Consider the following 288,358-nt stretch of genomic DNA (forward strand, 5'->3'; position numbering starts at 1 on the left):
AGTGACGTTCTGTGGGGAACCTGTGGGGATGTAAATGCAGTGTTATTGTTTCTCCATGTGACATCTTGTGCATGGGTGTGTTGGCCTCTATGGTTGTGAGTGCCCTGTCAGCTTTGCCTTGTGTGAGTAGTTATTTTGTGGGCTGGGTGATTCTCTCTAGTGTACATGCTGTGGTGATGGGTGTCCATGCAGTGCTGTGAGTGTTTTCCATGCATTGGTGGTGCATGCAGTGCTGGATACTGGGATGGGTGGGTTGTGATGATGGGGTGTGTGGGAGGTGGTGGAGTGATGGGAGTGAGGGTAAGGGTGGGGGTATGTGATGACATGCTGGTAGGGGGGCGAAAATAGTAAAGATTTGACTTACCAAAGGCCAGTCCTCCTGCTACTTCTGCCAGGCCCTCAGGATGCAGTATTGCCAAGACTTGCTCTTCCCATGTTGTTAGTTGTGGGGGAGGAGGTGGGGGTCCACCGCCAGTCCTCTGTACAGCCATTTGGTGTCTTGCAAGCACAGAAAGCACCTTCCACTGTAGGTCGTACCACCTCTTCCTGATGTCATCGCTTGTTCTGGGGTGCTGTCCCACGGCTTCAACACTCTCCATGATTCTCCACCATAGCTCCATCTTCCTTGCAATGGATGTCTGCTGCACCTGTGATCCGAATAGTTGTGTCTCTACTCGAATGTTTTCCTCCACCATGACCTTTAGCTCCTCCGCTGAGAACCTGGGGTGTCTATGGTACCATGGGTGTGATGTGTGGTGTGTATGAGGGTGTGTGGGGTGATATGTTAGGGTGTGTGCTGTGAGGTGTGTGGATGGTATATGGGTGATGGTGTTCTGTGGCTCTGGTTCTGTGGGTGCTCTTGGCGTGTCTCTCTCTTAGTTGTCAATTTCTTTGAGTCGTAAAGGGATGTGGGTAGTGTGGGTGGGTGTTTTATAGTGGTGTGGGTGTGGTGTGTGTATGAGTGTCAGGTGTTTGTAGTTTGAATTGTCCAATGTGGTGTTGTTTTGTATGTGTATGTGTATTATGAGCGCAGCGGTATGTACCGCTAATGGTTTATTGCAGTTGAATGTCCTCTGCGGTGATTCGTGGGTCAGAATGCTGTGGGCGCAGTTCTGTTGGCGTAATGGTGTGGGTTTTGCTACTGCCATTTTATCACTGACCTTTGGGCTGGAGGACTTGTGTCCGTATATGGATGGATTGCTATGTGTGGGTCATAATATGGGTAGCGGTATACCGCCGTGGTCGCGGTATGTTGGCGGCAGTCGGCATAGCGGTAAGCTGGACTTACCACCATTGTCATAATGAGGGCCATAGTGTCCTTCCATGGACATTGGTGAACCACGCTTCCCCTGGGGTGGTTGGGTTTCTCACTGGTGTCAACAACCAGGGATGGTGTGGGTAGACAGTGTCCCCTATAAGGAATTGTGGCTTGTGCAAACATGAGTCCAGGGCATCATCACATTTGGCAACAGACATAGCAAACAAATATACATTTCATATATAATTTACCAACCAGCCAGGCCTTCTCTGGGTACTGGCCTGCCATCAGCTAGAGGATATTGCTGTTCCGCATAATGAAGGCATCATGGACTGAACCTGGGTACTGTGCACATACTTGGGAAATGTAGACATCTGCCAAACAAACTACTTGGACATTTATTGAGTGGAAGGTCATCCTGTTCGGATAGACCTGTCCATTGGCACATGAGAGAAACAAGGCTACATGGGTACCAACAATGATTCCCACTACATGTGGACAAAACCTTCATGTTGTGGAAATCCAATGTAGCTGTCAAGAATTTTCAACACTGCAGAGAGTACATTCTTCAAGACCAGTTTGCACATAGGCTGCAACATCCCATCAGTTATGGCCACTGTACTTTGGAATGAATCTGTGCCAGATCTGGCTTCAACCGAAGACAGAGATCTTTGATTGTCTGCCTATCCAGGCAATAAATTTGAATGACATGTCTATTCTCCATGGTCTGCAGGTCTTCTAGTGAACGGTACACTAGAGGTTGTCTGACCCTTCTCATTCCAGGGTAACTATTTGATCGAAAATAAGAAGGTATGTCTATCACTCATTGTGTTCATTGTAAGTGACATGACATATGTCACATAAAAACAGTGACATGCCATTTGATACAGTGGAAACCTGATACACAGCACATACAAATGGTAAAAGTGGCACATTAGTTACATGTCATCCCCTTGCCTCAATTAAGACATTTACATATAAAGTGATATGTCAGCGAGACTAAGTGATACTAACATGAAACAATGCCTGTGATTTAAAGATAAAAAAAGGCACATGGCTGAGAGGATGGTGACTGTCACCAAAGATTCTTGAAACTTAGCAGGACAACATGACAACATGAACCTTCATTCAGGATGTTGGAAAATGGGTTATTGGTAAGGGCAGGAAAGTACCTACACTTAGCAATAGGCCACTAACCTCCACTTAGGTCCAGTTAGGTCTCAGTAAATTAAACCTAGCTCAACCCTTGGTAGCTTGGCAACGAGCGACAAGGCTTAATTTAGGAGACAGAGTGCAAAGTATTCAAATATTACAAAACAGTAATTAAATAAAACACAGGAAACTGTGATGACCACTTCCTGGGAAGTGTGGCAAAAATCAATCCCAGGGAGCAACATTCCTCAAAAATCCATCATGGCTGAAAGTGATTTTTGGAGGTTACATCAGGCTGAGCCCCCCCACTGGTGTGGCTAAAAATCCTAAACACACCCCTCTCCTGCCCTCTCCTAATCTAATCAAGGGGGCACCTAATTATCTGGGTTTGCAGGATGTGGGGGTGTTGCTGGGTTGCTCCAAATGTCCTTCTCTGCCTTTGAAGAACAGTGTGGCTGCCCTCCCCCCTTCCTGCTTCACCATCTGCTGAGGAAGATCTCCTCCCCCAGGCACATCCTTTGTGTTGAGCGGCTGCTTAAAAAATTTAATAATATTAGGTCCCAGGTATCAGTAATGACTCCTTGGGGTCCCCGTGTTCCAATAATGATTCAGTGGGGGTCCCCGGGCTCCAGTACTGATAAAATGGGGGTCCACAGAAGTCAAGAGGTTGGGAACCACTGAGGTAGAGTTTTAAAACTATTTTCCTGAACTAGTTATATTAAATTCAACAATTGTACGCTTTGGTATTTATTATAACAATTAATTTGATACCAATCCCAAGGTATCTGACACTTAAGGGGACTTTATTAATTAAAATAAAGTATCCCCATTTTAGCCTATAGAGGCCATTCACTACAGTGAGGGAAAAGTGAAAATGGCCATTTTGTCTTATCAGGGTTTAAAAAAAAAAATTGTAGGGTCCCTGCTTATAGTTACATGGCACCCAACCATTGGGGTACATTGGCACACCTTAGGGGTGACGTATATGTAAAAATAAGGTAGTTTAAGACTTTGGAAGTACATTTAATTCCAAAGTCGAATTTGCATATAACCTTAGTTTAAAAACAGCCAGCAAGGCAGGCCTGCCTTTAAAATGGCACTGGGCACTTCAGGAGTGCATCTATGGATGCACTACAAATGCTGGGGTCCCTAAACCTACATGCCTTACTATACAATACGGACTTACAGGTAGGTTAAGACTGCTAATTATAACTAGCCTAATTTGTATATGCACTTTACACAGAGCACTGACCCTAGGACTGGTAAGCAGTACCAAGGGCACAGCCAAGATTCAGTAACCACCAGTATCTGTCCAAAATGTTGTGGGTGACCAGGGCAAAACTGAGTACTTTCCTGCACTGACACACCTTGTGATTGTTGCACGTGGTTAGATGAGGTGCCATGACAGCCATCACCAGGTAAATCCTATCATCAGATGTGCTTGATGTGTGGTCATATGTGGTAACATGATAGCAGGAGGTGTTGATGCATATTGTTTGTCGGTTTCTCAACATACGTCTGTCCTTTCTGTATATGCACATACATCTGTGGCCACATCTGGCATTGTTTTAGTGTTGTACTGAAGCCAGCTAATAACACTCTATGGCCCTCAGCTCAGCACAATGATAGCCATTGGCAATTGACTATGGGATACAGGAAGTACTGTGATGCATCTCACCTTTTGGGACATGGGATTAATGGTTTGATTTGTGTTGGTCTGCCTGCAGAGAAAATTGCCTTTCATTTGCCATGTTCTGCAAATATTGCCATCCGGACCGTTACTGAATAGCTTTTCATTACAACTCTGACCATTTGTGTTACATATTCTTGACAGGTTCCATGATCACACTGCCCTATTGGCTCCTTAATCGAGCTCTGATATGTACTGTTCATGCTTCTAATTTATTGGCCATTGAACTTCTGCAGACAGTGTGTTGTGCACTGTTGCTCCATGATATTTGAACCTGTGTTTTGGACATTATGTGGAACATGTCAGATACAAGGCCAGGTGACATAGCTTTGTGTGCACACATGTTTTGGAAGTATGTTTCACAATGTTTGGACTGATGCTGAGACCCACCACTTCCTGAAGTAGCATGTGGGTGTATGTGTATGTGTGTTGGCGCACACATGTAGAGGCTTGCATCTTTGTGTGCAGAACAGATGACTCCCTTGTAGGTTGTCCTTAAAATATGGGTCTGTCTGTAGTCTGGCTGTGACCTGTAGGGACCATATGCAGCTTGTGATCATCCAGGGTTGTGAATGTATGTGTGCAATGTTTGTTATTTAGTGTAGTTGTTATTTGGTGTAGCTTTCATTTTGCCATGTGAATTGCCCGTTTCAAGCTAAACACACTGCTCTACTAACTGGTCAGTGCAGGGGCTGAGCTGATGGTTGTGATGGGTAGCCTTGTGAAGAGTGTTAGAAGTAATGTCCTCATATCCAATGTCCGCAATGCGCCATAGGTGGACAGGATGGTCAAGACAGATTTTTATTGGCCTGTTGGACTGACTTGTAGTTAACTCTGCCTGATCTTGTGTTGGACTTGTGGATGTGTTTTTTTTGTCTTGTCTTTTGCATCCATCCAGGTCAACACCCATCAGAAGAAGGGGATTTAGAGTGCCATTGCCAAGAAGGTGCAAGCGCCCACTGTCAAAAGAGGTGGGAGAACCTGAAATGCTGGGCCTAGATGATCACAACGCCCCGGCTGGGGCTGTCCTCCTAATAAGGATGGGGTGCCTGTCAGTCTATAGCCCACCTAATGGCCTGCATTTTGGAGGTGGTGTACCCGAAGTTGGATGGGCACTTGAGTGAGGGACAGAATGCTGGCTCTGACAAAGTGGGAAGTGTCATGTTTCACAGATTTTCTGTGCTCACATTGGTGTACACAGGTCATGTATTGGCAACAGATGTGCATATTGGTTTTGGTTTGGTACATGTTAGTCACCTATGCAGACCCCTCAGTCCTATAGCACAGAGTGGAACACATATGACTGTGTTTTATGTTCCAATAATATGCTTTTACTACCCTGGTGGGTGTTAGTTCCCACTAACAGATCACTTCTTCCTAATGTCACAGAAGAAAGGTGGGTATGTTCTTGCTCTTTGTTCCCTGCTATGTATAAGAGGGTATGTCTATGTGTGATATTAATCCAGGCAGGGGCAAGTCATCTTCAGTGTTTGTTTGTTTCTGATATATCATATCATTATGTGATGCAGGGGTGTCCATCAAACATGTCAAGTGACTTGCATAGCTCACAACGTCATACTTGTTGCAAGGTAATTACACTTGGCAAGTGAGGAATGTATACTGACAAGTGTGATATCCCAGTAGAGTTGACAACATGCATGTTGGATACCAGTGTGCATGTGCTACGTTTCCACTGGGACACATATGTTGGTATCAGACGTAAGCATGTGATAGCCATGCTGATGTTCTGATAGCAGAAAGTTGTCACATTTTTGTCCATGGGATACTTTAGTAGGTATGAACCAATGGTTGTTCACTCACAGCTGTGGCTCAGACAGTACTGTGTCAACATCATGTCAATTCTGAAAACAAAATTCATGCCTCACTGTTGGAATTTATCATTTGTACCTGCTGCAGCTATGAAGGAGTTTGACACATGAGACCCGGGTGTTTGACAATAAAAGTATTTGGTCCAGTTGTGGTAGTTCATTTACAACTGTGTGTAGGTTGGTAAGTGTGACCTGACTGGTGGATTGCATCAAGATTGATGTACCAGTAACGTTAGCATCACTTATGCTTTGCCTCTGGGAATCCTCCACAGACAGATGCCATGCTTGTCATGTCTGATGTGTGGGTAGTGATGTTGCTTTTCATTCTGTAACAAATTAATTTACTCATGTTAGTGTTTGCTAGGCCTGCCTCCCTCCTTCCTGCACAGTAGTCTATTTGATACATACACAAAATAGTTTACTTTTAAATGTGTGTGGGACATTGGTGTGAGCTTACTTGGTCCTAACATGATTATTATTGATTGTCTCCTGGAGACATTTATGCTAGGTATTTTGGACTGAGTCAATTTTTACTCCATGATACATCACAATTGGGACATGTGTGTGTAACATGTGTATTACCTCCTCGACTAACATTTGGCAGGTGTTACATGTTGATCTGTCATATGATGGTATGTGTTCATAGTGATATGGTTGATTCTATGTCACTTAATGAAGGTATGGCTTGTATGTACCATGGTTGCCTGCCTTTACTTGGCAACATACGTTATTGCCTGGTACTTGACATCAGGTAAAGTGATTTGCGTAGTAAAGATTGGGGCCCTCATTATGATTTTTGTGGTCTTCGGGCAAGACCGCAATGGAAAATCCCGCCACCATCCTGCCAGTGTTGGCGGCACAGTGGTTGCCATTTTACGAGTTACAAGCACCACGCAGAGGAAACACAGCCAGAAATCGAACACAGCCAGTGCCACTGATGGCGAAAGAGCGTCTGTCCAGCTGCCAGGCCTTCCATGCCGACACCATACCGGCCGGCATTTTATGAGTCGGAATACAGCACAGCGGAACTTGCACTGCGGTAAACCTTTGGTGGTGTTCACGCAGCAGGTTAGAAAATCAACACCAATAGAAGGCAACACCAGGTTGAACAGTTTGAATACCTAACACCGGAAACACATACACACACTACACACACCTGTTCACTACACCATAAAAACTGTTGTGAATACTACTACGACCCAGAGATACACGACCCACGAACTACTACACATTGACCACTGAATACACACGGTGCATGCACCCCCCCAACATGTCACGCCACAAGCACCCACACTTCACCGACAATGAGTTGCCGGTCACGGTGGACAAGATTATCAGAGTCAAGCCACAACTGATTACAAGTCCAGCAAACATCAATGGCCAGGAAAACCTAGCTATGGCAGATGATCCTCAACAGGGTGAACGCAGTCGGCAGCTACCCACGCACCAGGAAGGACATCAGAAAGAGGTGGAACGACCTCAGGGGGAAGGTCCATTCCATGGCGTCCAGGCACAACATCGCCCTCAACAATGCTGGTGGTGGACCCCCACATCCTCCCCTTGACTTGACAACCTGGGAGGAGAAGGTCTTGGACATAATGCATCCTGCGGGCCTGACTGGAATCATTGGAGGGATTGATACTGGTAAGAAACCTACACTAAACCAGAGCACTAACCACTCTAGTACTGCATGCCTCCCAAGCACCTACCACTCCCCTTCATATCACAAATCACAAGATTGCACCCCCCCACTATCACCCCACCTTCAAACTCACCATTCCACACCACCCCTCTCCCACCATTCACACACCCACCCACACATTGCATGCTAACCTTCATTATCTCCTCAACTACCACTCCCACAATCCATCACTAGACATGCCGGATCTGAGTCACACTCACACCTCACAATGGTGCACCTGCATGGACATTCATCCCACAGCCCACCCAGACTGCTAACGAACACCACCTTACTACATATGCCAATTACAGCAATGTCAAACAGCAAACCCAGAACTACAATTGATATACAAACATGGCTCAAAGGACTTTCACCATGCAGTGTCAGCATTGCTGCAAATGTCATTGCCATCTCTTGATAATGATTCCACCCACTGCAAGTGGCACACCATGACACTACAATGAAATTTCCACGTACTAACTCTCACCCTTTCCATCCACAGCTAACCCTGCTACTGCTATCCAGCAGAGGCTGCCAGGGTCAGACAGCCCTCCCAGGATGAAGGCCCCAGTGGATATCTGGAGGACGACGAATTGCATGGGCCATCTCAGGCAACTAGCGTGCCACCGGCAGCAGCCCCAACCTAGACACCCCGGATTCACCCTCCTGTGTGACTACAACACCACAACTAGCCCCTCCTCACCAAACCTGTGCCTCAGACTGCTGAATTAGAGGTGTGCCTCACAGTACAGGGGCCTGAGTCAAGGGCCCCTGCACCAGACAATGAAGGCCTTGGTGCTACTGGGAGTGGGCACACTGTGGCAGGGGCACAGGCACAGGGGGCCAGGGCTAGTGGGAGGGGATCTGTGGTCCAAGGGCGGGGGCAGCAACTACATCATCCTGGCCAGGGGGCCCTCACCCATGTCCTGAGTGCATACCTCCAAACCCAGGACACCTTGACCCTGATCCTCACTACCCTGCAGGAGACCCAGAGGCTAAACCAGGAGAGCCATCATGAGGCTATGGAGCAGTGTCAGACCCATAATGCCACCATGGCCTCCATAGCAGGGATGCTGATGGAACTTACCTCCAACCTCCCACCAGCAGGCACCTAGCATTAGCCAGATCACATCTGAGCCCTCCACATCAGCCGCAACCAGTGGAAGTGAGGCCATGCCACAGGACACCAGCACCCCTTTCCCTGTAGCTGAGGAGCCCCCACTCAAGTGAGGACATCCAACCAGACATCCAGCCTCCAATGATGCCAAGACCAAGACCACCGCCAAGAAATGATCCACTTCTGAACATACCCCCTTGTGTGTCACAGCGACACCCAGTTGACTGTCCACTGTCATAACTCCGTTTTCACATGACCATCAAACTGGACTTCGACTCCCCACAGGTTGGCCCTTGCACTTGTATCATTAAAATAAACACCTTTATCTATCATGAGTACAAAGGGGTGTGGCCAAGATGGCGGCGAGTGCGGTCGCTTGAATCAGAGCTCCGCATGCGGCCTACAATTATCCTGTAATCCCTCTGTCCCCAGGCGTTAAAAACCCCTGGACCCGCATGATTTACGTTTAATAATATCCTGAGACCCCGGAAACCCGACCCGACCGACGCAGCGGCTCGCTCGGAGCCCGGACTGAGATGAGGACGCGGACCCGGCGCGGAGCCGAGCGGTCCGGCTGTCGCAGCAGCTGTGCCCTGCGCACAGGTACAGAGGGATACCAACGCGGCGGGCGGGGACGGCGGAGCGCTGCGGATGCACACTCGTAGGAGCTGACCCTCGTGAGAGCGCATGTTACAGGCGCCCAACCTGACAGGCAGCTTAAGACTCTGAGCGAACAACAGGGCCTGATCGCTGAGCACACGCATGGCGACGCGGCCCGATTGTGATCTAGCTACGGTTGAGGAAGGGGCCGCGACGCGGGACAGACGAAGACCGAACTTTTTGGGAACTGCTGCTCAATTACACCGAACGCCTGTGTGCCGAAGAGAGACCCTGCCGCTGGAGGGGGTGATTTGGCCGCCGGGCCCAAGGGGAGGTACGGGCCCAGCAAAAACGAGGAGCACTAGCCATTTCCTACATGAAACATACATCGGAGTTCAAATGGGAACTCAAACTACGCTGTGCCCTTTTGAAGGAGCGACTTGGGGGGCCCAGAAGTCAAGCACTATGTGAGTTGAACACCACACCCACCAATGAAATCGGATTCAGTGACATTTCCTAGCTTTGTGTACAGCCCGGGAGCAATGCCGTTTCTTCTATTTCTCTTTTCCTAACATAAAACGCACAGATACGTGCACTGCAGCGCGCAACTGCCAACTGTAAATATCCGACACATATCTCTTGCAGGGAGCAATGCCGATTTTCTTCTAACATAAAACGCACAGAAACGTGCGCTGCAGCGCGCAATCGTCAACTGCACATATCCGGCGCATATCTCTTGCAGAACGCATCAAGCTCCCACGCATCAACCGATGGGCACACAACAAGCCTGGCCTAGTCGTATATAAAGAACCTCGTAATCAAGGCAGAACACAAATGCCGTAACCGCATAAACTGGCCACCTCAACCACAACGTAATACGAAGAAAGCTCAGAGCAGGCGCCACAATGGTGAAACCGAAGCCGCCGAGGGGCCAATTAGAGACCAGACTTGGGGACCCGTCAACGATGGAGAGCTCAGATCCACTGCACAAAGTGACTGAAACGCTAGCTGCTCATTCGTTACAAATCGACAAGGTACTGCAGGCGATACTAGAAACTAAAACATCCCTGGAAGGAAAGATAGATGCAATGGCAGTGGAAGTCACTATACTACGCACTGAACACCGGAAGCTAGCGGACAGAGTAACCACCGTCGAATCAACTCTAGAAACATCTCAACCAAATATCGAGGACATGAAAACCCGAATACAACAACAGGAATCTGAGATAATACAGCTCCAAAGACGTGCGGAGGAAGCGGAAGGACGCTCACGCCGAAATAACATTAGATTCATGGGATTCCCGGAACGAATCGAACTCCCTAACGCAGAGTTATTTCTGGAGTGCTGGCTAAAAGATCACATACTGAAACAGGAGGCCTCCCCTTTTCTGATGGTGGAGCGGGCACACTGGATCCCGGGCGGTCCAACACGCCCAGGGGTCCCCCCTCACCCATTAATAGCCAGACTATTGAATTACCGTGACAGAGATCAAATCCTAAAGGGCTTTCGTGCGTTGGGACCCGTTGAAACTGAAAACGCAAAAGTTTGCGTTTACCCGGACTATACAGCGGAGGTCCTGCGCAAACGCGCCACTTTCACTAAAGCAAAACAGGTACTACGCGACAAGAACTTTTCATACTCCCTCATGTACCCTGCTAGATTACGCGTAGTGGATGGCGACAAAACTCACGTCTTCCCGTCCTCAGAAGATGTTTGAACTTGGATCTACGCCAAGGGCTTAGCAGACGCCACAGATGAACACACAGAGCAAAAGGAATGGCTAACTCAAAAAAAGCGTAAGAAAAGGAAATTGAAACCCAGAACCGGATCACGTCCTACTGAAAAACAAGCAACGGACTGGCAAGCTCAAGCACTAAAGGACGTCAATAGGTTCTCGAACATTCGAATACAGCACAACCGCGAATCTTGTAATACGGACTCGGATTCGATGGGGGCCCCGCAAAGCCTACCCGCATCCCCACTGATCTTGGGACCGGCAGTCACGCCGCGCACTGCAGACGACCTCTAAAAAGTAACACATAGATGCAGTGATCAACCTACTCCGTAAGACATAAACAATATGTGCCCGCGACCTGCGCGCTCTCTGGCCTACGCGTGCCTGAATGGGAGAAGACGACATCCGATTGGGCCGGTTCTCGCGGCCACCTTGGACCATATACTACAGCAGCCCCCCAACCCAGATGGGTTTCCGTATGGACACGAATCGACTCGAAGCCACTCTTGCACCTGTTGTGCCTGGTTATCCACACTTTTTCCTTTTTCTCTCTTTCTTCTATACTCCTCTCATTCCGAACTCCTCAAGGTATGTACTAGTCACTCTACATTCGAGGGTTGGTCCGAATCGGGGGCGGGAGGGTGATGGGTGAGGGGACGCAGTGAATTCAACTTAAAAACACACACCACTTGCGCTACGTACACAAAACGCTTCAATGACATACAACATTGTAACCTGGAACATAAGGGGCCTGGCTAATCCTACAAAAAGACGTAGAATGCATACCTATCTCAGACGCCACAAGGTGCATGCAGCTATACTACAGGAGACCCATGCCACCACACAAGAATTAAAGGAAATTAATAAGAGCTGGCCAGGCACTGTCTATGGAACTAAAATATCCAAATATGCAAAGGGAGTACTGATTTGGATCGCTTCAGGGGTCCCTTACACAGTCCAAAACACATATATAGACACAGATGGCAGATATGTCTGCCTCATTGGAGAGTTGGACGGTAGACAGTTAACCATAGCTGGCATATATGCCCCAAATTCGGGACAAGGGGAATTCCTGAGGGCCACATCTGCACAGATCTCACAAGACCCGTCTATACCAATTATCTGGGGAGGAGATTTTAACAGCGTAATGGACATCTCTACGGACAGATCACACCCGCCAATGATAGGCGCCCCTAGTAGGCGGATATCTGAGATGCTAAGGTCCTGGATAACAGAACGGAGGCTACATGATGCATGGAGAAGTCTTCATCCAATTGATAGAGAGTACTCCTTCTATTCACCGGTACACAACCTCCACACACGGATTGATTTACTATTATGCTTGGCCACGTTAACACACTCAATACATAGCGCCAAACCCTATCAGATCACTGCCCCCTAATTGTTACACTGAGATGGGGCACACAGCCATCACGAACACCTACTTGGCGCTTACAACCCACCTTGTTGTGCGACCCGCCATTCCGGGAAGAACTAGCTGACACCATAACGTCATACTTCACAATCAATAGCCACACAGCCACAACACGCGCAATCGAGTGGGACGGACACAAGGTGGTAGTTAGGGGCATGTGTATTGGGGCTGCAGGAGGTATTCGACGCACTCTAATCTCAGAGCTACATGACACTGAGGAGAAATTACGTAAGACGGAATGTGAAGCGGTCTTAAATAGTACTGCTAACAATAATACAATCACACTCAAAAAGCAATGGGGTGACATTGAAACCCGTTTACGAAAATTCGACTATCGACACTACACGGCGCGACTACATGCCGAGGGCGATCGATCAAGCCGCATGCTGGCCTGGTTAACGAAAGGGACTCAGCGACATACTCCTATAAACGCCATCCACCTAGATACTGGTGTGAGAGTAAATACACAATCAGAAATGAATGACGCATTTAAGCAGTATTATGCAAGGTTATATCAGGCAGAACCTCCTCCACTCGCAACACAATTAAAATACTTTTTCAGGACCTCCCACGTAAATCATCTAACGACTGCACAAGCACTAGAGCTAGATAAACCCATCCAAAGTGATGAAATAAAGCAAGCACTACAACAACTAGCCCACAATAAAGCCCCAGGGGAGACGGACTACCGATCGAGTACTACCAGACTTTCCCATCACAAACGCTCACTCCATATCTGACCATGGTACAGGAGGCATATGAAACAGGTCGTCTCTCAGATTCACAACGCGAAGCAACGATTGTAGTCCTTCATAAAAAGGGTCGTGACCCACTAGACGTACGCTCTTGCCAACCCCTGTCACTTTTAAACACGGACTGTAAAATATTAGGTAAGGTACTGTCAAACCGACTTCTCCCAATAATCTCCTCCCTGAAACACCCAGATCAATCCGGATTTATACCGGGATGCAGCACCTCTATCAACATCAGGAACCTATTGCGCTTGATAGCTGAAACTCCTGATACAGACTACTCCAGAGTGGTGGTCTCACTAGATGTCGAAAAAGCTTTCGACACACTAGGTTGGCCATACTTGATGGCAACTCTACAGTTAATGGGATTTGGTCAAGCGTTCACACGCTGGATATCCATCCTATATTCAGACCCCATAGCACGAGTCAAAACGGGCACCATCACCTCGGAAAAATTCAAGATCTGTAGAGGCACACGCCAGGGATGCCCCCTATCACCACTTCTGTTCGCACTAGCCATAGAACCCCTCGCGGCTAAATTGCGTAATGAAGCCACAAGATGGGGCATACCGGATGGCATGGAACACAGCATAGTCTCCCTATACGCAGACAATGCATTAATATACCTACTCCGAATCCCTGCCAAACCTGCTGCAATTATTGAATTCTTTTGGAGACATATCCGGCTTACGCGTAAATTGGGCTAAATCATGTCTATTCCCCATGCGCCGACTACCCGACACACAGACCCACATACTCACCGAGCATAAATTACAATGGACTTATAGCACTTTTAAATATCTAGGGGTGCACATATATCATGACGAATCTGACCTTAAGGAGGGCAACTTAGACCGGACGATTAGATCAATAAAAGGACTGTTGCCCTTCTGGTGTGCACTACCACTATCACCTATGGGTAGAGTGGCATTAATCAAAATGATTGTACTCCCTCGACTACTATATTTTTTCGCTGCCCTACCATTATGGCTCCCTAGCACTTTTTTTGCACAGTTGAACAAGCTGTTGATAGATTTGATATGGAGCACTGGACGTAGTTGTGTGGCCTTGGCTAAGATCTGTCTACCACTGGACAGAGGCGGGATAGGAGTACCACAATTTGTACTTTACTACGCAGCTGCTCAGCTGCACTGGATCCTAATTTGGCTACAAGACCCTACTCATTCTGAAAGCCACACTGTGAGCACACAACTGGGTGGCTTAAACACACTGGAATGGCTCATAGGGCGTGTGGCCCTCCGCGGCACAGTAATATCCTGTTAAAAGTGGCTGATAGGGTGTGGCGGCGCTACGTGAACAGGGGACCTGGAAAACCACCATACTCGCCCAAGACCCCATTACTCGCCATCCCAGGCATACATAAACTACATGGCCGGGTGTGTCTCACCGACTGGGCCACCAAAGGTCTCTGGTTAGTGGGAGAATTATTCGCAGAGGGCCAATTCATCTCCTATGAGGTACTTTCGACGACGTATACTCTGGGACAGGGCGGTTTTATTATGTACGGCGCACTACAATCTTTAATACGTAACGCATGGGGACACAGCATCAGGGAACACACAATCATCACCTATTCTACACGAACTGCTCTCAGACACCGGCACACCAGCACGAATCTCATGGATCCACAACGCACTGCGAGCCAACCCAGAAGAAGTACAATCACAAGCCAAGAACAAATGGGAAAAGCACTACGCACACAATTTACAGCACCAACATGGTCCATGGCCCTCACAACCACGCGCGAGATATCGCGCAATGCCCGTTTCAGATATACCCAGCTCAACTACCTACACCAGACATACCTGACTCCACACCGAATCCACCGTATGTACCCCCAAGCTAGTCCTGATTGCCCAAAATGTGGTAATACGGAAGCTGATTTCTTACACATGACCTGGAACTGCCCACCGCTACTCCGCGTATGGCACGACATCACACAACAAACCACAACATGGCTGGGAATACCCCTAGCACCTACCCCTGAGTCCTGCCTATTGGGTATCCGACACAGACGTAGCAAAGATAAACAAAAACATAGATGCGCAGACCAAGCATTTGGTATCCTCAAACGACTCATCGCCAAGCAGTGGAAGTCACCTAGTGCCCCAGACTCCCGCCACAGGATAACTGATGTACAGCGATGGGTCAATGCAGAAATACAGATATTGCATACATTACGCGACATAGGGGTGGTAATCAAGGGTGCCGACATATGGGACTCCTTCGCGGATCAACTACAGGAAAAAGACGATACACGACCCCCCTAGCCTGCTGGAACAATAATCACCCGAGAAATCACAACCGACATATTTTCCACGTGCAACTACTTAGATCTGAACCCTAATTTGAACACAGATGATAAGTATATAAACACATACCCTAGATATACCGCTGCAAAGCTATATCCACAGAGGTACACTCCTCCTATGACAAACATACCCTGCTCGAAATTAATACCTTACACCCTGTTCGCCTCTTATGCGTACCCCCCCCACGGTAGCCGTACCACCTATGTCGGACCACCAATCATCAGACCTGCGGCCATTTATCAAGCAAACTATTATCTTCATACCTCCCTCCTATCTATTCTCATTTCCCACTCTGCTCCTATCTCTTATAAGTATCTCAGTTGTATGCGTTTTTGTTTATGTCATAAATGCAATAAACAGATTAAAAAAATAAAACAAATGAGTACAAAATATACAACCATTACATATGTAATAGGAAGACCTTTGACCTAACAATGTACGGGACAGTGCCAGAAGGGGGAGGAATCATTTACACATTCTGTAATACGGTTAACAGCACCACACCTAAAGTAATGGGTTCACCCTAAACCCACATTGAGCATGCAACCCTGGTAGCAGCCCTGAAAGTGGCACACATTGCTACTGGTTACATATGGCTTTGACACTTACCTGTATGTTAGTGGAACTATTGTTGTATCAGCTCTGCTCTGGAATCAGCTGCATCCTCGTCATCCTCCTCCCCATCACTCCCCATGTCCCTTTCATCAGCCACTGCCACAGCTGCACCCTCCTCAGCATCCAGTAACGGGATGTGACGTTTGAGAGCCAAATTGTGTAACATTCAGCGCGCTACAATGATCTGGCACACTTTTGCTGGTTTGTACAGTAGGGCCCCTCCAGTAAGGTGCAGGCATCTTAATCCGGCTGTCAGCACTCCAAAGTTGCATTCTAATACCCATCAGGTCCTACCATGGGCCTCATTGAAATGGTTTTCTGCAGCTGTAGTCGGATGCCTGAGAGGTGTCAGTAGCAATGGCAGGTTGGGATAACCAGAGTCACATGTGTGCACAGAGGTATTAGGCATATTGAAAACTGTAGATAAATCTGGAAGGTGGTGTAGAGTGTGCAGTATACAGAGGCACACATATGACACAATGCATACCGATGAGCCAGACACATACCCTTTGCAGTGGTGCCATCAGTTGTGGGATGCTGCTATTCCACAGTATGTAGGTATCATGCACTGACCCTGGGAATCGGGCAGTAACATGAGTGATATAGAGGCATGCAAGACATACCACCTGAACATTGGTTGAGTAGAAGTTTTTACGGTTCCTAAACACATGTTCACTCCTCCTGGGTGGCACCAGGACAATGTCGGTCCCATCAATAGCCCCAATCACATGTGGCACATGTGCTAGAGCGTAGAAGACTGCTTTCACAGTGGGCAGATCGTCACATTGGGGGAACCTGATATAGCTGCCAATATGTTTGAGTAGGGCTCATAGGACGTTCTTCAAGATGTTACTGAACATGGGCTGGGACATTCTTTCAGCCCAGCCCACTGGTATTTGAAGGGACCCTGAGGCAAGGAAGTAGAGGACTGCCAACACCTGTACTGTGGGTGTGATGGCATTGGGATGACAAATACCAGGCCGCAGATCCGGCTCAAACAGCCTCACAATCTCCATGATGGTCTGACGGTTGACCCAATAGCACTGGATGACGTGCCCATCTTCAAGGGTGGCAAGATCGATCAGGGGCCTGTAGACAGTAGCATTCCTCACCTTCATTCTTCCACCGTACCTGGGAATAGGAGGGAGTGGCAATCATTATGTGCATAAAGGACTGTGTGGATGGAGTGGAGCTGTGCACAGGTCACTATTTAACATCCACGCAACACCTCATTAACCCCCTCTGTACACATTGAAGAAGTAAAATGGCAGTCGCCTGTCCTGCATGCACAGGACAGAGGGAAGTGAGGGAATCCCACTACCGTAAGACGTCATGGCGGTAGGCGGTCGCTACCACCATGCAACTTCTCATTGGTTAACATGGTTGCCTATGGGAGACATGAGCCAATGCCGATCACCGCCGGCAGTGACGGTGATGTCCACGGCGGCCGTGACTACCATTTCATGTGCTCATGTACTCTTGACTCCTGGCACTCGTGCTGAGAAGACCTTAACTGCGTGTGCTGCTGTGTTCTGCCACTGGTAACCAAGATGCCACAGCCTTTTCACAGGAAGAACTTGAGAAGCTTGTGGAGGGTGTCCTACCCCGATATGCCCAGTTGTATGGGGCACCAGGGCAGCAGGTGAGTGCACTATGATTGTACTGTCCGTGAGTGGTATGAATGTGGATGGTGGCCTTGGGATGAGGATAAATGACTTGTGGAAGGACCTGGCTGAGGGCTGTGAGGACAACTGGAAGGTTGAAATGTGCGTGTTTTCAGAGGATGGGTTGTGTCCAATGCAGTCCCTAAGATGCCACGCTACATGACTGTCTCCTTTTCTTCGTGTCATCCATGCAGGTGAGCGTCCATGAGAAGAAGGGGATCTGGTGTGCCATTGCCAAGCAAGTGCGAACCCTGCGGGTCTATGACCGGCGGAGCACCCACTGCAGGAAGTGGCAGGAGGACCTGAGTCGCTAGACGAGGAAGACCGGTGAGGCCCAGCTGGGGATGTCCTCCCAATGAGGGAGGGGTGCCTGTCAGACCCTGACCCCCCTTCTGTCCCACATTTTGGCAGTAGCCTACCTTAAGGTGGATGAGCGCCGCATGAGGGCAGCAAAGCAGCCACATGGGGGTGAGTTCACATTCATACTTAGGTTATGTGGTGAGTGATAGGTGCAGCTTGTGCAGTGTGTGAAGGCTGTGAAATGTGTGCTAGGTAGCTACTGTCAGACTAGGCTTGGGAAATAAAGAGGCCGGATGTGCTACATACAAGTGTTCATATGCTGTGCAGGATTTGAGTTGAGGTTGACTTCACTGCTAAGTGGCATCGATGACAGTGCAACTGTGTAGTACATGACCATGGTCTCATATGTGGACAGGGTGCCTGCTTCTGGAGTTCACACACACTGTACTCCCAACTATCCAATCAGTGTTGCTGGAGCTATATCCCTCTCTGCTGGCATGTGGTGTATGTGCAGTCTGCGAAGTCTGAGATTTCACATCATACAGCTATATGTGCTTGGGTTATGTGGCTGTGCAAGTATGCCTCCAAACGCCTGTAAAGTATTACATTTGGGTCTAGTGATCTTATAGAGCCATGAGCCAAAGGGGTGGGTCAGGCATGTGTTGAGGGTATGGCTTTCATCCTGTACAAGATACATTGGGGGTCATTCCGTATGACCGCCAGGGCCGGGGACCGCGGATGCACCGCCAACAGGCTGGCGGTGCATCCAGGCCAATTCTGACCGCGGCGGTAAAGCCGCGGTCAGAAAAGGGAAACCGGCGGCTTCCCTCCGGTTTTCCCCTGGACTGAGGAATCCTCCATGGCGGCGCTGCAAGCAGCGCCGCCATAGGGATTCCGACCCCCTTCCCGCCAGCCTGGTTCTGGCGGTTTTGACCGCCAGAACCTTGCTGGCGGGAACGGGTGTCGTGGGGCCCCTGGGGGCCCACAAAGATTTTCAGTGTCTGCTACGCAGACACTGAAAATCGCGATGGGTGCCACTGCACCCGTCGCACGCCTTCAACTCCGCCGGCTCCATTCGGAGCCGGCTTCCTCGTTGAAGGCGCTTTCCCGCTGGGCTGGCGGGCGGCCTTTTGGCGGTCGCCCGCCAGCCCAGCGGGAAAGCCAGAATGGCCGCCGCGGTCATTTGACCGCGGTGCGGTCATTCGGCGGCTCCCGCCGGGCGTGCGGTTACCGCCGCCGGCGGGAGTCGGAATGACCCCCATTGTGTGTCAGCATGAGTGAAACTCATGTGCATGACTGAGGTGGCACGCATGGGCTGTCATTGCAGTGGCATGTGTGTGTGAAGGCATGGCATGTAATGACATGGCACTAGAGTATGTTGTAGTGACTTGTGTGTGGTCCCTGTTTCTCTTTCTCCCCCGTCTCTCACTGTCCCACACTCCCTCCCTCTCCTCCTCTGTCTTTTTGTGCAACAGCATCATCTGGTGAAGGAGAATGGGCACCAGCGAGTAGGAAAGCCGCATCCCACATCTACACCATCATCTGATTCTTCCCAATGGTGACTCCCTGGTGGTAGCAGAACCTTCAGGCCCTATGCCTGCACCATCCTTTTTCGCCACCCCCATTACCAGCACTGCCCTCCCTGTAGGTTCCCACTCAGTTGCCCATGCCCACTCACCCAGGATGGTGGGCATCTCCTTCGTCCCAGGCACCCCTGCCCCTGCCCCAGTCACCCCTGCTGCCCTCAATGAGGAAGCTATTCACCTCCTTAGGCCCATCTCTGTTCGGCAGACAACCATCATGAATGCCATCCAGGGAATAGAATCCCAGATGCAACATTCCAATATGTTCCTGGAAGGCATTCACGGTGCCCTCTCTGCACTTCAGAGATCGTTTCAGACTCTGGCCTCCTCATTGACGGCAGCCAGTGTTCCTTCTTCTTCCATCCCACCTCCAACTACTTGTTCCCACTCGCACATCCCTCTCCCATTTCCCATCCAAAGCACATTTTTATGCCAACATGCATCCGCTCCAACAGACCCAGAGCGCAAGGACATTCACATGCACCACAAATGCTGCCACCGCCATGCACACATCCACCATTCAGACATACACATAACAATATCCACTCCCTACCCTGACTCCCCCACCTCCTCCCCCCTCACAGTCACATCACCACTCACACCTGCAGACACCACATCATCAGTCCCATGTCCAGGCACATGTGTTATCACTGCCACCATCACCTCAACAGCAGACTCCCATACAAGCACCCCATTCACCACAACAGTCAACACAACCACATTCAGCACAACCACCCTACCTGCACACACCACCCCACAATTCACTCACACAACCCCCTGCCATCTCCCTGTGTCTCCTCCACTCCTCTTGCCAGTACCCCTTAAGCCCACACTCATCCACCCAACACACACCCAGCACACACATATCATACACCCACGCACCAGCACCCAGACCACATCCACGTACACGACTGTCAACCATCCCCTCTCCCTCCACTCCCAAACACCTTACCCATGACCTACCCGCTGCACCTAAGAAAAGATTCCTGCATGAGTTTTCCCTGTTCCTGTCCCCTAGTCCAGTCCCTGTTCCCACCAAATGCCCTGCTAGCCTTCCCAGTGCCCTGACTTCCACCTCCCTGTCCTTCTCTCGGCTCAGCCATGCCCCGCAGTCAGCAGTCTGCAATGCTGCCACACCAGGCACACCTGCCCCTCACACCTCCATCCCTTTTAGCCCTCCATCTGGGTCCCCTGTTATGGTGGCCTCAACCGCCATGCCACCTAAGAAGGCGGGAAAGAGAAGCAAGGCTAAGGCATCCCCCGAAAGCAGGACAGTAAGGGGGGAAGCCTAATAAGAAGAGGAAGGAACCTCATACAAACCCTGATCACCCCTTCATCCCTGAGTAGCCTGCATGCCCCATTGATGCCCCTGCCCTGTGGAGGTCTGCAAATTGCAGTCAGGAGTCAAGTAAGGCAGTCCTCACATCCCCAGTGTGCCCAGGACATTTGGACACTGATGCAATGGCCCTTGTGTCATTTAGTATATAGTTATTGTCATAACATATTTGTTATTTTCAATAATATTTTTCTACAATGGTACAGTTGGTGGTGGTACTACATTGCTTGTCCTGGCTTTCCCTGCACATGTATGTATGGTGACTGTGCGTTTGTGCGTGTGTGTGTACTAATGTCCTTCCCTCCAGTGTGTGCTAGACTGGGGTACTTACGGCTGGTGTCTACGTTGGCGTCACTGGTCCTGGATGTCAATGGGCAGCAGGAGCATTGGAAATACTTGCAATTCACGTGCCATGCCGCCTACAGACTTGCATGTGTTCCAGAAGGTGGGTGCTTCCTTTTATGTTGTTCGTTTCTGCCATGGTTTTCACGGTGGTTGGATCATTCCGGAAGTCCTGGCTGTGTGTAGGTTAAGAGGCCTTCCACCAGCAACAGCGGTCCGTCCACAATGGTGGCCCTCACGGAAACTTGACTGTGTTCCTGGAGGGCATTCATGGTGCAATAGCTGGCCTACAGAGATGGCTTCAGGCTCTGGCCTCCACACTGATGGCAGCCAGTCACGCCTTGTCTACTGTCTCCCCTCCACCTTCCTCTTCCCAGTCCAAATCCTCCCTCCCCTGACCCAGCCAAAGCACACAGACTTGCATGAATTGACCTCACCAGACAAGGGAAGCGCACACAAACATAAGCACCACAAGACACACCGCTAATACGCACACAAACAACATCCATCTGCAGACACAGCAAGAGTGAAAACTTTCCAGACATCCCACCACCCCCAGCATCACTGACACAACACCTGGCATACCTGCGGACACTACACTAACATTCACTGATCCAGTAACCACACCTATCCCACTCACAGACAACACCCCAGCAGACCCACAGACATCTACCTCAGTCACCACACCTACAGACTTCACAACCACTGACATGCCTACATGCAGTACATCCACCATACTTGCAGTCACCACCCCAACACACAGCCATCCACCCACCACAGCATACCTCAGCACCTCCACCCCCTCAGCCCAAGACCCATAAACTCTCTCACACACCCACTCAACAGACATACATCCCACACACAACCAACCTCCTACAAACACACACCCAAGACAACCCCACTTACATGTCAGACAACCACTCCCTCACCCTCCAAACCCCCTTCTGATGATCGTCCCTGTGTGTCTAAAAAAGTTTTCCTTTCTAACCATGACCTTTTTACTACTCGTCCCGCGTGAAACCCCCAAAACAACCATTTCTTTCCCCAAGGCCATCCCTTCTACCTCCAAGTACTTCCCTACTACCTGCCAGCACCCATGCAGCTCCACCCAACAAGATGAGGTCCACCCCTCCCAAGAAGGTTCCCTCTCTCCCAAACCAAAGCCAAAACCTACCCGTCCCAAGCCCAAGCTCAACTCCCCCCTCCCCGACCACCCCCAATACTTGAGCTCTCTGCCCCCTTGATACCACCAACTGTGAAGGTTACATGGCAGTCAGGAGTCAAGTTAGGTCACCATATGGTGCCTTTGGTGCAAAAACGTAGACTTATGGACTGGCCAACGGCCTTGGACTTTCATATTTTTAGCACTTTTTGAATAATAAAGCCAACTAGTTATAGGTTGTATTGGTTACATCTTTGTCCTGCATTTCCTTTCATAGGATTCGGTTGTTCCTGGCTGACATTGGATATGTGCCAGTATTTTGGGGTGTGTGCTGCTTGCTGCTTCATGTTTTGTTTTAGCAGTCTGTGAGTTTGTGTGCAGTGCTCTTGTCCCCTGGGGTAGTGTGTGTGTTGTGTGATAGGTATGTGTATGTAGCTGAAATGTTGGTGTCACGGTATTGTGTTGTGTTTGTAGTGATATGTGTTTGTTGTAGTGATGTGCATTGTGGTTCTGTATGGTGTAAAGCTTGTCCCCTGATGTGGCTATTGTGTACATGTGGTATGTGTTCTGGAGTGTTGTCAGTGCAGCTATGGAGTGTGTTGAGTTGTGCAAGTTTGCTTTGCTTTTGCGTGCAGGTGACTATTTAGGTGTGTGTCCCTCAGAGCAGGCTGGTGTCTTGTATGGTGTTTGCCCTTCACCCATATGTGTGACTGTGCATTACATTACATTTGTTGTTGGTGTTGCTTGTCCATAAGATCTAAATGGGGCCTGTTCGTGTGGGCATGTTTTGGAAAGCCTTGTTCAACATGAGATATGCCCCATACGGCCTCCTTCCATGTATGGTTTTTCTGTTCCCATGTCTGCTCTGCTGTTCTTGTTGTGATGTGGCTCTTTATGTGTTTTGACTGTGTCTGCGTGTATTGTGCCTGGCATACTAGCTGTGTTGTAATGTGTGTGTGTGTGATGTGTGTGTTGATTGCTGAGTTGTTTGATGGTCGTGTTATGTTTATTCCATTACACTTGGATGTATATGTGTGTTGCATGTGTGTCCAGTCCCTGGCCAGTGTTGGGTGTGAGTGTGTGACATGTATGTGTATTTGTGCAGTTGTTGTATGGTTGTTACAAGTTTGTATGTTGTATGGAAATCTGTGAGCCAGGATCTGCGCTGTGTTTCCATGCGTATATGTGTGGTAATGACGTGTGGTGTGTGTGCTGGCTGAAGTGTGGGTGATGTGTATGTGTGGGTGTCCTTGATGCAGTATGTGAGTATGCTGTTATGTGTAAGTGTAGCCCTTCACACCCCCCTCACGATGGTATATTATGTAACTGTACAAATATATACATTTTACCAACGTAACAGGTGAGTGTTTGTACTTATGGTTGTTGTCGTCCTCGCTGGTGAAGATTAAATTGTCTTTCTGAAAGTAGGAGCAGTGGGAGGACGTCTAGTTGTGGTTCCATAGCGGCTCTGGACATATAGGGCTCCGTGGAGGTAAGTGTCTTCCTTTATTGTGCCTGTTTCCACCTCCTGATGCATGGTGGTTGGACTGCAGTGGTATCATTGGCGGTATGCAACCCCCTAATAGGCCTGGCGGAAACATGTTCTCCTCTGTTTGTACCTCCATTGAGGCTCCGTCTAAGTTGAATAGACCTTGAATGATGAATAAGGGTCTGTCTTGAGAACTCATTTGTGATAAGAGGTTTGAAACATCAATCTGCTCAAGAGTGGTATGAAAGCAAGTTTGAAAGAAAATTGAATGTTGCTGTGTGTGATTTGGTTAGAGTAACATTGCCTTATGTCAAGGATGGAGCTTGTTTCTCTACTCCTACGAGGGTAATTCAGGTGATGAAAAGTGTTGCGAGTTTGGAGGATTGTAAGTGTTGGAGCAAGACAAATATGTCTATGCAGAGGACCTGTGTGTCTCACGATGCAAGGGTCAAAGATGGTTCAAGTGGAATGACGCAAAGAAGATCTTCTATAAAGAATGTTTCAGGATTTTGTGATGTCTTGAATTCAGCTATAGGTATGTCGCAGTGCGAATAGGGTTTACAAGTTGCATGTGGATGATTAGTTTTATTGATCATTGTATTTTAGTTGCATCTATTTTTCTGACATTAGCGGGGAGATATTTGTTTTCGAATTAAAGGGGGAAGATGTGCTGCGATCTACACTAGATTACAACGTGATGTGTGATGTGATGTGTTCTTAGTCTGTGCAATTGGAATGAAACGTTTTAAGGCACTGGAAAGATTTGTGATTCTGACTACAGCAGCTAGTTGCATACATTAACTTGGTATCTCGCAACTTTACACTTTGGGTGTGGTAACACTGCAATTGTAATCCCGTTCTCATTACTGATACCAACAGTACAGCAATTCCATATTACAGCAGGACCACAATTCTACATACTTTTTACCAAGGGACAAAAGGGAATCAACACAGAATTCAGTATACGTAAATTGAATCACTCATTTTTCCTCCATTCCCACTCTTTTCCTCTCGCAGACTTCACCAGACTTTCCCTGGCAAAATATGTGTGTGGAAAACCAAATGAAGTGTTCCCTCACAGCTTATAGTTCCCATTTAGATGGAAACTCCTGTGTCTGTCTGAATCAAAATTATAAAGTACTGGGACCATCAATAATTTAACAATGTCGACGAATACGAGAGTTCTCCTTGCTCTTAACGTGTTCTCAAAAAACACACCTTGCAAAGCAACTTAAACATTGCAAGATTATTGGTGAGCGTCTTTCCCCTTCCAACAGAATACTCTTTAGATTAGTTCCACAAACATGAGCCGCAATATGTAATAATTTCTCTTCGGTCTCTAAAAAAAAGATGAGCTTAGCACTATTGTTTTATTTCACACTTTAAGACCAATAAGTGAAAAAACATTTGTTATTATGTCAAAAAAGCATTACAACTGCATTACTCACATACTTATACAAAGTAGAAAATGCCACACAATCTGCATGTTAGGAGGATTCTGCAAATTAATGCCAGTCTCTCTCTTTCTCCCACACTCTCTAGTTCTTTGTCGCTTACCATTTGTTTTTATTTTTTTCTCTACAATGTTCACTTATTAATGTGTATTAATATTAACACTGCAGTATATCCTCCAAATTCTTTTGCTGTTTTTTAAATTTTTTTTTTGAAATAGCATATGCTCCATCACAATAACATATAGAATTAAAGATAGGTAGCAGTGATTTATGGGGAGGCTTTTCACCCAGGGGGTTCTGAGTGACAACAAATAGACAACAAGAGTGAAGCTTTTGCTGTCTATGATGTCACTTAAAACCTCAAAGTGGAAAACCCCCACCTCTAGTATACTTTTTACCCATCTTTAATTTTATATTATATCTGGCCACTGAATCATCTACCTCTGCTTTCAGCTGCTTCGCCGGGGCACAGGGGTGATTCATACATGGCATAACCTCTTTTCTCAGACCCAAATGTAGAAAAATACTATGACTGTCATTCTTAACCAATACCCACCACCTTTCCCGCTATCCTTTTCTCTCCTAAAGGTGTGTGTTCTGCTTTCACTCAAAGCAGACAAGCTGCACTACACTGAGAGGCTCTCATAGAGCCCTGCCAGGCTGGCCTAGAAGGCGTATATGATGAAGCAACATGGGGGTTACCAGTTTAGTCATCAATTATTGCTACTTCACAGCAGTAAGTTAGGAAATCAATTTTGTTATCAACGGTTGCTACATAGCAATGAGTTGCTGGATTAATGGCTAACTTATAGGTTGTTTTAGCAAAACTTGTCAGTGTTGAACTCACAGGTTATTAAATGCTTTAAAGAGGCATACTCTCCTCTCAACAACATAATAGCAACATTAGTCCAATTATAGGCACAGAAGGCTTACTAAACAGAACAAAAGGATTTCAACTTGGAAGCTCATGGTAAGTTGTTATAAGATACAATATATGTGTATTTGATTAATGGTGGGTAAGGAGGTGGGCTAGGTTACATGGTATTAACAATGAGTGCTTATGGAAGGGTGTTGTGGAAATGGATTTTTACAACAACCTCAGCAGTCATAGGGTGACAACACAGAAAATAAATTTACTATATAAGAGACAAACAGGCTCAAACTAAGTGGTCAGATCTCACAAGCAATCGAGTTCTAAGCAAGGACCCCGGGTCCTATTAAATACTGTTTCTTGTTCTTTAGAGCAATATATTATACGGTTGGGTGTACCAAGTGGCATGAACTCAAAGAGCTATGCTGCGAGTAAAGGTAATCTTGCATGGAGAGAATGAGCTGTGATGATTCGGCAGATGAAACAAAGCAAATTTAGTACCATTATGAACATGGTAATGATAATGAAGAGCTCAATCATGGTAAATGGTTTTTAGAGATTCTTGACATTTCTACCTAAGACTATACTGACAGCATAGCAGGTGTATCCTTCTCTGTGGCTCAGTCTAAGGGATTAGCCTTGGCGCCATACCTGAAAATGGTTTTAAGAGTCAGCCTGTAGTGTGGATGGCAGTCACACAGCATTTGTTCCTGGATGGTCATGGTTGGAATGCCTCTCTGGCCCTTCGGGGTCAGTGCATTATTTATATAATAAGGATACACTGTGTTAGAAGCACAGTGTGCGAAAATCATCTATTTGGCTCTGAGCACCCCCATTTTCTGATTGATACTGGTGGTTACTGACTATGCAAACTAGGCCCAGGACAGGAGCTCTGTTTAGAAGGTATATGCAAATTAGGTGTAATTATAATTTGGCTCGGACAACCTACCGGTAAGTCTCTAATATATGGTATGGCATGTAGATTTAGGGACCCCAGTGGAGTTAGGGCCCCCAGTGGTACACTGATGTGGTGTCTGGTGTCATTTTTGCCTTGTTGGCTGCTTTTAAAATAAGATTAATCCCAAATTTGATTTTGGAATTAAAAATACTTCCAAAATCCTAAATTACATTATGTGTACATATAGTTCACATAACGTCTGCCCTAGGTACCCCAAGGGTTGGTTGCAGTGTAAATATACACATAGATGTTATAAAATATGTTTTATAAGCCCTGGTGAGGCAAAGGCTGCCAAATTTGTTTGTCCTCTTTTTAGAGCATTAGCTCCATAGGCTAACATTTGAAGGCTTTAGTTAAACATATTAAAGTCTTATTTTTTATAGGAAAGAGTTAAATATGTTATGTAAGATATCAAATAAATCATTAGTATAATTCAAACAACTTACCCATGTTAGATTTATTATAACTATTGCAGTGAAAGAGGTTTGTAACTCTTTCTAAAACTTACCCAAATAAGCTCTGTAGTAGCCTTTCTTGATTGGCCACCATCCAGCAGGCTGAGCCAAGCAGCCTTAATGAGGCCTTAATGAGGCACAAAGTGGCCTGGGCTGAAACAAAGGAAGCATCTGGTGAGTTGAGATCTGCAACAGCAGATGGCAGAGCAGGAAGGGGTGAGTGGGGGTTTACCAAACGTGTCAGCAAAGGAGGGGAAGACACTTGGGACAGAAACCATACCTCCCCTATTTCCTGCATCCCTAGCCAGATCTGAGCCCCTGTTTTTGAATTATCAGTGGGGCTGGAGTGGGTGTGTTAGGGAAACCTAGCCACATCAGTAGGTAGATATTGCCAGACCTGCACCTCCGGTAGCAATTTTCTCCATCTTTGATTTTTAAGGAACAGTGGTTTCTTGAATTTGTTTTTGCCACACTTTGCAGTACGTGGCCATCCCAGAGGGTAATTCCCTGAACCCCATTGGTCAGTATTGTCCATGCCAACCCAGAAGCATGGATAAATAAGGAAGAGCTGACCAGCAACTCAGATTGTTGCTGGAATAAAATCAGAAGAAGGACTGCCTTGCTGAACCCCTGGTCTACACCTGAGGACTGCACCCACAAGGAATACCCCAGCTGCATACCCTGGGATTCACCAAAACAAGGACTTTGCGTTCCTTCCAAAGATCCAGAAGTGGACTGTAAGAAACAGTTACAACAGAGATACTAAGAGTCCTTAGCATCAAGTCCTGCAAGAAGAGCCCAACTGACCAGCGTCCAGTAGCCTTTTGAGGATTCTGACCTGATCCACTCTGTAAATTGCAGTCCCAACTCCCAAGAAGCGACTCAGGGCTTCTGATAACTTGGACCAAGTTTGTGGACACTGCAAAACCCAAAAAAGGACTTCTGGAAGAAGATTTATAATTTTGGAGAAGTTTGGAGCAACTTTAGAAAAAAAGCTCCATCACCTGACCGACCAATCGATGAGGGTCAAGCCAGCGACGTCAAACACCGAACAGGCCTGAATTTCAGGTTTGTGCCTCTAAAGCTATGGAACCTTCCCCGTTGATGAGACTTAAAGGAGTTGACCGTGACCTCACACTGAGCCAAGCCACCAACATGGCATCGAAAGCCAGCCTGGAGAGGAGCCTCGTTCAACGACAAGGGAAAAAGCTTCAAACAAGAGACTAGGGATCTGATTTAGGTCTTGGCAGTGGGAAATACTCCATCACAAATGTGATGAATATCCTGTCATAGGACTCCAGGTATTGGTGCAGGATTCAAGGCAGCAGCACCACCTCTTGTGGGTGACTGAGTCAGTCCCACACCATCTAGGCAGCTATCAGCCCAGCCCTTTTGACTAGCTAGCAGCACTTCATCAAAACATAGAAATCAATCATATAAATTGCACTACTCACCCGTGAGGGTCTCAAGACGCTGACGGGGGTGCTGCTACTGATCAAACAGCCAGGTCTTGAGGAGTTTCCTGAAGGTAAGGAGGTCTTTGGTGTGATGCAGGTGGGTGGGAAGAGTGTTCCACATCTTGGCGGCGGTGTGCGAGAATGATATGCCGCCGGTTGTAGTTCTATGGATGTGTGGGACAGTTGCGAGGGCGAGGTCGGCGGAGCAGAGATGCCGGGTCAGGGTGTAGAAGGAGAGCCGTCTGTTGAGGTATTCTGGTCCGGTGTTGTGCAGTGCTTTGTGAGCATGGGTCAGGAGTTTGAAGGTGATTCTCTTGTTGACTGGAAGCCAGTGCAGGTCTTTCAGATGGCCTGTGATGTGCTGTGGCGAGGGATGTCCAGGATGAGATGAGCGGAGGCGTTCTGGATGCTTTGCAGCCTCTTCTGGAGTTTGGTTGTGGTTTCTACGTAGAGGGCACTGCTGTAGTCCAGTTTGCTGCTTACGAGGGCTTGGGTGACTGTTCTTCTGCTTTCAGTGAGGATCCATTTGTAGATCTTTCGAAGCATGTGGAGGGTGTTGAAGCAGGAGGATGAGATCGGGTTGACTTGCTGTGTCATGGATAATGAGGAATCTAAAATGAATCCTAGGTTGCGTGCGTGGTCAGTAGGAGTCGGAGTGGCACCGAGAGAGGCAGGCCACCAAAAGAGTCATCCCATGTGGAGCTGAAGATGAGGACTCCCATCTTGTCAGAACTGAGTTTAAGGCAGCTGTTTTTCATTCCTTCGGCGATGGCCTTCATTCCTTCAAGGAGGTTGGTCTTGGCAGAGTCCTTGGTGAGGGAGAGGATCAGCTGGGTGTCGTTGGCGTATAAGATTATGTTGAGGTTGTGGGATCAGGTGGTGTTAGCGAACGGGGCCATGTAGACGTTGAAGAGGGTCGGGCTGAGGGATGAACCCTGGGGTACGCTGCAGATGATTTCAGTGGCCTCCGAGCGGAATGGGGGGAGGCGGACTCTCTGGGTTCTGCCGGTGAGAAAGGAGGTGACCCAGTCCTGGGCTCTGTCACGCATTCCTGCATTGCTGAGGCATGAGCGTAGGGTGTGGTGGCAGACAGTGTTGAACGCAGCTGAGAGGTCCAGGAGAATGAGGGCCGCGGTTTCGCCGTTATCCAGTATGGTGCTGATGACACCTGTGGCAGATGAGGGCAGTTTTGTTACTGTGGATGCTGCGGAATCTAGATTGGGAAGGGTTCAGGGTGCAGTTCTCCTCAGGGAAGCGGGTTAGTTGTCTGTTGACGACCTTCTCAATTACTTTTTCTGGGAAGGGGAACAGAGAGATAGGCTGGAAGTTCTTGAGGTCCTTTGGGTCTTCCTTGGGTTTTTAGAGGAGGGCTTTGATCTAGGCATGTTTCCAGCTCTCCGGGAAGGTGGTGGACTCAAAGGAGCTGTTAACAATCTTCCGTAGTTGGTGTGCAATGACGGAGCTTGCTTTGTTGAAAGCAACACTGATTTATGGAAGTCTAACACATGATACACGGTGGCTTCTCAGGAAAGTTGTGGTCAACAAATCTTACCCCTTTTTCTCATTAGCAAAGGTCTCATATACACACTTAGGCCAAAGAAAAGATGCAGTATGGTTTTCAATACATTTATTAAAAAGACTGCAATCTATGATGAAATACATGAGCTGCAATTATTTGGGCAATGACACATAGCAAGATTAGAATTGTTACGACCAGTGAGAAGAAAATAAACAACCAAGCATATTGGAATAAAAATGCAGATAGGAATCCTTCCTAACCCCTAACTTCTAGTGGGAGAATAGTGGTGATAACCCAATCTGTCCATACTTAGTCCGTGAGAGGAACACCCAAGCCCCATTACCTAAGAACAGGGTTCTGCCTGCAGTGTCCTTGGCTGATTGTAGAGACAAGGCTGAGGTCAGCAGTGACATTTTATATAGCATGGATGGGTATCCTGGCTGGAATTACCTCCTTCCTTTTCCTTGGCCTGTACAATGTTTTTATAAGAAACATATTTCTATTCTGTGAAATAGGCCTGATGTGAGCATATGCCTAAGTGTCGTACTGGTTATGTACTCTTTTGGTGACAATACTAGATGGATCATCATGTAATGTTCTTGTCAGGCTTGGGAAGAAGTACATGGTGAAATGTTGTGCACAGAAATAATAACAACTCTTTCACAGAATTACAGCTGATTCGGAATAATAAAACATCCCAGCTAAAAAGCAGACTGAGGTAAAATGAATAACTGAAATTAGAGCATATATTGGGTGAAACGGCACACGCTGCAGGCCTAAGCCAAACTAAAATATATGTGCCTACGCAAGGTGCGAAAATGAACCCATGACAATCCCGCCTACTATATTACAGTCCCATCGTAGTACGATGGACAGGATATCAGTTAAATTTCTGATGGAGTATTTCCTCCACCAAGACCTAAATCAGGTCCTAAGTCTAAAGGTAAAATGTTGACCGCTCAAACTTTGACTTTGACCCAGTCAAGCGTGACCAGGTGTCCGCGGTTGGTGCTTTTTGCTTTTAGGCACTAAAAGGCATATGTTTACATTTAATCTTTAAAAAGTCATACCTCCGTTCCTTATTTTGGATTTTTGTCATTTTGGTGTTCTTTCAGGGATAAAAAATATTTCCTATTTTTATATATTGGAAATGGATTTTTATTCTGTGATGTGTTTTACTTATTTTCTGCTTTTTTGAAAATAAATGCCTTTCACTCCTGCCTCCTAAGTAAAGCCTAACTGCACATGGGCCAAGCAACCAGGAGTTGATCAAGAATGAATTTATTGAGACATTGAATGGATCGTATGTGAGTTTGTAGCCTATTACTGAGTGTATGTAGGTACCTACCTGCCCTTACCAATAATTAAGGCTTCCAGTTCTCAATTTTTACTGATTTGTACAGATTAAAAAAGACAGAAAACAATGTGTTTCCTGTTTCTATTTGTTTCTAAAAGCATATAAATGCAGAAAAATGTGCTTGTCGTGAGTGACTCTCCATGCTGTCCTTCAAGAATTTTGGGCCAACAGCTGAGCAGATATACAGCATGTGGAGTTAAAAAACAAGATGAGACTTCCATAAATGCAGGCATATCTTAAATATATCTGTATACAATGCAAATATTTACCTGTGGGTGTAGTATTGTTTTACATTTGGCTGCTTAATTTGCTAAAATGTGACTAGCATTAAAGTATGAGTGCATGTTAATTTGTTAAATATCAGTTCAATTAATGCAGAAGGGAACTGTTAAAAAAATAAATACCTTAAACGTGGGGGCCCTACTGATAATCCACTTTTCAACACACAGCTCTGATGCAATGGTATGGCTAGATATCAGAAGCTGTGTCCTGAAACGGCAACACAATCACTAGGATACTGTGTACTGTGTTCCTAGCCTTGAACAGAATGTACTGATTACATGACAAGAAAAGGCTAACTAAAACAAGCAACTCATATAATATATTCCTAGAATACTATCATACAAGAAAAGTGTGATATGTCAAGAGCTAAAGTGATGCAGCTAAAACATGGAAAATATGAAAAACAGAACAAAGCTAAACAACAGCGGAAATAATTCGGGTCCAAGTGGTCCTCACAACAGTGGCCACTCCTGATCACCAGTTCAAGAGAGTGTCCTCTATGTATGATGTGCCTTGTAGCAGCACCCTTCTCTCTGATGTACAAAGCACCTACTTAGTATTCAAAACAAGTGTGTTGCATTTCTCCCTCCAGTATTGCATCAAAGAGGTGCACAACCATAGCAAAATGATCAGATCACAGTTTGTGGCCCTATATTTCAAGCAAGGTTCATCCATGTTTGCCCTAAACATTTTGGCCGGCATCCAATACTAATGATGAAGAGTTTTGAAAAAGCTTGGATTCATGTTGTTGCATACCATGCCTTTGTAGTCATATTCACCTTTTGTGTATTCGAGCAAGATTTTTGCTTGCAAATTAATCCTCTGTAGTTTGGAAAATAGAATATGATGAAGTCTTGTGTCATGAAGTTAAGGGCCAGATGTAGCAAAGGTTTTTTCCCATTCTGTGTCAATGGGAAAATGTGTTCGTACATATGGCCCTAAATGTGTTGCAAAAGCCCAATACTACACCGCCATCTCTTCCCATTGTGTTAGGTACATTGGAATTGGGAAAGGCAAATGAGTTATCTGAGTCTACTTTCAAGACAATGGGATAACTATCAGAAACTCCAACATTGCCCAGGAGTTTCTCATAGCCTTAGTCTTGGCATGTCTTGGACAAGTCACAGAAATGTATCCCAAGGCTGTAGGAGGCTGGCCTGGCTTATAGTGGGTACCTGATGGTACTTGCACCTTGTGCCTGGTCCAGTTATCCCTTATTAGTAGATTAGTAGTGTTCTAGCAGCTTAGGCTGATAGAGGTAGCTATAGCAGAGCAGCTTAGGCTGAACTAGGAGACATTCAAAGCTACTACTATACCACTTATATCATATAGCACTATATCATAAGAATCACAATACTCAGAGTTACTAAAAATAAAGGTACTTTATTTTAGTGACAATGTGCCAAAAATATCTCAGAGGATATACTCCCTTAGGAGGTAAGTATAATACACAAAATATACACACAAACCAAAATCAGCTAAGTAAACAGTTAGAAAAGTATTGAAAACACTGTAGAACACAATAGGATGCAATAGGCCTAGGGACAACACAAACCATATACTAAGAAAGTGTAATGCGAACCACTTAGGGACCCCTGGCCTAGTGTAGTGTGTAGAGGGTCACTGGGAGTGTATGAAAGCACTAAGGGTGTCCAAGATACCCCACCCCAAGACCCTGAAAAGTAGGAGTAAAGTGACCCTACTTCCCCAGAAACACACTAAAGTCGCAATAGGAGATTCTGCAAAGAACACAACTGACTGCAAAGCACTGAAGACGGATTCCTGGGCCTGAGGACCTGTAAAGGAAGGGGACCAAGTACAAGAGTCACAAAAGTGTCCAGGGGGGGCAGGAGCCCACTAAAGCCCGGATAAAGGTGCAAAATGGCTGCCTCCGGGTAGAAGAAGCTGAAGATTCTGCAACAACGGAAAGTGCCAGGAACATCTTTGCACAAAGGATGTCAAATGGAATGTTGGAGGATGCAGAGTTGTTTCTTTGAAGAAAGACCGCAAACAAGCCTTGCTAGCTGCAAAGGTCGCGGTTGAGGAAAAAGGGTGCTGCCCGGGTCCAGGAAGAACCAGGGGATAGCCATGTGGTTGAGGAGGCAGAGGGGGCCCTCAGCAAGACAGAGAACCCACACACAAGAAGACAGCACCCACAGAAGTACTTGAACACAGGTTCAAGAACACTGAGCACAGTGGTCATCTCAACACTGCAAAAGAGGATCCCACGAAGCCGGTGGTCAACTCAGCGAGTTGAGCAATGCAGGACGGAGTGCTGGGGACCTCGACTGTGCTGTGCACGAAGGATTGCTTGTAAAAGTGCACAGAAGCCCTAGCAGCTGCAGTTCACGCAGTACACAGGATTACTGTCTGGTGAGGGGAGGCAAGGACTTACCTCTGCCAAATTTGGACAGATGGACCACTGGACTGTCAGGGACATTTGGATCCAGCACCTGTGTTCCAGGGACCAAGCTTGGCATGATGAGAGGAGAGTAAGAGGACCGGTGAAGCAGAAGTTTGATGCCTGCATTGTAGGAGGCTGGACTGGCTTGTAGTGAGTACCAAGGGGTACTTACACCTTGCACCAGGCCCAGTTATCCCTTATTAGTGTATAGGGTGTCTAGCAGCATAGGCTGATAGATAATGGTAGCTTAGCAGAGCAGCTTAGGCTGAACTAGGAGACGAGTGAAGCTCCTACAGTACCACTAGTGTCATATGCACAATATCATAAGAAAACACAATACACAGATATACTAAAAATAAAGGTACTTTATTTATATGACAATATGCCAAAAGTATCTCAGTGAGTACCCTCAGTATGAGGATAGCAAATATACACAAGATATATGTACACAATACCAAAATATGCAGTAATAGTATTAGAAAACAGTACAAACAATGTATAGTTACAATAGGATGCAATGGGGACACATAGGGATAGGGGCAACACAAACCATATACTCCAAAAGTGGAATGCGAACCACGAATGGACCCCAAACCTATGTGACCTTGTAGAGGGTCGCTGGGACTATTAGAAAATAGTAAGGGTTAGAAAAATAGCCCACCCCAAGACCCTGAAAAGTGAGTGCAAAGTGCACTAAAGTTCCCCAAAGGACATAGAAGTCGTGATATGGGAATTCTGCAGGAAAGACACAAACCAACAATGCAACAACGATGGATTTCCAGTCGAGGGTACCTGTGGAACAAGGGGACCAAGTCCAAAAGTCACAAGCAAGTCGGAGATGGGCAGATGCCCAGGAAATGGCAGCTGTGGGTGCAAAGATGCTGCTACTGGACAGTAGAAGCGTAGGTTTCTGCAAGAACGACAAGGGCTAGAGACTTTCCCTTTGGAGGACGGATCCCTCACGCCGTGGAGAGTCGTGCAAAAGTGTTTTCCCGCCAAAAGACCACCAACAAGCCTTTCTAGCTGCAAATCGTTTGGTTAGTGTTTTTGGATGCTGCTGTGGCCCAGGAGGGACCAGGATGTCGCCAATTGTGTCAGGGGACAGAGGGGGCGTCGAGCAAGACAAGGAGCCCTCTCAGCAGCAGACAGCACCCGCAGAAGTGCAAGAAACAGGCACTATGAGGATGCGTGAAACGGTGCTCACCCGAAGTCGCACAAAGGAGTCCCACGTCGCTGGAGAACAACTTAGGAGGTCGTGCAATGCAGGTTAGAGTGCCGTGGACCCAGGCTGGACTGTGCAGAAAGGATTTCTGCCGGAAGTGCACGGAGGCCGGAGTAGCTTCAAAAGTCGCAGTTCCCAGCAATGCAGTCTGGCGTGGGGAGGCAAGGACTTACCTCCACCAAACTTGGACTGAAGAGTCACTGGACTGTGGGAGTCACTTGGACAGAGTTGCTGGATTCAAGGGACCTCGCCCGTGGTGCTGAGAGGAGACCCAAGGTACCAGTGATGCAGTTCTTTGGTGCCTGCGGTTGCTGGGGGACGATTCCGTCGACCCACAGGAGATTTCTTCGGAGCTTCTAGTGCAGAGAGGAGGCAGACTACCCCCACAGCATGCACCACCAGGAAAACAGTCGAGAAGGCAGCAGGATCAGCGTTACAGAGTTGCAGTAGTCGTCTTCGCTACTATGTTGCAGTTTTGCAGGCTTCCAGCGCGGTCAACAGTCGATTCCTTGGCAGAAGGTGAAGAGAGAGATGCAGAGGAACTCGGATGAGCTCTTGCATTCGTTATTCAAAGAATCCCCAAAGACAGAGACCCTAAATAGCCAGAAAAGAGGGTTTGGCTACTTAGGAGAGAAGATAGGCTAGCAACACCTGAAGGAGCCTATCAGAAGGAGTCTCTGACGTCACCTGCTGGCACTGGCCACTCAGAGCAGTCCAGTGTGCCAGCAGCACCTCTGTTTCCAAGATGGCAGAGGTCTGGAGCACACTGGAGGAGCTCTGGGCACCTCCCAGTGGAGGTACAGGTCAGGGGAGTGGTCACTCCCCTTTCCTTTGTCCAGTTTCGCGCCAGAGCAGGGCTAAGGGGTCCCTGAACCGGTGTAGACTGGCTTATGCAGAAATGGGCACCATGTGTGCCCATGAAAGCATTTCCAGAGGCTGGGGGAGGCTACTCCTCCCCTGCCTTCACACCATTTTCCAAAGGGAAGTCCTTTGTTCTGCCATCCTGGGCCAGGCCTGGGTGGACCCCAGGAGGGCAGAAACCTGTCTGAGGGGTTGGCAGCAACAGCAGCTGCAGTGAAACCCCTGAAAAGGCAGTTTGGCAGTACCCAGGTCTGAGCTACAGACCTGTGGGATCATGGGATTGTGCCAACTATGCCAGGATAGCATAGAGGTGGCAATTCCATGATCATAGACATGTTACATGGCCATATTCGGAGTTACCATTGTGAAGCCACATATAGGTAGTGACCTATATGTAGTGCACACGTGTAATGGTGTCCCCGCACTCACAAAGTCTGGGGAATTGGCCCTGAACAATGTGGGGGGCACCTTGGCTAGTGCCAGGGTGCCCACACACTAAGTAACTTAGCACCCAACCTTTACCAGGTAAAGGTTAGACATATAGGTGACTTATAAGTTACTTAAGTGCAGTGTAAAATGGCTGTGAAATAACGTGGACGTTATTTCACTCAGGCTGCAGTGGCAGGCCTGTGTAAGAATTGTCAGAGCTCCCTATGGGTGGCAAAAGAAATGCTGCAGCCCATAGGGATCTCCTGGAACCCCAATACCCTGGGTACCTCAGTACCATATACTAGGGGATTATAAGGGTGTTCCAGTATGCCAATGTAAATTGGTAAAATTGGTCACTAGCCTGTTAGTGACAATTTGTAAAGAGAGAGCATAACCACTGAGGTTCTGGTTAGCAGAGCCTCAGTGAGACAGTTAGGCATCACACAGGGAACACATACATATAGGCCACAAACTTATGAGCATTGGGGTCCTGGCTAGCAGGGTCCCAGTGACACATAACAAACATACTGAAAACATAGGGTTTTCACTATGAGCACTGGGCCCTAGCTAGCAGGATCCCAGTGAGACAGTGAAAACACCCTGACATACACTCACAAACAGGCCAAAAGTGGGGGTAACAAGGCTAGAAAGAGGCTACTTTCTCACATGCATTAGCAGGGGGAAGATTCCGTCAACTCATGGGAGATTTCTTCTTGGCTTCCAGTGCAGGGTGAAAGCAGACAGCCCCCAGAGCATGCACCACCAGGAAACAGTTGAGAAAGCCGGCAGGATTAGGCACTACAATGTTGCTGGTATTCTTCTTGCTACTTTGTTGTAGTTTTGCAGGCTTCCTAGAGCAGTCAGCAGTAGATCTTTGGCAGAAGTCGAAGAGGAAGATGCAGAGGAACTCTGGTGAATTCTTGCATTTGTTATCTGAGGAAAAGCCCACAGGAGAGACCCTAAATAGCCCTCAGAGGAGGATTGGCCACCTAACCAGGTAAGCACCTATCAGGAGAGGTCTCTGACGTCACCTTCTGGCACTGTCCACTCAAAGTCCTCCATTGTGCCGTCACACCTCTTGATTCAAGACTGCAGAGGTCTGGGACACACTGGAGGAGCTCTGGGCACCACCCCTGGGATGGTGATGGACAGGGGAGTGGTCACTCCCCTTTCCTTTGTCCAGTTTTGCGCCAGAGCAGGGCTGGGGGTTCCCTGAACCGGTGTAGACAGGTTTATGCAAGTAGGGCACCATCTGTGCCCTTCAAAGCATTTTCAGAGGGCTGGAGAGGCTACTCCTCCCAGGCCCTCAACACCTATTTCTAAAGGGAGAGGGTGTAACACCCTCTCTCAGAGGGAATCCTTTGTTCTGCCTACCTGGGACTGGGCTGCCGAGACCCCAGGATGGCAGAAGCCTGTCTGTGGGTTGGCAGCAGCTGTAGCTGCAGTGAAAACCCCAGAGAGCTGGTTTGGCAGTATCGAGGCTCCATGCTGGCACCCCGGGGATGCATGGGATTGGCAACAAAATACCAGATTTGACATGGGGGGACGATTCCATGATCTTAGACATGTTACATGGTCATATTCGGAGTTACCATTGTGAAGCTACATATAGGTATTGACCTATATGTAGTGCACGTGTGTAATGGTGTCCCCACACTCACAACGTTCGGGGAAATTGCCCTGAACTATGTGGGGGCACCTTGGCTAGTGCCAGGGTGCCCTCACACTTAGTAACTTTGCACCTAACCTTCACCAAGTGAGGGTTAGACATACAGGTGACTTATAAGTTACTTAGGTGCAGTGTAAAATGGCTGTGAAATAACATGGATGTTATTTCACTCAGGCTGCAGTGACAGTTCTGTGTAAGAATTGTCTGAGCTCCCTATGGGTATCAAAAGAAATGCTGCAGCCCATAGGGATCTCCTGGAACCCCAATAGCTTGTGTACCTAGGTACCATATACTAAGGAATTATAAGGGTCTTCTAGTGTTCCAATTAGAATTGGTGAAAATGGTCACTAGCCTATAGTGACAATTTTAAAGGCAGAGAGAGCATAAGCACTGAGGTTCTGATTAGCAGAGCCTCAGTGACACAGTTAGTCACTACACAGGGGCACACATTCAGGCCACAAACTATGAGCACTGGGGTCCTGGCTAGCAGGGTCCCAGTGAGACAGGCAAAAACAAACTGACATACAAGTAAAAATGGGGGTAACATGCAAGGCAAGATGGTACTTTCCCACAAAGGCCAACTGGGTGCGGATGTGTGCATTATATTGGTGGGTCACAACAGTAATATGGCATGTTTTGGCAATTAAGGGCTAAATGATATAGGGTCAGATTTGAACTTTAGTGCTGGTATTTTAATTATTAGATTTGACTACAAGTTTTGTGCCCTCTCAGATAAAGGCTCTGATTTGCTGCTCAATTGCAGCAAATACTCTTATAGGAACATTTGGAGACTGCATGCCTATAAAGTAGTTATTTCCTGCAGCTGCTAGCATTCTGACAATTTAGAATATGCCTATTGGGCAAAATAATTTATTGCCTGTGTAAGGAAGCATTGCACGTTCTTTGTTTCCTTTTTTTCTAGGCCCCTACATTTAATACCCTGGTTTGATTGTACCCAATTGATGTCTGTGCCCTCAACTACAGCTCTGGTAGGTAGTACATTTAAGACAAAGGTAAGATTTCACTTTTGATCCAGTTACTCTTGTATCTCAAGAAAGCAAAAAATAGTTGGAGAGATCCATTTAACAGAGGAGTGATGTTCTGAGATTTATTGGGTCTTCTCTTGCCCTTTTCTCAAAAGTTAACACAGATCTGAGGCTCTGGTGCTATGGAAGCCCCTTAAGTTCTGTGGTAACGGGGTGGGAAACTTCTAAGGTGCCACCTGGGTGCATGCCAGCCTTCCCTCAACACCAGATTTGTGTCAGGGGAGAGAAGGCACATTGTTTGGGAAGAAATGGCATGTTGTTTGATACCAGATTTAACATATCTTGGAGGGTAACATAATTGTGCTAACAAGCCCAGTCTGCCTGGGTGCAAGTCCCATGTTATTCTGTGTTCGGCCTATCATTTATAATGTACTTTAATAGCAAATTCATTAGAGAGACATATTCGCTTGACCTCATAAATCTAAACTCTTCATATACTGCACCATGCCTCCTGGGCTTAGGAGGCCTTCTTTAGGGGTGACTGACATACTAAAAGCAGTGCACATGACTATGCCACACATTGTGAGTACACAGTGTTTGCAGTGCTCCTCCAGTCAGCAATAGTAGGTCAGCTGTCTATAGTTTGCTTAGGCCTTCTAGGGTGGCACAAAGTCATGGTGCAGCCCTGGGAACCCCTTTAGCCAACTATGCTCTGAGCATCCTTGGTACCATATGCTAGGAACTTATAAGCAGGCAAAGCTTTTGCCAACTGGGGTTATCAATTTACACTTAACAGTTTTGGTAAAAGAGCCCTGGCACAGGGACCTGGTTAGTAGGCTCCAGTGAACTCTCAGAGGCTCCAGGGAACTCTCAGATTTGAAATCCAAAATCAAGTAGTCCACAATGGGGGCAAAAAGTGGGGGGCATCTGCAAAGGGCCCAGTTTTCTACTTTTCACAATCAATTTGTGGGACAAGGTCAGTGTATAGACATTTCACCATGTTGATAATATTTTTGCCAATACATGCAAGTTCCAAAGTTTGAAGGAAAGGATCTCTATTTGACACTAAGGCCCTCATTATGACATTTGCGGTAAATGCCACTTACCACCATGCTGACTGCCGCCAACATACCGCCGCCCCGGCGGATATCCGTTCACCATATTATGACACACACACACAACTCCGCTACACCAAAGGCCAGTGATAAACTGGCGTTATCAAAACCCACATCGTTACGCCAACAGAACAATGCCCACCACATTATGACCCACAAATCACCACAGTGGAAATATAATGGCGGTAAACCATTGGCGGTATACACCGCCGCACTCAAAATACACACACACAAACACAACAACACTACATTGGAGAATTTGAATAACACACACCAGAAACCCATACACACACCACACCCACACACCCACTCCACTATAAAACAAACACCCACAGTACCCACAACCCTTTACGACTACAAACAATTGCCACAAGATAGACACCACGACCACAGAGAAGACCAGAGCCACACACCACCTACACCTATACACCACCCACGCACCTCACAACACACACCCCAACAATCACCCTACACACCCTCACCCACACTACTCACATACCACCCATGGCACCACAACAACACCCCAGATTCTCAGAGGAGGAGCTAAGGGTCATGGTGAAGGAAATCATCCAGGTAGAGCCATAGCTATTTGGAGCACAGGTGCAGCAGATATTCTTTGCAGGGAAGATGGAGCTATGGCGGAGGATCGTGGACAGGGTCAACGCAGTGGGACAGCACCCAAGAACAAGGGATAACATCAGGAAGAGGTGGAACGACCTACTGGGGATGGTACGTTCCATTGCATCAAGACACCAACTAGCTGTACAGAGGACTGGCGGTTTACCCCCACCTCATCGCCCACAACTGACAACGTGGGAGGAGCAAGTCTTGGCAATCGTGCATCCTGAGAGCCTGGCAGGAGTGGCAGGAGGACTGGACTCTGGTAAGTCAACTCTATACTACTACTACCCCCCTACCTGCATGCCATCACATACTCCCACCCTCACCCTCACTCCCATCACTCCACCACTTCCCACACACCCCACCATCACATCTCACTCATCCCAATGCCAAGCCCTGCATGGCGTACCAATGCATGGGCACCACTCACAGCCCTGCATGGATTCCTATCACTAAAGCATGCACACTGGAGAGAATCAGCTAGCCCACCACATACCAACTCACACAAGTGAAAGCTGTCAGGGCAAATACAAACAAAGAGGGCAACCCACCCATGCACAATATGTCACACACAGAAACAATAACACTACATTTACATCCCCACAGGTATCCCAGCCAATGTCACAGTAGAAGAGGTGCCAGCACTATCCAGTCCCCCCACAGAAGAGGCCCACAGTGATGACAGTGAGTCTGCTTGCCTGGATCTGGATGTCCAACCTGGCGCATCAGGGACCTCCGGACAGTCGGTTATCCAAGCCCAGTCGCACACAACCACAGAGCCTCTCCCATCAGGAAACACCACCACAGCCCCCACCCAGCATACCCATATCTCTGTCCCAAGGACACGTCAATCAGCAGTGTGTCCACCACTACAGGGACCCCAGGGCACACCTCATACCCAAGACAATCAGGGACCTGGGGTCAGTGGCAGTGGGCACACGGTTTTGGGAACAGAGGCACAGGACAACAGGGAAACTGGGAGGACTGCTGTGCACCAGGGGGAGGACAGGCCAGGGAACTGACTCTCCAGGAGGCACTTACTGAGATCCTGGGAGCATACCAGCATTCCCAGGATACGCTGGGCTAGATAATAGCAACGTGCAGGAGATTAGGCGGCTGCAGGAGGGACAGTACCAGGGGATCAGGGAGGACTTGAGGCCATTAACACCACCCTGGTCTCCATTGCAGGGGTGCTGGCAGACATGACAAAAATTATGAGGGAGGCAGTCTTACAACAGTGGGCCCCTGCCATGAGCCAGACATCTGAACAACCTTCCACCTCCGCTGCCACTATTGTACAGGAGGACCCGCCACAAGACTCACAGGCTACCAGCAGCCCTCCCCTACAGAAGGAGAACCACCCAGCAAACGTTCCCTGTGATCCAGGCAGAAGCCAGAGACTATTGCCAAGACCGCCGCCAGTAAATAAGATTCTCCTGATTGTCACCCTTGTGTCCCACTCTGTCACCCTGTTGACATTGAACTGCCATTGCTCCCCTTCCTATGCCCCCTTGGACAATGCACCTGTGCTACAAATAGACTGGAACAATACCCTGGACTTTCCTCCATCATCACCTCAGCCCATTGCACTTCCCCCTTTTATTCTTAGCACTGCAATAAATACAATTTGAAAAAATACATGCATAGAGTATGTCAAATGATTTGAGTATGTATTTATATAACAAGGTTCAAACATTGTAAACCAACTCTACAGTAATGTGCACATAGGATAGGCATGTAGTTGGCTGCAGTAAACACACCAGGAGCGATAGTGGGGCACCAACATCTGCAAAAAGAGTTGCCAAAGGGTACAGTGAGTGGGCATAGAAGTGGGGAATAACAGCCTGCCAGTTACAAAGTTAAACAAAAAAAATGACAATGAAATGTGAATCACCACTGTCCTACCTGTGTGTCATTGGAAATATTGTTGAATCACTGCAGTTCTGTTGTCCTCATCTTCATCCTCTGCCTCCTCATCTTCACTGTCCACAGGGTCCACTGCTGCAACACGGCCATCTCCAGCCTCCTCCTCCTGCAGAAAAAGCACATGGCATCTCAAGGCAAGGTTATGCAACATACAGCAGGCCACGATTATCTGGTAGACCTTCTTGGGTGAGTAGCACAGGGATCCACCAGTTAGATGGAGGCACCGAATCCTGGCCTTCAGAAAGCTAAAGGTACATTCAGTGATCCTTCTAGTTTGCCCATGTGCCCCATTGTAATGTTCCTCTGCCCTGGTCCTGATATTCCTCACAGGGGTCAGAAGCCATAATAGGTTGGGGTAACCAGAGTCACCTGCAAATATCGAGGGACAATATTTAGCCACACACTATCCTATATGGCCAACACCATACCCATACACCAACATCCACTGGGTGGGAACCAGAGCTCACCTATTAGCCACACCCTGTGCCTCTGTAGTTGGCCCATCACATTTGGGATGCTGCTATTCCCCAGGATAAAGGCATCATGCACCGAACCAGGATACTTCACATTGACATGGGAGAAGTACTGGTCCGCAAGGCACCCCATCTGGACATTCATTGAGTGAAAACTCTTTCGATTTCTGTACACCTGTTCATTTTGCCAGGGGGGGGGGACAAATGTAATATGTGTTCCATCAATCACCCCAATTATGTTGGGGATATGCCCCATTGTATAGAAGTCAGCCCTCACTGTGGCCAAATCTTCCACCTAGGGAAAAACAATGTAGCTGCACATGTGTTTTATCAGGGCAGCCAACACTATTGTCAGCTCTATTGAGAACATTGGCTGTGACATTCCTGCTGCTAAGCCCACTGTCACTTGGGAAGAACCAGTTGCTAAGAAATATAGCACTGACAGCACTTGCACAAGAGAGGGGATCCTGGTGGGGTGACAGATAGCAGATATCAAGTCAGGCTCCATGATTGTGGCCCTGTTAAATCTGTAGGTGAGTATTATATGCCTGTCCTCCATTGTTGCCAAATCCACCTGGGGTCTGTACCCGGGGGTATGTCTCCATCTTCTATTCATCTGCAGTGGTTGCAGTCTATGGGGCAAAAGAGTGAGGATCCGGTCATAAACTGTACATTGTAGCCACAACAGTACAATGCATGATGTTATTTTGAAATGTATATGTGGCATTTGCCCTGTATGTACAATTGTGAACTGTGACACAGTTATAATACAGGGCCTGCCCCACCACCTGACATGGCGTCTGCCTGTCCTATGTGAAGGGACAGGTGGAGGTGAGGTAATTCCGCTGACATTGGGCGCCATTGCGGGAGGCTGTTGGGAACTGCCGTGCAACGTCTCATTTGATAATATTGGGCCCTATGGGGTACAGTGTCCAGTGGTGATGTACGCCGGTGGAGACGGACTGCCGCGGACGTCACCGCCATTTTCTATCTGTTCACTCACTTGCTAGCTGACCTTCAACAGGAGAGGACCTACACTGTATGCGCTGCTGTGACCTGGGTCTAGAACCAACTATGGCTTGTGTGACTGGGCAAAGGGCCCCTGCCTTTACCTCGGCGGAGTTGGAGCGACTGGTGGATGGGGTCCTACCCCAGTACCGACTGCTGTATGGGCCTCCAGACCAACAGGTGAGTACACTGTGAGCACGATGCATGGGGCATGAATGCATGGAGTGGTGTGTGTGAAGGCCTTGTGTAGGGGGGGTGTCGATGTCCCCTGGGCGATGTGCATATTGTGTGCTGGACCAAGTCTGTGCAAATGGGGGTAGGGAGGGGTATGGGGGCCATGAGTGTAACAAGATGGTTTGAGTAATACCTTTCCCCATGGGTATTTCCCTGCAGGTCATCGCCCATCTAAAGAAGGGTATATGGCGTCGCCATCGCCAAGGACGTGTGGACCCTGGGGGTCTACGGCAGGCAGAGCACCCACTGTCGGAAACAGTGGGAGGACCTGAGACCTGGGCACGGAAGACGGCGGAGGCCCATCTGGGGATGGCCTCCCAATGAGGAAGGGGTGCCCATCGAACCCTGACCCCCCTGATGGCCAGTGTACTGGTGGTGGCCTATCCGGAGCTGGATGGGTGCGTGAGGGCATCACAGCAGCCACAAGGGGGTGAGCACATAGCCCATAATAACAGCTTATGCATGGTAGGGTGGTATCCGGGTGGGGGATGTGTGTCTGTGGGTGGCCCTATTACAGGCCTGATATCGCAGAGTAGGTCCCATGTTGGGCAGGGTTCTGATGTGATATTCCTCCTACCTAGCTAGTAGGTATCCACTACTGGGCAGGGCTGTGTGGGTCCCAGGTATGCTGCTGTTGGCGGTATGTGCCCCTCCCCATGCCCAGGTGACTAGCATTGTTACTGGTAGTGCACTGCATGGTGGGTAGGCCTGTTCCCTGTGTGTGAGTGTGCTGTGTATGCCAACGGTGGTGTTGATGCAGCCAAGTGTTTCCTTTGTCTCTCCCCCCCTCTTTGTTTTGTCATCCTGTCCTTATGTGCATTAGCATCATCTGGCGGAGGAGCAGAGGAACCAGCAACGGAGGGAGCAGCATCCCACAGGACCCAGGAGGCAGAGTCCACTGACGGTGAGGGCGCCAGTGGGACACAGGGCGAGGGGAACACCACTGCAGATACAGGAGGGGACAGTTCTGTCACAGATACCTCCTCTGATGGAAGCTCCCTGGTGGTGGTGGACACCTCTGTGCCCACCCCCGCTACAGGAAAAGCCACCACCCCACATATCAGCACAGCCCTCCCAGCAGCCCCTCAGCGAGTTGCCCATGCCCGCTCACCCATGAGGGTGGGCATCTCCTTCGCCCCAGGCACCTCAGGCCCTGCCCCAGTTAGCCCTGCTGCCCTGAGTGAGGAGGCTATTGACCTCCTGAGATCCATCACTGTTGGGCAGTCAACCATTGTGAATGCCATCTAGGGGATGGCAGCCCAAATGCAACAAACCCATGCATTTCTGGAGGGCATTCACACTAGCTTGGCAGCCCAACAGAGATCAATCCAGGCTCTGGCCTCCTCTTTGATGGCAGCCACTGTCCCTGTTTCCACCCTCCAACTACCTCTACCCAATCTCATTCCCCTCAACCCCAACCTATCCCAAGCACACAGGCAGACGATCATGCACATAAGACAACACACAAGAGTAGTTCAGGCAAACACAAGCACCACACTTCATCCCACAGGCACTCACACAAACGCCATCCAGATGCAGACATACCAACATCGACAATTTCCACTGTGTCCCCCTCCTCCTCCTCTACCTCCCTCCCATTTGCGTCTCCACTCACACCTGCATGCATTGCATTCTCATCCACTACCGCCATCACCAGCACGCCTATCAGAATACACACCTCACTGACAGACACCACCCCAACAGCCATGCACACGTTCCCTGTGTCCTCTCCCACTGTGTCTGTGCCCCCCCTCCCACGGTACACAAACGCAAGCACTCAGACACCCAACAGCCATCCATCTCACATCAGCATCCAGCCCTTGCACCTGCACCCAAAATCATCAGACAGACACCTCCTACAACCACTCCCAAACCTTCTCCTTCTTCCCGCCCCAATGTCCCTAAGCAGCTTTTCCTCTCCACCATTGACCTCTTACCTACACCTCCCTCCTGTCCTTCACGTCTGGCCAGGGTGGGTAAAACTCAGGCAAGCACCTCAGCCACCCAGTCCACGGGCCCAGAAGTGTCCACAGCAACTTGTGTTGTGAAAGAATCCAGGGCACCAAGTGCTGCCGATAAGGGCAAGGAGCCATTCCCAGCTGCTGCTCGGAAGGGGAAGGAGCTATCCCCAGCTGCTGGTAGGAAGGGCAAGGAGCCATCCCCAGCTGCTGCCAGGAAGGGCAAGGGGCCTGCACCAGCAGGCAGGAATGACAAGGGGCCTGGTGCAGGGACTTAGTCGGAGCCCCCACCAACAACCATGGTTGTGCAGCCATCTGAGGCTGCAGGGGATGGGCTGGAGCTTCCCCCCCACCACCAGCAGCAGCAGCACCACCACCACCAGTGGGCAGCCTTCCGAGGCTGCAGGGATGGGCTGGAGCTTCCCCCTACCACCACCACCAGCAGCACCACCACCACCAGTGGTCAGCCGTCTGAGGCTGCAGGGGATGGGCATGTCCTTCCCCCAACACCACCAGCAGCAGCACCGCCACCACCAGTGGTCAGCCATCCCAGGCTGCAGGGGCTGGGGAGGTGCTTCCCCCCACCACCACCAGCAGCAGCAGCACCACTGAGCAGCCGTCACCACCAGCGGACAGTCTGTAGTCCTGCCTCCATGGCCTGTTGTGTGGCCTGCACCCTGCAAATCCTGTGGGTATGACACCCAGCTGTGAGACTATGACCTTGCACTCCCCAAGATCTGCATCACGGGGCACAATGCCCCCTCCAGAACCAGTGGGTATGACACCCACTCACCCCATCCTCAGCAGGATCTGAAGCACAGGGCACAATGCCCCCTCCAGAACCAGTGAGTATGGCACTCACTTGAGAGACTGTGGCCTTGCACTCCCCAGGACCAAGCACAGGGCATGTTGCCCCCTCCAGGACTAGTGGGCAAGTGACCCACTTGAGAGACTGTGGCCTTGCACTCCCCAGGACCAAGCAGTGGGCAAGTGACCCACTTGAGAGACTGTGGCCTTGCACTCCCCAGGACCAAGCAGTGGGCAAGTCACCCACTTGAGAGGCTGTGGCCTTGCACTCCCCAGGGCCAGAACAGGGCATGTTGCTCTCTCTAGAGCATGTGGGCAAGTCACCCACTTGAGAGACTGTGGCCTTGCACTCCCCAGGACCAAGCACAGGGAATGTTGCCCCCTCCAGGACCAGTGGTTTTGTTCCATTTGCCGGCTTAGGTGCCCCCCATTCCCTGTCCCCCTGAGGTGCCTGCCTATTTTCCAACTGATGCCCCTGCACTGTTCTCTCCGTGTTGTTGCAGGCGACAAGTGGGGCCTTGGACGTTGTCATGTGGCCCTGTGGCAGACGCACATTGAGGACTCAGCAGTGTCCCTTGATTTGTACATATGTATATACTTTTAGATTGGATGTACATATTTTTGATGTATTTATATTGTTACACTCACTTTCATCTATTCCTGTAGTCCTTGAATTATTCCTGAGGGTTACGGGGTAAATATGTTTTCTTACTGTGTGTGTCACTCTCTTTTTTCTCCCCCCCTCCCCTGTGTGCTAGGTTGCTGTACTCACCGTGGTCGTCTTCGCCGTCGTTGGTGTTCGTGGTGGAGCAGGACGTGAAATATCATTGGGAAGATTTGCAGCTCGGCCTCCAGGGTGGCGTGGTTCTTCCCTGTGTCTCCAGAGGTGAGTCATTTCCTTTCTGTGCAGTGTTTCTGCCTGGCTTTTGATGTCATTGGTACCGCCCCGGAAAAGGTGGCGGATTGGATTGTCATTATATGGTGGGTGGGACATTGTCTTCCGCCTGGCAGTAGGCGTCTACCACCTTGGTGGCTGTTGTTTCCGCCCTTGCGGTCGGTGTGGTAAAGTCTATCTGAGCTCTTACCGCCATGGTCATAATTTGGCAGTATTTACCGCCAGCCTGTTGGCAGTATTACCGCCACTTTATCACCGACCACCAGGGTTGTAATGAAGGCCTTAACCTTTTCAGTATCTAAAGAGGCCAGTTCTTGGTCATCCTTAAACTGCCAGGCAGTGTTAGTTAGCAATCTCAGGTTGTTCCTAGAGAAACGCCCTGAAAATCAATCCTACTTGAGACTAGTGTATGATATTGGAAATTACCATGGGTAGACGACTGACAGAATCATTTTATTAATATTGATGAGAGAAATGGGCCTTTGCCTTCTGCATTGTAGGGGATCATTTCCAGATGTGGGAAGTAGAGGCAATATTGAGTAATCAATCTCATTGTCAAACTCTGAAGCATAGAAATCATTAATGACTTTTTCATCCTGTAACATTCCCCCAGGATACTATCATCTTCTTGGAATTTATTATGGTACTGGTTTGATAACACCTTTGTGGTCTCATCCTGTATAATCTGTCCAGAAGTTTCATGTTCTATCAGCTAACCCTGGCCAGAGTAGCTGTACCAGGCATCCCTCTTCAACTGCTCTTTTATCTCATTGGTCAGAAATCATAAAGACCATCAAAATAGAAAACAAATTCCAGCATATTGGAGACCGTAACAGGGTTGGAGTCTTTAACAGCTGAAATAGCACTCCAGGCCTCCCCTAGCTTCAAGTCTGCTGTCCACAGTGGCTCTTATACCTTATTCCAAATATCTTTGTTTCAGGTTGAAAAGGGAATACTCCCCTCTTGTAGTAGAACATACATTGAGATCATATTATTTCTCTCCAGACACCACAAAAGATTTAGGTTTGGTTTTATTGTGTGGAAATTACACTGTCTTGAAGATCCTGGTCTTTGTTTTGTTTTGTTTTGTACATCAGGCTAACCATTGAAGTAGGCTTTTCAGGAACATGGAGCATCTGAGCAGAGAAAACCAATGTATTTTATGACCCAAAAGCATTTAGGGATGGTTTCTTTGAACATGTTTTTTATTTTTTTATTTGACAACTTTCAGTATAACCACATTGTTGAACAAACAGTGGTACTGAGGGCACACACACAGAAGTCAGAGAACCATTGTACAAGACATATGTTAGAACTGGGTTTATAGTTGCCAGAGGTATACACTCTTATCCAAGGAGGGAGCACAAACCTAGACAGGGTAAGTTATGACATAACACAAATTATCCTGTGCTCACCTCAGGTAGCTTGGCACAGAGCAGGTTAGCCCTAACTTAGAAGGCAATGTGTAAAATATTTGTGCAATAACTTATACAGTAACACAGTAAAAATACCACAAAATACACAACACAAGTTTAGAAAAATAGATAACATGTATTTGAATAAAATAAGGTCAAAATAATGAAAATCGAATGTACACAAGCAAAGTTATGAATTTTTAAAGATTAAACCCCCTAAAATGCTTAGAAACACAATAGCTTTAACTGGGTCTATCACAGGGTCATTGATAGAGTAGTTCTTAATAATCTGACACCACAGGTGCCGGTCAGGGAGTCAAGTAGACCCCCATACACAGTGCCTTTGGAAACGAAGAAACAAAGATGTTGCACGGAGTCATGGAGGTGATGTGTTGATGGAGCTGGTGAGGTGTCAGTCCCTTTATCATCCGGGGAGGTGAGGTATTGATTCCGTACTGTGAGGCAGGGGGAGGTGAGGCGTCAGTTCCATGCGATTGCCAAGGGAGCTGGTGTGGCATTGGTGGTGGGGCATTGGTTCCTTATGACCTGGCAGGGTCAATGGACCCAGTCAGTCAATTTGTGATGTGTTGACTTCACAATGTTGCAATCGCACTGTGCAAGGTCAGCAGCATTGCGGAAATGTCAGACTTGCGTTGCAGGCTGTGGTCATTGTGTGCAGCGGGGATTATGGACCAGGCAGCGTTGTAGCATCGGGCAGCAGCGTCTGTGCTGGAGTTGCTTAAGTCAGTCCTGGAGTTGCTGAAGTCGGAAAACTAGTTAGAAGTAAGTAGGTAAAGTCTTTGTGGGCCCTGAGACTTCAGAACAGGAGGAAAACTTAATCCAAGCCCTTGGAGAGCACTTTTGGGGAAGGCAGAGTCCTTCCAGCAAACTCAGAATCCAGCGGCCAGCAGGGTAACAAGTAGGGCAGCAGTGTTTCTCAGCAAAGCAGTCCAGATGAGTCCTTTGGGCAGCCAGGGAGTTCCTTTGACAGAGTTCAGGTGTAGATCCAGAAGTGTCTGATTTGGTGTGGTGAGATACCCAGTTTATATACCTAAGTATACCTTTGTAGTGGGGATACTTCAAAGAGTGGTTTTGAAGTGCAAAAGTTGCCCTTTCAGCCCAGTCCTGTCTGCCAGGATCCCTGTGGAGGGTTATCATTCCTTTGTGTGAGGGCAGGCCACTGGTCTTGGAAATGTAAGAGAGAGCCCCTCCACCCTTCCTGTCCAGGGAGACCCATTCAGTATGGGGATGAATGCAGATGTGAATGAGTGTCCTGTGTTTATGGCTGTCTGGGTGGAATGCACAAGGGGAGTTGTCAACCAGCATAGACCAGACGTGGATGGGAGATGGAGCTGTGAGGCACCAATTTCAGTAAGGGCAGAGAAATGCCCACTTTTCTAAAAGTGGCATTTCTAAAATAGTAATATAAAATCCAACTTCACCAGTAAGCAGTACATTCTGGCAATACTAAACATGACAGGGCTACTCCTTCCAGATCATACTCTATCACTTAAAACTATATGAGGGCAGTTTCTAATGCTAGTCTATGAGGCTTCACAGTAGTGGAAGATGAATTTGTGAGTTATTTACTGCCAGGACATGTAAAACACATAGGTACATTTCCTTCCTTTTACTTACATAGCACCCTGCCCTATGGGTTACCTAGGGCCTACCTTAGGGGTGACAAGTAGTTTTAAATGCCAAGTCAAAGTGGCAGTGAAACTGGACACACAGGCCTTGCAATGTCAGGCCTGAGATATGGTTAAGGGGCTACTTTTTTGGGTGGCACAATCAGTGCTGCAGGCCCAGTAGTAGCATTTAATTTATAGGCCCTGGGCACCTCTAGTGCACTTTATTAGGGGCTTACAAGTAATATAAATATGCCAATAGGGTAGGAACCAATGTTACCATGTTTAATGGGAGCAGGGGGCACATGCACTTTAGCACTGGTAAGTTGCCCAGAGTCCTAATAGCAGCAAAAACAAGGTCAGAAAAATAGAGGGAGGCAGGCAATAAATTGGGGGATGACCACCCTAAGGCTGTTAGGTCTAACAACATACCTTAGTGATCAGCAGTATATATGAGTTTTAGCATTGCAGTATCTTTCCCACAAATGCCCCCCACCCCGGTTTCTTACTCCATTACTACCAATTGGGTGGACCCATAATCTCTGGGATTTTCTTATTATGGTGCATCTGGTGTGCCATTCCAACTACTATCTCCCAAATTGAGGCTGTAGAAGCTCATCCACATAGCCCATATCTGACGGAACTTCTGTGGGCATGCCCCATTTGCACATATTACCTTCTCCGCCACCATGTATAGGTCCATACCCCTTCTCCATTCTTGTATGGTCGGCATCTCTGCCACCCCTCATCTTTGTGCAATATCCTGTTTTGCAACCACCAGGCCTAGTGCACTGAAAGGAAGTTGTGAAATGTCTATATCATTTGGTATACACAGTATAACATATGCTTGTTCCGCTGTGAGTGCCATGTTCAGACCTCTGCCAAGCTCTGCAGGATCCCCTCTCAGAACCCTTAAAATAAGGGAACAGTGCCATAGCATGTGCAGAAAAACCTGTGTGGGAGATCCGCAGCAAAGACATGCTGGAGATACTGCTCACCCTACAGCATGGAGTTTCTCCTTGTCATAGTACACCCTGTGTAAGATTTTTTGTTGTACTAGGCATAGTCGAGATTTGATGGTCACTTTTCTGGGGTGCATAAGTGCCACCTCCCAAACAATGTCTTCCATTTCGCCTATTTCCCTCATCCAACGTTCCCTAAAGTTATGCAACGTGTCTGGCATATTGTTAGTAAGTGTGCAAAAAGTGAGAGATATGACCCTCTTGGTGAGCTCCTCTCCGCCAGTGGGTCATATTCTGGAATTTCACTGCCCTCTATCCCCTCTGAATTCCAAGCATGTTTTAGTTGTGCATGCTTAAAGAATTGGGACTTATGCCATTTATACTCAAAATTAACAGTAGTCAAGGATTTAACAACTCCATTTTCTAGGATATCCCCTATGGTAGAGATCCCGATCAAGTTCCATGCCCTGAAGCCTTGTAGTTGAATGATCTCTCTTAGCCATATCCCCTCTCAAAGCGATGTCACCTGTGTGACTCTCTGTATCCAACCTATCCTTTTCCTCGTCCTCTCCCACACTGTCAGTGTTACTTGCATCACTTGGAGTTTACTCTGTGCACCTTTGCTACCATATAGGTAGTGTAGGTATGATTTGGGTGCCAAAGTGCTTCTCTCTCATCTGTATGTATGGTGTGACTTTGGGGCATTTATCCAATCATTAATTGGGATCAGGTGTGCTGCCCAGTAGTGGGCCTCCGTATCGGGAATGGCTATCCCACCATTATTTAGGTTTCACTGCAAAGTGCCTAAAACAATCTGAAGGTGTTTACCCTGCCACATGAAGGATCTCATCACACCCTTTATATGTGAGAAAACATCCCTTGGGAGTGGGTAGAATGTCTTTTGTAGAGCGTATAACTGTTGCAGAAGGGTGATCATCTTATAAAGTACTGCGTGCCCTTATAGCCTGTGATGGGGAAATAGACCCCGTCATTGTGAATGAAGGATTGGGGCTGGCAGGATGGTGCCCCAGGAGAACTACAGAGAGGAATGCGTGTAGACGTAGGCACGAAGGCAAGGACACATGGGGGAAGTGGATGCAGATGAAGAAGAGAAGGAGGACGTCGTCAAGGAGCACGATAAGGACACTGGCAAGGAACGCAAGAAGGATGCCGACCAAGACGAGGAAGGAGGTGCCTTCGAGGAGGAGGGAAGTTCGACCCAAAGAATAGGAGGAGACCGGGGATGGGAGGGGGATGGAAATACTACCCAAGAAGAGGAGGAAAGAGCAGCTAGAGAGGAGAGAACCAGAGGGAACGCCGGAGGAACCAGCCCTATGGAGGAGCGAAGTAGTTCCCAGAACCCGGACCCAGAAGCCCGCCACGTCAAAGGAGGTATGTGGCTATCCCAGGTACGTGCCCGATTGCAGGGTTCGGCATCAGTAATATTCAGGAAGCGAAAACAGAAGTGGGGAGAGACAGAAAAGGAAAAGGGGAATTCCTACAGATGAAACAGGGAGGGGCAGGTATAAGCTCATGAATAGTCACTGGGATGCACAGTATCAATCACAACGTATGCAGAACGTTTTATGTCCTTGTGTCCTAAGTGTCCACCCTCCTCACTAGATATCCACCCACCCTCCCCAGTATAATTAAATTTCTATTATTAGTGTGGCTATATATATATATATATATATATTTAAGAAAACCCATCACTTCCAGATCAATAGACTTCCCTGCCATTGGTCTTTTCCCTTCTTGTGTTCCTTGCGACCGAGCACTGAGGACAGGAACCACCTGGATAAATAAAACGAACAAGAAGGAGATCAAACTAAGAGACTAAAACAATTTAAGAAGTGTGAATCAATAAGACTCAAGACAAGAAAACACTTCAATAAATATAATTTTCACAAACCCACGTTTGTCTCCTGGTGTATGCAATTCTAAAAACCTCCTGGTGTAAATAGGGATATCTCTGGGATATCCTCTTACATAGCCATAGTGGTAGATCTTTCCACCACTCCACATCTTTCTGGAAGTTGGATACTACCCTTCTGAGGTTGCAGCAATAGCAGGTTTCTCGGTTTGGAGTTATAAAAATGCCCAACTATTTGAAACCCTCTTGGACCACCTCCAGTCATGCCGGCGGGGGGAGGGGACAGTCCTGTATTGGCTCTGCATGTATATAGTGGATTTGTCCCAACTAATTTTGTACCCAGAATGCTTGCCGTATTCTTCCAGAATGCAAAATAGGGTAGGGATTGTAGTGTGGGGCTCAGTGGTATGCAGGAGCATATCATCAGCATATAGAGATATATTTTCTTCACTCTCGTCTGCTGGACATCTGGATTTATTCTAATCAGGCATGCCATAGGTTCTACTATGAGGCCGAACAGGAGAGGGGAGAAGGAACAGCCATGTGAGTTCCCACAGCCAATGGGAAATTCCGATGACAACACCCAATTAACCCTCACTTCAGCCTTCAGTTTTTGGAACAAAATCGATATCCAATATCTAAATTTGGGTCCAAACCTGAATTTAATAAGCTTGCAGTCCAGGAAGGGCCAATGTACCACATCAAATGCCTTTTTGTCATCTAGGGACAAAAACATGTGGGGAGGATAGTGCTTAACCTCAGATATCCAGTTATGGGTGTGTCAGAGATTCAGGTCAGTACAGCACCCTGGCATGAACCCCGACTGGTCTCTATGATTAAGAGATATTATAACCTCCAGCAGCTGTGTTACCAGTTCCGTTACTAGGATTTTGACCTCAATATTCAGGAGCGGTAATGGTTGATAGGAGGCACATCTATCGTGTGGTTTGCCCTCCTTGGGGATCACTGTGATAGTAGCAGTAGAGAGGTCTAGGGGAGGCAAGCCGGTCTGATATATTTCAGCAAAGAGGTTTATCAAGTGTGGACCCAGGATATCCGGGTATCGTTTACAAAACATGAGCAAGTAGTCCATTGCGCCCTGGGGTTTTTCCTGTTTTAAGTTTTGAGACCACTGCCTCCACCTTAGTAAGTGGTAGGTCATTCTCTAGGGCGTTGATTTTGGTGAGGTCCAATACTGGGGTCTGGACTTTAGTTAGATAACAAGTGATGATTGCTTGATCACCTAAGAGGAGGGCCTCAAAACAGGGACTATAATAAGTGGCAAAGGCCTGCGCAATCTGGGCATCTGTAGTATGGGAGGTGCCTCATTGTCTCCGATCTCCCTCAACCATCTAGCTTCCACTTCTTTTTTACTGAGCCATGCCAAGAGTTTCCCAACTTTGTCACCAACTTCATATAAGTGGTGTAGGGGCAGCAGTCTTTGTTATCCTTCTTTATCCTCTGCCCTGAAACTCATGATATCCCATACGTAGGACCCCTAGTTGTCGTGATGGGGAGACAGGAAACTAATCAACTTCTTCTTGAGTTGGAGGACCTGACGTTCTAGACACTCCAGCATTTCCACCTCTCGCCTCTTCCTGTGGTCAACTAGGTTCTGTGCCTTGTCCCTTAAGACAGTTTTGTGTGGACATAAAGTGACTTTCGAGTCAACCAAGACTATGTTTTCTTTGAAATAGTGATCAGTATCTGCCCAAAGGCCCTTGTCCACTTCTTTATTTTGGATTTCCCACACATTCAGCTTCCACCCCGTTCCTAGCCTTTTGGACTTGCTACCCAGTCGAGTCAGAAGCGAAGAGCGGTCTGAATCTTCAAACAGTTTTTTATCAGTTTTCTTTATCTATACATCAACTGTCCAGGAAGATATGTAACATGGGAGAAAACTGTGAGAGAAGCTGATACCAACGATTAGTCAATCCTGGTACATGTACATTGTACACATTAGACAGAAATTTAGTCTATGTCATGAGTTGTATGTGTTGCTATAGATCCATAGTTCATGGTCATCCCTCACAACGTACAAGAAGGCCCTGTAATTAATGCTGACTTTGTTACCTAGATTTGACAGATACTGGGGGTCATTCTGACCCTGGCGGTCCATGACCGCCATGGCGGAGGGCAGCGGAAGCACCGCCAACAGGCTGGCGGTGCTTCCTGGGCGATTCTGACCGCGGCGGTAAAGCCGCAGTCAGAAAAGGGGAACCGGCGGTTTCCTGCCGGTTTCCCGCTGGCCCAGGGAATCCGCCATGGCGGCGCTTCTTGCTGCACTGCCATGGGGATTCCGACCCCCTTCCCGCCAGCCTGAAACTCCGCCGGCTCCATTCCGAGCCGGCTTCATTGTTGAAGGGGCTTTCCCGCTGGGCCGGCCGGCGGTCTTCTGACGGTCCGCCACGGTCAGAATGACCACCACTGTACCAGACTATGCACTAGTTTTAAGTCACCCCATGACACAATTCATCTAGCAAAATTCAATAAGGATTATGGCTAGTTTAATAACGAAAGGTGTCTCTTGATTGCATTGAGTGCATAGATGGACTAAGGTTGATCGGAACTCACGGAGCTTCACTCTGCGGAATTCCGCAGAGTTACATGAAAACTCTGTGTGATTCCATGGAGTTGGGTGATAGGGTGAAAATAGGCACTTTGTGCTGCTCACACTAATTTTTGCACCATGCACTTGTTTCCTGATACAAAATCTGCACAGACAGCACCATGGGAGGCACCAGAAGCTGCTGCTACTCCAGGTAATTTTGCTGCTGCTGGAGTACATTTTCTACTCTAATGATAGCTTTCTGACCACTCACTGCTGTGACTGCCAGCGTTGGGGAAATCTCGCCAGGTGCCTTCCTAGCAACCGAAAATCGAGCTAGGAGATGCCAAATCTTGCTCGGGCCTGCCAAAAAACTGTTGGGGAGCTGCATATTAGTAAACACCATGCCACACGGCAGTTGGTGGAATTTGGTCAGCACTCCGCATTACAGGTGTAACCCTGAGTGACCAAAATATTGACAACTCCTCCAGTGGAGCGGAATTTATCCCAACCCTTAAGATCGACCCTACAACACGTTTATGTACAGAAGACCAGATTTATCAAACTTTCAGGCAACACAACACAGCAAGTCACCTTGCTGCTCTGCACTGTACTGCAAAGGTGCCTGCTTTACAGGCAGGATGGTTATTGTGTTGGAGCGGTCACTGTGTGATGCAGCAACACTGCTGAACCCTTATTTACTTCTTTCGTCTGTGAGAATTTATGAGATAAGACAGTTATCATTATTACCTTTTTAATTTCTATACTTTTCTTGATTTTCTTTTAATCTTTCTTTCCTTTGTGCCCTATATTGGGTTTATGTTGGAAATTACAGTATAATGGAGAGATATGATTTTACTTATTCTGTGATTTACTTGCAGGCCCTCTCACTCCTTGGGGCAGTGTTTAGGCATTGTCCACTGCTTATCTATGTAGACCACTTGGTCATTTATTTTCTATAAGGATATCTGCTGCATTTTGCATGTTTTTGATGGTTTTTGCACTATTCCAGTGGTGTAACTCTACCATGTCCCACAGAGGGGAATTTTATTTTACTTGGAACCCCATATTTTTTGTTGGACATTGTTAAAAAGTGGTTTATTAGTAAATTCAGGCAAGTACCTACTCTTATTAATAGGCCACAATCTCACTTAAGGTCCAATCAAGAACTCAATATATTAAGCCTTGCTCAACCTTTGGGAGCTTGGCCCAAGTGCACTGAGGTTTAACTTAGAAGCCAGGTGTGTAAAGCATTTAATATCAACAAAATAGTATATAAGAAAATCACAAAACGCAATGAAAATTCAACACCAATTTATAACAATAGGAACAAATGTTATCTTTAAAATGACACCAAAATGACGAACATCCAATACAGGGAATCACAGGTATGAATTTTTAAACATTAAATGTAAAGATCTGTTTTCTAGTGCCAAAAACCAAAAAGCACCAACTGCAGACCTTTAATCATGCTTGACCGGGCCAAGTCAAAGTTTGAGGCTGAGGGCGATGGAGTCCAAGTCAGATTCACTGAGAGTGAACCCTTTATCAAAATGCTAACTTTAGACTTATTCTTTTTATGGAGCTTTTCCTTTCGTCATTGAGCATGGCTCCTCTTTAGGCCGGCTTATGATGCGTGGTCATTGTCTTGGCTCAGCGTGAAGTCCTGGTCAACCTGTAGAAGTCTTGTTGATAGAGAAAAATCTCTGGAGCTTCAGCGGGATGAACCTCAAATTCAGTCCGGGTTGCGGTTTGATATTGCTGGCTTGACTCTTGTTGACAGGTCGGTCACCTTATGGAGCTTTTTTTTCTTTTTCTTTTTTTTTAACATGTTTTATTAACCCCTTCGCTGCCAGGCCTTTTCCCCCTCCTGTGCCAGGCCTTTTTTTGCCTATTTGGGGCAGTTCGCGCTAAGGCCCTCATAACTTTTTGTCCACATAAGCTAACCAAGCCAAATTTGCGTCCTTTATTTCCAACATCCTAGGGATTCTAAAGGTACCCAGACTTTGTGGGTTCCCCTGAAGGAGGCCAAGAAATTGGCCAAAATACAGTGAAAATTTCGTTTTTTTCAAAAAAATTGGAAAAAGGGGCTGCAGAAGAAGGCTTGTGGTTTTTCCCCTGAAAATGGCATCAACAAAGGGTTTGCGGTGCTAAACTCAGCAGCTTCCCAGCTTTCAGGAACAGGCAGACTTGAATCCGAAAACCCAATTTTTCAACACAATTTTGGCATTTTACTGGGGCATACCCCATTTGTGCAATTTTTTGTGCTTTCAGCCTCCTTCCAGTCAGTGACAGGAATGGTCATGAAACCAATGCTGGATCCCAGAAACCTAAACATTTCTGAAAAGTAGACAAAATTCTGAATTCAGCAAGGGGTCATTTGTGTAGATCCTACAAGGGTTTCCTACAGAAAATAACAGCTGAAAAAGAAAAATATTGAAATTGAGGTGAAAAAAACATCAATTTTTCTCTACTTTTTACTCTGTAACTTTTCCCTGCAATGTCAGTTTATCGATAGCAATATACCGTTACGTCTGCTGGACTCCTCTGGTTGCGGGGATATATAGGGTTTGTAGGTTCATCAAGAACCCGAGGAACCCAGAGCCAATAAATGAGCTGCACCCTGCAGTGCGTTTTCATTCTATACCGGGTATACAGTAATTCATTTGCTGAAATATAAGGAGTAAAAAATAGCTATCAAGAAAACCTTTGCATTTCCAAAAAGGGCACAAGATAAGGTGTTGAGGAGCAGTGGTTATTTGCACATCTCTGAATTCCGGGGTGACCATAGTAGCACGTGAATTACATGGAATTTCTCAAATAGATGTCTTTTTTACACACACCCCTATATTTGGAAGGAATAAATGTAGAGAAAGACAAGGGGCAATAACACTTGTTTTGCTATTCTATGTTCCCCCAAGTCTCCCGATAAAAATGATACCTCACTTGTTTGGGTAGGCCTAGCGCCCGCGACAGGATATGCCCCAAAACACACTGTGGACACATCACAGAAAACAGAGCTGTTTTTAGCAAAGTGACTACCTGTAGATTTTGGCCTCTAGCTCAGCCGCCACCTAGGGAAACCTACCAAACCTGTGCATTTCTGAAAACTAGAGACATAGGGGAATCCAAGGAGGGGTGACTTGTGTGGCTCGGACCAGGTTCTGTTACCCAGAATCCTTTGCAAACCTCAAAATTTGGCTAAAAAAACACATGTTCCTCACATTTCTGAGGCAGAAAGTTCTGGAATCTGAGAGGAGCGACAAATTTCCTTCCACCCAGCATTCCTCCACGTCTCCCGATAAAAATGATACCTCACTTGTGTGGGTAGGCCTAGCGCCCGAGACAGGATATGCCCCAAAACACAACCTGGACACATCACAGAAAACAGAGCTGTTTTTAGCAAAGTGACTACCTGTAGATTTTGGCCTCTAGCTCAGCCGCCACCTAGGGAAACCTACCAAACCTATGCATTTCTGAAAACTAGAGACCTAGGGGAATCCAAGGAGGGGTGACTTGTGTGGCTCGGACCAGGTTCTGTTACCCAGAATCCTTTGCAAACCTCAAAATTTGGCTAAAAAAACACATGTTCCTCACATTTCTGTGGCAGAAAGTTCTGGAATCTGAGAGGAGCCACAAATTTCCTTCCACCCAGCGTTCCCCCACATCTCCCGATAAAAATGATACCTCACTTGTGTGGGTAGGCCTAGCGCCCGCGACAGGATATGCCCCAAAACACAACCTGGACATATCACAGAAAACAGAGCTGTTTTTAGCAAAGTGACTACCTGTAGATTTTGGCCTCTAGCTCAGCCGCCACCTAGGGAAACCTACCAAACCTATGCATTTCTGAAAACTAGAGACCTAGGGGAATCCAAGGAGGGGTGACTTGTGTGGCTCGGACCAGGTTCTGTTACCCAGAATCCTTTGCAAACCTCAAAATTTGGCTAAAAAAACACATGTTCCTCACATTTCTGTGGCAGAAAGTTCTGGAATCTGAGAGGAGCCACAAATTTCCTTCCACCCGGCGTTCCCCCACGTCTCCCGATAAAAATGATACCTCACTTGTGTGGGTAGGCCTAGCGCCCGCGACAGGATATGCCCCAAAACACAACGTGGACATATCACAGAAAACAGAGCTGTTTTTAGCAAAGTGACTACCTGTAGATTTTGGCCTCTAGCTCAGCCGCCACCTAGGGAAACCTACCAAACCTGTGCATTTCTGAAAACTAGAGACCTAGGGCAATCCAAGGAGGGGTGACTTGTGTGGCTCGGACCAGGTTCTGTTACCCAGAATCCTTTGCAAACCTCAAAATTTGGCTAAAAAAACACATGTTCCTCACATTTCTGTGGCAGAAAGTTCTGGAATCTGAGAGGAGCCACAAATTTCCTTCCACCCAGCGTTCCCCCACGTCTCCCGATAAAAATGATACCTCACTTGTGTGGGTAGGCCTAGCGCCCGCGACAGGATATGCCCCAAAACACAACGTGGACATATCACAGAAAACAGAGCTGTTTTTAGCAAAGTTACTACCTGTAGATTTTGGCCTCTAGCTCAGCCGCCACCTAGGGAAACCTACCAAACCTATGCATTTCTGAAAACTAGAGACCTAGGGGAATCCAAGGAGGGGTGACTTGTGTGGCTCGGACCAGGTTCTGTTACCCAGAATCCTTTGCAAACCTCAAAATTTGGCTAAAAAAACACATGTTCCTCACATTTCTGTGGCAGAAAGTTCTGGAATCTGAGAGGAGTCACAAATTTCCTTCCACCCAGCGTTCCCCCACGTCTCCCGATAAAAATGATACCTCACTTGTGTGGGTAGGCCTAGCGCCCGCGACAGGATATGCCCCAAAACACAACGTGGACATATCACAGAAAACAGAGCTGTTTTTAGCAAAGTGACTACCTGTAGATTTTGGCCTCTAGCTCAGCCGCCACCTAGGGAAACCTACCAAACCTATGCATTTCTGAAAACTAGAGACCTAGGGGAATCCAAGGAGGGGTGACTTGCGGGGCTCGGACCAGGTTCTGTGACCCAGAATCCTTTGCAAACCTCAACATTTGGCTAAAAAAACACATTTCCCTCACATTTCTGTGGCAGAAAGTTCTGGAATCTGAGAGGAGCTACAAATTTCCTTCCACCCAGCGTTCCCCCAAGTCTCCCGATAAAAATGATACCTCACTTGCGTGGGTAGGCCTAGCGCCGGCGACAGGAAACACCCCAAAGCGCAACGTGGACACATCCTAAATTTTGGAAAAAAACAGAGGTGTTTTTTGCGAAGTGCCTACCTGTAGATTTTGGCCTCTAGCTCAGCCGGCACCTAGGGAAACCTACCAAACCTGTGCATTTCTGAAAACTAGAGACCTAGGGGAATCCAAGGAGGGGTGACTTGCGGGGCTCGGACCAGGTTCTGTTACCCAGAATCCTTTGCAAACCTCAAAATTTGGCTAAAAATACACATGTTACTCACATTTCTGTGGCAGAAAGTTCTGGAATCTGAGAGGAGCCACAAATTTCCTTCTACCCAGCGTTCCCCCAAGACTCCCGATAAAAATGATACCTCACTTGTGTGGGTAGGGCTAGCGCCCACGACAGGAAAGGGCCCAAAACACAACGTGAACACATCACATTTTTTTATAAAAAGCAGTGCCTACCTGTGGATTTTGGCCTGTAGCTCAGCCGACACCTGAGGAAACCTAGCAAACCAGTGCATTTTTGAAAACTAGAAACCCAGGGGAATCCAAGATGGGGTGACTTGCGGGGCTCTGACCAGGTTATGTTACCCAGAATCCTTTGCAAACATCAAAATTTGGCCCAAAAAACACTTTTTCCTCTCATTTCGGCGACAGAAAGTTCTGGAATCTGAGAGGAGCCACAAATTTCCTTCCACCCAGCGTTCCCCTAAGTCTCTCGATAAAAATGGTACATCACTTCTGTGGGTAGGCCTAGCGCGCACAAAAGGAAATGGCCCAAAACACAACGTGGACACAACATATTTTTTCACAGAAAACAGAGGTGTTTTTTGCAAGGTGCCTACCTGTGGTGTTTGGCCTGTAGCTCAGCCGGCCCCGGGGGGGGGGCAGAAATGCCCTAAAATAAATTTGCCCCCCCAACCCCCACCCTCCCCCGCCGGGAGCGACCCTTGCCTACGGGGTCTCTCCCCCTGCGTGACATTGGCACCAAAAAACAAATCCCCGGTGCCTAGTGGTTTCTGCCCCCTTGGGGGCAGGTTGACCTAAACTCAGCCAATCTGCCCCCAAGGGGGGCAGAAATGGCCTAAATACAATTTGTCCCCCAGGGGAGCGACTTTTGCCTGATGGGTCGCTCCCCATCTCTAAAAAAAAAACAAAGAAAAAAAAGAAAAATTCCCCTGCCGCCTAGAGGTTTCTGCCCCCCCCCCCGGGGGCAGATCGGCCTAATAATAGGCCGATCTGCCCCCCGGGGGGCAGAAATGGCCTAAAATAAATTTGCCCCCCCAACACCCACCCCCCCCCGGGAGCGACCCTTGCCTACGGGGTCGCTCCCCCTGCGTGACATTGGCGCCAAAAAACAAATCCCCGGTGCCTAGTGGTTTCTGCCCCCTTGGGGGCAGATTGACCTAAAATTGGCCAATCTGCCCCCAGGGGGGCAGAAATGGTCTAAATACAATTTGCCCCCCCAGGGGAGCGACCCTTGCCTGATGGGTCGCTCCCCATCTCTAAAAAAAGAAACAAAAAAAAAAAAAAACACAAAAAAAAAATTGCCCTGGCGCCTAGAGTGTTCTGCCCCCCCCCCGGGGGCAGTTCGGCCTAATAATAGGCCGATCTGCCCCCCGGGGGGGCAGAAATGGCCTAAAATAAATTTGCCCCCCCAACACCCACCCCCCCCGGGAGCAACCCTTGCCTACGGGGTCGCTCCCCCTGCGTGACATTGGCGCCAAAAAACAAATCCCCGGTGCCTAGTGGTTTCTGCCCCCTTGGGGGCAGATTGACCTAAAATTGGCCAATCTGCCCCCAGGGGGGCAGAAATGGTCTAAATACAATTTGCCCCCCCAGGGGAGCGACCCTTGCCTGATGGGTCGCTCCCCATCTCTAAAAAAAGAAACAACAAAAAAAAAAAACACAAAAAAAAAATTGCCCTGGCGCCTAGAGTGTTCTGCCCCCCCCCCGGGGGCAGTTCGGCCTAATAATAGGCCGATCTGTCCCCCGGGGGGGGCAGAAATGGCCTAAAATAAATTTGCCCCCCCAACCCCCACCCCCCCCCCCGGGAGCGACCCTTGCCTACGGGGTCGCTCCCCCTGTGTGACATTGGCGCCAAAAAACAAATCCCCGGTGCCTAGTGATTTCTACCCCCTTGGGGGCAGATTGACCTAAAATTGGCCAATCTGCCCCCAGGGGGGCAGAAATGGTCTAAATACAATTTGCCCCCCAGAGGAGCGACCCTTGCCTGATGGGTCGCTCCCCATCTCTAAAAAAAGAAACAACAAAAAAAAAAACACAAAAGAAAATTGCCCTGGCACCTAGAGTGTTCTGCCCCCCCCCGGGGGCAGTTCGGCCTAATAATAGGCCGATCTGTCCCCCGGGGGGGCAGAAATGGCCTAAAATAAATTTGCCCCCCCAACCCCCCCCCCCCCCCCCCCCCGGGAGCGACCCTTGCCTACGGGGTCGCTCCCCCTGCGTGACATTGGCGCCAAAAAACAAATCCCCAGTGTCTAGTGGTTTCTGCCCCCTTGGGGGCAGATTGACCTAAAATCGGCCAATCTTCCCCCAGGGGGGCAGAAATGGTCTAAATACAATTTGCCCCCCAGGGGAGAGACCCTTGCCTGATGGGTCGCTCCCCATCTCTAAAAAAAAAAAAAGAACAAAAAAAAAAACACAAAAAAAAATGTTGCCCTGGCGCCTAGAGGTTTCTTCCCCCCCTGGGGGCAGATCGGCCTAATAATAGGCCGATCTGCCCCCAGGGGGGGCAGAAATGGCCTAAAATAAATTCCCCTCCCCCCCCAGGGAGCGACCCTTGCCTAAGTGGTCGCTCCCTTTGCGTGAAATTCACGCAAAGAAAAAACTCCCTGGTATCTAGTGGTTTCTACCCCCCTTGGGGGCAGATTGGCCTCATCAAAATAGGCCAATCTGCCCCCAAGGGGGGCAGAAATGGGCAAAATATAATTTTCCCCCAAAGGGAGCGACCCTTGCCTAAGGGGTCGCTCCCCACCAAAAACAAAAAAAAGAAACAAAAAAAAAAAAAATGGTCCCTGGTGCCTAGAGGTTTCTGCCCCCCCTGGGGGCAGATCGGCCTAATAGTAGGCCGATCTGCCCCCAGGGGGGGCAGAAAAGGCCTTCCCGAAAATATGCCCCCCTGGGAGCGACCCTTGCCCAAGGGGTCGCTCCCTTTTGTCAATAACAATAAAAAAATAAAAAAATCCCTGGTGTCTAGTGGTTTCTACCCCCCTTGGGGGCAGATTGGCCTCATCAAAATAGGCCAATCTGCCCCCAAGGGGGGCAGAAATGGCCAAAATATAATTTTCCCCCAAGGGGAACGACCCTTGCCTAAGGGGTCGCTCCCCACCTCAATAAAAAAAAATGAAACAAAAAAAAAAAAATGGTCCCTGGTGCCTAGAGGTTTCTGCCCCCCCGAGGGGCAGAAAAGGCCTTTTCAAAAAAATGCCCCCCCTGGGAGTGACCCTTGCCCAAGGGGTCGCTCCCTTTTGTCAATTTCTAAGAAAAAAAAAAAAATCCCTCGTGTCTAGTGGGGTTTCAAAAGCCGGATTGCAAGCAATCCGGCTTTTGAAACCCTCGGAGGGACTTCAAAGGGAAGGAAATACTTTTCCTTCCCTTTGAAGCCCCTCCGGGCCTCCCAAGTGATTGAAAAAGAAATGCTTTTGCATTTCTTTTTCTCTGCTTCCAGCGCGACGAGGGAGGCCCCTGTGACACATCAGCGCGTGCGCGCGCGCTGACGTCACAGGGGGGGGTGGGGGGGTCAGGGGTGGAAGGGGAAGGTCTTCCCCTTCCATCCCCGATTTGGGGGGGGAAGGGGGGTGCACGGGGAACTGTAGCCTTGGACGAGATCATCTCGTCCAAGGCACAGAAGAGGTTAAATGGATGAATGAGAAGTAATTCATTACCAACTCAGGAAAGGAGATAAGCTCCCATCTGGTACCGCAGCTATACAGTAAATTCAAAATAAGGTGGTTTGTGCCATCGTGCCATAATACAAAAAGAGAAAAAACTAAATAAGAGAAAGATCAAATGCGTACAGTTTTACAAGTGACAATCACAAGTCTGTTATCTAGACCTAACCCAATCCCCGAAGCAGCCCCAGATTACCTGCCCCTTATGTCTTGCCTTCTTCCCCTTACATCGGTAAAGTGCTATCTCCAGATGATATGCGGATAGGAGTCGCCCCAGCATTTGCTGAAATGATGGAGGTTGTGGGTCTAGCCATGCAGATGCGACACAGATTCGATGGACCGCCATGACCATAAAGATGAAATATTTAGGTCCTGTCACTCCTCCCTCTTCTAGTACTCCAAAAACCAGAATCCAGCGTGATGTCCAACTCATTTCTTATCACCTCTTTTAAAAACCTTTTGACCTCCCCTTTTAAAGGTTCAAATTTTATACAGGTAGGAGACATTTGTATGAGATCTGCCACAAATGCTGAATACCTTGAACAACACGCCCTCGCCATCCTCCCCCATTAAACTATTTTAGATGGGGTAAAATATAAGTCATATAGGCCCTCATTCTGACCCTGGCGGTCGGCGGAGAGACGGCGGTCGGACCGCGAACAGACCGGCGGTATTAAAAATGGCATTCTGACCGCGGCGGTCCCCGCCGCGACCGACCGCCACTTCTCCACTCCGACCGCCACGGCGGTCATGACCGCGGGGCTGGAGTTTGCGCACTCCGGCCCGGCGGTCGTCCCAAGACCGCCAAGGGTATTATGACCCTGCCTACCGCCGCGGTTTCTTGCAGGCGGGAACCGCCGTGCGAACCATGGCGGTAAGCACTATCGGGGCCAGGGAATTCCTTCCCTGGCACTGATAGGGGTCTCCCCCACCCCCCACTACCCACCCGAGTCCTCCCCCCACACCCTCCACCCCCCTGCCACCCCCAGAGGTGGTACGAACCCCCTCCCCACCCCCACCCCGACATGCACATACATGCACCCCGACATGCACACACCCCCAACATGCACATATACACACATACACAACGGGGACACATACCCGCACACATACATGCAGACATGCGCACCTGCCGAACAGCACACATTACCCATAGACACAGCAGCACCCCCCGCCCGCATACACGCACTCACACACCCCCTCTACATACTCACACGCACACCCCCATGCACGCCCACATCACACAACACCCCCCCACCCCCTCCCCTCACGGACGGTCAACTTACCTTGTGCGTTGGTCCTCCGGGAGGCGACGGGAGCCATGGGGAGGTGACCGCCAACAGAAGACCGCCAACAGAAGACCGCCACACAGAAATGTGGGTCGTAATTCTGTGGGCGGTGTTCTGCTGGCGTGGCGGTGGAGGTTGACCAGTCTCCACTTTCCCGCCGACCGCCAGTGTGGCTGCTGGTGGTTTTCCGGCGGAACGCTCCCAGCGGTCAGAATGCGCACAGCGGCATACCGCCGCGGTCGGCGGTCTTCACCGCGGCGGTAACTCGGCGGTCTTGCGAAAAGACCGCCAAGGTCAGAATGAGGGCCATATTGTCTTATAATGGTATGCCTGTAATGTTGATGAGATTAAGGTTGTACACCCCAATACAAGGGATTCATAAAATATTGTGCCCCCACTAAGTAGCCTGCCTTCCCACTAGCCACGCCCCCTCACCTTTTGCCCCTGATGAAGAGTGACTGTTAGGCTGAGCAAAGGTCAGCCTGACAGACACTCTTCATTTTCAGATCAGGCAGCAAGGAGCTATACATGTGTGATTTGCGCAGCTCCTGGCTGCCAGACCTGAACTTTGCTGGGCAGATGAGGTCACAGCTCCTACTGGCGTGACCTCATCTGCTCAGCGAAGGTGCCTTGAGGCCCTCCCCCTTGGTGACGAGGGAAGTGTCACCCATTGATTCTAACCTGTGCGCTTCAGGTTTAAGCCCTGAAGCGCCTAGGGCGAGTGTCAATCAGTGATACCTTGTCACAGAGTGGGGTGGGGTCATCAGTCTCACTACCCCATCCCTCTCTGTGATGATGTTGGGACTGCTGCCTTCCCTCATTGGCTGACCTAAGGTCAGAGGCTGATCTGAACATAAGTGTATGTGTTTTTGAATGAGTGGTGTATGCATGTATATTTGAATGTTAGATAATGAGTGTTGTGAATGGATGTGCATGTGTATGTGTGTGTGAATGAATGAGTGTGAGTGTCTATGTGTGTCCCGCCCGCCCCCTCCCACCTGAAATTACTGGCCGCCACTGCTTCCCACTTCTTGCTATATTTCTCTAGGTCATCAAGCTGTTCTGATATGATTAGCGAAGACAGGGAACCCATTGACAGCTGGGCCTCACCTATTATCATCTCCATGAGTTGGTTTTTAGTAAACCCAACCAGCCCGCCAGGCTTCTTGCTTAAAAAATCCCCTATTTGCAGGTACTTGAAGAATTCCCGCTGCTCCATCCCATATCGTTCCCAGAAGTCCTCAAATGTTTCCCGGAGTTCCCTCATAAAAATCTTCTAACTTCTGCACCCCGCACAAGCTCCATTTTACAAAACAATTATCTTTAAAAATCTCTGGTAGGGATTGATTATTATGGGTTGGAATATACCGATTAAATCTACTGAGTCCAGCTTTCTCCTGCCAGGGGTTCCAGCATTTAAAGGCGGCTTCTAGCACCTCAAATTGTACTTTCTTATAGTAACTGGGATCTACCAAGGTCAACAATCCCCCATTAGCTATCCGCCCAATTAATAATTGATAAATATTCGGCCAATGTCCTTCCCCTGCCACATCTCCTTTGCTTGCCATTAGCGGGCACATATATTGGAAGGCAGCTGCCAATTGATATCATTTAAGATTTGGCAAGGCCCATCCCCACTTCTCTCTGTGTAGGGACATAAATCTGCTAGCTCTTCTGCTCTTTCCATACGCCCAAATAAATCTTGTTACTAGCTGATCCATTACTACAAACCATGATTTTTCAAAGTCCAGTTAAATTGTCCTAAACAGGTAGAGCACCTTGGGGAGAAAAATCATGTTAATCATATTACAACGCACCATTATAGACAAATGCAAGTTGTTCCATCTACTGAAGTCTTGCTTAGCTTTCCCTAAAATTGGCGTTAAGTTTAGATTGACTATTTCTCCGAACGTGGGGCTAATGTCTATGCCTAGATATACTGCATGGCCCACTCTACGGGTGTCAATGGTAGTTGTGTACTTATTAGCCAACAGCTGGGTCTTCTCTCTATTCAATAAATACCCAGAAATGTCACCAAAATTGCTTGCCACCTTCTCTATTTCCCTTAAAGCTTCGTCCTGGTTGGCTGTTATAACCACTTTATCATCTGCATATGAAAGTATCTTGGTGTCACGTCCATATATTTTAACTCCTAAAATGGCTGGGTTCTTTTCTAGCTGCCTGATCGAGGGATCGATGTACAGTGTAAACAACAGTGTGGAGCGCGGACACCCCTGTCTGGTACCCGACTCAATCAATGCAATGACTCTTCTAATGTGATCAGAGGTGTCCCTCCTGGGAACAAAACCGTGTTGGTTTGGTGTGACTAGTTTCCTAATAACATGAGATAAACGTGATGGGAAAATTTTAGAGTATATCTTAGTGTCACTGTTTATTAATGTGATGAGCTGTATGAGCTGGGATTTTATGGTATTTTTCACATTTTTCACATTTTCAGAAAAACTACTATTTTAGCAGTGCCCAGGAGAGATTAGCCTTTCTATCTTGTTGCACCTGAGTAAACAATTTGAGCATCACAGGCAGCAATATAATCTTAAAGTGCTTATAAAATTCTAGGGGGATTGCATCCGTCCCCACTGCCTTTCCAGTTGGAAGTACGCCTATTGCCTCCTCAAGTTCTTCCATCATGATCTTTTCCCCCAGTGCCTCCCGAACCTTGGTAATCCTGCCCCAACCGTGCTTAAAAACCTCTTACCTACTTCCACACCTACCCGGGGTGTGGCCTTATAAAGTTCGGCATAATACCTGTGGAAAGCTTCCCTTATATCTTCAGGATCGGAGACAAGCCTTTCCTGCACTGTGGATATTTAATTTCTTTCATAATACCAGCCGCTGCCCTTTGGCGAGCTCGTATCGCCAATAGGCAACCCATCTTCTCGCTGTATTCATATCATTCAGCCCGCTTTGAGAGATATTTTTCTGCCACTTTTTTCCTAAGATTTCATTAATTGCTGCTTTGGATATAGCAATTTTCTGTAATGTAACCTTCTCTTCCATGCCCCCATCAATAGCTAGGATGAATTCATTTTCTGCCACTTTAAGTTTGAAATGTGCTTCCTTGATCTGACTTTGGGCATACTTCTGCTTATTGATACTAAAGCTAAAAGTTTCTCCACGTATTCCTGCCTTCAAGGTGTTCCATACAATTTCCACCAGACCAGACCCCCTGTTAAATTCAAGATGTTCCCTCAGCCATATGTTCATATGGTGGAGGTACTCTGGATCATTCAAAAGCCCTCTCTCAAAGGTCCACTCCCTCCTATTGCATTTAGAACCCTTCATATGTATTTCAAATATTAATGGATTATGATCTGACATAAACTGTGGGTATGATTCCATACAAGCCCCTGTCAGCAGTTCGGGAGACATAAAAAAATAATCTAATCGGGCTAATTATATATGTGGGGCCGAATAGTACGTGTATCCTGGGTCTGGTGCAAACAATCTTGGTCAACCATCCACCAATACAATTTTTTTTGCAGACTACAGAGAGCTCTATACAGACTAGGTTTACGTCCTTGATATCAATTGGGTTTGATCTCAATTAGGTCTTTCAAGCCATCCCAAGAACTATTAAAATTCAGATTTCCACATACTATATATGGGGCCGGCCACTCCGCCAATTCTGCCGGTATAAGATGTAATACTGTTGGATCATCCATCTCTGAACTATAAAGGGAGCATAAGGTGAACCCTCCTTCACTATGTTGAGATTCTACCATGGCCCATCTTCCATACTTATCTGCCACTCGTCGTGTAGACTCATATTTACCACTGCCAGCTATTATTGTCACCCCTTTAGTCTTAACATTCTGTTCGGTGCATATCACAACACTCATCCCAAGGGAATCTAAAATAGATCTTTTACCATACTCTATATGTGTTTCCTGTAAACAGTATATATCCGCCCTTAATGTTTTCATATCTTTAGCAATTCTCTGCCTCTTCCTAGAATTATTTAGCCCACAAATATTTATAGAAGCAATTCACATTTTAGCCATTTGCCCACCATTTTTCATGAATTACCCATGGGCTTATACAGTTGTAGATAATCACATACATTTCACCCTTCCTAGCAACCAGTCTTTTGCACCGTATATCATACTTCAACATTCTTAGTGCATTATCCTTCTGGTCGGGCCTTTGCGAAGATAGCTTGTCTTAGCAAATAGTTGCCAAAGAAAAACAGTATGACTTTTGGGTGCTTAGATTCAGGGTTGTAATCTTTTTTTGCCTGACTTTCCACCTTCCAATCCCATTTTGTAAGTTCTGAAAAGGCTTTGCATAGGAGATTGACCATTAATGACCTAATATTGTTGTCCTCCACCCCTTCTTCTGTCCCCAAGAAGCACAAGTTGTTCCTCCTCTGTCGATTTTCGTAGTCTTGCAACTTCCACATGATATTGGTTAATTGCCCCCTGTGTGTTCCTGCCTGCTCTTTCAGTCCCTCGATTTCTGCCTCTATTATAGAAAGCTCTGTTCTCCATTGTGTTGAGTTTTTCCTAAATTTCCCTGCAGGTTTTCGCCACTTTCCGTACCGTAACCTGCAGTTGTTTGGTAGCCACTCATGCTCTCCGACTCTATACTCATGTTTCAGTTTGTAGTTCCTTTATTGTACCATATATCAATTGTCACATTGTTTTGTCTGTACAGCCTGTACTACTTATGGGATCCGCTGGACTATTTTCTCCTAAGGTGGTGAGGATGGTCTAAGGCCCCTCTTCTGGCTAGAAAAGCTGATCCCTGAATAGTCCCATTTAAGAGTTGTGGCGCACCGTTCTAAATTGCCAGTTCCAGTAGCTGACCCAGATCTCGGCTTTGTGCGTCTCTGCTGTCACTGTTGTTGTTTTACCATTGGGACTGTATCTGATGATAAACTCTCAGAGCCAGTTGAAATGCTTCCTTCATCGTTGCTTGGATTACAGCCACTACTGATGGCCTCTGAGTATTCAGTTAATGAGTAAAATTTCTCAGCACCATCTTTAGACCAATTCATACTCTCCCGCCCCATTCGGTCTTTCTTGTCCCGACTCCCTGGCCATCTGTGGCCTGGCGATCTTCCGGACTTAGGCCCTCATTACAACCTTGGCGGTCGGTGTTAAAGCGGCAGTAATACCGCCAACAGGCCGGTGGAAAAAAAATGGGATTACAACTGTGGCGAAAACCGCCACTATAGACAGCCACTTTAACACTCCGATCGCCACGGCGGTAGAAACAAACACTGCGGCGGTAACCGCCAACAGACAGGTGGAAGACAAAGTACCGCCTACTATATTATGACAGGCCTATCCACCACCTTTTCCGGGACGGAACCAACGCTATCAAAAGCACGGCGGGAACAGTACACAGAAGGGAAAACACTCACCTCTCGACACCCAACGAGGAACCAGGATGCCATGGAGCCCGAACTTCAGGTGTTACCTATGTTGGCTTACCTCCTCTTCTACCAGGAGTACAAACGGCGGCGGCGGCGACTACGGTGAGTACTGCACCTACAACACAGGGGAGAGGGGGAGGAAAGAGAGTGACACACACACGCAACATCCCCACCCTCACCCTCACACACAACATACACACAAATACATGCATCAACATTGCATATACACAGCCCCACCCCCTGGAAGAACGCAAGGACAAAAGGAAATTATTGTAACCAGTGTAATCATGAAAAATTCATTTATCAAAAGTCAAAATTCAGCATACACAAATATGTACACCAACTACACAAGTCTGGATAGTGTACCAATCATTGTCCGTGGACCACTAGGCCCAAAATGCATGGGTGAAGCCCACACATGATACCTGACTCAAAACGGAGAGAACACTGCTGGGGCATCAGATAGAAAATACATGGGCACCTCAGGGGGAGGGGAGGGGGGCACCTCAGCCTGATGAATGCACGACGCCACTGCTGCACGAGGGCGCTCCATGCCCACTGCTGTATCCTGAGGAGTGCAAAGCCACAGTCTCTCAAGTCTCTCCAGTGGGTGGTTTGCCCACTGCTTCATCCTGGGGAGTGCAAAGCCACAGTCTCTCAAGTCTCTCCAGTGGGTGGTTTGCCCACTACTCTATCCTGGGGAGTGCAAAGCCACAGTCTCTCAAGTCTCTCCAGTGGGTGGTTTGCCCACTGCTTCATTCTGGGGAGTGCAAAGCCACAGTCTCTCAAGTCTCACCAGTGGGTGGTTTGCCCACTGCTCTATCCTGAGGAGTGCAAAGCCACAGTCTCTCAAGTCTCTCCAGTTAGTGGGTTGCTCACTGCTCTATCCTGGGGAGTGCAAAGCCACAGTCTCTCAAGTCTCTCCTGTGGGTGGTTTGCCCACTGCTCTGTCCTGGGGAGTGCAAAGCCACAGTCTCTCAAAGCTCTCCAGTGGGTGGTTTCCCCACTGCTGCATCCTGGGGAGTGCAAAGCCACAGTCTCTTAAGTCTCTCCAGTGGGTGGTTTGCCCACTGCTTTTACCTGGGGAGTGCAACGCCATAGTCTCTCAAGTCTCTCCAGTGGGTGGTTTGCCCACTGCTCTATCCTGGGGAGTGCAAGGCCACAGTCTCTCTAGTGGATGTATCTCTCCACTGGTTCTGGAGGGGGCCTGGTGCCCAGAGTGCTTCATCCTGCCAAGGACTGAGGTAGTGGATGTGATACTCCACTGGTTCTTGAGTGGGCTTGGTGCCCAGAGTGCTTCAACCTGCCAAGGACTGAGGTAGTGGATGTGATACTCCACTGGTTCTGGAGGGGGCCTGGTGCCCAGAGTGCTTCATCCTGCCAAGGACTGAGGTTGTGGATGTATCTCTCCACTGGTTCTGGAGGGGTATGGTGCCCAGAGTGCTCCACGTGCAGTGTGGCCGGTACAATTCCCTCACCTGGGTGCGCATGCCACGAGATTGGCGAAGTTCAGGTAGCATGATACACCATGGAGGCAGCGACATACCCCACACTGCTGTGGCTTCACCTTCCACCTGCAGGTGTAAACACTGATAGAAGTCATGCCTCATGGAGGCTGCCCAGGGTCCAGGAACTCTCCTCCAGCCTCAGACGACTGACCACTGGGGATGGTAGCCATGTCAGCGGTGGTGCCAGTGTCTGAGGATGCCGAGGGGCCGGTGCCGGTGCTTGCGGCGGTGTCTGTGGCGGCGGTGCTTGAGGCAGTGTCTGTGGCGGCAGTGCTGGCGGCGGTGCATGTGTCAGCACCTGCTGAGGGACAAAGCAGGACGTCTCCTACAGCCTCGGACGGCTGCCCACTGGGAAAGAGGCTGGGGACTGTCGCTGAGGCTGTAGACGCGCCGGTGGCTGTGCAGGTGGCAGTGCAGTTGGCTGTGCAGGTGGCAGTGCAGGTGGCGGTGCAGGTGGCGGTTCTGGTGGCGGGGCAGCTTGCAGTGTTCGTCGCCTTACAGGTTGGTGTGGTCGTGGACAGAAGGTGTGACACTGGTCCCTCAGTCGGTGCCACTGTGCCCTCTCCTGACCTGCTCTTCTGCTTATGTCCCTTCTCCACCTTTGATGGTGCCGCAGTTGTCTTGCCACTATCCCCTTTTGTTTTTGCTGAGCCCTTGGTGGCTGGTAGTTTCAGCTCCTCCCTCCGGGATGTGGGCACCTTTTTCCCTTTGTCAGGTGGCGGAATGTCCTTGCCCTCGCTACGTGGCACACTGGCAGCCCTGATGGGTGGCTCACTCTATGACCCCGCAGTTGCTGGCATCACTGTGCCTGGGGATTTGGTGGCTGAGGTGCTAGGCTGGGACCTGGAAAGCCTGGTCCTAGGGGAAGGATGGGGGAGGTGAAGGGAAGAGGTTAAGGGTTGACAGGAAAAGTTTTTTAGACACACTGGGACGGGAAGATGGAGGGGGTTTGGGAGTGGAGGAAGAGGTAGTGGTTGTAGGAGGCGTACGTCTGCTCAATTTGGGTGAAGGTGCATGGGCCGAAGGCTGTTGTGAGGTGGATGGCTGTTGGGTGGGTGTGTGCCTGCGTTTGTGTACTTTGGGAGGAGGGCTCACAGACACACTGGGAGAGGACACAGGGGATGTGTGAATGGTAGTGGGGGTGGTGATTACATGTGGGCGGTGTGTGGTGATGGGCGTGCTGGTGATGGAGGTAGTGGCTGAGGATGTAGTGCTTGTAGGTGTGAGTGGAGACGAGACAGGGAGGGAGGAGGACAACGTGGAGGAGGGGGACACAGTGGAGGCAGTGGATGTTGCTGTGTCTGCATGGGAATGGTGCTTGTGTGAGTGCCTGTGAGATGTGTGGTGCTTATGTTTGCCATGTCCACTCTTGTGTGTTAATGAGTGTGCATGCTGGTCTGATGTTTTGCTTTGGATAGGCAGAGGTACAGAGGGTTGGGTCTGGGTGGGGGAAGCTGGAGGGGGAGGCTGGACACAGGGACAATGACTGCCATCAGTGCTGAGGCCAGAGCCTGAAATGCTCTCTGTTGGGCTGCCTGCCCAGAATAAATGCCCTCCAGGTATGCATTTGTTTGTTGCAAATGCCTCTCTACACCCTGGATGGCATTCACAATGGTAGATTGCCCAACAGTGAGGGATCCCAGGAGGTCAATAGCCTCCTCACTGAGGGCAGCAGGGCTGACTGGGGCAGGGGCTGATGTGCCTGGGGCGAAGGAGATGCTCACCCTCCAGGGTGAGCGGGCACGGGACACACGCTGAGGGGCTGCTGGGAGGTGCCCGCCACCGCAAGGGAGCTCCCATCAGAGGAGGAGTCGCTGTCACTGCTGTCTGCTCCTGTTCCCGCCGTGGAGCTCCCCGCGCCCTCCGTCCCACTGTTGGCTTCCAGGGCCAAGTGGGTTGCAGCTCCCGCCTGCTCCGGTGCCAAAGCTCCTCCGCCTGATGATGCTATTGAACACAAGAACAGGGAGACCACAACAAAAAGGGGGGGAAAGACAGAAGAAAGACATGTTCAGTGCATGCAACACCACTACCATTGGTGGACACAACACACATGGAGCAGCCCTCTGCACTACACCATGCACTGACAGTTCCTAGAAATTTCAGCTGACCATGGTGTACAAGGCCTAAGACCAATTGCTGCACACCTGGAAGTCACAGGAGCCTGACTAGGTGTAGATGGCTCTTACCACTGGTGGGGTAGGTGTGCCGCATAACCTGCCTCACAAGGGACCTTGCCTACCAAGTTCGCCTTGGCCTAGTGGAACCCACTGCCCACCTCCCCCACCCAGACACCTCGTAATGTGCGCAGAGTCAGCTGGATCAGAGTGTACTCACTCCCTTGTGGCTGCTGCGATGCCCTCAAGCGCCCATCCAACTCCGGATAGGCCACCGCCAGGATCAAGAACATCAGCGGGGTCATGGTGCGACGGGCACCCCTACCACATTGGGAGGCCATCCCCAGCTGGGCCTACGCCGTCTTCTTGAGCCAGCGGCCCAGGTCCTCCCACCTTTTATGGCAGTGGGTGCTCCGAATGTGGTAGACCCCCAGGTTCCGGACATCCTTGGCGATGGCACGCCAAATACCCTTCTTCTGGTGGGTGCTGACCGAGAGGAATGGTACAGGGGGAAAGGAAATTACTTACCCATCCGGACCGTCATACTCATTGCCCACCAGTTCCCACCCATGCCAATATGCACATACACTCACCATCTGCACATGCAGGCCTCAGCCCCCCCCCATATATCTTCCATCCACACCACTCAAGACAGGCATTGCCCATGCAACATGCTCACAGTGTACTCACCTATTTGTCTGGAGGACCGTACAGTTGCGTGTACTGGGGGAAGACCCGATCCACTAGTTTCTTCAACTCCTCCGAAGTGAAGGCAGGGGCCCTTTCCACAGACACTGTAGCCATTGTCGCTTCCAGACACAGGTCAAAGCAGCACTTGCAGTGTAGGTCCTCTCCTGTTGAAGGTCAGGTATGAAGTAAGGGAACAGACAGAAAATAGCAGTCATGTCCACGGCGGTGCATACCGTCACCGCCGGCGTACATCATCAGTGACTCCTGGGACCCATAGGGCCCAATGTTAACCAATGCAGAATTGTGACGCAGTCTTCGACCGCCCACCGTACAATGCCAGTGCAGTTACCTCATGTCCCCTTGTCCCACCTTACAGGTCAGGCAGCCGCCATTTCAGGAGGCCACATGGGATGGATGTTAACTGCGTCACAACTATCTAGGCCAAGAATATAGACAGATACCTGCACATTGCGGATTACTAACGTTTCTGCTAATAACATATTGTGATACCTAAGCGTTGGATGACTCTCTGATCACTGTTCTCCTCCATAGGGCACGTCCGCTGGGGCAGGTGATGAAATGGCGGCATCCTCTGGTGTACAGACCCCTGGTGGACCTGTCGACAATGGAAGAGAGACACATCCTACTCACATACAGACTTGATTGTGCAACAATCCAGGAACTGTGTGCCCAGTTGGAGCCAGACCTGATTTCACCTATCTGCCATCCCACAGGAATCCCCCCTCTAGTGCAGGTTCTGTCTGTACTCCATTTCCTGGCCAGTGGGTCTTTTCAAACAACAGTGGCCATGGCATCAGGGATGTCTCAGCCAATGTTCTCTAACGTGTAGTCCAGAGTGTTGTCTGCCCTGCTGAAACACATGCACAGCTACATTGTGTTCCCTCAGTTGGAGGGATTGGCCACAGTGAAAGGTGATTTCTATGCCCTGGGACATATCCCCAACATCATTGGTGCCATTGATGGGACACATGTGGCATTAGTATCCCCCCCCCACAGGAATGAACAGGTGTATAGAAACCGGAAGAGCTACCATTCGATGAATGTGCAGATGGTGTGTTTGTCAGACTAGTACATCTCCCATGTCAATGCCAAGTGTCCTGGCTCTGTGCATGACGCTTACATTTTGAGAAATAGCACCATCCCTTATGTGATAGGGCAACTCCAGAGACACTGTGTGTGGCTAATAGGTGAGGCCAAGGTGCCAATACAGTTGACATAGGTGTCTGGGTATGGGGCTGTCCCTGAGGGTTAGTGTGTGTCTAACAGTTGTCCCTCAACATTTGCAGGGGACTCTGCTTACCCCAACCTGTCATGGCTACTGACCGCAGTGAGGAATCCCAGGACAAGGGCAGAGGAATGCTACAATGAGGCACATGGAGAACTAGGAGGTTGATCGAACGCACCTTCGGCCTCCTGAAGGCCAGATTCCGGTGCCTCCACCTGACAGGTGGCTCCCTATACTACTCACAGAAGAAGGTGTGCCCGATAATCGTGACTTGCTGTATGCTGCACAACCAGGCTTGACGACGCCAGGTGCCTTTTCTGCAGGAGGATGGGCCAGATGGTGGTCTTGTGGCAGCTGTGGAGCCTGTGGACAGTGAAGAACAGGAGGCAGAAAAAGAGGATATCAACAACTGAAACAACATCATCATGCAATACTTCCAGTGAGACACAGGTAAGAAGATGTCACTGCTTCCCACATCTCATACTATTGTTTGTGCTAGCATAAGTCTGTCATTTTCATTCAGTGTATGGACCCTGACTTGTCACTTTGACTTTCCATTTCACAGATCTGGGTCCCACTTTGTGCCCTCTGCTATGTTTACTGCTGGCCTACAGCTGTGTTACATTGGTATGTGAACAAGTAAATCGACATTGCTACATTCCATAGTTATTGCAATTACACATTTGTGGAAGCACAGACTGACTCCAGATTGTTTTGTGATTGAAGTGTGTTTATTCCTGTGCAAATAAGTGGAGGGGGTTGTAAAATGGGCTGGGGTGATGGTGGAGGAATGTCCATAGCAAAGTCCAGTCTATTTGTTTCACAGATGCATTGTCCGAAGGGGCATAGGAAGTGGAGCAATGGCAGTTTCAGGTGGACATGGTGTCAAAGTGGAACAGAAGGGTGACATTCAGGGGGGTCTTATTTCCTGGTGGGGGTCTTGGCAATGTTCTGTGTCTTGTTCCTGGATCTCAGGGACCATTTGCGGGGTGGTTCTCCATCTGCAGGGGGTGGGGTGCTGGTGTCCCGTTGTTCCTGTGGCAGTGCCTCCTGTCCAGTAACGCCGGCAGAGGTGGAGGGCTGTTCATCGTCCAGGCTAGTGTCAGGGGCCTGTTGGTGTGCCACTGTGTCCCTCCTGGTGTTGAGAAGGTCTGTCAGCACCCCTGCAATTGTGACCAGGGTGTTGTTGATAGACTTCAAGTCCTCCCTGATCCCCAGATAGTGTTCCTCCTGCAGCCGCTGGGTCTCCTGAAACTTGGCCAGTACCATGCCTATGGTCTCCTGGGAATGGTGGTAAGCTCCCATGATGTTAGAGAGTGCTTCGTGGAGGGGGGGTTCCCTGGGCCTGTCCTCCCCCTGTTGCACAGCAGTCCTCCGAGCTTCCCTTTATCCTTTGTCTCTGTCCCCTGAACCGTGTGCCCACTGACACTGCCCCCAGGTCCCTGACAGTCCTGTGTCAGTGGGGTTGCCTGGGTTCCCTGTAGTGGTGGACACACTGCTGATTGAAGTGCCCTGGGGACAAAGGGATGGGCCCGCTGGGTGGGTGCTGTGGTGGTGTTTCCTGAGGGGGGAGGTTCAGTGATGGTTTGTGACTGTGTCAGGGGAACCAACTGTCCCGAGGTCCCTGATGGGCCAGGCTGGTCATCTTGATCCAGGCTTGCAGAGCTGCTGTCATCACTGTGGGTCTCTTCTGTGGGGGACTGGATATGTCTGGCACCTCCTATCCGCTGATGTTGGGTATGGGTCCTTTTGGGGTGTAAATGCATAGTTATTGTATCTGTGTGTGCCATCGTGTGCAATGGGTGAGTGACCCTATACTCCAGTGCTTGCATTATTGGCTTGGTCCTTGTGCGATTGGTGATTGTGGGGCATGTCTCTCTATTGGACATGCTTTGGTGATGGGTGTCCATGCATTGGTGTTACATGCAGGGCTTAGTTTTGGGATGTGTGGGTTTATGTTGGTGGGGTATCTGTGGATTGTTGGGGTGATGGATGTGAGGGTAAGGGTGGGGGTATTATGATGGCATGTAGGTGGGGGATACATGTTTGAATATGAGCTTTTTCATGATTACATTGGTTACAATCATTTCTTTTTGTCCTTGCGTTCTTCTAGGGGGTAAAGGGGTGTATATGTAATGTTGCTGCATGTATTTGTGTGTATGTTGCTGTGGGTGAGGGTGGGGATGGGGGTATTGGTGTTGCTTGCATGTGTCACTCTCTCCCCCCCTGTGTTGAAGGTGCAATACTCACCGTGGTTCTCGCCGCTGCCGTTCGTACTCCTGGTAGATGAGAAGATACACCAGCATGGGCAGGACATGTAGTTCCGGCTCCATGGCGTCCTGGTTCCTCGTTGGGTGTTGAGAGGTGAGTATTTTCCCTTCTGTGTACTGTTTCTGCCGTGCTTTTGATCGCGTTGGCTCCACCCCCGAAAAGGTGGCGGATAGGTGTCTTAAAAATACAGTGGGCGGTACTTTGTCTTCCGCCTGTCTGTTGGTGGAGACCGCCGGAGTGTTTGTTTCTAGCGCCGTGGCGGTCGGAGTGTTAAAGTGGCTGGTCGTGATTCCAGTTTTTTTTTCACCGGCCTGTTGGCGGTATTACCGCCGCTTTAACACCGACTGCCAGGGTTGTAATGAGGGCCTTAGTGTGCATCCGTTTAGTGGTTTCTGTCTCTGATGTACCTATGGAAAAATGAATGGGGCAAATATGTTTCAGGACCCTCTTTTTTTGGGGCACAAAACTTTTTATTCACAAACTTGTAAAAAGTCACAATTGTTCAGAAATATTTGTGGAGATTATTCAAACAGGGCCAAAGTTATTGCAACACAAAAAATACATTTCCTATGAAAACATGATCCTAAATGTAGAGGAAACAGCATTTACAATGTGTTCGGAACCATACAAGCTTAATATAAGTATTAGGGCAAGGGCATTTTAAGGTTTTTAGGGATTAGAGTGGGTGGGGGAATTTTTAGGGTTTCAGGGGGAATATGGATATTTGTGTGGAAAGGATATTTTTTGGGTTAAGGTGGATGAGGATATTTGGGTGGCAATGTGAATTTCAGGGTTTAGGGTAGGTGTGGGTTTTTTGGGGGAAAGAAGTATTTTAGGGATTAGGGTGGATAAGGTTATTTTAGTGGTAATTTTAGCTTAAGGAGGGTAAGGGTTTTTGGGTGCTAAGGATATTTTAAGGGTTTAGGGTGGGAAGGGGTTTCTGGGTGGCAAGGGTATTTTTAGGGTTTAGGGTGGGTATGGGCTCTAGGGCAGCAAGATAATGTTTAGGGGTTAGGGTGGAAGTGGTTTTTTTGGGTGGCAAGGGTATTTTTTAAGGTTTAGGGCGGGTATGAGTTTTGGATGGCAAGGGTAGTTTTAGGGTTTAGAGCATCCCTAGATATCTATATTTTGTAACCTTAGATAACCCCAAAACTCCTGAATTGATTTACACCAAACAATCTGTGAAAGAATCTAGCTTCCTTTCAAATTTGGTGTGAGTCCGTTTAGCGGTTTGGGATTTAGGCATATCTACGGAAAAATTAATAGGTAAAATGCATTTTAGGACCCCACCTTTTTCTCTGCCTCCACTTAATTGATCACCCTGAACCTTCAAAGACAACAGCTAAACCAACTAAAGTATAAGTTTTAAAAATGTCATGAGGATTTGTCAAGCGGCACCAAAGTTGTAAGAAGAACTAAATATAGCAATATACATTTATATGTATATATGATTATATATATAATCCCTCCCAACGAGGAGACCAAGGTTTTAACCAGTCAGCCAAGTGGGAAAGGTGCGGCAGCATTGTTGCTGCTGCACGCATGGTGCACTAGTACCTTTGAAATGCTCGCTGCACAGCACACAGTGCGCATTTCAAGTGTGCTGGGGAGGAGCACCTTTGCAATGCCCATGCCATACAGGAGCCCTCTTGAGGCCCTGTGCACTTGTTCTCCACCAGCCTTTTCAAGGCGGAGTCCAGCACTGCCCTGGCTGATTACAACTAGGACCGCCATCAGCCTGTCAGGATCTTGGATCATGATGGGGACGACGGTTGGTTGGTAGGTCTGCCCATCTACTTCTTAATGTGGCAGTCGGATTGCCACAACCATGACAGTCTGACCTCCACAGCGAGTCATAATCATCCCCTTAGTTTCCCGTCCTGAAGTTATACAGAAAAATAATATAAGGGGGAAGGGTAGGGATACCATGCTCCCTCTTACCCCCCCTGGGTCCTCCCCCAGAGGGACTCCCCTGGGGCCAAAATACAACAATAATCAGCAGTGTTAGCTGCAATCCCATGGGACTCCTGCTGCATTGAAAATAAGAAAAAACAAAATGGCGTAGGAGCCAGATTCTTCAATTAGTGGAGGGTGGCACATGGCCCCCCTTCCCCAAGCCATTATAAGCTCTAGGGATCCCATCTCCAGAGCTGAAAGTTTCATAGAATAGGACAGGGTGGCATGACCCCATCCATGACCATATCCACTCGGGCTTCTAAAGTTTTCAAATGGGAGAGGGGTCATGCAACCCATTTACGTGAGCCATCTAAGGTCCCCAGGGCTGGTTCACATGCTGTGACAAGGGTAGCCCAACCCTGGGACACAGCAATTTTCCTGCCCGCACCAGTACTGGCAGGGGAACTTGTGTTTGCAGTTATTATTTAATTCTAATCTATAATAGAAAAGTAAATAAAAGGTAGTTGGATATTTATTTATTTATCAAAAGTGATGGCTCTCGCAAGACTTTTGAGAAAGTCGGATGCACAGTCTCCTGCATGGACTCCGAGGGGGCTCTACTGTCTATTCGGCTCTTGTGAACTACTCTTTAGATCGTACATTTACAATTAAGTTCATTACAGTGTTTTACAGTAATTTTGAACAAAATAAAACATTAGACATGTTGTTTAAGGTAGAAAAATGAATAGTGTATTGCTCTATAGAAGATAAATAGAAGTATGTTTTTTACTCTCTCACCAAACATCCGTGAGACACTCACAAAAGGTCCATGAGGGGAAGCACATCCTAAGGAAGAATTCTGATTGGTTCTTATGGATGCCTTTATTTAGAAGACTATCCCATCCTTTTTGCTTTATTTCAGTATCAGACTTTGGTTAGAATATACATAGTTGGATTCCTCTCATATCCTGTTTCCCGTTCAGCAGAAAGATTCCTTCATCAGAATCAGATGAACCTATTTAGGTTTTGGGGTGGGGTTGGGGGGGTGGGGCGTTTTTGGTTTTGGGGAGGGGGGGCCAGGGGGTTTTAGGTTTTGGGGTGGGGCGTTTTTGGTTTTGGGAAGGGGGTGGGGGGTCAGGGGGTTTTAGGTTTTGGGGTGGGGTTGGGGGGGTGGGGCGTTTTTGGTTTTGGGGAGGGGGTGGGGGGTCAGGGGGTTTTAGGTTTTGGGGTGGGGTTGGGGGGTGGGGCGTTTTTGGTTTTGGGGAGGGGGTGGGTGGTCAGGGGGTTTTAGGTTTTGGGGTGGGGTTGGGGGGGTGGGGTGAGGGATGTAGGGTGAATGGTGCCTATTACTAATGCTTTTATCAGGAGTGCCTTTACAACGAAATATCGTTGTTAAGGCATTTGTGGTAAAATCATTAGTAGTAATAACGAGGTCGGTGTTCCGACCTCATTGTTAAGGCAGTAGTTGTTTTTAAAGTCGGTGTTCCATCGTACAATCGTGCAGAACTAGACAACTCTACAGGGGCTTCAACATCATTTGTTCCAAGAGATACTGTGCCTGTGCATGTTGTAAGTGCACAGGCAGACAAAAGTCCTGCACCTGAATAAAGCAATATACTGCTGCTTGTGTTAGCAGATCACTTTTTTCATCAGAGCAAGCAAGTCTGCAAAGGGTAAGCTTTTTCAAGACCACAAGTAACACCAAGGCAGTACTTTTTTAACAGTTTGTTGTAAATGTTTTTCCTTTTTCTTTTTAGGGAGATGTTGGTGTTTGTTTAATACCTCAAGTTGTATGTTTTTGTCCGTTTAACATTGTTTAAAATAACACAAATATAGTTAAAATGTTTGGAAACACAAACAGAATTATAGTTGTTGAAAACTGTTAACAAAAACAGCTCTCCTCAAGGTTACCCTCTACTTTTATGATCTATGTTGTTTGTGTTACGTTTTCCTTTTTTTCCTTCCTTACAATCTCTCACAAGACTCTTGTGAGAGCCAGAGAAGGCCACCATAATCTGCAGCTCTTGGAATCTCTAATCAGAGTTTATAAGAGCCAGGGAGGCAATGGCGTGTGTCCAGTCTGAAGGGCAGTGCTTCCTGGTTTTCTCTTGCAAGCCTCTTGCAAGATCCTACTTTTTATAACAGAGTTTGCATTTTCACTGAACATATCCTGATGTAAAATGCATAATTTTTGTATACCAGAATACTAACAATGTGGTTAGTTTAAATCACTTAGATTTATGAAAAAAAGCACTTGTGTTTTATGCATGAGACCAACATTGGTACATAGCACACATAGATATAGTCAATGTATTATTATTAGAAACAGAGTAATCATTATATAATCATTATCCTTGGTAGACCATATAACAACACTGAAAATTAACTTTTATGTTTTTGTGTCTATTTCTATCTACATACATGTTTCTAAATATTATTTCCTCTACAACTTTGGTTGCAGAAATATAAGATAGGAGTCTGGAAGTTTCCATGGTAATCTGTGCTTTACTGTAAAATAAGCATCATCACATTCAGTCAAGCCAGATGGATTTTAAGGTGAACTTTGTAGTGAACAGAGTTGATTGAGTGTTTTTATGAATTGATATCTGACTGGCTTTAAAGTTGGTGATGTCACTTTTGATGTTGGTACCATCAGCTCTGCATCTTTGTTGCGTGAGAACAAGATGTTTTGAAATGTGGCTTATGACCAATGTAGACAGCAGTTCTGATGTGCAGTCTGGACAGGAATTGTTCTTTACAGCTTTCACGATTAGTTTTTCAAATAACATTGACTTGCAATCTGGTACAGTAAGGTACACAAATTACTCTGATTGAATGTATTTTCTGCCAGAATAGTGACAATTTACACATTCATGGTTCCATGAATAGTTTGTTGTAAAGAAATCATTAATTGCAATGTCCTCATTTTTGTAACACATTTAGCACCACTATTACAGTGGGTAACGATATCATATACCATTAGGAGTCGGCGTCAGTGTAAAGGTTCTGTTTCCCACTAGGTCGGTGGGCAGAAGCTCTGTTTCTGCCCGCTGACCCAGCGAGAAAATCATAATAGAGCCAGTTGGGGCTTCACCCCACTGGCGGTGAAGTGGGGGAACCGCAGCCTGACGAACTCATAATGATCTCCTATATTCTTGAGATTTTTGAATTGTGCAGCATAGGGCACACTTAGAGGAAAGTGTTTCCTTTTCAAATTTAGATCTTTTACCAGGAGAAAGATGGCAGTGCACCTTCCTATTTATTTCCTTCCTCAATGTGATCTAATTTAATCAGAATATATTCACACTCATTTCTATTGGGGTATGTAATAAGGTCTATTACATTTCCCATCGCACCATTGACTAATCCCTCCTCGACTTTCAGATTTTGGTACAAAATTAATCCAATTTTTTACAGAGGTTTAGAATCGTCACTAAACTGGCAATGTGTAAAAATATTTTTCTAATGATTCCAGTTTCTTTACCACTGATTGACATAGTGGTAAGTTTAAACCTTGATGTTCCATTTTGTCTTTACCATTAAGATTCACTGTTTCCTGTTTTTCCAAATGAAGCATTTCTGAGTTAAATTGTGTGCAATGTTGGCATTAGGCATACAATCTGTTTATGAGTTTTCCTAATGGTTTGCATTATAGAAGCTGGTAACTTCCTGAGTGAGAATCAAGCTCTAACCAAGCAAGAAGCAACAGCTTTTTAGATTATTTGCTAATTATGTCTATTCTAATTTGTTTTATTATATTCCCATACTCTAGATCTTCTGCCTGCCTCATATTTTCTGTCAACTCAGCATTCTGGAAATGTAACCATGTTTTAACATTTCCAATACTCCCTAATGACTTTTTAGTTTTTTCATGCACAGGTTTTTTTTTTTAAACTGGTTGATTTTGACCAGAGTCAACTGTAGAAAGTCAGCAAAAACGATGACATGTTTACCTCCTAACAAAACATCATAGTCAGTTCTGAGGAGTTCTTGCATCCTCAGATGAATGAAAGGTAGCATAAGACTTGATACTGTGCTAGCGTCATCAAAATCACAAATTTAATTTTCTTGAGAACTCTGAACACCTCATGACATGCATCACCAGATAACTGTAGGTATTCTAGTTTGTTGCTATGTTCCACAGGCAACACAAGTAGTCTATGCAATGTGATTCCTTTCATTTTGTGAGCAGCTTGTCCAGTAGGAACAGTCACAACACATAATAGGTCACAGCTAGTTTTATCTGAACAAATCCAGGGACCACTTTAATCAGAATTCTTTTTAATGTTCTCTGACAGGTAATGTATTCCTCTACATCAATAGCTTTGTAAAATATATTTTCTATTTTAAGATATTGTAAAGCACTCTTAACCCTATCAATGCTGAGATGTTCCTGTCAATTTTTGTTCTCTTTGGTAGGTACCCCATTTACTAGAAACACTAGCCATTCTTCTTGTCCATGATCTATCTGTATAGTTTCAATATTCTCCCTCATATTCAAAGACAAATTCACAACTTTACCTTTCAAACCTTTTTAGTAATTCAGAAGGAGGACATTTCCTGTGTGACAATGGCCTGGAAGCGATGTACTGTTTGTATACAAATAGCCTCATACACATTCAGGTTTTGAAGCTGAGGAGGAATTGGAAAAACGTCTAATTTGTTATGAATTTCTCTAGCAGTCATTTCATTATCATCTAGTTTGTCAATAGAATACTATGCACAAGTCAAACTTATCTCTAGAGATCAAACAAAGAACAAGTTTAAACCACTTTACTAGATCACTGTATACTGTTTTTCACGAATATCAATTGTTTCGACTTGTGATTTGTAATGAGTTTGTCTGCAACAAACACACATCTATTCTGTAATTTCTGCAGTTGCTCTTTCGAATGCACCAATTTCCTTTTTAAAACTATCTAGCACTGTGCACGTAATACAGTTTTCTGTGTTCTACAGAACCATCTCAGTCTCTTCACTTGACCTTTCAAGCCCAAAGTATTGCATCTTGATGCCATATATTACAGAACTGACTTTAGAATGAGCACATCTTAATAGCATATCATTTGATTTTTGAAGCTAAAGAGCAGGACATTTTACAAAATACAATCTTTTTACAAAATTACTCATTTTATTGTGGGACACAGACAGCATTCGGAGATGGTGGAAAGTACTGTCACAGATCCGCTGTGATAAGCAAGTCAATGAATGTCCTTGAAGGTTTGTGAGTGTCATTACTCGTTAAAGATCAAGGCTTTGGAGTAGTTTAATTTTTTCCTGTATTTGTATAAGAACAATCTAAGTTTATCCATAGACTGGTGTCCTATGTTGCATACATATCTACATGTCCACTTAAAACTCGATTTTCAGGGTGTTAACCTAATACCTCATTATATACATCTTGTTCTACATTTCTAGGCACTAGTTTTCCTTTTTGCAATCAATGTACCTTCATTAACTTCATATCCACGACCATCTTTGTGAACTGCAATGAGTAACTTTTTTTTGTAAACAATTCACCTAATTAAAAATGCCTCAGTACTTGAAGTGTGTTTCCTCTCTCCCTGGAACATACTACAAATGTGTGCTTTACTCACTTGAACCTTCTGGGGACATTTTTTCTTCAGTGAATTAATCAGTTCGTGTAAATATCTCATTCTCTTTAAAATGAGAATAGCCTTTTTTTAAATAAAAAAGTCTTCTCAACAAGACACTCAACAACATTTTTCTGCTTTTTGCAAAGCTGTTTTGCTTTTTACTGTTTTATGCTTCTCGTACTACTCTTCTATGAAAGCACTTCTGATGAAGTTCTTTAGGCTTCTTTTTCTTATATATGTCTGGTTCGGCTCCTTTTTTGTGGCACAATCTTTTTTGGAGAATAATATGCTTTTTTGTTAGATGTAGACACATATTACTTTCTGCTCACTCCTGTCGAATTAAGTTTACATCGTTATTTAATTTTTTTTAAAAGCAAGTGAGTTCCCTTATTTGATTTGTATTGTCTTATACCATCATTAGACCTGATTCACAAAGGTAAACTTAGACTTTTGGTCTAAGTTTAGACGAGAAGTATAAGTTTATGACTTTTTGGTGTTCAGGAAGGAAAGTTGTGAGTAGTATCTTTACGTTTGCAAACAAGGTGGAATCTCCGCACTCATGGGGATCTCTGCTCAGAGTGCGGAGATTCCACCTTGCACCCAGAGTGTAATCTCCCCAGCCGAAGTGTACTGTCTGCACCCAGAGTGTACTCTCTGCACCTGGAGTGGAATCTTCACACTCGGGGTGGAGATTCCACCCAGAGTGTGGAGATTCCCCCCGAATGCGAATATAAAGATACTACTTATAACATACCTTTGTGAATACTAAAAAGTAATAAACTTTAACTTTTGATTGAAACTTAGAGCAAAAGTCTAAGTTTACCTTTGTGAATCAGGCCCATTCTCTTTATCTGGCTGTGTTTGATGTTTGGCAACTTCTTCGTAGTACTGTTGGTTTATCTTCCTTTTCTTCTGTTACTTTGTTGGCATCTTTAAATGTCTAGAAGTCATACAGAGAATATAAAATACACATAATATTTATTTCTGCTTCTTATAGACTTGTAACTAATAAAACACTGAGCGTAGAGGATTAAAAGAAAACCTAGGTTCTCTGTTACTACATTTCAAAATACTATACATTCTGCATGGTACACTTTCATCAAAAACTTATCCTACCTCATAGTACAATGTAACTGCAGTTTCTCTAAGTGACAGCTCAACAAAGACCAATTGCTTTGTGTTGAAGATTTTTGAGGGCTAGTACTTCCTGTGCTACACAGCTTTATAAAAACCAAGGTGTCTACTAATATCGATAAAGGGTGTGTGTCTAAAAGGCTTTACACAAACTGTAGACCTCGTGCTACTACATTTTACCAGAGGGAAGATAAGGGATTATAATGTTTATTTAAATCCAGAGGTTTGCAGTATAATTCTATACAATGTGATTAGTTCACCTGTATCAAAACCTTCCCACTCTACTAGTAGGTCTGTAGAGGTTGTAGGTTGTGACCCAATTCACAAAGGTAAAATTAGACCAAAAGTATAACTTTACAACTTTCAGTATTCACAAAGGGAATTACGGATCATATCTTTATGACTGTGTAGTCTCTGAACTTGGGGTGGTGTTTCCACAGTGTGGGTGGAATCCTCCCACTCGTGATGGAATCTCCCCAATCGGGGCAGTGATTCCGTACTCAGGGTGGAATACAAACAGGTCTATTTGAACATTCATAATAGCACAAAATACATCACTGAAAATATGAAATAGCTACATGTTGACCCTCTACACTTACATTTGTGTATGTGTAGGGTGTGTACTGCAGTGGTAAAGGTTCTGACAAAAATACTACTACAGGAGTGTTAAAAAAAATCACACATTCTAAAAAACATATCTTCTACAGTTGCACATTTAACTCTCAGTAATGGGTCATGTAATGTCTTCCACAGACAAATTGTGACTGCAATATATAACTCTAATCTGTAAACGAACACCAGATTCCTACGTTTCTCCCAAACACACCAGGCACTCCTCTGTCAGTGCTTTCCATTCTCCCACAGAGCTCCAGCTGAAAGTCGTTACCCAATCACTGCCTGGCTGCACACATAAATTCTGAGCTGCCACGTACAAACCCTTTCAGACCTTACAACATGTCACTGAATGTTTTTATTGGGTTGTCCCAAGTCATGCAACAGAATGATGTGAGGAGAAGGAGGAAGGAGAGGAGAGCAGAGAGGATCTTCAGACAAAAGATTAACCACTTTGGGATGTCCAGCAAAGATGTAATCTTCAGATTCCGTTTTCCCCATGATGTCATCTTGGAGATGGTTTGTGAGTGGGAGCAGGATCTTGACTTTGTGACCTTCTGCTCCTGCACCATCCCGGCCTACGTCAAGATCCTAGCAACTCTCCATTTCTTTGCTATTGGGTCATTCCAGAGGGTGTCCAGTGACACTGTAGGCATTTCTCAGGCAAGCCTGTCCAGATGCTTGCTCCAGGTTCTGAGCAGCATTAATAAGAGAGCGGATCTGTGCATACATATGCCTCATACACTGTCAGGAAGGCTAAGGGTTTCCAGGGATTTCAACACCTTTTTCTGCTTACCATGTGTGGCTGGTGCAATTATTTGACACTCCATTAACTTGCACAGTGTGTGTGATGCCAGTGGCTGCTTTATGGATGTGCATGAACTTTTCCTAGGTAGTACACAACAGCTACATCTTCCACAAGTCACATTTTGCCTGGCGGCTGGCAGCAGGAGAATTTGGCAACATGTGACTTCTGGATAAGTACTCAAACCACAAACAAGTTCATATATGTTTAAAATTGTTTACAAAGACATTCATCACAATTTAATATTTCTTGTGGTACATATGTGACGCCCACAGACACTGCATGTACAATTTCATATATTAGTAACTTTAGAAATTCAACAGACACATGCACCAAAATTTGTACATTTTCTTCCACAGGTGATGCTGCACACTCATTCTCCTTTGATCTCCTTACACCATCCAGACGTTCAATTTCTGCACCTCTGCGTAGGTACAAATGACCGCACATACTGATACAAGCATCATAGAACGTACTTTTGGACTACTAAAGTCACAATTCAGATATCTTGACCATACAGGAGTTGTGCTGCTGTACTCCTCTGCAGTTGTGTGCAAGATAATAGTAGCCTGTCATGTCTTACACAACATTGCAGTATGTCAGGGATTAGACATCCCTCTGAACCCTCAACTATGTCTGAATCCAGGGAACAGGGCATTGTACCACAAAGAGGGTAGATTATGCAGTTGCATGACCAGCTGGTTGACACTTTTTTCTCTTGAACCACTAGTTGTGTTACGGCCTTTAAGTGGTTATAGAGTCTGTTGTCAAAGATGATTGGTAAACATTTAACGCTCTGTCCATAAAATCCACCATGAGACTACTCTGGAAGCCATACATATAGTATGTCAACAACAGATGTTTTAAAGAGTCAAAAGTTAGGCCCTTCCACAGATTTTTTGCCCATGTCAGTGATTAGGGTTGACAAAGTCTCAAAGGACTCCATTGCCCTAGGGGAGAATATGTCACTGCATTTGTCAGATCTTCCAGGACAATTGACATCTGAAAACCAAGTGTCACAAGGATTGATGCCTATGCATAGCCATTGAGGTTTGTCACTGTATACCAGAATTAAGCCTACAGGCATATATGAAACAGAAGATGTTAAAATTAGCTGTGTACCTTAGATTTTTGAGATACCGATACCCCAAAAAAGCACACTTTCCCCATTGATTATATGAGGCTTGCTGTTTGGCAGACTGTACTTTGGACAATGACCCTCATACACATTTGACATGGCGGTGACTGGCAGTGTTGGAAACTTAATGATACACTCACTGGCCATTATATAAACCACACCATATTAAAATGTTCAATACTATGTACAGTTAAATAGAAAATTACAAAAGCAATCAGTGTTTGAGGCACCGTAGTTGTGGTGTTGACACAGGGCTTGATTTCCAAAAGTAAGCTTACACTTTTGTGTAACTCTATGATTGTTTTCAAGGAGAGCTGCAATTAGTATCTTTTTGATTGTGGAATATCCGCACATGAAAAGATTGGTCTCTTTCTGTGCAGAGGCTCTGCACTCACAAAGATACTAGTTGTACAGTATGTTGTGAATAGCAAACAAAGGTAACCTTACACAAAAGTGTAAGTTTACTTTTGCAAATTAGGCCATAGTAAGCTAGGGCTGTAAAAATCTTAGGTGGCTATGATAGACTGTTTTCTATGTTCTCTCATGATGGGTTACATGATGATATACTAAAATACTAGACACTTCTTCTGTCTCCATGCCTCTTGTGTGATGTACTCAGACAGTAGTGAATGCGAACCTGTGAGTGTCTGTGTAGAGTTGTATATAGGATTAGTTACATATTTTCATTCCACATTAGAAACATCTCTTGTAATTGTGTGTCTAAGGCAGCATAGTGATATGTCTTTCATATATACATCATGGTACAAAAGTACCTGTGTACTGTCCAGGATTTTCCAAGCTCAGAAACAGATTACTTCATGTGTCCAACCACAAATCAAGGTATATAGTATTGTATTTGTAATGCTGGATGTATCACACACACAGGTCTAATGGACATATAATATCATATGTTGCTGCATCCTGGATACTTTCAGGAAGCATGTCAGATATGTTCAAAAGGAGTTGCTGGCTATTTGTGAACATATTAATGAAATGATACAGCCTCCCTGTGCTTAAAACAAAGTCAGTTACACGCAAGGGGAGCGACCACTTAGGCAAGGGTTGCTCCCCTAGGGGGGCAAATTTATTTTAGGCCATTTCTGCCCCCCTTGGGGGCAGATCAGCCTATTTTAATTAGAGAGATCTAACCCCACGGGGGCAGAAACCACTAAGCATCAGGGATTTTTATTTTTGCAGTGATTTCTTTTTAAATATATTTATTGGTGTTTTATCAACAAACAATCATTTAATCAACTTACCCAGCAATTCCCTCCCCTGATCCCTTACCCCTATATCAGCTCCACTCCATGTGCACTGTCCCACTTGGATATTGTCATTCTGGGTCTCGGCTGCCAGGTACGTGACACAGCCCATTAGTTTTTTTTACAGATGGGGAGCGACCCCTTAGGCAAGGGTCTCTCTACTTGGGGACAATTTTATTTTAGGCCATTTCTGCCCCCCTTGTGGGCACATTGACCTATTTTTCTTAGGCCTATCAGCCCATAAGGGGGGCAGAAACCACTAAACACCAGGGATTTTCTTTTGCGCCAATTTCACGCAAGGGGAGTGACCCCTTAGGCAAGGGTCGCTCCCCTGGGAGGCAACTTTATTTTAGACCATTTCTACCCCCATTTCTGCCCCTCATTAGGCCAATCTGTCCCCTGGGGGCAGAAACCACTTAGTCACCAGAGATTGGTGTGTGTGTGTTTTATTTGGGGGGCATCCCCTACGGCAAGGGTCTATCCCCATGTGGGCACATTACAGTTGGCCATTTCTGCCCACCTTGGGGGCAGATCAGCCTATTTTTGTAAAGACTATCTGCCCTCAAGGGGGTCAGAAAGCCCAGCAGAGACCAGGGAAGGTTTGTTTCCAAAAAAAGAACGTGGGGGCATGGCCATACCTCCACCCCAAATAAATGGGGACAAAGTTGTTCTGCCCACCAGTGGGCAGATGGGGCAATTTCCCCCGATCCACTCCCCAGGGGGCACAGGAAGCCTACTAGATGCCAGGGAATAAAAAATAAAAAAAAGAGTGGGGTTTTGGCTACCAACCAGTATGGGCATGGTTATGCCTCCACCCCAACTGAAGGGGGTAACAGTCTTACAGCTCTCCACTCGCACACTAAAACATCATATTCCATGGCAAGCGAGAGAGGATTTAATTATTTGGGGTTTTGGTTTTACATTTTGGCCATGAGAGCTTGTTTAACTCTCAAAATTGTCCCACTTGGAATGGTGACAGGTGCACTTTTTGGGAATTGTAACGCTGCCATGTAGAAAAATCTACAAGACCTAGACACATCTGAAAACTAAACATCTGGGTGAATCCAGGGTGGTGTGCTTCACATGCACCCCACAACATTTTCCTACACACAATGCCCTGCAAAACCTCCAACTTTGCTTTAAATCACACATTTTCCACACATTTTTGTGATGGAACCTTCCAGAATCTGCAGGAATCCACAAAATTCATACCACCCAGCATTGTTGCATCTATAGTAATAACAATTCTGCCCCACTTGTCAGCCTAAAAACATTTTTTTTCAAACTGCTCTATTGTACCCGCTTTGGTTCCCCTGAATTTTGAAATGTTTTTGGCTCTTCCCTGTCACAGCCACTTTGCCCACCTACACAAGTGAGGTATCATTTTTATCGGGAGACTGAGAGGAACATTGGGTGAAAGGAAATTTGTGCTGGTGGGGTGATCCCACACAGAAATGTGGGAAAAAACGTGATTCTTTTTTTTGTTAGCTAAATTTGAGGTTTGCTGATTATTCTGGGCAAAAAAAAACACTGGGGGATCCATGCAAGTCACACCTCCCTGGACTCCCTCAGTTGTCTAGTTTTCAGAAATGTCTGGGTTTGGTAGATTTCCTTAGATGGCTGCTGAGCCCAGGACCAAAAACGCAGGTCCCCCCGCAAAAAAAGGTAGTTTTGTATTTGATAATTTTGGTTTGTCCACATAGTGTTTTGGGGCATTTCCTGTCACAAGCACTAGGCCTACCAACACAAGTGAGGTGCCATTTTTATCGGGAGTCTGTGGAAACACTGGGTAGATGGAATTTTGTGCCTCCCCTCAGATTCCAGAACTTTGCAGCACCGAAATGTGAGGAAAAAGGGTTTTTTCACCCCATCCTGGATACTCCTAGGTGTCTAGGTTTGAAAAATGCACAGGTTTGGTAAGCTTTCTTAGGTGCCAACTGAGCTACAGGCTAAAATCCAGAGCTAGGCACATTCCAAAAAAACACTTCAGATTTCAGTGTAAACATGTGATGTGTCCATGATGCGTTTCATGTCGCGGGCATTAGGCCTACCCACACAAGTGAGGTACCATTTTTATCTGGAGACTTGGGGGAACACAGAATAGCAGAACAAGTGTTATTGCCCTTTGTCTTTCTCCATATTTTCTTCCTTTCAAAAGTAGGACAGTGTGTAAAATATATGTCTATTTGAGCAATGCCCTGCAATTCACACGCTAGTATGGGGACCCCATAATTCAGAGATGTGAAAATAACCACTGTTTCTCAACACCTTATCTTGTGTCCATTTTGGAAATACAAAGGTTTCCTTGATACCTATTTTTCACTCTTTATATTTCACCAAATGAATTGCTGTATACCAGTATACAATGAAAACCCATGGCAGGGTGCAGCTCTTTATTGGCTCTGGCTAGCTAGGGTTCTTGATGAACCTACAAGCCCTATATATCCCTGCAACAAGAAGAGTCCAGCAGGCATAACAGTATATTGCTTTTGAAAATCTGACATCGCAGGGAAAAGCTACAGAGTAAAACATGGATAAAAATGACTGTTTTTTTCACCTCAATTTCAATATTGTTTCTGAATTCAGAATTTTGTCTTCTTTTTAGAAATGGTTAGCTGTCCAAGATCCAGCTTTGGTTTCACACTCATTTCCGTCACTAACTGGAAGGAGGCTAAAAGTACAAACAATAGTAAAAATGAGGTATGTCCCAGTAAAATGCCAACATTGTGGTGAAAAATATGGTTTTCTGATTCAAGTCCGTCTGTTCCTGAAAGCTGGGAAGATGATGAATTTAGCACCATAAACTCTTTCTTGATGCCATATTCAGGGAAAAAAACACAAGCTTTCTTCTGCAGCCCTTTTTTCCCATTTAAAAAACAAAAACAAAATGTTTTCTGTAATTTGGCTAATTTCTTGGTCTCCTCCAGGGGAACCCACAAACTTTGGGTACCTCTAGAATTCCTAGGACATTGGAAAAAAAGGACACAAATTTGGCGTGGATAGCTTATGTGGACAATGAGTTATGAGGGCCTAAGCACAAACTGCCCCAAATAACCAAAAAAAAGGCGTGGCACCTGAGGGGGAAAGGCCTAGTAGCAAAGGGGTTAATCCTGAAAAACATATGTGTTCCTGCTACTAGAAAATGGCCCCTGCACTGTAGTATGCTGAATTATCTTGGCAGATGATCTGAGTTGGAGGTGAGGATGGTTCAGAATGACCTTAAAATGGCTGCCACCAACTACAGGTAAGGAACTTCCTGCTTTTTATTTCTGGTTTTTCATTTTCTGTTTTTCATTTTCTGCAGAAAACTTTGTTTTCCAGCTAGACAGTGTAACTTCCTCCCAAAGTACACAGCCTCTGCCCTGGGTGTGGACTCTCTACCCCGAGCGTGTATACTCCTCACCCACGGTGGAGACTCCGCAGTTGGACCAGAATGCACAGATATTATACATATTATACATAAAATGACAAACAGGAAATAAACAGTAGGAAGTTCTTCAGAGGAAGTTGCTGGCAGTCATTTTATGTTTATTCTGAGTCATCCTCATCTCTAAGCAAGAATCTCTGCATTCATACTGCTCTGTGTACCTAACCTGCCCCCAACATGAATGAGGGACTCGAGGACAAGGCACCCCCCTTCCATGAAACTAAATTGAACATTCTAACAGAGGGGGTGTTTGGGGCACAGAGAAAGAGCTGAGTAGTGTAGCCCACAACACACTCTGGAAAGACATCACAGCGTGCTGCAGTGCAGATGGCATTTACCATAAGCAGGCCTGAATGTGTTGCAAGCATTAGGAGGACCTGTGATGCTGGACCCAAATTAAGGCCCTTTATGTATTTTGCCTGTCGTCCCAGCTCCACTTACCAAGACTTCGCTTTAGCCCATGCACAGGAGGGTCCCTAAAACAGCCTGGCTAACCCTTCATGCTCATCTGGAGGAGTTTGAGCAGCAGAGACCTGGTAAGTGCATGAACTGCATTATGTGTTTAGTAGCATGATGTGAGTGGTGAAAAACATCATGCTTTTTATCACCTTTCACCCCAGCTGCATAATGGCAGCAGTATTTATAAGGTCCATTTCACCTTGGGGCAATTGGAAGGCTGTTTTAAGAGGGCATTCTGGGACTTGTAGTGTACTAAACACACCTAGAATAATTTTACCTTACAGTTACATTTAATGAATAAATGGGCTTAAAAAATCATGACTATTCAGCTAAGGGCCTTATAACTGGTCCATTGATGAAGGCATAGCATGCACAATGTCTAGTATTGGTATGAGAGCGGTTTGGATGTTGGATGCTGTATCATGGATGCTTTTTGTTTGTGGTTTTTGTCACCTTTCACCTTCTCTGCACAATGGCTGCTGTACTTATAACTTATATGCCTCCTTGGAGCTTTTAGAATGCTGTTTAATGAAGGCATTCTTGGACGTGTAGTTTTCTAAACATAACTTTCTTTTACAGGTGCATTTTAATCGATAAATGCACTTGCAATATCAAGACTAGTCAACTAAGGGCCTTGTAACTGTTTTATCCTACGGTGAAGGCATGGCTTCCACAATGTCTACTATTGATATGAGAGGGTGCTGGGTGTTGGATGCTGCAGCATGCATATTTTTGTGTGTATTTATTTCTAGATTGATTTTCACATTTTTGTACCATGAAGTAAAGGCTGATTGCTGGAATGTGGATTATCAGTAAGGGCAGGTAGGTACCTATACTTAGTGACAGGCCACAGTCCCACACTAGGTCCAGTCAAGGTCTCAAAAAAATAATCCTTGCTCAACCCCTGGTAGCTCTGCCCACGACCAGTTAGGCTCACCTTAGGAGACGGGTGAGTAAAGCATTTAATATCAACAAAACAGCAAAGAACACACAATAAAACACCAACCCCACTTTATAAAAAATAGGAACAATTTTTGTCTTTAAAATGACACCAAAACAACAAGCATCCAATGTAGGGAACCAGAGATACACATGTTTTAAGATGAAATGTAAAAATGCTCTTTCTAATGCCTAAAAAGAAAAAGTGCCAAATGGGGACTTCTGGTTACGCTTGACCAGTCCTTTTTTTGGAGCGTGTTCTCTCATGGTTGGTCGAGACTCCTCTTCAGGACGACTTGCAATGCAATGTCATCAGCTTGGCTAAGAGCAAGCTCCGGGTCAACTCCTGGAAATTTTGTCAGCTCCGGGGCTTCAGCGGGATGAACCTGAAATTCAAACCGGGTTGTGGTTCGGCGTCCCCGGCTTGACTGCCGTCGAGGGGTCAGTGAACGTATGGAGCTTTTTCACAAAGTTGCTCCAAACTTCTTCAAACTTCTGGACCTTCTTTCAGAAGTCCTTTGTGGGTCCTTGAAGTTTTCACAAACTTGATCTAAGGTTCTAGAAGCTCTGAGTTGCTCATTGGAACTTGGGACTACAGTTCCCAGAATGCACCTGGTCCGAATCCTCAACTATTATGTTATGTTGTGTTATGTGATGTCAAGAATATTTGTAGAGCACTATTAATACATGAAGGTGGCTAGATGCTAGCTGAACAAACTCAGAAAAGTACTTCATAACAGAACACCTTGGGGCTTTCCTGAAGACTAGAAGAGTAGGAGTTGATTTAATTGAGATGGGCAGAACATTCCATGCCTTGGAAGCTCTTTTACTGCCTCAGGTCAGGCCTTTAAACCTGGGGAATGAAGAAAGCAGACAGGGTGTAGACCTAAGTGATCTACCTGGTTTGAACCATTCAATATTATCTTTAGAACAAAACAGGGCCTTGATTGTTCAATGTTTTGTAGACAATGCAAGGTGCTTTGAAGACAATTCTCTGCCTTACAGGAAGCCAGGGCAGGTTCTGAGACTGGAAGATATTTAGGGATGTTGAGAAGTGGGTGAAGGGCAATGTTTTGTAAAGTTTAAAGTTTGTTAAGAACCAGTTCGTTGGGCATAAAGTAAAAGAACATTACAATAGTCAAGCTTGGGAATGACCAAGGAGGTAATAGCCAGTTTCTGTAACTGACCAGGGATAAATTGGAAAATCTTTTTTAAATTTCTGAGCAAGATATAAGTGGAAGAGTTTACTAGTTTGATATGATCTGCAAAGGTTAATCTGTTATCCAGTATGATTCCCAGATTGTGAGTCTTGGAGACTGGGACTTGTAAACGGCCCAGTCCCTGAGGCCAGCAGGAGTCTATCCAGAAGGAGGGGTTTGAACCAAAAAGTAGCTCTTCCATTTTACTCAAGTTTTAACTCAGGCAGTTTTCTGACATCCATGTGCTAATGGCACTCTGCAGTTGCAGAATCTGGTCCCTGTAGTGGAATCAGTGCTTGCAAAAGAAATGACAATTTGGGTGTTGTCGGTGTGAGGGGTAAGCAAAAAGCCATGGGATCTAATTAGACTGGCTAGACACATGATATACACATTAAAAAGAGTGGCACTAAGCAAACAGCCCTGCAGAACCCTGCCGGGGATAGAGAAAGAGGGCAACATAAATTTGCCAAGCTGTTCCTCCTGGGAGTTATCAGGGAGGAAGTGGTGTAGCACGTTCCAGGCCGCCCCTGTGATCCCAATATCAGCAAGATGTTCCAGCAGCAGCCCGTGATTGGCCATGTCAAAGGCTGCTCACATATTAAACAGGATGAAGGCAGCCTGCCCTCCTCCATCAAGAGTCCATCTAATTTCCTCCATGGCCTTGATCAAGGTTGTTTCCTTACTATGGATACTATGTAACTCGAACTGGGTATTATCAAGGATATTATTGGAATTGATGTACTCTACCACTTGCCTATTCAAGATCTGTTCCACAATTTTAGCTGGAAATGGTACGCAGGATTTGGGATGGTAATTACTGGGTCAGTAGTGTCTAGGTTGGGTTTCTTTATCAAAGGATGCACAGATGCTTTCTTCCAGGGAGCCAGAAAGGACCCAAGTTCGAACATGGCCTGATATTTATTATGAAGGACAGAGGTGATGGACTCTACTACCAGCTTTGCAACTTTAGGGGGTCAGGGGTTGAGTGGAGACCCAGATTTGGTAGAGCAGAAAGATGCATTGCTTCCTCCTCGGAAGGAGGCACAAAGCCCACCCGATGGGGTCTGTCGGCTTGGAGAGAAAAGGAGACTGGAGAGAAGAAGGTTGTAGGGTTTACAGTGACAAAACCCCGAATACATCTTCTACTTTCTTCTGAAAGAAATTTACCAGCAAGTTACAGAAGGCTTGGCTAGAGCATGGCCACTGGATGCTGGTCAGCTGGGCCCTGGGCAGGATTTGATGCAGGGGACTTTGGTCAGCTCCTTTGTACCTGTACCTTACAAGGAGTGCACTTCTGGAGTTGCAGAAGCCAGCAAAAGTCCTTCTTGTACTGAAGCCCAGAGTGTGCAGCTGGTGCAGTCCTTGTGGGTGCAGTCTAGGAGTTCATCAGAGCTTTCCTTTCTTCCAGCAGGGACCTGAATTGCTGGGCAGCTCTGCCCTATTTATCCTTGCTCCTGGGTTGGCAAGTGGGCAGTACCCCTGACCAATGGGGTGCAGGGTGCCACCCTCTTCGTTGACCACTTCCTGTGAGGTGTGGCAAAATCCTACAAAGCAACATTGTTAGAAATTGGGTCTCTAGTTGGCAATCAGTCTGCTCTGTGTCCTACTAGAGCAGGGACCCTCACTCTAGTTAGTGTAAGGGAGATACACACCTAGGATAACCCCTGCTCACCCCCTTGGTAGCTTGACACAAGCAGTCAGGCTTATCTCAGAGGCAATGTTTAAAGTATTTGTACCAACACACATAGTAAAAAGATCACACACTAATTTTTTGGATGACTGTAAACGGTCACTGAGAGTTGGGTTAATAACCCATTACAGTCACTGTTAGACCTGACAGCCCCCTACATTTTTACCTGCCTCCCTCCACGTTTTGGAAACTGTTTTTGTTGGTTTTAGGACTCTGCACAATTTACCACTGCGAACCAGTGCTAAAGTGCATATGCTCTCTTCCTTAATACATGCTGACATTGGTTTATACCCAATTGGATTATTTAGTCTACTTGTAAAACCCCAGTAAAGTGCACTACATGTGCCCAGGGCCTGTAGGTTAAATGTTACTAGTGGAAATTTGACGCATGGCCAACTGGATCGACGGAAATCCGAGCCAGAATGACGCAGCTCGACTTCCTGAGAGGAATTGACGCAGCGCCTGCCGTGCGGCAGAAATTTCCACGCATCGCCCACCGGATCGACCCAACCCCAGTGACTTTGTCCTGGATGCCCAGGATTTCAACGCAGTGTCCCCGGGGCGTCTGAAAACCATGCAACCCGAAGAGGATCCCGGTCTACGTGCCGGAAATTGAAACAAAGCTTGCCCTGCGTGAAAACCCAATGACGCATCAATTGTGTGCGCCAGAAAAATCGACACACACATCCCCATTTTCCATGCAACATCTCCTCTATGGTCCTTTGCAGGGAATTTCAACGCAAAGCACGTACTTTGTGCTCACAAGAGACATTTGTTGCTTTTTCAGAACTAAAGACTCTTTATATCATTTTCTAAGTGATATTTCAACATGTACTTATTAAATCTTAATCGTTTTGACCTGCATCTTACCAGATAAATATTATCTATTTTTCTAAACACTGTGTGGTGTATTTTTGTGGTGTTCTACTGTGTTACTGCATGATTTACTGCACACATACTTTACACATTGCCTTCTGAGTTAAGCCTGACTGCTCAGTGCCAAGCTACCAGAGGGTGGGCACAGGATAATTTGGATTGTGTGCGACCTACCCTGACTGGAGTGAGGGTCCTTGCTTGGACAGGGGGTAACCTGACTGCCAACCGAAGAACCCATTTCTAACAGTCACTTTTTAAATTTGGTATAAAAAGAGTGTTCAGCTATGGCCTCGCCACTCAGATGGAGCTCTCCTGGACAAACGTAATCTTGCTTCAGCAGTAACCAATACGTATCGGGCAGCCACTCCAGCTAGCTATCTTTCTTGCTCCTATGGCATTTGTATGAAAGAGAAATGTATGGCCCTTAGGATGAGTGATTGTTTTTGAAGCACTTACTCAATTGGCTGACTCCCTTAGAGGGTGGTGTAATGTGTCTTTGGAACATGTGATGTGTCTGTGCCCAGTTTTACGGAAGGAGCGTAGATTCCTGTTGCGGAATATATGGAATGAATTGGTGGTCCGCTCCTGCCGGCAGGCCATTCTAACATCTTTGGGTCCTGAAAATATGATGTTGAATGTTTAAATTCATTAACGTTGCTCAGGTCAAGTTTATTAGGGGCACTGCGAGCAGTGATTGAGGGTGCACGCAAACTCTCCCTGCTCTTGCCTTCTCCCATTGTGTATCAATTTTGCACAGTTGTTGAGTTTTGAGGGTCCATATTTGTGGGAAAGTGATGGAGCGCGATGCTTTGCCAAAATTGGCAGAGATGCGCGCCATCATTTTCATAATGCAGGGATGCACTGTATTCAAGTGAATACGGTGCACCCCATGTGTTGCCTCCTGCGCTGGTGCTAAATTTAGCTGCCGGCATCAATGCAGGCATCCTTGCACAATACAATTTACAACCACATAGTAACACAGTGAAAACACTACAAAATTGACCAACACCAGTTTAGAAAAATAGCCATTTATTTAAATCAAACAAGAGCAAAACAACAAAAATCCAGCATACACAAGCAAAGCTATGAATGTTTAAATTAAAGTCTTAATTCGTAGAAATCAATGGATGCGTTGTTTTTACATAATGTACCTGGTTTGCATCAAAAATAAAGCCGTACGGACGAGGGTGCATTGGAAAAGTTAGCAATGTGTCAGTTCCTTACTCACAAGTGAGGCCATGTGTCAGTTCTTCTCCGGTCGGGTAGGAAATGCGTAATTTGCCTCTCCCACAGAAGAGTGATGTGTCTATTTCAGGACAGGAAGCCTTGGGTCTGGCAAGGTTCACTGTGGTTTTGACGCCCAGCAACAATGCGTACAAAATTCTGGTGCACAGTGGTGAAGAGCCACGCTACGTGGGTGATGCTTCGATTTTGGCAGCCTAACACAGGGGTTGTGTTGAATTCCCAGTAGTAATGCAGGTGGTGTGTTGATTATTCAGCTGAGAAGCAGGTGCTGTGCCGATTATTTTCAGGCACGGTTCCTGTGTGGGAATTTCATTCATGGTTCCACCAGCTTCTCCTTTCAAGGGGCCAAGGGCTGGATCAGACACCCTTTGGCAGGGTAGAAGTCTCAGCAAGAAAATCCAGATGCTGGCAGAGGAAGTCTTTGATGGCCCTGAGACTTCAGAATGGGGGGCAAGCTCACTCCAAGCCTTTGGAAGCACTTCACAAGCAGGAAAACACAGCAAAGTCCAGTCTTTGTTCTCTTTCAGGCAGAAGCAGAAATTGCAGGCCAACCCAGCAAAGCACACTCGCAGGCAAAGGGGCAGAGGTTCCTCTTGATCCAGAAGTAATCTAAAAGTAGGCAAACTTCAATGGAAAGCCTTTGTTGTTCAAAAGATCCTGTCTTGCCAAGACACCCACCAGGGGGTTGGAGACTGTATTGTGTGAGGACAGGCACACGCGTTTCAGGGGTGAATGTCAGCACTTCCCTCCTCATTCTAGCCCAGGAGACTCAAGAAATGAAGGCTACACCCCAACTCCCTTTGTATCACTGTCTAGAGGGAATTCACAAACAGCCCAACTGTCAGTCTGACCCAGACGTCGGTTCCATAAGGAGGCAGAGTCACAGAATGGTTAAGCAAACAAATGCCCACTTTCTAAAGTGGCATTTTCAATTTGACAATCTAAAAAGCATCTTTGTCAAAAGGTGTATTTTTTAAATTGTGAGCTCAAAGACTACAGATTACACTTCTCTATATGATCCCAATTGGAAACTGCACTCAAAAGATATTTAAAGGCAATCCTCATGTTAAACTATGAGAGAAATAGGCCTTGCAACGGTGAAAAACAAATTTGGCAATATTTCACTGTCAGCACATGTAAAACACATCAGTACATGTCCTACCATGGGGTCTACCTATGGCCTCTCTTAGGGGTGCCTTACATACTGTATACAGAAAGGGGAGGTTTGGGCCTGGCAAGTGGGTGCACACTGAGCCATGTTCACAGGGCTACTCATGTGGATGGCACAATCAGTGCTGCAGGCCCACTAGTTGCATTTGATTTACAAGCCTTGGGTATCTCCAGTGTACTACTAGGGGCTTACTAGTAAATGAAATATGCCAATCATGGTAAAAGGCACTTACACATACAATTCACACAGAGGTCACTGGCACTTTAGCACTGGTCATCAGTAGTAAAGTGCCCAGAGTACTAAAACCAGCAAAAACTGAGTCCAGCACATAGTCAAAAATACATGAAGCAGAAGCAAAAATACCTACCAGGTCTAACAAACATTCTTTACAAATCCAACATGGAGAAAATCTCTCCATTGACAAGTTCTTGGACTTATTCTAACTTTTAATTTGATATCAAACATGATATATGTAGTTCTTTTCAAGTAGAAATGAGTCTTTATTATTTTTCAATAAAGTCTCCTAATGTTAGCTTAGGAGCGAATGTACTACAATGAGGAAAATTAATTTGGCTGTTTTTTCCCTCACCAGGGCTTATAGAAATTATTTTATAATGTCTCTCCTTATATTTACACAGCACCCAACCCTTGGGGTACCTAGGGCAGACCTTAAACATATATGTAAATATAACGTAGTTTAAGACTTTGAAAGTACTTTTAATTCCAAAGGCAGATTTGGGATTAACTTTACTTTAAAAGCAGCCAACAAGGCAGGCCTGCTTTTACAATGACACCACAGGGGTGCACCCATGGGTACTCTAACTACATGAAGGTCCCTAACCCTACATGCCTACCATATACTAGGGACCATCTGTAGGTTGAATCTAATTTGCATAAGTCATTTCAATCAGAGCACAGGCCCTCGGTCAGGTTAGCAGGGCCCAGGGCACAATCAGAGACAGAAAACACCAGTGTCAGTTAACAATGGGGGCAAAAAAATGAGGGGGGTTCTGCAATCAGCCCAGTTTTCTCACTCTGACCTTGTGATACTTTTCTCACTTGCAAGCACATCCAAGAGGTATAACCTTGAAACATCTTCTCAGCAGAGTTGCATATGTCATTTCTAATATATAGGTAGCTGTGCTAATTATGCACATGTGGATACCAGTGTACAGCACAAACAGAGCAGTCTTGACATGCTAAATGTGGCACTTGCCATGTAGAGTATCTAATACTGTCAAGGGATATTCCATTATTTTAAATCATATTGTTAGAAATAGAGTCTTTGGTTGGCAGTCAGGTTACCCCCTGTCTAAGCAAGGACCCTCATTCTAGTCAGGGTAAAGGAGAATCATCCTCAGTTAACCCTGCTCACCCCCTAGGTAGCTTGGCACAAGCAGGCAGGCTTAACTTCAGAGTCTAGGTGTAAAGTATGTGTACCAACACACGCAGTAACTCAGTGAAAACACTACAAAAAGACATGACACAGGTTTAGAAAAATAGGTAATATTTATCTAAACAAAAGAAGACCTTAACGTCAAAAATTCACTATAAGCAAATAGAAAACAGTGCTAACACTGTTAGTGTGAAAAAGTACCTGGGTTGCGTCAAAATAACACCGCACAGGCGAGTGTGCATGGGAAAAGGCCAGTGGTGCGTCGATTTCTCACTCACAAGCGAGATCGTGCGTTGTTCCTCTTCCAGTTGGGTCGGAGTGCGTCATTTTTCCTCTCCACAGGAGAGCAATGCATCGATCCGGACAGGGACCATACATTGTTTTTCCGCACCCACAAATGTTGCGTCAAAAATACGGTTGCACGGTATTACAAAACCGCCCTGCGTGGGGTTTGTGTCATTATAAGCTTCCGTCAGCAGGTGTTGTGAGTCGTTTTTCCAGCTGCGTTGCATCAATCTTCCAGCTGCGATGCAAGTTGAGTGTAGATTTCAGCCACAAAGCCAGCGGCGTGTCATTTCTCAGCCGCGTCTCAGAAGGTGCGTCAAACATTTCCCTGCATGGCGGTCTGTGTGTGGATTTTCAGTCTTTGTCTGCCAGCTTCACCTTTCAAGAACCCAGGAACTGGATAGGGCACCACTTGGTAGGACAGGAGTCTCAGCAGAGAGTCCAGGTGCTGGCAGGGGAAGTTTTTGATGACCCTGAGACTTCAACAACAGGAGGCAAGCTCAGGTCAAGCCCTTTGAGATTTCTTCACAAGCAGGAATGCACAACAGAGTCCAGTCTTTGTCCTCTTTCACAGGCAGAAGCAGCAACTGGAGGAGCACTCCACAAAGCACAGTCGCAGGTAGGGCAGTACTTCTCCTCAGCTCTTCAGCTCTTCTCCTTGGCAGAGGTTCCTCTTGATTTCCAGAAGTGATCTAATTTTTCAGGGGTTGGGGTGCTCTCCTTATGCCCATTTTGGCCTTTGAAGTAGGCCCACTTCAAAGGAAAGTCTCTCTTGATTGTGAGATCTTGCCATGTTCAGGCCAGGCCTCAGACACACACCAGGGGGTTGGAGACTGCATTGTGTGAGGGCAGACACAGCCCTTTCAGATGTAAGTGACCACTACTCCCCTCCCTCCTAGCACTGATAGCTCAGGATATGCAGGCTACACCCCAGCTCCCTTGGTATCACTGTCAAGAGGGGAGGTGCAAATAGCCCAACTGTCAAACTGACCCAGACAGGAAATCCACAAACAGACAGAGTCACAGAATGGTTTAAGCAAGAAAATGCCTACTTTATAAAAGTGGCATTTTCAAAGACACAATCTCAAAACCAACTTTACTAAAAGATGTATTTTTAAATTGTGATTTTAGAGACCCCAAACTCCACATGTCCATCTGATCCCAAAGGGAATCTACACTTTAATCCTATGTAAAGGTAGCCCCCATGGTAACCTATGAGAGAGATAGGCCTTGCAACAGTGAAAAATGAATTTGGCAGTATTTCACTGTCAGGACATATAAAACACATTAGTATATGGACTACCTTAAACATACACTGCACCCTGCCCATGGGAGTACCTAGGGCCTACCTTAGGGGTGTCATACATATAAGAAAAGGGAAGGTTTAGGCCTGGCAAATGGGTACACTTGCCAAGTTGAATTGGTAGTTTAAAACTGCACACAGTGCAGTGGCAGGTCTGAGCCATGTTTACAGGGCTACTAACGTGGGTGGCACAACTAGTTCTCCAGGCCCATTAGTAGCATTTGATTTACAGGCCCTGGGCACCTCTAGTGCACTGTACCAGGGACTTACCAGTAAATCAAATATGGCAATCATGGAAATCCAATTACACATATATTTTACAAAAGAGCACCTGCACTTTAGCACTGGATAGCAGTGGTAAAGTGCCCAGAGTAACAAAAACAGCAAAAACAGAGTCCAGCACACATCAACAACCCTGGAAACAGAGGCAAAAAGTTAGGAGAGACCACGCCAAGGGTGCCAAGTATAACACATGTCCCCCCCAGCTGAAAGTGGGGAGCAACAACCCAACCTCATCGGAGTTCTCATCACTAAGGCGGAAGAATCTGGACAGACCATCAGCATTGCCATGTTCAGTGCCAGGGCGGTGTTCCACTGTAAAGACCATTCCCTGTAGGGAAATGGACTACCTCAACAGTTTTGGATTCTCACCCCTCATCTACATTAATCATCTGAGGGGCCTGTGGTTGGTCTGAACCCGGAAGTGAGTCCCAAACAAGTAGGGTCTTAGCATCTTCACCGCCCAGACCACAGCAAAAGCTTCACGCTCTATGGCACTTCATCTACGTTCGCTGGGAAGTAACCTCCTGCTAATGAAGGCTACAGGTTGATCTAGGCCCTAAGCTAGGTCATTAAGCTGTGAGAGTATTGCTCCTATATCATGCTCTGAGGCGTCTGTTTGCACAACAAACTCCTTGGAATAGTCAGGTGCCTTCAGCACAGGTGCTGTGCACATGGCAGCCTTCAGGGCATCGAAAGCAATCTGGCAAGCCTCCGTCCAGATCACCTTCTTTGGTTGCTTTTTGGAAGTCAACTCAGTCAAGGGGGGTAACAATGATGCCATACCCCTTGACAAACCTTTTGTAATAGCCAGTAAGGCCTAAAGAAGGATCTCACCTCAGGCTGGGTCTTGGGAAGTTCCCAAGCCAGAATGGTATCAATCTTGGCTGTAGGGAAGCCACCTGGCCGCTCCCCACCTGTTGTCCCAAATACACCACAGAAACCTGCCCTATATTTCACTTGCTTGCCTTAATAGTGAGGCCTGCTTTTGGCAAGGCCCCCAACACCTTGCAGAGGTGTTGCAAATGTTCTTCCCATGTGTAATAAAGACAGCAATGTCATACAGGTAGGTGGCACTGAACTCATCCAGCCCAGCCAACACCTAGTTGACCAACCTCTGAAAGGTGGCAGGGCATTTTTCATCCCAAATGGCATCACTTTAAACTGGAATGCCCATCTCGGGTGAAATGCAGATCTCCCCTTTTCCCCCTTAGTCAAGGCAATCTGCCAAAACCCAGACGTTAACTCAAACGTGCTGAGGTATTTGGCAGCTCCCAACCGATCAATGAGCTCATCAGCTCGAGGGATGGGTTGTGCGACAGTCTTACTGACCACATTGAGTCCCAAGTAGTCCACACAGAACCAGAGTTCTGGAGTGGCACCAGGTGCAGCAGCCTTTGGGACCAAAACCACAGGGCTGGCCCAAGGACTGCTGGAATGCTCAATAACCCCTAGGGTTAACATCTTGGATACCTCCTCCTTGATGCTAGCCCTGACCTTGTCAGTCATCCTGTAAACCTTCTGTTTAATTGGTGTACTTTCCCCAGTGTCTACATCATATGTGCACAAGCGTGTGACCCCTGGGATCAAGGAGAACGGTGAGGCGAACTGTCCCATCACCTGGAGACAGTCCCTCTGCTGCTCTGCAGTCAGGGAGGGGAGATGTTCACTCCCTCCACAGACCTATCTTTCTCTCCTGCAGACAGGAGGTCAGGAAGAGGCTCACTCTCCTCCTCCACCCCATCATCTCTCACTAGGAGCATGGACAATTCAGTCTGCTCAAAGTGTGGCTTGAGCCGGTTCACGTACGGGACCCTCAAAGTGTTCCTGGGAGTCTGCAAGTCCACCAGGAAGGTGACTTCACGATTGTGCTCCACCATCTCAAATGACCCAGTCCACTTTTCCTAGAGTGCTCTAGGCTCCACTGGTGCCATCACCCACACTTTCTGGCCAGGTTGAAACTCGACCAGAGTGGCATTCTGGTCATACCAGTGTTTCATATCCTCCTGGCTTGCTTCTAGGTTCTCCTGTGCGAGACCCCTGAAGCGGGCACTCTGGTTTCTCGAAGCCAGCATGCAACTGAATACATCCTGGTGGGGTTTACTAGGAACTTTTTCCAAAGTCCCCTTCACCAGATTTAGAGGTCCCCTCACAGGGTGGCTGTAGATAAGCTCAAAAGGACTAAAGCCAAGTCCCTTTTGAGGCACCTCCTTGTAAGCGAACAGAAGGCATGGCAAGAGGACTTCCCACTTCTACCTCAAGGGCTCTGACAGGCCCATTATCATGCCCTTTAAGGTGCAGTTGAATCTTTCAACCAGACCATTGCTTTGGGGGTGGTAAGGTGTGGTGAATGTATATGTTACCCCACACACCTTCCACAGAGACTTCATATAAGTAGATATGAAGTTGGTACCCCTATCAGATACCACTTTCTTGTGGAACCCCATGCACGACACTTGGATTTGCGGCATTGGAGGATTATGGAAGCTTGTAAATGACATACAAGTAATGTCCGCTGCACTCGACTAAGGATCTTTAATGTCAGTTTTGAACTAAGATTCATCGTTTGAATTTTGATATATCCTCTACAATACTGGCTTTGGGCTAAAGGATACTGGTTGTGCCCGGTTTTATCAAATCAAATAGGAGAGATGAAAGAAAATAGGGAAGTTGGCTACATAGATGGGATCTCCCTCGTTGTACATTTTAACAAGGTTTGAATAAAATACTGGGGCCCTGAGGAAGGTGTGTGACCTGGTGGTCACTATTCACCGAAACGTACGTCGGCATGGCATTGCAGTAGGAGACGCTGAACCTTGAAACATAAGAGGTCTACAAGCAATACAACAAAGGACCTTACCACAAGGGAAGAATATAAAGACATTATCAAAGATTGATTTGAATTGATGATCTTTCCAGTCATTGGTTTACATCTGGCTAGACCTGTTTGTTGGTGTAATTATAAAGGACTTGACGATCTTCAAGACCCTCTCTAGTGCTAAATTTCGATGATAGGAGCACTGATTTAGTAAATCTTATGTTTTTTAAAAATCTTTAAGTGATGCATGTGTGTAGTTCATTTGGGTATGTATGAGATGATGAGTGAGATTTCTCCATGTTATCTTTAAAGTAATACATGTATATGTCTATATCAGTTATTAATTTCATATAATAAAATCATTTTCATTTTGTAGAATATAGTATTGTCTTTATATGTTTAAATTTATGGTATGCTCAAAGTTTTTTCAGGATTTTTTTTTAAACCGTCTTAAGAGGTGGGTTTTCGTTCGTTAAGGCCCATTATCATGCCCTTCAAGGTGCGGTTGAATCTTTCAACCATACCATTGCTTTGGGGGTGGTGAACTTATACGTCACCCCACACACCTTCCACAGAGACTTCATATAAGTAGATATGAAGTTGGTACCCCTATCAGATACCACTTTGTTGGGGAACCCCATGCAGGTAAAAACCCCCATCAATGTACGACCCACCACAGGGAAAGTGATTGACCACAGAGGAATGGCTTCTGGGTATCGGGTTGCATGGTCCACCAAGACCAGGATGAACCTGTTGCCCATGGCTGTCTTGGGATCCAGAGGCCCCACAATGTCAATACCAACCCTTTCAAAGGGGGTACTAACAACAGGAAAAGGTTGGAGGGGAGCCTTACATTTACCCCACACTTGTCTGAAAAGTTTGGCAAGATCTACAATGAGCATCTGAGTGCCTGCACATTCGGGGCCAGTAGAAGTAGGTGACAAGCCGTTCAAAGGTCTTGTCCTTCCCCAAATGTCCTGCTAAAGGCACATCATGAGCCAACCCCAGTGTGAAGGCCCTGAAGCACTGGGGTACCACCAGCACACAGGCTGACTCAGGCTCAGGAACCTTAGGCTCACTATACAGGAGGCCGTCCTCCCAGTAGGTCAGGTGAGATCCTGGCTTCTTACCGGCCTCCTGGTCTGCAGCCTGCTGCAGGAAACCCTCTAGAGTAGGGCATGTCTTCTGTGCCTCACAGAATGCCTCCATGCTGGGACCCCTTTCCTGTTGCCACTGTGACAGCTCAGGGACCTCCCACAGTTCAGTCACCTGTTGCCCTGTAGGTTCTGGGTCATCACCCTCAGGCTCCGCCTCCTCCCGGACCGTGGGAACTTCTGGGGCCGTTTTCCCACACCCCCTTCCTCTTTTTGGCAGTCCCCTGGGACACTGTTTCAGGCTCCAGGGCCTATTGACTACCCTGATGGGCGGCCACTGACCTGGTGGATACGCATACCCACCCAGGCAGACCCAACATCTCCAAGTGTGACTTATGTTCTACCTCCTTCCAAGGGGAATTCTCCAGGTCATTGCCAAGCAAACAATCTATAGGCATGGTTGGACTCGCAGCTAGCTTCAAGGAACCTGAGACCCCACCCCCATTCAAAGGGAACCTGTGCCACTCTGTGCGGGCGCTCTGAGTTGTCCACTTCTACTACCTGGTGAAGTACCCGAGGATCTATCTGCTCTTCAGACACCAGGTGACTCCTCACTATAGTAACACTTGCTCCGGTGTCTCTCAGAGCCTCCACCCTCTGTACATTGATGGTCATCCATTGTCTGTACTTCTTAGTGTTCTCAGGCACTAGGGTTCTCTGGACCATCTCACTGTCTCATAGTGAGATGAGGGTCATCTCATCTGGCTCCCACCCACCTGGAACCAACTCCTCCCCAAGCGCTACACTAGCCAAACCCTGGGACTGTGCACCAGTGGCTACCTGTGTACTCTTGGGGCATTTGGGGTCCCCCCTCACATGACCCAACTGGTCACATGCATAACACTTATGTGGGGGACCCCCTTCCTTGGAGAACCATGGCTTCTTTTCACTGCGGTGTTGGGAATCCTTACCCTGGGAAATAGGTTGGGGCCCTTTAGAGAACTCCCCTGTTTACCCTCATCCCCCTCTTTCTTCTGAGAGGGACCCTTCCCACCTTTGGCCAGGTCTCCCCCATACCTCTTCTGGATCCTGGTGCTCTGTCAGTGGTCCGCTTCCTGCACAAGCTTCCTGGGGTCAGTCAGCTTGCTGTCAATTAAGTGCTGGCACAGCTCTGGAAAACATAAACTGTACAAGTGCTCCCAACCAATCATACTGTAAAGCCCCTTACACGTTGTCACCATACTGTCCTTCACCCAACCATCCAGTGACCTGCAGAATGAATCAACACATTCCAAGCATTTTGGAATTCCTTCCTATTATAGGACCTCAAAGTGTCCTTGTACTGCTCAGGGGTGAGACCATACCTTGTGAGTAGGGCTTACTTCATGATAGAGTAGGTGAGTCCCTGAGGAACCCCTAAGGGTGTCAGACTATCCCTCCCCTCTACCTCAAAGTGCTTCCACAGATCCAACTCCCAATGAGCTTCAGGGACCAGATTCATATGGAGAGCAGACTCATACCCCTTGAACCACAAGAATACGTAATCATCCCTTTTGAAATCCTTCATAAGATCTTTAGGAATGTGCAAACTTCTCTCAGGCTGCACTGTGATATTGTTACCACCATCCCTACTGGACTGGACCCTCTGATCTAGCTCCCTCAAGCTCATGAGCCAGCAGTATCTTCTTTTCCTCAATGGCCATCTTTCTCTCTTCCCTCTTCCTCTCTCTATCCATCTTGAGCTTGAGCTTCTTCAGCTCCAATTCGTATTCCCTCTCTGCCTGTCTGTCCTGTAACTCTTCAGCTGTCAGACCCTGGAGGACACCCTGCTACCTGCCCTGGAGACTCTCTCCCTGGACATAACAGGCCTACCCACTATACCATTGTGAATGGATTTCACCTCCTCCTCCTCTGTGTGCCCCTCAGCTTCCTTGGCTGTTACCCAGGCCCTCAGTGCCTTCTGCAGCTCCTCCTTCCTAGTGGAGCATTTAATGGGACAAGCAAGGTTTTTGCAGAACTGCTTAAACTGGGCAACTGTATACCTCTCCAGTTTCTCTAAATCAAAAGCAGCTCCAGCTGATGCATCTCCAGCCTGAGACATGATGAATAGTTAAGAATGCAAAGTTCCACAAGATGCAAAACAGGTTCCCAAATGAAGTTAAAAAAAAAGTCAATCAGTGGATCAGAAAAATATGGAAGTAGAACAAAAAGAGTCCCAAAAGAGAAAAAGCAAAAATCACAAGACAAATAATATGTGGTCGCATCGTGGTCTGCACTGAAACCAGTAGTGTACACTTAATCACTGTATGTCAAGTACAAATACAAGTCCAATCCCAACTGCTGATCACCAGTGTTAGAAATGGGGTCTTTGGTTGGCAGTCAGGTTACCCACTGTCCAAGCAAGGACCCTCACTCTAGTCTGGATAAAGGAGAATCACCCTCAGTTAACCCCCTCTCACCCTCTTGGTGGCTTGGCACAAGTAGGCAGGCTTAACTTCAGAGTCTAGGTGTAAAGTATTTGTACCAACACACACAGTAACTCAGTGAAAACAACACAAAATGACACAACACAAGTTTAGAAAATTAGGTACTATTTATCTAAACTAAACAAAACCAAAATGACAAAAATCCACCAAACACAAGTCAAGTTATGAATTAAAAAACAAAAAGAGTCTTAAATCCTTAGAAAACAGTGCTAACACTGTTAGCGTGAAAAAGTTCCTGGGTTGCGTCAAAATAACACTGCACAGGCGAGTGTGTATTGGAAAATGCCAGCGATGCGTCAATTTCTCACTCACAAGCGAGACCGTGCGTCGTTCCTCCTCTGGTCGGGTTGGTGTGTGTCGTTTTTCCTCTCCACAGGAGAGCGATGCGTTGATCCGGATAGGCACCCTCGGGTCAGGGCAGGTTTTGCATTGTTTTTCCGCACCCAGCGATGTTGCATCAAAAATCCGGTCTCACAGTATCACAAAACCACACTGCGTGGGTTTTGCATTGTTATCAGCTTCCGTCAGCTGTTGTTGTGCATCGTTTCTCCAGCCACGTTGAGTCGATCTTCTGGAGCATAAATTTCAGCCGTGAAGCAGGCGGCATGTTGTTTCTCAGCCGCGTTGGTAGGAGTCTGGCCTGTTTTGTAGTGGGTACCTTGGGTACTTACACCTTATACTAGGTCCAGTTATCCCTTATTAGTGAAATGTAGTATTGTTCTAGCAGCTTAGGCTGATAGAGGTAGCTATAGCAGAGCAGCTTAGGCTGAACTAGGAGACATGCAAAGCTCCTGCAATACCACTTATAGTTACATAGTACTTATAAACAAGTAAAGACAATACTCAGTGTTACCAAAAAAAAAAGTTGTTTATTTGGGTGACACAAGGCGAAAAATATCTTAGAGGCAATACTCCTCTTGGAGGTAAGTATTAATCACAATATATACACTAGACACCAAAATAAGGTAAGTAATTAGACATAGGATAATGCAAACAATATGAAATGCTGTAGAATGCAATGGGAGAAAATAGGTCTATGGGCAACAAAAACCATATACTAAGAAAGTGGAATTCAAACCACAAATTCCCCCTAGACAACTGTAGTGTGTAGAGAATTGCTGGGAGAGTAGGAATACAGTAAGTGTAAGTGAATTACCACACCCCGGAGCCCAGAAAAGCAGTAGTAAAGTACTGCAAGTTTCCTTAGGACCCACCACAAGTCGTGATTGGAGTTATTGCAAGAACCAAGCAAGACTGCAAACAACAAATGGTTGATTCCTGGACCTGAAGACATGCAAAGGAAGGAGACCATGTCCAGAAGTCGAAAGAAGTTCCAGGAAGGACAGGAGCCCCTGCCAACCCAGAAGAGGGTGCAAAAGAAGAGTCCCCGGTTGGACGAAGACTGCCGAAATGCACCCAAGAAAGATGTCAGCGGGTTCCTGCATGATGCACTGGGTGTCCTATTAAGAGAAGTTTGATGCAGGTGAGTTTTGGTGCTGGACCCAGGAGGGATCTGAGGGCCTCAACTCTATGTGAGGAGGAAGAGGGGATCTCAGCACTTTAGAGAACCCTCAGAACACCAGATAGCACCCACGGGAGTCCCAGGATATGGGGACAAAGGAGGTGCAATATGTGGTTGGTGCATCACTACAAAGGAAGGTCCCAAGCCGCTGGAGAACAAGTCAGTGAATTGAGCATCGCAGGATAGAGTGCTGGGGACCTGGGCCAGGCTGTCCACAAAGGAATTTTGCAAAGAGTGCACAGAGGCCACAGGAGGTGAAGAAGACGTGGTCCACAGGGGTACTGTCGTTCACGGGGAAGGCAAAGTCTTACCTCCTCCAAATTTGGACAGCAGGACCTCAGGACAGTCTGTGTCAATGGGGTCCACCTTCTGTGTTCCAAGGAGCACTCTCGTCACCAGGAGAGGAGTCCAAGAGAACCAGTCGTCACGTTGGAAGGTGCCTGTTTAAGCAGGGAAGTGACTCCGACACTCCACAGGAGATTTCTTCGGTCCTTCTGGTGCACGATGAAGACAGGGAGTCCTCAGAGCGTGCACACCATGGAAACTGTTGTAGTTGCTGGCTGGAGCTGAGGTTGCAGAGGAAAAGTAGCCCTTCTCAATACTTTGTTGCTGTTATAGTGGTTCCTGGAGCAGTCTGCTGTCCAAGGTCAGAGGATGAAGTAGTAGTTACAAAGGATTCCTGATGGAAACTTGCACGCAGAATCTGAAGAGAAACCCACAGGAGAGACCCTAAATAGCCTGAGAGGGGGATTGGCTATCTTATCAGGTATGGACCTATCAGGAGGGGCCTTTGACGTTACCTGCTAGCACTGGCCACTCAGAGGCCTCCAGAGTGTCCCCACACCTTGCAAAGCAAGATGGCTGAAGTCTGGGACACACTGGAGGAGCACTGGGCACCACTCCTGCAGTGGTGATGAACAGGGGAGTGGTCACTCCCCTTTCCTTTGTCCAGTTTCACGCCAGAGCAGGGACTGGGGGTTCCTGAACCAGTTTAGACTGGTGTATGCAAGGAGGGCACCATCTGTGCCCTTCAAAGCATTTCGAGAGGCTGGGGAGGCTACCCCTCCCCGGTCTGTAACACCTATTTCCAAAGGGAGAGGGTGTAACACCCTCCTCCCAAAGGAAATGCTTTGTTCTGCCTTTCTGGGACTGAGCTGCTCAGACCCCAGGAGGGCAGACCCTGTATATGAGGTGGCAGCAGCTGTAGCTGCATTGCAAGCCTCAGAGAGCTGCTTTGGCAGTACTGGAGGTCCATGCTGGAGCCCCCAGGATGCATGTAATTGGCTCACTAATACCAGATTTGGAATGGGGGGACAATTCCATGATCCTAGACACCTTACATGGCCATATTCGGAGTTACCATGGTGAAGCTACGTATAGGTATTGACCTATATGTAGTGCACACGTGTAATGGCATCCCTGCACTCACAAAGTCCCGGGAATTGGCCCTGAACTATGTGGGGGCACCTTTGCTAGTGCAAGGGTGCCCTCACACTTAGTAACTTTGCACCTAACCTTCAGCAAGTGAAGGTTAGACATAGAGGTGACTTATTAGTTACTTAAGTGCAGTGAAAATGGCTGTGAAATAGTGTGTGCACTATTTAACACAGGCTGCAATGTTAAGCCTGTGGAATGGTTTGTTTGCGCTCCTTATGGGTGGCAAAATAAATGCTGCAGCCCATAAGGATCTCCTGGAACCCCAATGCACTGGGTACCTAGGTACCATACACTAGGGACTTATAAGAGGGGTCCAGTGTGCCAATTGGAATTGGTAAATGAAGTCACTATCCTATAGTGACAAATGTAAAAGCAGAGAGAGCATAAGCATTGAGGTTCTGGTTAGCAGAGCCTCAGTGACACAGTCAAGCACTACTGACAACACACACATTAGGCCATAAACTATGAGCACTGGTGTCCTGGCTAGCAGGATCCCAATGAGACAGGCAAAACACACTGACATATAGGGTTTTCACTGTGAGCACTGGGGTCCTGGCTAGCAGAATCCCAGTGACACAGTAAAAACACACTGACACACACTCACAAACAGGCCAAATGTGGGGGCAACCATGCTAGAAAGAGGATACTTTCTCACAGCGTCTTAGAAGATGCTTTGAAAATTTCCCTTTGTGGCGGTGTGTGTGTGGATTTTCAGTCTTTGTCTCCCAGCTTCTCCTTTCAAGGACCCAGGAACTGTATAGGGCACCACTTGCCTGGGCAGGAGTCTCAGCAGAGAGTCCAGGCAGGGTAAGCCATTGATGGCCCTGAGACTTCAACAACAGGAAGCAAGCTCATGCCAAGTGTGAGAAAACAGGGCTGATTGCAGAGGCCCCATAACTTTTTGCCCCCATTTTCCACTTTTTGCTGGTGTTTTCCTGACTTTAAAGGTGCCCTGGGTACTGCTAACCAGTCCCAGGGCCTGTGCTCTGTGTAAAATGGATATGCAAATTAGGCTAATTATAATTGGCTAAGTTAACCTACCTATAAGTCCCTAGTATATGGTAGGGCATGTAGGTTTAGGGACCACAGCATAGGTGGTGCACACCTAGGTGCATTGCTGAGGTGCCCAGTGTCATTTTAAAAGCAAGCCTGCCTTGCTGGCTGCTTTTAAATTAAAGTTATATGCAAATTCGACTTTGGAATTAAAGGTACTTCCAAAGTCTTAAACTACCTTATTTTTACATATAAGTCACCCCTAAGGTGTGCCCTATGTGCCCCTAGGGCTGGGTGCCATGTAACTATAAGCAGGGACTTTATAAAAATAGATTTATAAGCCCTGGTGAGGTAAAAACAGCCAAATTCGTTTTTCCCTCATTGAAGTAAATGGCCTTCATAGGCTAGAATGGGCAGACTTTATTTTAAATTTTAAAGTCTCCTTAAATGTTACATACCAAGAATTTGGTATCAAATTGATTGTTGTAATAAATCCCACAACTTCCAGTTGTTGGATTTAATATAACTTGTCCAGGTAAAAAGTTTAGACTTTACCTAAAAAGTTGCCAATTTCAGCTCTGCATTGTTTTTGCTGCTGTGCTCTGATTGGCCAGCCTGCAGCAGCTTCTGCCAGGCTGCCTTGATTAGGTGTGAAGTGGCCTGGCTTCACACAAAGGAATGTGCTTGGGGGAGAGAATCACCCCTCAGCAGATGGTGAGGCAGGAAGGGGGAGGGCTGCCAAACTGGTCTTCAAAGGCAGAGAAGGACATTTGCAGCACCCAGCAACACCCCCACATCCTGCAACCCCAGACAATTAGGTGCCCCCTTGATTAGATTAGGAGAGGGCAGGAGAGGGGTGTGTTTATGATTTTTAGCCACACCAGTGGGTGGGCTCAGCCAGATGTAACCTCCAAAAATCAGATTCATCCATGTTGGATTTTTAGAGACTGTTGCCTTCTGGGATGGATTTTTGCCACACTTCCCAGGAAGTGGTCATCACAGGGGGACGACCCTGTCCCTGATTGGAGAACCAGGGCCCCCCTGCTTTTCACCCAGGAGCAAGGATAAAACTGGCAGACCTGCACCCACACCTCAGATCCCCTCCAGAATTCAACAAGAAAGGAACTAAAGAAGAAGAAGGACTGCCCTGCTGGACCCCTGGCCTGCACCTGGACCCTGCACTCAGAAGGACTGCACCAGCTGCACACTTGGGCTTCACCACAAGAAGGACTTTGCCTGGCTTCAACTGGTTCAAGGAGGGACTCCCTGTTTGCTACAGGTGAAAAATTGCTAAACCAGAGTCCCCTGCACCAACTCCTGAAGAAAGCGGCCAGCTGACCACTGTCCAGTGGCCAAAAAGGAGTTTGCACCAGGTGCATTCTGGGAGTTGAAGTCCGCACCCCCCAAGGACCATCACAGAACTTCTGGACCCTTGGGGTGAGCTGTGGACCCCAAAAGAACCTTAAAAGAACATCTGGGTGAAGCCCCAGAAGTTTGGAAAAGATTTGAGAATTTTTGGAAAAAAGCTCCAGAGAGGGACCGACCCGCCGCGGAAATTCTAGCCGGCTTGCCTCAACCGCGACCCGGCCTGACTTCGTGGTTCGTCCCGGTAAAGAAAAACATCCAAAAAAGAGACTAAGTCCGAATGTAAAAAGTTGACCGGGACCTCCCAGCCATCGTATCCGAGAAGGGCTCCATGGGCGTCGGATCAAGATCCAGGTTTACCCCGGTCGAAGGATTTTCATCTCGAAAAAACGACTAAGTCCGAAGGTAAAAGTCTCCACCGAGGAAACCCACATCGCGTATCCGGACAAGGGCTCCAGGAGGTCGGATTCAACTGGCAGGTTGTCCCGGTGAAGAAAAACTTCAAAATAAAGACTAAGTCAGAAGGTAACTTTTTAACCGAGGCCTCCCGCGACCTGTAGCCGAGCAGGGCTCCATTGCGGTCGGCCTGAAAGTTTGACTTTGCCCCGGTCGAGGTGCAACCAGATGACCCGATTGGCGCTTTTTGTTTCTAAGCGCTAGAAAAGTAATAATTCTTTAAAAATTCATATCTCCGGTTCCCCTGAACCGATTTTAATCGTTTTTGTGTCATTTTAAAGATAAAAATATAAACTATTTTTATAAATTGGTTTTGGATTTTTAAACTGTTTCCTGTGTTTTATTTAATTACTGTTTTGTGATATTTGAATGCTTTACACTTTGTCTCCTAAGTTAAGCCTTGACGCTCGTTGCCAAGCTACCAAGGGTTGAGCTGGGATTAATTTACTGAGACCTAACTGTACCTACGTGGAGGTTAGTGGCTTGTTGCTAGGTGTAGGTACCTACCTGCCCTACCAATAACCCATTTTCCAACATAATTGGAAGCAGCGACGGGATCCTGTACTTGTGTTCAATATCATGTTACAGTTTTAGGTAAAACAAATTAAAAATCCTTTAAATTGTCCTAGTGCAAAAATTGTTTTTAATTTTTAATTTGGATAAATTTCAATTATTGAATTTTTTTAATTTTTCTAAATTCTTGTTTCCAATTTTTGCAAAAAGTTTTTGTTGACACAAAACTAGGGAACCATGGAGCTTGATCTGGCTAGCCTACCCACACTGACAGTAGTCCAGCTTAGGGGGTTGTGTATTGAAAGAGGGTTGACTGCAACCACTGATCTCAGGAAGCAAATCCTGATCACATCCCTGACAGCATGGGCTGAGGCCCAGGACGTAGAGTCAGAAGAAGCTCCAGAGGAGGGAGAAAGAAGGGAGGATGCAAGCTCTAACCACTCAGGGGAGGGAAGGCATCTGAGCCCAAGTGAGGATGAGGAAGAACGGTCCTCAGTAAACACAGTCACTAGGGGCAGATCCAAAGCTAGTGGTGGGAAGGGGGTCCTTTCAGGAGAAGAGAACCCATCCATCAGAGAAAGAGAGCTGGAGGCCCAGCTAGCATACATAGCTTTGGAAGCAGAGAAGCTGGCCCTAGAAAAGAAAAAGTGGGCATACAAAGAGAAAAGAGATGGAAGCAGCGATAAAGAAGCTGAGGTGTCCATGGGTGGGGGAGTTTGCCCCAGATTACCCAAGGGGGTGGTTCCTGCTTATGTAGAGGGGGATGACATAGATAAGTGGCTGGGGGCCTTTGAGAGGGCACTCCAAATGAGAAGGGTTAGGCCTCAATACTGGGGTTCCCTTTTGTGGGAGTTGGTCCCCAACTCAGGGAGGGATAGGCTTCTGACCTTAAGGGGGGAGGAGGCAGATTCATACCCTAGTATGAAGAGGTGCTTAGCCAAGAAGTTTGGTCTGACCCCAGAGCAATATAGAATGAAGTTCAGGGACACCCAGAAGGTCAGTACCCAGTCTTGGGTTGACTTTGTAGACATTTCACTAAAGGCACTAGAGGGCTGGATTATTGGTAACAAAGTAGATACTTATGAGGGGTTATACAATCTGATCATGAGAGAGCACATCTTGACCAATTGTACCCAAGAAAGGTTACGCCAGCATCTAGTGGACTCTAAGCAGACCAACCCTAGAGAGCTAGGGGAGGCAGCTGATGAGTGGTTGAGAACCAGGTTGGTTGTCAAGTCCCAGGGGGGAGACTCCAAGAAGGGGGGGACAGGTCCCCAAAAACCTAAGGAGGGAGGTGGTAAGCCCACCACAGAGACTCCCTCTGTACCCCAGAACCCTAAGAAGGAGGAGAGTAAATCCCACTCCCACTCTGACAAGCAGAGACAGGGAGACCCAGGGTTAAAAAAACTCTTGGACAGTAGGGCTTGCTTTGACTGTCAGCAGACAGGTCACTTCAGAGGAGATGCAGCCTGTCCAAGGAAGGTGGTTAGCACTGGGCTGTCCAGTGTAGCCATAGAGGAGGATTCCTCAGATGATGAAGTCCTCCTAGCATTGTGTTGGGAGACAGGACCAGATGGTAGGCTGGTGATCCCTGAGGGTGGGAGTAGGCACTTCCACCACATTCAAGTGAATGGGATCCCTACCACTGGCCTGAGGGACACCTGTGCCAGTCACACTATAGTGAGTGACCGGTTAGTGACCCCAGACATGTATGTCCCAGGAAAGACAAAGAAAGTCAGGATAGCCACAGGGGAGGTCACCTCCAAACCTGTAGCCATAGTGCCCCTAGAGAGGGAGGGTATCCTTGACTGGATTAGGGTGGTAGTCAGTGCTGACCTTCCCCTAGATTGTATCCTGGGCAATGACCTCCCAGAGGTGAGTCTGGTCACAGATGGGGTGGTCGCCTAGGGCACCCCCCCCAACCCAAAGTCCTGGGGAGTCAGTCCCTACAGTTAGGAGACAGGGGTCCCCAAGAAAAGGAAAGAAGAAAAGGAAGGGTAGGCCACTCTTAAAGAGAGTTCCAGGGAGCCAAAGGCCTTCTGCCCCAGTAAGGGGGGAGCCCAGAGTTGGCACTGGTGAGGCCTCACCTGACCCCAAGGAAGTCCTGAGTAGTCAGGCAGCTGTCCAGATGCAAGGTGTTGCCCCTGCACTGACAGAAGGGAGAGTGGAAGGAGGGTGTCTGCCACAGGAGGTGGTAGCCCCCCACTCTAGACAGCAAGAGGGGTGCCAGGACCCCAAAGATGCCCCTAAAGCAGCTCAGCCACCTGTCAGTGGAGAGCTTAGGGTGTGGTTCTGGGTACTGACAGCTGTCAGTAGCCTCTGCTGGGTGCTAGCCTTCCTGGCAGCACTGTACTTGACCTGGGAGGCAGACCCCAGGGCCAATAGCAAAGTAGGCCCCCTGACCCTATTGGTCATGGTGGGGTTGCTCAAGTGTTGGGTGACCTCTTTGGGTAAGCTAGGTGTTGCCCTAGCAAAGTTTGGAGTAGGGGAGGTGGGCACCTCACTACCCAAGTTGGCAGAGAGAAAGGAGGAAGACCCCCCTAGAGGGAAGTTTCAGTTTGAGTTGGGTCCTTTTACTGTTGGGATGGCTTCCCTACCCAGAGGGAGTGACCCTGACAGGGGGATGTAAGGCAGAGTAGGCCCTGCAAAGGGACAGCCAGTTTTCTTCACTGTCTTCCTCGCCTAACAAGCCAGGAAGACTCTCCCAGGGTTGGGCTGAGTCTCCTGGGCGTGTGGGCTGGGGGGGGGTTGTGTGAGAAAACAGGGCTGATTGCAGAGGCCCCATAACTTTTTGCCCCCATTTTCCACTTTTTGCTGGTGTTTTCCTGACTTTAAAGGTGCCCTGGGTACTGCTAACCAGTCCCAGGGCCTGTGCTCTGTGTAAAATGGATATGCAAATTAGGCTAATTATAATTGGCTAAGTTAACCTACCTATAAGTCCCTAGTATATGGTAGGGCATGTAGGTTTAGGGACCACAGCATAGGTGGTGCACACCTAGGTGCATTGCTGAGGTGCCCAGTGTCATTTTAAAAGCAAGCCTGCCTTGCTGTCTGCTTTTAAATTAAAGTTATATGCAAATTCGACTTTGGAATTAAAGGTACTTCCAAAGTCTTAAACTACCTTATTTTTACATATAAGTCACCCCTAAGGTGTGCCCTATGTGCCCCTAGGGCTGGGTGCCATGTAACTATAAGCAGGGACTTTATAAAAATAGATTTATAAGCTGTGGTGAGGTAAAAACAGCCAAATTTGTTTTTCCCTCATTGAAGTAAATGGCCTTCATAGGCTAGAATGGGCAGACTTTATTTTAAATTTTAAAGTCTCCTTAAATGTTACATACCAAGAATTTGGTATCAAATTGATTGTTGTAATAAATCCCACAACTTCCAGTTGTTGGATTTAATATAACTTGTCCAGGTAAAAAGTTTAGACTTTACCTAAAAAGTTGCCAATTTCAGCTCTGCATTGTTTTTGCTGCTGTGCTCTGATTGGCCAGCCTGCAGCAGCTTCTGCCAGGCTGCCTTGATTAGGTGTGAAGTGGCCTGGCTTCACACAAAGGAATGTGCTATGGGAGAGAATCTCCCCTCAGCAGATGGTGAGGCAGGAAGGGGGAGGGCTGCCAAACTGGTCTTCAAAGGCAGAGAAGGACATTTGCAGCACCCAGCAACACCCCCACATCCTGCAACCCCAGACAATTAGGTGCCCCCTTGATTAGATTAGGAGAGGGCAGGAGAGGGGTGTGTTTATGATTTTTAGCCACACCAGTGGGTGGGCTCAGCCAGATGTAACCTCCAAAAATCAGATTCATCCATGTTGGATTTTTAGAGACTGTTTCCTTCTGGGATGGATTTTTGCCACACTTCCCAGGAAGTGGTCATCACAGGGGGACGACCCTGTCCCTGATTGGAGAACCAGGGCCCCCCTGCTTTTCACCCAGGAGCAAGGATAAAACTGGCAGACCTGCACCCACACATCAGATCCCCTCCAGAATTCAACAAGAAAGGAACTAAAGAAGAAGAAGGACTGCCCTGCTGGACCCCTGGCCTGCACCTGGACCCTGCACTCAGAAGGACTGCACCAGCTGCACACTTGGGCTTCACCACAAGAAGGACTTTGCCTGGCTTCAACTGGTTCAAGGAGGGACTCCCTGTTTGCTACAGGTGAAAAATTGCTAAACCAGAGTCCCCTGCACCAACTCCTGAAGAAAGCGACCAGCTGACCACTGTCCAGTGGCCAAAAAGGAGTTTGCACCAGGTGCATTCTGGGAGTTGAAGTCCGCACCCCCCCAAGGACCATCACAGAACTTCTGGACCCTTGGGGTGAGCTGTGGACCCCAAAAGAACCTTAAAAGAACATCTGGGTGAAGCCCCAGAAGTTTGGAAAAGATTTGAGAATTTTTGGAAAAAAACTCCAGAGAGGGACCGACCCGCCGCGGAAATTCTAGCCGGCTTGCCTCAACCGCGACCCGGCCTGACTTCGTGGTTCGTCCCGGTAAAGAAAAACATCCAAAAAAGAGACTAAGTCCGAATGTAAAAAGTTGACCGGGACCTCCCAGCCATCGTATCCGAGAAGGGCTCCATGGACGTCGGATCAAGATCCAGGTTTACCCCGGTCGAAGGATTTTCATCTCGAAAAAACGACTAAGTCCGAAGGTAAAAGTCTCCACTGAGGAAACCCACATCGCGTATCCGGACAAGGGCTCCAGGAGGTCGGATTCAACTGGCAGGTTGTCCCGGTGAAGAAAAACTTCAAAATAAAGACTAAGTCAGAAGGTAACTTTTTAACCGAGGCCTCCCGCGACCTGTAGCCGAGCAGGGCTCCATCGCGGTCGGCCTGAAAGTTTGACTTTGCCCCGGTCGAGGTGCAACCAGATGACCCGATTGGCGCTTTTTGTTTCTAAGCGCAAGAAAAGTAATAATTCTTTAAAAATTCATATCTCCGGTTCCCCTGAACCGATTTTAATCGTTTTTGTGTCATTTTAAAGATAAAAATATAAACTATTTTCATAAATTGGTTTTGGATTTTTAAACTGTTTCCTGTGTTTTATTTAATTACTGTTTTGTGATATTTGAATGCTTTACACTTTGTCTCCTAAGTTAAGCCTTGACGCTCGTTGCCAAGCTACCAAGGGTTGAGCTGGGATTAATTTACTGAGACCTAACTGTACCTACGTGGAGGTTAGTGGCTTGTTGCTAGGTGTAGGTACCTACCTGCCCTACCAATAACCCATTTTCCAACACCAAGCCCTTGGAGATTTCTTCACATGCAGGAATGCACAACAAATTCCAGTCTTCGTCCCCTTTCACGGGCAGAAGCAGTAGCTGCAGGAGAGCTCCACAAAGCACAGTCACATGCAGGGCAGTACTTTTCCTCAGCTCTTCAGCTCTTCAGCTCTTCTCCTTGCCAGAGGTTCCTCTTGATGTCCAGAAGTGTTTACATTTTTCAGGTGTTTGGGTGCTCTTCGTATACCAATTTGACCTTTAAAGTAGGTCTACTTCAAAGAAAAGTCTCTTTTGTTTGTGAGCTCCTGCCTTGCCCAGGCCAGGCCCCAGACACACACCAGGGGGTTGAAGACTGCATTGTGTGAGGGTAGGTACATCCCTTTCAGGTGTAAGTGACCACTCCTCCCCAACCTCCTAGCACAGATTACTCATCAGGCTATGCAGGCTACACCCCAGCTCCCTTTCTGTCACTGTCTAGAGAGAGGGGCAAACAGCCCAACTCTCAAACTGACCCAGACAGGGAATCCACAAACAGGCAGAGTCACAGAATGGTTTAAGCAAGAAAAGGCCTACTTTCTAAAAGTGGCATTTTCAAACACACAGGTGGTCATTATGAACATGCCGGTGGTGGCGGTAACTACTGCCAACAGGCTGGCGGTCCGGACTGCCAAATAATGAAGCATATGAAAAACAAGTAGCGGTCCATCCATACACCGCCATCTTTGTAGTCCCGATGAGGACAGAGGAGGCCGCCCACAGGCCGACATAAAGGTCCTACCCGTCCACCAAATAATGAAACACCAGACTGCCATCAGTTCCGGGGCGGGAACCACCGCCAGGCAAAGTGTGGCAGAAACAAACAATATAAAAGGAAACACTCACCAGAGGCACACAGAAAACGCCAACAGAGACTTGGAGCTAGAGTTGGAAATAATGCCAGTGTTGCTCCTTGCTATATTCCTCCAGGACCGTGACCAACGACGACAGTAAGTACTGCAGCCTAGTACATATGGGAACAAAGGGAACAGTTACACATCTGCCCCACCCAATCTGCAACGCACTCCCAACCCCTCCCACATCCCAAGCCACACATACCATAACAAAATGTACTTACCAGACACAAGCCAACAAAGACCTGCACCAAAGTACACACATGTGCACATCAGACCCCTACAGTGAAACGCTGAACAAAGTCACTATATTGTGCCAACAGCACTACTGGGCACTGAAATGTATTTACATGAAAAAAAGTAATGTCCAAATAAGGCCAATGGCCAGTCCATTAGAAAATCCCTGAAGGGCCAACTTAGGCCGAACTTGACTCCCACATGTGCAAAGGGTACTCCACTCCAAAGGGGCATCAGTGGTGCAGCCAGGCACCTCAGGGAACAGAGACAGGGGGTGGCGGGAGTGGGGACTTACATCTGGAAGGGGGGGCTTGGGCTTAGGTTTGGGAGGTGGAGGGGGTTTGGGCTCGCCCTTGGAAGGAGAAGGAGTGGGCTTGGACTGGGGGTGGCAGAGGGACCTGAGGCAACATGGGCCTCTTCCTGACTGGGGAAGAGGTACGGAAATGGGAAGGGTGGACTGGGGTGGACTTGGATGAGGACGGAGTGGACTGGGCAAGGACATGGGCACATTTAGGGACAAGATGGGGTGGGGGAGTGGGTTTAAACAGGTCAACACGGGATAGGAAAAGCTTATTAGGTGCAGTTGGAGGGGATTTGGAGGCAGTTCTGGGAGTGGAGTTTGAGGGAGTGCTCGTATCAGGTGTGGGTGTGCCGGACGTGGATGCAGGATCCTGTAAAGTATGCTTATGTGTGGTAGATGTGTGTTGTGTGGATGTGTGTGAATGTTTGGGTGTTTTGGGAGGAGGGGGGTTGACACAGTGGGACAAGACAGGCTGCCAGTGTACATGGATGTTGTCTGTGTGTCTGCAGGTCTGGTGAGTGTGCTGCAAGTGTCTGTAAATGTAGTCATGGTGAGTGCAGGTGTGGTGCCTGGGGTGCATGTCTGGATGTTAGATGTTGTGGTGACTGCTTGATTGGGGGGCAGCAGAAGTGACTGAGGGTGCAGTGCGTTTGGTTGTGCATGGTGAGGTGACAGCCAGGGTGGCAGGGGAGGTCGACACACTGGGGGAAGTGGATGTTGTTGTGTGTGCTTTTGTATGTTGGGTGTTTGCATGTCTGTTGTGGGAAGTGTGGTGCTTGTGTTTTTCAGTGTGCTTCTTGTGTGTTGATCTGTGTGCATGGCTGTCCGTATGTGTGCTTGGGATGGGTGAAGGAAGTGGGGTGCTGGAAGGGGTAGAGGTGGTAAGAGGGGGAACGGAAAGACCAGGGACACTGGCTGCCCTCAAAGAGGAGGCCAGAGCATGAAAATATCTCAGTAGGCCAGACATGGCACCGTGGATGCCTTCCAGGTATGCAGTACTTTTCTGCATCTGGAATGCTAGCCCCTGGATGGCATTCACGATGGTTGTCTGCCCTACAGAGATTGCCCTACAGAGTCAGGACACAGCAGCACACGCAGTGGAGTACTACCCTTTATGGGAATCAGGAGTCAAGTGCCAAGTGTCTGACAAAATGGTGTAGGTACCATAGAGGTGTGCTCCTTCACCGCCAATGGTGATTGTGATTGGCCCAGGTTCCCCATTGACAACCATATAATTCAATGATCAGGAGCACAGCGCTGAACACTGCCTTCTGCCACGACGACTAACGCCAGCGGAATTAAGTCACTTCCACTTTATAATACCTGGATGCCATTTTGCTACCACCATGTCTCCATAGCCCGGCCAGGAGCCTCATCCAGGGCCCCAATATCTCTCCCCTTTGTCGCTTGCTGACATGATTCTATAATCCTCACATGTAGCCATCTTTAGAAGTCTGTCCACACTGTGATGCCATTATGACATAGTTAACTCAGCACACATTTGTCTGACAGTGTACCTCAAACTTTCCGTTTGTGTGTGTTACATGCGTGTCACATTTTGAAAAATACAGTGACAGCATGGGATGCAAGTGTAAGTTGACACTCAGATTGTGTTCTTTCCTCCCCCATAGGTACAAACCCATGTGGCGAGGGAGGGCCCCATCTGTATACTGACCCCTGGTAGATCTGGAAACTATGGAGGAACGTCACATCATTATCACATAAAGACTCAATAGAGCTACAATACATAACCTCTGTGCATTCATGGAAACTGTTCTGAAACCGGCAAATCGAAATCAGCATGCCATCCCAAAAACTGTGCAAGTGGTATCTGTGCTCCATTTTTTGGCTTCGGGCTCATTTCAGGTGACAGTGGGCATTGGTGCAGGGGTCTCACAGCCAATGTTTAGCCAAATACTGTCCAAATTCCTGGATGCCTACGTTCAACACTTGCAAACATATGTCCAGTTTCCCAAAAGGGCTGAACTTCCCGCCAACAAATCTGGATTTTATGCCTTCACTAATATCCCCCATGTGATAGGTGCCATTGATGGAACCCGCATAGCTCTCAAGAGTGAATGAACAGGTGTATAGGAATCGTAAGAACTATCACTCCATGAATGTAAAATTGGTGTGTACTGCTGTTCAGTACATAACACATGCCAATGCCAGGTTCCCAAGCTCAGTCCATGATGTATTTGTCCTGAGAAACAGCAGTGAAACAACTACATGAGGACAGAGGTTGGCTCACAGGTGAGTGTGTATGACACTGGATCAGTACATGGCTGGCAGCCAGGCTGTATGCAAGTAAAGGTAGTTTGTTCAAGTCCTCTTTTGCCTACTTTTGCAGGTGATTCTGGGTATCTGGGTACCTCAACTTGTAATGGCTCCTGACACCTGTGAGGACTCCTAGGACAGATGCTGAGAGGAATTATAATGAGGCCCATGGATGCACTAGGAGGGTGATTGAGCACACTATAGGTCTCCTGAAGGCTAGATTTTGTTGTCTCCATCTCTCTGGGGGATCCCTGTGTTATGTCCCTGGCAAGGTGTGTAAGATAATGGTGGCCTGCTGCATGCTGCACAACTTGGCTGTGAGGAAATCTATCCCACTTCTGGAAGAGGAGGGTGCTGTCCAACCAGCACTGCAACCTCAGAGAGGGGATGAGAGTGATGGTGATGAAGAAGAGGGGGAATAACTCAACTCCAGGACCCAGCTAATCTGCCTATACTTCCAGTGACTCCAAGGTACTCTTCAATGATGCTGATGTATTCACTGCATAGTTTCAGTCTGACTCATGTAATGAGTACTGTGGTGTCTATTGTCAGTGACAAAGCTAAATGCTTCATACACTGCAGTCCATTGGATCCCCTCTTGCAATAAAGGTGTGATTATAATATTAACTGGCTAATGTATACACACTCAGAATTCATATCTCATATTGATGAGGGACATACGATTTGAGTGTATTTATTGAATGGCAAAATATACATAATTGTTGGGACAGTGAATGGGAGTGGGCACATGGTGCAAATACATACTCAGGAACATATGCTCAGCTGTTGGTAGCACTGGGTTTTGGTCCATGTGGCCATTGGACGTTGGTGTGATGGCAGTGGCATATTAACAAGGTAGCTCAGTGGCACAAAAGGGAGACAGTTCAGGGCAGAGTCACTTCCTGGCACTGGGCTTGGTCTTGGCTGGTGTTTCAGTGGCATATCTGGGTCTGAGGGCAAGTTTGCGAAGGTGCAGCTGGGCTGCAGGGGTAGGGGTTCTGGTTTCCTGTGTGTCCTCTGGCAGTGCCACCAGTCCAGTAGCTGCTGCAATTGTAGATAGCAGGACAGTGTCCTGGCTAGTGGTCGGGGCTTGCAGGTGAGTGGAGGACTCAGACTAGCTGTGGTACTGATGCTGCAGCACCCCTGCAATAGAGGCCATGGTGACATTGAGGTGTTTCCATTGCTCCATGGCCTCCTGGTGGTGTGCTATCTGCAGCCTTTGATTCTGCTCCAGGGTGGACAGAATCCGGCCCATCCTGTCCTGGGTATGGTGGTACACTCCTGGGACCTCAGAAATCACGTCCTGGGCTGCTGCATCCATCCTTTGGCCAACCCCCGGGCGACTGTTGCCCTCCCAATGGCCATAGCCCCCTGTGCCTGTGTCCCCTGCACAGGTTTGGCAGTCCCACTTGCAGTTGGCCCTTCATCATCCTGCCTGTTGGTGGGTGGAGACTCTGGCCTCTGTACATGTGGGCTGCCAGACACTGGTGTAAGGTTGTTTGGCCAGGGCTGATGATGGTGGCTTGGTGGTACGGTGTCAGTGGTATCCTGTGTGGGGCTGCTAGAGGGTGACAGTCCAGGACTGTGTGATGGGCCAGGGAGTTATTTCCAGACACCCCTCCGCACTCTCCTGAGTGGAGCCTCTGTCTTCAGGTAAAGTGCTGGCACTCCTTAATGTTTCCATCCAGATGGCATGATTGGCGGTGCCTGTGTTTGGGGGAATAGACAGGTGGGTGCCAGGTACTGTATCGGCAATTGCTGCATTGCTCTGCACTATTTGATGGTTAAATTTCCCTGTCATGGCATGCCAAGTCCCTTCGTGTACATTTAGTTCCATTTTATGTGGGGGGTGGAGGTGCATTGTGGGTGCTGTAGCGCTGCTGGGAATCCATGCAAGAGTAGGTGACTGTTCACAGGGGGCTGGATGGAGGTCTGTTTATGGGATTGTGGGCATGTAGGGAACTTGGATGTGGGTGTTGTGGACTGGGTAGGGGATGGGGTCTTGGTGGTAGTGAGAGGGGTGTGGTGATATATGAATTATAGGTGGGGTGACTGTTAAGGTATTGTAGTTGACTTACCCGAGTCAAGTCCTCCAGTTAGTCCGGTGAGGCCCTCCGGGTGCAGGATAGCCAGGACCTTCTCCTCCCAGTCGGTATATTCGGGGGAGTAGGTGGGGGACCACCACCAGTCGTCTGTACAGCAATGTTGTGCCTGGATGCCATTGACCGAATCTTCCTGTGCAGGTCATTCCATCTCTTCCAGATGTTGTCCCTTATGCATGGATGGTTTCCCACTGTGTTGACCTTGTTGACTATTGTCTGCCATACCTCCATCTTCCTCGCTACGGGTGTCTGCTGCACCTATGCCCCGTGTTGTGGGTATTTTGGTGAGGGTGTTGTTGTGTGTGTGGCTTGTGATGGTGTTTGGGGTATGTATGTGTTTTGGTGGTGTATTTGTGTGTGTGACTTGTGTGATGTTGGGTTCAGTGTATGTGTGTCGTGTAGTCAATATCTGTCACGCTATTGGCGATGCAAAGGATTGTGCAGTGTGTATGTGAGTGTTTTATATTGTTGTGGATGTGTGTCAGGTGTGTGGGTTTCAGACTTGCCATTGTGTGCATTTGTTGCTGGTGGGTCCCATTGCTGGCCATGGTGGTCCAATGGTCGTTCGGAATTCACTATCCGCCATGCTAATTTGTGCATCATTATTTGGTGGGCGGAGGATTTCTCTGCATGGCAGTGGCGGGGTGGGGTGTAGTGCCTTTCTGCTGTTGTAGGCCCTGGCGGTGGGTGGAGGTTGCAGGATTTTTGGAGGTTTAACTTTTTGGCATCATTATTCGGCGGTGTGCAATCTACCGCCACTGGTGGTTTACCGTCGCCACGGCGGTCGGCGTTGATTACTGCCAAGTTCATAATGAGGGCCTCAATCTCAAAACCACCTTTACTAAAAGATGTATTTTTAAATTGTGAGTTCAGAGACCCCAAACTCCAGATGTCCACCTGCTCCCAAAGGGAATCTGCACTTTAATCCTATTTAAAGGTACCCCCCATGTTAACCTATGAGAGAGTGCAACAGTGAAAAACAAATTTGGCAGTATTTCACTGTCAGGACATATAAAACACATTAGTATAAGTCCTACCTTAAACATACACTGCACCCTGCCCATGGGGCTACCAAGGGCCTACCTTAGGGGTGTCGTACATGTAAGAAAAGGGAAGGTTTATGCCTGGCAAGTGGGTACACTTGCTAAGTTGAATTTACATTTTAAAAGTGCACACACAGACACTGCATTGGCAGGTCCGAGCCATGTTTGCAGGGCTACTGATGTGGGTGGCAACCAGTGCTGAAGGCCCACTAGTAGCATTTGATTTACAGGCCCTGGGTACCTCTAGTGCACTGTATTAGGGACTTACCATAAATGAAATATGCCAATCATGGAAATCCAATTACACATAATTTTACATGGGAGCACTTGCACTTTAGCACTGGATAGCAGTGGTAAAGTGCCCGGAGTGACAAAAACAGCAAAAGCAGAGTCCAGCACACATCAACAACCTGGGAAACACAGACAAAAAGTTAGGGGAGACCACGCCAAGGACTCCAAGTCTAACACATATCTTTGCAACTGTCATATTCAAGACCTTGTTTGCAATTGTACACCCAATTATGCGTGTATGTAATGTTTCAATATGCTACACAACAGATATTATTTTTTAGTAAGTGTAAGACTGTTGAGATTGCATGTTATAGGCTAATCCTGGATCTACTTTTAGGCATGGATATATCCAGATTGTGTCCCATCTCCACCTGTCAGATATTTTTTTATGTCTAGAAACTCACATTGCACTAATGCTGAAGGTGGGGGTCAATAAATACTGAAAAGTATACTGACCTAAATTGAGAAAGATGTTATTGTGTTAGAAATTTCAGGACATTGCAGTGATAATACATATGCATTTGGGGTCAAGAAACAGATAATTGGTTAGTGAGATCAAAGGAGTACAAAGTCAGCACTTGTTTAATGTTGTCTTGAGCTTTGTTATGAATTATCCCCCAACTACAATTGTTTGTCTTTTATGTCAGTGGACCCAGCTGGCCAAGGAACATCCAGATAGGAGCAGGGGCAGGCCCGTGCAACCCCAGCTTCAGACACGTCCTCTGTCTAACACAAGTGAGGAGGATGAGGGAGACCAAGAACCAGGCAACTGTAGTGCACCTAAACGAACCAAACCAGCACCACCAACATCATCAGCATGGGTGGAGCCTGAGGGCACTGAAGAGGGGCCATTGAGAGAGACACCACTAGCTGCGAGGGAAGAATGTGGGTCTTTTAACTGGCTCAAAAGACCTTTAATTTGAAGTGGTTTGCCCAGGGCAGGCCACATCACCATCTGTGCCTGCCACTGCCCCCTGCCTAACTCGAGAGGCCCCCAATCCATCAGGGCTACCGGCTGCCTGCCGAGAACAGCTGAGGGAGGGAGACATCTGCCCTGACACCATGTTCAACCCAAATTCCTCCATGAATTGTTATCCTGTGGCTGCATCCCAGGATGTGATGGTGGCATCTGAGGTTGAACAGAATATGTCCTCGCTGATATTACAGGAAGCCAGGGAAAAATTCCATATGTTCTGAGATGAACATTCCAGGGATATGGCAAACCTCACTGGCTCCATCACTTCCTTCGGTGCAGCCATATTGTCTGCGTTGGCCAACTGACCCAACCAAACCATCTTTGCAGAGTCTCCCAGTTTGTCTTCCCTCTTTGTTTTCCCATCTATCCCTCTTACCCCTCATGTTTGATGGGGTGGCTGGTTCTACCCGGGTCAGCCAGGAAGAGCCCACAGGAGTAGAGGACTTGAACACAATTGTCAAGGAGGACAGTGAGGATGGCTGTGACTGGACATTGTTTGGACTGGTAACTTTTTGTATATATCTTGATCATAGACTGGTTCAGTTGACACTTCCTGACATGTTATATTTATTTTGCCTACCCCCTCAAATTCCCCTTGCCTAGTCTGCAAAAAGATTTTATTTGATTTCCTTTCTCTCTTTCCAATGGACAGTTTCTTTATTTAATTGGTTTACTACTTTATATAAACTTTTCTGAATCTTGTATCTTTCACTATATTTGCTGGATTCAAAGTATGGAATTCTACATTTGCAGGTGTTTAGCTATGCTTTTAACATGATATTTTAGTACACAGAAGAATGTGCAAATCTATATGTCTTACTCACACACATTTATCATTACATATATGGCCTTCAACAATGGTAACCAATTGATCGTCATTAACTATTACTCAACTCAGAATTGAAATGTGGAAAATATCTTTGTATTTACAAATAATTGTAAGAAATATATTTTACACTGATCATGGGGGATCTCTCTTGTGCCACAGCAATAGTGTAGGTGAGGATCTCTGTAAGTGTGTTTACTAATGCCATTCAACTGGAAACGAGCGAGCTAAAATTAACCGCACCCCCGCTTTGTCCCAGTTATTTTATTTTATTAAGTTGTGCTCCCAACCAAGGCACCTGCTGCTCCAGAGGTGCGACCAAAAAGGTCCAAAGTCCATATATTATAAATGGAGGGGCACCAATGGAATTCAAGGAAACGTAGGGTCATCCAAGCACGTTGCTCCAACGCAGTCTTTATTTACTTCAATACACCAAAGAATAACAGCCAACGCATTTCGTTCACCACAAGTGAACTTCCTCAGGGCACTAATATTTCCTAATTATGTGGAAGGTTGCCATGTCCAAATATATCAATTTAACACATTAGCCACACATATTCAATTGTAATGTGTCTTTGAGTAGTGTGTGGTAACTGCAATGCAGAACAATTCAAATTTCAGTGATCACGATAAGCCGATCTCCTGATCCTTAAGATCACTCAGTAGGATGCCATGGCGTGTGGTGGAAGATGTGGTCCTCGATCCAGTTGCTTCAGAAGGAAGTGATTACGTAATTAATGTTCATCATGAAATATATAAGAACATGCAAAAGTAATACAGACATCACTGATTATGTTAGGAACATATCACAAACCATCAGATGCATAAAAAAATTGCCACAATCTGCTAATAACCATTCACAAGTAATTGGTTACTGTGCACTATTTGGAAATAAATAGTTTACAACACCATATGGCATGTTTTCCTTATGGATGGATGATAGTGGGTTGGACTGCTGCAGCCAGAATGTCTCTCAAATTCCTGGGTGATGTACTTTGGATGACTATGGCCCTCATTAAACCCTGGTGGTTGGTGCAAAAGTGCCAGTGATACCGCCAACAGGCTGGCTGTAATTACCACCAAATTATGACCATGGCGGATAGATCTCCGATAGACAGCCACATTACCACGCCGACCGCCAGGGTGGAAACAACAGGCACCACAGTGGTAGCCGCCTACAGCCAGGCGGAAGTCAATGTTCCGCCCACCATATTAAGACATGCCAATCTGCCACCTTTTCTGCGGCGGTACCAACGACATCAAAAGCCTAGTGGAAACACTCCACAGAAGTGAAAGGACTCACCATTGGAGATGCAGGGAACATCCACGCCACCATGGAGCCCGAGCTGCATGTCTTCCCCATGCTCTTCTACGTTCTGCTCCATCATGAACACCAATGACGCAAAGACAACAACGTTGAGTACTGCCGCCTAGCACACAAGGGAGGGAGGGAGGAAAACGACAGTGACACACATGCACCACACACACCCGACAAACACACCCCATACACACAACCAGATGCACAAGATAACAAGTAATTCCCCCTAAATTGGCTGAATAATGCAAGGACAAAACGATTTTACTGAAGTGAATGTAATAACATCAACACAGTATAAATAATAATTTAGCCAATGTAACAGAGATCCACAAATGTACAGTTCAAGGGACACTGCCCAATCCTCAGTTTGCATGCACCACATGGCCACAGGCCAAAGTCCAAGGCCCCAGTTGTCTCCTGCATCAACACGGAGAGAACAAATAGGCAGGCACCTCAGGGGGATGGGGGACTGGGGGACACCTCAGCCGGGAGATGGAACAAGACCACTGGTTCTGGAGGGGGCAACATGCCCATTGCATGGTCCTGGGGAGTGCAGGGCCACAGTCTCTCAAGTGGGTGACTTGCCCACATGCTCTGGAAGGGAAAACATGCCCTGTGCATGGTCCTGGGGAGTGCAAGGCCACAGTCTCTCAAGTGGGTGATTTGCCCACTGGTTCTGGAGGGGGCATTGTGCCTGTGCCCTTGATTCTGGGGAGGCTGGGGTAGATGGGTGTCTTACCCACTGGTTCTGGAGGGGGTCTCGTGCCCTGTGCTCTTGATCCTGGGGAGGATGGGGTAGGTGGGTGTCTTACCCACTGGTTCAGGAGGGGGCATCGTGCCCTGTGCTCTTGATCCTGGGTAGGATGGGGTAGGTGGGTGTCTTACCCACTGGTTCTGGAGGGGACATCGTGCCCTGTGCTATTGATCCTGGGGAGGATGGGGTAGGTGGGTGTCTTACCCACTGGTTCTGGAGGGGGCATCGTGCCCTGTGCTCTTGATTCTGGAGAGGATGGGTGTCTTACCCACTGGTTCTGGAAGGGGATTTGTGCCCGTGTTCTGGATCCTGGGGAGTCTGGAGTAGGTGGGTGTCCTACCCACTGATTCTGGAGGGGGCATCGTGCCTGTGCTCTTGATCCTGCGGAGTCTTGGGTAGGTGGGTGTCTTACACTCTGGATCTGGAGGGGGCATCATGTCTGCGCTCTTGATCCTGTGGAGTCTGGGGTAGGTGGGTGTCTTACCCACTGGTTCTGGAGGGGCATCGTGCCCTGTGCTCTTCATCCTGGGGAGACTGGGGTAGGTGTGTGTCTTACCCACTGGTTCTGGAGGGGGCATTGTGCCCATGCTCTTGATCCTGGGGAGTCTGGGGTAGGTGGGTGTCTTACCCACTGGTCCTGGAGGGGGCATTGTGCCCTGTGCTCTTGATCCTGAGGAGTGCATGGTCCCAGTCTCTCAGGTGGGTGTCATACCCACTGGATTTGAAGGGGGCAGGCCGCACAGCAGCCCACTGGTTCAGGAGGGGGCAATGTGCCCTGTGCTCATGATCCTGGATAGGATGGGGTAGGTGGGTGTCTTACCCACTGGTTCTGGAGGGGGCATTGTGCCCATGCTCTTGATCCTGGGGAGTCTGGGGTAGGTGGGTGTCTTACCCACTGGTTCTGGAGGGGGCATCGTGACCTCTGCTCTTGATCCTGGGGAGTGCATGGTCCCAGTCCCTCTGGTGGGTGTCATACCCACTGGATTTGCAGGGGGCAGGCCGCACAGCAGCCCATGGAGGCAGGATTACATACGGTCCACCGGCGGTGATGGCTGCTCAATGGTGGTGGTGCTGCTGGTGTGGGGAGGCTCCTGCCCATCCCCTGCAGCCTCAGATGGCTGTCCATTGGAGGTGGTGGTACTGGCGGTGCTGGCGCTGCTGGTGGGGTAGGCTCCTGCCCATTCCCTGCAGCCTCTGATGGCTGCCCACTCAAGGTAGCGGTGCTGGTGCTGCTGGGGGGGAGGCTCCTGCCCACCCCCAGCAGCCTCAGACAGCTTCCCACTGTAGGTGGCTGTGCTAGTGCTGCTAGTGGGGGGAGGCTCCTGCCCATCCCCTGCAGCCTCAGATGACTGTCCACTGGAGGTGGCAGTGCTGGTGCTGCTGGTGGGGGGAGGCTCCTGCCAATCCCGTGCAGCCTCCGACGGCTGAACAACCGTGGTTGGTGGAGGAGGGCTCCATCACAGATCCTGCCCCAGGCTCCTTGCCCTTTCTGCCTGATGGTGCTGGATCCTTGCTCTTCCTGGCAGCTGCGGCAGGCTCCTTAGTCTTCCTGGCAGCAGCTGGGGCAGGCTCCTTAGTCTTCCTGGCAGCAGCTGGGGCAGGCTCCTTGGTCTTCCTGGCAGCAGCTGGGGAAGGCTCCTTAGTCTTCCTGGCAGCAGCTGGAACAGGCTCCTTTGTCTTCCTGGCAGCAGCTGTGGCAGGCTTCTTTTCCTTGAGGCTGCCTGATGCAGGCTCCTTCACCCTCAGGACTTGTGCCCTGTATACTTTCCCACCACGAGTGGGTATGGTGATGACTGGGCCTGTGCACTGGGTTCTGAAGTGCTTGGCTGGGTTTTTGCCACTCTGGCCAGACATGCAGAACGGGGGGCAGGGGTAGGGAAGAGATCAGTGGTGGATAGGAAAAGCTTTTTAGGGACATTGGGGTGGGAAGAGGGAGAAGGTTTTGGAGTGGAGGAAGAGGGAGTGGTTGTAGGAGGTGTCTGTCTGCTGACTTTTGGTGCAGGTGCATGGGATGGATGCTGTTGTGAGGTGGATTGCTGTTGGGTATCTGAGTGCTTGCGTTTGTGTACCTTGGGGGGGGGGACAGACACAGTGGGAGAGGACACAGTGGACGTGTACATGACTGTTTTGGAGGTGTCTGCCAGTGAGGTGTGTGTTCTGCTAGGTGTGGTGGTCATGCTGGTGTGAGTGTAGAAGGAACTGGGAGGGAGGTGGTGGAGGAGGAGGGGGACACAGTAGAAATTGTGGATGGTGGGATGTCTGCATCTAGATGGTGTTTGTGTGAGTGCCTGTAGGATGAAGTGTGGTGCTTGTGTTTGCCTGAACCACTCTTGTGTGTTGTCTTGTGTGCATGCTCGTCTGCCTGTGTGCTTGGAATAGGTAGGGGTTGAGGGGATTGGGAAGAGGAAGTCGGAAGGGGGAGGGTGGAAACAGGGACAATGGCTGCCATCAGAGAGGAGGCCAGAGCCTGGATTGATCTCTGTTGGGTTGCCAAGCCAGTGTGAATGGCCTCCAGGAATGCATTTGTCTGTTGCATATGGGCTGCCAGCCCCTGGATGGCATTCACAATGGTTGACTGCCCTACAGAGATGGATCTCAGGAGGTCAATAGCCTCCTCACTCAGGGCAGCAGGGCTCACTGGGGCAGGGCCTGAGGTGCCTGGGGCGAAGGAGATTCCCAACCTCCTGGGTGAGCGAGCACGGGCAACGCGATGAGGGGCTGCTGGGAGGGCGGTGCTGGTATGGGGGCAGCGGCTGTACCTGTAGCTGGGGTGGTTACAGAGGTGTCCACCACCACCAGGGAGCTTCCATCGGAGGAGGTATCTGTGTCTGAACTGTCCCCTCCAGTCTCGCCATGGTTCTCCCCTCACCCTCCGTCCTACTGCTGCCCTCACCATCGGTGGACTCTGCCTCCTGGGTCCTGTGGGTTGCAGCTTCCTCCATCGCCGGTGCCTCTGCTCCTCTGACAGATAATGGTAATGCATATAAGGACAGGGTGACAAAACAAGAAGGGGGCGGAGAGACAAAGGATACACTGGGTCAATGGCTGCACCAACACCACCGTTGGCGGACACAGCACCCTCAGACACAGGGAACAGGCCTACGCACTATGCATTGCACTACCAGCGATATTGCTAGCCACCAAGGCATGGGGAGTGGCACACACCGGCAAATGCAGTACACCTGGGACCCACGCAGCCCCGACCAGTAGTGGATGCCTATGAGCTAGAAAGCTAAATTTGCCCTTCTGCACCCTGGCCACCAGGGGACCTAAGCTGCAATGTCAGGCCTGGCACACATACACCACCCAGATAACTCCCCACCAGGGGTTAGTAGTAATGATGGGTTCTCAACTCATCCCCTTGTGCCTGCTGTGATGCCCTCAAGCGCCCATGCAGCTCGGGATAGGCCATCACCAGTATGCGGGTCAGAAGGGGGGTCAGGATTCGACGGGCACCCCTTCCTCATTGGGAGGCCATCCCCAGCTCGGTCTCCGCCATCTTCCATGCCCAGCGTCTCAGGTCGTCCCACCGTTTCTGACAGTGGGTGCTCCGTCTGCCGTAGACCCCCAGGGTCCGCACGTCCTTGGTGATGGCACGCCATATACCCTTCTTTTGATGGGCGCTGACCTGCAGAGGTAGTACAGACAGGAAAATAGTATTAGTCAGACAGTCTTGCCTGTTACACTGATGGCCCACCATACCCCTTCACATCACCTTTGCACACAAATGGCCCAGCACACAACCAATACGCCGCCCAGCGGACATCCACCCACCCCCTTACATGAGGCCTTCACACACATCACCCCATGCATTCATGCCACATGCATCGTGCCCACAGTGTACTCAACTGTTGGTCTGGAGGCCCATACAGCAGTCTGTACTGGGGTGGGACCCGATCCACCAGTCTCTCCAACGCTGCCGAAGTGAAGGCAGGGGCCCTTTCCCCAGTCACACGGGCCATGGTAGGTTCCAGACACAGGTCACAGCAGCACATGCAGTGTAGGTCCTCTCCTGTTGAAGGTAAGGTAGCAAGTGAGGAATCAGATAGAAAATGGCAGTCAAGTCTGTGGCGGTGCATACCGTCACCACCGGCGTAGATCACCATTGGCCACTGTTCCCAATAGGGCTCAATGTTACCCAATGAGGAATTGCTCGGCAGTTCCCGACCGCCTCCTGCAACGGCGCACGTCAGTGGAATTACCTCACTTCCACCTGTCCCTCCACATAGGACAGGCGGATGCCGTTTCAGGGTTAGGGGGCAAGCCCTTGATAATTGCTTTGTCACTGTTTAAATTTGGACATACTGGACAATTCACATTGACCCATCACAAATTATCAGCATGCAATGTTCTGTTGTAGCCCGATTGTTAAGTTTGTGACCGGCTTCTCACTCTTTTGACCCATAGATTGCTACCGCTGGAGATGAATAGGAGATGGAGACATACCCCCATGTGCAGACCCCTGGTGGAATTACAACTTAGGATGACAGGGACATTGTCCTCACCTATAGACTGGACAGAGCCACAATCACAGAGCTGTGTGCCCAATTGGAGCCTGACCTGATATCTGCTATCCGTCACCCCACTTGGATCACCCCTCTTGTGCAAGTTCTTTCAGTGCTCCATTTCCTGGCAACTGGTTCTTTCCCAGTGACAGTGGGCTTGGCAGCAGGAATATCACAGTCAATGTTCTCAATAGTGCTGACAAGAGTGTTGTCTGCTTTGATTAAACACATGTGCAGCTACATTGTGTTTTCCCAAGTGGAATAGTTGGCCACAGTGAAGGCCGAGTTCTATGCAATGGGACATATCCCCAACATAATAGGAGCGATTGATGGAACACATATTGCATTTGTCCCCCCCGTCAAAATGAACAGGTGTACAGAAATCATAAGTGTTTCCACTCTATGACTGTACAGATGTTGTGCTTGGCGGAGCAGTACATCTCTCACGTCAATGCTAACTAGCCTGGGTCAGGCATGATGCCTTTGACCTGAGGAATAGCAGCATCCCAAATGTGATGTCCCATCTACAGTGACACAGGGTGTGGCTAATAGGTGAGCCCTGGTAGCCATCCAGTATACGTTGGTGTATGGGTATGGTGTGGGCCATATGTGATAGTCTGTGGCTAAACGTTGTCCCTTGATATTTACAGGTGACTCTGGTTACCCCAAGCTATCTTGGCTGCTGACCCCTGTGAGGAATGCCAGGACAAGGGCAGAAGAACGTTAAGATGAGGCACATGGGTGAACCTGAGGATTATAGAACGCACCTTTGGCCTCCTAAAGGCCAGGTTCCGGTGCCTCCATCTAACAGGTGGATCCCTGTGCTACTCACCCAAGAAGGTCTGCCAAATAATAGTGGCATGCTGCATAACCTTTTCCAGAGACGCCATGTGCCTTTTCTGCAGGAGGAGGAGGCTGGAGATGCCCGTATGCAACAGTGGACCCTGTGGACAGGGAGGAGGCAGAGGATGAGGATGTCGACAACAGAACAGCAGTCATCAGACAGTACTTACAATGACACACAGGTAAGACAGAGTTACTTCACATTTCATTGTAATTGTTTTTAATATCTGTGGCACTGGCATGCTGTTATTTCCCATCTCTTTGCCCCCTTACTGTACCCTTTGGCAATTCATTTTACAGATGTTGGTGCCTCACAGATGTTCCTGGTGTGAACACTACAGCCAGCTACAGGTAATTAATATATGCTCATTTACTTTAAAGTTGGATTGCATTGTTTGAACCTGGTTAAATGAATGCATATTTGAAAAATGTGACATACTCCATACATCTATTTTTTCAAAGGGTGTTTATTGAAGTGCTAAGAAAAAGAGGGGCAACTGCAATGGGCTGGGGTGATGATGGAGGAAAGTCCAGGGCATTGTTCCGGTCTATTTGTAGCACAGATGCATTGTCCAAGGGGACGTAGGAAGGGGACCAATGGCAGTTCAAGGTGGACATGGTGACTGCGTGGGACACAAGGGTGACAATCAGGAGAGTCTCATTTCCTGGTGGGGGTCTCTGGCCTCAGTCTGGATTGCAGGGAACTTTTGCAGGGTGGTTCTCCTTCTGCCGGGGAAGGGGTGCTGGTGGCCTGTTGGTCCAGTGGGGGTGGAGGTGGAAGGCAGTTCAGATGTCTGGCTAGTGGCAGGGGCCCGCTGTTGTGATACTGCCTCCCTCATACTACTGTCCATGTCTGAAAGCACCCCTGCTATGGAGACCAGGGTGGTGTTGATGGCCTGCAAGTCCTCCCTGATCCCCTGGTACTGTCCCTCCTGCAGCTGCCTGTTCTCCTGCACATTGTCCAGGATCTGGCCCATCGTGTCCTGTGAATGTTGATATGCTCAAAGGATCTCTGCAAGTGCCTCCTGGAGAGTCGGGTCCCCAGACCTGTCCTCCTCCTGGCGTACAGCAGTCCTCCCAATTTCCTTGTCCTGTGCCTGTGTCCCCTGAACGGTGTGCCCACTGCCATTGACCCCAAGTCCCTGAGTGTCTTGGGTATGAGGGATGCCCTGGAGTCCCTGTAGAGGTGAAGAAACTGCTGATTGACGTGTCCGGGGGACAGAGTTATGGGTATGCTGGGTGGGTGCTGTGGTGGTGTTTCCTGATGGGGAAGCTCTGTGGTAGTGTGTGACTGTGCCCGGGCAACCGACTGTCCAGAGGTCCCTGATGGGCCAGGTCGGTCCTCCAGATCCTGAATTCCAGAGTTGCTGTCATCACTGTGGGCCTCTTCTGTGTGGGGACTGGATATTGCTGGCACCTCCTCTCCGGTGACATTGGGTGGAGTGCCTGTGGGGATGTAAATGCTGTGTTATTGTTTCTGTGTCTGACATATTGTGCACCCGTAGCTTGCCCTCTTTGGTTGCATTTGCCCTGGCAGTTTTCACTTGTGTACGTTGGTATGTGGTGGGATAGCTGATTTCCTCTAGTGTGCATGCTTTAGTGATAGGTATCCATGCACGTCTGTGAGTTGTGTCCATGCATTGGTATGGCATGCAAGGCTTGGCATTGGGATGAGTGAGATGTGATGGTGGCGTGTGTGGGATGGAGTGTCAACACCATGGGATAGAGTGCAGTGATGGGAGTGAGGGTTAGGGTGAGAGTATGTGATGGCATGCAGGTAGGGGGATAGTAGTAGTATAGAGTTGACTTACCAGAGTCCAGTCCTCCTCCTACTCCGGCCAGGCCCTCAGGATGCATGATTGCCAAGACTTGCTCCCCCCATGTTGTTAGTTGTGGGGGAGGAGGTGGGGGTCCACCGCCAGTCCTCTGTACAGCGAGCTGGTGTCTTGCTGCTATGGAACATACCTTCTCCCGTAGGTCGTTCCACCTCTTCCTGATGTCATCCCTGGTTCTTGGGTGCTATCCCACGGCGTTGACCCTGTCCACGATTCTCCACCATAGCTCTATCTTCCTAGCTATCGGTATCTGCTACACCTGTGATCCAAATAGCTGTGGCTCTACCCTCCACCATGACCCATAGCTCCTCCTCAGAGAATCGGGGGTGGCTTTGTAGTGCCATGGGTGTTGTGTGAGTTATGTAGGTGAGGGTGTGTAGGGTGATGTGTTAAAGTGTGTATTGTGGGGTGCGTGGGTGGTGTATAGGTGTAGGTAGTGTGTGGCTCTGGTTTTGTCTGTGGTCGTGGTGTCTGTCTTGTGCCAATGCTTTGTAGTTGTAAAGGGTTGTGGGTAATGTGGGTGGGTGTTTTATAGTGTTGTGGGTGTGGTGTGTGTATGCGTGTAATGTGTGTGTTGTTTGAATTGTCCAATGTGGTGTTGTTTTGTTTGTGTGTGTGTATTTTGAGAGCGGCGGTATGTACCAACAATGGTTTACCGCCATTGAATGTTTGCCGTGGTGATTCGTGGGTCATAACGTGATGGGCGTAGGTCTCTTGGCGTAACGGTGTGGGTTTTCATACCGCCAGTTTATCACTGACCTTTGGTGTGGCAGAATTGTGTATGTGGCTGAATAGGGACAGATTGGTGTGTGTGAGTCACAATATGGTGAACCGATATCCACCGCGGTGGCGGTATGCTGGCGGCAGTCAGCGTGGCGATAAGTGCGATCTACCGCCACTGTCATAATGAGTGCCTATGTCTTGAAGGAAGCTGTAATGTAAAGTACATATCCATATTTCAATACAAAGGATGGTGTGAATCTTTTTACATGTATCTGTCATAAGTATAGACTATCAACGCATTTGTGTCTAAATGTAAGCAATTTGGTACATACTGTACAAATTACAAATAAAAGTAGAGTCATCCTTTCATTAGCCAACATGTTCTGAAGTAGTATACTCTTACAAGCCTCATCTGAGCATATGTAGATAAGCGACAACAGGGATATTAGACACACACCACATACTACTGACCTATCATCCAATATTTAGGACTGTGACCCATTAATAAATTCATATTTCAGTATACTTACCAGTGTCTACCATCCGGCCAGTGTGTGGTGCCTGACCAGATGTCACACCTATATGTGGAACAGACACTGCTGTAGAAGATGCTCTTATGACCAACATCACATGGTCTAAAATGATATTAGTGATTAGTGAATCTCATAACATTCTAGTTGACACCTATTATGAACAACATATCCAAGTTCAATTCACATGTGTGAGGCTACTGATGGATTCTTGGTAAAGAATGTATGGGTTATCTGATCACAATGTAGTACATGTGACCCTCTTCTGGCTATATTGTTGTGCAGGTAGTATGGGTTGATGTGCCCCATGACATTGCCTCCCTGCAAGTGCAGTGACCTCTGCTCCAGTGGGTGAATCTCTTCTGGCTGTATGTGACAATTAAAAAGAAGTCAGCAGACAATACCAACATATGAGGGTTCTGCACAATATTTCTCTTGTTTACTCAGTTGCATTTACAAGACAACTGTGATGGCTACTGAGCCATTCACATTTTCTAGTGCTGCATAACAGTCTAAAATCAAATCACCCACAGTGATGGGCCACTGTTTATAAATGAGGAATTGGAAGTTAACATTTCCATCACAAGGGATTCTGGGGCCTGTAATGCAATAGACAGAATGAAACATAATTATACAAATTGAGATTTGAAAGATAACAATTCAATCACAAAGGCTTCTGGAACATATAGGGGGTGATTCTAACCCTGGCAGTCGGTGTTAAAGCGGCGGCCAACCCGCCAACAGGCTAGCAGTAAAAAATATGGAATTCTGACCCTGGCGGGAACCGCCAACACAGACAGCCACTTTAACACTCCGCCCGCCACGGCGGTACAAACAAACAGCGCGGCGGTCACCGCCAACAGCCAGGCGGCAGACAATGTACCGCCCACACTATCACAACTCACCAATCCGCCACCTTTTCCGGGGCGGGAGCACCGCCGATAAAAACACGGCGGAAACAGACTACGAACGGGAAAACGCACACCACTACGCACTCCATGAGGAAGGAGGACAGCATGGAACCCGAATTAAACATCCTACCTGCTCTCGTCTACCTTCTCATCTACCACGAGTACGAAGTCCGGCGCAGACGACAACGGTGAGTACTGCACCTACGACACACGGGAGGGGGGAGGACGAAAGGTTACGGGCACACACATATGCGACCCCCCCCCCCAACTATGTACACACCAATGCAGAGCAACAAGTCACAGTGACACCACCCAAACACCCCTGAAAAAGGCTAGGACATAATCAAAATTGGAATAAATATTTATGTACCAAAAAGCTCCTGAAAATTATCGTACAACCATGAAAGATATTCACAAGAAAACAAATGACATACACATCAGTGTATAACTGAAGTAACAAGTCCTGCACATCCTACGAATCCATCATGTCCGTGGGGCAAAGTTTTGAGAAACAAGGGCAAAGCCCACACAGGAGACCTGAGTCCTTTGGAGAGAACACTGCAGGGGCATCAGATGTAAAAACTACAGGCACCTCAGGGGGAAGGGAAGGGGGGGGCACCACAGCCACATGAGTCCACGACGCCAGATCCACGAGGAGCCACCATGCCCACTGTACCATCCTGGGGAGTGCAAAGCCACAGTCTCTCAATGTCTCTACAGTGGGTGGGCTGCCCACTGTACCATCCTGGGGAGTGCAAAGCCACAGTCTCTCAATGTCTCTACAGTGGGTGGGCTGCCCACTGTACCATCCTGGGGAGTGCAAGGCCACAGTCTCTCAATGTCTCTACAGTGGGTGGGCTGCCCACTGTACCATCCTGGGGAGTGCAAAGCCACAGTCCATCAGGTGGATGACAGTCTCCACTGGTCAAGGAGGAGGCATGGTGGGCACAGTGAACCATAAACAGTGATTGAGACGGCGGTGCCCAGCGGAGCGGTGTTTGAGAAGAAGGGCCCAGCGGAGCGGTGCTTGAGATGAAGGGCCCAGCGGAGCGGTGCTTGAGATGAAGGGCCCAGCGGAGCGGTGCTTGAGAAGAAGGGCCCAGTGGAGCGGTGCTTGAGATGAAGGGCCCAGCGGAGCGGTGCTTGAGACGGCGGGGCCCAGCGGAGCGGTGCTTGAGATGAAGGGCCCAGCGGAGCGGTGCTTGAGAAGAAGGGCCCAGCGGAGCGGTTCTTGAGATGAAGGGCCCAGCGGAGCCGTGCTTGAGATGGCGGGGCCCAGCGGAGCGGTGCTTGAGATGAAGGGCCCAGTGGAGCCGTGCTTGAGAAGAAGGGGCCCAGCGGAGCGGTGCTTGAGATGAAGGGCCCAGCGGAGCGGTGCTTGAGAAGAAGGGCCCAGCGGAGCGGTGCTTGAGATGAAGGGCCCAGCGGAGCGGTGCTTGAGAAGAAGGGCCCAGCGGAGCGGTGCTTGAGATGAAGGGCCCAGCGGAGCGGTGCTTGAGACGGCGGGGCCCAGCGGAGTGGTGCTTGAGATGAAGGGCCCAGCGGAGCGGTGCTTGAGACGGCGGGGCCCAGCGGAGCGGTGCTTGAGATGAAGGGCCCAGCGGAGCGGTGCTTGAGAAGAAGGGCCCAGTGGAGCGGTGCTTGAGATGAAGGGCCCAGCGGAGCGGTGCTTGAGACGGCGGGGCCCAGCGGAGCGGTGCTTGAGATGAAGGGCCCAGCGGAGCGGTGCTTGAGACGGCGGGGCCCAGCGGAGCGGTGCTTGAGACGGCGGGGCCCAGCGGAGCGGTGCTTGAGATGAAGGGCCCAGCGGAGCGGTGCTTGAGAAGAAGGGCGCAGCGGAGCGGTGCTTGAGATGAAGGGCCCAGCGGAGCGGTGCTTGAGACGGCGGGGCCCAGCGGAGCGGTGCTTGAGATGAAGGGCCCAGCGGAGCGGTGCTTGAGACGGCGGGGCCCAGCGGAGCGGTGCTTGAGAAGAAGGGCCCAGCGGTGCTTGAGATGAAGGGCCCAGCGGAGCGGTGCTTGAGAAGAAGGGCCCAGCGGAGCGGTGCTTGAGATGAAGGGCCCAGCGGAGCGGTGCTTGAGACGGCGGGGCCCAGCGGAGCGGTGCTTGAGATGAAGGGCCCAGCGGAGCGGTGCTTGAGACGGCAGGGCCCAGCAGAGCGGTGCTTGAGAAGAAGGGCCCAGCGGAGCGGTGCTTGAGATGAAGGGCCCAGCGGAGTGGTGCTTGAGAAGAAGGGCCCAGCGGAGCGGTGCTTGAGATGAAGGGCCCAGCGGAGCGGTGCTTGAGACGGCGGGGCCCAGCGGAGCGGTGCTTGAGATGAAGGGCCCAGCGGAGCGGTGCTTGAGACGGCGGGGCCCAGCGGAGCGGTGCTTGAGATGAAGGGCCCAGCGGAGCGGTGCTTGAGATGAAGGGCCCAGCGGAGCGGTGCTTGAGATGGCGGGGCACAGCGGAGCGGTGCTTGAGATGAAGGGCCCAGCGGAGCGGTGCTTGAGACGGCGGGGCCCAGCGGAGCGGTGCTTGAGACGGCGGGGCCCTCTTCAGCGGTGCCTATCCTCACGGCGGGGCCCTCTTCAGCGGTGCTCTTCTCCCCGGCGGGCCCTGTTCAGCGGTGCTCTTCTCCACGGCGGGCCCTGTTCAGCGGTGCTCTTCTCCACGGCGGGCCCTGTTCAGCGGTGCTCTTCTGCACCGCGGGCCCTGTTCAGCGGTGCTCTTCCCCACGGCGGGCCCTCTTCAGCGGTGCTCTTCTGCACCGCGGGCCCTGTTCAGCGGTGCTCTTCTCCACGGCGGGCCCTGTTCAGCGGTGCTCTTCTGCACCGCGGGCCCTGTTCAGCGGTGCTCTTCTCCACAGCGGGCCCTCTTCAGCGGTGCTTTTCTGCACCGCGGGCCCTGTTCAGCGGTGCTCTTCTGCACCGCGGGCCCTGTTCAGCGGTGCTCTTCTCCACGGCGGGCCCTGTTCAGCGGTGCTCTTCTCCACGGCGGGCCCTGTTCAGCGGTGCTCTTCTCCACGGCGGGCCCTGTTCAGCGGTGCTCATCCAGCAGGTCAAGGGAGCCAGACCTGGCCTGGACTCCCTGCTCAGTCGCCCTCGGACCGTGACGTTTCTGGACCCTTCGGGGACGGACTCCTGGCCTCCTTAGTGTCCTCCTTCCCAGCTGGGATGTGACATGTGGGGTCCACCTTCTCCGCGCTCCTGCTGCCCTTCTGCTCCTTTGATGGGGCTCTCGGGCCCTTGCCTCCCCTAGATGGTGTGGCTGGTGAAGTGGCCGCACATTGCTCCTTGGGGGCAGCCCTGTCGGTCCTCGCACGGCGGCCCTTGTTTTTGCGGGTCCTCTTGCCGGGGGGGGGCTGGACGTGTCCTTGCTGCTGATCGATGTGTCACTGCTGGCAAAGGGTGGACTCCAGATCCCATGCACAACAGTGACACGCGAAGCTGGGCTGGTGGTGGCTGCGGTGCTCTTGGGACTCTTTGCAGAAGGAGGGGGCAGCTCATCGGAGGGAAGGAGGTCAAGATTAGCCATGAAAAGTTTTTTAGGGCCAAGGTAAAGGGTAGGAGAAGTGGTGATGGGAGTGGAGGAAGAGGATGTGGTTGTAGGAGAGTCAGGTGTGCTGTCATTGGGTGAAGGTGCTGGTGCTGTAGGCTGTCGTGAGGTGGATGTCTGTTGGGTGGGTGGCTGCCTGCGTTTGTGTGTCTTGGAAGAGGGGGTGACAGACACAGTGGGAGAGGACACAGGGGACGTGTACATGGCAGTGGGGGTGGTGACTGCACGAGTGTGGACTGTACTGGAGGGTGAGGTGGTGATGGAAGCACTGGCTGATGTTGGGGTGCATGCAGGTGTGAGTGTAGACGTCACAGGGAGGGAGGAGGGAGACGAGGAGGAGGGGGACACAGAGGTGGTTGTGACTGTTGGAATGTCTGCATCTGGGTGTTGCTTGGGTGAGTGTTTGTGGGATCTGTGGTGCTTGTGTCTGGATGAGCTGCTCTTGGGTGTTGAGGTGTGTGCAGGCTGGTCTGATGGTGTGGATGGGATAGGCTGAGGAACAGGAGACAGAGAAAGGCTGGAGGCAGTAAGAAGAGGGAGGCTGGAAACAGGGACAATGGCTGCCGTCAGTGCTGAGGCCAGAGCAGTGAACGCCCGTTGATGGGCAGCCTGACCCGAATGAATGCCCTCCAGGTACGTATTGCTCTGTTGCACCTCCCTTTGCACACCCTGGATGGCATTCAAAAGGGTCGTCTGCCCAAATTGAGCGTCCTTACTAGGTCAATGAGCTCCGCACTGAGGGCAGCAGGGACAGCAGGGGCTGAGGTGCCTGGGGCGAAGGAGACGCGTGCCTTCCTGGGCGAACGGGCACGGAGCGAAGACTGAGGGGCTGCTGGGAGGGCGGGGCTGGTGCGCTGGGTGGCGGCTGTACCTGTAGAGGCAGGGGGCACGGATGTTACCGCCACCGCTAGGGAGCTCCCATCCGAGGACGTGTCGCTGCTCTCACCAGCGGTCCCCGTCGTGGTGCTCCCCTCGCCCTCCGGATCACTGGTGCCCTCGGTGTCTGTTCCTGGGCCCACCGGGGCCTTGTGTCCTGCAGCTCCCTCGTGCTCCGATGCCAAATCTCCTCCGCCTGATGATGCTAATGCACACATGCACAAGAAGATGAAGAGAAAGGGTGGGGGGAGAAAAAAGAAGACCAGGTTGAGTGCATGCAATGTCAACACCGTTGGCGGAGAGGACAGACACAGGAGCCTAATGCACTAAGCCGCGCATTCGGGGTACACTACTCAGTACTACTGACTAGGACAACAGGCCAAGAGACGTCAAACGCGCACATGGGAGATGCTGGACCTTCAATGGCTGTACTTGTCACCCTACAGAGGTGGGGGCCGGGAGCACAGGGCCATGCCTAAGGGAGAGGACTACACTACAGAAAGCGCCCTGGCCTAATGTCACCCACAGCCCTCCTCCCCCACCCAGACGCCTCCACTGCGCAGAAAGATAGGAGAATGTGCTGATACTCACCCCCTTGTGTCTGCTGTGATGTCTTAAAGCGCCCATCCAATTCAGGGTAGGCCACCGCCAGGATCCGGGACATCAGGGGGGTCATGGTACGACTGGCACCCCTCCTAGGTTGGGAGGCCATCCCCAGCAGTGTTTCTGCGGTCTTCCTTGTTCCGCGGCGGATGTCCTCCCACCTCTTGCGGCAGTGGGTGCCCCGTCTGTTGTGGACCCCCAAGTACCGGACTTCCTTGGCGATGGCACGCCAAATCTCGATCTTCTGATGGGCGCTGACCTATTTGACATGTACAGGGTGGAAAGGAGGAAATCATCAATGACCTGCATGTTAGATGTGATTGGCCCCCCCCACCAACTTTGCCATATGGCACATTCTCTCATCTGTCGGGCGTTGCACTCCTCATTCGCCCCCCACCCCACCAACTTACATCCACCCCAATCCACACAGGCATAGCCCATTCCATGTGCACCCGGTGTACTCACTTGTTGGTCTGGAGGACCGTAGAGTAGCGCATACTGGGGGAGGACCCCATCCACGAGCTTCTCCAACTCTTCAGACGTGAAGGCAGGGGCCCTTTCCCCAGTCGCAGCAGCCATTGTATCTTCCAGACCGAGGTCACAGCAGCACTTGCAGTATAGGTCCTCTCCTGTGGATGATCAGGTCTCGAGTGATTAATCAGATAGAAAATGGCGGTCACGCCCGCGGCGGTGCGTACCGCGGCGGTGCGTACCGCGACCGCCGGCACACATCGTCATTGGCTCCTGAAACCCATAGGGTTCAATGTTAACCAATGCGGCTTTGCGCCGCGGTCTTCGACCGCCTACCGCCACGGTGTGCCCCGCCAGCGCATTGACCTCACATCCCATTGTCCCACTTCACAGGTCAGGCAGCCGCCATTTCAAGGGCCTACATGGCTTAATTTTGACTGCGACACACAGGCCTAGGCCTTGCATTGCCACACATACACGCCTTTCAACCCATTGCCATTCTTTAACTGTGCAAGCTGTCTGTACGTACCTGTGGTTTGCCTGACTCTGTGCTCCATGTTGTCCTTCCTAGGCACCGTCCGCTGGGACTTGCGAGGAGAAGGACGAATCCTCGCGTGTACCGACCGCTGGTGGACCTGTCGACAATGGAAGAACGCCATATAATACTTCGATACAGACTTGACCGTGCCACTATCCATGAACTGTGTGCCCAGCTGGAGCCAGCCCTGATGTCCCCCATCCGCCAACCCACAGGGATTCCCCCTCTGGTGCAGGTTTTGTCAGTCCTCCATTTTTTGGCAACTGGGTCATTCCAGACCACAGTGGCCATGTCATCTGGAATGTCTCAGCCTATGTTTTCAAAGATTTTGAGCAGAGTGTTGTCTGCCCTGATGAAACTCATGCGGAGCTACATCATTTTCCCAGAGGAGGGTGACTTGCCTACAGTGAAGGGTGATTTCTATGCCCTTGGACATATCCCCAACATCATTGGTGCCATTGATGGGACCCATGTGGCTTTGGTACCCCCAAAAGATGATGAGCAGGTGTACAGAAACAGAAAAAGTTATCATTCGATGAATGTCCAGGTGGTCTGTTTGGCTGACCAGTACATCTCCCATGTAAATGCCAAGTTCCCAGGGTCAGTGCATGACGCGTATGTGATGCGAAATAGCAGCATCCCCTATGTGATGGAGCAGCTACAGAGACAACGTGTGTGGTTAATAGGTGACTCTGGTTACCCCAACCTGCCTTGGCTACTGATCCCAGTGAGGAATCCCCGGACCAGGGCAGAGGAACGGTACAATGAGGCCCATGGGCGAACTATGAGGATCATCGAAAGGACCTTTGGCCTCCTGAAGGCCAGGTTTAGGTGCCTGCATATGACTTAGGGATCCCTGATGTACTCACCAAAGAAGGTGTGCCACATCATCGTGGCCTGCTGTATGCTTCACAATCTGGCATTGCGACGTCAGGTTCCTTTCCTGCAGGAGGATGGTGCAGATGGTGGTGTTGAAGCAGCTGTGGAGCCTGCGGAGAGTGAAGAGGAGGAAGACTCAGAGGACGACACAGACAACAGGGACAGAGTAATAGAACAGTATTTCCAGTAGCACACAGGTAATAATCACCCATGCCATTTTACATTTCCTGAAAGCCTCCTGCATCTCAACTTTGTCGATTTCCCCCCAGAACTATAAACATGATGTTTGATTTTCCCTTCCCTTTTCTGTGCTGTATGAGCCACTGCGTGACCTCGGCTTGGTTGGCCCATGGACTAATGCTAAGTTACCTCGGTATGTGTAATTCACAATGTTAATAATACGTAATTGATATGTAATGTGTCATACATTTGTAAATAAGACAGGCTGAGTCCTGATTGATTTCAGTGCAATGTGTGATTTATTATTAGTGCATAGATATTGGTACATGATAGTGAAACAGTGATGGGTGGGGGTGGAGTAATGTCCATGGCGGAGTCCAGTTCTCAGTCTCACAGGTGCATTGTCCATATGCCTGTGGCAGGATGGAGCAGGGGCAGTTCAAGGTTTGACAGGGTGGCAATGTGGAACAGTGGGAGGACTTCAGGGGGTATGTGATGCTGGCGGGGGACTTGACATCCTACTCTGTCGGTTTTTTTGATCTCAGGCTCCTTTTGCGGGGCGGTTGTTGTTCAGCAGGAGGTGGGGTTCTGGTGGGCTGTCGTTGTGGTGGGGCCTCCTGTCCACTAGCGCCGGCAGAGGTGGTAGGCTGTTCCTGGCTAGTGACAGGGGCCCTGTGTGATGCCACATGGTCCCGAAACGTGTCCTCTATACGGTTCAGGGCCTGGACTATGCTCCCCATAGCGGTTGAGATGTTGCTGAGTTGGTCGCTGAACCCCATGTAGCGTTGCTCCTGCTGTGCCTGGATCTCCTGGAACCTGGCCAGTACCGTCGCCATCGTCTCTTGTGAGTGGTGGTAGGCTGCCATGATGGTGGTGAGGGCCTCTTGGAGAGTGGGTTCCCTGGGCCTCTCCTCCCCCCCCTGTCGCACAGCAGCCCTCCGAGTTGCCCTGTTTCCCTGGGCCTCTGTCCCCTGGACGGTGTGCCCACTCCCACTGCCCCCAGGTCCCTGTTGTTGTTGGGTTGGTGGGTTACCCTGGGGGCCCTGTAGTGGTAGACACACCGCTGCTTGACCTGTCCTAGAGACAGAGGCATGGGCCCGCTGGGTGGGAGCTGTGCTGTTGTTCCCAGAGGGGGTTGGGTCTGCAGTGGCCTGTGTCTGGGTGAGGGGAACCGACTGCCCAGAGGTCCCCGATGGTCCAGGCTGGTCGTCAGGTTCCAGGTCGACAGAGCTGCTGTCATCACTAGGGGCCTGTTCCGGGGGTGGGATGGACATTTCTGGTCCCTCCTGACCGGTGTGTTGTCGTTCGGGTCCTGCATGGGGTAAGAGGGTATGGTTATTGTTTCTGTGTGTGCATTAGCTTGCGTTTTATGGGTGCCCTTGTCCCCCAGTGCTGGCATTCCCTTGGGGGAGGTGTTGTGAGGGTGTTTTGTGGGGGGGGGATGGGTATGTGCAGTGGTCATGCTTAGGTGATGGGTGTCCATAGTTTGGGGGTGGCATGCAGGGGTTGGTGTTGGGTGGGTTGTGCTGGGGAGACATTCTCAGGGAGGATGTGTGCTGGGGGGTTGGGGGTGAGGGTGGGGGTTAGCATGCTGGGGGGGGTGAAGTGGTTGGCCTTGTACTTACCAGAGTCCATTCCTCCGTGTACTCCAGCGAGGCCATCAGGATGCAGGATGTTTAGTACCTCTTGCTCCCATGTTGTGAATTCGGGTGGAGTGGGTGGGGGTCCCCCGCCAGTCTTCTGCACTGCGATGTTGTGTTGCGAGACCATCGAGCGCACCTTCCCCCGTAGGTCGTTCCATCATTTGCGGATGTCCTCTCGATTTCTGGGATGCTGTCCCACCGCGTTGACCCTGTCCACGATCCGCTGCCAGAGCTCCGCCTTCCTTGCTATGGTGGTGTGCTGGACCTGTGAGCCGAAGAGCTGGGGTTCCACTCTTATGATCTCCTCCACCATGACCCGGAGTTCTTGGTCCGAAAAGCGTGGGTGCCTTTGTGGTGCCATGGGGTGGTGTGTATGAGGTGTGGGGTGGTGTATGTGATGATGTGTGTGTTGGTGTGTGGTGCTTTGTGCTTCTATGTGGTGTGTGTGATGTTGTGGTGTGCCTCTGTGTGTCTGGCTCTCTATTCTCTGATGTGTCTCTCTCTCCTTCGTCTCTGGTTTTTGTTGGTAGGGGTTTGTGGGTGATGTGGGTGTGTGTTTTATATGGTATTGGATGTGTGGGAGTGGTGTGTGTATGTGTTTCAGGTGTGTGCCTTTCAAATTGTCCAATGTGGTAGGGGTTTGTAAAGGTGTGTGTATTTTGACTGCGGCGGTGTGTACCGCCAATGGAATACCGCGGTTGAATGACCGCCGCGTGGATTTGCGGGTCGTAATGGGATGGGCGTATTTCTGTTGGCGTGGCGGTGGAGGTTTGGTCTTCTCCAGTTTACCGCTGGCCGCTGATGTGGCGGACTGCAGTGGAGGGCGGATTTTCGGAGGTTTTGCAGTTGTGGGTCAGGCCACGGCGGTATTGTGGCGGCCTTCTGACCGGCGGTAAGCGGCTTTTACCGCCGAGGTCAGAATGACCCCCATAGTGCAATAGTCAAGATGAGACAGAATGTGACAAAATGCAAGTCTACATTGCAATGAATATTTGCACATACTTGAAATGGCTTCCATAGTGACATTTACAGTGTGTCGTACACATTTACCACTTTAATTCTTTGTTCGATTCATCACATAATACCTTGCACCACATAAGGGTCCTCGTCAACAGGCAGCCTATGCAGCAGCTAGAGGTGCATGGTGGAGAGGACATCCTTCTCAAGTGGGGCAAGACAGGGATGGATTCCAGTATGCCCCCAGATAGAAATCTGGCCACCTCTATCCTGGTGAAGTTCTCCTTCTCCCGCCCCATTCATCCTGCCACTTCCTTTTGATGTCGGTGACCGACTGGACATCTTCTCCCAATGCACTGACTGCAGTAGCCAACTGCTCTCATTGAGCTGCCTTCTGTGTTGCACTGCTAATGTATGAAATTAGACCATGCAGTTTGCAGTTTCTCATTACAAAGGTCACAATCATAGTGGTGCAGTGCAGGCTGGTGAAATGTATATGTGGAACACCAGAGCCTTGGATGTCTGCTGCTTTTATATTGTTTGTAGTGCATGGGTTGCAGGTGACAATACTTTTCTGCAGCTGCATAAAATTACACTCATTTCACCCTTAGTGAAGAGTCTCTGGCCTGAATGTGGAGTCTCTACCCCAAGTGTGGAGAGTCTGCCCTGAGTGAGGAGACTTCACCCCGAGTGCAGAACTCTGCAATCATAAAGATATGACTTGTAAGTCCCTTTGTGAATACAGAAAGTCGTAAAGTTAGAGTTTTACTCTAGTTTTACTTTTGAATTTTGGCTCATAATGTTCAGACAGAGAGAAGGTACAGCAATGGACACTTGTTCAGGCCCAAGTTATCTAGGGCTGGGAGGAGCAGGTGTCCATCACAGAGGAAACACAGAATGGATTTGAGCAGGTAGTGTTATGGCTTTTTTTATATCAATAACCTTTTTATCATCTGGCAAGGAAGAAAAGAAATGGCTGAGGAATATATTAATGAACTAAATAACAATGAATATAATCTGAAATTCACAGCAGATATGATCAAGGTAAGAATTACTTTCCTGGAGGTACAAATAGTTTTATGCAATAATGTGGTGATTAAAAGATTATTTAGAAAAACCACAGTAGGAAATACTATTCAATGTGCCCTTGGTGATCATCCAGAGCATTTAAAGTGGAAAAATGAATGGGAAAAATGTGTTTTGTGACCCCCCCCTTTTTCTTGCCCCCCCAAGACGGATCACCCTGAAACTTTCCAGACAGCAGCTGACATGACTGACAAATGTTTTGTGAAGATTCATCAAGTGGCGCCAAAGATATATGCAAATTAAAAATAAATACTTTTTATATAGAAGCTAGGTCTTAACGGTAACTACATAGTGGATATATATGTATATATGTATATATATATATATATATATACATACATATATATCCATATCAAAGTCACTGATTCCCCTCCACTTTTTGACGGTCAGCCGTCAGCCTACAGTAGGGAAGCGAAGCCTCTCACATCCAACCATATTATGAAAATCCTCCACTTCCATAAAAACACAGCAGGAAGACGTACTGCAGCTTCTGTGCGCAAAGCGTTTTATTTTATTGTGCAGGCAAACAAATAGAAAACAGCCTAATGTGTTTTGGAGCCTTGGCTTCTTGATCACGGGTCAGGTTGGTTTGTGTTTACTATAAATAACCCTAAAAAATGCCCACCTCAGTAAACATTGTAAACAGACTAAAGCCACAAATCTCTGCCATTTCAAAGAAAACACGCCAGCCATTATTAAACATCTTTCCTTTCCATTTGTTTTGAAGCAAATTAAGGCTAACCACATTTATAATTTCAATGCAACGGAAAATGGTGAAGTTATACTTAAACTCGTAATTCACTTGACTACGTCTATTCCATTTCACATGTACAACTTTTAAATAGCCCATTATATGTAATTTAATTAAGCCCAAACAGAGCTGATATACAGTAACAGCACTGGTGTAGATTAGATTTCCAATCCTGGCTAAGTGGCCTACTATCCAATATCATTCCACACCTTCACTATACCCCCGACATTGTGTTCAATTCAAATCACAAAATAGCATTACAAAATACAGCCCTAGTGGGCATCATCCAGAGTCAGGGTTACTTAATACTGGTTAAGCTTCCTACTACACTTATGATGCACCAACGGGCCAAACTGCATAACTGAGCACATTGAACAAATAGCCGAAAATTACATTTCTTGCCACCATATAGTCAAATTAGACAATATTTCCAACCTAGCCTAAAAATCTAATCAAACCAGATATAAATAGCTCTTTTGCGTTCCTTTTCCTTCTCCGATTAATGGCAAAATTCTCCCTGTAAAAACACAAAAGGAAAAGTAAAAGAAAAAGGTGTTATCTTACTCACATCAAGTGAAAAACCCTTAACAACCTAACCTTTATATTAAAAAATAGAATTCTAAGAATTGCATATGTGAAATTAAATGTATATAGTGAAGTGAATTACAAGCTTAAGTATAACTGCGCCATTTCCCATTACAAAATACAAATACAAAATCCATGGGTGAATGCATGGGAAAGCCCGTGCCCTCCCCATGGAAGGGCTGCGTAATACAAGGCAGTGCAAAGCAGTGTCATGCGCTGTGTTTGTTTATTTTGTTTTGGTGGTGGAGATTGACCCCTGCATGGTATTGTATCTAGCAATGAAGGCTTTGTGTTGTCTTGCATTGCTAATGCAAGGACAATGCACAAACTAGTAATTCAAAACTATCTTTTCACAGTCGAATGTACAGTTTAGGAGACTGTGAGAAAACAGAGCTGATTGCAGAGGCCCCCTAACTTTTTGCCCCCATTTTTCACTTTTTGCTGATTTTTTCATGACTCTAATGGTGCCATGGGTACTGCTAACCAGTCCCCGGGCCTGTGTTCTGTATGAAATGAGAATGCAAATTAGGCTACTTATAATTGGCTATATCAACCTACCTATAAGTCTCTAGTATATGGTAGGGTGTGTAGGTTTAGGGGCCCCAGCATAGGTAGTGCTCCTGTAGATGCACTGTTGAGGTGCCCAGTGTCATTTTAAAGGCAGGCCTGCATTGCTGGCTGCTTTTATACTAAAGTTATATACACATTTGACTTTGGAATTAAAAATACCTCCAAAGTCTTAAACTACCTTATTTTTACGCATACGTCACCCCTAAGGAGTGCCCTATGTGCCTCTAGATTTGGGTGCCATGTAACAGTAAGCAGGGAACTTATAGACATTCTTTTATAAGCCCTGGTAAGGTAAAACAACCAAATTTGTTCTTTCCTCATTGTAATGAAGGGCCTCTATAGGGTAAAATGGGGAGACTTTATTTTAATTAACAGAGTCCTCATAAGTATCATATACCTCAAGTTGGGTATCAAATTAATTGTCATAATAAATCCCACAACGTAAAATTGTTGGATTTAATGCAACTAGTTCAGGTAAAGAGTTTTAAAACTCGGCCTGAAAGTTGTCAACTTCAGCTCTGTAGTGCCCTTCTCTGATTGGCCAGCCTCTGGCAGCCTTGCCAGGCTGCCTTGATGAGGTGTAAAGTGTCTTGAGCTGAACACAAAGGATGTGCCTGGGCTAGGACATCTGCCTCAGCAGATGGTGAAGCAGGAAGGGGGGAGAGCAGCCAAACTGGTATTCAAAGGCAGGAAAGGGTATTTGGAGCAGCTCAGCACCTCCCTCACACCCTGCAACCTGAGACAATTATGTGCGCTCTTGATTAGATTGGGAGAGAGCAGGAGAGGGATGTGTTTAGTATTTTTCCCCACACCAGTGAGTGGGCTCAGCCAGCTCTAACCTCCAAAAATCACTTTCAGCCATGTTGGACTTTTGAAGAATGTAGTTCCGTGAGACTGATTTTTGCCACACTTCCAAGGAAGTGGTCATCATAGGGGGAAGGAGTCTTTCTGTGATTTGATACCGCACCGCCCCTGCTTTCCACCCAGGAGCAAAGATAAATATGTCAGATCTGCACCCACACCTAGATCCCTACAAAGAAGAACACCAGAAGAATAAGGACTGCCCTTCTGGACCGCTGACCTACATCTGGACACTACACTGTGAAGGGCTACATCAGCTGCACACTTGAGCTTCACCACTAAAAGGACTTTGCCTGTCTTCTACTGCTTCAAGAAGGAGCTACCCAGAGTCCTCTGCATCAAGTCATGCAAGCAGAGCACAGCTTACCAGCTTCTAGTGACCATTTGAGGATTCTGACCAGGTAGATTCTGGGAATTGTAGTCCCAAATCCCAAGGAGCAACTCAGAGCTTTTGAAACCTTGGATCAAGTTGTGGACACTTCAAGGACCCAAAAAGGAACTCTGGAAGAAGAGGTGCATTGTGAGAGCTGTAGTCCCAGACCCCAAGAGGCAAGCCAGAGCCTCTGAATCATTGGCTGGTGCTGTGTACCACTTTCCTGAATCAAGAAACACTTCTGAAAGTAAGTGTGTCAGTGCTACCTTGTGGGTGGCCTGAATTCTAGACTTTGTCCCTTTCCAGTGTGACTTTTTTTAACCCTTTAGGTGTTCATTGCTTCTATGCGATTGAAAACATTAATTCTTTAAAAATTCATATCTCCGGTTCCCATTATCCAATTTAATCACTTAATTGGCATTTTTAATATAAAAATATAATCTGTTTTTTATAAATTGATGTTAGATATTTTTACTACATTTTGTGTTTTTCCTTATTTACTGTTTTGTGATTTTAAAATGTTTTACACACTTTTCTCCTAAGTTCAGCCTTGTCGCTCAAAGCCAAGCTACCAAAGTTTGAGCTGGGTTTAATTTATTGAGACCTAACTGGAACTAAGTAGAGGTTAGTGGCCTGCCCTTACCAATAATCCACTTTCCAACAGAGACTGAATGCTCCATCACAGTTGTAAAGGATAGTCCCTCTCTCATATTACAATTGTGTTTTATACAATGTCACTTGTTATATGGAGGACGAGATAGCTGTCACATTTGTGTTGGAGTACACCAACTGCAAGATTCTAAATCAGGCCCATATTATATTAGTCAATCTACATTTTAAGTGTCAAACCCATAAATAGTAGTGACAGCATCCCAAGTAAGGACAAGCTCAAATAATCTGAGTTTCAGGAGGAAAATGAAAAGTCACCCCTAAACCTTCAACAGCAGGGGTTTATACACATAATTTATGTGTATTAATTAATAAAACTGAAAACTTAGCATGGTATGATCATTGTTCACAAATCAAAAACACTTTCACAATATTCAAAGTCTCGTAACACTAACCAATTTATTTTTTATTTTTTCAACGCTTTATTTATTGGGGGTTTTCAAAATAACAGGGTGGTTCTGAGCAAAATAAACATAGAGAAACATCATGAAATACACACTACAAGTGTAAGGGTTCTTTGTAAAGCAAAACCAAATGTCTTGCTGATCTTGTGTGAAATTTGTCAATCTCATACCTGTTACTTAATTAAAGGCTCATGGTATGTCCTTTGTTTGTGTTTCTATCATACCTGCATTCTTTTGTGTACTACATTGATATGTTCATTCATGACATTAAAAATAATTTGTTGTAACTGTGTTTAATATTCTGTTTTATTTTCCACATACAGCCAGAGTGAATCCTTCACTGGAGCAGAAGTCCATGCGACAGGTCAAGCATCATCAAATTATGGGCCTGATTTAGACTTGGCGGATAGGGTTACTCCATCACAAACGTGATGAATATCCTATCCTTTGTTTTACAGTTCCATTATTTGCTATGGAAACTGTAAAACGATGGACGGGATATCTGTCATGTTTGTGACCGAGTAACCTGTCCGCCAAACTCTAAATCAGACGCTATGTGACAATAGGTACTCCATTTGCAGACTGCAAAACAAAAGAACTTGCAACCACAGGTGTTTTTAACATGTTTACAACAATACCACAGTAAATTGAACGTTAAATGCTTGCTAAATATGTTAAGCCGCCATATGTGCAGCAACAATCACAGTCTCTGAAATTGACATCAAAATTCCTCAGCGGGCAACACAGCAGTCTGTGGCAACATGTCATCCAATAGCTGTGGATGAGGTCTTGCTGAATACTTTTGGCAGTAAAGCTCAGAGCCACAGAAATGTTATTTTCACTCACAAAAAAGGTCCCTTGCTCGCCAAATACTTTTCGTGCCTTTGCTGGTGAAGATTTCTACTTTTAGACTTAGTCACTTTTTCCAGCTTGGGTTATTCCAGCGGGGCAAGGCTGCAGGTTGTAGCTTAAGACAGCTCCACAGACATCTTTCTCCACGAGTTCCCTCTGAATCAGATTTGCTGTTGCGTAAAAGATGGCGAGTAGGCCAGCCTTCAAGGCTATTCTCGGGTTACATACAGAAAGTCCGGTCCTCTTCTGTTCTTCTACAAGACCAGGAACAGTCTAAGGAGGGTACTGTGGGAGCCATATTTATATGTGGGTGGAGACAACTCCGGTCAACTCCCAGACCACTGTGGTAAAAGTTCCTAGGAGTAACCCTACCCAGTTTAGCAGCATTTTCTGTGTCCTATTGCAAACATTCTAACAGTATCCCCTCTGCTTAAAACAAACATGGCAGAATTTCTTCCACTGTATAGAGCTCTTGGGCTTACCCTGGAGGTGCATCCAGAGAAATTAGCAGTTTCTCCTCTGTGGTCACCGAAAACCAGTTCAGAGGGCAGCTCCTTTCCCACTGAGATTGGAGCCTAGATGACTAGAAGAACAAAAGATGGGACAGGTCTAGGTGTTATCTACATCTGCCTGTGATAGAGTAGGCCCCTTTGAAGTTAATTAAGTTCCTTGGCACTGTTCAGATGGCCATCCAGTCAGAAAACAGGAAACCTCCCCACACCCAAGCCCTTTGTCCTAGCTTTGGTAGCAGGTTCACCTCATCAAGGAGCTATTTAGCTCTTGGATGACAGTTGGAAATTCACACAAATGGACTTCTAGAGGCTTCAGACAGGTAAAAGCTGACTTTTTAAAAGCACGTTTTATAAATTATTTGTAAGAAATATTTTAAAAGTCAAAAAATGAAAATTTTAGTTGTCTCCTAGACTTAGATAACTGTATTCACTTTAATACAGTGAAAATGGTTGTAAGGCATTGTCACTGTAAGGACATGGTCAACATTCATTTTTAAATGTCATAATTTTAAATAGCTTGCACCATGCAATAAGGCTCCCTCATTGATGACATATGATTATGTAACAAGAGGGTTTAGGACTATCAAAAGAGTTATTCTGACTAGTCGAATCTGTATTAAAACCTACACAGCCAGAGACTCTTTGGTAAGTTAAATGTACCAATTAGGAGTTTAGCCCATTTTAACATGTTTTACGGGTTGGCACACATGCACTAGGGTCTGTTTAGCATAGTCACAGTGCACAGTTAAAGAACCAGCAGCATCAGCCCAAAAATATGGGCGATCATACAAAAAGAGCCATGTTCTTACACGAGTAACTTGTTAATATTGAAAAGGAAGGTTTAGTCATATCAAAAGGGGCTATTTTGACAGGTAAAACTTGAAGTTTGGAATGTCACTGCAGTGGATGACACAAGAGGGGGCTGCAACTCACTGATGACATTTCACTTATAGGCCCTGGTTACACTTTGTAACTGATGATAGGGACTTCAGGTAAGATACCTATCATGTTGAGCAGGGATTTAGAGGCACTTTACCTCTAGCAGGGATAAAGTGTCAGAGATCTACAGCCAGGGAAAAAAAAGGCAGAATTCTTCTGATACACTACACAAAAGATGGTAATTTCCAACACGTGTATCACCATACCGTGATCTGGTACATGATTGTATACCTGTCTACACGCCTACCGATTCGAATTTTTGTCGGAAATGACTGGCACTAAAAAATACATTTTACAATCCTCAAATGGCTATACTCTGAAGCAAATCTGGCTTCTGCAAATTGACAAAACACTTGAAAAGGCGGGTCACCACTTCAGTAGGGATGCTTAAAATCTGCATTGTGAGGAAATGAAAATCAACAGAACTCCTGAAGCTTAGCAACTGCCTAGATGAATGGATGTGTATGACTTCGCATGACAGGCGTATCTATAAACTACTTGGTCAACTATATATATATATATATACTGCTTTATGGTTCATTTCTATTCCTTGAGGTTTTTCACATTTGCTCAACCCGAATTAGGCCTGCTGTCCTAGGAGCAATAGTTCACTGATTAGTGATGCTAACTATAGATTTTTGGCTCTGTGCCCTTTTGGTGTATTTGCTATCATGTTTTAGACTACTCTCTGACACTGTTGTCTTTATTGTGTTTCACTTTACAGCGTTTTAAAGGTTTGGACCCCAGCCTCCCTCTGTCTCCACTCCATTACCTCCCTCTTAAAATCGGTGCTACTCCCACGTTTTCTTCGATACTCTTTTCTTTGCTACGTTTCTTTCAGATGGAAACGCTTTTGGATCACAAATATGAATTGCTCATGGGTCCTATTTACTTAGGTATGTAAAGTAGTACTCCAGTAGTATTCTGTTACATACTGCTACCTGCAAATTGATCCCTAAACGTCTAAAATGGTTATTATATGGGAATATTCCAGAACTGTTCAGACACAAAAAGCACAAATAAAAATATATGTTTCCTCTTTGCACTTTTTTTTACAACTAGGGAAGTTGCCTTCGGGCAGATTCACAAACCATGTATGCTCCTGTAGTTTGTATTGAGGCACCAAACAGGTTAAAGACATCTCTTCGTTAAAGAAACTCACGAATAGCCACACAGGGCTACTTCTCAAAGGCTAAGCCATTTAAATTAAAATACACAGATTCATGGCACAACGGTACTTGTTGTATATTCTGAACTCCACTGGAAACTCACAGACAAAAACACAATTTGCTTTGTACCACGGTAACTTCTGACATCAGAGAACTTGTAGAAATAATTGTTCGAAAGAGGTCGTAAGTGAACCAATGTCAGACAAAAAGCATGTTCTCCTGTAGACTACTATGTGTTTCGAACCAAAGAGCTTGGGGTATAGGTATATAATTTGAATGCCTCCTGTAATTGAAAATGTGTCTCTGATTTGCCTGTTGCGGGCTGATCGTATTGGACTTTCTCGCTCATTATCTAGACTATTTAATTGCCTTTACGAAAAAAATAATTTGAAATATGTTTTATTTCCAATCGTGATACTTCCTAATTTGAGAACCTTGTGAACATATTACACTGTTCAGTGCATCCATTAAACAGGCATGTAGCTGTAATTTGATAACCTGATGACAATCATGCGAAGATATTGCAGCATATAGTTTCTTTTAATGGTGTTATGAGCTTGATGCATTGGTCGCCTGTCAGCAGCTGGTGTCGCTTTTCAAAATCACGAATGACAGCGTAACCTTTGATAGTTTGAGAATACGTAGGCTGTAGGTAATGAAGTACAAATGTGTGGGCGAGCCTTAACTAGCTCAATTAGCCGAGCAGCTTGTCAGGCGTCTTCATTCCGCAGCACATGCGGATGTGCCTCTTATAATAACCAGATTGGGTGGAGGGGGTCTATGTGGCTTCTACTCTATACGAAATCGTTTTCAAAGGAGTTTAGTTGTCACTCTGCTTTCATACATCCCAGTGCCTTTCACTGGAACTCTTCATGCAGGCCGCGGATTCAGAGTGACACTTCAGCTGCACTTCAGCTAAAGACTGCTTTTGGAAGTGGTCTGTTCTACTACACATATATCACTGACAAATTATCAGGCATTCGGGCTTCAATACCTGAGAGCCTCGTTTGGTGTCAAACTAGGCAATCTTTGTGATACATTTTTGCAGCTTGGATACTACAGTCAGCACACTATGGCCGTCATTACAACCCTGGCGGTCGGTGTTAAAGCGGCGGTAATACCGCCAACAGGCCGGCGGAAAATCAATGGAATCACGACCATGGCGGAAAATGCCAACATAGACAGCCACTTTAACACTCCGACTGCCACGGCGGTAGAAACAAACACCGCGGTGGTAACCATCAACAGACAGGCGGAGGGACAAAGTCCCGCCCACCGTATCACAACAGGCCTATCCGCCACCTTTTCCGGGGCGGAACCAATGCTATCAAAAGAAGGCGGAAACAGTACACAGAAGGGAAAACACTCACCTCTCGACACCCAACGAGGAACCAGGACGCCATGGAGCCCGAACTACAGGTGTTACCCTTGCTGGTCTTCCTCCTGCTCTATCAGGAGCAGGACAGACGCCGTTGATGACCACAGTCAGTTCTACACCTACAACACAGGGGAGGGGGGAGGGAAAAGAGAGTGACACACATACGCAACACGCAATAACCCCACCCACAACAACATACACACAAATACATGCAGCAACATTACATATACACCCCCCCACCCCCTGGAAGAATGCAATGACAAAAGGAAATGATTGTAACAATGGTAATCATAAAACATCTGATAGTGAAAGTTCAAAATTCAGTATATACAAATGTGAACACCAACTACACAAGTCCAGATAGTGTACCAATCATTGTCCGTGGACCAGTGGTCCCAAAATACATGGGCGAAGCCCACACAAGATACCTGACTTGAAATGGAGAGATCACTGCAGGGGCATCAGATCGAAAATAAACAGGCACCTCAGGGGGAACGGAAGGTGGGGCACCTCAGCCGGATGAACGCACAACAGCACTGCTGCACAAGGAGGCTTCATGCCCATTGCTGTATCCTGGGGAGTGCAAAGCCACGGCCTTTCAAGTGTTTCCAGTGGGTGGTTTGCCCACTGCTTTATCCCGGGGAGTGCAAAGCCACAGTCTCTCAAGTCTTTCCAGTGGGTGGTTTGCCCACTGCTTTATCCTGGGGAGTACAAAGCCACAGTCTCTCAAGTGGATAACAGTCTCCACTGGTTCTTGAGGGGGCCTGGTGCCCAGAGTGCTTCATCCTGCCAAGGACTGAAGTAGTGGATGTATTTCTCCATTGGTTCTGGAGGGGGCCTGGTGCCCAGAGTGCTTCATCCTGCCAAGGGCTGAGGTAGTGGATATATTTCTCCATTGGTTTCTGGAGGGGGCATGGTGCCCAGAGTGCTCCACATGCAGTGTGGCCCGTCCCATTCCCTCACGTAGGTGTGTGTGCCACAAGAAGCCTAGGAACAGGTAGCATGATACGCCATGGAGGCAGAGACATACCCCACACTGCTGCGGCTTCGCCTTCCACCTGCAGGTGCAAACAGTGATGGAAGTCATGCCTCATGGAAGCTGGGCAGGGTCCAGGATGTTTCCTCCAGCCTCGGACGACTGACCACTGGGGATGGTAGCCATGTCAGTGGTGGTGGCACTCTCCGAGCATGTCGCGGGTCTGGTGGCTGTGCTTGCGGCAGTGTCTGTGGCGGCGGTGCTGGCGGTGGTGCATGGGTCAGCACCTGTTGAGGGACACAGCAGGATGTCTCCTGCAGCCTCGGACGGCTGCCCACTGTGGAAGATGCTGGGGACTGTTGCTGAGACTGCAGACATGCCGGTGGCTGTGCAGGTGGTGGTGCAGGTGGCTGTGCAGGTGGTGGTGATGGTGGCGGGGCAGGTGGCAGTGCTGGTGGCGGGGCAGATTGTGGTGTTCGTCGCCGTACAGGTTGGTGGAGTCGTGGACAGAAGGGGTGACACTAGTCCCTCAGTCGGTGCCACCGTGCCCTGTCCTGACCTGCTCTTCTGCTTTTGTCCCATCTCCACCTTTGATGGTGGCACATGTGTCTTGCTACTGTCCCCTTTTGTTTTGGCGGAGCCCTTGGTGGCTGGTAGATGCGGCTTCTCCCTCCGGGATGTGGGCGCCTTCTTCACCTTGGCATGTGGCGGAATGTCCTTGCCCTCGCTACGTGGCACACTGGCATCCCTGATGGCTGGTGCACTCGATGACCCCGCAGTTGCTGGCACCACTGTGCCTGGGGATTTGGTGGCTGAGGAGCTGGGCTTGGACCGGGAAAGCCTGGCTCTAGGGGAAGGATGGGTGGGAAGTGAAGGGAAGAGGTCAAGGTTTGCCAGGAAAAGTTTTTTAGACACACTGGGAGTCGGGAAGATGGAGGGGGTTTGGGAGTGGAGGAAGAGGTAGTGGTTGTAGGAGGTGTACGTTTGCTGAATTTGGGTGAAGGTGCATGGGCCGGAGGCTGTTGTGAGGTGGATGGCTGTTGGGTGGGTGTGTGCCTGCGTTTGTGTACTTTGGGAGGAGGGCTCACAGAGACACTGGGAGAGGACACTGGGGATGTGTGCATGGTAGTGGAGGTGGTGATTGCACGAGAGCGGTGTGTGGTGATGGGCATGCTGGTGATGGAGGTAGTGGCTGAGGATGTAGTGGATGCAGGTGTGAGTGGAGACAAGACAGGGAGGGAGGAGGATGACGTGGAGGAGGGGGACACAGTGGAGGCAGTGGATGTTGCTGTGTCTGCATTGGGATGGTGCTTGTGTGAGTGCTTGTGGGATGTGTGGTGCTTATGTTTGCCATGTCCACTCTTGTGTGTTGATGAGTGTGCATGCTAGTCTGATGGTGTGCTTGGGATAGGATGAGGTACAGGGGATTGGGTAGGGGTGGAGGAAGTTGGAGAGGGGAGGCTGGACACAGGGACAATGGCTGCCATCAGTGCTGAGGCCAGAGCCTGAAATGCTCTCTGTTGGGCCGCCTGCCCAGAATGAATGCCCTCCAGGTATGCATTTGTTTGTTGCAAATGCCTCTCAACACCCTGGATGGCATTCAAAATGGTAGATTGCTCAACAGTGAGGGATCTCAGGAGGTCAATAGCCTCCTCACTGAGGGCAGCAGGGCTGACTGGGGCAGGGCCTGAGGTGCCTAGGCCAAAGGAGATGCCCACCCTCCTGGGTGAGCGGGCACGGGACACACGCTGAGGGGCTGCTGGGAGGGCGGTTGTGGTAGGGGGGGTGGCGGCTGTACCTGTTGATGCAGTGGGCACAGAGGTGCCCGCCACTGCAAGGGAGCGCTCATCAGAGGAGGAGTAGCTGTCACTGGTGTATGCTCCTGTCCCTGTCGTGGAGCTCCCCTCGCCCTCCGTCCCACTGGTGGCTTCAGACTCCGTTGCTTCACCCTCCAGGACCAAGTGGGTCGCAGCTCCCTTCTGCTCCGGTGCCACTGCTCCTCCGCCAGATGATGCTATAGCACTCAAGAACAGGGAGACAAAACAAAAAAGGGGGGGGAAGACAGAAGAAAAACTTGTTCAGTGCATGCAACACCACTACCGTTGGCGGATACAACACACAGGGAGCAGCCCTCTCCACTACGCGATGCACTAACAGTTCCTGGCAAATTCACATGCCCATGGGGTACGAGGCCTAAGCCCAATTGCTGCACACCTGGAAGTCACAGGAGCCTGACTAGATGTAGATGGCTATTACCACTAGTGGGGTTGGGGTGCCACGGAGCCTGCCTAACAATGGACCTTGCCTACCAGGTTCGCTCTGGCCTAGGGGAACCAACTGCCAACCTCCACCACCCACACACCTCGTAATGCGCAGAGTCAGCTGAATGAGAGTGTACTCACCCACTTGTGGCTGCTGTGATGCCCTCAAGCGCCTATCCAACTCCAGATGGGCAACCGCCAGGATCAGGGACATCAGGGGGGTAATGGTACGAAGGGCACCCCTTCCACGTTGGGAGGCCATCCCCAGCTGGGCCTCCGCCATCTTCTTGCTCCAGCGGTGCAGGTCCTCCCATCTTTTATGGCAGTGGGTGCTCCGTCTGTGGTGGACCCCAGGGTCCGGATGTCTTTGGTGATGGCAAGCCAAATACCCTTCTTCTGGTGGGCGCTGACCTAGAGGAAAGGTACAGGAGGAAAGGAAATTACTCACCTGTCCCGATCATCATACTCATTGCCCACCAGTTCTCACCCATGCCCTGACGCTCATACACTCCACCATCCGCACATGCAGGCCTCAGCCCCCCCATGTATCTTCCATCCACACCACTCAAAACAGGCATTGGCCACACAGCATGCTCACAGAGCACTCACCTGTTTGTCTGGAGGACCATACAGTTGTGTGTACTGGGGGAGGACCCCATCCACTAGTTTCCCCAACTCCTCCGAAGTGAAGGCAGGGGCCCTTTCCCCAGACACTGTAGCCATCGTCGCTTCCAGACACATGTCACAGCAGCACTTGCAGTGTAGGTCCCATCCTGTTGAAGGTCAGGTATCAAGTGAGTGAACAGATAGAAAATTGCGGTCATGTCTACGGCGGTGCACACCGTCACCGCCGGTGTACATCGTCATTGGCTCCTGGGACCCATAGGGCCCAATGTTAACCAATGCTGAATTGCGCCGTGGTCTTCGAGCGCCCACCACAACGGTGTACAACGCCAGCACAGTTACCTCATTTCCCCTTGTTCCACCTTACAGGTCAGGCAGCCGCAATTTTAGGGGGCCACATGGGTATGGATAAAAATGGCATCACACGTATCTAGGCCGGGAATACAGACAGATAACCTCAATGCGAATTACCAACGTTTCAGCAAATAACACATTGTGATACCTCAGTGTTGGATGACCCTCTGCTCGCTGTTCTCCACCATAGGCCACGTCTGCTGGGGCAGGTGTTGAGACGGCGGAATCCTCCGGTGTGCAGACCCTTGGTGGACCTGTCGACAATGGAAGAGAGACACATCATTATCACATACAGACTTGATCGTGCAACAATCCTCGAACTGTGTGCCCAGTTGGAGCCAGACCTGATTTCAGCTCTCCGCCATTCCACAGGAATCCCCCCCTCTAGTGCAGGTTCTGTCTTTACTCCATTTCCTGGCCAGTGGGTCTTTTCAAACAACAGTGGCCATGGCATCAGGGATGTCCCAGCCAATGTTCTCTAATGTGTTGTCCAGAGTGTTATCTGCCCTGCTGAAACACATGCACAGCTACCTCATTTTCCCTCAGTTGGAGGATTTTCCCACAGTGAAAGGTGACTTCTATGCCCTGGGACACATCCCCGACATCATTGGTGCCATTGATGGTACACATGTGGCATTTTCCCCACCCGCAGAAATGAACAGGTGTACAGAAACCGGAAGAGCTACCATTCGATTAATGTGCAGATGGTGTGTTTGGCAAACCAGTACATCTCCCATGTGAATGCCAAGTATCCTGGCTCAGTGCATGACACTTACATTTTGAGGAATAGCAGCATCCCTTATGTGATGGGGCAACTCCAGAGGCACCGTGTGTGGCTAATAGGTGAGGCCAAGGTCCCAACACAGTTGACATAGGTGTCTGGGCATGGGGTTGTCCCTAAGGGTCAGTGTGTGTCTAACAGTTGTCCCTTGACATTTGCAGGTGACTCTGGTTACCCCAACCTGTCATGGCTACTGACCCCAGTGAGGAATCCCAGGACAAGGGCAGAGGAACGCTACAGTGAGGCACATGGGTTAACTAGGAGGATTATAGAATGCACCTTCGGCCTCCTGAAGGCCAGATTCCGGTGCCTCCATCTGACAGGTGGCTCCCTATACTACTCACCGAAGAAGGTGTGCCAGATAATCGTGGCCTGCTGTATGCTGCAAAACCTGGCTTCGCGACGCCAGATGCCTTTTCTGCAAAAGGATGGGCCAGATGGTGGTCTTGTGGCAGCTGTGGAGCCTGTGGACAGTGAAAAAGAGGAGGCAGAAGAAGAAGATGTTGACAACCGAAACGAAATCATCATGCAATACTTCCAGTGAGACACAGGTAAGAAGATGTAACTGCTTCCCACATCTCATACTATTGTTGGAGCTAGCATAAGTCTGTCATTTTCACTCAGTGTATGGACCCTGAATTGTTACTTTGGCTTTCCATTTCACAAATCTGGGTCCCACTTTGTACCCTCTGCTATGTTTACTGCTGGCCTACAGCTGTGTTACATTGGTATGTGAACAAGTACATTGACATTGCTATATCCCGGAGATTTTGCAATGAAACATTTGTGAAAGCACAGACTGACTCCAGCTTGTTTTGTGATTCAAGTGTGTTTATTGCTGTGCAAATAAGTGGAGGGGGTTGAAAAATGGGCTGGGGTGTTGGTGGAGGAATGTCCATGGCAGAGTCCAATCTATTTGTTTCACAGGTGCATTGTCCAATGGGGCATAGGAAGTGGAGCAATGGCAGTTTCAGGTGGACAGGGTGTCAAAGTGGAACAGAAGGGTGACATTCAGGGGGGTCTTATTTCCTGGCGGGGTAATTGGCAATGTTCTCTGTCTTGTTCCTGGATCTCAGGGACCGTTTGCGGGGTGGTTCTCCATCTGCAGGGGGTGTGGTGCTGCCTCCTGTCCAGTAACGCCGGCGGAGGTGGAGGGCTGTTCATCGTCCAGGCTAGTGTCAGGGGCCCGTTGGTGTGCCACTGTGTCACTCCTGGTGTTGAGAAGGTCTGCCAGCACCCCTGCAATGGTGACCAGGGTGCTGTTGATGGACTTCAAGTCCTCCCTGATCCCCAGGTAGTGTTCCTCCTGCAGCCGCTGGGTCTCCTCAAACTTGGCCAGTACCATGCCTATGGTCTCCTTGGAATGGTAGTAAGCTTCCATAATGCTGGAGAGTGCCTCGTGGAGTGTCGGTTCCCTGGGGCTGTCCTCCCCCTGTCACACAGCAATCCTCCCAGCTTCCCTGTTATCCTGTGCCTCTTTCACCTGAACCGTGTGCCCACTGCCACTGCCCTCAGGTCCCTGATCATCCTGTGTTAGTGGAGTTGCCTGGGTTCCCTGTAGTGGTGGACATACTGCTGAATGACGTGTCCTTGGGACAGAAGGATGGGCCCGCTGGGTGGGTGCTGTGGTGGTGTTTCCTGAGGGGGGAGGTTTAGTGGTGGTTTGTGACTGTGTCAGGGGAACCGAGGTCCCTGATGGGCCGGGCTGGTCATCTTGACCCAGGCGTAGAGAGCGGCTGTCATCACTGTGGGCCTCTTCTGTGGGGGGACTGGATATGTCTGGCACCTCATGTCCGGTGATGTTGAGTAGGGGTCCTGCTGGGGTGTAAATGCATAGTTATTGTATGTGTGTGTGTGTCATCTTGTGCAGTGGGTGAGTTACCCTCTACTCCGGTGCTTGCATTATTGGTTTGGCCCTTGTGTGATTGGTGATTTTGTGGCATGAGTGATGGGTGTCCATTCATTGGTGTTACTGCAGGGCTTGGCTTTGGGATGTGTGGGTTGTGTTAGGGGGGTATCTGTGGGTTGTTGGGGTGATGGGTGTGAGAGTGAGGGTGGGAGTATGTGATGGCATGCAGGTGGGGTGGGAGGATAAAGTAGTACAGATTTGCCTTACCAGAGTCCAGTCCTCCTGCTACTCCTGCCAGGCCCTCAGGATGCATAATTGGCAAGACTTCCTCCTCCCATGTTCTTAGTTGTGGGGGAGGAGGTGGGGGTCCACCGCCAGTCCTCTGTACAGCAATTTGGTGTCTGGATACCACGGAACGTACCTTCCCCCGTAGGTCGGTCCACCTCTTCCTGATGTCATCCTGTGTTCTTGGATGCTGTCCCACTGCGTTAACCCTGTCGATAATTCTGCGCCATAGCTCCATCTTCCTTGCAATGGATGTCTGCTGCACCTATTATCCGAATAGCTGTGGCTCTACCCGGATGATTTCCTCCACCATGACCCTGAGCTCCTCCTCTGAAAACCTGGGGTGTCTTTGGGGTGCCATGATGGGGTGTGGGTGATGTGTGAGGTGGTGTCTGTTGTGATGTGTTAGGGGACTTGTTGGTGTGTGTTGTTAGAGGTGTGTGGATGTTGTATGAGTGATGGTGTTGTGTGTCTGTGGATGCTGGTGTTGTGTTAGGTAGTCTCTCTCTCTGGCCTTCTTTCAAATTTCTGGTTGTAAGGGGTTGTGGGTGATGTGGGTGTGTGCTTTATATTGGATTGGGTGTGTGGGTGCGGTGTGTGTATGTGTATCAGGTGTGTGTATTTTGAATTGTCCAATGTGGTTGTGTTTTGTTAGTGTGTGTGTATTTTGAGCGTGGCGGTGTGTACCGCCAATGGTTTACCGCGGTAGAAAGACCGCCGAGTTGATTCGTGGGTCGTGGTACTGTGGGCGTATTCCTGTTGGCGTGACGGTGTAGGTTTTGGTATCGCCAGTTTATCACTGACCTTTGGTTTGGTGGACTTGTGTGGGTGTCTGTATTGTGGCGGATTCCGATCTTTGGGTCGTAATACCTGTAGCGGAATTCTGCTGCCGCAACGGTATGTTGGTGGTCTTCTGCACGGAGGAAAGCGGGATTTACCCCCAGGGTTGTAATGAGGGCCTATGTCTTCTTTGTTAAGGAAGTCCCTGCAATAAATGTTTTGTTCTTAGCACCTTTTTTTCAAAATTAATGCGGGCTCAGGAAAAAAAGAGACAAAATTGAGGCTCAGAGAGAGGTTTCTTATTTTTTTAACAAAAGATCCAGTGCTAATTTGTATATGTCTCGGATTGGTGATCCTGTTGAAAGGCGCTTGACACTTAAAGCGCATCCTTTGTACTCTTGGTAACTGTCGGTGTATCTAGAGTTTGGCGGATGTGGAAAATTCATCTAAAACACACTGATGTCCACTCCCCCGACTACTTGCAATTGTAGCTTCCTGGATAGTAACCCTGAAATGCTAGAAGAGTGGTGACAGAACAGTATGTCCTGATCACAAAATACGATGCTTATAATAGTAAAATATGCAACAATGGACATTGAGAATTTACATCGACAAATAGCAGAAATTGAATTGAAAAGTGTTAAAAAGCAAGATGAGTAAACTAAGAAATTGAGAAATATTATGGGAAAAGTTTGGACAAATATGAGATGGAAATAGATGCACTGAAACAGAGGAAGCTTCATAGAGAAAAATTCGATTTCACAAATGGAAGAATTCTAACATTTGCTAAAAGATTTGATGATATAAAAAAACAATATTACAGTGGGCAAAGGAAAACATTGATATCACCAAATGGAACAATGAGTGAATCAGATGCAGGAGCGAGTGAAGGGAAAAATGTACCACAGGGAGAGATGAAATCCACTTTTTTAGATGAAATACAGCTCATGTATATGGATCAAAGAACACCAAGTGGAAGAGGATGAGGACGGGCCAAGTGAGGAATCAGTTATGAAGCAGATTACTTGGAAAGCGAAAAACCACTTGAAGTAGGAAGAAGAATATATCAATTAAGGTGTCACTAAAACTTTAGAACAATAAAGAGTTGTATTCTATGAGCAGAAATCTAGTATTCAATCTATCAGACTATAGGTTGAGTGCAGAAAAGAGAAATTACTAAGTAAAGGGCTGAGTTTATGCCCTAAAAAACATTCTGATTTTACAGAAACAAAATGTCAGAATCACAAATTTGTACACAAGGTAAAATTAAGTAAATACTTTGCCAAAATAGAAATAAAGGGGCAAGTGGAAACTGAAGGCCAAACAACTAACACAGAGAAAAATTTGAACATTGCTAAAAAAAGTGATATCAAAACGATGTATGATCTGATTCATAACTTGGAGGATGAGTGCATGAGTGAAATGAAACAAAGATCTTAGAAGAATAGGAGATAAGAATAGATATACATAAGAGCAGCAATTTTAAACCCAAGTCCAGGTCCTTTTTGGTACTCACTGAGGGGAGCAAGATCAACAAATGTTTTGACTTGGTAATTCTAAGAACTAGAAAAATTGGAACAAATTGTACCATATAATAAAAAGGAGAACTTAACAGTTTAACCGCTTTAGTGCGGGCGTCGGCCACTGGTGGGGGTCAGGACCAGTGGCGAACACCAAGGAGGGGGTTAAAAAATCCTCAGGTGTTTTGCACCTGAGGAATTTTTTTTTAAATACCCTGGGATACTCAGAAGATCTTCCGTGTCCCTCCTTCCCCCCTACCCGCCCCAGCGCACTGACGTCACTATCTGTTTTCTCCATCGGAGCAGGAAGCGGCCTTGTGGCCACGTCCTGCTCCAGTGGGGAAAACAGCCCCAAACTGCCTTCCCGACGTTCAGGAAGGCCCTGTTTGAAACGGGAGGCTCTTCCCTTTCAAACGAAAGCTGCGATCGAAACCCCACTAGTCACCAGGGATTTCACTTGGGGGGTCGGCCTCCTCGGCAAAAGGCCGCCCCTCCAGGGCATATTTTTTTTATTAAAGAAGGTAGGTTTATCCCATGGGGGCGCGATCGGGCCCGATTGCGCCCCCCAGGGATTTACAAATATTTTTTTTTAAAGCGAATTTAAAAAAAAAAAAAAAATTGACAGGTGGTCGCCTGTGAGCAGGGTGACCCCCTGTGAGAGCAATCATTTTTTTTAATTGTTTTATGGTTTCCCTGGGTGCCACTATGGCCCCCAGGAAAACCATACAGTTTAAAAAAAAAAAATATATATATATATATATATATATATATATATATATATATATATATGTGTAGATAGATGTATCTAAATAGATAGATATATTGATCTACATAGATAGATATATCTATCTATGTAGATCTGTATATATAGCTGTCTATATATATATATATATATAAAAATATATATAGCGATCACTTTTGTCAACACGTGTGTGGTTTCCCTGGGGACCGCGATCGCCCCCCAGGAAAACCACACCCACATGTAAAAGTGATCTGTATATAACATTTTTTTCACCACCAGTTGTCTTGCAGTTGCAGCTTGTGTCTTCAAAGCAATGCACATACTTCAACTGACGCATTTCAACTGTTGCTTTTAGGCAGCAATAAAAAAGTCAAGTAAGTCTTGTGATTATGTGTCTGCTACAAAAGGATCAGACTTTTGTATGGTGGCAGTTTTGATGCCATAAAGTAGCGCAGAAGGTTTATATGCCTACTGCAAAGATCAAATCTGTATTTTATGTAAATAGCTGAGTACATTAGTGAAGTCAGCCACTGCCTGCGCTATAATACAAATGAAATGTGTGTGCGGGGGGGCTATGGAGAGATCAAAAGCACTTTTGCTGGGTGGTAGTGAGGGAATCCGAGGAGGAGGTCATGGGAGTGGGAGCACCAATAATGATTGTTGGACTGGGCGCTCCCGGCGCTAAAGACTGTGACAATTGGTATGTGACAAGGTGAAGTAATAGTGTGTCTTTTTTTGAGTGTCTTGAAAGAAGGTTCTGATTGAGGGAAGAAGCGAAGGTAAGGTGACCTCTACTGTTGGACACATTACACACACACACCAGCAATTTTGTGACTGTCTACATAGGCTAGGGTTTTAGAGCAACAGTTTAGCCAGTAGCAGAGATGGCATCTCGTTGGATGACTGCTGCTCAAGCCCTCACTCAGGTTATAGAGGACAGCTCTAATGTAGAATCAGAGACTGAGACAACAGATACTGAGACAGCATCTGAGGGACGGACAATGGCACAGACTCTGGGAGTGATTTTTCAGTTGAAGGAGTCCCATTCGATAACTCATCTTCCAGTGATTATGAGGGAGGTGATGAGGACAGTCCTGATGTCCCCTCACAAGCACAGTCTGTTCAACAGGACAATAGCAGGTTAGCCAAACCCAGAGAGCAGGTGCACGGGAAATCACAGAGAGAGTGCTCTCTTGTGAGCTTCCCAATTTAGTTCAGCCCCAAATTCCACGGCCCAAATCGTATTGTGGAGACATCAAAATTATCAATCACAAAAAAACTGGTTTTGTAAGGCAGACAACTGCGTTTTTGGTCCTGGGCTCGGCAGCCATATAGGGAAACATACCAAACCCAGACACTTCTGGAAACTAGTCAACTGGGGAGTCCACAGAGGTTTTACTTGTGTGAATTTCCCAAAGTTTTCTTACCCAGAATACCCTGCAAAGCTGAAATGTTGAATAAAATCTCTATTTTTTCTTGTATTTCTGTCACATAAACTACAGGAATATGCTGGGATCCACAAAATTCCTACCACCCAGTGTTTCCCCACCTGTCCTTATAAAAACACTACCTCACTTGAGTGCCTGTACCTAGTGCCTGCGTCAGGAATGGATCACACCATGGTCAACAGTTGCCCTCATGTAAGGACCAGCATTAACCATTGTGTGATCTATTCCTGTCGCTAGAGGCCAAAATCCACAGCTAATCACTTTTCAAAAAAGAACTCTGTTTTCTTTGGGAAAATATGATGTGTCCATGTTGTGTTTTGGGGCATTTCCTGTCGTGGGCACTAGGCCTGCCCACACAAGTGAGGTACCATTTTTATCAGGAGACTTTGAGGAACGCTGGGTGGAATGGAATTTGTGGCTCCTCTCAGAATCCAGAACTTTCTGTCACTGACATGTGAGGGAAAGGTGTTTTTTTGCCAAATATTGAGGTTTGCAAAGGATTCTGGGTAACAGAACCTGGTGAGAGCCCCACAAGTCACCCCATCTTGGATTTCCATAGCTGTCTAGTTTTAAAAAAATGCATAGGTTTGGTAGGTTTCCTTAGGTGCGGGCTGAACTAGAGGCCAAAATCCACAGCTAGGCACTTTCCAAAAAAACGTCAGTTTTCAATGTAAAAATGTGATGTGTCCATGTTGCATTTCCTGTCGCAGGCATTAGGCTCACATGAGTCAGGTACCATTTTTATCGGGACACTTGGGGGAATACAGAATAGCAGAACAAGTATTATTGCCCCTTCTCTTTCTCTACATTTTTTTCCTTCCAAATGAAAGCCAGTGTGTAAAAAATATGTCTATTTGAGAAATGCCCTGTAATTCACATGGTAGTATGGGCACCCCGGAATTCAGAGATGTGCAAATAACCACTGCTTCTCAACACCTTATCTTGTGCCCATTTTGGAAATACAAAGGTTTATTTTTTACTCTTTATGTTTCAGCGAAAGAATTGCTGTTTCCCGGTATAGAATGAAAACCCATTGCAAGGTGCAGCTCATTTATTGGCTCTGGGTACCTAGGAATCTTGATGAACCTACAAGCCCTATATATCCCTGCAACCAGAAAAGTCCATCAGACATAACGGTATATTGTTTTAAAAAATCTAACATTGTAGGAAAAAATTACAGAGTAAAATGTTGAGAAAAATTGCAGTTTTTTTCTGCTCAATTTAATTTTTATTTTTTATATCAGCTGTTTTTTTCTGTAGGAACACCTTGCAGGATATACACAAATGACCCCTTGCTGGATTCTGAATTTTGTCTATTTTTCAGAAATGTTTAACTTCCCGGGATCCAGCATTGGTTTCACACCTATTCCTGTCACTAACTGGAAGGAGGCTGAAAGCACAAAAAAATAGTAAAAATGGGGTATGTCCCAGATTTTTTTTTAAATTGTGTTGAAAAATATGGTTTCCTGCTTCAAGTCTGCCTGTTCCTGAAAGCTGGGAAGATGGTGATTTTAGCACCGCCAACTCTTTGTTGATGCCATTTTCAGGGAAAAAACACAAGCCTTCTTCGGCAGCCCTTTTTTCCCATTTAAAAATAAAAAATGAAATTTTTGCTTGATTTTGGCTAATTTCTTGGTCTCCTCGAAGGGAACCCACAAACTCTGGGTACCTTTAGAATCCATAGGATGTTGGAAAAAAAGGACACAAATTTGACATGGATAGCTTATGTGGACAAAAAGTTATGAAGACCTAAGTGCGAACTACCCCAAATTGCCGAAAAAGGGCTCAGCACCTTGGGGGAGGGGAAGGCCCAGCAGGTCAGGTGTTAGGAAAGAAAGGCTCTGAGGAGATTAATGGAAAATGAAAAAGTGGAAATAAACCCAGCAGACAAGGGTGAAAATGTAATGATCTTAAATAAAAAGGAATATACAGAGGAAGCATTTTGTCAATTGAATGATACATCAAATTATGTAAAATTACAGGAGAGTCTTCTTATGAATTACCTAACAATGGAACTAAATGAGAAATCTAATATATGGTTCATTGAAGGTCTACTATATGATAATGAAGTACAATTTTTAAAAAAGGAAGCACCTATAATTCCCACGATATATTTCCTACCAAAGATGCACAAAAGCCTAAAGAAACCACCAGAGAGACTAATAATCTCCAGCTGCAAATTGTACTATGACAATTTGTCAAAATAAGTGGATCACTATTTAGCTCAATTAGTCCCTACATTGAGTTTGTTCATAAAAGAAACAGGTGATGTTTTAACAATTCTGTTAGGAACAAATAGGCAAGATAGCTGCACAATGATGACTATAGACATAGGTGGTCATTATGAACATGGCAGTAAAAACTGCACCGCTGGCGGTGGCGGTAACTACCGCCAACAGGCTGGCGGTCCGGACCACCAAATAATGAAGCATATGAAAAACAAGTAGCGGTCCATCCACACACCGTCATCTTGGTAGTCCTAACGAGGAAGGAGGAGGCTGCCCACAGGCCGGCGGAAAGGTTCTATCCGCCCACCAAATAATGAAACACAAGACCACCATCAGTTCCGGTGCGGGAACCTCCACCAGGCAAAGCGTGGCAGAAATTAACAATATAAAAGGAAACACTCACCGGAGGCACACAGAACACGGTGACGCAGACATGAAGAGAGAGTTGGAAATAATGCCAGTGCTGCTACTTGCCCTATACCTCCAGGACCGTAACCGACGACAAAGACGACACCGGTGAGTACCGCAGCCTAGTACACATGGGAATAAAAGGCACAGTTACACGCCCACCTCACCCACCCTGCAACGCAATCCCAACCCCTTCCACATCCCAAGCCAAACATACCATAACAAAATGCACTTACCAGACACAAACCAACAAAGACCTGCACCAAAGTACACACATGTGCACATCACCCCTCCATAGTGAAACGCTGTACAGCGTCACCATATTGTGCAAACAGCAACACTGGGCACGGAAACTTTATTTACAAAGATATTACGTCATGTCCATATAAGGCCATTGGCTAGTCCATTACAAATAGCCTGAAGGGCCAAAACAGGCCCAACTTGACTCCCACATGTGCAAAGCGTACTCCACTCGAAAGGGGCATCAATGGGGCAGCCACGTACCTCAGGGAACAGGGGCAGGGGGTGGTGGGAGTGGGGACTTATGCCTGGAAGGGGGGGCTTGGGCTTAGGTTTGGGAGGTGGAGGGGGTTTGGGATTGCCCTTGGAAGGAGGGGGAGTGGGCTTGGACCTGGTGGTGGCAGCGGAATCTTCCTCCCTGGGGAAGGGACACAGGAATCGGAAGGGCAGGCGAGGGTGGACTTGGATGTGGAAGTAATGGACTGGTCAAGGAGATGGGCACGTTTAGGGACAAGACGGGGTGGGCCAGTGGGTTCGAACAGGTTAACACAGGAAAGGAAAAGTTTGTTAGGTGCAGTTGGAGCGGATTTGGAGGCAGATCTGGGAATGAAGGTTGAGGGAGTGCTTGTACTAGGTGTAGATGTGCCAGACATGGATGCAGGTGCATGTAAAATATGTTGTTGTGTGGTGGATGTGTGTGGTGAGGAAGTGTGCGAATGTTTGAGTGTTTTGGGAGGAGGGGGTGGACACAGAGAGACAAGACAGGCTGCCAGTGTAGATGGATGTTGTCTGGGTGTCTGCATGTTTGGTGAGTGTGCTGCAAGTTTCTGTCAATGTAGCTGTGGTGAGTGCAGGTGTGGTTTCTGGGGTGCATGTCTGGATGTCAGATGTTGTGATGACTGCATGAATGGGGGCAGCAGCAGCGACTCAGTGTGCAGTGCGTGTAGGTGTGCATGGTGAGTTGACAGACAGGGTGGCAGGGGAGCTTGACACACTGGGGGAAGTGGATGTTGTTGTGTGTGCTTTGGTATGTTGGGTGTGTGCATGTTTGTGGTGGGAAGTGTGGTGCATGTGTTTGTCAGTGTGCTTTTTGTTTGTTGATCTGTGTGCATGGGTGTCTGTATGTGTGCTTGGGATGGGTGAAGGGAGTGGTGTGCTGGAAGGGGTAGAGGTGGTGGGAGGGGGATGGAAAGACCAGAAGACACTGGCTGCTGTCAAAGAGGAAGCCAGAGCCTGAAAAGATCACTGTAGGCCAGACATGGCACTGTGAATGCCTTCCAAGTATGCATTGCATTGCTGCATCTGGAATGCTAGCCCATGGATGGCATTCACAATGGTTGTCTGCCCTACAGAGAGGGTCCTTAGGAGGTCAATAGCCTCCTCCGTGAGGGCAGCAGGGCTGACTGGGACAGGGTATGGGGTGCCTGGGGAGAAGGAGACGCCCGGGCAACTGGGTGGGGAGCAACTGGGAGGTTGATGATGGCATGGGGGGTGGTGGAAGATGGTATAGAATGGGTGTGCCTAGTAGCGTCCGCCACCACCAGGTATCTCCCATCGGAGGAGGGATCAGAGTCACTACCTCCAGTGGTAGTTGCCTCCCCCATGGTACTCCCCTTGCCCTCCCACCCACTGGTCCCCTTGGCGTCCGTCGACTATGCCTCCTTGGAACCATGGGCTGCTGCATCCCCACTCACCAGTGCCACTGCTCCCTCATCAGATGATGCTGATGTACACAAAGGACACAAGAGCAAAGGGGTTGAGAGACAAAACAAGGGAGAACTTTGTCAAAACTTGAATATATGTATATCTCAGGCTCACACACACTCCCACCCAGGTCACACACTTACAAGCAGCACATACAACATACATCATGATTGTGCCCCTGACTAGTGGTACTTTACCCCAGAATACACCACATAGCCCACAGGAAACACGGACCTGATACAGTGTGTGAAGTACACCCATGAGAGACCATGCCCAGCCAATGCACTTACAAGTCCATGAGGCCACAATGCATATTAGATGACAGAAAGGGGACCTCCCCATGGGCCATAGAGACTGCCCAAACTAGCCCTCACACCATCCCAGGGACTTGGAGGGTGCAGGACTGCAGGAACACACCTGTCCAAGTGCCTGGCACTAGAATGCATACATACCACAGCACCAACACACATCCATCAAAGCAGTATCACAACAGTGTTGGTACTCACCCATTTGTGGCTGCTGTCCTGCCTTCAAGCACCCATCCAAATCCAGATAGGCCACTGGCAGAATGGGGGCCATTATGGGGTTCAGGGTCCGAGGGGCACCCCTTCTTCGTTGGGAGGCCTTCCCCAGCTAAGCCTCTCTGGTCTTCCAGGCCCAGCGCCTCAGGTCCTCCCATCGCTTCCTGCAGTGGGTGCTCCGCCGGTTGTAGACCCCCAGGGTCCACACCTCCTTGGCGATGGCTTGCCAAGGCCTTTCTTTTGATGGGCGCTGACCTGCATGGGACACACAGAGCAAAAAAACAGACATCAGTATGTGTGCACCGAGTACATGTGACATGCCGTTCCCTGTGGAACGGCCATTGTTGAAAGGCATGTTTTCAACTCACATACAGTACATGCTAGACAATCTATGGCTGGGCAGTTAAACATTGAATTCACATGCATACAGGCATCCACCACAATCACACACATCGAAGGATGACAGATGCCAAATCACCTGCTCCTCTGGTCACCCATACAACTTCGCATACAGGGGTAGGATCCCGTCCACCAGCTTCACCAGCTCCTTCACGGTGAAGGCCGGGTCCTGTTCCCCTGTAACACGTGCCATCTCAGGGAACAGAGTCAGGATACAGCAGCACATTCAGTGGAGTACTACCCTGCACGGGAATCATGAGTCAAGTGTCTGACAAAATGGCATAGATACCACGGCGCTGTGCTCCGTCACCACTGGCGGCGATCATGATTGGCCCAGGTTCCCCATTGACAACCATGTAATCCAATGATCAGGTGCTTAGTGGTGAACACAGCCTTCCGCCATGACAACTAACGCCAGTGGAATGAAGTCACTTCTACTCTATCATACCTGGATGGCAGAAGGCTGGTATTTTGCTACCACCACGTCACCATAGCCTGGCCAGGGGCCTCATCCAGGGCCTCAAAATCTCTGCCCTTAGTCGCTTGCTGACATGAGTCTATGATCCTCACATGTACCCATCTTCGGAAGTGGGACTACACTGGGATGCCATTATGACAGAGTTAACTCAGCACACATTTGCCTGACGGTGTACTTCATGCTTTCCATTTGTGTGTTACCTACGTGTTGCACTTACAAAAATTCAGTGACATCAAGGGATGCAAATGTAAGTTGACACTCAGATTGTGTTCTTTCCTCCCCCATAGGTACAGACCCATGTGGCGAGTGAGGGCCCCATCTGTATACAGACCCCTGGTTGATCTGGAAACTATGGAGGAAAGTCACATCATTATCACCTACAGACTCAATAGAGCTTCTATCCATGACCTCTGTGCATTAATGGATCCTGTACTGAAACCGGCAAATTGAAATCAGCATGTCATTCCTACAACTGTGCAAGTGCTATCTGTGCTCCATTTTTTGGCTTCGGGCTCATTTCAGGTGACAGTGGGCATGGGTGCAGGGGTCTCACAGCCAATGTTTAGCCAAATCCTGTCCAAATTCCTGGATGCCTACGTTCAACACTTGCAAACATATGTCCAGTTTCCCCAAAGGGCTGAACTTCCCGCCAACAAATCTGGATTTTATGCCTTCACTAATATCCCCCATGTGATAGGTGCCATTTATGGAACCCACATAGCTCTCAAGAGTGAATGAACAAGTGTATAGGAATCGTAAGAACTATCACTCCATGAATGTACAATTGGTGTGTACTGCTGTTCAGTACATATCACATGTCAATGCCAGGTTCCTAAGCTCAGTACATGATTCCTTTGTCCTGAGAAAGCAGTGTACCACACATGATGGAACAACTACAAGGGGACCGAGGATGACTCATAGGTGAGTGTGTATGACACTGGATCAGTACATAGCTGACAGCCAGGCTATATGAAAGTAAAGTCAGTTTGTTAAGGTCCTGTTTTCACCACTTTTGCAGGTGATTCTGGCTACCCCAACTTGCAATGGCTTCTGACACATTGTGAGGAATCCCTGGACAGACGCAGAGAGGAATTATAATGAGGCCCATGGACGTACTAGGAGGGTGATTGAGTGCACTATAGGTGTCCTGAAGGCTAGATTTTGTTGCCTCCATCTCTCTGGGAGATCCCTGTGCTATGTCCCGGACAAGGTGTGTAAGATAGTGGTGGCCTGCTGCATGCTGCACAACGTGGCTGTGAGGAAAGCTATCCCCCTTCTAGAAGAGGAGGGTGTTGTTCAACCAGCCCAGCAACCTCAGAGAGGGGATGAAAGTGATGGTGAGGAAGAAGAGGGGGAAGATCTCAACTCCAGGACCCAGCTAATCCACCTATACTTCCAGTGACTCTAAGGTACTGTTTAATGATGCTGATATAATTGCTAAAATGGTGTCTATAGTCAGTGACAATGGTAGCTGATGACTGAAGTGGCATGTGCCAGGAAACCCAATATTAAGTCCAGTGTGACATACTTCAGACAGTACAGTCCGTTGGACCCCCTCCTGCAACAAATTGGCTGGCTAATGCATACATTCTCATAATTCATATCTCATATTGACAAGGGACATACGATTTGAGTGCATAGGTGTATTTATAGAATGGCAAAATATACATAAGTGTTGGGACATTGAAAGGGAGGGGACACATGGTGCACATACATACTCAGGTACATATGCTCAGCTATTCTTAGCACTGGGGTTAGGTTCAAGTGGCCACTGGAAGATGGTATGATGGCAGTGGCATGTCAACAAGGTAGCACAGTGGCACACAGGGGAGATAGTTCAGGGCGGAGTCACTTCCTAGTGCTGGTCTTGGTCTTGGCTAGTGTTTCAGGGGCATGTCTGGGTCTGAGGGCACGTTTGTGAAGCTGGAGCTGGGCTGCAGGGGCAGGGGTGCTGGTTTTCTGTGTGTCCTCTGCTAGTGCCACCAGTCCAGTAGCTGCTGCAGATGGAGAGGGCAGGGCAATGTCCTGGCTAGTGGTCGGGGATTGCAGGTCGGTAGAGGACTCAGGCTGGCTGTGGTACTGGTGCGGCAGCACCCCTGCAATGGAGGCCATGGTGGCATTGAGCTGTTTCAATTGCTCCATGGCCTCCTGGTGGTATGCTATCTGCAGCCTCTGATTCTGCTCCAAGGAGGCCAGGATCTGGCCCTTCCTGTCCTGGGTATGGTGGTATGCTCCCAGGACCTCATATATCATGTCCTGGGCTGCTGCACCCATCTTTGGCCACCTCTGGGCTACTGCTGCCCTCCCACTGGCCCTAGTCCCCTGTGCCTGTGTCCCCTGCACAGGTCTGGCTCTCCCACTTGCAGTTGGTCCTTCATCATCGTGCCTGTTGGTGGGTGGAGACTTTGGCCTCTGTACATATGCCCAGGAGACCCTGGTGTGTAATCGTTTGGCCAGGGCTGATGATGTTGGCTTGGTGGTAGGGGTGTCAGTGGTATCCTGGATGGGGCTGCTGGAGGGTGACAGTCCAGGACTGTGTGATGGGCCAGGGAGTTCCTCTATTTCCAGACATCCCTCTGCACTCTCCTGATTGGGGCCTCTGTCTTCAGGTGGGGCACTGGAACTCCTTGGCGTCTCCGTCCGGGTGGCATGGGTGGTGGTGCCTGTGTGGGGGGGAATGGACATGTGGGTGTCAGGTACTTTTTCGGCAATTGCTGCACTGCTCTGCTCTATCTGATGGTTATATTCCCTGCATGGTCCCTTCATGTACATTTCTTTTCATTTTATGTGGGGGATGGTGGTGCTTTGTGGGTGCTGTAGTGCCACTGGGAATCCATGCAGGAGTAGGTGACTGTCCATTGGGGGCTGGATGGAGGTCTGTTTGTCAGATAGTGGGCATGCAGGGGAGTTGGATGTGGGTGTTGTGGACTGGGTAGGGGATGGGGTCCTGGTGGTAGTGAGAGGGGTGGGGTGACTGTTAAGGTATTGTAGTTGACTTACCTGAGTCCAGTCCTCCTGTAAGTCCAGTGAGGCCCTTCAGTGCAGGATAGCCAGGACCTTCTCCTCCCAGTCAGTGTATTGGGGGGGAGTAGGTGGGGACCGTCACCATTCTTCTGTACAGCGATGTTGTGCCTGGATGCCATTGACCGAACCTTCCAGCGCAGGTCGTTCCATCTCTTCCGGATGTCATCCCTTGTGTGTGGATGGTTTCCCACTGCATTGACCTTGTTGACTATCCTCTGCCATAGCTCCATCTTCCTGGCCACCGGTGTCTGCTGCACCTGTGCCCCGAATAGTTGTGGCTCGACCCTGAGTATTTCGTCCACCATGGTCCTTAGCTCCCTATCTGTGAAGCGGGGGTGCTTAGGGGGTGCCATGGTGTGTGCTGTGGGTGGTGTGTTGTGTGTTTATTGGAGAGGGTGCTATTGTGTGGTTGTGTGTCTGGATTGTAAAGGTGTTTGGGGTTAGTATGTGCTTTCGTGGTGTATTTGTGTGTGAGACTTGTGTGATGTTAGGTTCAGTGTATGTGTGTTGTGTTGTCAATCTCTGTCGTGCTATTGGCAATGCAAAGGATTGTGTGATATGTGTGTTAGTGTTTATAGTGTTGTGGATGTGTGTCAGGTGTGTGGGTTTCAAAGTTGCCAATGTGTGCTTTTGTTGTTATTGGGTCCCATTACTGGCTGTGGCGGTCCATACCACTAATGGTTGTTCAGCATTCACTATCCGCCATGCTGATTTGTGCTTCATTATTTAGTGGGTGGAGGATTTGTCTGCATGGCGGTGGCGGGGTGGGGTGTACTGCCTTTCTGCTGTCGTAGGCCCTGGCAGTGGGTGAAGGTTGCAGGATTTTTTGAGGTTTGACTTTTTAGCATCATTATTCAGCAGTGTGCAGTCTACCGCCACTGGCGGTCTTCTGTTCACCGTCACCACGGCAGTCGGCGGTGATTACCGCCAAGTTCAAATATATATATATACATATATCCATTGAGCATTAAACTGGCCTGCAGGTGATAAAAATAATTTTTATGTGAGAAGTATATCAAAGAATTGGAACATTCTCAGATGTTATTGCAAATGATTGAGATGTGCATATTTGATAATGTGTTCCTTTTCAACCACCAAATACACAAGCAGAAATGAGGGACATCCGTGGGAATTTCCTTCTCGCCGAGCTGCGTGAATCTTACCATGAGGTGGTAGGAAACAGAGATAGCTTGGAGAGAGGGGAATAAAAAGTATGTGGAGAAGGTAGCCCTATGGCTCCAGTTTATCTGTTTCTGATCTGGACAGGTATGGAAAACAAATTTAAGGAGTACTTTGAGATTCTAAACAAGAATGAACAAAAGGTATGAAATTCACATAGAAAAAATTTGCATCACGGAAGTTGACTTTTCGGATGTCAAGGAACATGTGGAAGAGGGAATGTTGGAAACTACTCTCTTTGGAAAACCAACCGTCACCAATAACATGGTGCATGGGACAAGCTTCTAAACAAAACATCTTATTAAAAACATACCATATGGTGGATTTCTAAGGCTAAAGAGAAATTGTTCAAATGAAGAGGAACTGCTATCTCAATTTAGCTATACAAAGCAGAGATTCCTACAAAGATGATACAAGCAAAGCGAAATGTATCAAGTAATTAAACGGGAAACATGAATAAACAGGAATCAATAATTGATACAAAGATGAAAGTGGAAGATTCAAAATTAAGAGTAATCTTGGAATATAGTAAAGAACATTTTAAAATCCATGAAATCCTCATAAAATATTGGAATTTGATACGTAAGGACCAAAACATTGCAGATTAAATTAGTTCGACTCCCTCAATAACATAAAAAGTCCCCTTCACTAAAGGACTTGCTCATGAAAAGTCATTTTACTATTTCCATATTAAATGGGAAATATGAATAAACAGGAATCAATAATTGATACAAAGAGAAAAAAAGAGGAAAGTGGAAGATTCAAAATTAAGAGTAATCTTGGAATATAGTAAAGAACATTTTGAAATCCATGAAATCCTCATAAAATATTGGAATTTGATAAGTAAGGACCAAGACATTGCAGATTAAATTAGTTTGACTCCCTCAATAACATAAAAAGTCCCCCTCACTAAAGGACCTGCTTATGAAAAGTAATTCCATAGAAAAATCATTTTTTGACTTGCCTATATCTTTGGCAACATTTGACATTTTCAAAAAGAGTGCCCCTGTGATTCTTGTTGCACATGGAAAGTTTCAGCGTGATCCATTAATCAGGGGCAGAGAAAAGGGGGGGTTTAAAAAGTGTTTCCCCTGTTAATTCCCATAGGACCTTTAGGCATGACTATAGCTTGAACCCCTGGATGGAATTACACCAAATTCAAGGGAAAGCTAGCTTTTGGTACGCAGATTGTGCTTTCGCTTATATGGTTTAAATCCACGCAGTAGTTTTTGAGATATTAAAGGGAAAACAAATTTGTATATTTAGGGACGCAGATCGTTTCCAAATAAATCTAAAAAATTCAGATTTTTCACAAATGCAGGTACAAATGGAAGCCCTGTAATTGGCTGGCTACAACCTGACTACACAGCTAATTACTCCACATATTATATCGTTGATGGCATCTTTGATATTATCACTGTAACATTTGCAATAAAATTATTGATGAGAAAACTGCATGGCCAGGGCACGATCAGTGTTTTTATCAGTGATTTAAGTGACCATGTCACAAGTGATGTAATATGTGAGGTCATTAGTAGTGCATTGCAGGAGCGTAGGTTAAATTTCGGGCTGATAACTATAGCTGCTGAATGTCTATGGTTTTGTGGGAGTAAATTCAGTATCTAACTATAATGTTCATGTAACCTTTGTGTTTTTCAGTAAATTTCAAAGGTTTTTTTTATTCTGTTTCCTAACTATAACATCCCTGTAACCTTTGTTTTTTTTCAGTAAGCTTCTATGTTTTTTAAATGCAGTGCACAGTGGCCAACATATTGCTTTGTTCCTACTTCACACTACATGTGAAAAAGAATGAATAGGCAGTGTTGGAAATGGCCTTTCTGCAGGGTCACCCCCAAACCTTTTGCCTTCCTCCCTCTCATTTTCTGACCTCATTTTTGCTGGCTTTAGGACTCTGCGCACTTTAGCACTGCTAATCAGTGCTAAAGTGCACATGCTCTCTCCTTAAAACATGGTGACATTGGCTCATACCCAGTTGGCTTATTTAATTTACTTGTACGTCCCTAGTCAAGGGCACTACATGTGCCCAGGGGCTGTAAATTAAATGCTACTAGTGGTCTGCAGCACTGGTTGTGACACCCACATAAGTAGTCCCCTAATCATGTCTCAGGCCTGCCTCTGCACACCTCGACTTGGCATTTAAAAGTACTTGCCAAGACTTAAACTCCCCTTTTTCTACATATACATCACACCTAAGGTAGGCCCTAGGTAACCCATAGGGAAGGGTGATGTGTAGCTAAAAGGCAGGAAATGAATATATGTGTTCTATATGTCCTGGTGATGTAAAACTCCTAAATTTGTTTAACACTGCTGTGAGGCCTGCTCCTTTCATAGAATAGCATTAGGGCTACCATCATATACTGTTTGAGTGGTAAATCCTGATCTGAAAGGAGTAGCCAGCTCATATTTAGTATGGCCCCAATGGTGATACAAAATCCTGCTTAATGGTGAACTTGGAGTTTATATTACTATTTTAGAAATGCTACTTTTAGAAAGTGAGCATTTCTCTACACTTAAATCCTTCTATGCTTTCCAATCCCCGTTGCCTAGGTTTAGTTTATTATTGTGTTCTAAGGGTAGCATAAGTAGACGAAGTAAAGTAATTCCTTTAACCTCATCGGTGGGTGTGTCGGCCACACCCTTCTTAGTGCAGGTCACGACCAGTGGCTGACGCCAGAGGGGGTTTTAAAAATCCTACGGTGTGTTACACAGGAGGATTTTTTTGTATTTGAAAGAATCTCTGGAGACAGAGAAGAGCTTCCGTGTCTCTCCTCGCCCCTCCACCCGCCCCTTTGTGATATCCACGATGCACGCTGAAGTCACAATTTGATTTCCCCATGGGAGCAGGAAGCAGAGATAAGGCCACTATCTGCTCCTGAGGTGAAAAAGGCCCTTCCTACTTTTCAGGAAGGCCTTGTTTGAAAGTGGAGATTCTCCCCTTTCAAATAAGACCTTCTTGAAATGGTTACCTGGACATGGATTGCAGCCACATTGCGATCCACGGCCAAGAAACCCCACTAGACACCAGGGATTACACTTGGGGGGGGGGGGGGGGTCGCCCCCCTCTGAATATAGGCTGCCCCCCCCCCCAAGGGTTACAAATAAAAAAAAATAAAAAAAATAAACTGACAGCAGGTTGCCTGTGAGCAGGGCCATGATCACCTCCACAGGGAAACCATACAGCTATTAAAAAAATAATATATATATATATATATATATATATATATATATATACTGTATATATATATACATATATATATATATATATATATATATATATATATTGAGGTATATACAGTATATATATATATAGATATATATAAATATCTGCAGATATATAGATCTATATATAGAACTATATATATATATATATATATATATATAGAACTATATATATATATATATATATATATGTATGTATATATATATATATATATATATATATATACATATACACAGAGAGCGAGAGGGAGAAAGAGATCACTTTTGTTAATGCGTGTGTGCTTTCCCTGGGGACTGTGATTGGCCCCTAGGGAAACCACCCCCACATATAAAAGTGATCTCTCTACACACACACCACCATTTGTCTCACAGCGCACATCATCAAAGCAATGCACATACTCCAACTGACGCCTTTCAACCATAGCTTTTAGGCAGCAAAAAAAAGTCAAACTAACTCTTGTATTTATGTTTTTGTTATAGAAGGGTCAGACTTTTGTATAGTGGCAGTTTTGATGCCATAAAGTAGAGCAGAAGCTTTATATGCCTGCTGCAAAGATCAGATCTGTATGTTATGTGAATAGCTGAGTGGATTAGCAAAGCTAGTTATTACCTGTGCTATGATATAAATGAAAAGCATGTGGGCGGGGGGATATGGGGAGATGAAGGGCATTTTTGCTGGGTGGTAGTGAGGGAATCTGAGGAGGAAGTAATGGGAGTGGGAGCACCAATAATGATTGTCCTACTGGGTGCTACAGGCGCTAAAGACTGTGATGATGGGTATGTGACACGGTGAAGCAATAGTGTTTCATTTTTGTTTTTTTGAGTGTCTTGAGAGAACGTGCTGTTTGAGGGAAGAAGCGAAGATAAAGTGACTGACCCTTACTGCTGCACGCATCATACACACACCAGCAATTTTGTGACTGTCTACGTAGGCTAGTATTTTAGAGGGACAGTTTAGCTAGTAGCAGAGATGACGTCTCGTTGGGTGGCTGCTGCTAAGCCCATACTTGGGTTATGGAGGACATCTCTGATGTAGGATCAGAGACTGAGACAGCATCTGATGGGGCAGACACTCGGAGTGATTTTTTAGTTGGAGGAGTCCCATCCGACAACTCCTCTTCCAAGGACTCTGAGGGATGTGATGAGGACTGTTGTGCTGTCCCATCGCAAGCACAGTCTGTGCAACGGGACAATAGCGGATTAGCCCAACCCAGAGACCCGGTGCATGTGGCAGCAAGCACAGAGAGAGTGCTCTCTTGGGAGCTCCGCAATTTAGTTCAGCCCCAAATTCCACCGCTCAAATCATATTGTGGAGACATAAAAATTATCTATCACAGAACAACCTGGTTTTGTAAGGCAGGCACCTGCGTTTTTGGCTCTGAGCTCCTCGGCCATATAGGGAAACCAACCAAACCAAGACATTTCTAGAAACTAGACACCTGGAGGAGTCCATGGAAGTGTGGCATGTATGGATTCCGCAAAGTTTTCTTACCCAGAATAACCCGCAGAGGTGAAATATTGAATACAAATTGATTTTTTTCTTGCATTTCTGTCACACAAACTATAGGAGTATGCTGGGATCCCCAAAATTCCTACTACCCAGTGTTTCCTCACCTGTCCTGATAAAAACGCTATCCCACTTGAGTGCCTGTACGTGCCTGCCTCAGGAATGGATCACCCCAGGGTCAACAGTTGCCCTCATGTGAGGACTAATATTGACCGTGGTGTGATCCATTCCTGTCACGGGCACTAGGCATACCCATACAAGTGAGGTACCATTTTTATCGGGAGACTTGGGGGAATGCTGGGTAGAAGGAAGTTTGTGGCTCCCCTCAGATTCCAGAACTTTGCCACACTGAAATGTGAGGAAAGAGTGTTTTTTAAGCCCAATTGTGAGGTTTGCAAAGGATTCTGGATGACAGAACCTGGTGAGTACCTCACAAGTCACCCTATTCTGGATTCGCCTAGGTTTCTACTTTCCATAAATGTATAGGTTTGGTAGGTTTCCCTAGGTGCCAGCTGAGCTAGAGGACAAAATCCACAGCTAGGCTCCTTACAAAAAACACGTCAATTTTAATTGGAAAAATGTAATGTGTTCACGTTGTGTTTTGGGGCATTTCCTGTCGCAGGCACTAGGACCACCCACACAAGTGAGGAGTACTCAGATTGAATATACAATTGAATCATTCATTAATTGCAACACCACTTATGTCGTATATGTGTTAGGATGCACTTGTAAAAAGCGCTAAATAGGCAGCAGTGTTCAGAGTTTGAAAACAAGGATAAAAGAACACGTTAGAGTCATAAAAAACAGTAATGAAAGATACCTGGTGGCCATGCATATGCGTTTGGTTTATCCTGCCAACACACAAATATGGTTTCATAGTCTAGAACATGTGACATATCATGAAAGAGGAGGAAATAGGGAGTTTTTGCTTAGACAGGCGAAAGCAATATGGATATGCAGTCTAAGAACAGTATAAGAGGGTTTGAACATCAATAATGAATTTCATCATTTTTTAGGAGTTTGAAAGGGTAGATTGTAGACAATGGATCATGGTAAGGTAGTTCTCAGAATCAAATATGAAATATACTCCATCCCTCAATTGTCCATCTCTTTATCATATCTTGATTTTTAGAATTTTTTTTACTTTTCAAGACATATCTTCTAGATATGGATATAGATATATAATATAATTTAAGATACAAACATCTAGTCAAAGATGGCAGCTATTTTTAGAACTGTGTTATGTATACCAGAACATTATGTTGCTCTTGTTTTGTGTATACATATAGCATTCTGAATTGTGTTATAGTACTCTATTATACCATTTATTATTGAAATATCATATTTAATATTGATATAATTATCAACAGAGAAATGTGTAAATGAGATCTAAAATACACATATGTATTCCAAGATGGCCATCTCGACTGTTATAGATATAAATAACAAGCTAAAGATGGTATAATTGTGCATATGGGTTCATTACATCACATTTATTTTGTGAATACATACGGCATATTAATATAAGTACTCATAATATACAAAAACATACTTATACAATCCAAGATAGGAAACCTAATTGTTAGAGATACAAATCGCCAGTTAAATATAGCCTCCCGTTTTTGAATTCATAGTGTGATTATGCACACAAGAAGATGACTGCTTTTACGTTGTGCATACTAGAACATCATGTTGCTCTTTTTTTTTGTATACATATAGTATTCTGATTTGAGTGTCATAGTATTATATCATAATAATATATATAATTGAAATATCATATTTAATACTGATAGAATTACTGATAGAGATATGAGCAAATGAATACACATATGTATTTTAAGATGGCCACCGAAATTGCTATAGATACAAAATACGACTTAAAGATGGCTGCTCGTTTTTTTGAACTTTTGGTGTAATTGTGTATTTAAGAACATCACAACACTTTTACTTTGTGAATGCATATGGTATTCTAAAATAAGTGCTCATAATATGCAAAAACATACATATACGATCTAAGATAAGCACCCTAATTGTTATAAGATACAAATAGCCAGTCAAAGATGGCAGCTTGCTTTCTGAATTCATAGTGTGATTGTATACATAGGAACATGACATTGTTCTCATGCTGTGAATATACATATGTTGGAAAATGAGTTATTGGTAAGGGCAGGTAAGTACCTACACTTAGCAATAGGCCACTAACATACACTTAGGTCCAGTTAGGTCTCAATAAATAAAACCCAGCTCAACCCTTGGTAGCTTGGCAACGAGCGACAAAGTTAACTTAGGAGACATATGTGTAAAGCATTTAAAAAACACAAAACAGTAAATAAGTAAAACACAAAACACAATAGAAATTCAACACCAATTTATGACAATCAAATATATTTTTACCTTTAAAATGACACCAAAACTATTACAATCGGATAAGGGAAACCGGAAATATGAATTTTTAAAGAATTAATGCTTTCTTGCGCATAGAAGCAACTAGCGCCCAGAGGCTTAAAAAAAAGGTCACACTGGAAAAGACCACAGTCCAGAGTTCAGGCCACCCATGAGGTAACACTGTCACACCTACTTTCAGAAGTGTTTCTTGATTCAGGAAATTGGTCCACAGCACCAGCCAAGGGTTTAGAGGCTCTGGTTTGCCTCTTGGGGTCTGAGACTCCAACTCCCACAATGCACCTTTTCAACTTATGGAGTTGCTCCAAATGTCTCCAAACTTCTGGATCTTCTTCCAGAAGTCCTTTTTGGGTCCTTGAAGTGTCCACAACTTGATCCACGGTTCCAAAAGCTCTGAGTTGCTCCTTGGAAGTTGGGACTACAATTTTCAGAATGCACCTGGTCAGAATCCTCCAATGGCCACTGGACGCTGGTAAGCTGGGCTCTGCTTGCAGGACTTGCCGCAGACTCTGGGAAGCTCCTTTGTAGCTGTAGCAAGCAGGGAGTCCCTTTTTGAAGCAGTAGCAAAGTCCTTTTAGTGGTGAAGCCCAAGTGTTCAGCTGGTGCAGTCCTTCATAGTGCAGTGTCCAGGTGCAGGTCAGGGTTCCAGCAGGGCGGTCCTTCTTCTTCTGATGTTCTTCCTTGTTGGGATCTTGTAGGGAACTGAGGTGTGGGTGCAGGTCTGCCAGTTTTATCCTTGCTCCTGGGTGAAAAACAGGGGTGTCCTGGTTCTCCAATCAGATGCAGTGTTCTTCCCCCTGTGATGACCACTTCTTGGGAAGTGTGATAAAAATCAATCCCAGGGAGCAACATTCCTCAAAGATCCAACATGGCTGAAACTGATTTTTGGCGGTTACATCTGGCTGAGCCCACCCACTGGTGTGGCTAAAAATCTTAAAAACACCCTTCTCCTGCCCTCTCGTAATCTGATCAGGGGGGCACCTAAATGTCTGGATTTGCAGGATGTGAGGGAAGTGCTGGGCTACTCCAAATGTCCTTCTCTGCCTCTGAAGACTAGTTTGGCAGCCCTGCCCCTTCCTGCTTTCCCACCTGCTGAGGGAAGTACTCCTGCCCCAGGCACATTCCATTGTACTGAGCCCAGGCTACTTCAGACCTCACCTGTCACTGGTAGGAAGTCCACCCCCCAACACTCCCATACTATCCCCACCCACTCCCCTAGATCCACTCTCCCCCTTCCAATCACCCCGCCACACACGCACTCGCAGGCACACACAACACATTCACACACTCACTCACACAGGCATACACACATTCAAACACGCTTGCATCCATTCATTTACACACACATCCGTACACACATCCAAATTTAAACGCAGACACTCATTCACATTTGCATTCATACACGCAGTCTCACACGCAAACACACATTCAATCAACACTACACACTCATGAGAATGCACTAGACCACTGCCAGCTGTATTATGAGAAATAACACAGCCTGGCGGTGTTCTACTGGCGGGCCCTGCTGGCAAAAGACCCCCTGGATTCAGGTAAGTCCGGTTTCCGACAGGGGAAGGGGATGGAGGGTGTTGTGTGTGTGTGGGGGGGGTGTGTGCATGGATGTGTGAGTGTGTGGCATGGCACTGCTGTTGGTAGCACCGCCACCTTAACACCGTCCGTCAGCATGACCACAGCCGGATTTCCGCCCTTCTTGTTTCAGAAACCCAGCTGTGGTCATATTATGGCGGACGGATGTTAGCTGCGGCGACGGTTTTCTGGTTTTTACCACCAATGACATAATGAGGGCCAAAGTCTCCCCATTCTAGCCTATGGAGGCTATTCACTACAACGAAGGAAAAACAAATGTGTCTGTTTTACCTCACCAGGACTTATAAAACTATTTGTATAAGGTCCCTGCTTATAGTTACATGGCACCCAACCCCAGGAGCACAAAAGTCACACCTTAGGGTGACTTATATGTAAAAATAAGGTAGTTTAAGACTTTAGAACTACTTTCAATTCCAAAGTCGAATTTGCATGTAACTTTAATTTAAAAGCAGCCAGCAAGGCAGCGCTGCTTTTAAAATGACACTGGGCACCTCAGCAGTGCACCTATGAGGGCACCACCTATGCTGGGGTCCCTAAACCTACATGCCTTACCATATACTAGGGACTTATAGGTAGGTTGACTTAGCCAATTATAATTATCCTAATTTGCATACTCATTTTATACAGAGCACAGGCCCTGGGACTGGTTAGCAGTACCCAGGGCACCATCAGAGTCAGGAAAACACCCGCAAAAAGTGAAAAATGGGGGCAAAAAGTCAGGGTTCCTCTGCAATCAGCCCTGTTTTCTCACAACATAGTATTTTAAAATAAGTGCTTTTAGTATCCAACCATATTCCAATATTATTATAATACTGACATAAATACCTACAAAGATACGAACAAGTGACATATAAAATGCACACATGCATTTCAAGTTGGCCGTTGCAATTGTTAGAGACATAAATAGTCAGCTAAAGCTGACCGTTTGTTTTCTAAACAGGGCTATGTTTCCTAAACGGGGCTATGCATACTCACATCTGCTCGATTTGATGCTCTGAGCACACATGGGCACTGATTTTTACTCTATTTGCGCTGAATTAGCATCATTTTTTATGCTGGATTTTATGCTAATTCAGCTCAAACTTAACTCCTTATTTATTTCTGCTCATCATTTAGTTGCCCAACTAACTGTTTTAAGTGAACATTTTTTTCTCTTACTTGTTGCATTGCAGTCTCCACCTCATTCATGGCTATAGTGGCTTCATTTTCGATTATTGGCTGTCCAAGAGGATCTTGGCTACGAGGTCAGGAACTCTGGCTGCTTTCTGAACTATCCATTGCTATCTCAGTAGCATTTTTTCGAACTTGTAAAATTTCTTAATTTAACATTTTCAGGTAGTTGGGAAAGATTGAACACTCAGGCCCTCATTTTGACTTTCATGGTCTTTTTCCAAGACCGCCAAAGCCGCGGGTGCCAGAAGACTGCCAGTGCTGGTGGTTATCCACCCACCAGATCATGAGTACTGAAGGATTTCCATCACATTTTGGGCGGAAATCCGCCAGTAGTTGTGATTGCGGTTAGAGGCGCATGGGCGGTTCCACCACCTGCTTCGCCAAAAGGACTCTACCAGCCAAATTACGAGCAGTAATATGGCCTGGCTGTGTCCTGATGGCTGGGCGCTGCTGGCGATTGAAGTGCCTTTTCTCTGCCAGACGACCTCCTCGCTGGACAAGGTAAGTTAATCGTCTGATAGGAGAGGAAGGTGGGAGGATGGGGGGTGTTGTGTGCGTGTGTGAGTGGGGGTTGTCTGCAAATGTGCAGGTATGTGTGTATGCGTGTATGGGTGTGAGTATGTGTGTGTGTGTATGGGTTTGTGTCTGCGTGTGTGAATGTATGTGTGAATGCATGGTTGAATGTGTGTGTGAATGTATGTGTGAATGTGTGGTTGAATGCATGTGTGAATGTTGAAGTAAGTGCATGTGTGAATGTTGAAGTGAGTGCATGTATGAATGTTGAAGTGAGTGCGTGTATACATGTTGAGGTGCATGCATGTATGGATGCTTGTGAGTGTATGCGTGTATGGATGCTTGTCAGTGAATGCGTGTATGTCAGTGTTGGTGAATGAGTGTATGCAGTGTGGTATCTGTGCATGTACATGTATGCAGGGGGAGGGGGACGGGGTGCTGTACTAGAAAGGGGAGTGGGGCGCTGTTTTGGTAGGGGGTTCTGGTATGGAAGGGGGGTATTGGGCTTGCAGGGAGGATGGGGGAGTCATCTGTTGGTGACAGGAAAGAAATTTCCTGTCACTGGTAGCCTTTCCGCCAGGGTTTTTGTGTTGGTGCTACCGCCGCGGTAACCCTGGTGGAAAGCTGGCTCCAAATACTGCTAGTGGTCTTCATTGGACCGCCGGGTCGGAGATCCTTATCTCAGTCCCGGCAAGTCCAACTGCCCTGGTGGTACAGGCAGGGATGTAGCAGGTTGGCAGAGACCAAGCCACCACACTCATAATGTGGCGGTCTTCACCGTTGGCCAGTCGGCGATGAAACTGCCACCGTGGCCCTGGCAGTCAGAAGACCACCAGGTCATCATGTGGTCCTCAGTGTTGGTATTTAGAGAATTTAAACAGTCTTCATAGCAGTCATACTGTCAAAGTAACTCAGTTTCAGGACACCAAGGCTTGAATATTTTGAGAAGTGCTAAGTAGAAAAACTCTTTCTTCTCAGCAGTTAGAGAACTAAGGGGGTCATTCCAATGTTGGCGGGCGGCGGAGGCCGCCCGCCAGAATTCCCCCATCCAAAATACCGCGCCGCGCTCAAAAGACCGCGGCGGGTATTACAAGTTTTCCCCTGGGCTGGCGGGCGGTTGCTGAAAAACCGCCCGCCAGCCCAGGGGAAAACGACCTTCCCACGAGGATGCCGGCTCGTAATCGAGCCGGCGGAGTGGGAAGGTGCGACGGGTGCAGTGGCACCCGTCGCGTATTTCAGTGTCTGCAAGGCAGACACTGAAATACTTTGCGGGCCCTCTTACGGGGGCCCCTGCCGTGCCCATGCCATTGGCATGGGCACGGCAGGGGCCCCCAGGGGCCTCCGACCCCCCATACCGCCATCCTGTTCATGGCGGCTTTCCCGCCATGAAAAGGATGGCGGTAGGGGGGGTCGGAATCCTCATGGCTGCGGAGCGCGCTCCGCAGCCATGGAGGATTCACACGAGCAGCGGAAAGTCGGCGGGAGACCGCTGACTTTCCGCTTCTGACCGCGGCTGAACCGCCGCGGTCAGAATGCTCGTTGGAGCACCGCCAGCCTGTTGGCGGTGCTCCCGTGGTGGCCGCCAGGGTCAGAATGACCCTCTAAGGGTCTAATTATGAATATGGTGGTCCATGGACTGATGTACCTGTGGGGGCGGATGAACCACCACAACCTTGGCGGTCCGAACACCACATTATGATGCTGGCAGTTGGACCACCAGCATACTGCTCAGAGAACCCAATGGGTTAGCAGCAGCACAATTCGTGGTCAACCATGGTGGTGCAGAGTTCGAATTGCCTTTCTGCCTGACTTTCCATAGTGGGGACCCCGCCTTGGAAAGTCTGGCAGAAAGTCAGGGATGGAGCCACAGAGGCCAGTGCAGGTCCTCCTGTCAGCATACTCGGAATGCGCACTGTCTGCTACAGCAGACAATCAGCATTCTGAGTGTTTTATCGGCGCACACAGTACAAATGCATTGTCCTCGGCTCTCCCTGAGAGCAGAAGCCAAAGCTGCCACACTGTCTCTGCCTGCCAGCTTGGCAGGGAAATCTGAATACAGCAGTGGGGTGACTGGTGGCTTGGCAGCTGCCTCCCCTCCATCGTATTGGCGATCCAGAGGTCAGATCACCAAAATTATAATCAGAGCCAAAGTTTTCTGTGACATATTAAGTTACCTTCAGCATTTCAAACCAAACAACTGTCACAACCAACAACAGCATATGTCCCTTCATCAATGTTTTCCATCACATTGTTTCTCTAACTATAGTGCTGCACACTTTTGTGAAGATATATGTTTCCGAGTTGTACACTTCTTCTTGGATAGTAGATATCCAACATATTTGTTTTCACAACATCTGTACTATCTAAATCAAACTCTGCTCGGTACTGAAATTCTGGGAAAGACTTCAAGACTCTGTTTCATGTGTTTGTGAGGCCTAGACTAACCCAAACACTTCCCCTAGACTAGGAGTACAAGCTAGCTGAACTCAACCTGTCAGAGCACTTATAGTAACTTATCTCTATGCAAAAACATTTTCAAGCTGAAGCTGTACAATTTCTTGGTTAGAAAAGTTTCTGCAGCAATCTTCTCTGACATTTCTCTTCATCTCTTTTTTTCTGATAAATGAAGAGATATACTGAGCAACAGCAATGGAGTTGTTTGCAACAAATTGTATGTCCATATTTGCATTCCATAATTTCAGAATGACAACATTATATTCATTTTTTTACTTGGAGGCCCCTGATCCTGTCAGATAATATCAATTATTGGTGATTTTCATGTCAGTGTATGCTTGACTGTAGATAAAAAGCTGTTTACTCTTCCTTTGCAAATGATAGGTCTTGGAAATCCAAACGACACCTTGTCTAAAATGTCCCTTTACATCTGTATCATCAGTGACAATGCTTGACACATCTATGTGTTTAGAAGCAATGAACTTGGTGTCTTAGGCCTTTGTCATCATTGTCTTTTAGAATAGTGCATGTAACAGACTTTCTATAAAAGACAGTACAGAGTCTTCATTATCAGTTCAAAATTTTTATGCATCCTTTATCTATAAGAGCATGTGTATATGCACTTCTTGCCTGGAACTCTTTACACCAAAAACAAATCTGTAACTTCAACAAGATGAGGATTTGTTTTAATTGCATTTGAAAACCAGCATCACTTGAAACTTGTGATTAAAACATCTACACACATTAGCAGGATCTAAAGAACAAAGTTCTCCTGCTATATTCAAATTCATATCCTTAATGTTACTGTTTACTACTCTTATGAACTCAAGTAAATCATCCAAAGCATACTCTGCGCAAGTAAATGGGACAAACCAGGTAGTCACACCTAAGTTTCACAGCATACATTTAACTTCCCCATTACGATGATACCAATACTCATAGGTACCACATTGAAATGCCATCAAATTAATTAGGTTGTATTAGAGGTTTTCTTGCCTTACCTTGTACTTTGTCAACAAACTCCCTTGCAGAGAGATTTTGCAGATCAACTCCTGTCTTTAGAATATGATTCACAGAATAAGACAGTCCTGACAAGTCACTCTCAAATATTAGATGATATATATACAGTGTGTACATTGGCGAAACTTAGGGTCCTCTGAATACAATCTTGTTGACCTGCATTCACCTGCTGCTAGCTTTACAGGGTGGTCATCATATTGCCCACCTATTCCAGTGAGATCCTCTAGCTTGTTTCATTTGAAACAAGTCAATTGCATCCCCAACTACTTCTTGGGAATGAAGTGGATGGATACTGTAGTGTTCATATATTTCTTCTGGTTTTTGTTTCTCAACTTTTTCGTTTTGTCCACTTGATTGTTCTTCATCATCAATACTAGTTATTTCAAAAGCAATAATCTCAACATTTAAAAAACAGCATTTTCTTTCAAGTATAATACAACTTTTTTCATGTTACTTACATCTAATAACTATTGCCATTTTTTTATTTTTCATGGGCAAACCATTCACTTGAATGATGAGTGGTTCATTAATACCTCTCTCAATACCCACAGCCTCAACACTATTTTTAAAATCTAGAGGTAAGTAGACTACTTTCCCTTAAGTTCTTTCTGTAGCTATGCTGGTAATTTCCCTGTCTTTGGTTTAATTCAAACTATTGATTGAAATGGATGTATAGTTTGGATACGAATTGATTCATAAACATTTATCTGTTGAAATTCTATTGTGATCAATACCAATTCCAATCTGTCGTGTATCCCTCTAGCTGGCATTTTACTACCTTCTAATTTAATATAACACGACTTACATATTGTTTGCTTTGTGGCTATTTTAAAGCATTCTTCTACAAATAGGTATGCCCCAAATTCCTGCCACATTTCTGTGTTTTCTTCCTTACTTTTAGAAAATACAATTACCTTACAAACTTGGCTTTTGTAGTGAGTGTGGCAACAACAAATGCAAGCATATTCTGTTTTCCCTGTCAATACTGTGTTGAACTTGGCTATTTGTTGTGTGAATTTTGCAATACTATTCTCTGTGTCCTGTTGCTCTACACCTGCAGTCATAACCTCCTCATTTTCTCTACACTCCTCTTTAGGTCCAAGGAAACAAAACTGAACATCCTAAAAAACTTTCTCTACCTCTGCCACACTAGCATGCTATAGAGCTCTATTCATCTCTCCTAAACATAAAGCCTAAAGTCTAACTAAATACCACATTTTTGAACTTTGCATAGATCTAATCCTTGCAGCATTGTAATTTTCTGTTTTAGACTGCTTCATGAAAATTCTCTTAGGAAACTTCTCAATTTATCAATTGATTCCTGATCGACAGTGCAAATGCTACTATATGTACACTTGTACACAGGGGCCTGTCTGCAACTTCCTTGTATGTCTTCAGCTATCACTTCTTCTACATTCCTAAGAACTATCTCTTCTTTTTCAATTGGAGTAGTGTCTTTTACTTCATTGCAATGACCAGTTGTGTCAACTGCACCCGCTAATGTGTTCTCTTGTAAATAGATGTATTCGTTAAAATACAGTTCTGTAATAGATGTGTGCATCTATTCACCTTTAAAAATTTTACAAAACTTACTTTTGTTAATAAGCCTTCCTTAATGTTCTTTTCCTCATGCACAATACTGTTTTGTCTAGTGTCTTCATTCTGTTCAATCTTAAGATAAAAAGTTTCCTCTTCAGAGCAAATGCTTTGTCAACTATTCTCTCAATATGTTCCTTTTGTTTAAGTACAGCACTTTTCCCCTTAAACTTTTTCATCTTATTTAGCATATTTTGTATGTTTACTCTTCTCTCCATAAACTGTGTCTGTCTCCAAGTCGAATTCTCTTTTTCCTTGTTATATTTCCTACTTTTGAAAGCGTGTAGTCTTTGCTGTTCATCACTTCATTTTAAACTCCTGTTTTACCCCTGTAGGGAATTAACTTTGCAGTGGAACACCATTTGGTGCTGATGGTTTCTCCAATTCTTTCTTCCAAGGGGTTGGATAGCTCTCCCCACTTGCGTGGGCACATGTTAGACCTGACAGCTTTAGAGTGGGCTTCATGCCAACCTTTTGCCTGCCTTCTCCACTTTTTGGGCCTAATTTCTGCTGGCTTTAGGAACATGGGCACTTTACTACTGCTAACTAGTGGTAAAGTGTTTGTGCTCTTTCGCTTAAATCATGATAACATTGGCTTTAGCCCAATTGCCATATTTAATGTACTTATAAATTCTTGGTCAAATGCACTATTTGTGCCCGGGGCATGTAAATTAAATGCTGTTTGTGGGCCTGCAGCACACTTATGTAGCCCTCTAACCATGCCTAAGGCCTGTCATTGCAAAGCCTGTATGTGCAGTTTTACACTGCTGTCTCAACCTGGCAAAATAACCCTTTTGCCAGGCCCAAACCTTCCCTTAATATACACATAAGACACCCCTAAGGTGGGTTCTGGACAGCCCAGAAGGCAGGATGCTATGTGGTTAAAAAGTAGGACATGTACTTTTAAGTTTTACATGTCCTGGCTGTAGTACATTTTCCACAAATTAGTTTTTCACTACAGCCAGATTTTGTGTTCTATGGTTTGGGGAGCTATGTAGTCACGAGAAGCACAGTGAAGAAGATCTGCTTGGACTTTTCAGCTGTTCTAAGTGGGAAGGACTGCACAGGTGCAAAACCATGGTCAGGAAGATGGGCATGCTCTGGGATCCCTTTTAGGAAAATGGTTTCTGTAAATAAAAAAAGTCCTTGGCTAATGATCCCACCGTACGCTGTCCAGAATTTTCCCTAACTTTGTACTACAGAATGATACCTCGTAGATAGTGCTCTGTCGGTCCTGGCTCAACTGTATCTGAACGAGCTTCATTCCATTTTGTTTACTAGCAGGAAACCTCTTGCTCATGAGTTATCATGTCCTACATTGGAGGAGTGTTTAGCTATTAAGTGGGCAGTGGATTCTTTTTTATACGGCCTGTTGGGCTATCACTTCACCATCCACACAGATTCTACCCTTTATCTGACTGGCCTTGTTCAAGATTTCAAACCACTAGGTGCTACACTTGTTTCTCTCCTTGCAATCTTTTTTCTTTTTCTGTAGCTAATAAGGCAGGGGCTTTCCCGGGGTCAGCTGATTTCTTGTTCAATTCAGTTTCCGTGACCGATCCTCAAGGTCCTTAGGTGGTGTCTATAACAAGGTGGAGGGCACAGCAATGTCCGTTAGACTAATCCCCATGTCCCTTTTGTTGGGCCATAGGGCAGGGGAAAGTTACTTTCTGTGGCTTTCTGTAGGAGGCTGGCCTGGCTTATAGAGGGTACCTTTTGGTACTTACACCTTGTGTCAGGTCCAGTTATCCCTTATTAGTAGATTAGTAGTGTTCTGGCAGCTTAGGCTGATAGATGTAGCTATAGCAGAGCAGCTTAGGCTGAACTAGGAGACATGCAAAGCTCCTACCATACCACTTATATCACTTAGCACTATATCACAAGAAAACACAATACTCAGAGTTACTAAAAATAAAGGTACTTTATTTTAGTGACAATATGCCAAAAGTATCTCAGAGGATATGCTCCCTTAGGAGGTAAGTAATATACACAAAATATACACACAAACCAAGTTCAGGTAGGTAAACAGTTAGAAAAGTAGTGCAAACACTGTAGAACACAATAGAATGCAATAGGAGACAATAGGCCTAGGGGCAACACAAACCATATACTCCAAAAGTGGAATGCAAAGCACCAATGGACCCCAGGCCTAGTGTAGTGTGTAGAGGGTCACTGGGAGTGTAAGAAAACACTAAGGGTGTCCAAGATACCCCACCCCAAGACCCTGAAAAGTAGGAGTAAAGTTACCCTAGTACCCAAGAAAGACAGTAAAGTTGAGGTAGGGGATTCTGCAAAGACAACAACTGGCTGCAAAGCACTGAAGACGGATTCCTGGACCTGAAGATCTGTAAAGGAAGTTGGGATAGATCCAAGATTCACGCAAGTGGCCAGTGGGGGCAGGAGCCCACTAAACCCCAGATGAAGGTGCAAAAGGGCTGCCTCCGGGTGGAAGAAGCCAAAGATTCTGCAACAACGGAAGGTGCCAGAAACTTCTCCTTTGGTCACAAGATGTCCCATGGCGTGCTGGAGGATGCAGAGTTGTTTCCACGCAGAAAGTCCACAAACAAGCCTTGATAGCTGCAAGAGTGGTGGTTGAATGATTTGGGTGCTGCCAGGGCCCAGGAAGGACCAGGAGGTCGCCTCTTGGAGGAGGAGACAGAGGGGGTGCTCAGCAACAGAAAGAGCCCCCGCATAAGCAGGCAGCACCCACAAAAGCACCTGAACAGGCATTCAGATGATCTGAGTTGGGCAATGCAGGATGGAGTGCTGGAGACCTGGGCTAGGCTGTGCACAAAGGAAGTCTTGCAAAAGTGCACAGAAGCCCTAGCAGCAGCAGTTCATGCAGTACACAGGATTACTGTCTGGCGTGGGGAGGCAAGGACTTACCTCCACCAAATTTGGAGAGAAGGGCCACTGGACAGTCGGGGACACTTGGATCCAGCTCCTGTGTTCCAGGGACCACGCTCATCAAGATGAGAGGGGACCCAGAGGACCGGTGATGCAGAAGTTTGGTGCCTGCATTGGCAGGGGGAAGATTCTGCCGACCCACTGGAGATTTCTTCTTGGCTTTCCAGTGCAGGGTGAAGGCAGACAGCCCTCAGAGCATGCACCATCAGGAAACAGTTGAGAAAGCCGGCGGTATGAGGTGCTAAAATGTTGCTGGTAGTCTTCTTGCTACATTGTTGCGGTTTTGCAGGTGTCCTGGAGCAGTCAGTGGTCGATCCTTGGCAGAAGTCCAAGAGAGAAGTGCAGAGGAACTCTGGTGATCTCTTGCATTCATTATCTGATGAGATACCCACAGGAGAGACCCTAAATAACCCTCAGAGGAGGATTGGCTACAGAGAAAGGTAAGCACCTATCAGGAGGGGTCTCTGACGTCACCTGCTGGCACTGGCCACTCAGAGCTCTCCATTGTGCCCTCACACCTCTGCATCCAAGATGGCAGAGGTCTGGGACACACTGGAGGAGCTCTGGGCACTTCCCCTGGGAGGTGCTAGTCAGGGGAGTGGTCACTCTCCTTTCCTTTGTCCAGTTTCATGCCGGAGCAGGGCTGGGGGGATCCCTGAACTGGTGTAGACTGGCTAATGCAAGGAGGGCACCATCTGTGCCCTTCAAAGCATTTCCAGAGGCCAGGAGAGGCTACTCCTCTCAGGCCCTTCACACCTATGTCCAAAGGGAGAGGGTGTAACACCCTCTCTCAGAGGAAATCCTCTGTCCTGCCTTCCTGGGGCTGGGCTGCCCAGGCCCCAGGGGGGCAGAAACCTGTCTGAGGGTTGGCAGCAGCGGTAGCTGCAGAGAAAACCCCGGAAAGTTAGTTTGGCAGTACCCGGACTCAATGCTGGAGCCCCGGGGATGCATGGAATTGTCCCCCCAATACCAGAATGGTATTGGGGTGACAATGCCATGATCCTAGACATGTTACATGGCCATGTTCAGTGTTACCATGGTGATGCTACAAATAGATATTGACCTATATGTAGTGCACGCGTGTAATGATGTCCCCACGCTCACAAAGTTTGGGGAAATTGCCCTGAACAATGTGGGGGCACCTCGACTAGTGCCAGGGTGCCCTCACACTAAGTAACTTTGCACCTAACCTTCACTAAGTGAGGGTTAGACATATAGGTGACTTACAAATTACTTAAGTGCAGTGTAAAATGCCTGTGAAATAACGTGGACGTTATTTCACTCAGGCTGCAGTGTCAGTCCTGTGTAAGAATTGTCTGAGCTCCCTATGGGTGGCAAAAGAAATGCTGCAGCCCATAGGGATCTCCTGGAACCCCAATACCCTGGGTACCTAGGTACCATATACTAGGGAATTCTAAGGGTGTTCTAGTGTGCCAATCAGAATTGGTAAAATTAGTCACTAGCCTGCAGTGACAATTTTAAAAGCAGAGAGAGCATAAACACTGAGCTTCTGGTTAGCAGAGCCTCAGTGATACAGTTAGGCACCACACAGGGAACACATACAGGCCCACTTTATGAGCACTGGGGTCCTGGCTAGCAGGCAAAAACAAACATACATACAGTAAAAATGGGGGTAACATGCCAGGCAAGACGGTACTTTCCTACACTTTCCTCCATCAGTAGTGAGTAAATATGGGTCATACATAGCATGCTTGTTGCATGTCTTTCTGGCTGCATCCAGAGACGTTTTAAGGCAGGAGTAAAGTGGGTTCTGGCCCAGGGCCCTCTCCTTTCAGGGGGCCCCATTAATAGAGTCTTCTCAAATGTCTGCCAGAGTCATTTGTCTTATGCTTACAGTTCTGCTCTGGTAACCTAGGATGCTGCTTAAAATAGATTGCTTTCAGTACAATTCCTTTTCATAAATGTTTGTATTTAGGGAGAGACAGGGTGATGTGTGAGCCCATTTAGAAGTTTTGTAGAGAAATGCGGTTTGTATGTTTGTTAGCCCTATGTAACACCAACAAAATGTTATTTTAAAATCAAACAAAATCTCACTCATGAGTAAAAGGAGGGGACCAAAAGACTATTTCTAATAACACTAGTGAGCTGCATGTGTACTGCTATATTGAAGACTCAAATGTTACTCTTTTGTTTTCTGGGACATGTATTCACAATATCAGATGTAAAAACGTTTGAAACACAAACTAGAGCACAGCACATTTTTATATGTTGTTTTTGTTTATTATTTACCATGTACTTCATGCTTCAGCATATTTAAATATTAGTTAAGTGGCATAAGGTATCTTGCGCCAAAACAGTTTCCTGATTAAAATTTATTTCAGAGTGCACCTTTCTCTAAAAGTGAAATCTTTCAATAGCATAGTCCATCAAAGAAAGAAAATCACAATCAACCCTCTTTCAGCTTGCAAGCAGGATGCATAGCAGTTTTGCTCTATTTTCACAGGCTTTGTCACAATGTGGGACAAAAGCTTGTTTGGTGTCTGTTGACATATAGACTAGCTTTGCATGTGAAGGTAGCTTGAAGTACAACTGCCTGCAATGTATGTCATCTGTGTGAGCAAGGTTTTCTTTTGCTGCTGCCTACTATGTGTGAGGATGCCTCTTTCATGGGGAAGGAATGTTTTCAGTGCTGCTGCCCAAATGGGTGGAAAGTGATGTAATAGGTGATTGCAAACTTGATCTTCACTGTGTTTCACAAAGTATGTATCAGAGCGAAGCACTCACTGGTGATGGCTCCTCTGTTTCTGAAGGAAGCTCTCACTGGTACTGCATGTTTGTTTATTTCCTTAGTGATGTGTGCAGTACTTTTGTCTGGGCTGGTGAGTGATATTTGCTTTGCTGTTGCTTGTGCTGTTCCTGTGCACTTTGTGAGGGGAGATTACATAGCTGCTACCTTAGTTTGTCACCTTCATAAAATGCAAGTCCCATTCCCAGTCGCTGCTCTCCATATTGTAGACCTGTACAGTACTGGGGATATTGTTCAAGTGCCAGTATTACCCACTCTTATACCTGTCAGCGTTAGAGTGGTCTTCCACTGAACGTTTTGTCTTCCTCCACCATTTTTGCTAATCTCATTTTTGCTAGCCTTAGATCTCTGTGTACTTTACCACTGCTAATCAGCGCTAAAGTGCGTCTGCTCAAACCATGGCAACATTGGCTAATGCCCAACTGGCATATTTGACTTACTTATAAGTCCCTGGTAAAGTGGTACTACTTGTATGAGTGATCAGTATAGGGAACGGTACGGAAGACATTGTGACGCGAAGGGTTAATTAGCATGAGCAGTGTAGATGAGCGTGATGCCTGCTGAAACCCCCGAACAACGTGGAAAAGTTCATGATATTATTTTCAAGCTTGTTTGTGTAGGAGACTCCGTCTCAACCTTGAGAACGAGAGAACAGGGAGAAGATGGAATGAAAACAAAGGCTGTGGAAGGGCAGAGGAGCCTAGAGACAAGTGCTGATAACATAGCTAGAAAATGCCAGAAATAGATAGAATCCAAGCTTCGATTTATTTAAGCACTGAAGTGCGGGTGAGGGATTTGAAACTTGCAGATGGGGTTGTGAAAGCTGCCATGGCCCAGCGCTGCTTCCCAGTTTTGCTGTTCAGAGACCGTGACGCTGGAGGGCGAGAGGTCCAAGCAGGCAGTAGAGGGCTTCCCAGCATTTCGTAGACTAAGTTAAGTTCCACACAGGGATGAAAGGCCTTTATTTCTCTGCTCTATTATTAGGATTGATTATTATGCTTGCTCTGTGTTTATAATCTGAAGTATTCAGCTTGTTTATATTTTGCTTTCTGAACATCGTAGTGTGAGCTTGCTGCAGTAATTGAAACATGCATTTTGGTATGCAGTTAATCAAAGCTAATCTGAAGTACTCAGCTCGTTTATATTTTGCTTTCTGAACATCGTAGTGTGAGCCTGCTGCAGTACTTGCAACATGCATTTTGGTGTGTAGTAAATCAAAGCTTATCTGAAGTATTCAACTCGTTTATATTTTGCTTCCTGAACATCGCAGTGTGATGCATTTTGGTATACAGTTAATCAAAGCTTATATCTGTCAATGAACTCTTTGCTTATATATATGCATAGATGCTCTTTGTAGTGTACTCATATATATATAGAGAGATGCTTTTCATTGCTATTCTTATTCTACTATGGTTGATGTGCTAAATACATATATTCACCTGAAATTCTAGTAAAGCTAAATTGTATTCATAATTGGCGTGTGGTCCTTCATTGAGCGTCCTTATTGACTTATACCGAACAGGTGTCAACCAGTCACCTGGATAAGACATTTTGGTACCAGAAGTGGGGTATAAGTCAATAATGCCTCTTTGGGGACGTAAGAAAAATGGGGCAGAGAGCGGAAGGCAGCATGGGGCAGAAGCCAGATCCATTCCCGGGTGGTTAGCAACTGACCCGTTCTCTGGTGTGGCAGGACTCCTGAACCGGTAGGCAGCGCTGGTTTTATGGGAAGCACTAGATGAGAAAGTGACTCCTCTCTTAGTGTAAGATGCGGTCGAGAGTGTGAAACTAAGAGGGGCGAAGCTGGAGCTGAAAGCAGCAGGGCAAGTGGGATGGCTTTTCCCATCTGCGCTCCGTATGGTATACAGGAAGACAAAACTGCGGGATGAGGTTGCAGCCTTGCAGGAAAGGCAGTTACTTATGAAAGAGACCATAGAAAGTGCAGTGACTCAGGGTGATCAAATGGAGGCAAGGTGCACCACATTAGCAGTACGAGTAGCAAAACAGAAGAGTAGGCAGAAGCCTAAAATGCCCTCAACTATGCAAGTGAGGGCACTGGTACGCAAACAGGAGAGTAGGCAGAAGCCTAAAATGCCCTCAGCTGTTCAAGTGAGGGCACTGGTACGCAAACAGAAGAGTAGGCAGAAGCCTAAAATACCCTCAACTGTGCAAATGAGGGCATTGGTACGCAAAGAAAATTGGGATCCATATACTTGGGATGGGACAGTCTCAGATAATGATGACTGGAGTTGGGAGGATGAGGTGGAAGTATGTGTAACAGAACTAGGTGGAGTTGAAAGTGGAGAAGGATGTGTAGGTGAAATTGAAGGTGAAAGGGGAAGTGTAATGGAGGTTCGCCCACTCATGCAAAATAAATCAAAGGGAGTGAATGGTGGGCAAATAGAGAATTCTTGTTTGGTAGGAGATCATACACAGATTGAGTTGTTGGAGATAACTCGTATGTTTAGGCAGATGCCTGCAGAGCCTTTGTTTAAATGGTTGGTGAGATTGTGGGACACTGGAGCAAAAGATGCATTACAGAATCCTTTTACGTTAGGTCCCATCACAGAAGGAGACCCATTTGAGCTGGAAATGATAGTACAGTATGATGGAGATGATGTAGTGATGTGGAGCCTATGGCAGAGGCAGGGAAAAAAGAGGGTGCCACAAGACTGGGCCATAGTGGAAACAGAACGCATAACTGATGATCGGCCGGTCACCTTAAAAACATGGGTCCCCTTACTAGGTTGGACAAGAGAAGGAGGGGTTGGCAATAAAGTAGGCAGAGTGCAGGAGTTTGCCATTGTGAAGTGGAAATGGAGTCTGCAGCAGAGGGCAAAACCGGGACCAGCAGGAGTGTTGAAGTTACAAGAAGATAAGCTAGGGGCAGTGGACTTGCAGGCAATGGCCCCTGCGCCAGAGCCCTCTGAAATGGAATCCTCACCCTTTAAGACAGCCCCACCTTTTGAACAACTCACTGAAGAAGAACAGCAAAATGCGTGGTTCACAGATGGTACCGCCCGGTACTATCAAGGAAAAAGACAATGGCAAACAGTCACATTCCAGCCTGCTACAGAAACAATGTTGCTGCGAGGAGGGGATAATGGATCAAGCCAGCTTGCAGAACTGCAGGGGGTAGCAGCAGTGATCGAACAAGCCCCCATCGGAGAGAAAACATTTGTGTACACTGACAGTCGGGCCACTTACCAAGGACTAGTAAGCTGGGCCCGACTTGGCGCAAGGATGGATGGAAAATTAAAGGCACCCCCATTTCAGGAGGTGAGCAGCTATGGGAAGAGATGTGGGAAAAAGGGCAAAAATGTCAAATCTATGTGGGACACGTGGATGCCCATTGCCCATCGGATATCTCACATGCATCTCTATTCAACAACACCGCAGATCAAATGGCCAAAACACGAACGGTGGTAATCGAGGAGGCATCTGAAGCTCCTTTAGCAAACAGGGCCCATGCAACATCCGGACATCTAGGAGAGAATGGCACTTATGCATGGGCACAGCAACGACAAATTCCAGTTACTAAAGAACAAGTGCAACAAGCAGTAAAGGAGTGCCCCACATACAACCAGATTAGACAAATGCCCCTGCAAAAGAAGCCTAGCGGCCATATCAGAAGTGAAACTGCAGCTGCTACGGTGTGGCAATTGGACTATATCGGGCCGCTACCAAAAGAAGGAGGAAAAAGCTATGTATTGACCATGGTGGACACCTACTCTGGCCTTATGTTGGGAATGCCCTGTAAGTCTGCAGATCAAAAGTCCACTTTGCAAGGGCTAAACTACCTGATAAAACATTATGGGGCACCTGATGAGATCCAAACAGATAGGGGCACTCACTTTTCAGGGAAAACAGTGCAGGGCTGGGCGCAGGAACAGGGAAGTTTGTGGATTTTGCACCTAGTTATTATCCACAAGCTGCAGGCATGATTAAGAGATATAAAGGATTGGTGAAAGAACAGCTAAAAATGTTATCAGCACATGACAGACTTGCACAATTGATTTGTGAACAAGCGTACACCCCCCACATTGAAGAAAGATCTGCCCCCCGATAACACCCAGAGAGGTGAGGGAGGATTTGGAAGCACAGGAAGAAAATTATGGGTGAATCATCCAGGGAAAAAGCAAGAGGCAGGGAGATATTGAGTCAAGGGGTGGGGAGTACGTATATTGTACTTTTAAAGAACTCTAATGTACCTGTACTAGTACCTGCAGTGAGACTTACCTCACGGTTATAAACAATGACATCTGCGTTGATGATGACAGAGAATGTCGTTACGGACCTTCATGTCACTTGTGCACCTCAAGTCCCTAACGTAACTGATGACCTTGGAAATGTTTCACTTTGCAACGTGAAGGTACCTGGAGGCAAGTGGATGGCTGCCAAAGCTGTGACCTGAAAGGTAACTGGACAGCAAATCCGACATGCCAACGGACTGAACGAGTTGCAGGGGACGCCAGCAACAGTACAAGCTTTGAGTTATATGCTAAACATGATATTTAAATATTGTGATACCAGGACATATGGTGGTTGTTACAATGAACAATGGAACCAAAGGAGTTCGATACTCCAAACCACCAGCCTTCATGTTTTATGTAACCGAAAGACGCATGGTTAGCAACTTAAGCAACGTTTCTATAGTTCGATATAGAATAGGATGTAAGCAAGCTCTGCATACAAGCATAATTAATCATATTGTGTTACAGATAAATATTGCCAAGGGGAATGTTTCAAAGTATGATCCATTATGTGCACCATGGACACCACAGTTATGGCCCTTGCCAAAGTTACGCATTAGAAGAGATCTAGGGTCCTTGATAGCTGGGGCCACCGGAATCGGGGTAGGGGCCCTGAATTCTTTTGATGGTGAAGCCATTAGGAATACGCTATCTTCTACAGGATATAGTACAGGAGAGGCCATAAAAGTAATTTCTCAATAGGGGCCCACACACACTCACAAGAAGTATGGAAAGTCCTGCGTGGGTTGTATCGCGATTGGCAATGGCATAATTTCACTTATGAACAATTCGAAGAAAAAAAAAAAAGCTTTTAAAACACCCAAACAGTGACTAAGGGCATCCAGTCCATACTATGGCAAAGCATTGTTAATCAACAGTATGCAGACTTTAAAGCAGAATGGGGACAGCTTCAGGGTGAATATTGGAGACAACAATTGCATTTGCCTGAAGAAATATGAGTAAAGCCCATACAGTTGCACTGTGAGGAAGAAATGTGTTATGCTCTTTTTGATATAGCAAGAAGTGATCTTCCTCCTGACATATGGTGCCCCTTTATATTGCTCCCCGTAGTGATAAGTAAAAGAATGGTGGATACCTCACACTGACAAAAAGTGGATTAATTAAACAAATCACAAAGTAGATCCCACACAATGTGCAGATTGGTCTAAGGGGTGGGTATGTACCCACACTGGACGGGTGCTAGATCCATGTCTTCACACAATACTGGGAGAATGTGAGTGGTTACCTTATCCTATTAAATGGCACAGACTTATATCAGATAGGGACGGGGAGCATATGTTATGTCACTAATCATCCCTTACTCTTACTTATTAACGGATTTATATAAACCACCGGAGAGCAAGTAATGTGTATGTGCAATATTACCAGCATTATTGACATAAGCAATCACATCTTGTACCGACCGACTAAGTTCACCATAACCACATTACAGACGCAAATGCATGTGCAATTAGAGTGGAACATCTCGCTTGTTGTTACGCTACCCAGATTAGAGGCAATCAGGCACTACGCACAAGTTACCTTTGCGAAATTTGATATGGCAGCTAAATACACCAAGGATACAGCCATACTGATGACCATAAACGCTAAACAGCTTATGCACACTGCTTCATGCATCCAGCAAATAACTGAGCATCATTGGTATGACATCTTAGGCTGGGCACTAGGAGCTATGAAGACACTAAGGCCCATATTTATACTTTTTTAGCGCCGCATTTGCGCAGCTTTTTGACGCAAAAATGGCGCAAACTTACAAAATACAATTGAATTTTGCAAGTCTGCGCCGCTTTTGCGTCAAAAAATGACGCAAATGCGGCGATAAAAAAGTATAAATATGGGCCTAAATATAGTGTTACAACAGCTAATTTGGTTATTGATTGTTTGTGTTACGCTAATGACTATACTATGTAGACTATATGTATGCACAAAACAGCTTTATACTAAGATGCAGGCGCTTAGAATAACGCTGACAAGTATTAGTAGCAACCTAGCTAGCGGAATGTCAAAGTAAATGATATCTGTTTCGCATGTATCACGCTCATCTAAGGGGTGGAGTGATCAGTATAGGGAAAGGTGCGGTAGACATTGTGACACAAAGGGTTAATTAGCTTGAGCAGTGTAGATGAGCGTGATGCCTGCTGAAACCCCCGAACAACGTGGAAAAGCTCATGATATTATTTTCAAGCTTGTTTGTGTAGGAGACTCCGTCTCAACCTTGAGAACGAGAGAACAGGGAGAAGATGGAATGAAAACAAAGGCTGGGGAAGGGCAGAGCAGCCAAGAGACAAGTGCTGATAACATAGCTAGAAAATGCCAGAAAGAGATAGAATCCAAGCTTTGAGTTATTTAAGCACTGAAGTGCGGGTGAGGGATTTGAAGCTCGCAGATGGGGTTGTGAAAGTTGCATGGCCCTGCGCTGCCTCCCTGTTTTGCTGTTCAGAGACCGTGACGCTTGAGGGGGAGAGAGGTCCAAGCAGGCAGTAGAGGGCTTCCCAGCATTTTGTGGACTAAGTTAAGTTCCACACAGGGAGGAAAGGCCTTTGTTTCTCTGCTCTATTATTATGATTGATTATTATGCTTGCACTGTGTTTATAATCTGAAGTATTCAGCTTGTTTATATTTTGCTTTCTGAACATCGTAGTGTGAGCTTGCTGCAGTAATTGAAACATGCATTTTGGTATGCAGTTAATCAAAGCTAATTTGAAGTATTCAGCTTGTTTATATTTTGCTTTCTGAACATCGTAGTGTGAGTCTGCTGCAGTTCTTGAAACATGCATTTTGGTGTGTAGTAAATCAAAGCCTATCTGAAGTATTCAACTTGTTTATATTTTGCTTCCTGAACATCGTAGTGTGATGCATTATGGCAGTGGTTCCCAAACTTTTTCGATCCCCGGCTCCTTTGACCTATTGGCCGTGTTGGCCACGGCTCCCCATTATGTTACTTTTTTTTGGCGGGTGGGGGAACGTAATCCCAGCCTCGGGAGTACTACCATTTTTATCCTGGAAAATAATTGGGATGAAACTGATGAGGGCATTAGAGAGCTTTAGAAGAACACCAGATGACACTACATAGGGTCAGGCTTTATTTTTAAATAGGCACTAATGAGATTAAGTAATTTGCACAGAATCAAAGGATGGTAGCTGACGCCAGGACTCCAGCCTGGTTCCCAAGTTCTAAAGTCAACAGTTCTAACTGCTAGGCCACATCTCCTCCTTTGACAAAACTGGTGAAAGGATGTAACCCATCTGGCGGCTGCTTCTGACATCTCCTTCCTGTGTTAGAATGGGTCAGTTATTATTTTTCCGTTTTTCTTGGATAGTCTCTTTTCTTCTCAGACACCTTCATACATATTTGTCTTTCTGGTATCTGTCTTGCTTTGTCAGTGCCAGGGAAATGAACACTGGTTTCATTATTCCCACATTCAGAGTTGTCACAGAGGCTGGGTGCTCTGGAGTCTCATGTCTGTCTCTATTTACCTGTACCTACACTATTTACAGTTTGTCTTCTTTATTCTCTCGTTCAGGTTGCTGAAAATCATTTATTGGAAACTATTTTTGTTCTTTTGTCATAGGGATATTATTAATGGTACTTTGGCGCCCATCCGCTGGTCACAATAATTAATGCAGGGTGTTTTGTTTCCAATACCACGATGAAAAGCTACCGATTCAAAGCACCTCCGAGTGGTTTCCAGACTGTGTGCGGCGCCCCTGGCTAGTTTTGACTTCGCACCAGGAAGCCGCGGCGCACAGATTGGGAACCACTGCATTATGGTATACAGTTAATCAAAGTTATATCTGTTAATTAACTCTTTGCTTATATATATGCATAGATGCTCTTTGTAGTGTACTCATATATAAATAGATGCTTTTCATTGCTATTCTTATTCTACTATGGTTGATGTGCTAAATACATATATTCACCTGAAATTCTAGTAAAGCTAAATTGTATTCATAATTGGCGTGTGGTCCTTCATTGAGCGTCCTTATTGACTTATACCAAACATGTGTCAACCAGTCACCTGGATAAGACAATGACGGATGGTAAATTGAATGCTACTAGTAAGCTTGCAGCACTGGTGGTGCCACCTACTTAAGTAGCCCTTTCAAACATGTCTCAGGTCTACAATTGCAGCCTGTGTGTGCACAGAGAGGAAGCTGCAGTGTATTTAAAACAGTAGGACATGTATTGTTAAGTTTTACATGTCTTCGTAGTGAAAAAATCTTCAAATTTGTTTTTCACTACTGCAGGACCTACCTCTTCCATAAGATAACATTGGAGTTACATTACTACATTAAATACGCTGTATTTTCCAGATGAGAGCAGATACCCAGTTCATGTTTGTGTCTTTGGAATTGTAATGATAACTCCTCTTTCATTGTAAAGTCGGATTCTAAATCACAGTTTTGAAAATGCCACTTTTAGAAAGTTGGCAGTTCCCTGCCTTAGCCGTTTAGTGTCTGCAGCCTGTGTCTGGGTCATGCGACTGGGTATAGCTGACACTAGGGCGTTGTGCTATTCTCCTAGAAAGCCACGGACAAGAGAGAGCTAAGGTATGCCTGGATGGCCATCACAGGCAGAATGGGAGGGCAGAGCTGGTTCAAACCCCACTTAGACTTGAATAGGCTGTGTCCTACCTCCACACAGAGGGCTCTATACTCCCTGCAGTTAGTCTGAAGCCAGGAAAGGGAAGGCAGGATTCTGGAAGCTTCTCACACCTTCCAGAGGAAGGGTGCCAGGTACGAATATTTGACCTCATATGCCACCTCTTTGGTACACTTCTGGACCTGTACATACTACGCCAGGAAGAAGGACTGCTGTGCTGCTGAAGGCCTGCCACTCTGCTGGACTGCTGCCCTGCTGGACTAATGCCTTGCTGAACTGCTGCCTTACTGTGCTGACGTGCTGCCTTCTGCCCTCTTGCCTGGATGAGAAGGACTGGTCCTGCAGCTGTTGATCCCAGGGCACAAAAGTGAATTCAAGGGCTAATTGGCTGGCCTCCTTACAAGAACCTCAGGGACAGAAGACACCAATAACCTTCATCCCAGCTCCTAGGCTCTGCCATCTGTGAGTCTACCCTGCCAAGTGGTGCCACCAAAGTCCTAGACCCATGAAAGTAGGCCTAAGGTGCTCTTCCAGCCTCGGTGGTTCCAGAGGAACCAACCCATCTCCTCAGCTGCAAGGTGCAACACCAAGCAGAAACAACACCACTGCTGCTATATGGATAGGAAGCATCCCAATGACCTACATCCCGTCCCAACCCGTGGCCTATTCAGAACCACAGTTGCAAAGCACATCCTTGGTGCAGGGCTTCCCATCCCTTGCCAACAACATCTTCAGAGCTCCTTAGAACAAGCACATCCCCCTGGCTGTGCAATGCATCCTTGACAGTGGACATAGCATTGCAAGCCCTCCTCGATGGGATCATCAGTGAAGATGCAGGACCTTGCACTGTAGCCTTTATGCATCTTGGAACCAATGCATCTCACATCTTTAACATGGATTATTGCTCCACAAACCAGAATTTAAGATGTGCTGTTCCCAACTGAACCTGTTGCAAGCCATAATTCCACTACGGTCAGCCTGAACTTTTGACTTTGTCCTAGTCCAGCACAACCAGGTGTCCACTGTTGGTGCTTTGTAGCTTTTTGTCACTATTTTTCCCAAATCTTGAAAATTACATATCTCCAGTTCTACTGATTACATTTTTGTCATTTTGGTCTTGTTGAATTTATGGAAAATGACTATGTTCTTCCAAATATGTTGATTGATCCTTTTTGGTGTGTTGCCACTGAGTTAAGCCCGGCTGATCTGTGCCAAGCAACCCAAGGTTGAGCACAGGTTAATTTAAGGTTTGCTTGTGAACTCACCCTGAAAAGAATTGTGGTTGCTGCTTTAAAGGGTTCCCCTCATCAACTAGTAATCCAATTACCTAATCACAATGTAGATCTGTTTTTCTAGCCAGCAGCAGCCTGCCCCTGATTGTCAAGCCCTAATTGGGCTCACAGTTGTCCATATGTGATTGTGTGTCTCCTTCATAAAAGGGTAGTATCCAGTATTCCTCAGTTTTCTGTACACATTATGACTGTAAGATTGTGTAGCACAATGTACTCCTGTATGAGCCCTTAACTGGCAACATTAATCTATGTATGTAATCTGAGGAATCAGTTAGGTGCCTGAAGTCTGAGTCTGTAGCATGTTCTTAACATAAGGGAAAACTTAGAAATATATGACTGAGCCGACAAATTCTCTGTAACCTAAGGGATAGTTTTGCTTTCAAATCATTTAGCTTGTATAATTGTCATAAACGGAGGACAGCCCTGCTATTAAGGACCTCAGTATGTAGGATCTGTGTAATTTGAGGAAAACCAATACTGTGAGCTAGATAACATTGAAAGATATTTGTAGTCTAAGGGATGGAACTGCTACCCAAGCTAGACTCTGTAAGATTTGTATAACATGCAATAGAGTTGCTGTCTCGGATCTGGGGAACCAAGACAGGTCGCTTAGAGTCTTGAGTTCAGATCACTTCAACCTGAGTATTTGCTACCTGGTTCTGTGAAACATATATAACATTTGGATACCTTTCCTAGGTGAAGTGTGACTGTGCAGTTAGGTCCTGTAAGTGGAGGCATGGTTGTTCGGTTGAAAGCAAGAATGTGTTTGATTTGTCTTAGATGAAAAAAACTCAGTTTGCTAAATTCAGAGTCTATCAATCAATCAATCATGGATATGTAAAGTGTGGCTAATCTCCTAAAGGGTCTCAAGGTACTTAAAGTAGGTGTGCTGCTCAGTCGAAGAGCAATCTATGACATCTACGCTGATCCCAACCAGCGATACCTCAAAAAGATGTAGAATATTTGGATGTTTAAGACATTTGTGCCGCTAACATAACATCTTAAAACAAATGGCATTTAAATAATCAGTGTTACCTTTCTGTTTTTTTATGTTCACTTATGTTTAAGTCTCTTTCTTATGTTTGATGAACTGTGATTGTAGTTCTTGAAAACTGATGGCTTTGCACATTGTAGCCCTTCTTGCTTAAAAAGGAATCACTACAGGAAATTGCATCTTGGAGATGTGTAATTAGCTGTAAATAGAAAAAAGAAGGGAGCCCCCAAAATATGCCTGTTCCTAAGACCTCAATAATCTTTGAAATGGTGCTGCCTGTGAACTGGCCTAAGAGGACGTGAATGAGCTAAATAGATAATTGTCCCAGGACCCCCAAAATTCTTAAGATATCCCTGGCTGCACCTGCTCCCATGCAGAAGTGTGGTAGAGGCCACAGGGAAAGAGGGACCCAACCATGGCCTTTCACAGTGGCGGATATTTACCTCAATTATTGTTTTTAAATGAGCTTCATTAATTTAATTACAAGAACAATGCACACCTTTGAGTTTTTGTCACAATCAGCTTGAGCCATCTTAGTTTATCAGTTTCTGTGTACGAGATACAGCAAATATACACATGGACTATATTACCATCCTATATGCTGTATGGCATGCGAGCATTACCATCAAATATATATACTGTAGATATGTTGCTAGAAGTGTCATAGACATATCTTAGTGTGGTTGTACAATTGCTGATACAAGGTACCGTTGAATGGAAGAAAAACTGGAAACAACAGGATAAAATATTAGGTAAGTAAGATGCAGATACAATATTCAACTATGCAAGTCACAAGTAATTTACACTAATCAGGCATTTCAGTGGCATTCCACAACTGCAATCAGGTAAGATACACAGAGAGCCCTTGCTTTATTACAGAGAAACAGCTCACAGTAGGGACAGTGTTAAAGCATAGCATTAGTGTTAGACTTTTCATCCTTGGCGTGGTCTCCCTTAACTTTTTGCCTCTGTTCCCCAGGTTGTTGATGTGTGCTGGACTCTGATTTTGCTGTTTTTGTTACTCTGGGCACTTTACCACTGCTAACCAGTGCTAAAGTGCAAGTGCTCCTGAACAAAATGTGTTTGTAATTGGGTTATCCATGATTGGCATATTTGATTCACTAGTAAGTCCCTAGTAAAGTGCACTAGAGTTGCAAGGGCCTGTAAATCAAATACTACTAGTGGGCCTGCAGCACTAGTTGTGACACCCACATAAGTAGCTCTGTAATCATGTCTCAGACCTGCCATTGCATAGACAGTGACACAAAGGGAGCTGGGGTGTAGTCTGCATTTCCTGATGAGCCATCTGTGCTAGGAGGGAGGGGAGGAGTGGTCACTCACACCTGAAAGGGCTGTGCCAGTCCTCACACAATGCAGTCTGAAACCCCCTGGTGAGTGTCTGGGGCCTGGCCTGGGCAAGGCAGGATTTCACATTCAAAAGAGACTTTACTTTGAAGTAGGCCTACTTCTAAGGAGAAAATGGGTATAAGAAGGTCACCCAAAACCACAGACTTTAGAACACTTCTGAAAACCAAGAGGAACCTCTGCCTGGAGAAGAGCTGAAGAGCTGAGGAACAAGAGCTGCCCTGCTTGTGACTGTGCTTTTTGGAGCTATCCTGCAGTTGCTGCTTCTGCCAGAGTAAGAGGGCAAAGACTGGACTTTGTGTGCCTTCCATCTTGTGAAGACCTCCAATGGCTTGATTTAGAGTTTGCCTCCTGTTGTTTGAAGTCTCAGGGACAGCAAAGACTTCTCTCTGCCAGCACCTGAAGTCTCTGGAGAGACTCTTACTCTGCCAAGTGGTCCCCATCCAGGTCCTGGGACCCTGAAAGGAGAAGCTGACAGCCTAAGAGGAAGAAATCCATGCACAGAACGCTGTACGGGGATAAAAACGACGGGACTTCGATCTGCGGCTGAAAAATTGACGCACCACTGGCTTCGCGGCTGAAAATCGATGCTCATCTGCAATGTAACCGAAGAATTGACGCATGGAGCTGGAGCTGGGAGATTACAACCCGCGCTGCATGGTTTTCGGATCATCATGCAGCTGAATTTCCTACGCAAACACCGCTGGGCGTGTAACAACAATGCAAGGCCTGCGCGGACCCGAGAGTGCTGACTAGAACGACGCATGACTTCCCCGCAGAGAGAAGAAACAATGCGACCTGACCCTACAAAAGGAGAAGCGACGCAAGGTCTCACTCATGAGAGAAATCGACGCATCGCAAGCCCTTTTTGACACGCACTCGCCCGTGCAGGGTGATTTTTGACGCATCCAAGGTACATTTTCACGCTAACAGTGTTAGTGTGTGTTTTAAACTACAGCAATACTCTTTTTGCTTTTAATTGAGAACTTGACTTGTTTTGTTTAGATAAATATTTTCCATTTTTCTAAACCTGGGTTGTGTCATTTTGTAGTGTTTTCATTAAGTAACTGTGTGTGTGGGTACAAATACTTTACACCTAGCACTCTGATGTTCAGCCTACTGCTCTGCCAAGCTACCAAGGGGGTAAGCAGGGGTTAGCTGAGGGTGATTCTCTTTTACCCTGACTAGAGTGAGGGTCCTTGCTTGAACAGGGGGTAACCTGACTGCCAACCAAAGACCCCATTTCTAACAATTAGTAGGATAGCTGGGTAAGTGTTCATACCAAGTGAAAGTAGCTCACATCTGTGGTGACGCACAGCTAACCACACTCCAAACATATTCATAACTCTGCAAATATTGAGCAAATAAAATGAGCATTGTTATTATGGCACAGTGTTGTCCTTATTGCCAGAGCCAGTATTATCCACCCCATTGCCTCTCCTTAAGGTGGGTTCTAAGTCCTGTAGCATCATCCCTGTGTAAAAACATGCTTTCTGAATAAACCCATTTCCTGACCGTTCGGAGTCATGGTTTATCTGTAGGGGAAACTTCCACCTAATTATTGGGGCTCTCTTGGCTGAAAGAAGAGGTCCACAAATTTGGACTCAACTCTAGTGCGCCTTGGACATTTATAAAGTCCAGGGAGGCAGCACTCGGGACTGTTATAAGTATGATTTCCGGTGTATTTTTTCCCCAGTTCCCTTGATGTAGAGCACCTACACTATAGTATTTGTTTTAGGTTAGGTGTCTGTTATTTCCCAGTTTCTATAGCCCTAATGAATCTGCCATAGGAGAGAAACTTCAAGGGTGGAGACCACATTGTTCCACCTGCATCCCAAATGGAAGCAGGATTACACACCTTTGAAAAAGTCTCCTACAGTCACAAAAACGCACATCTATCGAGTGCTCAAATAAGCGTTTAGAAAGATTTCACCTAAGGACAGGAATACATTGCAGGGGAATTACCGGGGTATGTGGGTTTAAGTGACCATAGATTAGAAGACTCCTGTCAGGATATAACTCCGCATGGCAAACAAACTATCTTTCGGAAGGCGCAGTCTAGGAAGAAAAGTTGTGGTACATCCATGTTTTGGGACTGCTAAATGCAAGTTCCACCTCCGTTAATGACTTGCCAGGAAACCAGTGGGAAACCGATTGGAGGTATGCTGCTAAGTAGTTGTGTTAAAAATCTGGCGTGCCTAAGCTAGCTGGTTTGTCAAAAGGATAAACTTATCCAATTATACCCTGTGTCTACAGCATTCCAAATCAAGTCTCCCAGCATCCTTGCCATGATAAGGAATTGTTTCTTAAAAATTGGCAGAGGTAAGTACGAAAATTAATATGGAAGGCCGTGAAGCATGCTCATTTTTGCTAGTACCATTCCCTCAATTGAGGGCACAGATAAGAACTTCCAAAATGCAATTTGGGATCTAATGGCCTTATTATGAGGCTGGCGGTCCTAGGAAAGCCTGCCCTCTGGTGGCATCAGACTGCAGTAGCTGTGGCGATCAGACTGCAACATTACAGCATTGTATATATATATATGGAGAGGGTGTCTCCCTCTTTCGCCTTATATAGATGCAAAGGGATCTCTTTATATGTGGGTAAGGTTTTTCCCTGGGGATCGATCGCAGCCCCCAGGGAAACCACACATGCATAGACAGAAAATGATCTCTCTCTATATATATAGAGTCTCTTTCTATCTCTCACTCTCTATATATAGAGATTTTTTATTAGCTATGTGGTTTCCCTGAAGGGGCCTTCGTGGCCCCCAGAGAAACCATACAGCTGTTAAAAAAATAATTACCCCCACAGACCCTCTGTCAATTTAAAGTTTAATTTTTTTTTAATCTTCTTTTTTCATATGTAACCCCTGAACCCCTGCGGGGGTGATCGCGAACCCCAGGGGTAAACCAACTTACTTTAGGAAAGAAAATGCCCCATGAGGGGGGGGGTCGACCCATTTTCAAAGGGCCGACACCCCTATGGAATTTCACTTTTGTTTTGAATTTCTTGACATATTTTTAACTCCTGGTGGGGGCGATCGCGCTCCCCCAGGGGCAAACTGACTTAATTTACAAAAAAAATGGGGTCAGTCCATTTTCAAGATGGCCGACACCCTCAGTCAATTTTTTTTATTTTCTTAATTTTTTCATATTTTTAACCCATGGGGTGGCCGACGCCCCCAGTAAATTTCTCTTTTGTTTCAAATTTTTTGACATATTTTTAACTCCTGGTGGGGGTGATCGTGCCCCCCCTCCAGGGGTAAACTTACTTAATTTATAAAAATATTGTCCCAGGGATGGGGGGGCGGCCCATTTTCAAAAGCCCAACTCCCCAGGGTTAATCATTGGTGCCTATTAGTGTTTCCTGGCCGTGGATCGCAGCACACCTGCGATCCACCACCAGGAAACACATGCAGAAAGGCCTCTTTTGAAAGGGGAGAATCTCCACTTTAGTACAAGGGCTTCCTGAAAGGTGGGGTGGGCCTTTGGGCCCATTTTCCCCACCAGAACAGAAAGCGGCCTTACCTGCTACTTCCTGCTCCGGTCAGGAAAACACACTCTGTGGCGGGTGAGGGTAGATACAGAAGCTCTTCCGTGTCTCCCGAGGTATAATACATTTAAATAAATCCTCTGATGAAAAGTATTGGAGTATTTTTAAAACCCCTCCATGGCTTCGGCCACTGGTTGTGGCCAGCACCAGTGAGGGTGTGCGTGTTTCGGCCGTTGGCTGACACACCGCCAATAGGGTCAAATGGCCAAAGCTGCATGAGGCCATTACGCTAAGGCACCCTCCTTCACTTGGTATAAATGTCTTATGTTAAGAAATGTACTTCTGCTGTTGATAAATCCATTCTGTTCCAAATGAATCAACATATTGAGCCCTAGAAACTAGTTTTGTTACATGAGTTATGCGCATTATCTTATAATCGTTAAGTATGAACTATTTACAAGTTTGGTGGTGACGTCCCCCACTGCACTATTACAATGTTCCTGCCTGTCTGACCAGGGGGAACATTGCAATAGAGCATTCCCTCTGGTCAAATGGGCAGAAACAGTGCTACGAGATAGCACTCTACTCCCTTCAAAGATCCGAGTGCTATCTCGTAGCACAGAGGGCGCCGACCAGCACCCACAGAGGGAGTACTATCTTCAAAGCAGACAGTGTGCATTCTGATGGTGCTGGGCAGGGGGGCTTCCAGCATATCCTCACCACCATCCTTTCATGTCAGCGAAACCACCATGGAAAGGCTGGCAGTGAGGGGAGTAGTAATCAGTCAGGCAGCACTGAGTTCAGTGCTGCCCTGCCTGAGTACAACTCTGATCGCCGTCATGCTGTCGGGAACTATGGTGGTAATTCTGACCTCGGCGGTAAAAGGCGCCTACCGCCGGTCAGAAATCCTCCATAATCCCGCCGCGGTCGCGGAAACCCGCCACGGTCATTCTGACCCGCAGCAGCCAAACCTCCGAAAATCCGACAGCCACAACAGACCGCCAGACCAGCGGTCGGCGGAAAAGTGGAGGTGACAAAACCTCCACCGTCACGCCAACAGAAATACGCCCATGCCATTACGACCCACGAATCCACGCGGCGGTCTTTCAAACGCAGTTTTCCATTGGCGGGACACACCGCCGCGGTCAGAATACACACAAACGAACAAAACTCAGCCACATTGGCCGATTTGAATTCCACACACCTGATACACATACACACACCACTCCCACACACACAATACAATATAAAACACACACCCACATCACCCACAAACCCCTACGACCAAAAATTCAGAAAGAAGGCCAGAGCGAGACACCACCATCCACAAACTAGCAGCCACAGCCACTCAACACCATCACCCACACAATATCCACACACAAAACAACACACACCACCACACTCAACACACTTAACTACACATACTCCACCCCACACATCATACACACCACCCCATGGCACCCCAAAGACACCCCCGCTTCTCAGACGAAGAACTCAGGGTCATGGTGGAGGAAATCGTTCGGGTAGAGCCCCAGCTGTTCGGCACACAGATCCAATACACCAGCATTGCCCGGAGGACGGAGCTATGGCAGAGGATTGTCGACAGGGTCAACGCTGTGGGACAGCACCCCAGAAATCGGGAAGACATCAGGAAGCGATGGAACGACCTACGGGGGAAGGTGCGTTCCATGGTATCCAGGCACAACATCGCCGTGCAGAAGACTGGCGGAGGACCCCCACCTCAACCCCCACAATTTACAACATGGGAGGAGGAAGTCTTGAACATCCTGCATCCTGACGGCCTCGCAGGAGTCGGCGGAGGAATGGATACTGGTAAGTTGAAGCTTCACTACTGCTTCCCCCCCACCTGCATGCCAAATCATACCCCAACCCTCACCCCCATCCTCGAACCCCACCCTCACCCCCACCCCCATCCTCACCCCCACCCTCACCCCCACCACCATCCTCACCCCCACCACCATCCTCACCCCCACCCCCAGCACACCTATTCCCTGCCAATGTCTCACCATCACAACCCACACATCCCAAAACCTAGGCCTGCATGCGTCCACTAAGCATGGACACCCATCACCAAAGCATGCCCAATGCATATACACATCCCCCCCACAAGCCACCCTCACCAAAGCCCCCACACACGAATGCCATCACTTGGGGACACGGGAACCCACAGATACACCCATATGCCACACATTGAAACTATAACCATACCTCTATACCCCTGCAGGACCCGACCGTCAACACACCGCCGCGGAGGGCCCAGAATTCTCCACACCCCCCACCCAAGAGGCCGTCAGCGATGACAGCAGCTCTGTCGACCTGGACACTGATGACCAGCCCGGACCATCGGGGACCTCTGGACAGTCGGTTCCCCTCACACAGGCACAGGCCACTACAGACCCAAACCCCTCTGGGAACACCAGCACAGCTCCCACCCAGCGGGCCCATGCCTCTGTCTCCAGGGCGCGTCAATCTGCGGTGTGTCTACCACTACAGGGCACCCAGGATAACCCACCACCCCAACAACAACAGGGACCTGGGGGCAGTGGTAGTGGGCACACCGGCCAGGGGGCAGAGGCCCAGGGAAACAGGGCAACTCGGAGGGCAGCTGTGCGACAGGGGGGGGACGGGCCCAGGGAACCCACTCTCCACGAGGCCCTCACCACCATCATGGGAGCATACAACCGCTCCCAGGAGACGATGGCGACGGTACTGGCCCGGTTCCAGGAGATCCAGGTACTGCAGGAGGAACACTATCGGGGGTACAGGGAGGACATCAGAGCCCTCACCTCCACCCTGGTTACCATGGTAGGGCTGCTGCAGGACCTCATCAACACCAGGACGGACACTCAACAACAACAAAGGGCCCCTGCCACTAGCCTGGACCAAGAACAGCCAACCACCTCCGCCGGCGCTAGTGGACAGGAGGCCCCCGCACAACAGCAGCCCACCAGACCCCCACCTCCTGCAGGAGAAGAACCACCCCGCAAGAGGGCCCTGAGATCTCGCAAGAAGACAGAGTAGGATGTCAAGACCCCGCCAGCAAAGGATACCACCTGATGTCATCCCACTGTCCCACATTGTCACCCTGTCCATCCTTGAACTGCCCATGCTCCATCTCTCCACAGGCCTCTGGACAATGCACCTGTGTGACTGTTACTCTGGACTCTGCCATGGACATTCCTTCACCATAGCCCCCACCCACTTGAAACCACCCATCCCATTTTGAGCACTGAAATAAACACCTATTTTGCACAAAACTATCTGGAGTCTGGCTGTGATTTCAAAATATTGTAATTGACATGACAGTGCAAATATGTCCTTGTACATAGTGAAGTCAACAAACAGCTGCCACAAAGCTGTAGTCCATGGGGAAACGAAGCACAGGACTTGTAGTGGGAGGGAAAAGCCACAACTCAGTCATCATACACTGGGGCAAATAGACAGGCAGCAGAGATGCAGGAGAGTAGTTCAGATTTACTAAATTATCTTTGAATTGTTACCTGTGTCCTATTGGAAGTACTGTTCAATGATTCTGTCCCTGTTGTCTGTTTCAGCCCCGTCGTCTTCCTCCTCGTCACTCTCCACAGGTTCCACCGCTGCCACAACACCACCGTCTCGACCATCCTCCTGCAGGAAAGGCACCTGGCGGCGCAAAGCCAGGTTGTGAAGCATGCAGCAGGCCACGATGATGTGACACACCTTCTTAGGTGAGTACATTAGGGATCCACCTGTCATATGCAGGCACCTAAACCTGGCCTTTAGGAGGCCAAAGGTGCATTTGATCACCCTCCTAGTACGCCCATGGGCCTCATTGTACCGTTCCTCTGCCCTGGTCCGGGGATTCCTTACTGGGGTCAGTAGCCACGACAGGTTGGGGTACCCAGAGTCCCCCAATAGCCATACACGGTGTCTCTCTAGCTGTTCCATCACGTAAGGGATGCTGCTATTCCTCAGGATGTAGGCGTCATGCACTGACCCTGGGAATTTGGCATTTACATGCGAGATGTACTGGTCAGCCAAACACACCACCTGGATGTTCATGGAATGGTAACTCTTTCTGTTCCTGTACACCTGCTCCCTGTCTCTTGGGGGAACCAAAGCCACATGGGTCCCATCAATGGCACCAATGACGTTGGGAATATGTCCAAGGGTGTAGAAATCACCCTTCACTGTAGCCAATTCGCCCACCTCAGGGAAAATGATGTAGCTCCTCACGTATTTCATCAGGGCAGACAACACTCTGGATAACACCTTCGAAAACATGGGCTGAGACATCCCAGAAGCAATTCCCACTGTTGTCTGAAATGACCCACTTGCCAAGAAATGGAGTACTGACAGGACCTGCACCAGAGGGGGAATCCCTGTGGGTTGGCGGATGGGGGACATCAGGTCGGGCTCCAGCTGGGCACACAGTTCATGTATAGTGGCACGGTCAAGACGGTAGGTCAGGATAATGTGGCGTTCTTCCATTGTCGACAGGTCCACCAGCGGTCGGTACACGCGAGGATTCATCCGTCTCCTCGCCAAACCCAGCGGACGGTGCCTAGGAAGGACAACATGGAGCACACAGTCAAGCAACCCACAGGTACGTACTCACAGCTAGCACAGTAAACGATTCTCTATGCAGTGAATGGCGTGTCTGAGTGGCTATGCAAGGCCTAGGCCTGTGTGACGCAGTTGAAATTGAGCCATGTGGACCCTCAAAATGGCGGCTGCCTGACCTGTGAAGTGTGACAATGGGATGTGAGGTGAATGCGCTGGCGTGGCACACCGCGGCGGTCAGCGGTCGAAGACCGCGGCGCGAAGCCGCATTGGTTAACATTGAAGCCTATGGGTTTCAGGAGCCAATGGCGAAGGGCGCCGGCGGTGGCGGTACGCACCGCCGCGGTACGCACCGCCGCGGACGTGACCGCCATTTTCTATCTACTTATCCACTTGGGACTTGAACTTTCACAGGAGAGGACCTATACTGCAAGTGTTGCTGTGACCTCGGTCTGGAAGGGACAATGGCTGCTGCGACTGGGGAAAGGGCCCCTGCCTTCACTGGAGAGGAGTTGGAGAAACTTGTGGATGGGGTCCTCCCCCAGTATGCGCTACTCTACGGTCCTCCAGACCAACAAGTGAGTTTAATTCAATATGGATTTGGGGCCACTGGCTGGCTTGGGGGCCTGGTGGGGGGCCTGGCGGGGATGGGGGGGCATGTTGGGCCTGGCGGGGGGCATGGCGGGGGGCCTGGCGGGGATGGGGGGCATGTTGGGGCTGGCGGGGGGCATGGCGGGGGGCCTGCCGGGGATGGGGGGCATGTTGGGCCTGGCGGGGGGCATGGCGGGGATGGGGGGCATGTTGGGCCTGGCGGGGGGCATGGCGGGGGGCCTGGCGGGGATGGGGGGCATGTTGGGGCTGGCGGGGGGCATGGCGGGGGGCCTGGCGGGGATGGGGGGCATGTTGGGGCTGGCGGGGGGCATGGCGGGGGCCTGGCGGGGATGGGGGGCATGTTGGGCCTGGCGGGGGGCATGGCGGGGGGCCTGGCGGGGATGGGGGGCATGTTGGGCCTGGCGGGGGGCATGGCGGGGGGCCTGGCGGGGATGGGGGGCATGTTGGGCCTGGCGGGGGGCCTGGCGGGGGGCCTGGCGGGGATGGGGGAATGTTGGGCCTGGCGGGGGGCCTGGCGGGGATGGGGGGCATGTTGGGCCTGGCGGGGGGCATGGCGGGGGGCCTGGCGGGGATGGGGGGCATGTTGGGCCTGGCGGGGGGCATGGCGGGGGGCCTGGCGGGGATGGGGGGCATGTTGGGCATGGCGGGGGGCATGGCGGGGGGCCTGGCGGGGATGGGGGGCATGTTGGGCATGGCGGGGGGCCTGGCGGGGATGGGGGGCGTTGGGCCACTGGCAACGAAAATGCAGACAAACTTGAACGTGGTATTTCTCCCTCCCTGTACGTGTCACATAGGTCCGCGCCCATGAGAAGATCGGGATTTGGCGTTCCATCGCCAAGGAAGTCCGGACCCTGGGGGTCCACCATCGACGGGGCACCCACTGCCGCAAGAGGTGGGAGGACATCCGCCGCGGGACCAAGAAGACCGCTGAGTCTCTGCTGGGGATGGCCTCCCAACGTAGGCGGGGTGCCTGCCGTCAACTGACCCCCATGATGTTCCGGATCCTGGCGGTGGCCTACCCTGATTTGGATGGGCGCGTGAGGGCAGCACAGCAGACACAAGGGGGTGAGTCCAAGCATTATCTACTCTGTTGTCGCGCAGTGGAGGTGTCTGGGTGGGGGAGGAGGGCTGTGGGTCCCCCTAGGCCAGGGCGATATCTGTAGGCTGGGCACCCCCGTAAGCCCCTGTGTCCCCAGCCCCCACCCTCAGTAGTGTGTCAGTACAGCCATCCCTGGGCCGTGTCATCCATGGGTGCAGTTGTCAACTCTAGGCGTGTAGGGCATGTTCCACGGAATGCGTAGCGGACCCCAAGTGCGCAACTTAGTGCAGGGGGCATCTGTGTCTGTCATGTCCGCTAACTGTACCGGAGATCCATGTACTCAATATCCCTTTATTTCTCTCTCCCCCCCCCTTTTTGTTTGTCTTTCTGTGCTTGTGTGCATCAGCATCATCAGGCGGAGGAGAAGTGGCATCGGGGCAGGAGGGAGCTGCATCTCACATGGCCCAGGAGGGCCATGCCACAGAGTCTGACTGGACCAGTGAGACGGAGGGCGAGGGGAGCTCCACAACGGGGACGACTGGACCCTGCAGCGACACGGACACGTCCTCGGAAGGGAGCTCCCTTGCGGGGGTGGCACCATCCGTGCCCCCCGCCATTACAGGTACAGCCGCCACCCAGCGCACCATCTCCGCCCTCCCAGCAGCCCCTCAGCGTTCGCCCCTTGCCCGCTCTGCCAGGAAGCCGGGCATCTCCTTCGCCCCAGGCACCTCAGGTCCTGCCCCTGTTACCCCCGCTGCCCTCAGTGCGGAGCTCATTGACCTCGTGAGGACGCTCATTGTTGGGCAGACTACCCTTTTGAATGCCATCCAGGGGGTGGAGAGGGAGGTTCATCGCAGCAATGCGTACCTGGAGAGCATTCATTCGGGTCAGGCTGCCCATCAGCGATCGTTCCAGGCTCTGGCCTCAGCACTGACGGCAGCCATTGTCCCTGTCTCCTGCCTCCCTCTACTAACTCCCTCCTCCCAGTCTCCTGTTCCTCTGCCTGTCCCACCCACACCATCAGACCAGCCTGCACACACCTCAACACCCAAGAGAAGCTCATCCAAACATAAGCACCACAGATCACGCAGACATTCACACACGCAACATTCCGATGCAGACATGCCAACAGTCACTACCACCTCTGTGACCCCCACCTCCTCGTATCCCTCCTCCCTCCCTGTGACGTCTACACTCACACCTCCATTCACCTCACCATCAGCCAGTGTTTCCATCACCAGCACACCCTCCAGTCCAGTCCGCACACGTGCAGTCACCACCCCCACTGCCATTTACACGTCCCCTGTGTCCTCTCCCACTGTGTCTGTCACCCCCTCTTCCACACCACACAAACGCAGCCACCCACCCACCCAACAGCCATCCACCTCACGACAGCCTATCCCTCCTGCACCTGCACCCAAAGACAGCAAACGTGACTCACCTACAACCACATCCTCTCCCTCCACTCCCATTCCCACTGTACCTACCACTCTCCATTGTCCCAAGAAACTCTTCCTCGCCACTGCTAACTTCTTTCCTGACCCTGAGCCCCCCCCTCCTTCTCGTCGGGGTAAGAAGAGCACCTCAGCCACCACCAGCCCTGCAGCCCCCTTGACAAGGGTGCAGGGGTATTGGAGCCCACCAGCCCGCATGTCTGGATCTTCGCCCAGCAGCAAGGGGACAGCCAGCCCACCCCCTGGGAAGAGGAGCAGAAGGCGGAAGGGGCGCCGCAGGAGCCCGGCTTCTACATCCCCCCCGGACACCACCCAGACACAGTCACCAGCCACAGCTCCAAAGGGAGGAAAGGGCCACAGATTCCCGACTAAGGAGGGCAAGGGCAGCAAGTAGGAGAGGTCAGGCTGCAGGCCTGCTGCCCAGGAGGAGCCCACCACCCCCATAGCCGCTGGCCAGGGAGGACCCAGCCCAGCTGGCCAGGAGGGCCCCACCACCCACAGCCCAGGTGGGCATTGAAGGAGCACCATCCCCGCTGCCCAGGAGGGCACCACCAGGCAATGAGCAGTTGGCCATAGACCGGCCGCCGTCTCAAGAACCGCTGAACTGGGCCCCGCCGTCTCAAGAACCGCTGAACTGGGCCCCGCCGTCTCAAGCACCGCTGAACTGGGCCCCGCCGTCTCAAGCACCGCTGAACTGGGCCCCGCCGTCTCCAGCACCGCTCCGCTGGGGACCGCCGTCTCAAGAACCGCTGAACTGGGCCCCGCCGTCTCCAGCACCGCTCCGCTGGGGACCGCCGTCTCAAGAACCGCTGAACTGGGCCCCGCCGTCTCAAGCACCGCTGAACTGGGCCCCGCCGTCTCAAGCACCGCTCCGCTGGGGACCGCCGTCTCAAGCACCGCTGAACTGGGCCCCGCCGTCTCAAGCACCGCTGAACTGGGCCCCGCCGTCTCCAGCACCGCTCCGCTGGGGACCGCCGTCTCAAGAACCGCTGAACTGGGCCCCGCCGTCTCAAGCACCGCTGAACTGGGCCCCGCCGTCTCAAGCACCGCTCCGCTGGGGACCGCCGTCTCAAGCACCGCTGAACTGGGCCCCGCCGTCTCAAGCACCGCTGAACTGGGCCCCACCGTCTCAAGCACCGCTCCGCTGGGGACCGCCGTCTCAAGAACCGCTGAACTGGGCCCTTCAAGGCAAGACCCGCTGAACTGGGCCCTTCAAGGCAAGAAGCGCTGAACTGGGCCCTTCAAGGCAAGAAGCGCTGAACTGGGCCCTTCAAGGCAAGAACCGCTGGCCCTTTGGCAGACGTGGCAGGGCAGGATCTGTCTCGGGCAGGGCTGCAGGATGTCCTCTGGCCAACATGCCTCCTCCAGTGGCAGTGGAGTCTGTTATGGACTGTATGGACTGTGGCTTTGCTCTCCCCAGGATGGCCCAGTGGGCAGGCCACCCACTGTATGGACTGTATGTACTGTGGCTTTGCTCTCCCCAGGATGGCCCAGTGGGCAGGCCACCCACTGTATGGACTGTATGGACTGTGGCTTTGCTCTCCCCAGGATGGGCCAGTGGTCATGGAGTCCCCTCGTGGATCTGGCGTCGTGTACTCAAGTGGCTGAGGTGCCCCCCCTTCCCTTCCCCCTGAGGTGCCTGTCCTATTTTCTTTCTGATGCCCCTGCAGTGTTCTCTCCGTGGAGTTCTTGTCGTGGGACTGGGCCTTGCCCCTTTGCACAGGACCCCTGTGGTCCACGGACAGTGGTTGGACTACATTTAGTAGCTGTATATATTTTGTACATAGTTTATTTATTTATTGGGATTACTGGTGTCCATATTTCAATATATCTGCCCGTTTATGATCTCTTCTTTTGGTCTTTGCATTATTTCGGAGGGGGGGGTTTGTGGGTTGTGACAGTGATCTGTGGGAATGCATTGATGTGTGTGTTGTAGTGGGTGTGGGTGGGTGGGTGTGTGCCGGTACTCTTTTCCCTCCCCTGTGTCGTAGGTGCAGTACTCACCGATGTCTTCCGCGCCGCCGGGCGTGCTCCTGGTACAGGAGCAGGTATAGGAGTGCGGGGATGACCTGCAACTCGGGTTCCATACTGCTGGAATCTCGCGTGGAGTGCGTACAGGTGAGCGTTTTCCCGTTCGTAGTCTGTTTCCGCCGTGTTTTTATCGGCGGTGCTCCCGCCCCGGAAAAGGTGGCGGATTGGTGGGTCCTGATAGGGTGGGCGGTACATTGTCTGCCGCCTGGCTGTTGGCGGGGACCGCCGCGCTGTTTGTTTGTTCCGCCGTGGCGGGCGGAGTGTTAATGCGGCGGGCTGTGTTGGCGGTTCCCGCCAGGGTCAGAATTGCATATTTTGGACCGCCGGCCTGTTGGCGGCTTGGCCGCCGCATTATCACCGACCGCCAGGGTCAGAATGAGGGCCAATGTCCCTTGGGGGGTCCCACCCACCAGGGTTGTAATTGGGAGGTCAGACTGACAGGAGTGTGATGGTGTGAGAAAAGACTTCTTTTGTCATGGGTAACTCCCACATTTTGCCTGGTATTTGATGTAGTCTCAAAGTTGTTAGTGCCCAGTGCCCCTTGTAACCAGGATCCCTGGGATCCCTGGAACAAATCTCTTTCCCTAAAACTGTTATGAGGCATTGGCACAGTTGGCAACTCCTTTAGCTGCTACTATACGTCCCTAGCAAGTGGTGCTTAGGTACCCAGGGCATGGCGTACTAAGGGTAGGCCCCTAAGGGCAGCAGCACAAATTGTGCTACCTTCTAGGGCCATGCATCTAGAATCACCCAAGATTGCCATTGCAGGCTGATTGTTCTGATGCTATGGCAAAAGACAAACTCAGCATGGCACACAGCCTGTCCACTACACACTTCATGCACTAAACGTAAGTCCCCATCTGGCAGACCTTCCAGCCCTAAGGCTGGGTGCACTACATGACATGTGTGGGCATAGATGCATGAGCAATCCTTGCCAAAACTGGGACAAAGCAAGTGAACAGGGCAGCCATTTAATGCATGTGCTGGACACTAGTCAGAACAGGTTTCACAGCTGCATGTTGGCTACCCTAAACCCTGGGTTGTTTGGTACTACACTTCTTAGAATGATAAATCCAAACAGGTACACAATTTGAATTTCTTACAAAATGTACCCAGGGTCATCATAGAGGTGCGCCCTGCAAAAGCTAATTACCCTGGCATGGTTGTTGGCCGGTCACAACCAGCCTCCCACCACCAGACAAGATTCTGGGCCCCTGAGGAGAGAGATCCTGCTCTCTGGGACTCAGAACAAAGCACTTCCTGGTAACACCCCCTCCCTCTGGAATGTGCACTGCCCTGCTTGCGAGCTTCAAAAGACTCACTGTCCTTGAAACTTGACCCCAAGTTCTGCTGCTTGCAGCAGATGGCCGCCTGCATTGCAAACCCCTGCTTTTGGCGGGAGCAACAGCAGAAAGCCAAACAAAGGACAGGAGGAGTGGTCAATCCTGGCTTACATTACCCCTAATGTGTTGGATGCAAGGTAACCTCTCCATTTCATTTTCCTCCATCTTTCTTGGAAGGAAAAGAGCCAACTAGGTGTAGAGATGTGACCTCTGCCCACAGGAAGTTGTCACTTAGTGTGTGTAGCCAACCTAGGATAGATGACCAATTGGTCACTACTAGGTACCCCTAAAACACCCACTTAATATAGTATTTAGTGATCATTCCTAGACCAAGAAATCAGATTCCAAGGGCAAACAAAGACCAACATCAAAGAAGACCCAAGGTTTGAGAACTGAAGTCCTGCTGCACCAAGAAAAGGCTCCAAACCCTGCCTGCTGCACCCAGGTCTCAACAAATGCCACTGAGGGGTTGCTTGGACATAGGATGGACTGTTTAAACCCCCAGAGGGCCTCCACTCTTCACAAGTTGCCAAAGATCTCCCTCCAGAGTGAAGGCATCACTCCACACCATCAAGTAAGCAAAGACCTAGTGAAGGCCACTTCACTATCCAGCTGCTGACCAAGGAACCAGATGCTGCTGCCAGACCAAAGTATGTCTGTCAGACCATGAGGACAAACCCTGCCAGTGTGCAAGTTTGATGACACTGTAACCTCCAGTGGCCAGACCGTGAAACAGCCCTAGGTACTGGTCACCTCACATCAGACACTCAGAAAGACTGTCTCGTCTGGACTGAAAAAGGAACAGGAAAAAGCCCCAGTTGAGGGACTTCAGGAGCCACTTGGACCTCCGACCAGAGTGCCCCTGCTGACCTGCAAGTGACCCTCAAAGTGACTTACCTCCTACTTCCAAGGGCACCTTTGAGCACAGCTCCTGGTTCACTGATTCGCTCCCAACCTGATAGCCCTGTGCCCTGCAGCAAGGATCCAGCTGTGCCCTAACTGTGTCCCCCACCCCTTGCAACATCGAATTTCCAAGGGGACCCACCACGCTCACATTTAAGTCTACTTGTGCAGTGCTTTTCCAAGTGGTCTTCCATAGTGGCCTGGCACCAGCTCCAACACATTTCTGCAGCTGCTCCCGCTGGAACTGGGAGCCACCCAAACTTCTCCAACTGGTACATAGTACCCACCGCTAACCTCAAGATACCAGAAAGAGGAGACATTGTTAATCACACTATCTGATTTTATATGCATTTTTAAGTTATTTTCTCCTTTTATTCCTGTGGTGCGTAATTACGCACAAAAAGACTATTTTTAATAAAACTTCAAAAATTCATAACTTAAAAAGTACTTACCCAATTTTAATGACAATGTTTTAAAAATGTATATCACAATCTGGAGTATTTTTGTAGATTGATCTCAAGTTATTCTTTTGAGTGTGTGGTCTCATTTATTGGCACTGTGTGTACAACAAATGCTTTGCACTTCTCCTAGGTTAGTCTAACTGCTCGACAAAGCTACCATAAAAATTAGAGAGGCGGTCTAGTTTTTACCTCTGTAAACCAATATGTGGTTGCCTGGATCCCCTGTACAGTGTGCCTAGCTTTGTATGGTAAAATAGAGGGTCAGCCTCCTACAGGCGGTCCGACCGTCAATGCAAGTGTGATGGTCCTCGGAATGCCACACTTGAAAAGAGGCCCTTACTACTTACAAGGGCCTATAGCATGACACTTTGAGTGGGTCTCTGCCAGGTTTACTCTGCGACTCTTTGAGTGCTTCCCTAAGTGATGAAGGTAATCTATCTGTTTTGATAGGGGTATACAGTTCAGCTATCTTCAGGGCTATTTGCGAGGCATGAGTGTCATAACATTTAATTGGTAAATCATTTAAGCCTGGTGTTTTACCTAATGATAATTCAAAGGAAACATACTTGTACATTAATATTTAATCCAATAGCCTTAATCTAAGTAGTGCGGTGTGCCTTCGGTATGCCACCAGTCACTCCTACCACATTGATTAGTGCAATGCCTCCATTTCCTCCCTGTATGTGTGGGGTGTGATAAGGTGTGCTAGTCAAGTATAAAGTGTATATGAGTTGCATGTTATTCATACATTGGTATTTTGAGGGGTAATGCTTCCAAGATAATCATCAGCAATATTTATTTGATTTGCTGAAACAATATGCTCTCCATACTTTTGAATAAGGATTGACTGGGGGACATGTTACACCAAGCGTGCCATTCACACATAAGAGTCTCCATGATATTCTGGGGTGTGATTTTTCAAGGCTCCTGTTTCCTTTAGGCCATATTGCAGTACTTTGCACCTGGTTACCCTCTGCCTCCATCGAATGGTAATTGGCAGGTACATATGTTGGTTTTGGGACTGTTCACAGTTTGTGAATGCTTTGAACATAATCTTAGAAGATCCCTATTTGGTATTTGCATTTTCAGATTTGATTTAGCCATTTCACTTTGAATATGCACAAAACTTGGTTTAATAACCTCCTGTAACATATACACTGATGCATTATTGTGTGCAGTTTAGCAGGGTGATAGAAAAGGGATATTTGAGGCATACAAAGTCGTGAGATACCCTACACTGGACAACTTAGTCATCAAAGATTTAATGAAATGATTTTACATAAGCAATTATAATATAAGCTTAGAACTTGAATTAATTGCTTCTCAGGCTCCTACTTTAAAGAGTACCATAAATTAAAGGGGTGGCTAAAGGATTGTTGTATTCCAGACACCTAATACAATGGGCAACCACTAGCGTCTCAACTCAGTAATTATTAACAAATTAATGATTATATTAATATGTTCCATCACTCACATTCCACAGTATATATAAAACAATGGTAACATGAACTGGGAAAGAAGATGGTCATGCAAATAAGAGAGATATTGAATAGACAAAAGAACATTTTCCCAACCTATGCAAAAATAAACTAAAATACAACTTGTTATACAATTGATATTCAACTCAAGTGAGACTACAACAGATATTCTCAGAAAGGTTACAATCAAGAAGGTTGGAATTTCAGGTAAAGGGAATCAATATTTAACAGAGATAGAGCCTTTTAGGTGTAGATTATGACATCTTTCAACTTTAGTTGAATATTTCATACCAGTTTGTGTAATAAACAGCTACATACACCTGAACATCCATGACACAGCTGCTTCATGCAGATAGGCTCATTATTGTCACTATATAGAGAAGGTAGACTGCACCAAATTAACACCAGGGGCCTATAAGAGGTTTGCTGCTAGTGCAATGACATACTGTATGTAACATATGCAGTAAATGCTCAGCAAAACCTTTGGTCTTATGTGGCAGTACTTCTTTATGTATTAGACCACAAATAACAAAATGATCCATGACCAGCAACACTGAAACACATTAATGTCTTTGATGCATGTCACTCGATCTATATTGGAGTCGCTTAGCAATGTAAACAAGTAAACATGCCTTACAATGAAGAAGAGAAAGGTGGAAGGGGAGCCGTATGGTATGACTTGTCTATGCCCTTTTTACACTCTTCTTCATACACTTTCATCATGATTGAATCTAAGTGAGATGACAAGGGGGAGAACACATCTCCATCCTTAACACCTACAACATTTTGAGAATTGTAGCATGATGCATCCAGCAGCAACATCCAAATAGAACCTCTTACATGAACTGTGGTAAGAGCAACAGATGGCAAGTAACCGTAGAGCATGAGGAATAGAAATGCGAAGGGCAGTCCCACACAATGAGTATGTGTCAGAGAAACATACAAAAATCAAGAAAGATGTGGACAGATACACATAGGAGGATCAGGTATGGAGGTACACAGACATGGAGAGCGAGGGGGAGTGTTAGAAATGGGGTCTCTATTTGACAGTGGTTTACACCCAGTCCAAGAAGGGACCTTCACTCTACTCAGGTTAAGGGAGCCACACACCTAAGATAATACATGCTCACCTCCTTTGTAGTTTGGCATGAGCATTCCAGCTTATCTCAGAGGCAACGTGTAAAGTATTTGTACACACATACACACACACAGACACACACACACACAGTGAAAACACCACAAAGGTACTCCATACCAGTTTAGAAAAATAGCCAATATTTATCTGAATAAAACCAGACCAAAACAACAAAAATCCAACATGGACAAAGATATGAGTTTTTAAAGATTAAGGGCCTCATTGCTAGTTTCGTGGTCCTTGGACCACCATGGCAATGATGATGGTCCATCAGATTGGCAGTTGGACTGCCGTATTACGAGTAATGCTGGTTCACAGACCCTGTGATTCTGCTAGCACCGCCAGGCAGTACAGACTGCCACGGTCACGAGGAAACACAAACAGGCCAGCAGAGCCTGTGTTTGCGCCGGTCACATTATGAGGTTGACACCACCAATATGACTGCAGCGGGTCAACCACTACATTTTAGCAAATGGACAGTATAAAGGAAGAGACACACCTGCAGGCAGTCTCACTCATCCGATGCTGCCATGGAGCCCATCGCGCATGTCCTGCCACTGCTGATGGTCCTTTAAGGTTCACGAAACCAACACCGCTGTGGACGCCACTGACCATAAGTACACACATCTATCTGTATCAGAACCCTCAATAACAGATGGTATCGCCTTTGTACACATCATACGGGGCCACGCCATTGGCACCAACTACACATCACATCCTGTTCACAGTCTGAAACATACACCAAGACGGACACATTCTCCGTCACAAAATGCCCCCTTTGGGCAACTCAATCAAACTGCATCACAACACTCGACAAAAACAACATAGCCACACATCTCTGCAACAGGGACAGTGAAGTCTACACAACATTCACCCAAACCTCACCAACAACACATAAACATCACATATACAAAAACAACTACACACGCTCACATTTTAACAAGCCAATGACTGTTGTCACATATAACACACAAACTTATCAATGTGTTATGGACCACAAACAACACCTCCATTGAACAGTCCTACAATGGACACACATATCACAGCACAATGGAAGCACAATGACATGCATAATATACAAATAGAGAAAGAGCACCATGCACACAATACAAACACCCAGGGAATGAGGCTGCATGAGACTCACATCACTATGCAACTGCCCATAAAACAACATCTACACAGGAAAGGTGCCCACAGTTATTTCAAGGATAAGGAGTAATAGGCACAAATGACATGTGCATCTGCACAATGTGTAAGTGCAAACCAACAAGCACAAACAAATCCAACTGCATGGGACATACCGCTAGAGGAACTATCTTCAAGGGAAACACACCTAAATGGACACATGCACAATCAAGTGCAAACAAAGCTAGCATATCTGACAACACTCTATATCAGCACTAACAAAACTTAAGCTGACACACCAGATGAATAAATAAGCCATATCAGGGGACAAGTCTCACAGCATACATGCTCACATTGGACAACACAAGATGAAATACTTACCATAACAAACAGAACACAATGCCATGACACCACCATTACATTCACACCCACATATACAAACACTCAACACATACCCTTGTCTAGGGGGACACCAGCATTGCCACAAAGTCACATACTACAAACAACAGCAAATGGAGCAGCAAGCAGACTTAAACACACACAACTGTTGCCACACAACACATGACACTCAGGAACAACAGTAAGGTAGAAAAGGTATTGAATGACAAATGTATATTCCAAAAACCAACTGTTTAGGTTTATTAACCAAAAAATATTTTAACATCCAAAGGCCATTGACCATTCCATATTTCAGACCAATAAGAGCACAGTGTGTGCCTACACTTGACTCCCAATTGCCATCTCACCTCCACAGGAAGGGGCACCCAGGGGGTAGGCAGGTACCTCGGGGATTATCTGGCAGTGGGGGGCCTGATTTGGGAGGTGGGGTTTGGGCTTGGGTTTGGTAGGCATGGCCACTGCCTTTGGAGGGTTAGGCTTTTTCTTTGGAGGGGTGGGCATCTTCTTGGGCGAAAGACGTACGGGTGCTTGCAGGGAGGGTAGTGGAGGCCTCTTGGGTTTAGTGTGGGTATGGAGGCAACAGGGAAAAACTCAGATTCCACATAAAAAGTCTCTTAGGGACACAGGGATGGTCATCAGAAGGGGGTCAGGATTTGGAGGTTGAGGGAATGGTCATAGGCTGTGTCATTGTTTATGTTGTAGGTGTGTGCTCATGGGAAGTCTGCTTGTGTTTGGTGAGCATCTGTTGGGTGATTGAGTGTGGGTGTTGTGTGTCTTGTGGGGCTGGGATGCAGAGGGGCTGGGGGGTGCAGTGTTTGGTGGGTGTCTGGTGGTTGGGGTGGTGACTGGAGGTATGGTAGATGTGGTGGATGTCTGTGTGTCTGTAGTTGTGTCTGTGGTGCTTGTGATGGATGTCTGCAGGTATGCTGGGGTGGTGTCTGTGGGTTGAATGGGTGTGTAGGGTGTGTCAGTGACTATTGGTGTGGTGCCTGTGGGTAGGCTAGATGTGATGTGTGTGATGCTGGGGATGGTGGGGGTGTCAAGGGAAGTTGTGACTGTTGCTGTGTCTGTGGGTAGATGATTTTTATGTGCATGCCAGTGTGTCTTGTGCTGTTTGTGTATGAGTGCAATCCTCTTGCGTGTTCAGGTGGATGTCTGCGGATCGGTCTGTGTGCTTTGGGTAGGTAGGGGAAGGGGGGACTTGGTGTGGGAAGAGGGAGGTGGAGGGGGACGGAAGGAAGGGGGTGCCTGGCTGCCATCAGTGAGGAGGCCAGAGCCTGAAAAGATCTCTGTAGGCCAGCCATTGCACCATGAATGCCATCCAGGAATGTGTTGGTTTGCTGGAGTTGTGTCCCCATTCCCTGAATGGAAATAGCTTCCTCACTGAGGCCAGCAGGGCTAACAGGGGCTAGGGCAAATATGTCTGCGGCAAAGGAGATGCCCACCCTCTTTGGTGAACGGGCACAGCCAACTGGTTGGGGAGCAACAGTGAGGGTGGTGATAGAATGGGGGGTGGGGGACAAGGATGGTACAGGGGGATGCCCCAATGGATCCGCCTCCACTTGGGAGTGGCTACTGGCGGAAGAATCTAATGATGAGGATGTTCCGGTCTCCCCCATGGCACTCCCATCACTCTCCGGCCCAATGGGTCCCTCTGTGTCTGCAGTGTCTTGACCTGAGGTCCTGTGGCCAGATGCTTCCCCACTTGTTTCGGCCCCATCTCCTTCGCTTGTCAGTGCTGATGCTGCAAAGAAAAAGATAAACAGGGTCATCACATGTCCATGAACACACTTGAACAACAGCTTTGATTAGCAAACATTACAATGATGTCAAGTAGGCCTCAGCAAGAAACTCCACCTAAGTGGACCATATATGTGCCATAGCAAATGCCATCTGAACTGACAACAGTTGCCCACAGGAAATCAGAATCTCACAACACTACAATTGATGGCTGAAGTTGTGCAATCACCATGACCAGTCAAACATTTGGAGACAACATCACCCACAAAGCTGTGCCCCATGAAGCAGACCACAGTCACCTGTTGGTATAGGACTTCTAGGAGGCCCACAACATATTGCCTAATGGGAAGCCACATCACCACCCCTCATCATGTTCATGCAAACCCAGATGTCTGTTTGTGGACGTATGCCTGTACCCAAATACATGTGTCTAAATCATAACTTCAAGTCACTCCATGATGCATGCCAACAGTCAGGGCACATACATTATTCTTCGAAAATGTGCAGTGCATTTTTAAACATGATGCCACATCAAGCTCAAAGCAATTAATATTGTGGTTCTAAACTCTATTGTTACATGTAATGTCGCTCATTGCTTCTGCAGTAACACATGCCAAATAGCACGCTAAAATGCTTGTGGGAATGTGTCAGCCAATGAACAGTGATGACGCACTCCTGTATGTGGTACAACATGAAATGTAATCCTATTGAAATGTACTAATACAGGAACAGTTTGGCATGCACAAATAGGTGAGGGAATACAGACATCATCCCCTCAACATTGGTAGATCATCCATGAAATTCAGCTTCAGCATATGCTGACATGCAGGCACAAGAAAGGTTGGCAACAGTTATGGCACATAAATCATGTCAATGGACATTCCCCACTTATGAAGGGAAAGTAGTGATCAATAGCTGCATCCAAAGAACAATGTAAGTCCTGCCACATGTATGTTGGACACCTCCACATTACAGACTGCATTGAGGCACCAGCAACCATCATTCACTGGTTTCTGGGTGGCAGATGCCAACCTACACATTTACATAAGCACATGGCTGAGGACAGTGATCCATCCCCTACCTAGCTGTGGACCGAAACACTTAGGAGTAGTGGTATGTTGCTTAGAAATTACACACACTGCACCAAAAATCAGGACTTGATTGATCAATGTACACAGACATATGTGGTCTTTACAGAGCAGATAGTGTGAAGACTCCACCTACAATTTCCCCTAGCCCCATGCTTCAATAGGCAAGGCACAGTAGTATAAAACACATGACATGTCAACACAAACAATCCTCCACTGTGTGACACATGGCTCATCCATAATAGTCAGGGGGAACAATCAGAACCTCACTCAATCACTTGGCAATGGGACAGGCAAACATATGCTCTGTACTCACCCACCTGTGGCTGCAGTTCTGCCCTCAAATGCCCATCAAGATCCCGATAGGCCACCGCCAGAATGCAGGCCATTAGGCAGGTCATTGTCCGACATCCATCCCACCCACGTTGGGAGGACAGCCCTAGCTGGGCCTCCGTGATCTACCAGGGCCAGCGTCTCAGGTTCTCCCACCTCCTTCTGCAGTGGGTGTCTGCCAGCTGTGGACTCCCAGTGTCTGCACCTTTTTGGCGATGGCTCTCCATATCCCTTTCTTTTGATGGGTGTTGACCTGCATACATGGAAAAGACAAATCAAGAGATCATGATCACAAGTCTCATCTCAGTGGTTCAGTCACATACATGTCAGTTACATCAATATCTAAGTTTCCCACATTGTCAACTCTCCCCAATTGTGTCACTTATAAGCCAATAAGTACATGGAGATGGCTTAAGGCATACATTTCCTAATTTTCAGATCAACTCACCACCCTGCTCATGCCCTACAATGAATAGGCAGGGTTAATTACATCTTGTGGGACTTGCCCTAGGAACCTGACTGAGATGTGAGCCACTGTGAGACACATTACAACCCTGTGGCTGTTGCAAGTCAGACTTCTTTCAGCATGAATGGACCAACACATTCATATTCTTTGATGATGACTCTCTGCATAAATTCCCTACAGGCTACTGCCAGAGCATAATCTCCAAAATCACAAATGGGTAACAATGAAAGAACTGGCAAGGTGGGCATAGAAAGTGTTTACCCAGTCCATGTGTGGACATTTGCAATAAACAATGCACACTCATGCCACTTCAGGGGTTGGGGTTCTGTGGTATCTACCCATACCACAGAGCACACTTTTGGACATTTGTGTCTATCCCATAGAGATGGCATCCAAAAAACTAAGACATGTATTGACCAGCTTCTGCTATGCAACCAAGCTACTGTGTCACATATAATGGTCTCCCTGGAATCAACACACTGTCTGGGACTGCCATTTATTCTATGAGCCTGTAAAGGACAGATGTGACCTGTATGAAGGTGACAACAGAGCTGTGGAAGTAAGGGACCTGTCAGGAACACACATTGACAAAGATACCAAATGCACATGTGGACTAGATCAGCAACTTACCTCTGGACCCATTCCCAATATGAGCAAAGGAATGAGGCATTCTGGCCACAGAAACCCCACCCCAGTCTAGACTATGCTGGGAGATACATGTGACAGGCACAATGCCCTGGTCTCTGCAGGCTGAGCAGTCAGAACATACATGGAATTCCATTTCAGTCACCCCCATGCATAACAGTACATCATATAGGCACCAGCAAACAGGCATTTGGTGTGTTTGTCAACATGGAGGGCAGCTACAATGATTGCAAGACTCACAAACAGCAGTCTATCAATCTCTGTGGCAACATACACATAGCTCACATCACTCACAACTGACACATACAAGATGCATACTCAGTTCATGCTGTCCTGAACATACATGTAATCTCACATATGCAACATTCACGAGGAAAGAAATGTTAGTGGATGGCTGTGATGTCACCTCAACTAGTTATGTCCATCCAACACAAGGTGGATCATGGAACACAACGAACACACACCACATTGTGACTGAAGTCAACATGTGCACTGGCCACCAATACATGCACATTGACTCTCCCATTGATGGCACACAGACCGTCCCTAGAGGCAGATGAGTACATGACTTGCCACACATGGGCAAATTCTAGCCAGTGAGGAAGGAATGAATGGTTAGGTACATTGAAAACTGTGCACAGGTGACACTTACCTGCTCCTCTGGTGCACCATACAGCTGTCCATACAGGGGTCACGAGCTTCCCCAACTCCTGTGGTGAGAAGGCAGGGGCCCTATTATCTGCTCCCAGGTGGTATGCTGCACCTCAGCAGTGGAGGTCTTGCTGGCAGCAGTGTCAAGAGTCAAGTAAGGGATTTTGCAGAACATGGCAGTCCCATCCAGCACATATGAGGTCGTCATCGCCAGTGGACACAGCCATTGGCCCGCAACCGCCAATGGCAACAACCTATGGCTGTGTGTCTGCCGTGGTTGTATTCGCCTATCACCATGAATTCTGCCAGTGGTCATGTGAGGTTCTTAATGTCCCGTAGAGTAGGTCAGGCAGCTGGTATTTTAGAGGCCTGAAATGCAGGATTGGGATATTAACACTGAATCACATATTTGAAATCCAATTTTTTGACATAAATACCTGTTCCTCTTGTCTTGTCATGTAAGTCCTACTACTCAGACACCATTGTTGTACATTGCAGGGCACACATGGTAATTCACAGTGGGGCAGGGTCCACCCCCGTTAATGGTCATTATTGTGCTCAGTACATTCAGTCACATACCAAGGGGCATATGTGATGCACATTTTGGATTTAGGTACACTTACATGTGGTCTACACTTGTGTGGCAAAGTAATGGGCTAACGTGTGAACCTTGCATCATTGGCAGCTGTGATGTGTGCTGTTTGCCATATCCATCCCAAATAATATGCCTTGTCACATGTTAACCTGTACATGTATCATTTATGTTGCTGTGGACACATGGACCTATGTTGGAACTCATTTCTTCTCATATTTAGGTACCAAGAGAGAGTATGGATGCAACAACCACTGGTCTACTGTCCCCTACCCAACCTACAGGCCACAAAAGAAAGATATGTCATACTCCTGCATCATCTGACTCAGCAAACAATAGTGGATCTATGTCATCAACTGGAGCCAGATCTGATGCCAGCTTTTAGTCATCCAAACAGCATACCACCCATTGTAAAAGTCATGTCAGTGTTGCACTTCCTAGCCACAAGGTCCTTCTAACATACAGTGGCCCTAACTGGTGGCATGTGCCAATCTCTGTTCAGTCTGGTGTTGAGGGGTGTTCTCTCAGCAATGTTGAAACACCTGGACAGCTACATACATTTTCCCAGATGTCAGGATTTAGCCCATGTGAAGGCTGACTTTTATGGTTTTACACTCATCCCTGTTTTGGGGGCTATTGATGGCACACATATTGGCTTGGTTGTGCCACACGCTAATGAACCACAACCAAAAGAATTTCCATTTCATCAATGTCCAAATTGTATGTTTGGCGGACTTCTGCATCTCACGTCAATGCTCAGTTCCTGGGTTCAGTCCAGATTGCTTTCATTCATTATGCGAAACAGCACAATTCACCAGCTGATATCACAACTGTACCCAGAGAAGGCCTGGCTGGTTGGTAGGAAATATCTGTACAGTTCATGTGTGTGCAACGTCAGCTGAGGATTTACTGATATGAAGGACTCATTCTTGCACTTATGTCCCATTCCTTAACAGGAGACTCAGCATATCCAAACTGTTCTTGCTTGTTGATGCCGCTGAGAAATCCAACTACACCAGGGGAAGTCTATTTCAATGAGGTCCATGTAAGAACAAGGCAGGCAGTGGAGTGGGCTTTTGGGCTCCTGAAGGCCAGATTTAATTTTCTGGCTTTGACTGGTGGAGCCCTCCTTTACTCACCCAAGAAAGTGTGTAAGAATATTGTGGCCTGCTGCATTCTCCACAACATTGCCCTGAGGAGGAACATCCCATGTATCCCAGAGGAAGGGGAGCCTGAGTGGCACCAGGTGAGCCTCCTGAAATGCCTAGTGAGGTTGACAGTGGTGAAAAGGAAGGAGCAGACTTGCAGCAGGATCTCATCAATAACTACCTTTCATGAATGTAAATATGTCATGTGATGACTGTGTTTGTAAGCAGGATTGTAGTTGCCTGAATGTGTGGAGTTGAGTGTCTTGCAATTACACTGGGGAACTGATGTTCAGCAATATTGAGACAATGGATGCTTGAATAGTTAGCCTTTTACATATCTCCACCATGATGATGTTGCTTTATTTTTGTGTCAGTCTCATTGCATTGTCACTTTATATCCAGATGCATGCTGTCTGGTTTGTGTAATAAGTATGTTTCCAAAGCTATACCCCTTTTTTGTCTTTGTACAGGTACCTTCCCCCTGACCTCCTCAAGTGGGCATTTCAGAATAGTGACGTTGGCAGGTATCTGATGCTCTTCTGACATAGAAGTTGACATGGATTTTTCCAGGTAATGTGGGTCACAGATTTGGGGTGTCAAACCAGCTTGGGCAGTGTGTGGGTAGAAGGACTGAAGTATACATTGTACTTGTCTAGTGTGCTGTGGTGGACCCATTTCTACAGGTGTGTGAACATATGACCATGAAATATGTTATCTGAATGTGCAAACCAGGCATTTATCCTTTACATAGGCTAAACACCATTCTTGCATGACCTGTATGTAGCTGTTGATGGGTTTCATCTTTGCAGGCAACATTGCCTGTGAAACAACAGTGACATGTTTGATTCATACCACCAGATGCATGGTCATTGGATGATGAGGGAACTGTATCAGGGACTGTTGTACTGCCCTCTGACTGTATATTGGAGTATGTGTTGTTGGATCACTTGGTTTTGGTATGTAATAAGGCTCAAGCTGGTGACACCATTCCCTTCTCTGTTTGTCCAGTCAATAGGACAATGTCTGACAAGGCCCTTCCTGTCTCTGGTCTGGGGTACTGTACCTCTGTATATCTACCCTGACCCAATATATGTCAGCCCTTCTTTGCTTTGACAGTCCAGACATATGCACAGCCTATGTGCTGTATGGTGCAATAAAATGTTTGTTGTGACTCGCCACTTGTAGCAATGTGTCTGTGTGTGTTAGTAGTAATCCTTAGCAGAAAATTGTACCTGTGACACATCCCTCCTTGCACCAGTATCTTGTGTCTTCATCATTTGTTTCACATGCTCTCACAGCTCTACATAGCAGCAATTGGTACAGTAGTAGACATACACATTCTTTGTGATAGGTGGATATATTGAACATGTGTGCATAAGCTCACATTGGGGAATTATGGAAAAAGAAAGTGAAGGGTTCAGTCATAGTTGATTAAATCATTGGAGTAGATGCCACAGTGCTGTGAGTCCAAAGCCAGTTCACTCATCCCACAGCAAATGGAAGGTGGTTGAAGAACAGTCATCAGAAAGAAAAATGTGACAAACAAAGGAGAACCTTCAGTAAGAGGTCACTTGCTGGCAGTGGTTGGTGTCCTGAATTCTTTGCTGAATGTCCCCGCTCGTGTGGGGTTGAGTTATAGCTACAGAGGCAGGGGTGTCTGTGGTGGGTTCTTCCCCTGACAGGGCCTGTCACTGATGGTGATGGGCCTGGTGTTGCTGTGTCAAAGGAAGGGGTAGAGTGTTGCTCTCGATCCCTGATCAGGATACTGTTAATGTCCCTCAACACCCCTGTTAGGGAGACAAGGTTGGTATTGGTGGCCTCCCACTGTTAGAGCATATACCTATGGATGTCCCTCTGCAGCTGCTTGATCTCACGGAGTTGGTAAGTACTGGGCACATCATGCCTTGGGACTCTTAATAGACCTCCAAGACCTGGCTGATGATGTCTTGGAGTGTCCCCAGTGGCCTAACTCTGGTAGCGAACAACATTCCTCCCATGCACCCTTCCCCATGGGCCTGTTCCCATGCCACAGGGTGCTTCCTCCCACTGGTTCCAGGTCCATCATTGTCGGAGGTGTTGGGCTGCAACTCTGCCTACTGGACTGGGGGGCATGAGATTGTGGTCACGTCCTAGGGACACAGTTCGGGGAGCGAATGGTTGTCTGTGATGTTGAGGCAACCTGCCTGGCAGGTCTTGATGTTGGCACACTGAGGCTCACTATAGGGGTCTGTTCAGGTTGCCCAGATGGGCAGATCTGTCCCCCACGTCCAGATGTTCAGGAGTGTCTTGTTCACTGAGGGCTTCATCCTGGGAATGGTGGAGGTCTTTCTGTGGGTTCTGTCTGGCCAGGGGCAGCTCTACCTGTTGATATGACAGATACAATGGTACTAGTGGTATTGTGACATCTACTTCCAAACGTTAACAGTGACATTTTGCACAGCTGATGTACATAGTTGATTTGCATGTGACCCTATTGTGAAAGGCACCCATGCTATTGGTTGTATTGAGCTGACTTTGTGAAGCATGCCATGGCAGTAAAAGTTCAGCAGCTGCAGAAGTTAGCAGTACATTAGTAGTTGGAAGGATGGGCAGAGATTTACATCTTGCCAGAAGTGCTGGCAATACAGTGGCTGCAAAGGATGTGGCTTTGAACATTTTGAGGCCTAGTTGAATATTCTGCAGGCCAAAGCAGGAGTTTGTTGCATACGTGTCTGGAGTCATCATGTGGTCAGTGAATTTTAAATGTGCCTGCAGCTAATACCATTCAAGTGACACATCTTGAGAGCTGAACATCTATGTTGCACACTGTGTAAGGTGTCCTTCCTGTCCTCAATGGTTTAATCTTGGCTTAGCAGTTCAAGATGGAGCTAGGTGGCAAGCCATATCTCTGAGTTGAACATGATCTGCATCTGGGTCACTCCCAGGTGAGTAAACTTCAGTTGTGAGTTAGCAGGGACACTCTTGAGTATAATTCCCATATAGATTTAGCCGACACCTTGAACCAATGGATTCAAAAGTGTCCCTATTGTTTTTAATCATACCAACAAAGAGCATCATTAAAGGAATAAGATACACCAGTGATTTGTTAGGTAATTTTAGCTTATATTTCCACTCATCTGGATCCCTGCTTTATCCAGAAAGATTAATTTCAGCACTCCCTCAGAGTTCATTTAACAACGAGGTTGAGTCCGCCCAGGTGGTATCATCTTACTTGGGTGGAGATAGGTGGTCAAATGATGAAGCATGACATAATGTGTGTTAGGCCACCTATTTCATAAGGGGAACACCCCACCCTTTACTGAGCACACAGCCACCACTACCACACCCCATGTCGATAATTAGATCACCATGTCTGTGATCTGGTGCCAGATTAGCCAGTTCACAGCATTCCCCATACGCGTTGTGTTGTTGATTCTTCTGTCAGGGAGTCTTATGGGTATGAGACTCTCCCAGATCTCTCTTTGTATGTAATATATCGGTTTCCTATGACCTGGTGGGGTCGATGAAGCCGTAAGGTCAAGACTCGAGGCATCGACTTTGCGGTGTCGCGATCACACCACAGGGCCACAGGTGCTGCTGCGGAGTTGGAGTCGGGTGTCTGGGGTGTCTGGGACATCGGGGACATGGCAGCCAGGACTCACACTGTGGCAGGACTTTGGAGATGCTGCAGGGGCGTCGGGCCTGTGACTTTGGTCACAGTCATTGCACTCAGCAGCTCTGGTACATGCAGCGGTATGGAGTTGGATAGGGGCGCCAGTTCCAAAGTCGCTCTGCAGTCAATGTACTTGGTTTAATTTTGGGTGCACCACTCACTCCCAAGGACACAGGAACTGGATTTGGCAGCACTTAGCATGTCGATCACCTCAGCAAGAGAGCCAAGGTGATAGTAGATGAACTAATTGATGTCCCTGAGACCTCTACCAAAAGAGAAGCTCATTCCAAGCCCTTGGAGAACCTTTGGGAGCACAATGTAGATAGCAAAGTCCAGTCCTTTCACTCTCAGGACAGAAGCAGCAAGTGGCAGGCCAAGACAACAAAGAAGCAAGCAGAGTGGTAGTCCTTCCTTTGACATCAAGCTCTTCTTCCTGGCAGAATATCCGCAGTCCAGAAGAGTTATAAAGTTGTGGTCTTAAAGTACAATACTTATACTCATTTCTGCCTTTGTTGTAGGCAAACTTCAAAGGAAAGTCTTTGTAGTGCACAAGACCCTGCCTTTCCTGCCCTGGTCCCAGGCACGCTCCAAGGGTTTGGAGACTGCTTTGTGTATGGACAGGCACAGTCCTATTCAGGTGCAAGTGTCAGCTCCTCCCACCACTCTGGCCTCGGAAGACCCATCAGGATATGCAGGGCACACCTCAGCTCCCTTTGTGTGACTCTCTAGAGTGAATTCATAAACAGCTCAACTGTCATCCTGACCAAGATGTGTGTTTCACAGCCAGACAGGCACAGAATGGTTAACCAAGAAAATGCCCACTTTCTTAAAGTGACAATTTCAAACATCACAATTTAAAAACCAAATGGTCAGAGAGCCCAAACTCCACATCTCTATCTGCTCCTGTCAGGAAATTGTACTTGAAAGATATTTCAAGGCAATCCCCATGTTACCCTATGGGAGAAACAGGCCTTCCATTAGTGGAAAACAAATTTAGCACTATTTCACTATGAGTACCTACACAACACACTGCACCCTGCCCATGGGGGGCCTTGGGCCAACTTTAGGGGTGACTTACAAGTAGTAAAAGGGAAGGTTTGGGTCTAGCAAGTGGGTGCATTTGCCAGGTCGAAATGGCATTTTAAAACTGCACACAAAAACACTGCAGTTTTAGGTCTGAGATAAGTTAACAGGGCTACTCAAGTGGGTAGCACAATCAGTGTTGCAGGCCCACTGGTAACATTTGATTTTCAGGCCCTGGGAATGCAAAGTGCATTTTACTAGGATTTTACTAGTAATAATAATAGACCAATCACAAGAAACCGATCACCAGTACAATTTACACAGGGAGCACTTGCACTTTAGCACTGGTCAGCAGTGGTAACATGCTCACAGTCCTAAAGGCAGCGAAATCGAAATTCAGAACAGGATCAAAAACAGGATGTCAGAAGCCAAAAAAGACAAGGAAACCCATGCCAAGAACCGACAGGTCTAACACGTGCCCCACCCAGAGCTCACAGGTCTAACAGGAAGAATGGATGGAGGCAGAGGAAATGTGAAATAAAGGGTCAATAAAACACAAGAAGGCAGAAAACACAATTTGTTCAGACATGCTAAAACTAAACCATTGAATTTTTTGCATGTTGCACTTTGCTACTTCAAGGCAAAACATGCACGAGCAACATAGTGATTGTGATAGGGGGATACACAAGGGAAGTTAGTTCTGACCAGTTTATTGTTAATACATGTAGCATCAGGTATGGCCACATGTGTACATAATAGATCTAAAGTTATGGGACTAGTGTTGCAACAAACAGCCCCAAAGCAAGAAGGAAAGCTTGCTAATCTATTTTTCCAGATTCTGTAGTTACTCGGGTAACATTAAAAAGTTTTGCAGGCATACATGTTAATATGAAAAAATGAAGCTTTGTGCAAATGTGTGCATACAAATGAATTAGGAAAACAAATAAACATGAGACTTTTTGTTAACAGAAAAATGCGCGCCCCCTCATGAAACATGTATTTTTTTAAATCAAAGAAAGCAAATAATCCCGATGTTCAATTACATATGAAGTTGACTCACTGCTTCAAGGAGAGGTGACTCTTTTGGGTGACATATATAAACGTGGAACGGTCTTTTTTATGAAGAAGAGGCAAAGTCTGTGTAAAAAGGTACAGATAACGAGGCATATCGAAGAGAGCAAGCGGTCTCTCCCAAGTACAGATGGACAAGCTTATGCTTAGAATGCTGGCCCTACTTGCTTCAATGACAGTCAGCTCATTGTCTGTATTGAGTACTGGTGAGACCGTGTGGAAACAACAGGTGGCACTAATTGCATTAAGAACAAAATAGTGATTTTTAAAAGACAGACAGCAATTGATATTCCTGAGAAGCACCCAGCCTCCAAACAAGTACCCATCTTTTGATCAAACAGGTTGCGCAATATGTGCCCTAAGTATAATTAGGGAAGTGTCTTTATTAAACAAGGATGGTAAAGGCTGCAGTAAAGGCAGAACCCACAGTCTGTTTCTAAGCTGGGTGACACTGTTTGTATTCGAACAACATGTGGCATTGTCTGGGTGTTAGGAACAGGTGGTCCAGTCTTTGCATACTTGCTAATTGATACTCACATTTACTATATACCAAGGAAAGATGAGTAATAATGGGCGGAAGTATAGTTTCTGTAAGTTTACAGTTTACAGCTCTTAAGGGCGGATGGCTTCCCCTGTATTAAGGACAGGGAGCACAATCCATGTATCAAGGATAGGGATATTGCCTTTATTTCATTGACAGTTGTCATAGGGTGTATTTTAAAGGCATATATTTCACAAACTATATCAATAACAGATTGTGCATTCTGCCTATTAAGGACTAAAAAGGCAACTAATAATGTATTTCTATGCAAAGTCAGCGTTACCAGGTATGCGTGTATATATGTATGCATGTATATGTGTATACATGTTTGTGGTATTTCTACTGCCCAAATGTAGCTGATAGGTAGAGAAGTACTTCTCAGGTAAAAGCCAAACATGCAATCAATATGTAGTAGATAGGCAGTGCAGTTCTAGTAGCAAAAGTGGACTGTCACAGATTCTAGATGTAATGTTCTTTAAGGAGGTGTGTCTTCAGATTGGCCCTAAATTGGAGAAGTGTTGGGCAACACTGATGGACACAACGATGTTATTCCATTTAATGGGTGCGTAAATGGAGAGAGCCTGTTGCTTTGTTTTTCCTTTTTTTGAACTTATTCATCTCTAGTTAGATGGTGTTTGACAGACGCATAGGCAGAGGTGCCTGTAGTGATGGTTTTGTAGATGATGATGCAGCTGATTTTGAAGTTGATGCAGATTGACAAGGGGCGGTGGAGAAGTTCCATCCGGAAGGGAACTAGCGGCCTTAAGTCTCTCCAGTGAGTGGTTTGCCCACTGCTTTATCCTGGGGAGTGCAAAGCCACAATCTCTCAAGTCTCTCCAGTGGGTGGTTTGCCCACTGCTTTATCCTGGGGAGTGCAAAGCCACAGTCTCTCAAGTCTCTCCAGTGGGTGGGTTGCCCACTGTTCAATCCTGGGGAGTGCAACGCCACAGTCTCTCAAGTGGATAACAGTCTCCACTGGTTCTGGAGGGGGCTTTGTGCCCAGAGTGCTTCATCCTGCCAAGGAATGAGGTAGTGGATGTGAATCTCCACTGGTTCTGGAGGGGGCTTTGTGCTCAGAGTGCTTCATCCTGCCAAGGTCTGAGGTAGTGGATGTGAATCTCCACAGGTTCTGGAGGGGGCTTTTTGCCCAGAGTGCTTCATCCTGCCAAGGACTGAGGTAGTGGATGTTTTTCTCCACTGGTTCTGGAGGGGGCTTTGTGCCCAGAGTGCTTCATCCTGCCAAGGACTGAGGTAGTGGATGTGAATCTCCACTGGTTCTGGAGGGGGCTTTGTGCCCAGAGTGCTTCATCCCACCCGCAGTGGCCTCAGTAGCGTAGTAATCATTGGCGCTCACTGTCCTGCGGTGGTACTGGCGGTCTTGTCCTGGGCAGCGGGGCTGCTGCTGGCGGCCCCGTCTTGGGCAGCGGGGCTGCTGCTGGCGGTCCTCTCTTGGGCAGCGGGGCTGCTGGCGGTCCTCTCTTGGGCAGTGGAGCTGCTGCTGGTGGTCCTCTCTTGGGCAGCGGGGCTGCTGCTGGCGGTCCTCTCTTGGGCAGCGGGGCTGCTGGCGGTCCTCTCTTGGGCAGCGGGGCTGCTGCTGGCGGTCCTGTCTTGGGCAGCGGGCTGCTGCTGGCGATCCTCTCTTGGGCGGCGGGCCTGCTTCTGGCGGTCCTCTCTTGGGCAGCGGGGCTGCTGCTGGCGGTTCTCTCTTGGGCAGCGGGGATGCTGTCTTGTGCAGCGGGCTGCTGCTGGCGATCCTCTCTTGGGCAGCGGGGCTGCTGGCGGTCCTCTCTTGGGCAGTGGAGCTGCTGCTGGTGGTCCTCTCTTGGGCAGCGGGGCTGCTGCTGGCGGTCCTCTCTTGGGCAGCGGGGCTGCTGGCGGTCCTCTCTTGGGCAGCGGGGCTGCTGCTGGCGGTCCTGCCTTGGGCAGCGGGCTGCTGCTGGCGATCCTCTCTTGGTCGGCGGGCCTGCTTCTGGCGGTCCTCTCTTGGGCAGCGGGGCTGCTGCTGGCGGTTCTCTCTTGGGCAGCGGGGATGCTGTCTTGTGCAGCGGGCTGCTGCTGGCGATCCTCTCTTGGGCAGCGGGCCTGCTGCTGGTGGTCCTCTCTTGGGCAGCAGGGCTGCTGCTGGCGGTTCTCTCTTGGGCAGCGGGGCTGCTGGTGGTCCTCTCTTGGGCAGCGGGCCTGCTGCTGGCGGTCCTGTCTTGGGCAGCAGGGCTGCTGACGGTCTTGTCCGCCGTGCTGATCTTCCCAGACTTTCCAGTTTTAATGTGCCCCTTCCCCAGCTTGGGCAGCGTCTCCACACTCCCAACTGTACCCCTGGGAGCGGCTTTGGTGGCTGATTTCTTTCTCCTCTCCCGCCGGGCACTGGCCAACTTTTTATGCTTGACAGGTGGGGGACTGTCCGTACTCTGGCTCCTTGTCACAATGGCTGACTGCTGCCTGGTGCACTCCATAATCCGGTGACTACTGGCACCACTGGTCCCGCCGATGTTGTGGCTGAGGTGCTAGGTTGGGACCTGGAGAGTTGGGCCCTAGGAGACAGAAGGGGTGGGCGAGGTGAGGGAAAGAGGTCACGGTTGGCCAGGAAAAGTTTCTTAGGAACACTGGGACGGGTAGCTGGAGGGGGTTTGGGAGTGGAGGAAGAGGTAGTGGTTGTAGGAGGTGTACGCTTGCTGACTTTGGGTGAAGGTGCATGGGCTGGAGGCTGTCGTGAGGTGGATGGCTGTTGGGTGGGTGTGTGACTGCGTTTGTGTACCTTGGGAGGTGGCCTCAAAGACACACTGGGAGAGGACACACAGGACGTGTTAAAAGGTAGTGGGGGTGGTGAGTGCACTTGAGCGGGGTATGGTGGTGGGTGTGCTGGTAATGGACATAGTGGCTGAGGATGTAGTGCATGCAGGTTTGAGTGGAGACGAGACAGGGAGGGAGGAGGGAGACGAGGAGGAGGGGGGCACAGTGGAGGCAGTGGATGTTGGTGTGCCTGCATGGGTCTGATGCTTGCGTGAGTGCCTGTGGGATGTGTGGTGCTCATGTTTGCCAGAGCTTCCCTTGTGTGTTGAGGTGTGCGCATGCTGGTCTGATGGTGTGCTTGGGACAGGCTGAGGTACAGGGGTGTGGGTCTGGGTGGAGGAAGTTGGAGGGGAGAGGCTAGAGACAGGGACAATGGCTGCCATCAGTGCTGAGGCCAGAGTCTGAAATGCTGGCTGAAGGCCTGCCTGACCAGAGTGAATGCCCTCCAGGTATGCATTGGTTTGTTGCAACTGCCTCTCCACACCCTGGATGGCATTCAAAATGGTAGACTGCCCAACAGTGAGGGACCTGAGGAGGTCAATGGCCTCTTCACTGAGGGCAGCAGGGGTGACTGGGGAAGGGCCTGAGGTGCCTGGGTGAAGGTGATGCCCACCCTCCTGGGTGAGCGGACACGGGGCAAAAGCTGAGGGGCTGCTCGGAGGGTGGTGCTGGTGGGGGGGGTCGCGGCTGTACCTGTAGATGCGGGGGGCACAGATGGGCCCGCCACCGCAAGGGAGCTCCCATCAGAGGAGGAGTCCGTATCGCTGGTGTCAGCTCTTGTCCCTGCCGTGGAGCTCCCCTCGCCCTTCGTCCCACTGGTGACTTCAGACTCCGTAGTTTCGCCCTCCAAGGCCATGTGAGATGCAGCTCACTCCTGCTCCGGTGCCACTGCTCCTCCGCCTGATGATGCTAATGCACACAAGAACAGGGAGACCACAAAAAGAGGGGGGAGACAGAAGAAAGACATGTTGAGTGCATGCAATACCGCTACCGTTGGCGGACATGACAGACACAGAAGCCCCCTGCACTACGCCGCGCACTTGGAGTCCACTATTCAATCCCAAGGACATGGGTTACACGGCTATGGGCGATTTCTGCACACATGGATGTCACAGGAGCCTGACTAGGTGTAGTTGGCACTGTACACAGGTTGGGTGGGGTGCCACAGGGCTTGCCTTAAGTAGGGTCCTTGCCTACTAAACTCGCCCTGGCCTAGGGGAACCCACAGCCCACCTCCCCCACCCAGACACCTCCAATGCGCGCTGAATCAGCAGAATGAGAGTGTACTCACCCCCTTGTTGCTACTGTGATGCCCTCAAGCGCCCATCCAACTCCGGGTACGCCACTGCCAGGATCCTGAACATCAGGGGGGTCATGGTGCGACGGGCACCCCTCCCATGTTGGGAGGCCATCCCCAGCTGGGCCTCCGCTGTCTTCTTGCTCCAGCGGTGAATGTCCTCCCATCTATTCTGGCAGTGGGTGCTCCGTCTGTGGTAGACCCCCAGGGTCCGGACTTCCTTGGCGATGGCACGCCATATGTCCTTCTTCTGGTGGGCGCTGACCTACAGGAATAGTACAGGGGAAAAGGAGAAGATATTACCGCCAGCACCGTCACAGTCATTGGCCCGCATCCCTACCCTTGCCATGACGCACATGCACTAACCGTCTTTTCATGCACGCCTCATTCTCACCCCCCCTATCTTTCATCCACACCACTCCACACAGGCATTGCCCATACAGCAAGCTCACAGTGTACGTACCTGTTTGCCTGGAGGACCGTAGAGTAGCGTGTACTGGGGGAGGACCCCATCCACAAGTTTCTCCAACTCCTCCTTGCTGAAGGCAGGGGTCCTTTCCCCAGACACACGAGCCATTGTCTCTTCCAGCCTGAGGTCATAGCAGCACTTGCAGTGTAGGTCCTCTCCTGTCGAAGATCAGGTATCAAGTGAATAAATAGAGAGAAAATGGCGGTCACGTCTGCGGCGGTGCGTACCGTCACCGCCGGCGTACATCGTCGTTGGCTCCTGGGACCCATAGGGTCCAATGTTAACCAATGCAGGATTGCGCTGCGGTCTTCGACCGCCTACCGCGACGGTGTACAATGCCAGCGCAGTTAGCTCATATCCCCTTGGCCCACTTTACAGGTCAGGCAGCCGCCATTTCATGGGCCCACATGGCATTATTTTTTACTGCGTCACATATATGTAGGCCTTGCCTAAACACTCATACAGGCTAATTTCTCATTGCTAATATTTTCAGAGTAAGCTGTGTCTACGTACCTCAGAGTTGGTTGACTCTCTGCTCGCTGTTCTCCTCCATAGGCACCGTCCGCTGGGGCATGTGAGGAGATGGCGGCATCCTCTGGTGTACAGACCGCTGGTGGACCTGTCGAAAATGGAGGAGCGACATGTGATCATCACCTACAGGCTTGATCGAGCCACAATCCATGAAGTGTGTGCCCAGTTGGAGCCAGACCTGATGTCAGCTATCCGAAATCCCACAGGAATCCCCCCTCAAGTGCAGGTGCTGTCAGTACTCCAATTCCTAGCAAGTGGGTCTTTTCAAACTACGGTGGTCATAGCATCAGGGATGTGCCAGCCTATGTTTTCCAACGTGTTGTCCAGAGTGTTGTCTGCCCTGCTGAGACACATGCGGAGCTACATCGTTTTCCCTCAGGTGGAGGATTTGCCTACAGTGAAAGGTGATTTCTATGCCCTGGGACATATCTCCAACATCATAGGTGCGATTGATGGGACACATGTGGCCTTGGTATCCCCCACAGGTGTACAGAAACCGGAAGAGTTACCATTCCATGAATGTGCAGATGGTGTGTTTGGCAGACCAGTACATCTCCCGTGTTAATGCCAAATTCCCTGGCTCAGTGCATGACGCTTACATCCTGCGGAATAGCAGCATCCCTTGAGTGATGGGGCAACTCCAGAGGCACCTGGTGTGGCTATTAGGTGAGCACATGGACCCAATACAGTGTGAATAGTTGTCTGGGCTGTGGATGTCCCTATGAGTTTGTGTGTGTCTAACAGTTGTCCCTCGCCACTTGCAGGTGACTCTGGTTACCCCAACCTGTCATGGCTATTGACCCCAGTGAGGAATCCCAGGACAAGGGCAGAGGAACGCTACAATGAGGCCTAGGGGCGGACTAGGAGGATTATAGAGCGGACCTTTGGCCTCCTGAAGGCCAGGTTCCGGTGCCTCCATATGACAGGTGGTTCCCTATTCTACTCACCAAAGAAGGTATGCCAGATCATCGTGGCCTGCTGTATGCTTCACAACTTGGCTTTGCGACTACATGTGCCTTTTCCTCAGGAGGATGGTCCGGATGGAGGTCTTGTGGCAGCTGAGGAGCCTGTGGGCAGTGAAGACGAGGAAGCAGAAGAAGAGGACATTGACAACAGGAACACGGTGATCCTGCAATACTTCCAGTGAGACACAGGTAAGAAGACAACACTGCCTGCTACATCCAATTTAAATGTACTACCTCTCTACTGTCTGTCATTTTCACCCAGTGTATGGTCACTGAGTTGTCACTTTCCCTTACGATTTCACAGATGTGGGTCCCACTGTGTGACATCTGCTTTGTTTCCTCATGGACTATAGATGTGTGACATAGGTATGTTGACATTACATTTGAATGAGCGTTTTGCCACAGTAATTGCTAATACACAATTTTGAAATCACAGACAGACTCCTGATTGTTTTGTGCTTTAAAGGTGTTGATTTAAGTGCTCAATATTGGAGGGGGTTGTAAAATGGTGAGGGGTGATAGTGGAGGAATGTCCATGGCAGAGTCCAGTCTATTAGTCTCACAGGTGCATTGTCCAAAGGAGCATAGGAAGTGGAGCTAGGGCAGTTTAAGAATGGACAGGGTGACAAGGTGGGACAAAAGGATGACAATCAGGGTGGTCTCATTTCTTGGTGGGGGTCTTGGCATCGTTCTCTGTCTTTGTCCTGGATCTCAGGGACCGTTTGTGGGGTGGTTCTCCCTCTGCAGGGGGTGGGGTGCTGGTCCTGTGGAGGTGCCTCCTGTCCACTAGCGCCGGCGGAGGTGGTGGGCAGTTCATCGGCCAGGCTAGTGTCAGGGGCCCCTTGTTGTGCCACAGAGTCCCTCCTGGTGTTGACAAGTTCCTTCAGCACCCCTACAATGGTGCCCAGGGTGGAATTAATGGATTTGAGTTCCTCCCTGAAACCAAACTACTGTTCCTCCTGCAGCCGCTGGGTCTCCTGAAACTTGGCCAGTACCGTTGCCATCGTCTCCTGGGTATGGTGGTAGGCTCCCATGATGTTGGAGAGGGCGTCGTGGAGAGTGGATTCCCTGTGCCTGTCCTCCCCCTGTCGCACAGCAGCCCTCCCAGTTCCCTTGTGTTCCTGGGCCTCTGTCCCCTGAACCGTGTGCCCACTACCACTGCCCCCAAGTCCCTGGTTTTGTTGGGGTGGTGGGTTAGCCTGGGTTCCCTGTAGTGGTGGACACACTGCTGATTGACGCGTCCTGGGGACAGAGGTATGGGCCCGCTGGGTGGGTTCTGTGCTGGTGTTTCCAGAGGGGAGAAAGTCTGTAGTGACTTGTGCCAGTGCGAGGGGAACCGACTGTCCCGAGTTCCCAGATGGGCCGGGCTGGTCATCTAGATAAAGTTGGACAGAGCTGCTGTCATCACTGTGGGCCTCTTCTGTGGGTGGAGTGGACTTATCTGGACCCTCCTGTGCGGTGACGTTGGGTAGGGGTCCTGCAGGGGTGTAAAAGCATGATTATTGCATCTGTGTGTGCCATGATGTGCAGTGGGTGGATAACCGTGTACCCCAGTGCTTGCATTCCTGTGTAGGATCTTGTGTGATAATGGTTTAGGGGGGTGTATGGGTATGTGCAGTGGCCATGCTTTGGTGATGGGTGTCCATGCTTTGGTGTTGCATGCAGGGCTTGGGTTTGGGATGTGTGGTTTGTGATATTGGGACATGTGTGAGGGGTTGGAGTGATGGGGGTGAGGTTGAGGGTGGGGGTATGTGATGGCATGCAGGTAGGGTGGGGGATAAGGTAGTAAAGATTTGTCTTACCAGAGTCCATTTCTCCAGCTACTCCTGCGAGGCCCTCAGGATGCAGTATAGCCAAGACCTTCTCCTCCCATGTTGTTAGTTGTGGGGGAGGAGGTGGGGGTCCGCCGCCAGTCCTCTGTACCGCGATGTGGTGTCTTGAGACCACTGAACACACCTTCCCCGTAGGTCGTTCCACCTCTTCCTGATATCATCCAGTGTTCTTGGGTGCTGTCCCACTGCATTGACCCTGTCCACGATTCTTCGCCATAGCTCCATCTTCCTAGCTATGGAGGTGTGCTGCACCTGTGATCCGAATAGCTGTGGCTCTACCTGGATGATTTCCTCCACCATGACCCTGAGCTCCTCCTCAGAGAACCTGGGGTGTCTTTGCAGTGCCATGAGGTGGTGTGGGTGATGCGTGGGGTGATATTTAGAGGTGTGTTGTGTGAGGTGCGTGGATGTTATGTGAGTGATGGTGTTGAGTGCCTGTGGATGCTCGTTTGTAGATGGTGGTGTCTCTCTCTGTGCTTCTTTCTCAATCGTTGTCGTAGGGGTTTGTGGGTGATGTGATGTGGGTTTGTGTTTTATATTGTATTGGATGTGTGGGAGTGGTGTGTGTATGTGTATCAGGTGTGTGTATTTCGATTTGTCCAATGTGGCTGTGTTTTGTAAATGTGTGTGTATTTTGAGCGCGGCAGTATGTACCGCCAATGGAATACCACGGTTGAAAGACTGCTGCGTGGATTCGTGGGTTGTGATAGTGATGGCATATTCCTGTTGGCGTGACGGTGTCGGTTTTGTTATCGCCAGTTTAGCACTGACCTTTGGTGTGGCGGACTTGTGTGGGTGTCTAGATTTTGGCGGATTCCGGGCTTTGGGTCATAATGAACGTGGCGGAATTCCGCAGCGGTGTCTTGCCGATCTTTTGAACAGCGGTAAGCAGCTTTTACCGCCAATGTTGTAATGACCCCCTTTGTTTTTTTAATGGTAAATAGTGTGTGGTATATTGTATTTTTCATGATACATGTTGGTTATATTAACGTTTTTAATTTTTATCATGAATTTATAAGAATTTTTTTTGTCATTGAAATTGTTCAATTTTTTTTTAATATGTGAATATATATTTTTTAATAGCAGGATGATGGGTTTATAGGGGTTAAATGTGGGAAGTACCTTGTTTGATGTGGATTTTTTTTTTTTTTTATTACAAAAATAGGAGTTCGATGTTGGGTTTATCTCGGATATGGGTGAGAGATTTTTAAATTGTGTTAATTAACTTTTTTAAATTAGAATATTGCTTCAGTCTTTAAATTGTTGCATACATTTTTAATATGTTTTATTACATTTATATATCTAAAATATTATTTAATATTTATGAATGTGTTTGTGTAAAACATGTTAAATATGTTTTAATAGTATTGCAATGTGATATTTGTTTAAAAATAATTATATTGCCATTTTATTTAAAAAAACATTTTTATTTACATTTTTGGGGAAAAGATAAGGTTTAAAAAAAGGAAAATTAAATTTAAATTCTTAAACAATTAAAAAATATATAGTTTGTTTAGAAAGAATCAGAATTTACCAATATTTAAAAATATTCTGTATTTTTTTAGAAAAATAGTATTTAAAAAAAATATATATATACTATGCTTTGTAAAAAAATTATTAGTTGTTGAAAAAGATTTGTTTTAATATTTATGAAAAATGTGCATTGTTTTTTTTCCAACTATATATTTTTTTTTATATAGAATATTTATTATTTCATGTACATTATGTGGGAACACAGTGGTGGTCATTCTGACCTCGGCGGTAAAAGGCGCCTACCGCCGGTCAGAAATCCTCCATAATCCCGCCGCGGTCGCGGAAACCCGCCACGGTCATTCTGACCCGCAGAAGGCAAACCTCCGAAAATCCGACCGCCACAACAGACCGCCAGACCAGCGGTCGGCGGAAAGGTGGAGGTGACCAAACCTCCACCGCCACGCCATCAGAAATACGCCCATGCCATTACGACCCACGAATCCACGCGGCGGTCATTCAAACGCGGTATTCCATTGGCGGGACACACCGGCGCGGTCAGAATACACACAAACGAACAAAACTCACCCACATTGGACGATTTGAATCCCACACACCTGATACACATACACACACCACTCCCACACACACAATACAATATAAAACACACACCCACATCACCCACAAACCCCTACGCTTAAAAATTCGTAAAGAAGACAAGAGCGAGACACCAGCATCCAAAACATAACAGCCACAGCCACTCAACACCATCACCCACACACTATCCACACACAAAACAACACACACCACCACACTCAACTCACTTAAATACACATACTCCACCCCACACATCATACACACCACCCCATGGCACCCCAAAGACAACCCCGCTTCACAGACGAAGAACTCAGGGTTATGGTGGAGGAAATCGTTCGTGTAGAGCCCCAGCTGTTCGGCACACAGATACAATACACCAGCATTGCCCGGAGGACGGAGCTATGGCAGAGGATTGTCGACAGGGTGAACGCAGTGGGACAGCACCCCAGAAATCGGGAAGACATCAGGAAGCGATGGAACGACCTACGGGGGAAGGTGCGTTCCATGGTATCCAGGCACAACATCGCCGTGCAGAAGACTGGCGGAGGACCCCCACCTCAACCCCCACAATTCACATCATGGGAGGAGGAAGTCTTGAACATCCTGCATCCTGACGGCCTCGCAGGAGTCGGCGGAGGAATGGATACTGGTAAGTTGAAGCTTCAATACTGCTTCCCCCCCACCTGCATGCCAAATCAGACCCCAACCCTCACCCCCATCCTCGAACCCCACCCTCACCCCCACCCCCATCCTCACCCCCACCCTCACCCCCACCACCATCCTCACCCCCACCACCATCCTCACCCCCACCACCATCCTCACCCCCACCCCCAGCACACCTATTCCCCGCCAATGTCTCACCATCACAACCCACACATCCCAAAACCTAGGCCTGCATGCGTCCACTAAGCATGGACACCCATCACCAAAGCATGCCCAATGCATATACACATCCCCCCCACAAGCCACCCTCACCAAAGCCCCCACACACGAATGCCAGCACTTGGGGACACGGGAACCCACAGATACACCCATATGCCACACATTGAAACTATAACCATACCTCTATACCCCTGCAGGACCCGACCGTCAACACACCGCGGCGGAGGGGCCAGAATTATCCCCACCCCCCACCCAAGAGGCCGTCAGCGATGACAGCAGCTCTGTCGATCTGGACACCGATGACCAGCCCGGACCATCGGGGACCTCTGGACAGTCGGTTCCCCTCACACAGGCACAGGCCACTATAGACCCTAACCCCTCTGGGAACACCAGCACAGCTCCCACCCAGCGGGCCCATGCCTCTGTCTCCAGGGCGCGTCAATCTGCGGTGTGTCTACCACTACAGGGCACCCAGGATAACCCACCACCCCAACAACAACAGGGACCTGGGGGCAGTGGTAGTGGGCACACCGGCCAGGGGGCAGAGGCCCAGGGAAACAGGGCAACTCGGCGGGCAGCTGTGCGACAGGGGGGGGAGGAGAGGCCCAGGGAACCCACTCTCCACGAGGTCCTCACCACCATCATGGGAGCATACAACCGCTCCCAGGAGACGATGGCGACGGTACTGGCCCGGTTCCAGGAGATCCAGGTGCTGCAGGAGGAACACTATCGGGGGTACAGGGAGGACATCAGAGCCATCAACACCACCCTGGTTACCATGGTAGGGCTGCTGCAGGACCTCGTAAACAGCAGGGCGGACACTGAACAACACCCAAGGGCCCCTGCCACTAGCCTGGACCAAGAACAGCCATCCACCTCCGCCGGCGCTAGTGGACAGGAGGCCCCCGCACAGCAGCAGCCCACCAGACCCCCACCTCCTGCAGGAGAAGAACCACCCCGCAAGAGGGCCCTGAGATCTCGCAAGACAGAGTAGGATGTCAAGACCCCCGCCAGCAATGGATACCACCTGATGTCATCCCACTGTCCCACATTGTCACCCTGTCCATCCTCGAACTGCCCATGCTCCATCTCTCCACAGGCCTCTGGACAATGCACCTGTGTGACTGTTACTCTGGACTCTGCCATGGACATTCCTTCACCATAGCCCCCACCCACTTGAAACCACCCATCCCATTTTGAGCACTTCAATAAACACCTATTTTGCACCAAAATATCAGGAGTCTGGCTGTGATTTCAATAGATTGTAATTGACATGACAGTGCAAATATGTCCTTGTACATGGTGAAGTCAACAAACAGCTGCCACAAAGCTGTAGTCCATGGGGAAACGAAGCACAGGATTCGTAGTGGGGACCCCAGATCTGAAATAGGGAGGGAAAAGCCAAAACTCAGTCATCATACACTGGGGCAAATAGACAGGCAGCAGAGATGCTGCAGAGTAGTTAACATTTACTAAATTATCTTTGAAATGTTACCTGTGTCCTATTGGAAGTACTGTTCAATGATTCTGTCCCTGTTGTCTGTTTCAGCCCCGTCGTCTTCCTCCTCGTCACTCTCCTCAGGTTCCACCGCTGCCACAACACCACCGTCTCGACCATCCTCCTGCAGGAAAGGCACCTGGCGGCGCAAAGCCAGGTTGTGAAGCATGCAGCAGGCCACGATGATGTGACACACCTTCTTAGGTGAGTACATTAGGGATCCACCGGTCATATGCAGGCAGCGAAACCTGGCCTTTAGGAGGCCAAAGGTGCGTTCGATCACCCTCCTAGTACGCCCATGGGCCTCATTGTACCGTTCCTCTGCCCTGGTCCGGGGATTCCTTACTGGGTCAGTAGCCACGACAGGTTGGGGTACCCAGAGTCCCCCACTAGCCATACACGGTGTCTCTGTAGCTGTTCCATCACGTAAGGGATGCTGCTATTCCTTAGGATGTAGGCGTCATGCACTGACCCTGGGAATTTGGCATTTACATGCGAGATGTACTGGTCAGCCAAACACACCACCTGGATGTTCATTGAATGGTAACTTTTTCTGTTCCTGTACACCTGCTCCCTGTCTCTTGGGGGAACCAAAGCCACATGGGTCCCATCAATGGCACCAATTACGTTGGGAATATGTCCAAGGGCGTAGAAATCACCCTTCACTGTAGCCAATTCGCCCACCTCAGGGAAAATGATGTAGTTCCTCACGGATTTCATCAGGGCAGACAACACTCTGGATAACACCTTTGAAAACATGGGCTGAGACATCCCGGAAGCAATTCCCACGGTTGTCTGAAATGACCCACTTGCCAAGAAATGTAGTACTGACATGACCTGCACCAGAGGGGGAATCCCTGTGGGTTGGCGGATGGGGGACATCAGGTCGGGCTCCAGCTGGGCACACAGTTCATGGATAGTGGCACGGTTAAGACGGTAGGTCAGGATAATGTGGCGTTCTTCCATTGTCGACAGGTCCACCAGCGGTCGGTACACGGGAGGATTCATCCGTCTCCTCGCCCAACCCAGCGGACGGTGCCTAGGAAGGACAACATGGAGCACACAGTCAGGCAACCCACAGGTACGTACTCACAGCTAGCACAGTATACGATTCTCTATGCAGTGAATGGCGTGTCTGAGTGGCTATGCAAGGCCTAGGCCTGTGTGACGCAGTTGAAATTGAGCCATGTGGGCCCTGGAAATGGCGGCTGCCTGACCTGTGAAGTGTGACAATGGGATGTGAGGTCAATGCGCTGGCGTGGCACACCGCGGCGGGCGGCGGGCGAAGACCGCGGCGCGAAGCCGCATTGGTTAACATTGAAGCCTATGGGTTTCAGGAGCCAATGGCGAAGGGCGCCGGCGGTGGCGGGACGCACCGCCGCGGTACGCACCGCCGCGGACGTGACCGCCATTTTCTATCTACTTATCCACTTGCGACTTGAACTTTCACAGGAGAGGACCTATACTGCAAGTGTTGCTGTGACCTCGGTCTGGAAGGGACAATGGCTGCTGCGACTGGGGAAAGGGCCCCTGCCTTCACTGGAGAGGAGTTGGAGAAACTTGTGGATGGGGTCCTCCCCCAGTATGCGCTACTCTACGGTCCTCCAGACCAACAAGTGAGTTTAATTCAATCTGGATTTGGGGCCACTGGCTGGCTTGGGGGCCTGGCGGGGATGGGGGGCATATTGGGGCTGGCGGGGGGCCTGGCGGGGGCCTGGCGGGGATGGGGGGCATGTTGGGCCTGGCGGGGGGCCTGGCTGGGATGGGGGGCATGTTGGGCATGGCGGGGGGCCTGGCGGGGGGCCTGGCGGGGATGGGGGGCATGTTGGGCATGGCGGGGGGCCTGGCGGGGGGCCTGGCGGGGATGGGGGGCATGTTGGGCCTGGCGGGGGGCCTGGCGGGGATGGGGGGCATGTTGGGCATGGCGGGGGGCCTGGCGGGGATGGGGGGCATGTTGGGCATGGCGGGGGGCCTGGCGGGGGGCCTGGCTGGGATGGGGGGCATGTTGGGCCTGGCGGGGGGCCTGGCGGGGGGCCTGGCGGGGATGGGGGGCATGTTGGGCCTGGCGGGGGCCTGGCGGGGATGGGGGGCATGTTGGGCATGGCGGGGGGCCTGGCGGGGGGCCTGGCGGGGATGGGGGGCATGTTGGGCCTGGCGGGGGCCTGGCGGGGGGCCTGGCGGGGATGGGGGGCATGTTGGGCCTGGCGGAGGGCCTGGCGGGGATGGGGGGCATGTTGGGCATGGCGGGGGGCCTGGCGGGGGGCCTGGCGGGGATGGGGGGCATGTTGGGCATGGCGGGGGGCCTGGCGGGGGGCCTGGCGGGGATGGGGGGCATGTTGGGCCTGGCGGGGGGCCTGGCGGGGATGGGGGGCATGTTGGGCCTGGCGGGGGGCCTGGTGGGGATGGGGGGCATGTTGGGCATGGCGGGGGGCCTGGCGGGGGGCCTGGCGGGGATGGGGGGCGTTGGGCCACTGGAAAGGAAAATGCTGAGTAACTTGAACGTGGTATTTCTCCCTCCCTGTACGTGTCACATAGGTCCGCGCCCATGAGAAGATCGGGATTTGGCGTGCCATCGCCAAGGAAGTCCGGGCCCTGGGGGTCCACCATCGACGGGGCACCCACTGCCGCAAGAGGTGGGAGGACATCCGCCGCGGGACCAAGAAGACCGCCGAGTCTCTGCTGGGGATGGCCTCCCAACGTAGGCGGGGTGCCTGCCGTCAACTGAGCCCCCTGATGTTCCGGATCCTGGCGGTGGCCTACCCTGATTTGGATGGGCGCGTGAGGGCAGCACAGCAGACACAAGGGGGTGAGTCCAAGCATTATCTACTCTGTTGTCGCGCAGTGGAGGTGTCTGGGTGGGGGAGGAGGGCTGTGGGTCCCCCTAGGCCAGGGCGATATCTGTAGGCTGGGCACCCCCGTAAGCCCCTGTGTCCCCAGCCACCACCCTCAGTAGTTTGTCAGTACAGCCATCCCTGGGCAGTGTCATCCATGGGTGCAGTTGTCAACTCTAGGCGTGTAGGGCATGTTCCACGGAATGCGTAGCGGACCCCAAGTGCGCAACTTAGTGCAGGGGGCATCTGTGTCTGTCATGTCCGCTAACTGTACCGGAGATCCATGTAATCAATATCCCTTTATTTCTCTCTCCCCCCCCCTTTTTGTTTGTCTTTCTGTGCTTGTGTGCATCAGCATCATCAGGCGGAGGAGAAGTGGCATCGGGGCAGGAGGGAGCTGCATCTCACATGGCCCAGGAGGGCCATGCCACAGAGTCAGACTGGACCAGTGAGACGGAGGGCGAGGGGAGCTCCACGACGGGGACGACTGGAGCTTGCAGCGACACGGACACGTCCTCGGAAGGGGGCTCCCTTGCGGGGGTGGCACCATCCGTGCCCCCCGCCATTACAGGTACAGCCGCCACCCAGCGCACCATCTCCGCCCTCCCAGCAGCCCCTCAGCGTTCGCCCCGTGCCCGCTCTGCCAGGAAGCCGGGCATCTCCTTCGCCCCAGGCACCTCAGGCCCTGCCCCTGTTACCCCCGCTGCCCTCAGTGAGGAGGTCATTGACCTCCTCCGAACGCTCATTGTTGGGCAGACTACCCTTTTGAATGCCATCCAGGGGGTGGAGAGGGAGGTTCATCGCAGCAATGCGTACCTGGAGGGCATTCATTCGGGTCAGGCTGCCCATCAGCGATCGTTCCAGGCTCTGGCCTCAGCACTGACGGCAGCCATTGTCCCTGTCTCCTGCCTGCCTCTACTAACTCCCTCCTCCCAGTCTCCTGTTCCTCTGCCTGTCCCACCCACACCATCAGACCAGCCTGCACACACCTCAACACCCAAGAGAAGCTCATCCAAACATAAGCACCACAGATCACGCAGACATTCACACACGCAACATTCCGATGCAGACATGCCAACAGTCACTACCACCTCTGTGACCCCCACCTCCTCGTCTCCCTCCTCCCTCCCTGTGACGTCTACACTCACACCTCCATTCACCTCACCATCAGCCAGTGTTTCCATCACCAGCACACCCTCCACTCCAGTCCGCACACGTGCAGTCACCACCCCCACTGCCATTTACACGTCCCCTGTGTCCTCTCCCACTGTGTCTGTCACCCCCTCTTCCACACCACACAAACGCAGCCACCCACCCACCCAACAGCCATCCACCTCACGACAGCCTATCCCTCCTGCACCTGCACCCAAAGACAGCAAACGTGACTCACCTACAACCACATCCTCTCCCTCCACTCCCATTCCCACTGTACCTACCACTCTCCATTGTCCCAAGAAGCTCTTCCTCGCCACTACTAACTTCTTTCCTGACCCTGAGCCCCCCCCTCCTTCTCGTCGGGGTAAGAAGAGCACCTCAGCCACCACCAGCCCTGCAGCCCCCTTGACAAGGGTGCAGGGGTATTGGAGCCCGCCAGCCCGCATGTCTGGATCTTCGCCCAGCAGCAAGGGGACAGCCAGCCCACCCCCTGGGAAGAGGAGCAGAAGGCGGAAGGGGCGCCGCAGGAGCCCGCCTTCTACATCCCCCCCGGACACCACCCAGAGACAGTCACCAGCCACAGCTCCAAAGGGAGGAAAGGGCCACAGGCCGACGACTAAGGAGGGCCAGGGCAGCAAGTTGGAGAGGTCAGGCAGCAGGCCTGCTGCCCAGGAGGAGCCCACAACCCCCATAGCCGCTGCCCCGGGAGGAACCGGCACAGCTGCCCCGGGAGAGCCCACCAGCCCCATAGCCGCTGCCCAGGGAGGACCCAGCCCAGCTGGCCAGGAGGGCCCCACCACCCACAGCCCAGGTGGGCAGTGAAGGAGCACCATCCCCGCTGCCCAGGAGGGCACCACCAGGCATTTAGCAGTTGGCCATAGACCGTCCGCCGTCTCAAGAACCGCTGAACTGGGCCCTTCAAGGCAAGAACCGCTGAACTGGGCCCTTCAAGGCAAGAACCGCTGAACTGGGCCCTTCAAGGCAAGAACCGATGAACTGGGCCCCGCCGTCTCAAGAACCGCTGAACTGGGCCCTTCAAGGCAAGAACCGCTGAACTGGGCCCTTCAAGGCAAGAACCGCTGAACTGGGCCCCGCCGTCTCAAGAACCGCTGAACTGGGCCCTTCAAGGCAAGAACCGCTGAACTGGGCCCCGCCGTCTCAAGAACCGCTGAACTGGGCCCTTCAAGGCAAGAACCGCTGAACTGGGCCCTTCAAGGCAAGAACCGCTGAACTGGGCCCCGCCGTCTCAAGAACCGCTGAACTGGGCCCTTCAAGGCAAGAACCGCTGAACTGGGCCCTTCAAGGCAAGAACCGCTGAACTGGGCCCCGCCGTCTCAAGAACCGCTGAACTGGGCCCTTCAAGGCAAGAACCGCTGAACTGGGCCCTTCAAGGCAAGAACCGCTGAACTGGGCCCTTCAAGGCAAGAACCGCTGAACTGGGCCCTTCAAGGCAAGAACCGCTGAACTGGGCCCCGCCGTCTCAAGAACCGCTGAACTGGGCCCTTCAAGGCAAGAACCGCTGAACTGGGCCCTTCAAGGCAAGAACCGCTGAACTGGGCCCCGCCGTCTCAAGAACCGCTGAACTGGGCCCTTCAAGGCAAGAACCGCTGAACTGGGCCCTTCAAGGCAAGAACCGCTGAACTGGGCCCCGCCGTCTCAAGAACCGCTGAACTGGGCCCTTCAAGGCAAGAACCGCTGAACTGGGCCCTTCAAGGCAAGAACCGCTGAACTGGGCCCCGCCGTCTCAAGAACCGCTGAACTGGGCCCGCCGTCTCAAGAACCGCTGAACTGGGCCCTTCAAGGCAAGAACCGCTGAACTGGGCCCTTCAAGGCAAGAACCGCTGAACTGGGCCCTTCAAGGCAAGAACCGCTGAACTGGGCCCCGCCGTCTCAAGAACCGCTGAACTGGGCCCTTCAAGGCAAGAACCGCTGAACTGGGCCCTTCAAGGCAAGAACCGCTGAACTGGGCCCTTCAAGGCAAGAACCGCTGAACTGGGCCCCGCCGTCTCAAGAACCGCTGAACTGGGCCCTTCAAGGCAAGAACCGCTGAACTGGGCCCCGCCGTCTCAAGAACCGCTGAACTGGGCCCCGCCGTCTCAAGAACCGCTGAACTGGGCCCTTCAGGGCAAGAACCGCTGGCCCTTTGGCAGACATGGCAGGGCAGGATTTATCTCGGGTAGGGCTGCAGGATGTCCTCTGGCCAACTTGCCTCCTCCAGTGGCAGTGGGGTCTGTTATGGACTGTATGGACTGTGGCTTTGCTCTCCCCAGGATGGCCCAGTGGGCAGGCCACCCACTGTATGGACTGTATGGACTGTGGCTTTGCTCTCCCCAGGATGGCCCAGTGGGCAGGCCACCCACTGTATGGACTGTATGGACTGTGGCTTTGCTCTCCCCAGGATGGCCCAGTGGGCAGGCCACCCACTGTATGGACTGTTTGGACTGTGGCTTTGCTCTCCCCAGGATGGCCCAGTGGGCAGGCCACCCACTGTATGGACTGTATGGACTGTGGCTTTGCTCTCCCCAGGATGGCCCAGTGGGCAGGCCACCCACTGTATGGACTGTATGGACTGTGGCTTTGCTCTCCCCAGGATGGCCCAGTGGGCAGGCCACCCACTGTATGGACTGTTTGGACTGTGGCTTTGCTCTCCCCAGGATGGCCCAGTGGGCAGGCCACCCACTGTATGGACTGTGGCTTTGCTCTCCCCAGGATGGCCCAGTGGGCAGGCCACCCACTGTATGGACTGTATGGACTGTGGCTTTGCTCTCCCCAGGATGGCCCAGTGGGCAGGCCACCCACTGTATGGACTGTATGGACTGTGGCTTTGCTCTCCCCAGGATGGCCCAGTGGTCATGGAGTCCCCTCGTGGATCTGGCGTCGTGTACTCAAGTGGCTGAGGTGCCCCCCCTTCCCTTCCCCCTGAGGTGCCTGTCCTATTTTCTTTCTGATGCCCCTGCAGTGTTCTCTCCGTGGAGTTCTTGTCGTGGGACTGGGCCTTGCCCCTTTGCACAGGACCCCTGTGATCCACGGACAGTGGTTGGACTACATTTAGTAGCTGTATATATTTTGTACATAGTTTATTTATTTTTTGGGATTAATGGCGTACATATTTCAATATATCTGCCCGTTTATGATCTCTTCTTTTGGTCTTTGCATTATTTCGGAGGGGGGTGGTTTGTGGGTTGTGACAGTGATCTGTGGGAATGCATTGATGTGTGTGTTGTAGTGGGTGTGGGTGGGTGGGTGTGTGCCGGTAATCTTTTCCCTCCCCTGTGTCGTAGGTGCAGTACTCACCGATGTCTTCCGCGCCGCCGGGCGTGCTCCTGGTATATGAGGAGGAATAGGAGTGCGGGGATGACCTGTAACTCTGGCTCCATACTGCCGGAATCTCGCGTGGAGTGCGTAGAGGTGAGCGTTTTCCCGTTCGTAGTCTGTTTCCGCCGTGTTCTTATCGGCGGTGCTCCCGCCCCGGAAAAGGTGGCAGATTGGTGGGTCGTAATAGGGTGGGCGGTACTTTGTCTGCCGCCGGGCTGTTGGCGGGAACCGCCGCGCTGTTTGTTTGTACCGCTGTGGCGGTCGGAGTGTTAAGTTGGCGGGCTGTGTTGGCGGTTCCCGCCAGGGTCAGAATTGCATATTTTAGACCGCCGGCCTGTTGGCGGCTTGGCCGCCGCTTTATCACCGACCGCCAGGGTCAGAATGAGGGCCAGTGTGTGTTAAAAAATAAAAAAAAATTGTATTAAATCTGGTATAAAATATATTTATTTATGTTTGTAAAAATATATTTTAGTTACAGATGTTTGTTATTAATTGGAATAATTATGTGATTTTGAAATATTTTATTTCATGTTTGTTAACTTTGTTCACATTGTGGTGGCAATAGTAAATGTTATCTTTTTATTCTGCAATACTTTCCCTCAGTTAATTTGTAGTAGTTTGGGAATTGCAATTGTTATCCCTTTAGTGTGCAAATAGTAATTTTTAGTCATTTAAGGCCTGATTACGAGTTTGACAGATGAGAAGACCAGTCCGCCAAACGTCCGAATGGGAGGTTGCCTCCTTACTAGTGACCTCCCCGCCGGCCCTATTGCGACTTTCCCGCTGGGCTGATGGGTGTAAACCAAGGTTTCCACCCATCAGCGCACCGGGAAAGTGGTGGCAACATTGTCACAGGCTCGTAATCAAGTCGGCGGCAATGTTGCTGCCCCCAGTGGGCACCAGCAACCTCATAATGCACACTACCTGCCCAGTAGACAGGGCATGGGCAGTGCAGGGGTCCCCTGTGGCCCTCTGAACCTGTTCTTCACCAGCATGTTCATGGCGATGAGCCACCATCAATTGGGTTGCAAAGAACCAGGTCATAATCAGCAGGTCGGCGCTGACTTCAGCGCCACCCTGGCTGATTTCAACATGCACCACCATCAGTCCATCAGAAACACTGTTCCCAGTGGGGACGGTGGTCATTTGACGGTCCTATCACCAAATTCTTAATTTGGCAGTCGGACTGCCAAACCGATGGCAGATTTTATGCCATCGCAAGTCTGGCAGTCTGTTGACCATAAGACTCGTAATGAGGTCCTTAGTGTTCACCACCTTCCTTGAGTCAGTTTATGTTGGAATGGGAATAATAAATGTTGCCCATTTAGTATCCAACTGCTTCCCTGAGTTTGTTTATGTTGCAGTGTCAGTAGTAAATGTAACCCTTTTAGTGTCCAACACCTTCCCTGAGTTCATTTCTATTGGAGTGGGAATAGTGATTCTTACCCTTTTAGTGTCCAACACCTTCACTGAGTTAGTTTCAAATGGAGTGGGAATAGCATATTGAACAATTATAGTGTTCAACACCTTCCCTGAGTTAGTTTATATTGGAATGGGATTAGTTAATTTAACTCTTTTAGTGTCCAACACCCACCCTGAGGTCATTTATATTGGAGTGGAAATAGAAAATGGAACACTTTTAATGTCCAACACATTCCCTGAGGTAATTTATATTGGAGTGTGAATAGTAAATATTACCTGTTTAGTGTCCAACACCTCCTCTGAGTTAGTTTACATTGGAGTGGGAATAGTAAATTGAATCCTTTAAGTGTCCATCACCTTCCTTACTTAGGGCCTGATTACAAGTTTGGTGGTCTGGAGACCACCTGGCGGTGATGGAGGTCTGACCGCCTCCCTGTTGCTGGTCTGATTGCCATATTAAGATGCATGTGACATAGATGAAAGACTACTGTGGTCACGCCCACACCGCCATCAAAAATAGACTGCAGCATTGACACGCGAAGCCAATACGTCTGTCGGGGGCGGACCGCCAGTGCAACCACTGGTTCAATCACAATGTTGCTGTACAGTGACCTGACCGTGGCAGTCCAACCACGGCGTCGCAGTTCCTCCCTTTTTGCCAGCTCTAGTGAGCTGGCAGAAAGGGAGGCATATAAAGATGAAACTCACTTGTACACAGCTTCACACATCTGGCACCACCATGGAGCTGATCCTACAAGTCCTGCCACTGTTTGTGCTGCTCCATGGTGCACAAAGGCTTTGCCATCATCGATGCAACCAACGGTAAACCAAACACATACCCGTTTCCCAGGAATCCACAGCAACTCGACGGGCTGCCATTGACCTAGTATGTGGGCTGTGCTCCGTAGTCTAAAAGATTGTCAATTAGTGCACATCCTAATCACAGGGTGTAGGAGGCTGGCCTGGCTTGTAGTGGGTACCAAGGGGTACTTACACTCTGTACCAGGTCCAGTTATCCCTTATTAGTGTAGAAGAGGTGTTTCTAGCAGCTTAGGCTGATAGAAGGTAGCTATAGCAGAGCAGCTTAGGCTGAACTAGGAGACATGCAAAGCTACTACTATACCACTGATGTCATATGCACAATATCATAAGAAAACACAATACACAGATATACTAAAAATGAAGGTACTTTATTTTTATGACAATATGCCAGAAGTATCTCAGTGAGTACCCTCAGTATGAGGATGCCAAATATACACAAGATGTGTGTACACAATACCAAAAATATGCAGTAATAGCAAAAGGAAGTAATGCAAGCATTGAAAAACTACAGTAGATTGCCATAGGAGCACATAGGTATAGGGGCAACACAAACCATATACTCCAAAAGTGGAATGCAAACCACGAATGGACCCCAAACCTATGTGAGCTTGTAGAGGGTCGCTGGGGCTGTAAGAAAACAGTGAGGGTTAGAAAAATAGCCCACCCCAAGACCCTGAAAAGTAGGTGTAAAGTGCACCTATATTCCCCAGAGAGCACAGAAGTCGGATAGGGGAATTCTGCAAGGAAGACCAACACCAGCAAAGCAACCAAAGTGGATTTCCGGATGAGAGTACCTGTGGAACAAGGGGACCAAGTCCAAGAGTTGCGACAAAGGCAGATGCCCAGGAAATGCCAGCTGAGGGTGCAAAGGAGCTGCCACCGGATGGTAGAAGCTGTGGATTCTGCAAGAACGAAGAGGGCTAGAAACTTCCCCTTTGGAGGATGGATGTCCGACGTCGTGAATAAGCTTGCAGAGGTGTTCCCACGCAGAAAGACAACAAACAAGCCTTGCTTGCTGCAAGGGTCGCGGTTAGGGTTTTTGGATGCTGCTGTGGCCCAGGAGGGACCAGGATGTCGGCACTTGGATGAGGAGCCAGAGGGGGTGCCCAGCAAGTCAGGGAGCCCTCACAGAAGCAGACAACATCTGCAGAAGTACCAGAACAGGCACTTGGAAGAGGAGTGAACCAGAGCTCACCCGAAGACACAAAAGGGAGTCCCACGATGCCGGAGGACAACTCAGAAGGTTGTGCACTGCAGGTTAGAGTGTCGGGGACCCAGGCTTGGCTGTGCACGAAGGAAATCCTGGAAGAGTGCACAGGAGCCGGAGCAGCTGCAAATCATGCGGTACCCAGCAATGCAGTCTAGCGTGGGGAGGCAAGGACTTACCTCCACCAAACTTGGACTGAAGAGTCACTGGACTGTGGGAGTCACTTGGACAGAGTTGCTGAGTTCCAGGGACCACGCTCGTCATGCTGAGAGGGGACCCAGAGGACCGGTGATGCAGTCTTTTGTTGCCTGCGGTTGCAAGGGGAGGATTCCGTCGTCCCACGGGAGATTTCTTCAGAGCTCCTGGTGCAAGAAGGAGGCAGGCTACCCCCAGAGCATGCACCACCAGGAAACAGTCTAGAAAGCGGCAGGATCAGCGATACAAGGTTGCAGTAGTCGTCTTTGCTACTTTGTTGCGGCTTTGCAGGCGTCCTGAGCAGTCAGCGGTCGATCCTTTGGCAGAATGTGAAGAGAGAGATGCAGAGGAACTCTGATGAGCTCTTGCATTCGTTATCTAAAGAATTCCCCAAAGCAGAGACCCTAAACAGCCAGAAAAGGAGGTTTGGCTACTTAGGAAGGAGTATAGGCTAGCAACACAGGTAAGAGCCTATCAGACGGAGTCTCTGACGTCACCTGCTGGCACTGGCCACTCAGAGCAGTCCAGTGTGCCAGCAGCACCCCTGTTTCCACGATGGCAGAGGTCTGGAGCACACTGGAGGAGCTCTAAGCACCTCCCCTGGGAGGTGCAGGTCAGGGGAGTGGTCACTCCCCTTTCCTTTGTCCAGTTTCGTGCCAGAGCAGGGCTGGGGGATCCCTGAACCGGTGTAGACTGGCTTATGCAGAGATGGGCACCATCTGTGCCCATCAAAGCATTTCCAGAGGCTGGGGGAGGCTACTCCTCCCCAGCCCTGACACCTTTTTCCAAAGGGAGAGGGTGTAACACCCTCTCTCTGAGGAAGTCCTTTGTTCTGCCTTCCTGGGCCAGGCCTGGCTGGACCCCAGGAGGGCAGAAACCTGTCTGAGGGGTTGGCAGCAGCTGCAGTGAAACCCCAGGAAAGGCAGTTTGGTAGTACCCGGGTCTGTGCTAGAGACTCAGGGATCATGGAATTGTCTTCCCAATGCCAGGATGGCATTGGGGTGACAATTCCATGATCTTAGACATGTTACATGGCCATGTTCGGAGTTACCATTGTGACGCTATACATAGGTGACCTATGTATAGTGCACACGTGTAATGTTGTCCCCGCACTCACAAAGTCCGGGGAATTTGCCCTGAACAATGTGGGGGCACCTTGACTAGTGCCAGGGTGCCCACACACTAAGTAACTTAGCACCCAACCTTCACCAGGTGAAGGTTAGACATATAGGTGACTTATAAGTTACTTAAGTGCAGTGGTAAATGGCTGTGAAATAACGTGGACGTTATTTTACTCAGGCTGCAGTGGCATGCCTGTGTAAGAAGTGTCAGAGCTCCCTATGGGTGGCAAAAGAAATGCTGCAGCCCATAGGGATCTCCTGGAACCCCAATACCCTGGGTACCTCAGTACCATATACTAGGTAATTATAATGGTGTTCCAGTATGCCAATGAGAATTGGTGAAATTGGTCACTAGCCTGTTAGTGACAATTTAGAAAGCAGAGAGAGCATAACCACTGAGGTTCTGATTAGCAGAGCCTCAGTGAGACAGTTAGTCATCACACAGGGAACGAATACAGGGCACACTTATGAGCACTGGGGCCCTGGCTGGCAGGGTCCCAGTGACACATACACTAAAACAACATATATACAGTGAAATATGGGGGTAACATGCCAGGCAAGATGGTACTTTCCTACACAGGGATAGTGGTGTGTTCATAACAGTATGTCACACTGTATGAATGTGTCATTGAACTCAAACACATCTCCCTGCAACATCCTTATAATGGACACATATCACCCACTTTCAAGACAATGTAAGGTAAATGGGATGCAGAATAATTTGTGTGACAAACCTCCAAAGCACACAATCTAAATAATCCCTGCACATTAGGGGGCATATTTATACTCCGTTTGCGCCGAATTTGCGTCGTTTTTTTCGACGCAAATTCGACGCAAAACTAACTCCATATTTATACTTTGCCGTTAGACTCGTCTAGCGCCAAAGTTCATGGAGTTAGCGTCATTTTTTGGCGTGAACACCTTCCTTGCGTTAATGAGATGCAAGGTAGGCGTTCCCGTCTTAAAAAATGACTCCCAGGCATGTGCGTGGTATTTATACTCCCGGGCAAAAATGACGCCCGGGAGTGGGCGGGGCAAAAAACACCGCATTTGCGCCTCTTTTTAACGCCTGGGTCAGGGCAGGCGTTAAGGGACCTGTGGGCTCAGAATGAGCCCAGAGGTGCCCTCCCCAGCCCCCAGGGACACCCCCTGCCACCCTTGCCCACCCCAGGAGGGCACCCAAGGATGGAGGACCCATCCCAGGGAAGAAAAGGGTAAGTTGTGGTAAGGATTTTTTTTATTTTTTTTTGTGGCATAGGGGGGCCTGATTTGTGCCCCCCTACATGCCACTATGCCCAATGACCATGCCCAGGGGACACAAGTCCCCTGGGCATGGCCATTGGGCAATGGGGCATGACTTCTGTCTTTGGTAAGACAGGAGTCATGTTAATGGGGGATGGGCGTCGTAAAAAAATGGCGCAAATCGGGTTGAGGCGATTTTTTTGACTCAACCTGACTTGCCCCATTTTGAGACGCCCATACGCCATTTTCCCCTACGCCGGCGCTGCCTGGTGTACGTGGTTTTTTTTCATGCACACCAGGCAGCGCCGGTCGGCTAACGCCGGCTAACGCTATTCTATAAATACGGCGCCCGCATGGCGCTTCCGAATGGCGTTAGCCGGCGCTAATTTTTTTGCCGCTAAACTGCGTTAGCGCAGTTTAGCGTCAAAAAGTATAAATACGGCCCTAGGTATGGCGGCATCAGACGAACCCAGGAAGGCTGCTGCCCTGTGACACATTCCACGTTGCACATGCCTCCAAACCACTATTTGTACAGGAACTATGGCCTGATGACAATGAGGGACAGAAATTAAGGGGGTCATTCTGACCCCGGCGGTAATTACCGCCATGGCGGAGGTTGGCGGTAGCACCGCCAACAGGCCGGCGGTGCTCCGCCGGGCATTCTGACCGCGGCGGTACAGCCGCGGCCAGAAGCGGAAAGCCGGCGGTGTACCGCCGACTTTCCGCTGCCCGTCAGAATCCTCCATGGCGGCGGAGCACGCTCCGCCGCCATGGGGATTCTGACACCCCCTACCGCCATCCTGTTCATGGCGGTTCTCCCGCCAGGAACAGGATGGCGGTAGGGGGTGCCGCGGGGCCCCTGGGGGTCCCTGCCGTGCCCATGCCAATGGCATGGGCACGGCAGGGGCCCCCGTAAGAGGGCCCCACAAAGTATTTCAGTGTCTGCCAGGCAGACACTGAAATACGCGACGGGTGCAACTGCACCCGTCGCACCTTCCCACTCCGCCGGCTCAATTCTGAGCCGGCATCCTAGTGGGAAGGTTGATTTGCCCTGGGCTGGCGGGCGGTCTTTTGGCGGCCGCCCGCCAGCCCAGGGCAAATCTCAGAATCACCGCTGCGGTCTTTTGACCGCAGTGCGGTGTTCTGACGGCGGTACCTTGGCGGACGGCATCCGCCGTCCGCCAAGGTCAGAATGACCGCCTAAGTCTCTGTAAGTTCACAGTTTACAGCTATTAAGGGCAGATGGCTTCCCCTGTATTAAGGACAGTGAGCACAATCCATGTTTCAAGGATAGGGATATTGCCTTTATTTCATTGACATTTGTCATAGGGTGTATTTTAAAGGCATATATTTCAAAAACTATATTAATAATAGACTGTGCATTCTGCCTATTAAGGCAATAATAATTATTATTTCTATGCAAAGTCAGTGTTACCATGTGTGCGTGTATGTATGTATGCATGTATATGTGTATACATGTTTGTGGTATTTCTACTGCACAAATGGAGCTGATAGTTAGAGAAGTACTTCTCAGGTAAAAACCAAACATGCAATCAATATGTAGTTGGATAGGCAGTGCAGTTCTAGTAGCAAAAGTGGACTGTCACAGATTCTAGATGTAATGTTCTTTAAGGAGGTGTGTCTTCAGATTGGCCCTAAATGGGCCACACTGATGGACACAAGGATGTTATTCCATGTAATGGGTGCGTAAATGGAGAGGGCCTGTTGCTTTGCTTTTTCCTTTTTTTGAACTTCTTCATCTCTAGTTAGATGGTGTTTGACAGCCACATAGGCAGAGGTGCCTGTAGTGATGGTTTTGTAGATGATGATGCAGCTGATTTTGAAGTTGATGCAGATTGACAAGGGGAGGTGAAGCAGTTCCATCTGGAAGAGAACTAACAGCCTTATTACCACCTTGATGGAGGGGTTTACTCCATCACAAATGTGACGGATAACTTGTCTGCTGTATTATGATCCCATTATATTCTTTTGAGATCCTAATACAGGGGACCGAATATTCATCATATTTGTGATGGAGGAAAATCTCTCTGTCAATTAGTGCTCATCCTAATCACAGGGCTAGTGATGTGTTCATAACAGTATGTCACACTGTATGAATGTGTCATTGAACTCAAACACACCTCCCTACAACATCCTTGTAATGGGGACACACATATCACTCACTTTGCAAGACAATGTAATGTAAATGGGATGCAGAATAATTTGTGTGACAAACCTCCAAAGCACACAATGTAAATAATCCCTGCACATTAGGTATGGCGGCATCAGACGAACCCAGGAAGGCTGCTGCCCCGTGACACATTCTACGTTGCACATGCCTCCAAACCACTATTTGTACAGGAACTATGGCCTGATGACTATCAGGGACAGACATTAGCATTACCAAGTGTCATGTGGCAAATGTCTAAGTGCAAGTCTAGACAGCAAATACAACAATAACAGCATGGGTCACACAGTTAGATAAAGTATGTGTAAGGTACACATATCAAAATGGAAACATGACAATTCAATTGTATGGGGAGGTAGCACAATTTAACACACTCCATGTGTGGACACACAAACCTCTTACCTGCACACATGCTACAAATGTCCAATCTACAGCAAGAGTAGAAATGAACCCCAATAGAGTTGACAATAGCCAAACCAAGACCACATGAAAGAACACCCAATATAATGCTACCCCAAATTAATTACTTCCCATCCATCGTCTCCCCATGTCCTGGATGGCTCCAGCACTGGTTCCAATGTCAGATCTTTACCGCTACATCAAATGGATCATCAATCATGGTTAAACAAACATAACTGTATTCATACATCACAAATTATACATGAGTATTAAAACAGTAGTAAAGTAATGGCAGGCCTAATATTTAGCACAACAATGAAATGAACTTTATTGACAAGACCATAAGACCAATAGCTAGTCCACGAAAACATGTGCAAGGCACACTGTTGTGAAAAAGACTTCTAACAGGCATTCCAGGCACCTCAATGATCACCCTTGGGTAGGGTCAGGTTTAGGATGGGTGGGTTTGGTTTTGGGAGGGGTGGTCTTCACTTTAGGAGCGGTGTGTTTCTTGTTGGGTCTGGGTGGGGTATGGCTGGATCCAGGGGAGCAGGTGTCACCTGGGAGGAGTTAGACGTGGAGGGATGGGTTCAGTTGTGGGGGGGTCCTTTTGGGCTTGTAAGGGGGGAATTTCACAGGGGTAAGGGCAAGGTCAAACAGGAAACTTTCCTTGGGAAAATGAGTAGGGTGTACAGGCGGGATTAGCGGTTGGGATGTTATGGAAGTGCCTGTGTCTGGTGTGGCTTTTTGTGTTATTGGTGCTGGTGTGTGTCTGAAGTATCTTTGTGTTTTGTTGGTGTCTGTTGTGTGTGTGTGAGTGTGGGTCTTTGTTTTTCTTGATGGGCTGGGATGTGGATGTGATGGGTAAGGTGGGAGTGGTGGGTGTGTCTGTGTGTGCTGCAGTGGTGTTTGGGAGTATGGTGGGAGTGGCTGGTGTGTCTGTGTGTTGGTGTGGTATCTGGGGGTAGGGTGGGAGTGGTGGGTGTGTCTGTCTGTGTTGGGGTGGTGTCTGGGTATATGGGGTAAGTGGTGGCTGGGTCTGTGGGTTTTGAGGTGGTATCTGGGGCCATGGTGAGAGTGGTGTCTGTGTCTGTGAGTGTTTGGGTGGTGTCTGGGGGTATGGCAGATGTGGTGGTGGTTGTGAGTGGGGTGAGTAACTGTTAAGTGCTTGCATGCTTGTGTGTTTTGTGGCATTTGTGTTTATGTGTGCTGCTTGTGGCTGTTGAGGTGCTTGCATATATGTGAGTGTGCTTCGGACAGGTACAGGAATAGAGAAATTGGATGGGGAAGAGGAAGATGGTGGGGAAGGATTGTGGGGTATGTGGAGTGCTGCCATAAGAGAGGAGGCCAGAGCCTGAAAAGATCTCTGTCGACCGGACACAGCACTATGAATGTCTTCCAGGTACGCAACCATCTGTTTGAGTTGGGTGCCCTGCACTTCAATGGCATACAGAATGTCAGTCTGGCCCACAGGGATGCTCCTTAGGAGGTCAATAGCCTCATCACTCAGGGCAGGAGTAACAGGGGTGGGGGGTGAGGTACCTAGTTTGAAGGAGATACCTACCCTCTTGGGGAAGCGGGCCCACAACTGGGTGGGGAGCAATAGGAAATGTGGAGATGAAACTGGGGGTGTCGGACAAGGATGGAACAGGAGCAGATCCTGAGTTTCCTGTGACCACTATGGAGAGCCCACTAGGGTCATTTTGTGTGCCTCAACACACTTGAACGATAGCTTTGATCACAAAACATTACCAAAATGTCCAGTAGCCCCCAGTCACAAGGTCCTACAAAGTGCCTCCAACATTTGCTATACCACATGCATGCATGCTACATGAACTGTAAACATTTGCACACAGGACAATCTTATTCAATTACAACTTCAATTGCATGAGTGAAGTTGTCTAATCACAATACCCATGGATCAAGTTGGAGACCTTGTCACCTTGAATGGTGTGGTTCTTGTAGCACACCTCACTAACCTGTTGGCATCAATTATTATGGCAATGCCAACTTCATTCTCACAGACTCAACACAAGGTCCTGCAATCAGCATATGTTCATATACATATTACCATATCATGAGGAATTGTTGGGCAAATAATACACCCATGTTGCAGTAGGAAGTACAGTAGCACCCATATTACACTGTACAAACTCACCATTGGTTACTTCACAATATGTACATTGTCTGAATAGTCTCAAGTTGTGCTAATAGTACTTTGCCAGATGTCACATCTTGCACTGACGTATACAATGAAGACAATCTGCTCAAAATGTCTGGGAGATTTGTCCAGAAATATCCACAGCACAATGAATCAACCAGGCCTAGGGAAATCACCTGTCTCTTTGGTACTGCTGAGAATACCCTTCTAACGTTGCATAGCTAAAAGCCAATAGTCCATTGAATGTTGTTGTGGCTCAGGGAATCTCCATCATCTGAAGGGGGCCTTTAACATGATTCTCAATGGGAAAGGCACATCACTGTACCTTTTTGTCATGCAAACACAGATTCCATTGGATTGCACACTCACATATTATTCCAGCAGTTCTGCATGTCACTGCCTGATGCATGTCAACAGTCAGGTAATAAACCTAAAACAATTGACATGTACCAAGCATGTAGCCAAATTATATCCATCAATGTCATGGAAAGGTACATTGTGAGTAAGTACTGTAGGTTTGCCTGTCATGTCCTTCATTGCTCCTGAAATTGTTCATGAGAAATCACATGGATTAACAGCTTAGGGTATGTGTGACCCACCAAACAATGTTGACAAACACCTGTCTGTGGCACCACATGGTACCACATTAACTGTATACCCATCATACACAAATATTTTCTGAGAGATTTCATCATACACACATATGTGATGGAATCAGACATACCCCATTAAGACAGGTAGAACATGTATGAAACAGTAGTCAAAAAATAATACTACAAAAGTGCAAGGTCCACATTCTAATATGTCAGTACAAATACTGTTGCCAATAGTGATATCACACAAATCATGCAAATGTACATTCGCTACTTACAAGGGAAAGTACTGCTCACTGACTGCAAACAAACAACAAAGCATGCCATGTCACATGTATGATGGCCACCATCACATGAGAGACAGTAGTGAGGCACAGACACTCTTGACACACTGAAAACAAGTGGTCTGTTGGGTACAGAGGCCAATATGCTCACTTGAGCAGACAAATGGCCGAATACAAAATCTGTTACCTCATGGTGTTTGATGTTGGGGCTGATACACTGAGGGCAAGGAGACTGTTGGGTACATATTACATCCACAATATGAAACAACATGATATGATTGACCACTGTACTCAGCCATGTGTTTGCCCCAGAGAGAATATTGGTAGTGGACTATACTCTGTTGTGTCCTTGGTCACTAGGACAATAGGACAGGCACATCAGCATGCACCAACCACCATGCCTACACAAACAACAACTCATCTTGTGTATCGCACATAGGCAAGCTCCAATATTCATTGGGAGATGGCTGCCTCTAATACATCTACCTGGCAATGTAACAGGCAGGAATCTGCCTGGGACTCACCCCCTGCTGCTGTAGTGCTTCCCTCAAAAGCCCACCAAGCTCCGGGTAGGCCACAGCCAGTATGCAGGCCATCAGGAGGTCCGGTGTGCGCCCCACCCACGTTGGAAGGACAGATCCAATAGGACCTTCACGATCTTTCAGGCCCAGCGTCTCAGATCCTCCAACCTTTTCTGACAGTGAACGCTTCGCCAGCGATGGACCCCTAAAGTCTGCACCTTCCGGATGATGGTTCTCCAAATCCCTTGCTTTTGAAGGGCGTTGACCTGAATGGATGCAATAGACAAATGAAGAGGTAATTGTTTAAATGGTTAACTAGTTGTTTAATACACATCTTGGAAACAGCTATCACAAGCATTTTGTAATTTGCAATGCACTACGGTGGTCATTTTGATGGCGGTAATGACTGCACCAGCGGCAGTGGCGGCAATTACCGCCGTCAGAAATGCGGTTCAGACTGGCATATAATGATAACAGTAGTGAACTGGCTGCAAAGCAGACAGTTCACTATTACCCACCGCCAAGCCATAATCGACCGCAGGGCCGATGGTAGCCACTTTCGACCCAGCAGTGGAGGCCACACCTCTGGTGGGATAATGATCCCATTTCCACCAGGGATTTCATTTCAACCCACCTCCAAGCCCCTAGACCCGCCCCACCCCCTGAACCCCAAAAATTGACCCGCCTTCCCTCCTCCCACAAATCTCCCTGTAGGCCCTCCACAAACCCCCTTCACCATCCCTCACCTCTCCACCTCCGTTCAGGTCCCCCCAACCCCCACATACACATGCACCCATATACCGACATACACACATGTATTCATACATGCAGACACACATCTTCCCTTCATAAACACACATGCACACCCCCATGCAATAAACTCACTCACTCAACACACACACCCACACCCCACTCCCCCTCCTTCCCTCTCAGTCAGTACTTACCTGTTCCGTGGTGCTGCTCTAGGAGGGAACGGGTTCCTATGATGCTGCTCCACGAGCATCGCTGCGTCTCCATACATCATTACACCTATGATTGCATCATTATAGGCGTGGCGGTGTCTGGACTGATGTGGCTTTGAGGTGGAGCAGCAACCAACCCCGCCCGCCATCAATGGTGGTGAGGATCCAGGCATCACTGTCTGGCGGGATCCCTGCTGCTGCCACTGGCCGTATTCTATCAACAGTTCTAAATGACCCCCTACATGTGTAAAGCGCACATTGTGATATGTACAGGGACACAAATAAAGACTTTTGGAGTCATCGGCTGACTATACACAACCCTCGTTATGGCCTACACTGACTAAGCAAGCCCATCATACAGCCTAGGCTCAAGCAACCTGTACCGTGTTGTCAGACATAATTACACACAACACACCATTGTGACCTTTTGAAGAGAAAACTACTTGTGCATGATTGTACAGACACCTTAACATCCATGGACAATGACTTCCTGCATACAGCTCACAGAGGCAACTACCATGTAACTGACTACACCCTATGACTTAGGTGACAATGAAAGAGTTAGCATGGGTGTCACTGAAAGCTTAATTTCTCTGGATGTGTCGACATCTTGCCTACCTAATGGACTCTCATACCACTTCTGAATGGGTTTGTGTGGTATGTACTGGTATCACAGGAGACACCTGTTACCATATGTGGCACTCTGGCAGAGATGACATTCAACATAGCAAGGTATGTTTGGTGGGATTGATTGCATGTTAGAAAAATAGTGATTCACATGTAATGATTTTCCCTGAATTAACTAACTATCTGCACTGTGTGTTTGTCACTTGTACATTAGGCCTACACTGTACAAGCATGACATGTAACGGTGACAACAGACCTGTGGAAATAAGGGAGGTGTCATAAGTCAACATCACACATTGACAATGAGGTTCAATGGAAATGAGTACCAGATCAGGTGGTTATCTCAATCCCCATTCCTACTGTAGTCAATGTAAAAGCATTCAAGCCAGGTCTTGCTTATGAAGACTCATTTTAGCCACAACCAAGGATCTAAAGGTCCACAGGGCGTGGGCCAGGTGCCTCAATTTCATAGCCACAGTTACTGTGCATCAGCCTGAGCTATGTCCCATACTGTGAAAACACTTTGGCAGGCCTTGCCCTCTGCAGGCTGAGAATACAGAACCTATATGACCATTGTATTACC

Source organism: Pleurodeles waltl, chromosome 2_2 (assembly GCF_031143425.1).
Source record: "Pleurodeles waltl isolate 20211129_DDA chromosome 2_2, aPleWal1.hap1.20221129, whole genome shotgun sequence".
NCBI classification, from domain to species: domain Eukaryota; kingdom Metazoa; phylum Chordata; class Amphibia; order Caudata; family Salamandridae; genus Pleurodeles; species Pleurodeles waltl.